A 243,793-nucleotide genomic window follows, 5' to 3' on the forward strand; every position below is an offset into this window, starting at 1 on the left:
TGGCAGTTTCTGCTTGTGGGGTCCTCTGGGATGTTTTGTTGTGTGTGTGCTCTGTGGAGTTGCTGGTGGAATGAATTGAGAGAGTCTGGCAGACAGAGGGAGGAAGAAGAGAAGGTCCTTCAATGACGAGTAGAGTGAAAAGATAGCTGAGAAAAAAATGTGCCAAAGAAATTTTAATTGGATGGACGAGACATTCCTGTTTCAGCAGGGTGAAGGGAGTGTTTCATAGCCAGGCCAACAAAACAACAATACAGAATAGTCACCCGCGCACTCTCTCTCTCTCTCTCTCTCTCTCACTTTCTCTGCTCTTTCTGTGTTCTTTTTTCACGTGTCTCTCTTTCTCTCTCACTCTTGCTCTCTCTGTCTGTAGCTCCATGGCTGTATTGCTGACTCTCTCTCATCGTCTCTCTTGCTCTCTCGCTGTCTTTCTCTCTTATTGCTCTCATTCTCTCGTCATTTGCTCTATCGCTCTGTGTCTGTTGTATCACTCTCAGCTTCAGTCTCTTGCTTTATCAATATATTGGTCTCATATCTTCCCTTCTTCATTGCTGTCTCGTGCTCCATCTCTCGTATCTCTCTTGGTCTATTGCTACATCAGGCTCCCTCTCTCTCCTTCTGTCTCTAGCTCTCTCTCGTAGCTCTTGCTCTTGCTGTATTGCTGACTTGCTCTTTCTTGTATCTTTCTCATTCTCTGTCTCTTGCTTTCACTCTGTTGTATCGCTCTCAGCTTCTCTGGCTTAAGCTTTATCAATCTCTCGTATCTCTTGCTCTATTGCTGGCTCGCTCTCTTTCTCTATTGCTGGCTCGCTCTCTTTCTCTATTGCTGGCTCGCTCTCTTTCTCTATTGCTGGCTCGCTCTCTTGCTCTATTGCTGGCTCGCTCTGTCTTGCATCTTTCTCATTCTCTCTCGCTCTCTTATCTCTCTTGCTCTATCGCTATTGTTACACTCTTATTATAATTATTTGAGTGTGTGCGTATGTATATTCGTTCTTACCAGTAGATGAGAGCAGTATTACAGCTTTTACAGTATTACAGGACTGGTCGAGCCGTTACAGGACAGGTCGAGCCGTTACAGGACAGGTCGAGCCGTTACAGGACAGGTCGAGCCGTTACAGGACTGGTCGAGCCGTTACAGGACTGGTCCAGCCGTTACAGGACTGTGAGAAGCATCTGTTGTTCCACCTTGTTGTAGGACCACCACCGTTCCTCTACACTGTTCAGTCTCCTAGAGCAGAACAGTTTTGTTTAGAACCAGAACCTCATCTGGTCATGCTGGGCACGCATTTTAATGACCGGTGTAAACAGAATCCGGTCAAAGTAGATACAGATACTATCTGGATACAGCATGCGTGTTAATGGCAGGTGTAAACAGGCCCTCTGTCTCGATCCACAATCCCACACTGTTTCTCGCTCTCTGTCTTTCTTTATGGTTTCTCTCCGTCTCTCGTTCTCACTGGCTTCAACTCGCAGTGCAGTGTGTTACTGTTTGTTGTAGTCTTGTTAAATTTCTGAGGGTGTTGTGATGAATCAGGGTAATCATGTTACACAGCAGGGGATTATTTAGGTAGAACTACTTCAGGCCAGTCATTAGTCGTGTCACATCAGGGCTGGGAGGATTTCATGTGTTATGAGCTGGGTTGCAGTTGAAATGTGAGGTAATGCAATCGCATTACAGTATTTTTGTCCCTATTGCAGTCTTAACACTCACACTCACTCACTCACTCTCACCCCACACACACAAACACATAGGTGTCCTTGATGTTTGGTCATGTGCTTTGAGGCTTCAGTTTAATGGCGGCAACTCTTCTGATTAATTGGTCGTCTGTGCCCCTGTTGTAGCCGGAGAGCAGGGCAGACAGTGTGGAAACTCTGTGAGGTGAAAGGTGTGGGAGGTTTCAGCAGAGAGTGTGTCCATTATCTGTTTGGTGAGCACCTCAGCATGCGGTCAGCTCGAGTCCCTGGCCAATTAAAAACCTCCAAACTATCCCAACGCTACAGTGCTGGTGACAAGCTGTTTAAACTGATTGGTCACTCGGGTCTCTCTCGCTCTTGCACTGCCACTGTCTCTCTGCCCTCAGTCTTACTTTCTCCTTTTTCTTTTGCTCCCACACTCGCTTTCTTTCACACAGCATTACACTCTTTCCTGCCCAGCTGTTTGACATAGAGTGTAGGCATGAGTGTGAATGATGAGTATGGTGTGTTTGACTTTATTTTTGTGGTCTTATAAGGTTTGTAGTGATGGGAGAATTATGAGCTGATTTATTAAAACAGTAAAACAGTGTCAGGTGCTGTAGTGTTCCCCTCCTCAGTAGCTCAACAGTCTAAATATGGAAGTCTTCCACTCCTGACACGCTCTGTTTTTTCTTTTACAGAAGACCAATTTAACTTTCTACTTCCAATTTATGACGGTTCACTGTGTTCTTTGAAAGACAGCTCTTGAGGATAACACCAATAACTCTGTAATTCAGTGTTTGTGATGTGTTGAAGTACAGACTGGGCTCCAGCTAACTGCAGCTCAAATTACCAACATTTAGAGGATAAAGCCTCATATCTCAGAGCACGAATTCGAACGAGTGGTCTTTGGAGTAACTTATCAGCCAGTATTGAATGTGTTCTGGTTGTCACTGATCAGTGGCACATAGCCAGCACACCGTGTCTATGGTAAGGATCAAGAGAGAGAGCTTGTTTTATTTATTTATATATAATATATATATTCTTTTATTTATTTAATTTAGATAGAAGTGCTTTTTGGATATGCTTCCATCTCTGGTTACATTTTGCAGGCTGGTGCATCCAGGTTTGCTTGCTCTTTTACTCTGAATGATTAGAGTGGTTTGCTTAACTTTTCTTATGCCTGTTTTCCCACCTGTTTTTAGAGCTTGACTTCACCAGTCAGTGCGTTTCCTCAGCACCCCCACACTGTGGCTCTCTTAAACACACATGAAGGAATAAGCTTTTCTGGCCGTGCTCTAGACAGGCAAAGAACAAAGATTCCATGGTACAGGGCTGTGTATACAATGTATATTGTCTCTGTCAGAATGGGCACATGTGCAATAGTCAAATTGCAGAACATGCAGTGTCAGGTTACATTAATCATGTCATGCTGCAACTTTTTTGCTGCTTGATACAAAAGGAAATTTGCACTGTTCTCATTTTCCTGGCATTTCTACCAGAAGTGTGTTATGTCTTCATAACATCATTCACTTTACAGGCTACACAGAGTGCATTAATATTTATAAAAGTATTATTAATTAATATTATGACAGTCGAATTGTCCTTTTCTGTTGTGTACTGCCAGTTAACCCACCCCCTCCCCACTAGCATTAGCAAGGCCCCTAACAATAGGAGGGCAAGGACTTAACACATCTCCTCCAATATATGTGAAGCCAGGCACTGCCTCTTTTCAAACTGTGGCTGATGCAGAATTGTCGGGCAACCGACATGCCTGGAGGAAAGCACCAGGTCTCCAGCTCCACTACACCAGCTAATAGACGCCTGTGCTGGCCAACATTGCTTAAGAGTGATAAGGGGACCCGGAGGGAGCACAGTGAAAATTCCTGTAGTTTTTTTAAAACTGCAATATAGATCACAGAAAAAAGCTGTCAGTTCTTACACTAGTGAGCAGCTATGTACCATGATATACCATATTACTGGTACCGCCAAAATTCTAATGCACATATGTTTTTCATATGTCTCCTTTATCACAAGTTAAATGTAGAGTTTCAAGAATCTCTGTCTCTCTGACATCCTCATTGACTCCCCATTGATTTCCCTTAATGCGTTGTGTGGCAGTTGCTGAACTTCTAATCACAGCGTCATTTATTCCGAACCCTTTATTTGACCACGGTTGGGCCTATTCACCATCTCACTTGTTCTGGAACCTCTCCCTGACTAGGATTGGTTGTAATCACTGCCTTACTTTTTTGAGACCTCCTCCTGACTGTGATTGGCGGTCCTAATCACGGTCATTTGTTCCCGACCCTCCCACTGCCTGCTATTGGACTTAATAACCACCACATTTGTTCTGAGCCCCTTGTCTTGCCACCTGCCACTCTACCCATGCCGCTTTGCCTGGGGGACAGGTGATTGACGCTTGTTGTGTAAAAGGCCCTTTATACATCTGACCGAATGTTTGGCAGTAGTTTGAGTTCATGTACTTCTCTCACTGTGTGAAGTACGGTGCTGAGCCATTTCCGTTAACTATTTCCAGCCTCTCTAATGTCCACCTGTCTAATGTCGTTCACCTGAATAGGAGAACTGATTGCCTACAGAAGTAGTTGTAGCTAATCAGCATTTTTTTTTACCTGGACATCAAGGCCACAATCCAAGATACTGGGCTGAGTCTTCGACCATAAAGGAGCTGGACTCTGGACTTTGGAGTCTTGTGATCTGAGTTTCTCTGAGCGTCTGAGTATGGCTGACTAGCCTGCTTTCTGGACTTGTGGGTACAGGCTGTGATAATGATGCTAATAGCCTTCTTCCTGCCTCTTTCCTTCATGACTGCTGGAGATGGGTGATCGTATCTACAGAGAGCGTTGGCTTGATTGATTGATTAGAAGGGAAAGTGACTGAATTCCTGCCTTTAAGCCTAAATGTTGCCAAGAAGTTGTCAGTTCTCGACTGAAATGGAAAACAGAAAAAAATAGAAGACGAAAGACAGATGGGTTGGTGGGCTGTTGCAGAGCTTTCTGTTAAGGACTTGGAGCTGACATTTGTCTTAAAGATTCTTCTTAAATATGTTTTTTGCACATATAATAAGCTAAGAACAAGACAGGATGTGAATAAAGGGTTTTAAAGAGTTTTCCTGTGTATCAGTTCAGCTTGAAACAGATTAAAATCAGCTCAGTATGCTTCATGAGATTGACCATATCCAGTTACCGTATCTCCACAGCTTTTGACAGTTACCAGGTATAAGTGAATATTAGAGCCAAGGTGATCTGCACATGCCTTCTTTTTGAAGGTCAGGTTAACACTGGCCATTGAAGGGCAGTCTATATTTCAGAGCACAGCAGTTGTTGTGGAGGCGTAGCGGTTGGCGTGTCCCCAGTATTTGGAGACGGTGCTGGCTTGGATCGTCAGAGCAGTCAGATTGAGAGTGACTCATTTGTGCGTCAGTGTGAGATCAGTCACACACACAGTCTGACCTGCATTTACACACACATCCGCACTAACCTGTTCTGATACAAACACACACAGAAGATGAGAGAAAGGGCCGCTAATATGATGGTAAGGACTACATGAGGAATTTATGCCAGAAAGAGCACAGATTTGGTGCAGATGCGTACTTGACAGTAATTGACATTGTATACAGCCAGTAAACACCCAGCATGTATCTACTGAACCCACTGAATAATTAGGAATGTGGTGTACATACATGGCACTTAACTGCTCACAGTGTCCTGTTGGTATCCAGTGAATGTCAGTGTGCAGGAGACTGAAGTTTAACTACCACACATCTCCTCAGGGATGAAACTTTTGCATCTGGAGGTTGAGAGAGTTTAGTGTGTTTAATTCACGTTGTCACATGATCGCATTCACAGCAGCTTGGTTTTGGCTTAGCGATTCAGTAAGTGTTTAATATCCACCGGAGGCGCTCCAAAAAGGAGGGTGGTGGTAGGTAGGTAATTCAGCCTATAATTTTCTGGAAGGACGATGGAGAAACACACACATGGTCGAGCCAGATGGGAATAAAATCACATAGCAGGTGAAAGAGAGAATTAATTCAGGACCCCTTGTACATTTAAAACAGTCCAGGATAGGTGTATACTACATCTGCATAGTCCTCTGCACTACCTGTCCAGATCAGTATATAAAATAATGTATGAGTGTATTTTTTGTTATAGCACTTTGGTCAAATCTAGTTGCTTTTAAACATGCTTTCTGAAGAGATCTGACTCACTGATCAGTGATGATATCATCTGTTATAAAGCAATTGAGTATCCTGTGTGATGTCTCAAACGTTTGATTTGCAGGAAACGGGGACTCTCTGGTTGTATTTTTCTCACATTTCAGTCTCTGCCAATCATGACATGTGTTTGTCAAACTCTGGGAAGTGGTCTTAAGTAGTGGGTGGAATCGTGAGTAGCTTTGTGAAGTGGTTTGATCTAAAGAAACTGGCAGCAAAGTTGTACATTTACATAAGCCTGTGTGATTGGGCTGTGTGACAGAATAAGTTACAGAAGAAAGTGAAGAATTTCCAGCACTATCAATCTGAAACGGCTAGATAAATGAAGACCCAGGGCTGTATACATCCCAGTGACCTCATCGACCTTCGGCCTGCAGGGAATAGTAGTTCACATTGAGGTCAGGGAGAGAGGGACGCTGTGACCGCTGTCTCCAAGCAGACATCTCTGGGGAGGCCAGGAGGTCATGTTCAGCCTGCTGTACTCTCTATGTCCCAAATCAGCCAGTGGAGCTCCTCTACTGGGTCACTGCTCTCTGGAAGTTTTCAACTCTTGTGCTGGTGCTGCGATGGGAGCACTCTGGACTTACTTTAATTGAGGCAGATGTACTGTGGCAAAGATAAATCTGTACAGTTGACATTTTTGCAATACACAAGACATATCATGATACTTTCTTTGATTTCTGAGTTTCCTGTTTAGATGCACAAAAAGTGTGCAAAATTGTCCTACCTATAGATGCTTGTCTTGAGTGAGGTTAATTTAAAATAGTTTATAGTGTGGACAGCCCTTCTAATGAATGCAGTCAACTGCTTTCAGTTGTACTGATTGCTGAGACAGATTGCCAATTGCACAAACTGCTTGTCTAGACCCTGTAGAGAAGTATTGCCAGTACACTAGTACTCCAGTACAATAAAGCCCCCAGCATTGAGCTGTGGAGCAGTGGGATGATGTTCCGTCCTGATCTCATTAACACTCTTGTTGAAAATGCAATCAAATCCTCACATCAGTTTTAATTGATTAATTAATTAATTTATTTATTTTAATATAAATACTCTTGGTTTTGGAAGAAACAACAAAATATTAGATGTCCCAATACTTTTGTCCGTATAGTATATATATCTAATACTCAGATTTCAGTGTTTTTGTCCATGTCAAGCTGGTATCTTAGTATTTGTCAGCAGTATTTAATAGCTGACGTTTCAAAGTGAATTGGCAAATACGAATTGGCTGTGAAAGTTATATTATAGAAATGTTAATTTATTCTTTTTTTTTTTTTTTTTGGTAAAAAATTAAATACAAAATTGTTTTTATTCAGTTTCTCACCCTGTTCAGCACTGCATCTGATTAAACTAGGCCGGTTATGCCCTTTTGGACTGGCAGCACTGCTGGGATTTGAGCTCTCAATCTTCAGGCAATCCCTAAATAGCTAGCTACTTCACCTGGGAGCCCCTTTTTAATGAAGCATGCTTGGACCTTGTACTGAAAGCACTAATGGAAGCACACTAGTGTCTCTGATTTGTACAAATTGTGCTGTGTACCTTTATCTTTTTGTTCCAGACATTTCTATGTACAACTCTGCTTAGTGTAATTTGGTTCAATGCATGCAGTATCAGTGGACGCAGTGTCGGCTGCTTGCTCATCCAAAAACATTTTCAACAATTGAAGATAACGTGCTATGTATTTACTAGAAGTACTACTGATTCTTACTGATGATACTCTCAGAAAAGGACATCGTGATGTAATTCATTGTGATAAGTGTATTGTCATGTCGTCCACCCGGTCAGTTGGCATGTGTGCCTCATTCGCACCACAGCTACAGAGTTATGGGCTACTAAAATTGGTTTATTAGTTCATTTGGAGGCCTGTTAGCTGTGCCTAAGGCTACACTAACTCCTGGGGGCCACCTGCACATTTAAAGTTTATTAAAAATATTACAAATTATTATGTATAGATTGTATTACTTTACAAATGACAGGGGATCAATAATGCTGTTTAGGATGTTCATAATAAAATAGATTATCAAGAATCATTATTGCAGAATTCCACTTAGTTGGCTAATTAGCAGTAAAAAAAAAAAAAAAAAGACCTATAAAATAGCAGCGTACTACAGACCGCATCAGTCGTTTTTAATATGTAAATCATTCATGTATAGATTTTCAGTTTTCATTTATTCAAATTCGGTTTATATCAGGCATTGCTGATGGATGATGCATGATGCTCACTCATGCAAGACTTGCATACAGCAATCCATCCTCCAGGCTGGTTTATGGTATTGACGATAGCATATCGGAATCAATAGGTATGGATATACCCCACCCATGTATTGACTGTTTAGTCGCTGTTCAGTCTTTGCTATCCCCTGCGTAATGGGTGTGTAGTCTATTGTACATTCTGTGTTGTGTTTGCTGTCTGATTGTCTGCTTGTGTCCTATGTTAAATATAGCACCATGTACTAAACAAACTATATGTCCCATGACTTTGAATTATTGTGCCAATATCACCGGAGCAGTGGAGTAGAATTAAACACACTTTGTTGCTGTGCCTGAATTACTCTATGTTGACAAAGTATTGGGACACCTCGATGTGAAACTGTCTCTACTGTCCAGGAAAGGCTTTCTACTACATTTTGGAGAATTGCAGCGAGAATTTTATTGCATGACACGAACATTAGTGAGATCAAGATGTATGCATAAAATCTGAGTAAGAAAAATGTACTGATCTAAAGACGGAGTACAGCGCTGCCATTTAGCTGTCAGAGATGAACACAACCCAAAATGACCAATGTCTGCCACTAATCTTTACATGTAAACTAATAAGTAAAAAAATCAATACTGTGCTTTTGAGAAGTGATGGTATTGCAAACCATAACATCGCTGTATACCAGGATTCAATGGCTAATGGAAACCCCAATATATGTTTATGCAAATGACTCTGTCCATCCACGGCTACTAAACCTGCATCTCTTCTGCTTTAGTTATTGACTGAAGCCTTTGAGCTCAGTGGTACCTGATTAGTGATTACAGTGCAGAGATAACAGCACTATCTCTCTCTCTCTCTCTCTCTATCTATCTATCTATCTATCTATCAGTCTAGCGCTCTCTCTCTCTCTCTCTTGTTCTCATCCCCTCTCTCTCTCTCTTGTTCTCATCCCCTCTCTCTCTTATTCTCTCCCCCCCCCCCCCCCTCTCTCTTTCACTCTTTCTCTGCCTCTCTCTTTCTCTGCCTCTCTCACTCATATCCAGCTCTTTCTTATGGTAATGTGCGGTAGCTCAGCCTGTCACTCGGTGTCATCTCTCTGCCTGAGAGGAGCTGTACTGCTGGCACTTGCTCACTCACACTCAAGTCTTCACTGTCTGTGAAGTGCAGCTTCACATGAGTCTTTGAACTCATCTGTGGCTGTTGCCCTTAATGGCACACTACAGGTCAGGCTAATGATGAGGTCACCACAGATATCAGACAGACAGGTGGTCAGAAATCCTGCTCGCTGCTGCTGCTGCTTCTTCTTTTTTTTTTCTTTTTTTTTTTCTTAATTTACACACACACACACACACACACACACACACACACACGTGCACAAACACGCAGTGGGTGGCCCATTGCAGATGCTGGTGGTTTATTGTCTAAACAGACGCTGTGGCGTGAGTGGGAGAGGATTGCCCTGGAGGTAGAAAAAAACTGCAGCACCTCTTAAACAAACCCTCATGTTTGTATGCGCCCAGGCTCAGGAGCCGATTCTTGTCACGGGTGCTTTCTCAGCTGGCTCTTGTGTTGCTTCCCTACCTCTCAGATCCTCCATGATATCAGTGTCTACTGAGACGGGCTTCCCGTTTACCTTTCTACTCGCATGTGTTGCTCTTAGCCCCTTAAACTCTCAGTTCCTGTATGTGGGTGCACACATACCTTACATATTAGATTCATGGTATTATAACTTATAGAAGTTGCTCTGTCTTTCATATTTTCCCTCCACCATATTAAAACCACCCATGTTTTTTAAATGAAACAAGTGATGCTGTCTTTATTGTTGTATTGTCTGAGGCAGTGTGGGCACATTCAGAGCCGTATTCACATTGCTAGGGGCATATTGTTGATTTGTTTATTCCTTTTTTGATGTAAGAAAAGGCAACTCAATTATTTAACATATGAATTGGACATTTGTGATCCCAGCTTTCTTCATTTCTTTGACGCTGATATTTTTCTTGACCATACATAGTGTGGTGTTTGGGTCTAGCGGTCATTGGCATTGTGCATCTATCCATTTCTGGGCCATGGTTTGATTTAAATCACAGTTCAGCTGGGAAGTTCTCTTTGTTTTTATATAAATCAGAAAACATATTTTCAACAATAAAAAAGACTTAAATGTCTGAAAATAAATGGACATTGGGCAGTGATTGGGTACTATCACTTTAGGAGAACTGCAAGTTCTCTGCAAGTTTTCCAAGTGTCAGATGCCACCTCAGCACTGCAGAGTTCAGCGTTCCTCTTCATTTAACACACCTGATTCAACTCATCAGCTGATTAGCGAGGCCTTTGTGATTTGAATGCTGGTAAAAAGCCCAGTTTGACACCTGTGGTTTAATGAGTTTCCTAATTGTAACTAAGAAAGAAGCAGTTATGTGCGCACACTTATTGGGTAGGTAGGTAAATGAATAAAGCAAGCATCTGTGGTCTGCTAAACTGCAGATTTCGATTTCAGTACCGTACTGTCACAGCACCAGTAAATTTAGATTTACAACACTGTCTACTTTTACAGCACTAGTAGATCTGCTAATTCTCACTATTCCACAGTCCTCGTATTTAATACTTTAGAACTTAGTATTTAAAAAAAGTCACTAAGTATGTCCATTAAACCCCTTGAAATTAAGAAGAATTAAGTTTGGGAAGTTTTTTTTTTTTTTTTGTTTGGTTGGGGGGTTTTTTTATGCAAGACTTCCCTGCATAAAATCACAAGAAGGTTATAAGTGAACCTTATGGTAAGTATAGGTCCCTTAAATTAGAAGGATGAATAAGTTGCTGACTGGCAGAAATAGCTGCTTTTTATTACTATTAAAGAACTGAAAATAAGCCCAGAGTTTAGAGTTAAGCTGTTGTGCCTGTGCGCCCCAGTTGAATTAGTGCACTGACTGCCATGTGGGTCTTGCTAACAGTGTAAATGTTGTGTTTTCCTGGACGGTGATGGGCCAATCATAGCCGGTACCTGTATGAATGTGCGTGCGTGTGTGTGTGTTTCTGTCCAGCCGGTGACCGGCGGCCTCCATGGAGCAGCCGTTCTTACGATAGCTGGAATGCCTAATGAAGTACCATCTTTAATCATTAAATATTCGTTCAGCTTTAATGAGCGAGATTACCCTCCAATATCTTTCATCATGGGAGCCTGCTGAAGGAGAGTCCCTTTTCCCCTCTTCCCTTCACTGTGTTTTTTGCCCCCTAATTAATGGAGAGTTTTGGATGTCCTCCCTTGTCCTCTCCTTTATCTGCCTCTCTCCAAACTTTCAGCCGTTTAAGTTTCGACCCTTGTGCTTTGCTCTTGACAAACAGTTGCTTCACTTTCGGTTCCTGGCACTGATTAAGCAGTTTGAGGAAAACAGTTCTGGAGCAGAACTGAAAATAAAGATGGCTAAGACCGCACCATACCTTCTGAGACGGCATATACTTTTGCGTCATGTCTGAGGAGATTTAAGAGCTGAACGTTGTTTAATGTTGGCCTGTGATGTTCTGTTGTGTCTGCGTAACCCAGGCCCAGGATTTGAGGCACTGTGGGCTTTTTCTTCTCTTGAGAAATTGAGATGATGTTTAAGTGATCTGGTGTCAAGAAATACTTGTAATGGATGTTGAGTAAATATTTTGATGCCATTTCTTTGCCGATGTCCACAACACACAAGCACAGGGGGCAATGGAATGACCTCACTTTGTTGGGCTGTTTTCATTTTCTGCTTTAAAATAGATCAGTGCTTGAGAGATGAAACCTCTTGTTAACTAATTAATTTTTATTTATTTTTTTTGCTCATTTTGTCATTTTTTCCACATGGCTCTGTAAAATGAGCACAATAGGGAACATTAGCCTCTACAGAGTATTGGATATGGCCTTAATATAGCCAGTATTGATGCATTTGAAGCTGGAAGCAACTCTGATACCAAATTTGGAGATCTTAGCATGGGTGCTCTCTCTCTCTCTCTTTCTCTGTCATGTTCTCTTTTGGGCATTATGGGCCTTCCCACTATGAAGAGCGAAGCCTTTATGTTGGTTTTACAGCAGTGCTAATGGCTTCGATTTGGGCCCTCATTGTCTGTTTTTTGATGAGTTTCTCTCTGTAATTACCCTGTAATCCCACAATTAAAAGACTTTCTTTTAAGCTTCAGTTCAGCCTCTGCAGACCGTGAACTTTGCTCTAGCTGCTGGTGAGAAGAAGCAAAGCTTTGTCACTGCTGAGTGAAAATCATATCAGAGGTTCAGCTCCACGCGGCTTGCTGTGCATTCTGTTTATGAATTCACAGAACAAGAGAAACCAGCATCTCCCATTACCGAAACGCAAATTTGTCTTTCTCATCAGAGCGACCCTTGTTCTTGCACAGAGAGAGGAAAATAAACACTTAAAAGGAAGCTGTTTATCCACACTTGAAACGAGCATTGAAGTCTGAATGGATGAAAAGCAGCAGAGGGCTTTCATCGTTCTCCACACTGATAGAAATTCATAACCTCATACAGAAAAGTTCAGCTTTCAAGATAAAAACAAAAAACAGAAAAAACAGAAAGGAGCTCAGATTCTAGAGCCGATGGATGGAGTGAAACCGACGACCATGGCAGTGAACGGTGGAAGAGTAGGGGTTGTCTCTCTGTTTCCGTGTTTTTTGTTTTCACGCTGCCTGATGGAGTGTTAAGAGTGTATTTGGAGTGCTGTGGGTGGTGAATGGCCGGGCCGGGGGGAGGGAGTGATGTGCTGGCCCTGTGGAATTTGGTGGTCAGCACTGAGCTGTTTGGGTACTGGGGGCTTGACCCCAGGATGCAGGGGAGAAGGGTCCTTATGATCCTTTCCGCCTTTTTTTCTTTGGTTTGCTCCCTGAACCGAAAAAAACACAGCAGTAACAGTGTCCTCCCCCAGCTTTGACTGGAGTGGATGAAGACGTGTCTCAGTTCAGTGCAGCCTGGGCAGGACACACTCAGACCTTTTGTACAAGCTGTACTTAAGTTAACGTAAGTGTCATTTATACACAAACTAGACTAATATGCAAGTATTGTGCATTCTCAGTAAATGACCTTTCTGATAAAGACAATACTGATGTCGTGTTGTGTAGCAGTTGCTGACCTGTTGCACTGTGGCAAAGGAGAAATTGAGTATAGTGACAGGGCGAAGATTTCAGTATTCTCCTATCAGTTGTAAGGCTGAACTGGTTGTGCTTTACTCTGATTCTTAGTGCTAAAAGTACAAGTGAAATCCGTTTCATTTATTTGGCCTTTCGGTTGCAAACTTAGCACTTCATTTTGCGAGTGTCCTTTTAAATACTGACCTCAACAAAAAAGGCTTCATTCCAAAGCCATCCTAACAAATCAACTGACAAATAACTAGATAGTGTCTTAATAGGGTAAATTGTTGTTGTTTTGTTTGTTTTTTTGTTGTTTTTTTGCAGTTTATACAATTGTAGCCAACATGTTTTCTGTAAATGCATGCCAACATGCTTCTCTCAACCCGGATCCAAGTCTTCATTAGGTTTGCACAGACTTGTCATTGTTGTTTAGGTCACAGTATGATTTACTGTCGACTGTATAAAAAAAAAAAAAAAAAAAAAAAATATATATATATATATATATATATATATATATATATATATATATATATATATATATATATATATATAAAATAAAAAATATTAAAACCTCACAGTGCAACTCAACACTAGAAGCAGACATTTGAATCCCAGCCTCCCTTTGTGTTAACATGCGTCACTTAGACATGGAGGCTAGATTATGTTGGGAATTTCTCTTTTTTTACCTAATAGTGTGCGTGTGCGTGTGCGTGTGCGTGTGCGTGTGCGTGTGCGTGTGCGTGTGCGTGTGCGTGTGTGTGTGTGCATCTATCTGTGTGTCTTTAAGAGTGAAAGATTTGACGGACTATTGACTGCTAGTGTTTAGCTGCTTTAGCCTCACAGCTCTAAACATGTCTTTGGCTGAGGCACTACATTTTGGGTAAGCTTTTTTTTTTTTTTTTTTCTTCCCTGAACGGTTCCTTTAACGGATTGAGCCTCTGTAAGTAAATCTAGGAGACCCAAACTGTGAGCTCAATGAAATGGAGCACAGTTACAGATTACTGATACACGAAAGACCCAAAACAGTATCCAGCATTATCCGCTTGTTCTTAAGTGACTGCTCGGTTGAAGTGATTTGTTTTAAACACTGCAGGATCTCTTTTGCAGGTATTGTTGTGTGTATGCTGACGTGTAGTGCGTTTTGGGAAGGCTCCAGTATTTGGCTGCAGTATTGATGGAAGCTCTCTGACGGCTGCAGCAGGTGTGCATGTTTGTGCACGTGCACATGACGAGTGGCCAGCATGGGCTCCCCCAGCGCCTTGAGCCGTGAACACCTGTGGTTCTCGGGCGCTCTTTATATGCATGTCATGTTCTTTCTGTTTTTGTGTCCCTCATGGTCGCTCTCTTTATCTGTCGTTCACTTGCCTTTGCAGTGTCATTATTAGCAACAGTGATTAATAAGTACAGCTGATCAGTGCCGCAGCTCACTCTGTGCGGGGCCTTTATTTTGTCAGACTGAGTGTTATTTATTATTGCATATTAATTAGCAGTGCACTCCACAGCAGTGTCTGAGACTTGCTCATTGCTTACTAAGAAATGCTAGATGCGGAAGGCATGCTGCTAAATAAAGTGTAGGCTTATTAAATGCAGTCATTTGCAATTTACTAATTGCTGCCACCAGCACCAAATTTACTAATATTAACATGTGATTAACTGTGCAGCTCTTCCAGGATGTTCACAGGTGTGAGGTTTTTGTTTTTGTTCTGACCAGTTTAATAATGAAAAGCTCCAGGGGGGGCTCTACACATTTTATAAGGTATATTTAGCACTCTGTGTGTTATGTGGCATTTAGCTTGCAGCATGGAGAGTATATTTCCACCTATATTTAGCTAAAAGAACTGTGATGTAGCTCCTCCTCCTTGTGTACACTGCCCCTCAGGAGCAAAAGCAGAAGGCTTGGATGCCAGTCCCCCCCTGCACAAGCGTCTGTCATAGGAACTTGAGAAAACTACAAATTAACCCTGGTTCTCTTATAGCATGAGTGAAGGCTGTTACTAAAGGTGGCCCTTCTGCACTGGCAGTCAAGATGTCTACATCAGGGAAGAACCACTTGTTCTCCTTATTTAATAGCCACACAGTACAACACAGTGCTTCAAAATGAACACCTCACGTCCTCGCTATACACTATAACAGATTTGTCTCCTGAGATGCCTCACTGATGCTATATCTATACTTACCATTCAAGCATTCGTATCAGTATCTCAGCGTGGGACAGCGCCACACACACTCAAGACCTACTCCTCCCCCTCATGACTTGTCTCTTTATTTACGCACAGTTCTGTTTCAGTCCAGCGAGCCGTCGTCCCTCAGACGACATACAAATGTTTAAAAACATTGGTCCGAATTCCTTAAGATATGTTTTAGGCACCTGAAAGTAAGTCTGTCATGCTGATTATTGACTTATCGTACATTATATGGGCAGGGCCTCAATCATTTGTGCTGACCTCAATATTGCCCATTGTGTTTACCTGCCTGTATTTTAGCAGAGATGTTGATTTTAGCCAATGGCGCTGTTCTGTTATCCCATCCGCTCTCTGTCAAGGTGAGGTCGAGTCTGTGAGCAGACAGCGACCTCTATTGTGTAAGAAAAGAGTGCAGTGGTGACTCCATATATACAGAGCAGACTGCAACAGGTATGGTTTGGCGCTCATGCGAGTGTGGAATACAGTTTTACTGCAGCTGTAGTCTATCACACCGTGCAAGCCATGCACGGACATTCGTAACTTGCATTCCTAAGCAAGACAAACAAACAGCTTTGCGTCACATCTGAATTAAAGTCACTCTGGTAAGTCAGAGGAGAGCAAAGTTTGTCTGAATACTTTTTCTTTTGTTGGATTGTGTTTTATGATTAGGCCCCAAATGCTCCACTCTCTTGAACCTTGCAAAATACGCTGCATCAGCTTTTGGATATGATGGACTAGCAGCTCCCTGACACTCCCACCTCAAGTGTAAGCCAGTGTGAGCTGGTGTGCTGATAAAAGGGCATTTAAGGACGTGAGAAGTGTAACCACCTGTAGTGAGGTCAAAAGTTGTTTGTTTTTTGTTGTTGTTTTTGATGTGTTAAAGTGTTTAAAATTGACAAAAGTATTGGGACAGCTGCTCATTCACTCTTTCTTCTGAAATCAAGGCTTTTAAAAATACTTGATCCTGCTTACTGTCCAGGGAAGGCTTTCTATTAGATTTAGGAGCATTGCAGTGAGGATTTGATTGCATTCGGGGAGGAGACCATTAGTGAGGTGAGGATATTGAATGATCTCCATCACTTCACCCGCGACTCCCTAAATCGTTCTAAGTGTTGGATGGAGCACAAACATTCCAGTTTACACCCCTCTAGCCCACACCTGGCACAATTAGGAATGGTGCCACTTAGTTCATGTTTACCTGCTGCAGAGTGGCTATTGTCAATACTTTCCTACATTGAACATCAGACAAGCTGTGTTTGTGCATTTGCACATCTGGGTCAGGTAATGGAGCATCTTGAAGTATCTGAAACATTTGGACATATAGTGTATATATTGGTTTGCTAAAGAGGGAGATAGTATAATCCTGCCCCTGTAGATATGCCTTCCTGCAGAGTTTAGCTCCGGCACTAATCAAACACACCAACCCTCTGCTTTAATAGAACAAATGTACTTCTTTAATGTGTGCAAGATGTGGGCTGTACTGTAGGTGGTGATGATGGTAGATAAGCAGTTTGACACCAAAGTGGAGGCATTTATGCAGTCCTGCTGCTGTCTCGCTATTGCATTTATCAATAAAGTGCCTGTGGGTTTACTGTGATAAACGTGAGGATGCACAGTGAAAAATCACTCCGGCAGATTCCTTTAGCCCTCAGATACTGTTTGTCTGCAACCCCCTGCTGGCTGCTAACTGCATTACATTCTTTAAGGACCGTTTAGTTTTTAGTGATGTAGATGCGACCGTCAAGCAGGTCTGAGGTCAGCATTTATGACTATCAGAGCTCACTTATACTACAGAGTAGAGCTGCACTCAGATCAGCTGTTACGTTGCGAGAGAGTAACTGGAGCGTATGGAATGTGAGACAGCACACGTCCCATGAGCTCTGCTGGTCAGAGCTAGAGGTGAGAGGTGGTGTGAGTAATGTGTAAGTGATGCGTGCGGGGTGCACAAGGCCATTTATAGAGCTCCTGAGTCTGCCTCTGCCTCTGCTCAGGGACCTGTATCTGCTAAACATATGACAGATTGATATTAGCACAGTATACCATGCAAGTCCAGTGGCTCACAGCCTAAGGGTTTCTAGTTGGCATGCATGCTTGTGAAATCATGGTATTCCCCTAATGGCATGTACAACAGATTCCTTGTGCCACTGTGTGCAATGAACCATGACCCCTGTATCGTGACATTTATTGTTACACACCTAGCACCCAAATTCCAAAACGCTGCTTGACTTACTGACTAATATGAATATCCAGTTTCCATTAAAGTCAAATAGCTGGAACTCACAGTCTTGTATATTGCTGCATTGAGCACAGGGTACCCAGCTCTGACGCATCAGCTAGCAGACGCCCGTGCCGGTCAGCATCCCACTGGAGTAATGTTGGGGAGAGAGCCATCTACCCACTCAGCGAAAGGCAGGCAGGATGACCTGGGATTCGAGCCAGCGATCCTCAGGTCGTAGTGGCGGTATCTTGGTGGACCACCCGGAGCTCAGCCTTACGTTTCTGTTTCTCCTGTTTTCCTCATTTTCCATAGTAACATGCTATTCATAGATTTCATAGCACTCATTATGATGGTGCTTTTTGTGTTTAAATTCACCAGTTCAGCCTTTATTACTGGCATACATGAATGAATCACAGCAATTCTGGGACACATTGTATTGTATTCCTTTTATTTTCTTTTAAGTAGTAATGGAAGTAGTAGTAATGGAAAACTACCCCCCCCCAAGCATCTTGTAACCTGTTATGTTTGTTTTGCTCTTTCACACTCTCTAACTTTGGTTCTTCAGCTGCCCTCACAGTCTATCGCACTGTTCTGAACAGCTGAGCAAATCAGTGTGTCAGAGGATGCTGAGGGGAGACTTTCAGTTTTGCCTCTAATTACAGAGTGTTGCTCTAATAAATCTTCCTGCTGATGTTCATTTCCTTCCCTCTCACGTAGGACAGGCATCAGGGACTTTCCACCACATCCTGTGTGTTAAGACTGGTGTGTGTGTGTGTGTGTGTGTGTGTGTGTGTGTGTGTGTGTGTGTGTGTGTGTGTGTGTGTGTGTGTGTGTGTGTGTGTGTGTGTGTGTGTGTGTGTGTGTGGCTGCAGGCAGGCAGCTGGGGGAAACGGAGGGAGCCGGGTAGTGGCCATGTTCTGCAGCTTGTCTTTATTGATCTCAGGAAGTATATGGTTTGTCTTGCATTGTGCAGAGGGAGCGCACATCAAATAACGGAAAGGGACTCTGTTCAGTGAAGAAGCACAGGGGTGCATGCAATCATGGCTAAGCGCACAAGCGGCATGCATGGATGCGGACATGGGGAGGGAGGCGGGGTTGGGGAAACAAATAGTCTCAGTGTAAACACACCAGGCATGTCTGTCTCCCTCTGCTCACACCTGCTGCTAATGTACTGGCAGCTTAACCCATCTGTGTATACGCAAGGCCAGGGCGGAGGATTCTTTAGGATTACACTCTGTGTGTGTTCAAGTGCGTGTTAACGAGCATTAGCTGGCTGGGTGCTATAATACACTTGCAGCCGGGGTTTCCAGCAGCTAGCAGCCTGTGTGTTTTCCCCAAGCAGCACAAAAGGGCAGCAATTCCACAACACCCAAACAATTTTTCACACGTCCTCACTGGAACAGTGGCTTCTATTCCAGGTTTTGGAATACTGTTACCTATAGGTGAGCATAATATTTGTTGTGCTAAATTACCAAAATCAGCTTTTAAGAATGTGTCATAGAGGTGTGTAAATACACATTTTAAAGGTTCAGTACTTTTTTGGGTGAAAATGTGAATCAGGTTCTGATGTTTAAAACCCTGATTTGTTAAAACCACAACCTTATATTGTGTAGGGTCCCCACAGTGCCATTAAAAAACTCTGACCCGTTGGTATGGACCCTACAAGACTTCAGAAGGCAGTCAGGTAAATGTCCTGAAGCTTTTGCAGTATAACCAACACTTAACGGCTGCCTTCCACATTTTAGCATTCCCCCCTGCTATAAACACACCCATTTCAACTCAGCGTGATCCTAAGCTGATTGTCTGGATCAGGTGTGTTGGAGCAGAGAAAGCACCTATATAAGCAGGCTAGGAATCCTCCACTGTATCTCTGTACTATAATAGGGCAGTATGAAGTGGTCTGACTGGAGCGATGACTGGATTGTCCTCTATCGCCTAGTGCTTCAGTGTGGACTTTTTTTGCGCCGCCTTTGCTCTCACTCAGTCTGCTAAACGCTTACTCTAATAGCTGTCACGTCTTATTCAGACCCACGGGAGATGCTGCTGTGTGTGGAGGTCAGATTCTGTCCTCTTGAAGGCTTTCTCAGTGTTTTAGCAGGTTGGAGAACAACTGTCTAGTTTAATTTGCGTTCCCTTTGATTCTAAAGCGCTGACTGCTGTATTTAATGCAATTCCATCTGGTGCTAATGATATGGGACCCTCAGCCTGCATCCTCACCAGTTGTGTCACAGGGATTCAAGCCTAGAATCAGGTGAGACTGAAATTTTGTCTCCAAGATTTCAGCTGTGATGTCTTCTGAGAGCTCTCACAAATACACTCGCGCACCAAAGCCTAAGAGACCAAGCTTGTTATTTCTTGGTGTCTCTCACCCTTTCCTTGCTGTCTCATTCATTCGCTCTTTCCATGGCGCACTCTCTCTCTTTTCCCCTCCCCTGCTCTCAGACTCATTTCCGCTGTTGCTCATGCACAGCTCAGAGCTCCGTAAATGTGTTTGTTTACCTAGAGCTGCAGCATAATAAGCAGAAGATATGCAGAGCCCTCCTGATCATTTCCTGCTCCTCTTCATATCAAAAATAAATCAGGATTAGCGCGCCTGTCGCCGGGTTCTAGATTATCATTACACAGGAAGGGCTGTTGAAATTAAAAGCTCTTTAATTGAAATGAAAGCTCAAGAGTCGCTTCATAGACAGGTTTGTGTGGACTTGATTTCACATTGCCAGGACCAGTGCCTGCTTCAAAATCATTTAAAAAAAATAAGGAAATAAAAGTGGACCAGTCAAATTAGTGACACGTGGTGAACATCGCATTGTGTGAGCGCGGTTTGCTCTGGACTTTACCTTTGTCCTTAACATGGCCAGGAGATCAGCATAAAGCAATGTGTGCGTCCATGCATTTGCACGTTCATTATTAAGTAGTCTGCACGTCCCCACTAAGCTCTTGTCGTGCTGGGAAGTGGTCAGTGAGGTGAGCTTTTTCTCAGGCTAATAATAGTTGAGGTTCCAGTTTCAGGATGCTCTCTTCAGTGAGTTGGGCAGTTGAGTTGATAAATTGGGTGCTCCAGAAGCACCCTACCCACCCCCCCGACCAACCCACCCATCCTGTTTCTTTAAGCTTCTTTGCACAGACAGGTTACAGCATTAGTGTTCTCTGCTCTTATGAGTGCACAGTATAAGAAGTGCTGGGTTATGTGGCTTGCCCTGGCTTTTTCCTCTTTTCTCTTCTGCTCTGCGGCTTGTCTCCGTTAGTCAAGGTGCCTTTGGTCTTGAGGTCTGACTGTGTTTGTTCTGATCTGCGAGAAAACTGATCCTTTATGTGCTGGCACTGATTTACAGTGAACGCGTGGCTGGCATTGATCATGTCAGAGAGTTATAGGTGGCTGTAAGCTCGGCTTATGGGCCCCAGTGGACAGCAAAGAGGTGGAGACTCCACTCTGCCTAACTCCGGCCCCGCACCGTTCTGTTGTGGACGTAATGCTTAAGACATTTCCAAGTTTATCAACAGGAGGACAGTGTCTCTCTCACGGCATTGAGTTACGGTTCAGCCGCTGTACTGTGGGCATGCACGGAGTGTCCTGCGAACATAAACCAAATGGTCTTGGCCCACACTGATAAATAGTGGCCAATGGGACACTCTTGTTCTTGTTCACTCATCCCTAAGGTCAAAGTTTTCCTCTCCTACCTGTAATGCTATCTTTGTAGAGGGAGACAGGCAGCACGTGGAGGTTATGGCAGGCTATTCTGGGACCCATGAGAAAGCTCCCTTGACCCAGTCAGCGTGCATGGCGGACCATGTCAGGAGAGGCACTAATGGCAAAATCACGTGGTGATGTGGAAGAATTTGGAATCAGATGATCAGATGAAGCCCCTTGTGGCATTGCATTGACAGTACTGTTTCACAGATGGTGTCTCATTTAGGCACACTCACCGGCGGCTTTCAGGCCTGTCTTCGCTATTTTGACAGTTACATTTCTAAAAAAGTGTGTTCCCATTTCTTTCATTTCAGTTGATGCTTTTTTTTTTGTTTTATTCTATTGCACTAGTAACATGATCAGGTGGATATTGTGAATATTCTCAGAGGTCAAGACCATACAGTAGAAGGTTTATACAAGCAAGACCCTTATGTCTCTCTCTTGTTCTTTCTGTCTCCCCCCCTTCCAGATTTACTGTCTTGTCTCCTGTCCCGACCATGGCCAGGTTGGTCCTCTGCAGGGGGCACTGTTCATCCTTCTGCCCCCTCCCTGGACACCTTAAGGGCAGCTACTGCTGAAGGGAATCATCGGTCGCACGGCTCCATTACAGATCATAAAGCAGCCTGTGTCACATCGAGACGTACATGTTGGTAGAAGCGCAAGGCAGCAGAGCAGTAGGAGAGGAGAGAAACAGCTGATCCTTTGAGGAGAGGTGGAGGCGGAGGAGTGTCGTAAGGGGCGAGAGCGAGAAACCCAATCCTCTTAAGCCGAGCTGAGAACGAAGCTGATACAGAGTGTGCCGGAGAAAGAGAGCGCACTCGTGTGTGAGTATACAGCAGTCCATCAAGCTTCGGAGAAGCTAGCACGTCGACTCGTGGTGGCCAGAGGCATCATTCACAGCAGGTGGCGCGTCATGGGCTATGGGGGCCATGGTGACGTAGCGTAAATGGCTCCTCCTTGCTCGAAACCTGTGCCATTGCGTGCTGCTCAACCCTTTTCCTCTTTCCTCCTCTTCCTCTGTTTCTTCTTCTCCCTCTGGCTGCGAGGCTTTGCTCTGCCCCAAGGCTGCCCCAGTCCCCTGCTCTCTTGGCGGCCATGGGCCTGTGGAAGCTCCTGCGGGGCGTCAGGCAGCTGGAGCTCCACCGCCTCATCCTGGTACTCATCGTATTCTGCCTGCTCTCCATGGCCTTCCTAGCTTACTACGTCAGCAACAGCCCCAAGATAAAGGAGGCCCCTCCGCTGCCTTTTAGTGACTGTGGTGGGGTGGTGGCCGCCGGGGACGGGGCACAGCGATCACCCCTTTTCCTGCCTCCCTTTACCGGCCACCAGCGAACTGTCAAACCGGTGGATAACTCTCGCACGGAGCCTGTGGTTCTAGTGTTTGTGGAGAGCATCTACTCGCAGCTAGGCCAGGAGATCGTGGCCATCCTGGAATCTAGCCGTTTCCGCTACCACACGGAGATCGCCCCCAGCAAAGGCGACATGCCAACGCTAATGGAGCGTGACCGGGGCCGCTACGCTCTGGTCATATATGAAAATGTCCTTAAATACGTCAACTTGGACGCCTGGAATCGTGACCTGCTGGATAAGTACTGCTCGGAGTTCGGCGTAGGAATCATCGGCTTCTTCAAAGCCAACGAAAACTCGCTGCTCAGCGCTCAGCTCAAAGGCTTCCCACTCTTCCTGCACTCCAACCTTGGCCTGCGGGACTACCGCATCAACCCTGCTGCTCCACTGCTCTACATCACCAAGCCCAATGAGGTGGAGCAAGGGCCACTACCAGGGGACGACTGGACCGTTTTCCAGTCCAACCACAGCACCTATGAGCCTGTGCTGTTGGCCAGCACCAAGTCAGCAGAAGCCCTTGCTCACCTTGGCCCAAATCGAGCACTGCATGCTACTGTGGTGCAGGACTTGGGCCTTCATGATGGCATCCAGAGAGTTCTTTTTGGCAACAACCTCTCCTTCTGGTTGCATAAGTTAATTTTTGTAGATGCCATTGCCTACCTAACAGGCAAAAGACTCTGTCTTTCCCTGGAAAGACACATACTAGTGGACGTTGACGACATCTTCGTGGGGAAGGAAGGAACACGCATGAAGGTGTCAGATGTGAAGGTCAGTTTCTATATGCTTTAAAGTGTATTACTACATTGCAATTCAAATGCCTGTCTGTAATCTAAATTGAGAGCCTTGTGTTGCTTTAGAGCAGGTGCTTGTCTAGCATTTTCCCCACCTGCTTCAGTGAGGTGTGGAACAGAAGGCCAGGCAGATGATGATCTGAGCAGCGAGGTGTGACTGGGTGGAAAGGGCCACACCACAAACACTTGTAATGATTGCACTTGTTAAAGCGTGCCACTGGGATAATGGGCTCATTTGGACGAGACGCTTATTAACCTACTATTTATTTGCCGTCTTTGCCCGTAAGGCCTGATTGCAAGTAAGTTAGTGTGCTCGTGTCCTGCTGCACTTGTAGGAATCCCTCAGACCTCATTATCAGACAAAGGAGATCGTTATTTTAGCCATTCACAAAAATGCAAACCACATTGCCGTCTGCAGAATCCTTGAGGGCCTGCTGGCTCTCAAATGCAGAACGTGGAGCACACACTTGAACCACATCAGCGTGTTTTATGCTAAGAGAAACATTGCCTGGAGGTCCTCCTCTCTCAAATGAATCAAAGCAAATTAATGCCTATTAATGAGAAATAAAAGGTTAATTAATTAGGCATTTGCACAGACAACAGAGATGTTGTGTGGAATGTAATAGAGTGGGACAGAGAAAGGGATTGAGAGGGAATAGCAAAAAAAAAAGCAAGTATGCTACTCTACCCTGGGATGAGGTCTTGCTCGAGTCAATCAGCCAGTTAATTAGCCCAACATCAATTAAGTTTGACTAGGTTGGCACCACTGTGTTGCACATGCGGAGGATGCTTGGGTTGAGACAAATACTGCAGAACTGCTACAAAGGGCTTTAGTTATTATACTGTCTAGATTTCGGATAGTCAGGTCAAATAGCGATCAGTCTGCTGGAAATGTCAAATCAATGCAGTGGATTACTGGACAGAGGTGGTTCATCTGTCTAAGGAAGATGTGCATTCGAGTAATTTTCTGGACTCTTGTCTGCTGTTTGTTGACAAAGACAGCTGCACATAGATAGTGAGGCTTTCCTCAAGGTCTACTGGCATTGCTTTTGCTTTTAGATTAGGAATGTATGAAGTATTTGCAGCCTAAAAGCAGCAGTGAATATCAAGGAACAGGAACGCCGTTCTTTCTCACGTTCCACACACGTTTTCCAGGAGCTCAGTCATGCCATCGGACTTTTGCTCTCTGACCTCCTACAGGAAACTACAGGTGATATGAGAGTCGAGACTGGGAGATTTAAATTGTCTGTTTTAACTCGCAGTTAAGTGCAGAAAACTAGCACATAGGGTTGTGTGCTAGCATATTTAAAAGTGCAAGAGATGAGTGATAATGGTGAGAAGTGCTGGAGACATCAGCAAGCCATTATCCGAGCAGCCTGCTGTGCAAGAAAATCTCACAAAGCACATCTGTGTTCACTGTGTCTGTGAAGTGTTCATTCAGTCTTGATGGCGTCTAAAGTCCTGTCTTGCGTAGCACCATGCCTAACAGAAGACTTGAGTGGCTTAGGCCTGATGAATGTGACAACAGTGTGTAAACATACAGCATGGTTGCTAAGTGCTTGGTGCAAGAGACGAGATGAGAGGAGTGAAATTCACTCTTTCGTTGCTGGATTCTGTTGTAGTGGTAATTAGGGGTGCATTTTATAGACAGTGCTGTGCAGAGAAATTAGACAAGCAGTTCTCACCTTGAAGAAAGTAGTGAAGATCTTGTGAGCTAGTTTAAAGAACAAAGCTTGCCCCCCCCCCCCCAGGTAGCACATGGATTTGTTCAATTTCATCACCAGCTCACCTGATTTAACACCAAGCATTGATTTGCCAAATCAGGTGTTGGATGATGACTATAAATAATCTTAGACTTCCATGAGAAGAGCTTTGGAGATTTTTAATGAACACAGTGATGTGTATAAAACACTACTTTCTGTTTGTATTTAGTCTAATATCAGTGTTTAGTATCAGTCTTTTCACTGTTGGTGCCTAAACATTTGCACAGCACTGTATACATCATCCCTTAATCATTACCATACCATCAGATTTCACTATACTGAAATGTGTTCAGCACAGCAGTTAAATATACAACTGACCCTAGACTGTTTAGATCAGTGGGTTCTCAGAAAGTCCTCAGGGTCATCCCCTCCCCAACACAATCCACTTGTTCTTCTGTTCCTGTGTGGAGAGTTAGGATGAGCAAAAATGTGAGCTATCTGGGCTTCTTTGAGAACCACTGGTTTAGATGCATCAAAGCGTTCACAGTGTCCAACTAATTTACTGTATTTCCCAAATAATCCCCATCTATATTTAATTATGCATTTATTGTTTAAGGAATTTGTCCATATTTTGCAGCCCAAGAAAGAAGCAAGAACTGCTTGAAATGGTATTCTAAACATTCCCTGGCTATGCAGTACCCATTGCTAGGAAATGTTATAGTTTGCACAGTATGTTTTTATCCAGGATTTGTAACCTCTTATTATCAATATAAGTCTTAAAGAAAATGTGACCCACCCTTTTTATCTTTGGTGTAGGGTTAATTCCTGAGTTAGACTCTATGTAAAGCTTTACAGGAGCCCCTTTTGCCTACATAAACGACCAAGAAAGACCGTAGCCCTTGAACCTCATGGACATGATTCTTTTCAGTCCCACTACGTTATTTTCATTCCATTGGGAGTAAAGAAAAATTGGAGTTGGAAATGCACGTGTCCTCAGAAATAATTAGTATAAGGCAGTGAATTGGGTGAGGGGAAAAGTGCTACACCTGTTTTCATGTTTCATGTTCCATTTCATTAACTGGGATCAATCTAAATTATGTTTGCCCTGCCACCTGCTCTCAGTTTGAGGCATGTGGGCTGTAATCCAGCATTTCCCAGTCTGGACTTCAGGGACCCCAGATTGTCCATGTTTTTGCTCTGCTTCAGTTACTGGATATTGAGTAATCTTGACTGCTGGGTTCAGTTATATCGGAAATGGAAATACGGCCGTGTGAATGTTGAATTTCACAATAGTACTTTTATCGTAAGCATATTTCACCATATTTTATTGAAGGGGGGGGGGGGTGCTACATGCACAATAAATGCACGTTGTCATTAGGGGTCCGCAGTCACAATTGACCTGAAGTTGTTCAATTTATTTTTATATGGCTGATCTGTTAGGATTTTTTGTTGTATGTGAAACGAGTCAGCCATGTGAACTTGTGCTGCTTTGAATGCTGTGTGTGTGCACACACTCATGCTTGTGTTAGGCCTACCCACTCATATCAGTGTGTTTATTTAGCCTGCAAAGTCCAGGCTCTCGATGGAGAGCAAATAAACAGCGCTATTATCTTTGCTTTCCTGTTACTTTCCCAAAAAAACAGCTTTGCCCAAGATTGGCCATCAGCATGTTTGGCTGTTAAGAAGTCAGAACTGGATTTGGAATCTTTCATAAGAATTCATGACCAGTTCACCTCTAGTTATCACCGCCCAAGCAGTGGTGTGGCATCACAGCTACAAACAAGCCTGTCTAATGGAGGCCTAATCGTGTCTGTTCTCACTGCGTGTGCTGCCTCAGCAGTGACTCTTAAGCACTAAAGCTGATTTCCACCCACTCACTCACACTTCACACATACACTCCGAATGCCAATATGACGCACACACATTGACAGAATGGCTTTTGAAGTCATTATACCCTTCCCTTTCCAAACAAAACTGCTTAATTAATTGTTTTGGTTCCAGCTGGTGCCTTTGTGTGTATATAGGACATGCTTAGCGTGAATGCCTTTTTTACTTCTCCAAAAGATGGTGTATAATACACGATGTACTGCCTGGCAGCTCATGGGGAAGCTCGAATCCAGTGTGGATTTAGTGTGAAACTGCTGAAGTTGGCTTTGCCATCCGAACTTCCTGACAGGTCAGCTGTAGTTTGAGATTTCAGGAGAGCTGTACGTGTCAGCTGTGCTCAGCCCTATAGGGATAAGTGTTAGTTAATCAGAGGAAGGATAATGGTTTCCTCATGTCTATTTCCCCAAATTTGATCCCCTAGCACAAGCTGTCAACCTTGCCTACGGGGGGTGTTGTGTAGTCCCCTAGTCTAGCACAGAATTTGAATTTATCATGTTTCTGCACTTTTATACATCTGGGAAAGAATTTTTTTTTCTACAGTTGCAGCTGCCTCTGTGTGGCTGTATTTTCTCACTGTGCAAAATTTCATCCTGTTAACAGTGATCTGGGACCAGCTTACCAAATTTAAACTCAAACTAAAAAGAGTGTGAAAGGGACAACATTTACCTGTACAGGGCTGCTCTTCTTTTGTAGACAGCACTTTAGACCTATGCTTTCTCTGCTAGAGGCAGCACAGGCCTATGCTTTCTCTGCTAGAGGCAGCACAGGCCTATGCTTTCTCTGTTATAGCTGTTGTTGAACTGTTGTTGACTTTGCTTGGTGGCAGCACAGGCCTATGCTTACTCTGCTATAGGCAGCACATGGACACCTGCACAGACCTGCTCTTCCTCTATAGGCAACCTGTAGAGCACAGTCTTCCTCTGTTGCCAACGCAGCCCTGCTTTTCCTCTGTTGCCAGCGCAGCCCTGCTTTTTCTCTGTTGCCAGCCTGTAGATACCAGCACAGCCCTGCTATTCCGCTATTACCAGCCCAGTCCAGCTCTTCCTCTATAGCCAGCACAGTCCTGCCTGTAGGCTGCTGGGTTTGCAGCCTAATGATCACACCCCATAGCCTTCTATATATTATTCCAGGAATGCTAACGTGGCTAATGGAAGCTAAATGTTTATGATGTTCAGGCCCTCCTTTTCGTGTTAGTCACATAAGCATTTTTGTACATCCCTTTAGTGACCTTATCAAACCATGCTTATTTTTAGAAGCTGTAAGAAAAGCCTTTTTTAGCTCCGCGTTTCAAAGCAAAAAGGCTTGATAAGGAGACAATGAGGTGTGCTACCGTCCACCACCCTCTGCCCAGTTCAGCGCAGTGTGAGAATAAGGGAATATGATTCTGCTGCTCTCCTCCAACTCTCTCCAGTGTCTATGGAGACGGATGGGGTTGCCATGGTGACAGGCTGGGCTCTGACCTCTGGCCCTTGGGTCCACAGGTTCTATTGACAGTTTCTCCCGATTTCTTGCACTCTGCCTTGTGCTTTTTCTGTCGCTCCTCAGCTTTCATTCTGCCTCTCGCTTTCTCTCTGTCTTGTGCTATTTGTCCCTCTTTCTCTTTCTCGCCCTCTCCTCTCAGTTCTCACTTCCTCCTCCTCCTCACCTCTCTGTAACTCTGTTATTCTGTCCCCTAAGATTTTAGAGTAGTTAAGACATTCAGTGTTTCTGGGGCAGTTAATCATGTCTGAAATAAGCTACGTGCCTCAGCTATTGCTTTTTGCAGTTTAAGAGATTGCGGCCCATTCGGTAACTTGGGGGTTAAATTTATGATTCATTTCTTTGCCTGATCAAATGTTTTCTCAGCTCTAAATTCTTAATGATCAGCCGGAGCAGCTGGCAAACCTTTGTTAAAAGTGTAGGTGTGGTTGTGTCAAAGTCAAAAGTACTTTCAAAACAAATATATTCAGTGCAGCACCACCTCTCAACCCCAGAGCGCTCGCTGATCTCGACTGGAATCAAGATTGCCACACAAATTGGGGGATTACACAGACACACTGAGCAAACACTCTCAAGGCAGAGCAAACAGTGGATCCACACACGCTCAAGGACACCCACCGGTGGCTCTTAAATCAGTGTGTGATGGCATCTCTTATCCTGCCATGCAGCAGTGTCTCTCTCTCTCTCTCTCTCTCTCTCTCTCTCTCTCTCTCTCTCTCTCTCTCTCTCTCTCTCTCTCTCTCTCTCTCAATCTCTCTCTCTCTCTCTCTCTCTCTCTCTCTCTCTCTCTCTCTCTCTCTCTCTCTCAGCATGGGGTGATTTGTGATGCTGTAGTGGCTATCGCTCTGCGTTTGTGTGTGATCTGTGGTGTGGCAGTAGGTATCTCTCCCTGTTGTCTGATTTGTGCCAGCTCGCTGCTGTTATTCATTTATCCTCCCATATCACTTCAGAGATTTGAGGGAGCTAAATGGCAGGGTCGTTTTGTATTTTAAGCCTCACGGCGCAGGTTGTTCGCACAGCCATGTGACTTATATAGATATATCTCTTTTTATTATTTTTTTAATAATAGGGCCTCGCTAAGATCGATGCAAGGCTGTTGCTTTCTTGAATACGCGTTTTCTGACCTGCCGCCTGCGGGCGGAGAAAATATGAATGCAAATGCATATTTTATGTTCTTCTCTGTCTGTTCATCTGCCCAAAGTGCTGAAATGCCCTTCCCTGAAAGAAGCTGTCTCAGCTCCACATTGCCATCTATTGATTGCTTGTTTCACCACAGTTATGTAAGGAGATGATGCTGAATGTTTCTTTTAGAGAATGTCCTCATAGTATTTAGAAAACTTCTGTTTGCTGTTTGGTGAAGTGACTTTTGGTTGTGGAATTAAATTTGTAAAGTTAAAATGAATTAAATTCCCTGTGTTTTTAGGCTCTGCTCAACACGCAAGCTAAACTACGAACACTAGTCCCTAACTTCACCTTCAACCTCGGATTCTCGGGAAAGTTCTACCATGCAGGTAATTGCTTTAAAAGAATGTAAGCTATAAATATCCTCTAAATGACTACTTTGTATGTGCTGATGGTAAACCATGACCTCTTCTAACCTGTGTGTGTGTGTGTGTGTGTGTGTGTGTGTGTGTGTGTACGCACAGGTACTGAGGAGGAGGATGAGGGTGATGACATGTTGCTGGAGCACAAGGGGGAGTTCTGGTGGTTTCCTCACATGTGGAGCCACATGCAGCCGCACCTCTTCCACAACGTCAGCGTGCTCTCCGAGCAGATGAGGCTCAACAAGCTCTTTGCTCAGGTTAGTTACAATGCAAGAAAAGGACCCAAAGTCCAGATTAAGCAATCAGGAATACAGCATAGTCTTCTGAAGACACCTGTGGTTGTAGTATTTCAAGACTGCAGTATTCAGACTTTTATATGTGTCTAGTAAGACTTTGAAGAGTCTGGTAAATGTGTTTCAACTAAACTGACTTGTTCACTAAATCTGGCACTGACACACGCTCTGGATACCCCTGTTAGTTTACACAGTTACCTTACCTTTATTACTTAGTTTTTACCTGGCACTACATCTTGACTCTTAACCTGTCAGTTACTGGATAAACCATTGAACGTGCAGAATAATCAGTTTAAAGATAAATAATTTAATAATAAGGCTTCAGATTAAGGAGTTGGCCAATTGGTTGCAGTGCTAATACAGCTATAGTTTCCTACGGTTGGATATGTCCATACTATTGTTGGCACATACTGACAGAACAAGCACATTATCTCTATCTTAAGTGTAATTAGGCTGTTATGTTGTTATGCTTTGGTTTTCCTGTTTTTTGGGGGTGATGTGTACATGTGAGCAAATCATTAAGATGGGGCTAAACTTTCTGCACATTATTCTGTCAGTTCTTTTTTGTTTAATGCTCATTACTTACAAAGAAATTTTGATTAATTTCCTGGATTTCTTCAATGATTACTAATAAAATGTAGTGTCTTTAAATAAGAACTCTGGAAAATGTCTGGAGAATCCGCCTCTTTGCACACATGTAGCATGCAGGCGGAGGTTTACTGTGTCAGACGCATTTTCACTACAGGGTTTTTTTTTGTTGTTTTTTAATGTTCTGCGAAATGTTCTTCTTTCTATAACATTCTTTAGTTAATTTACTTTTGTGCTTTTGGTCATTGTTTTGTTGCATTACCCAACGTCTCTTCTGCTTGAGGTCATGGACTGGTTTTTCCCTGTTACAAAAAATGTTGTCATTCTTGATCAGTGCTAGTTTGTTGACACATGAATAAGGGTTTATGTAGTTTGTAAGAGTTTTTTGTAGATCTTTTGCTGTTACACTTGGGTTTTTTATAGGGCCGCTCCATGTATCATTTCAACATTGTTATTGCAGTGTGCACATGCGCAGTAGTCACATGGAAGGATGTGCAGTGTCTTGTGCAATGTCAAAATAATTTTTTTAATTCTTATTTTACATTGCGTATATACCAGAGGCAGATATCTGCCCAATATTGCTTATTTTACTCCAATAGTGGATACACAGAGCGCATTAATCATATTATGACATGTTTGATCATGTCATAATATGTTTGATCACCCCCCCCCCCCCCAATTATGATGGAGCCTTTAATTTTTCTCAACTTTTGTGCTTGTATTTTGTATGATATCTGTATCAGCGCACTTCCCCCTGTAGAATCCCCCTTTTTGCCCTTGACTTAGTTTATCCGAGCTCCTGGGAGGGCAGCGAGATTCTCCTGTTGAAATTGAGCGCACCCTGGTGTAATGCTGGTTGGTGGAGTGGGATATGGCCCACAGGCAGGCAGACAGAGCAGGAGTCTGCAGTGAATACAAACCAGGCCGCCCCACCGCTCCCTAATCCTTCTGTCACATCCCGTCCTCACACCAGACGCTGACATGCTCTCTCTCTACTGCGCTGGTCAACGAGGAAGACAAAGCGCCTTCATCAGAGCTTAATGAGCCTGCAAACGGCTCTCCTTAGCAAGGACGTCCTCAGATAGGGTCATACACACACAGAGAGAGAGAGAATAGTGTCTTGTACCCCAAGAGTTTGCAGAGGCGGCAAGGACTCCTCCAACTTTTTTTTGTTCTCTGTGTGTGTTTGTCGCCCCCATGTGGTGACTTGGAAAATTGTCCCTCCCCATTGAAGATTATGGGCTAGACTCATTTTGTCTTACTGCAGCTGATGAGTAAGATCTTGTATTTGCTCACTATATATTAGGCAACTGAACAAAGAGATGCACCAAACGCATACAATGTCTGTCTGTGTTTTAGATACCAGAATATATCACTAATATACCATACACTTAATGTCCAATATATGTCCAAATCTTTGGACACCCCTTCTAATGAATGCATTCAGCTATTTTACGTTCCACCTATTGCTGGCATAGATGTGTGAATGCACATAGGAGCACACAGCTTGTCTAGTCTCTGTAGAAAAGTATTGGCAGTAGAATAGGACTCTCTGGAGCAGATAACCTGTTGTCATAGTGTCTAATGTCAGACATGGGCTAAGGGAGTATAAAGCCCCCCAGCATTGAGTTGTGAAGCAGAATTAAATCTAAATTGTTTTCCTGTTAAAACACTGCTGTTTAATGTTAATGTGGCGCTCTGTTCTTAATATGGTCATTTTCTTTCCTTGCCTCTTTTAGGAGCATGGCATCCCCACAGATATGGGATATGCTGTAGCACCACACCACTCTGGGGTGTATCCTGTGCATAGCCAGCTGTATGAGGCCTGGAAGAGCATTTGGGGGATCAAAGTGACCAGCACAGAGGAGTACCCGCATCTCAGGCCAGCACGCCATCGCCGGGGCTTCATACACAATGGAATACAGGTGAGAGACGAGCTACTGTTGCACATTAATGCGAATAGATGTTGAGGAACATTGGTAATCTTTCTTACTAGTTAAATATTTCTACTCTGCTAGTTAGAGGGGAAATATCAGCTCCTCTTTCAGTCCCAGTTGCTTTCTTTTAATGCTGATGCTGGTCCTCCCTGCACAGTGAGGCTGGTCGACGCTCAGCAGACTCAACTGTATTGTACTGCCAATCCATATCAGCTACTGTTATGCCCTTGAGCAAGACTATACTTTTTATGGGTGCAGTGTATGACTCTGCTCTGTCCTCTCTCTTTGTGTCTCTTTGTATTGAGATAATTAAAGCTAGCAATATAAAGATAGTCTCCATGAGAAAGCTCAGCTGCTCACTCTCTCTCTCTGTGTTGCTGTGTGCAGGTGTTGCCCAGGCAGACATGCGGTCTCTTCACCCACACTATCTTCTATAATGAATACCCAGGAGGATCTCGTGAACTGGACAAGAGCATCCGTGGAGGAGAGCTTTTCCTCACTGTCCTCCTCAACCCTGTAAGTAGCCACAAGCAAAGCCGGCTGTTTGTGTTGTGGCTTAGTAGTTCTGTTTTTATGTGCCTGCATGTCATGTAAACTAGCTCACAAGCAGTTTGTCTTTATGGTACTGTTATAATTTAATCTTTGTGAGAATTTTGTATGTTTGCTGTTCAATAGAGAAATGCCATTCAGAATGCTGTGTACTCCAGAACCAGGGTTCATTTATGTCAAGGAAATAAATGCCCTTAAAGTTAGCATTTAAAAATACCTCTTCTCTCCCTTCTCTTGCCTCCTACAGATCAGCATATTCATGACCCATCTATCTAACTACGGCAATGACCGCCTAGGCCTCTACACCTTTGAATCTCTGGTAAAGTTTGTGCAGTGCTGGACCAACCTGCGGCTGCAGACTCTGCCACCTCTAGAACTGGCAGAGAAATATTTCCAGATCTTTCCAGAGGAGAGGGATCCTCTGTGGCAGGTGAGGAAACTACACACTTCTATTCAGGGCAGTTATGCAGTAATATTCTCAAGGTAAAGCTGTGCTTGGAGATATTGGCACTGTTGTGCTGTGGTCACTGCTATAGCTTAGCACTGCAGCCAGGATATTAGAGCAGCACAAACTCAAGTGTATTACTGCAGCTTTATTACTGATTTATTTAGCTTTTGAGGCGATGATGAATAGATGAGACAATAAAGATTAGTTGCATTCCATGAGGAATAATAGTTTGAGTTAATTAAGCCACCTAGATTGCAGATGTTGCCATGTCATAGGTGAACAAGTTGGAGAGTTTCATATTTCTAGAATGCAGCTAGAAAGCCAGTTTCATAGAATTCCTGTCAATCAGAAGGTAAACAAACACTTGTCATCACTGTCGGAGACAAAAATAATCTGTCGTCTGTGGAAGTGTAAAAATGAAGGTTTCATTGCTCCCAATTTGCTCAGCTGTCTAAGTGTTGGATCGCTGGTTTGATCCCCAGTGATGCTACAGTCTTCTATGGCTCTGAGTCCCAGAGAGCCTGTGACCCTCCCTTTTCCCCCCATCATGGAGTATGATGCAACATATTAGCACACTCCTCCATATGCCTTCAGCTGTCAAGTGACCTTGCATAAGTGGCAGCTTGAAAAGATGTGATTGGCACGCTTTATGTGACTCTGAGGAAGCTCTCCCTGCACCATTGGCATCTGTGATGGGGGGAGTCCTATCTAGTGTGCAGGGAATTGCATCGAAATTGTAATCAGTCTCAACGTCTCCTTGAATTGTGTATTTAAAAGTACATATAACAATAGTGCAATGACCAGTCCAAGCGCCCACAGCACCAAGTCCAGTCTTTAGTGTTCATTCACTTAGCCACCCTTTGGTTCTTTCAGAACCCCTGTCATGACAAGAGACACAAAGACATCTGGTCCAAAGAGAAGACGTGTGACCGGCTTCCTAAATTTCTTGTTGTTGGTCCCCAGAAAACAGGTGAGGTGCATTTATTAATCATTTATCATTCTTTCATATATACCAGGTGAAATGAGACAAAAACTTTCAGTTTACTCTCACGTAGTGTACCATGATAAAAAAATGAAAATGTAAGCCTAGATTGTTACACACTTGGTGATTTATGGATTAATCAAATAAAGGCAACACTTATGTGTTCTGTGTTCAGATCCATTCAGGTCAACCTTAATTTTAACCAGCTGGTTTAAATGCATTAATATGTTTCATATGTTTTAAAAATTGCGGCTTCCTTGGTCACTTGTTACTAAACTGTGGCCCACAGTTTGAAACCAATGTGCTAGAGGTTCTATTTAACTCAGGGTTATATTTAGTCAGGTCTGATGTCTGTGATGCTTGTGAAGTTTCCGAAGCTTTTGACACTTTAACCATGTGTCTGTCACTGCCAGGAACCACAGCTTTGCACTCGTTCCTCACCCTTCACCCTGCTATCACTAGCAGCTTCCCCAGTCCTGTCACTTTTGAGGAGATTCAGTTCTTCAATGGGCCCAACTATCACAACGGCATTGACTGGTAAACTGCTGTCTTTTGCTTTTGCATGTCACAGAACACCTCGACTCTTAATTTAGTATGATTTCAGTTGACATTTGTCCTATGTATATGTGGCAGGATTATGCATGTATGTTATTTCTCCATATTTATTCCTTCATGATAAATCATAAAGCATGGATTCATCATCTGTTCTTTATTATATGCAGGTATATGGACTTCTTTCCCTTTCCCTCAAATGTGAGTACAGATTTCATGTTTGAGAAAAGTGCCAACTACTTTGACACAGACGTGGCCCCCAAGAGGGCCGCAGCCTTAGTGCCCAGAGCCAAGATCATCGCTGTGCTTATAAACCCAGCCGACAGAGCCTACTCCTGGTATCAGGTACAACACGCACACACACACATTTAAGGGTTGGTCTGTGAGGGATGTGTATTGGTATAGTGACCTGGCAATTTGCTGTAACTCAGCTCTGTGATTTGTTTGGGTTTTTATAGCACCAGCGAGCTCATCAGGACCCCGCTGCCATAAACTACACTTTTCACCAGGTGGTGACAGCAGGGCCATCCTCCCCTAAGGAACTCCTGGTGCTGCAGAGCCGTAGCCTTAAGCCTGGAGAGTATGCCACTCATCTGGAGCACTGGCTACTACACTTTCAATCTAGACAGGTGAGGTACCACCACTAATCTTACACACTCTGCAGAGCCGTATTGGTACCAAACATTTGGAACTGCGACAGCTCAAATAATCTGCATTTAAATACTAGCAAACGCTGTGGTCATGGTAGTTGAGTAAACTAGAAAAATAAGATATGCTTTACATGTGTGTACAGGTTCCTTGTAGCTCTGTACTGGCCTGCTCGATCTGCCGTTTTGTAACAGAACTTGCACAAATGAATTATAACTCACTTGTGGTGTGTAGGCTGGGAGGGGCTTAAGAATGTGTAATATTAGATGTATAAAAGCTCATGTAGTAAAATATCCCTTTAACCTGCAGATAGATAAAATTTTGTCTAAACAAACACTGTCTTTGTGTAATGTTTGTAATCTGTGCTGCTTCTTTCCCACAGCTCTATATAGTAGATGGGGCTCTACTTCGCTCCAATCCTGCCCTGGTGATGGAGGGCATTCAGAGGTTTCTGGGGGTCACTCCCATCTTCAACTACACCCAGGCTCTCATGTAAGTCATTTTTACCAGTCATGTACAGTTGTAGTCAGACATTTGCATGTGCTCATTATGGGCATGAGTGTATCCATACAGCATACCTAATATTTGGTTAAATATTACTTGATCAGATGTTTTTGATAGCCACTCTTTTGACCGCTCTAATTGACAAAATTGGTAAATTCAAGTTAATGTTCAGATAAATTTGTTGGTTGTGTGGCCAAGACCTGATTTAACAATAGACAGATTATACACAAATTATGAATAGGGTTTACAGTTTGTTGGATTTATAGTTTAGAGGCTGGTTCCTTAATTCTGGTCCTGGTGCAGTTTAGTCATTTTTCTGTTAAACATACCTGATAACATACCTGTATATAAACCATGTGTTTATACAGAGAAATTGAAGAAAAATGATATATTCTCAGTTAAAAAGATGATAATCGAGCTTGTGCAGAAGTTTTGTAACTGTACACTTCCAAACATGTTTAATCTCACTGCTCTCTGTGCTTGTGCAGGTTTGACGAGAGTAAAGGGTTCTGGTGCCAGAGGATAGACGGTGGTCGTCCTAAGTGTCTGGGGAAGAGCAAAGGCAGGAAATATCCAGAAATGGCACCTGAGGTATAGCAGGTTATCTCCCTTCATTAGCACTCGCTCTTTTTCAAACTTCACACTCCACTGGCAGAGTGCTGGCTACCAGATGATGCTTCTGAGCTCTTCTGCCCTCAGACTTTTGTTATTGCTTCATATTTCCCCTATTGGGGTTTTGTCCATGTTCCCTTCAAATCTGCACTTGTTGAATACGTTGACCATATGTGAATTGGGAGAGAAAGACCTTGAAAGTAAATGGATTTTTGAAAGTTTTTGAATTCCACCACTTAAGGATTATAAGCTCCCTTTCATGCATGTTGTATTCGTTTTGTCAGGCAGGCCAAATGTTGCCTGTGTCTTAAAGCCACAGAAAATGAGTTTACTTTCCCTATAGTAAGTTTGTATAAAGTCATGTACCGTAGGTCTGATCTTCTCTATAATCTTATGTTGTTATGGGCTCTTCCTGCCTGGTCTCACTTTTAATCTGTGTGCAAACAGTCTCTGTGTTTTGTACTTTAAATCCTCTGAGATGATGTGCGTGTGTGTGCTGTTTTGTGACAGACGCGTGCCTTCCTGATGGAGTATTACCGGGAGCATAACCTGGAGCTCCTGCGGCTGCTGAACAGACTGGCGCAGACTCTTCCCTCGTGGCTTAGAGAGGAGCTCCAGAGCAGCAGCTGGAGCTGAGACAGCGGTGCTTGGCCCCAGGCCACTGAATCCCCAGCCACACAATCACACACACACACATACACACACAGGACTCATAGGAACATGAGAGACACTCAGGGCTGTCTCAAGTCCTCTTGCCCCTCCATGCAACACTATAGTATTGAAAACACTATAGTGACAGTGATGAGACTGGTTGTGCCATCATGGCAAAAGGGCAAAAGTGGACTGCAGATTAGCCTTTCCCCTGGCTGTGATGCTCATACATGTTCTCACTGGTCCTGTTTGAACTTTGCGAGACTCGGGAGAACACTGGTGATTGTAGTCTCATGCAAGAGCAGTTCCCTTCTGTCTTAAATATTGACCTTTCCCACCAGGACCTGGCTACATCGGAGGCCTGGACAGCATGAATGAACTCACAACAGGAGTGAATTATTGATACACACACATGCTAGCCTTGCTCATCTCTTCAGAGGATTGATTGTAAAACCTTGTACATTTTAAAGCGTTGTATATTTTGGGTCTGGATGGGTAGGATCATGATGGAACAGACATGAGCTCAGCCATGACAGCATTAGTGTACAGGACACAGCTCTGTTTGACTAGGGCATGTAAAGAACGCTAGTCCGCAGCCCCTCTCCTCTCCCCATGCAGGCACTACCCACAGAGATGTTCGAGACTATGTACGTATTATGCAAGAGCGGAGTGAGGTAGGGTCAAGTAAAGTCTAGTCTTCAATCATAATGCCGGCAAAAGTGTCTGTCTACAGTACATTATTAGCTCCTGAAATGCCCATGTTTTCTTCTACATGCACTTTTCCCCTCCATTTCAGTCTTAATTCCAAGTGTATACTATGTGGCCAGATGAGGGGTTAGCTCATGCGAAAGCCATGGCAGTTCTGTTCTGTGTAAGGAGCTTTGAGTGACCGAGGAAGAGAAGGGCTGCACTGTGAACCTGTGGTATGTCCTGCAAACATGAGTTGCTGTCTACTTTTTTTGTTTTTTTGTTTTTTTTTATTTTGTAAAAAAAAAAAAAAAACTTTTAAAAACACCCAACACTGTATAATCTCTAATAAACTCTTAGAGAGGTTGGAAAAGCATGTGTGCCTTTTTTTATGTTTTTCTCTTCAACTCTCTGTGTGAAATGTTAGTACAGCCAAATGGACAAGTATGTGATTCCTTAATTATCACAATATTGGCCTTCGCAATACTTCACCAATCATGGGATGTTTTATTGTTTACTATGAGCATCCTGACTCAATCACAGAATCAAGGTGATCACATGAGTTAACAAACAAAATGTATTAAAAATGTTTGACCGAACATTTCTAAATAATTATGGGTCACAAGTAATGCACGCCATTGTTTGTCATGTCAGGGATTTGTTAATGTGCTTTCAGTATTTTAGAAGATGTATTGCTGTTGCAATACGTAGCATTACAGTTGCATTATGTCTTAGAGCTTCAGGAAGCCTAAACTAATTCTGTTAAATTGCCTTTTTAAATGTGGACACAAAACATACATGTACAAATTGTTTCTCATGAATACAACAATGTTTCCATAACCTTCCAAAATAGTAACTTTACAGAAAGAGGAGAAAAAAACTTTCAATTGTTGTCAATATAACAAGTCACTTAGGATCATTTCTATTGGTTCATTTATCATGAAAGTTTGTCAAAATGTACAGTGCCAATTTCATATTATGGCAAAAATGAAGATTTTTCTCCCATTTTAGTGTAAACTGGTGAACCTAATATTGGGTAAAACGTATGTAAGCACTAATCAAATAGCTGATATTACACTGTGCATTCTCCATCAGTTTCACCCTGTTCCAGTCAGAGAAACTTGTTATAAGGCAAACCTTATAAACAAAAGCTAGCTAATTTGTCTCTGCCTGTCAGTCTGTGTTCTCCCATCCTGCTAGTCAGTAAAGGGACCCAGTGAGGTCTGCAAATCTTACAAATCCTGAATAAATATAGTGCGTGATTTAGTTGTGGGTGATGTGACCCCAACTCAATATCACGATTTATTGAATGTGTTGCCCTGTTTACCATTAAGAAATGATTATATAAGCTGCTAGAGTTGCTCAGTTAGCTCGGTGTCCTCCTTCATTGAGAACACGCCTTGACTGTTCTTATAGTTTTAATACCAATTGTTGTATTTCTGCTTCTGTCTTTTATTTACATTCAAATTGGATTTGGATATAGGAGTAGTTGTAATCTGGGAATCCTTCCCCGGATTGATGACTGTATTTTCACAAAAACCTAAAGTACTTCAGTGTAATGACGTTTTCCTTAATATTGTTCAGCTGTTTCCTGAAATATCTGGTATAAAAGTGGAAAAAAAGCACTTGATAAAGCATGATGATCCTGACACACTGAGCAGAGTAGTTTACGTGTTCATGAAGACTAAGGATAAATTGCGTTCTGTAACTTTAATAACCTGTAACTTAATTTACCTTAATTATGGCTGTGCATTAAGCAACACCATTACAACCATTTACATGATTTACAGTTATAGAAATTATGTACTTTGAGGACAAGCTCAGAAATCTGTTGTAGACTAGAATCATTCCAGTGTGTGTTACTGGGGTCTTAAAAGGCTGCTAGAGACGTTCCATTAAATGAAAAATGTCAGCGCTACTGTTGCCTTAAGAGTGAGATTAAAAGACTTGGACCCCCCCTCTTTTGATGTGTGGAGGCAGGGTGAGGGGAGGATCTATTTTTCGATCTGCTGGCAGATGCAGAAAGAATCCAGGTGATTAGCATTTTTGCTAGGAAGCCTAATATCTCAGCTTTGTATACTGGCCTCTACATTACATCACCATGGGGGGGATTTGCAGTGGTTGTATAAGTTGTAATTGTAGTGAAAGAGTTTTGGTGAATGGCAGAATAAAGGACACAAGATGAAGCTGAGGGATGCAATGCTGCACTACAGAATATTACACAACATGACCAAATATTCCTCTTTAAAGAGCTTCAGATATGGCTATTGTGAGTAACACAAATGCAGTTATGAGGAACAAATTAGCAGGAATCCTTCATTTGACATAGTTGCCATTTTTAACTGGTGTAAAGGCCATTTCCTGATGCTTGTTTTGGTGTGAGGCCTTCTGTCTCCACATGGGGTCAGTACAGGCTAACACGGTGCTTAAGCTGCTGCTCCGTTTTCTCTCTTCTGTGTTTTGTGAGCTGTTATTCACTCACACACAAACACCCAGGATATTTCTTGCTTTCCTCTACCCACTCTGTAATGCTTTATTGCTAGCACCAGCTCCTGGGCCACCAAGTAGCTCACGGCGCTGCTCAGTAAATGTGACTATATAACCATAGTGCATTGCCCTGACAGAGACGTATATCTGCTCTTGTGCTAGATGTGATTGAAACTTTGGTAAAAGGGCCCCTATGTGCAGAGCCGTCGTCAAGGCTCAGAGCGAGTTATTACTCCCTGCAATGTAAGCTTCCACTGGGGATGAATGTGAATTCCTAAATTCTGCCATATCTCACCATGCTGGCGATTCAGTTACGACTTGGCCTATTGAACATTCCCAAAAGATGGATATTTTTGTAAAAAAGGTTTCCAGGATGCAGTGGACATGTGCAAGGGTGGAAATGGGGGGTATCATGCCAAACATCACGATACACTGCACAACTTGACTGCAAAAAAAACTTGCAAGACAGTAGTGTCACCATTTAAGCATTCATTGATTGAACAATTACACACTCTGAAAGATGGTTGTGTTTGATGCCTGCTTTAGTGAAGCTGCAAAAGCTGTACATGTGACACTGCATAACCCAACCCTCTTAGTTTAAATTCCACCACATCAGTTGGCAACTCCAGCGCCCGGGGAGCAGAGAGGGTAAAGGGCCTTGCTCAAGCGCCCAACAGTGGCAGCTTGCCGAGCCCGGGAATCGAACCCACAACCCTGTTATCGATATCCCGGCGCTCTAACCGCTGAGCCACCACTGCCCCTACTGTGGTGCAGTAAAAGGGAATTACACTCCACAACTGTAGGGGGAGCTCAGGAGGGAAAAAATACCAATTATTATGTTCTGCTGTTATAATTTATCACAATTACTACCCCCCCCCCATATTTCATCATATTGCTTTCCAGTCTAGTCTTTACAAAATGTTCACACGGTGTCAGAGATTTCAGATACACTCTTAAAAAGAAAGGTTCTTCTTGACTGATGCCATTTAATAACCACTTCTGGCCTGATAGAAAACCATGTTTGTGTAGAGTTGTGAGTGGGAACGAGCTTTACATTGGTGAAGAACCGTTAAATCAAGTGAATTGTTTTTGTTGGTTTGTTGTTTATGTTTATATATATATATATATATATATATATATATATATATATATATATATATATATATATATGAAGTCAGAAGTGGTCTCTTATGACATTGCTCCAAGAACCCTAGCAGCTTTATTTTTAAAGGTGTTGTAAAAATAAAATCAAAATAAATCAGAAAACCGAGTTAGGAGGTTTTGATCTGATCATAAAGGCGAGTGATTGGATTTGCTGTGTATTTGTGCTTTGTCCCGACAGAAGGCTTACCTCACCTATTCCATTTCCCTCTGCTGCTTCTATACACTCTGATCACAACAAATGGACAAAGCTGTGAAGAATGTGTGTATCTGTGTGTTTCATGTCACTCTTAAACTGAAGACTGTGCATTAGCATGATTCTAAGGTATCAGCCCTGTCATGTTTCAGTTTCCCCCTGTTTGGCAGTAGCTGTGTTGGTGCAGTGTATGTTGTTAATGTGGAAATGATGTACACATTGAATAGAGTACATTCAGTGCTTTTTTTTTTCTCTCTGTGTACTTTCATCTTCTCACCTAGCTCTAGGATAGTGGTGAAGTTTCCCTGCTGGGTGTGATTGTCGTGTGCTTTAGGCTAATGTAGGAAATGGGCTCATTTTTGTTGCATTGATTTCCTCTGTGCGCAGTAGGAGAGGAGCTAGCAGGATGAAGCTGAGGTGCGGTCGATAGCCCCTCTGATGGCCTCTGCACCGGATGAGCCGCACGTCTCTCACAGGAGACGACTCTGGTTTCACTGTTTTCTTCCCTGAATTCATTTTTGCGGCTCTCATAACCCACCTGAATAGAATTAATGGTTGTGGCCATTTAGCAGTGCTTAAACGTGCCTTTTTGCCACGGCTGTCGCTCTGTAACTGCTTAAGGTGTGTTGATTTGTGTTGTTTAGCCGGGCCTGTCGCTGCCTCTGTGCTTTTGTTATACAGTAGAGGGCTGTAAAGTTCACTGCTACCAGCTTCTGTTCTGTCTCACAGAATGGCACAGTGCTGCTCTGAGATGTTTGTCCATTTGTTCCTCTTGCAGCCATTTCATACACTGAGGAACAGTACACATGGCACAGTGGGCTGTGCCATCCAAAACAACTGGGACACAGACGTTCACATGGCAGGTAATGATGTGTGAACATTTATAAAATATAGCCATTTTATATCCTATATCTAAAACAACCAGTGAGCCTACACGCATCCTTAGAGTTTTGGATATACTGTTAATGATTAAATAGTGTGAAATGGTGAGAGGGATAAAATTTCACATCACTTATTTCTTTCCATTTTTTTCTAAATGTAGCTTTTACAGGAATAAAAATCTGTAAATAATTCTGACCCAGCAAGTTTCTCTAAACCAGCACATTTCTACCTGTCTACTTATACACCTATGTGCCTACCTATACATTTACCTACATATCCACCTGTATACCTGCCTACCTGTTTGCATATACATCTATCTACATACCTACTTGCCTGCCTATGCATCTACCCCACTATCCACCTGCAAATCTATGCATCTATCTACCTACCTACCTGTTTGCATGTATATCTATCTGCCTGCATACATATACATCTATCTACCTTCTATCTACCTACTTAACTGCTTACATATTCATCCATTTGCTTCCTGCCTTCCTATACACCTACCTGTCTACCTATACATCTACATATCTACCTGCCTACATATCCCCCTGTCTACCTTCTATTTACCTACTTACTACCTGCTTACATATACATCTATCTACCTATGTACCTGTCTACCAACCTATCTGTCTACCTATATATCTACATACCTACCTACAGACACCTTTATCTGTCCACCTGTCTACTTACTTACATGCCAACCTTCCTGTTTAGCCACTTACCTGCCCCTCTGTCTATCTGTCTACCATCTATCTACGGTGTACACTATCAACACTTAAAATAAGCTGGGGGTAATTTTGTTGAGTAAAAAAGGTTTGCAAAATGCAGCAGAAATCCAAAATGTACAGAAAACCAATAATCCCAGAGTTTCTGGCCTGCCTTTCATGTACACTTGTCCTAGCTTTAATCTGTTCCTCTCACTGGTAGAATTTCATGACTCATTTTTCCAAGAGCTCAAGTTAAACTATTTCGCTGAACAGATACAGTCCAGCACAAAGGCCGGTTTGAGTCATATTAAGAAGAAATGGAAAGCCCTTTCTTTAGAGCTTCGTCTGGGAATTATTTTTAGATGGGCACTTTCGGACGAGGTTTATCACGTTAGAGGACTGTACTGAGGTTTTTGTTTGTTCTCTGAATGGCACATCTCAAAACAGTCCAGCCTATATTAGGTTTTAGGTTTGCCCACATTTTAAAAGCACAGCACCACAATCACCCACTTTAAAGGGCAACAAAGAGCCTTAATAAGAAAAGTGGGAATGGGTGGGTGGCTGTCTGTTTGCCCTGTTCTAGTTGACGCTCTGTAGAGGCGCCAATTGAGGAATGTGTCAGGCTGCTGTTAAAGAGAACCTACCTTTGCTTGGTTTTCTCCCCTCTCTCCTTTCACAGAGGACGTCAGTGTTGGTTTTGCTTCAGTCACACAGAGTCAGACTGTAATCGGTTTTCTTCAGGAATATGGGCCTTCACTGCTTCGTTGTGACATTTCATTTGACATTTTTAGGTGTCGTGACCAGATAGCATCAGATTCTGTCTGTTTCCTCTATCAGGTGGAAGGATATTCTAGCCACGGTGAATTAGAGACTGACTGAACCAGGCGATGGACAGGAGAGCAGCCTGGCCGTCTGGTTTGACAGGTTTCTGTGTGGCAGTGATGGGCTGCCTCTCGTGCCTGCGACTGGCACCGCCACATGTTGCTGAGGGGCTGCCCCACCAAAAGACACCAGACAAGGGTCAAGCCCCTCCACACATCATCTTTGTGATGGTGGATGACCAGGGCTATAGTGACATTGGCTACCATGGCTCAGACATCCACACGCCTGTACTGGACCAGCTGGCTGCTGAAGGGGTAAAGCTGGAGAACTACTACGTCCAGCCCATCTGCTCGCCATCTCGGAGCCAGCTCATGACTGGACGGTGAGTAAAGTCCTACCTTAACACCTCACATCTTGGCTAAGGCTGTAATGATGCACACATTTGTAGATTCAATGTGATTTCCAATTCTGTGTTCAAGGTTTGATATGATTTCAATTTAAATTTAAAATGTCTTTATTTTTACCAATCCTGCACACATGAATTTGACCCAGAAAAATGCAGATTAACTTTCAAAATTTACTATCCACTTACCTACCTGCTTACATTTACACCTACCTACCTACCTGCTTACATTTATACCTACCTACCTACCTGCTTACATTTACACCTACCTACCTACCTGCTTACATTTATACCTACCTACCTACCTGCTTACATTTACACCTACCTACCTACCTGCTTACATTTACACCTACCTACCTACCTGCTTACATTTACACCTATCTACCTACCTGTTTATGTATACATCTATGTATCTATTCGGTATACTATGAATTATTCAGAAACTTGTATCATTTAGTAACCGCTATGGGCTATTCAGTAACCACTATAAATTATTTAGTAATAACTTGTTCAGTAACCCTGAACTGTTTAGTAGCCGCTATGAATTATTCTTTGATTATGATTGTTTATTTAGTACTGTTATTCAGTATCCGCCATGAATTATCCAGTAATGACCATTAATACTTCTATTACTGTAATTTATTCAGTAACTACTATGCATTATCCATTTACTAACTTGAATTATAATGTCTATGAAACCAGTATGCAGGATTTGTCTTTAGGAGAGTAAAGGATGATGTTTTAAGAGTTTAAGTATTGAGTATTTAGATTTAAGTAATATTTAATTAAGTCGTTTTTTAGTCCATTTTTGAGTGCAGCAAGTTGCGGCTGCATTTTACTGTAATTCTGTAGTCTCAGTTCTTTCTCTTCCTGGGCATGACAGGTATCAGATCCACACGGGGCTCCAACATTCTATCATTCGCTCCCGCCAGCCCCTCTGCCTGCCCCTCGACACGCCCACCCTGCCTGAGAGGCTGCGCCAGGCTGGTTACAGCACACACATGGTGGGCAAGTGGCACCTGGGCTTCTGCCGGCCTGAGTGTTTGCCGACTGCCCGTGGCTTCCAGAGCTTTCTGGGGTCACTGACTGGCAGTGGTGACCACTTTAACTTCCAGAGCTGTGACGGAGCAGAGGCCTGCGGTTTCGACCTGCATGACGGAGAACGACCAGCCTGGGAGCTGAGTGGCAATTACTCAACACGCCTGTACACAGAGAGGTGACATTTTACAGTATCTACATTTTAAAGTGGCTTTTTTGTTCATGTTTCATTTACTTTAAAAATGATAAAATAATTTAGGCAAAAGAGAGTCTCCTGTTTTGGCGTGGTGTAATATATAGTGCTGAATTATTGTGCGTCCAGTGCCTGACCAGTATACTTACTCATTAAAAAAACGATATTCTACAGTTTCTAATATTTTATTTTTTTTCCTAAAGTCCACAAACATTACTATTATTACACTATATGTCCAAATGTTTATGGACAGCCCTTGTAATGAATACACACTATTAACCAATAATTTACCATCACTACATATCAATGTCAGTGCACCTGCGTATAACAATGGACTTAGTGTGGACTAGTATGTCTAAATGTTTGTGGACACCCCTTATAATAAATGTATTTAGCCACTTTTAGTTGCACCTCTTGCTGACACAGATGTGCAAATGCACGCACACACACACACACACACACACACACACACACACAGCTTATCTGTTCTCTGTAGGGAAGATTAGGACTTTCTGAAGGAGATGAACATGAATCTTTTGACATCATGCCTAATGCCTAGTGTGGGCTAGAGGGCTAAAAAGCCCTCCAGCATTGAGCTGTGGATCAGTGGAACTGTGCTCTCTGTAATGATGGTGCACCATCCAATACCTTTGGGATGAGTTGGGGATGAGGTGCTGTGGTGATCATCCAACATCCTGACCTCACTGTCACTCTTGTATGAATGCAATCAAATCCTCACAGCAGTCCTTTAAAACCTAGTAGGACGTTTTCCCTGGACAGTAGGGACAGTTACTCCAGCAAAAACAGGATTATATATATTTTTTAAGTTTTGATACCCTTAATTTCAGAGAAACCCCCACCCCCTTAGAATTAAACAGGCTGGTTTTACCCTGTATTGTGCATTGTTCAAATGGCATTTAATGGTTTTGCCAAACATTTAATCTCATATTTTATATTTACCAAAATTGGAGAATGTGATATTCCACAATATGGGCTGTTTAAAGCACTTTAATGTCTGTCTTATGGAATGATTATGATGAATCTGAGGTGGATTTATTTTAACATTCTCCAGGGTGAAAACGATTTTGCGGACCCATGACAGGCAGAAGCCTCTGTTCCTGTACGTGGCACTTCAGGCCGCCCACACCCCCTTACAAGCTCCTGCCCACCTCCTTCAGCGCTACAATTTCCTCGGCAACCGGCCGCGGCGCCATTACGCTGCCATGCTGAGCGGTGTAGACGAGGCAGTGGGGGAAATGGTGGGGGAGATGCGAGATCAGGGTTACTATCCCAATTCTGTATTAATCTACTCTTCAGATAACGGCGGGCAACCTCTGTCAGGGGGCTGCAACTGGCCCCTGCGTGGGGGAAAGGGCTCATACTGGGAGGGAGGGGTGCGGGCAGTTGGATTTGTACACAGCCCTCTGCTTGAGAGAAAAGGAGTGGTCAGCCACGCTCTCATCCACATCTCAGACTGGTACCCTACCCTGTTGACCCTGGCGAGATCACCAGAGCAAGACCCTCAGCATTTGGATGGCTTTGACGTTTGGGGGGCAATCAGTAAGGGTCAGCCTTGCCCACGGACTGAAATCCTATTTAACATTGACCCTGTCTCACGCCGACCTGGAGAGGTTGACCACAGGCTGTTGACGGTCAATGGCTTTGGAATCTGGGACACCGGAGTGCGGGCAGCCATTCGGGTGGGTCACTGGAAGCTTTTGACGGGGAACGTAGGGGATGGGGACTGGTTCCCCCCTCAGATCTTACCCGGGGGTCCACAGCAATGGCAGGGCATGGAGAAGAGACAGGACCAGCGGGGTAAATCTGTCTGGCTCTTCAACATCACTGCCGACCCATATGAAAGGTCAGACCTGGCAGAGGCTCGCCCTGAAGTGGTCAGGCTGCTGCTCTCAAGGATAGCTGAGTACAACAGGACGTCCGTACCAGCCAGAAACCCCCCAGATGACCCGATGGCTGACCCCCAGCTCCATGGAGGTGTGTGGACACCATGGCTTGCAGAGAAAGAAACGGTGATTGAAGATGGTGACACGACAGATGGACACAGTAGAACGGTCCGGTTCAAATCCTGCAAGGTGTGCAAACTCAGAGCGCTGTTTAAAAAGGTGGGGAACCGTCTTCAAAGAGCTGCCCTTTTCTTTTAGGACATTTAATTTGGCCTGATTTGGCCAAATTATACATTCGTATACTCTATATACTGTAACTTATTACTTTTTATTCTTATTTTCCTTTAGAAATTGTATGTTAGTAACAGAATATAGTGTAAAGTTATAAAAACCTGCCCACCTTCTTTATTTGTGCCTGTTTTCTTTTTGGACCATGTCCCACCACAAACCTTGCACAGGAGAAGAGAAGAGAGGACAGGAGGAGGAAAAAAAGATCTGAGCTGGCGCAGACTGCTTGGCCACCATCTTCTCCATTCGCCCATGAAGGGCAGTGTGTGTTGTTAGCTGACGACGGTGGGAGAGTGTCTGTTAATGGCTTGATGGCTCATCCTCCCGTTAGCTGAAGGACACGGTCAAGCTAGCATTACAGGCCCAGAAGAGTGTTTATTCTATGTTTGGTCTTGATGGCAACATTACAAGGCTAGGAAGATCTATTTTCTTTCCTGATGATGCGACTGAGCCGACCTCCTGACCTTCGGCTAATGTTGTGCTGTGTTTGAATAGAGCTCCAGTAAAACCGCAAGCCCGACCTGCACTTTACTGAGTGTTACAGGTGCAGACATTGGGAGCATCGTCTGCATATATAGGACTGCATATAGTGCTGTTTATTTACAGTACATTCTATTTTTTTATTTTGTTACTTTACTTTTTTTACTTTGTTTATATACAGCACTGTCTTATACCAGGCATGGGCTAGAGGGGGTATAAAGCCCCCCCAGCATTGAGCTGTGAATGATGGTGCTCCATCCAATACTGGGATGAGTTGGCGAGTTGATCATACAACATCCTGACATCCTCTCTAATGCTCTTGTCCCTGAATGCATTAAAATCTTAACAGCAATGCCAGCAGGAATCTAGGGAAAAAGCCTCCCCTGGACAGTAGAGACGGTCACTCCAATATAAGCAGGATAAACTTGTTTTAATACCCTGGATTTCAAGGGGAAACTACAAGTAAGCAGGTGTCCCAATACTTTTGTCCATATAGGGTACAATAAAACAAACAAACAAAAATCCCTATCATGTGAAATGAACTGCAGATAAAGTACTAAAAGCTTCTCAGGTTTAACATGGCGCTTTTCCAGAAATTGTAGGGAATACAGTACATTGCTGCAGGATTTCCACTGTAAATCACAGCAGTCGTTTTTAGTCTTTATTGGAGTTCTCTACTTTGCTCTCCTCCTCACGCCTCCCTCATTTCCATTCCCTCTCTCTGCCCGCTTCCCGACTGCCTGCTGACATAGCCCACCTCAGCCAGAATAATGTGGAGCTTCTTGACTCTTCCTCCTCTACATCTTTCACTATCGTTTCCTCTTTCTTCTGGCGTCATGAGTGGATTGGGTCGGTTCAGAGGTAAGAGAGAATGAGAGAAGCCTGAGCTGAGAAGCTGTGTTCTGTTACATAAACCGAGAAGAGGAGGAGGAAGAAGAAGAAGAAGAGGAGGAGGAGGAGGAGGAGGAGGAGAAGGAGTAGGAAGATGAAGATGTCCCCGGAGTAAAAACGCTGTGTGGCTACACAGAAAAACTCCTGGCCCTTGTGCTGACCCCTAGTGCTCGATCATCAACAAAGTTCATGAGCAGTTTTGTTCTTGACTGAAATGTGTATCCATTCCATGCTGAGGAGTCTAGAGACCGTGTTTCATAAAACAAGCAGCAGATCAGCTAGAGTGTCTGTCTGTTTCTAGGAGAGGAAACATGAATGTAGTTTAATTAATCAGAGAAATATTCAGTAGGTTTGTCTTGGATTTGGGAAGTGTTTTGACTGTATAATTACATGCAGTGCCTAAATACCACACAGAACATTGATGACAGATGAGGCCTCTGACTGACTTCTGGCTGCTGACCAACCTGACCTGCAGGAAAAAGATGAGATCATGCCGTCATAAACCCTAAATCTCCTGTGACACACTGCATTGTCCAGCAGGCCAGCTGCCAGGGAGTCACCTTCTCTGACCTCCTCAAAAATCCATTATTAAACTAGACCTGTCAGGAAGTATTCCAGCACGAAGCAGCCCTTTACCTTCACACTTGCCTGGAGTCTGTGTGATATGACTAAAATAAAGTTTATAAAGGGTTATAATATTTTAATCCCAATCCAGTTCTGAGTTCCAGTTTCTTTGTTTTGACCACAATATTCAGAGCGTCATCTGGTGGCCTCAAGCCTCAAGGTGCCATTGACGGACATTGCCCAGCTGACTGCAGCAGTGCGGATGTTCTCGAAAGGTAAAGAGTTTAGAGTCTGCAGTGTGGAGCTATTATATTACAGTGGAGCATGAAAACAGACCATAACATCTGAACCTTTATACAACTCTCACTGAAACGCTCTGTTTAACCAGCGGGAGAACCGCTCGCCTTTCTTTGTTTTTAAACCAGCACTATAGAGCACATTCAGAACCGAGTGGAGGCTAACGCTAATGCTAATACCTACCCGCTATAGAAACCCCAATCACACACAGCACATTTACCCACTATAAACCAGTTATTTCACAACAGGAGACCAACAGCAACAGATCAAAGGGGTCTAATCTTCGTATGTATTGTACAGTATCTGCATTCTGTGTGTAGCTCCTATTTTGTGTGTTTAGGTTTGGGCTGAAACTCTTACTGTCCTGTAAGAAGTTTTATCAGACATTTTTCAACTTGGTGCCACCTGCTCTGGTTGTCTCCATGACTGTTCTTTAATTTTTTTTCTTTATTTAATATTTTCTGCCTAAATACATAAATCAATGTTTAACTGGCGTATCGCTGTTATTCTTACTTTACAGCTGTGGTGGGTGTTCAGAGAGCAGCACTGCTCAGCACTACATCACAAGTAGTTTTCATTATGTTTGTTCATCACATCCCACCTCCTCCCTTCGCCTCCTCCACCTCTGTTTTTCACCTGTCTGATCTCCTCACATCTGCACCAGCCAGAATAAAGGACCAGACTGAATGACTGTGCAGTTCTTCCATCCCCCATCTACCAACCAGCCGCATCATATCCAGCATCATGTTCATGTCATCAACTAATCATTAAAGTGTACAAGCTGCTGCATTAGCAGGGTCAACTGTTAGCGAGAGAGAAGACAATGCAGCATTCAGCTCAATAACAAGGTACTTGAGCGGCTAGTGAAACTTTAGTGTTGTATCCCACTCATATATATATAGGTCAGTGCACAGAGACAGCGCTGACTGACTCCCCCGTACAGCGTGAGTCATCCTGGACTGCTTGTTGAATTTGGCACTTAACCTGAATAGCCACTCCTAATGCATTACTGTAAAATGCATTATGTGCAAAATGGGCTCTTTAAAAGCAGCTGTGTATGATTGCATCCGCCACGCCAGTAAACAATAGAAAGAAGCAAAGGGAAACGTTTCAGACGATTATGTTTTTTTTCCCTTTTTCTTTTTTTTTTTCCACAAAATAAACAGTTGTGTGGAAATGATCGGGCTATAGGGATGCAGGGATGTTCAGTGCTTCAGTTCTGAGTGCTGAAGTGTCTTCATTCCCTTATTAAGTGCACAGATTGCGTCGGCTCACCCAGACCTTTTTTCAGTGCCTCACATCAGCCCAAAACATCATAACCATTAGAATCTTTAAGCAGCTTCAGCGCAGAAAAGCACCGTTATTGGATTGTGTGGGTGTGCCAGTGCTCAGCATGAGGTCCTGCATATTAATGACCAGTGATCAGCTCCTGTTTGGGTGATGAACTGGACTAAAAGCCTCAGAATGAGAGCCTCAGATTCTAATAAAAAGAGCATGAGCAGATCAGCAAAAACACAGAACAGAACAGTTGTTGAAATAAATAAAATTGGTTAAACTAAACCAAATATTTGGCATCAATGTTTTATCAAATGTTGAGAAATAACTCCTGGAGAGGTGGAGAGCTACCTTTCTAGCAGGTTTCAACTCCAACCCAAATCTGACACCTCTCATTCAGCCAGTCAACAACTATGTTGACTATACAAAATGTGTGTGTGTGTGTTTCTGTATCTCCTATTGAATGTGTTTAGGTGTGGAAGGGCATGCACTGTCAGCTCATATAACATCTATATGTTTTGATCTAATTAGGCTGAGCCACATTAGTACTAATTAAATTCTTTATTAATGTGCCCTTAAATGTTTCTCAAGAGGGTGAAGTTAATCTCAGTAGAAGTTTTTTATATTTCTTTCAATCCAAACAGATCAGAATGAGCTTTTAAATATATCAGTTAATCAGGTGATTGTGTGTATGTGAATCAAGGCTGGCATGTTGTGTAACGGTGGTTTCTGACCCGCTAATGCGACATGCCAGCAAGCGGAAAGAGCGGTGGTGCTAGATTTCACAGAAACCTGTAAAAAACTGCTGGTAATCCCCGTTTGTAAATGAGCAAGCATTCTAATGTCAGTGTACGCCTGGCAGTTAATTTTATGAATAAGGCAAATAGTACCTTAATTAAACATGTTGTTTTTTTTCTTACTGTGTCTTTAAGCCTGAACTCTGCTCTGATTGGCAGCTGTGTATTGTGCCTGATTTAAAAAGCAGTCCAGGCAGAAACACTCTTTATACCTTCAGTGTGAATGGGTGAAGCTAAAATGCTGTTGATAGAAAGATGGATATATGTAAATCTGTTGTTTTTCATAGTTTTTTATAAAAAAATATATGAGCTTAAAATAGACATTTTATAGCTTTCATAACAATGTTTACTTACTTTATCAAACTCCTTTATTTTGTGTAGCCTGCCATCAGCAACCGGAGCCAGACAGAGCACAATTGCCCTTGCTCTCTATGGATGGGTGGATGGCTCTCATTTTCCCCACATCACTTCAATAGGCGTCTGCCAGCCGATGTTGCTCAGTGGTGTTGAATCGGTGGCAGTTCAAAAGAGGTGGTGACTGGAGGATTACATGTGCCGGGGGGAGAGTACTGTGTAGTGTTTTAGTAAATTAGCCATCGAAAATTGGGGTCTTAAAAAAAAAAAAGAAATGTAGTTATTTACTGAGAATAATCCAGGACATCTTATCTTAAATACAGTATATAAACCTCTATATTAGTGTTTCTGACAACAGCTCTCAGGGCCCACCAGACAGCTCAGAGTTTTGCTCTAGCCTGGCTGCCAGTAACCTTGTACCTGTGTTCTTAATGGCTCAACTAAGGTCAGTTGGGAGCTGAGAGAGCAAAAATGTGGACTGTTTGGAGAGCTCTGCTGACCTGTATACAGAGCATGTGTGTGTATGGCTAAAGTAGCTTAATTCCATATGAAATAATACACCCAGTTGAGCAGTATAGTGTGTACAACAGCTGAAATGTGATGCTTTGCAGTGAAATTGATACTGTTTGGCAGGTAGCCATCCACCCTCAGTGAGCGCCCCTGCTGCCTAGCTTATGCAGAGTGCTGAGTGTGGCCCATCCCAGCATGCATCTGCCTACGCTCCCACAACCCCCTGCTCCCTCCCACCCATCAAGCCAGCACAGCACTGCTCCAAAATACACAGCAGCCACAGTGCCATAGAAACCCTGCAATTAACACACAGCTACCACTTCTCTGTGCTAATTAGGCTTCCACATCAACCTGCCTCTGAGAAATTACAGACCAGGCACTGCAACAGTCCAGCACTTAAAGCAAACCTTCACCTTGTAATCTCAGCATCGATAACATGAGAATTAGCTCCAAGCCACAATCGGGGGTATTACCAAGGGAGTCTGTGCCTGCTTCTCTCTACACTTCCAGGCTGTCCACTAGATTGCAGGTTCTTCAGCATCAGTGAAGTTAGATACTGATGCTTAGTTCTGGATCACAAATGACTCTGATTCATCCCAGTGGGACTGGACGGAGCTCCATAGCTCCAAAGAACTGCAGTTCCACTGGTCTGCAGCCCAATGCTGGGGGGCTTTAAACCCCTCTAGCTGATGCTTGCTGTTGGGCATGGTGACCTTGGGGTTATGTATAGCTGCTTTTAAACAGTTTTTATTCTGGGGACCAAGATATGGATATTGTTACACATGCAGGCTGACACCACTGCACACTAAGCTGACATGGCAACCTCACCATAATATCCCCAAACAAACCAGCAGGCTTTGTCAAATTAGCTTGTTAAGTGGTTCTGGCGGTAGCTGGTGTAAGACGTCCTTTCATGTGACATTTATTTCAATGCGCAGGATTATATATTTTCCGCTCCTTAGATTGGAATTATCCAATTTCAGCACAATTAGATGGTTAAGATGTAAACAAAGTTGTTCAGAGTGGTTTGATGTGAAACGCACGGTTCTAGAGAAACACACAGGCACAGTGGTGCTGATAGAACAAGACGTCTGAGGAGGTAATGCCCCCACAAGCTCCGTCACATTACATTAACTGATAACACACACACATACTCGAGCTTTGGACATATTTGCAGCAAGCTTATTCAAATTTACCACAATTTTACCATTCTCAGCATTACATATCATCACTCTCATGCAGAAGTCTTCAAAATGACAACTTGAAATGACAGAAGGAAAAGGCCTTCTTCACTTTCAGTGGAAGTCAATGTACACAGATTTTATTGGGTCATTTCTATTCATTCATTCATCATTCATTCATTCATTCATCGAGTGTAAAGAACTGCCAGATTCAGGTTGTGTCAAAAAGTGAAAAAGGACACAGAACAGCACAAATAGATACAAGGTTTTGCATGATGTGTAAGTTCATGGGTGCTTTTGAATGGTTCAAAAATGGCTACATTTGTTTTGTACACATTGTGACCACCACTGTCAAGTAACCAATTTTCTCTACAATGAACCATTTTCCTTCCAAGCACTCTGGAAGGCTTGGTTTGCATCTCAACAACTGAATTATGTATGAATTATAAAACATCAGAGAAATTACCCTTTAATACCCTCGTAATGCAGCGGACGTCAGTGTCCTTCAGTGGAAAAGCAATTCTTGAAAGCACCATTTACTTTTTTTATTATAGAAAAGAGCTCCTAATATGGGTGTGATGTCATTGCTGTTCTATTGCCAGCAATTAGAAAGGGTGTCTGAATACTTTTGGACATACAGTGCACTTTATAATGTCTGGGACAAACCCCATTTTTCATTGATATGCTTGATTTCCAGTTTAAAACTAATCAAACCAATCAGACATGATTACAGTACACATTCCAGACATGATGTGAGGGTATCTGCATACATTTTGGTTTCAGCAATTACAACACACGCCCTGTGCAGGGGTACACCTGCCTTGTGCTCAATGAGTCTGGGTAGGCTCCAGACCCACCACGGCCCTGAGCAGGAATAAGTGGATAAGGTGGATGAATGGATGGATGGATATTTTATCTTCTCACGTAAAGTAAACATTTCAGAAATGACATTTTATTATAAGAGCAACAATAAACAAATGGGTCGAATAAATGTAATAGATAGATGCAGTGATGGTTATGAGGGAGAGTTGACAAGAACACTCATCTTCCATTATCTGTGTTTTTTTTTTCCTACTGTGCTCATCCAAAATTGTTTACATAATCCAGAAGAAAAGTGCCTCACTGGATTACACACAAGCAACACGATGTGGTAGATACTGCTGCTCCTCCATCCATCTCTACTAATCACTCTTTCACACTCACATGCAAAGCGTAATCCCAACAGACAGAGGGTATCATTACAACCTCAACCATTAAAAATTGATGGCGGCCAATATACAAGCTCTTTAACCCTTCATAAATAATACTGCTCTTTGATTACATTGCTCATATTATACTGGAATTACAGACATTTCTTCCACATTCTGTAAGCAAGGAACATAATGAAACTTAATTAGCTCAACCTATAACCCTGTGGGACGAGTCAGCCCAAGACTTTCAAAAGTAGGCCTACTGCTTTCTCTCGTGGGGACAGAGCTTTGCTTCCATAAAGTGGCAGCACTGGTTAATTAAAAAGAATTAGACTCAATAGTACCTTGAGGACAGATGAGCGTCCTCTGAGGTCTCGGGCTGGACTTTGTGCTTTTTTTAAAATATAATTTGCCAATTGAATTGAAAACTTGTCCAAGATCTCCATAAAAAGGCATCTTGTCATCTGAAAGCAGCAACCAGCCAGAGCAGAGCCAGTTGTAATTATGAGGGTATTTCAGAAATGGTGAAATATATAGTGCTTTCATTGCCGTGTAGATGATTGCTATCTTTAAATAAGTTCATCCAGTTCAAACCGGGGGAATCTGCTGTATTGGCCAAAAATGTCTAAGGCGTTTGTGGCTGTGAAGAAGGTGACACTATATAAGTCTGAATCATGTACATAATAGGTGTATACTGTAAATAAATGACTGTGGTCCAATATGTAGCAAGCTTTACTGTACAAATATTTGGGATTCTGAGTCTGTGAGACAAGGAACTCTGAATTACTTTGCATAAACAAGCAAAAACAACATTTCAGACCGACAGAATTCATCCTGATATAGGTAGGCCAACAAGATTATCTGTGTTACCTGAACAAGCAATTTTATATTATTTGATGTGGCTGGTTGATAAAAGTTTTCCACAAGGCGCACTAAGACACACGCACATATGCTACAGGGCTTTTTAATCTTACAATTTTACCGGGGGCTTTAAACAGCGCTCCCACATCCAGTTCCTGAAACTTCCCATTGGATCCTGGCATCATCGATTGGCAAACTAGGCGTGTCTCTGCAACCCTTCACTCACTGTTGTCATGTAGACGTTCCCCACAGCTATAGTTTATGGTGGACTGCCTAGCCTCAGTGTTGAAGGTTGTGTAAGAGCAAGTTACCATTTTCTGAAGTGCATCATGTTGCATTCATGTTTTGAGTTAACTTAATTGAGTTAATAATATGAAGGTTAAATTCTAAGATATGCTGCTTTAAAAGGTATATCATTTTGGCTGAAATTTAAGGCAACATCCAAGTTCCAAAATCATGGGTATTAGTAAAGCGCTTGTCCCAACTTTGCTGCTGTAGCTGCCCCTACTCTTCATTGGAAGCTTTCCACTAGATGTTGGAAAATTGCCGCAGACACTGCCTTCCAATTATCCACAAGAGCATTAGTCAGATCGGTACTAATGCTAGATGATAAGGCCTGGCTCACCATCAGCATCCCGATTTATGCCAAACGTGATGAATGGGGTTGAGGTCAGGGCTCTCTGCAGGCCACTGGGTTCCTCTACACCAAACTCAGCGTTTCTTTGTGGAGTTCAGTTTGTAAAATGTTGCTGTTAGCAAAGGGTGTGTCTTTAATAGCTAATACTCCATTCATTGTAAGCTGTTAGCATTCCACATAAAACTCCTCATAAAGGTAAATGTCCTGGTTACTCTCTTGAATTTACTTGTTTACAATGTTTTCAAACATATTTGGTCTCACAGGCAAGTCACGATGAGTGTACACACATTTACATTTACATTTACGGCATTTAGCAGACGCTCTTATCCAGAGCGACTTACAAAAGTGAACCAGCATTTAGCTTATAAGCCCTATAAATCATAAAAAAAACATTCTCACCTGTTTAGTTTAGGCATCATGACATCAACCTCACAACCACATCTGAGAAGAACCTGCTTTTCTTGAGAAGGACGTCAGAACACAGTGATATCGAATACAGGATCAGGCACTGTACAACCTAATGTCTCACCCCATCAAAAAATATATAAAATAAGAATTTAAGCGGAGATACAGTTCCACTGCTCTCTCATCATCTCAGCACATCCATGCAGCTTGTGATGTTTTGTGTCGAGACTGGAAACTGACTGTGATTTCTCGATACTTTTTCTTTCACTTTCTTCTTTTGTCATCCTGCCATTGTTTTTATGAGTGGAAATAAATGACATTTTACATTTACATGAAAAAAAGTGCACATTTTGTATCGTAGCGCTGTTACTGCAGACTTTTAGAAATCTGGCACTGAGACAATAGGATTGCTGTACAGAAATGTTGCTCTGGGCTTTTTTAGCAGCCTAAGCGATCAGAGATTTAAATAAGGCCTACACAGATCTGCTAGCAGCTACAGGGCTGCCAGCTCTCACACACTGGCTGTGAGACCCGCTCTCTCACGCATTTGAAGTTCACTGAATAAGCAAAAGTAAAAAAGAAAAAGAAAAAAAAAAGGGTCAGCAATGCTAGTGCAATATAAACCTATAATAATACCAGTGCCCTGCTGTAGACTGTTTAGTAAAACATCATTACAGCAGTCTACAGCAGGGCACTGGTATTATTATTATTATAGGAAGAGAGAAAGGTTGCTGCATTGCCCCACACTAGGGATCGGCGATACCACCGATTCTCTTTTCGATACTACATCCAGTACCGAGGCTAATATACACACACATTTCTGCACAAGTAAAAGAAGGGGTTATGCCCACAGCCATTGCATTAGTACATGCATTGCCTCATGCACTGACTGTTTAGTAAAACATCATTACAGCAGTCAGTGCATGAGGCAATGCATGTACTAATGCAATGGCTGTGGGCATAACCCCTTCTTTTGCTTGTGCAGAAATGTGTGTGTATATTAGCCTCGGTACTGGATGTAGTATCGAAAAGAGAATCGGTGGTATCGCCGATCCCTAGTGTGGGGCAATGCAGCAACCTTTCTCTCTTCCTCCACACGAGGGGGAAATCTCGCGTTGCTTTCTCTCCTCCTCTCTCTCTGTGTCTCTCTCTCTCTCCACCTCCACAAGCTGCACTACAGCCACCTCTCCTCTCCTCCCCTCCCTCTCTCCTCTGCGTGTGCGAGATCAGCCTCCCCGAAACCTGAGCGAGGCAGAGCCAGCGAAACGAGAGGCGGACGACCACCCTCAGCACAACATGGCTACAATCGCAACCTCGACCAGGTTTACAGACGAATACCAGCTCTACGAAGAGCTCGGAAAGTAAGCATCAGCTGCTGCTGTTTTTCTTTTTCCTGTTGGTGGCTGGATTTGGTCACACACCGAGCTCCACCGTCCCCCCTTTCCTGGCTTGTTCACTAAGCTAGATCTGTGTGCTGGTGTTGACCGGAGCCGCTGTCAGAAGCAGACAGGCAACCAGGAAGCCTGCCGTGGTCTCCGCATTTTTAGCTACATGCGCGGTCTCAGTCAGCACAGATATGAGCTGGAGACATTGTGGAGCTAGATAGCTACGCCTTTGTTAGCTAGTATAGCTTTGCACTGAGACGTTTCAACGTCGTGCTAGCCAGAGCTTCAGCCTGCCTGTGTTTTGTCGTGCCGTGTGTGGCAGCCCATAGCAGCCCATAGCAGCCTCCTGAATGGCCGTCTCAGCGTACGGATATTATCTAGCTTTTTCTACACCTTACGGTTGTAGCTAGCTATATTTTACACGTTAGAGCACTTTAACAGCAGTGTAAAATGCTATTGCTGAAGACGGTTACGCCAGACTGCTGCAATGTAGAAAGCTAGCTAGCTATAGCTAACGACAGGGCTTACAGCAGGCAGCGTAGCTAGCTAGATAGCTAGCTGTCAAAAAAGCCAGCCAGCCAGCCAACCAAACAAACAAAAAAACGCAGCCAGCTGCTATATTAACAAACACGACACTGCCGTGCTGATTTTAAAAGCCGTCAGCCCCATAAAGATCAGGTTGTGGTGTTTTTTTTTTTTTTTTTGCAGCTTCTTATTTAGCGAGCACTAACTCCTCCGTTCCACCTTAAATATCTAGCTAGCGCAGCAGTGTCAGTCTGGCGCCCGGGCGACAGCCTCTAACCGCCGCGCACATTTTTTAAGGTGGATCGGAAAATTCCAGTAAGACGCCAACTTACTTTCCGTGAGATGCACTGAGGCTGTGTTTGTCCAGCCTGAGGACAGGGACCCCCACTCAGAGGCTGGACGTGGTCGCCCTGCTGTAATCTGCACCAGGCCTGTGTGTAGCCCGTGTTATTGTGCTGCGTAACAAGCTGCTGCTCTCGCATCGGGCTGCTTCAGCAGTGCAGTGGTGTTTGGGCAGGATGTTGCCCTTACAGCATGGTGCCCTCCACCTGGGGGGCTCTCACCGCAGCATCCATTTCTTCATACATAGTGCAGTGCGCTGTAATGTGTGTACTTCCCCCCTGCAGAGCTCAGCATTTTTTATTCCATGCGTTTAATGCATCTATTTGGGGATCTTGTGTTTTCCCCACACACATCACTGTTGCAGGGGGTGTTAGTTGGGATGTGCCTGGTTCAGAAAGTGATTGTAAACACAGTGATTGTGTGTGTGTGTGTGTGTGTGTGTAAACACAAGGAAGTGTGTCAGGAATACAGGGAATTATAAATTGTCTTTTATAATTTGGTGATTTGATGGTCATGCTTGTTTAAATAGGCCTAATAGTAATAATGAGATGGCATGATGCTTCTTTATATTTTCCGATACCCATTCAGTTTCAGAAATGCACTGTCCACAGCTTTAGAGTGTGTAAAATAGGTCTAGTTGAGGTATTAATAGACTAAATAATAGTAGACTTCTACAACAGTAAAGGTATGCTGTAATGACGCTAAGCTGAAATGATTGTAAGCTTCAAATATTAATATTTATATATATGTGACGTATTAAACCTACTGCAAAAGTACAGGAAGACGTTTTCTGCAAGTTCTGAATGATGCAAATACTCTAACTTGTCAATATATATATATATATATATATATATATATATATATATATATATATATTAGTGTTACATGGTGATGTGAAGTGTCAAGCTTCTTTAAATGCAGTGGATTTGTAATAATGATCATCCTTTTTATTGTCTAATACCGATAGGCTTGAGCCTATTGATCTTAGTATTGTGAGCTGCAGATAGTTTTCTCCATCACGATTACCAGTCACTGATTTAAGGTGCCCAAAACAGGTCTAATATTGTTATTAATAGTCTATTATTATTATTATTATTGTTGTTGTTAATACTACAAAGCTGATGGTAAACCTCAGCTCTTAGTCTAATATTTGAAGAATAATTGATTTATAAGCTGTGATTTATTAAACCTACACCATAAACTACCTAACCACACCAAGATGTAGCAAACCCAGAGCAAGTAAAAGGTTAGTTCACAGGTTTCTGAATAGAAACACGATCATTTTCTCTGTATTAAGCAGCTCCTCTGTGGTGTTGCCACATTACCTGCCGTGCTGAAGCGGGCTACTGGGGAAAGGCTCTGCAGTCTTTATGCTGGGAGCAGCCTCTCAGTGCTCTGGGCTCTTTCTTTCCATTCTTTCCAAAAATGCACTCACATGGTCTGCTGGTGGCACGAGAAAGCAGTGCAGCAAAGCTTTTTTCCCCCTGTTAGTCACCCTGATAGTACCATCAGTCTGCGATGGCTGTGATTGGCCAATACTGATTTGACTTTTTTTTCTTCAAACACTACCAAGCTTGCAAAAACTACTAATGTGCATTTTAAGACCATCATACTCATACACACAGCTAACAACATGGCATTTGTTTTAGTACCATGTCAAATTCATTCTTTTTCCTTTCTGATATTTGTTGCAGTATTTTTTGCTGATATCACCCAGTATTTATACCCACTGATAATGATGCACTGTCTGTCATAATAGTAATTATAATAATAATGATGATAAGAATATTTGTTTTTTATGTAACTTTTTTTTAAGCTGAATAAATGAGTGTGTGGCCGTCATATGTCCTGATCTGACCTTTAAGTGCTGTTTTTGTTTTATTTAAAACAGGGGTGCCTTCTCTGTAGTCCGGCGATGTGTAAAGAAATCAACCGGCCAGGAATATGCTGCTAAAATTATCAACACAAAAAAGCTGTCAGCACGAGGTAAGACGAGCGGCTGCTTCAGCCTTTTGGTGTCCTCATCTGCACTCAAACCCACCGTCTTATTTGAAGTGTTTTCTTTTTTGAAGTTGTTCCCCTGAAATCTCAGGGTGCTGCATTCATTCACATTTGTTTTCCTGATGATGTTGCATCAGCAGTCCAAGTTCGAGCAATAACTTATGCTTTCTGTGGTCTCCGGTTCCAGCCGCAACATTTGCAAAAAGCTGGTCCTAGCACTTTCCAGTATGAGCAAAAGCCAGCTACATCAGACATAATAAATAATAATAATTGAAATATTTAGGACTGTCCAAAGCTGGAGTTTATTTACTGATGACTCTGTTTGAGAAAACAAGGTTCAGTGTTGAGTCACTATCATGCAAAAGCCTTGTATCTCCTTCCTTTTTATTAATATTGTACCAGATTTCACCAATGAAATTCTATAAAAATACTTGGAATAAGATCTTTGTTCCTTTACTTTCACTAGAAGTTGGGAAGGTTTTTTCTTTCTCCTGTAAAGTTGTAATTTTGGAGATACAAGGTTTTTGTCAGACAGTGCAAAAACTTCATATTCACATTCACAGTGGTGTGAAGTTTAGATGGACAAGTTGCTTTGCTGTTTTTTTTGTATGTTTTTTTTTTTTTTCTTTTCATTGTCTTGTCTCGTGACTAGACTAGTTGCACTCCAGTGCCAACAGGGTCATCGGGGCTAATTAAGCTCCCAGTGAGGAAGGACTGGATACATGAGCCTCGGCCTCCTGTTCTGTCACAAGGGAAACAAAAGCTGCAGATCTATTTCTGGGAAGTGGACACACTGAGTACCTGGCCCTTAGCATATCGAGTTGATGCTGTCTTGTTTGACACTGATGGAGATGGATAATTATTAGATTAGTCTTTTGAACGTTTCACACGTTCACATATTGTATATTCATACAATTCATATATTCATATATAAGCCAGTGGGAACAGCATGCAAACGTTTGCTCTTACAGACTTACCGCAGTACATCCTTCCTGATAATCAATCACAGATTGTTCTTCGGTTTCTCCTGAAATGTCTTCTAGACCTCACCAGGCTCGAGCAAGGTGCCGCAGCACCCTCCTTTTCTAAGACTTAAATAGCTGGTAATTCATTTTCTCTTTAGCTTTTCCAGAAATGGAAATCGTTTGAAATTGCATTTACACCGTTGTTATGCATGAGGAAAGTAGACTACCTTGTTTGACGCTCACTTTTTGCCTTGCAGCTGTTTCTGAGGAACAGCTGTCTTTTAACTCGGGATCTTTCCCAGTTGTCATGTCAGTTTCCTGGTGCTCAGTTAAAGGCACGTGCTGTGGCATGGCAACAATACCGCTAATGTGGCTAGTTATCTGGCTGCAATGCTCACCATGTAGAGATAAAATTCAGAGTGTGGAACAGTTCCTCAGAGCGATGAGATCAATAGCCTGCTCAGTATTTCTTTGGTGTCAGATGCACTAAAAGTTCCATCGCATGTTTCCATTCATTTGAAGATACACGTCACACCGACCTTCTGTATATCGAGCTATGTCATTAATGTTAGTTTGTCAGTTTGGGTAACAGTGTGCGATTTGACGGGCAGTGTTTCCAAGTTCAGTTCAGTGATGACCTTTTCTTATTGTCTAGAGACATTAACTGTGTGAAGGTCTCTGTAGAAAACTTGCTGTAGTGGTTATGCTGTAGATTGACTTTATAAACCAGTTGTATGGAGGAGTGTTGTGAAGCTGTCAACATGAACAAAGCTGAATAATCCCAGTTGGCGTGAGGGGCAGCAGCTCAGAGCCCTGTCTATGTGTGAATAGTAGTAAAAATAGTAGAAGAAAAAATATCATCAGTCATGCAAAAACTCTTATCTCCAAATGGCAACTTTACAAGAGGAGGAAAACCCTTATTAACTCTCAGTGGAAGACAACATACAAATATTTTATTCCATGTCATTTTGGAGGATTTCTCTTGGTCAGTTTATAATGAATGATCCACTCATCATGAAATTCTGTTAAAAAAAACATTTTTATTTTAATTATGTCAACATATGATATAATGGAGTAATAAAGATTTCGCTCAACAGTGACAATTGCTTGTTATTAAAGCCTTTTTATTTATTTATTTATTTATTTACATATTTATTTTGTAATTTACAGTTTAGTGAGTCGTTTATTTTACTAATTTAATATCACCTCTGACTTGTCACAAAAATAGCTACCTACTAAATGTCAGCTTTATTCAGCTTTAATCTAGTAGTGTTGGGGACAAGATGAGACCCAAACAGTACCCCCCCCCCCAAACCAGAATTAGTGTAGAATTAAAAATGGAAAGAAGGTGGAAGAAGTGGTAAATCACAGACATTAAAAATGAGCAAAACAGTAAAGCAAGTATTTTTATTTTATTTATTTATTTATTTTTATTTGTTTCTAATTTGACCCCATTTTCTACTCAATTTGGAAGCTCAGTTACCCAATCCCTGTTCCCTACCCCTAGCAATGCCACTAACACTAAGGAGGGTGAAGGCTAGCCCATGTCTCCTCTGACACGTGAAGCCAGCCTGTTGCTGATGCAGCATCTCTAACTAGCCAGCATGCTGGGAGGAAAGCATGGCTCCCTAGCTCTAAAACAGCAGCTAACAGATGCATGTGCTGACCAACATCACACTAGAAGTGATGTGGGGGAGGTGGTGCCATCAACCCACCCCTAAGAGAGCAAGGCCAATTGTGCTCTTTCTGACTCTGGATACTGATGGCAAGCAGCATGACTCAGGATTCGAACCAGCGATCCTCGGGCCACAGTGGCAGCCCTCTTTTCTGTATATTCTGGCTTGGATGCTGTCCCATAGTGCAACATGTTTATGCTACATTCAAGTGTGTTGACAGACACTGATGCAAATGTTTGCACTCAACAGCCACACGTGCAAGGATGCACAGATGCTGTAGAATAATTCAGCCTCAAATACGTGTTTAAACGGTGTGATTTTACAGGCTTAAAGATTTCCTTTCAGCGTTTCTGTTGGTGGGGGCTGTGGCAATATTGGCACCTCATAGGCAATGTGGTTATGCCCCCTCATCTACCATGAGTCACATTTAACTGCAGCAACTTGGCAAGCAATTCAGTCATCAAAATGTCTTTCCTTTCTTTATGTAAATGAGCTGGCACTTCGGGATCTGCAATGATAGCAGAATAATATCGCCACTGGTTAAGATGTGATCAATATTTCAAGACGATATTTGCTAATCTATGTATTGATCCCCTGAAGAGCTGGACGACTGCAATTTATCTGCATTTTATTCATTATTCTGTATTTGTAAGATACAAAGGTAAGTGTTTTCTGACACAAGTCCAGATAGATGTTGTTCTGCATTTCACAAATTTTTATGTAGAAACATGAGAAATATCGCTGTTGGCTTACATATTCCATCCTGCTACATCCCTACATGCACCAGATTGGAAATTGTATAAAAAATACATGCTAATTTAAGCTGTGAAGAATCCAGGGGGATGTTTTTGCAGCAGCATCCTTTAGTGTTGAGCATTGTAACACTACACTTAAGCGGACCTATGAGTGGGATTGCATGGACTGGTGCGTGTTATGCTGCTGCACAGATTCTTGGGGTGCATGTTAAGTGCATATGTAGAACTTCCCTAGTGTAGAAAGAGTATTTTTCCCCTCACAGCTCTACCATGATACAACACCGTTTGATATTAAACTGTATATCAAAATTTAAATTAAAAACACCTGTTCCACTGTAATTCTAAAAAGCAAACAAACTGGAGTGGCCTTGAAGGAGACGCTGAAGCTGATCAGCACGTTTTATATATAGAATTTGATATATGTTGTTGCACAAAACTGATCCTCCAAATGTGGTGCTGCTCACAAAATGTGACTGTTTGGCTCTGCTGCCAGTGCTGTATTGCTACAATACAATACAATATGGCAGCTGTGTTGTTGGGATTGTAGGCATGGTTTGTTGTTTTATTGAAAGAATTGATTAAGATGAAAACATGATGATGATGTATGAATAATGAAAGTGCTGTATGTTGTCCTGGCTGATTTTCTTTTTTTTTTGTGTGTGTGTGTGTGTAATTGAACCCGCCAAATTTTTTTGTGGACACATGAGGCTGCTTGGCTAATGTTCTGTTGTTCACCATGGTGGAGAATAACGTGTATTTAGTCCTTTCATCGCTCAGGGCTAATTTCAGGTCATCCAGGCATTCTTTCATTATGTTAAATACAAGGCTGTCAAAGGTAACATGTTAATTCACGTTCATTAGCTTGTGTGTGACTGTTAAACTCCAGTCCTGTAGAGACGTATAGTGTACAGTTGTGTTTTTATTGCTCTTGGACAGTCAGGTCAAGATGGGATTAATATGAACATGGTGTACAGTTTTCCACCTTTTAATTTAGTGCTCATTAGGCTACATTCAATATTAAAAACAGCACTTAGTACATCCTAGACTGCTGTGCTGTAACAAATAAAATGAATGTGGGAGAAAAGATGGATACACCGAATAAAAAGACAGTAATTGCCACTGAGACTGGGTTGTTCACGGTGGTGGTGATGGGAACCAGAAGACTGAAGCATTTAATACCCCTTAAAGCTACATTACAAGTTATTACATAAAATGGTTGTCTGAGACCTTTGTTGTATGATAGTTTTTAGATGAGAATTTGGTCTAAAATGTATTTCCCCACTTCCCCAAAGAATACTTCTTTTTTCATACAGCTATTTTACCACTAATATTGCATTATTACTCCTAAATTCACAGTAGGTTTGTTTCTCTTCCAAGTGTATGAAGCTAGCAGTGGAGCAAGACTGATTTTGTAATATATGTGTTTAAAGTTTTAAGAATGAATTTCTGTCATTTACGTTCTCCAGCCCTTATCATGTTAAAATACTCTCATAGCCATCTGCTGTTGCATGTCTGTGCATGCATTTGCAGAGAGACCCAAAGGCCTGACGACTAGAATTGATTGTTCTGTTCCTGAAGCTGCTAGCTGAATTACAACAGGTCCTGCTTTTGTGCTTTGTGCCTTGGTCCCCATGGATGGCCAGTGAACAAAGAATGTATTTAAAAGACCCCAGACCACCAAAAAATGCAAAGGTAATAAGATCGGTGCCACATTGATGGCTCTCACCGTGTTCTTTTCAAGTATCCTGGCAACTGTTCGTCTTCAGACTCTTCATCAGGTTGGCTGGCACCAAATTAAAAAGTAACAGTCCCATTCATTTAGGGGGAACCCATTCAAATGCCAGGGCTCCTTCTCTCTAAATCTGCCTCTACCCTGTGGCCTTAATCAAAGCTGAGCGAGAGACTTGCTCATGCCAGCGTGTTTTATGCAGACGGGCTCTGCAATCAGCTGTCTCTGATCCTCCTGCCACTTCATCATCTGTTTAAAGGGCACGACTGAGACCGTTGCCAATGCCTTATTTATGTGTTCAATATTCAAAGGACGACAAACAGCAAAACTTTATTTGTTGTAAGCTGCTCTCCTGAATTCCTTACTGAGAGTTTAAATGCACTGCCTTTGGCTGCCCTTATGAAAAGAGACCTGTTCTTGCATTTATCGAGATCTAGGTTCAGGCTGTGCTGATGATACTCAAAAGCAGGAGTGTTAATCTGTAGAAATAAAAGGATGCATGCTTTATTAAATGTTATGGCCCAACCATTTAAATTAATTAACTGACTGACTGATCAAATTGGCTGGTATTAATCTATAACTAGAAGACCAAAGTGACAGACCAAAGTGGTGAATCTAAACAGCATTACTATTGAAAATATTGTAAAATGTATACAAATCTCATTTTTACCTTGGAAACATGGTAACACACACACACTAGTAACCTTTGTATGAAGAGGGTAAGCAACAGGGGTTGGAGACCAGCACAGTTTGCTGATTTGCCTGTTCTAACAGACCAACTAAACCTGCCAATTAACAGGCGATTGAATTGAATTGAATCAGATGTGCTTGAGCAGGAAATGTAAAAACTGTGCAGGACTCTGGCCCTCAAGGAATGTAATTGCCCACCCCTGGGTTAACCCCTTAGACCCCGAAGTTAAGCCCACATTTTGCCACTATCATAACTACATTATCATCTTGAATTACATCAGTTTTATAGGCCCCAAAGTAGAACCCTGTGGGACTCCACAAAGCTAAACCAAACAATATGCCATTACCAAATAATTTACAGTAAATAACAGTTTCTACATTAGGAGTGCTGACTGTAACCTAAACCTAAAACCTAAAACAAACTATTGGAGTGAACTAAAATCTAAAATTTGTATAAACATATTTTATAACATTTTAAAAAGAATATTTGTAAGATAATATTTGTAAGAATGTTCTAAGTTGGCCAAATTTACATAAAGTTGTCTATTTCTTATAATTCATTCTAATCAGTTCTGAAAACAGTGTTTCTTTCTGTTGAGAAATACAAGCAATCTGTTATCCTTTATAAGCCAATGAAAGCATAGTGCAACCTCAACGTCAGCTGAGCAGAGTTGGCTATGTACAAATTTTAAGATCATTTTCTGCTCATGTTTTTTAATAGGCTACTGTAGTGTTAAGTGTTAAAGTTGTTTATGATACTGCACTTCTGCTTGTGCTCCACCACCTCTGTCTCTGCAGTGCATGTGCTTTTCCTATCTTAAGTTTCGTGTTTGCACAAAGTGCAAGATAATGTATGTAACATTATGTAAATACTCACGTGGAGTTCGTCCTAAGCAGTGAGACTAGCCTCCCACAAGAACCACAGATACTGTAATGTGGCCATGAGCCTCTCTCACGCTTTGTTTTCACTTGTAATTGCAAACCTGTCTTTGAGGCTTTCGTCTTTTGCAGTTCTGGCTTTGTTCTCTGTTCGATATGGACAGATTACTTGTATAGCGAATAGATCTTGTGTTGCGAGTAGGGCTGTGTGTCTGCAAGAATCTGGTAAGACAGTGCTTATCACGATACAGGGATTATGATTCTTTTTTTTTTTCCTTCAAATGTTTGGAAAACTGTCATGGTATAAAAACACCCCCTCATATACATAAAACCTAGTAAAAGAACAGTGAGATCTGAAAGCACAACATAGATACTGCTGTCTAGTGGTCAAAGTTTAAACACAACACAAAATGAAGCACTGTACTGTGAAAAACAGTACTGTGGTTTTGAGAATCGATACAGTATACAATATATGATAATGCAATAAATCAATATTTCAGGTTTTTTTACACCTTTGTTGCAATAGTAATGTGCCTTGCAGTCTTGCCAGAGATTTTGGGCCCCATGACAAGACATTACACTGGACCCCACAACTCTTAACAATCCGCCAAAATACTCAGTTGTTAATTCTTTAGGGCCCGGCCAGTCACACGTCCTTAGAAGCGTTCCTAACCTTTCTCTCCATACGGAGAGCTCAATTTGCTTAGAGCTCAATTTGCATTGTCTTGAACATATTCCTGTTCATTTGCTTTTGTATACATACATTTATTGATTGAATCACCCTTAGAAACACTCAATCTACGGCTGTGATAGGTCAGGATGCTCACAGAGTGCATACTGCTACTGCAAGTTCAGTACTGCAAAAGCGTCACAAAAAAAAGCAAACCCATACGTTATATTGTGCAGCTCTAATTTTCAGGTTTTTTTGTGTGTTATTTTGGTTGTATATTTGTAGCAGGGTGTTTGTGGTGTGTCTTTGAGCTTTGTCGTGCCCCTGGGTGAACCACACACATACACACACACACACTGCTAGCTCACGCAGATGATGTCAAAAGGCGCATGGAATGGTGCTGCTGAATAATTGACATGTGCCGCCTGGCTCAGCTCAAAATGGGAAAGGGGGCAAGGACCTCTTCCTCTCCCCACTGCACACTCTCACACTCAGTTTTTTCTGTCTCTGTCAGTCTAGCCCTCCTCCTGCATGTTCTTTCACTTAATCTCTTCTAGTCTCTCTCTCTCTCTCTCTCTCTCTCTCTGCTCGTATTCTCTCTCTCTCTCTCTCTCTCTCTCTGCTCGTATTCTCTCTCTCTCTCTCTCTCTCTCTCTCTCTCTCTGCTCGTATTCTCTCTCTCTCTCTGCTCGTATTCTCTCTCTCTCTCTGCTCATATTCTCTCTCTCTCTCTCTGCTCGTATTCTCTGTCTCTCTCTCTCTCTCTCTGCTCATATTCTCTCTCTCTCACTCGCTCTTTAGTCAGGTGCTGCATTGTGTTCTGCATTGCTGGGTTATCATGGCTCTCTCTCTCTCTCTCTCTCTCTCTCTCTCTCTCTCTCTGCTCGTTTTTTCTCATTCTCTCTCTCTGCTTGTATTCTCTCTCTCTCTCTCTCTCTGCTTGTATTCTCTCTCTCTCTCTCTCTCTCTCTCTCTCTCTCTCTCTGCTCGTATTCTCTCTCTCTCTGTCTCTCTCTGCTCGTATTCTCTCTCTCTCTCTGCTCGTATTCTCTCTCTCTCTCTGCTCGTATTCTCTCTCTCTCTCTGCTCGTATTCTCTCTCTCTCTCTCTCTCTCTCTCTGCTCGTATTCTCTCTCTCTGCTCGTATTCTCTCTCTCTCTCTGCTCGTATTCTCTCTCTCTCTCTCTGCTCGTATTCTCTCTCTCTCTCTCTGCTCGTATTCTCTCTCTCTCTCTCTCTCTCTGCTCATATTCTTTCTCTCTCTCTCTCTCTCTGCTCATATTCTTTCTCTCTCTGCTCATATTTTCTCTCTCTCTCTCTCTGCTCGTATTCTCTCTCTCTCTCTCTCTCTCTATCTGCTCATATTATTTCTCTCTCTGCTCATATTTTCTCTCTCTCTCTCTCTCTCTCTATCTGCTCGTATTCTCTCTCTCTCTCTATCTGCTCGTATTCTCTCTCTCTCTCTATCTGCTCGTATTCTCTCTCTCTCTCTATCTGCTCGTATTCTCTCTCTCTCTCTCTCTATCTGCTTGTATTCTCTCTCTCTCTGCTCATATTTTCTCTCTCTCTCTCTCTCTCTGCTCATATTCTCTCTCTCTCTCTCTCTCTCTGCTTATATTCTCTCTCTCTCTCTCTCTCTCTCTCTGCTTATATTCTCTCTCTCTCTCTCTCTCTCTGCTCGTATTCTCTCTCTCTCTCTCTCTCTGCTCGTATTTTCTCTCTCTCTCTGCTCGTATTCTCTCTCTCTCTCTCTGCTTATATTCTCTCTCTCTCTCTCTCTCTGCTCATATTTTCTCTCTCTCTCTCTCTGCTCATATTCTCTCTCTCTCTCTCTATCTGCTCATATTCTTTCTCTCTCTGCTCATATTTTCTCTCTCTCTCTCTCTGCTTATATTATTTCTCTCTCTGCTCATATTTTCTCTCTCTCTCTCTCTCTCTGCTCATATTCTCTCTCTCTCTCTCTCTCTCTCTGCTTATATTCTCTCTCTCTCTCTCTCTCTCTCTCTGCTTATATTCTCTCTCTCTCTCTCTCTCTGCTCGTATTCTCTCTCTCTCTCTCTCTCTGCTCGTATTTTCTCTCTCTCTCTGCTCGTATTCTCTCTCTCTCTCTCTGCTTATATTCTCTCTCTCTCTCTCTCTCTCTGCTCATATTTTCTCTCTCTCTCTCTCTGCTCATATTCTCTCTCTCTCTCTCTATCTGCTCATATTCTTTCTCTCTCTGCTCATATTTTCTCTCTCTCTCTCTCTGCTTATATTATTTCTCTCTCTGCTCATATTTTCTCTGCTCGTATTCTCTCTCTCTCTCTCTCTGCTCGTATTCTCTCTCTCTCTCTCTCTCTGCTCATATTCTCTCTCTCTCTCTCTCTGCTTATATTATTTCTCTCTCTGCTCATATTTTCTCTCTTTCTCTCTCTATCTGCTCGTATTCTCTCTCTCTCTCTCTGCTCGTATTCTCTCTCTCTCTCTCTCTCTATCTGCTCGTATTCTCTCTCTCTCTCTCTCTGCTCATATTCTCTCTCTCTCTCTCTCTATCTGCTCGTATTCTCTCTCTCTCTCTCTCTATCTGCTCATATTCTTTCTCTCTCTGCTCATATTTTCTCTCTCTCTCTCTGCTCATATTCTCTCTCTCTCTCTGCTTATATTCTCTCTCTCTCTCTCTCTGCTCGTATTCTCTCTCTCTCTCTATCTGCTCATATTATTTCTCTCTGCTCATATTTTCTCTCTCTCTCTCTCTCTCTCTGCTCATATTCTCTCTCTCTCTCTCTCTATCTGCTCATATTCTTTCTCTCTCTGCTCATATTTTCTCTCTCTCTCTCTGCTCATATTCTCTCTCTCTCTCTCTCTCTCTCTCTCGCTCTTTAGTCAGGTGCTGCATTGTGTTCTGCATTGCTGGGTTATCATGGCTCTGAAAGGCTTCCTTGCTGCTTGTTGAAGGCCGATTGGCGGAGGCCTGATAAACGTACCAGCACAGCCGTCGTTGTAAATGTTTAATGGAACAAACATGTGCATTTTTAATGAGCCCGAGTCAAGTGTGTGTGTGTGTGTGTGTGTGTGTGTGTGTGTGTGAGAGAGAGAGAGAGAGAGAGAAAATATATCAGGAGTTTGTGTTCAATTATGTAGCTGGTCTATATGTGTTTGAATGTCTAATGTGGCCGTGTGTTATCCTGTATATTCCTGTGTCTTCGCATGTGTCATGTGGGGGGGAAATACAGCTCTATAGATATACTGATGGTATGTCGTAGAGCGGCCCTCCCCCTTCTTTTAGCAGTATTCCCCCATTCCCTTTGTTCTGTTGCAAGCAACCATGCCAACTGGGATATGGACGTGAGGAAATCTGGATGGAAATGCTGAATATCCCCTGGTTCTATTCAGTTAGAGTTGAGCCCTTGCCTTTTGTCCTCTGCCTGAATTCCAGTGAAGGAACTCAAGCGAACGTTGTTTGCCTTGCGATATTATCAGTTAAATGTGCAAAGGGTGTATCCTCAACAGAATGCTAAAGATACTGTATGGGTTTGCAATAAAACCTGAACACGTAATAAAGCATGATGAGATGGCTGAGAGCAACCAAGTGAAAATGGTCAGTAGACGTGGATCCCACATTCCCACACTGTGTTTTAACAGGTCAGCTAGTCGGTCCTTTGACTAGCCACATCAATAACTGTTTCCTCAGGAAATTGTTTGCAAGGGTTGGGGAGCCAGATAAAGGAGGTTGGTGAACTGTAGTGTGAAGTCCTGGGATGAAGGAACCCTTTTCCAAGATTTCCATCTAGAGACCCCAAAGCAGGTCTTCATATTTGTTCTGTGTGTTCATACTCCCCTCACATCCGATTCAGGTAGTCGGAGCACTATAACTCGAAAAGAAAACCCCACCAAAAAAAGGCAGAACAGGCATGAGGGCTGGATTAGAAGCCTAATGGCTTCAGCATGATGAAAACATAAGATGAAGACAGCACATGATAAGCCTGATTGTAGTGGATTGTCTTCAGACTTGTCTGGCCTGATGAAGGGACTGTTGGAGCCTTGTTGAGGTATGCTTTTGAAATCTTGATTTCCTGACCAGGGTAGAATTTAATTGCATGCGTTCCCATATCGCTTTGTTATAAGCTTCCTGCACCTGTTCCACTCTGCAGCTGTTAATGTGGTGTTGTGTTGTAAGAACTGCTGAATCACTCAGAATGAAGCGCTTGGGAGGGCAGGCATTTGCTGAAATGTGCAGGGAGAGGAGGTCTGCTTGCTGAGTAGTCTTAATAATTTTTGAGTGTTTAGCACAGTCAGTAGCATCATCTATAATACAACAACGAGGAAACACTGTTGCTTAATGCTCCTTGATGACTGAACTGATTTGATCCTATGACCTGTCGACACCTTTGGAAGGGAAGGCCAGGCCTGCGTCTGGGATCTACCGCCCTGTAAGAGGTTTCAGCTTTAGTTAATGATACTAAGCGCCTTCGGAAGAATATGAAAGTTCAAGGCAGGGGAATTATTAGGGAGCTGGTGACTGGGGGTATTTCTTGAGTATTTCTCTGGAAGTCTGTAAACCTTGAGATGCGGAACCAGGCAACCATGACCTGAAAAGCTTTCATGTGATTCATGACTTTTATGCGTGATGTGGTATGTGACAAGGTCTGTTGCTGTGGGGAACAATTAGTCTACTTTATCATTGTAAAAATATTATGTTGGTGAAAATTTCGATTGATAATGATTCAGCCTTTGCGTGTGTAGAGGTTTGAGCTTTGCTTAAGGAGCAGCACCAGTGGAATTTCAGAACGTAGGCTATTATTAATAGCTTAGATATTTGCATATGGCATTTCCAGAGCGGCTTGCAGTTTAATCATGTTGCAGAGACTGGTAGCCTAAATGTATCTTTAGGAGTCTTGCCCAAAGGTTCTTATTGGTATAGCATATATTATAATTATTATCTTATAATACTGTATATTGGCATCTCATCATAAGCAGCTAAATCCTAGTCCTCTGTGAGACTAATTTGAATGACTAGCATATATAGGTTCCACCTGTCTTTCAACACCAGCTCCATAACGCCTCTACTTCCTACAGATCATCTCCCACATCCCATCCTCACCATGTTTTACAGAGGGACTGCAGAGAGCATCCTGAGCAGCTGCATCACTGTCTAGTTTGATAAATGCAGCGTTTTTGACCACCCTATAAGATCCTGTAGCGGATGGTGATCATGGACATTTTATATAACATGCGGCATCAAAGCTACCAGCATTAGGGATGACTCCATCTATCCCTCATGCAAACTCTTTACCCTGCTGCTGTCTGGTAGGAGTGCCCAGAGCATCGCTCAAAGACTGAACTGACACCCCACAATCCTGCATATGTCAATGGACGCATCCCCATCCTACCTCCTTGCGATGGTGCTAGAGGAACGTTGTTTCTCTTCACTGTGTACTCGTATAGGGTTAAAACACCTATTCAGCCTCTTGGAAGTTAAAGTTCACGTAGTAACTGGGCTCTCCAATGCAAACTCCAATTCAGTCTCCAGTTCTGCTTGGACTGTCTCACTGCCGTCATGCAGTAGTGCTCTGTCCCTGTGGGCCACTTTAAGGCATTCTTTCGGTCAGGGTGAAAATCATTAGGTCATAAAATCTCGGTTCCTTCTATTATATTGCCAGTGTGAGTTCCTTCAACACCGGCTGCACAGCTGAGAGCTGAACTTGAAGTCACAGGGCTTGACTCTGCACTGCTGGAGCAGCTCCTTCACAAGATGTGCAACTAAACAGTCCAGACTTCAGTGTGTTAATGAACTTCAGCAGGACCAAAAGGGACTAAAACTGAGCTGGAAGTAATATCAAGCCATGTTTCTCTTCTGCACACTCTTAAAACACTCTTTCTTTAACAAAATTCAAAGAATCCTTTAGATGGTTTAGTGGTTCTGTGCTTAGTTAAATGGTTTTTCATATTGGTGGAAAACCTTTTGTAGGTTGTTCTTTATAGAACAATATATTATACATTTTTGATTGCACCAAAAAGGTAAGGTGCTGTCTGTTTTTGCAGCCTCACGATGCATTGAAATGATGTGGATGAGCGCTGGATGTTTCAGGTAGTACTACTACCAACTTTGTGTTGTTTTGTTGCTGTAAACCACCGACATTGCATTGGATTGTATAAAACGTATAGCTATTTATATATTTTCCCATCCACTTCTTCTTGTTCATGGTCGCAGGGTGTCCAGTGCTGGCAGGAAGAAACTGAAGTACAGGGAGAACAAACACATCCCAGAGGCCTTGCGTCTTACTGCTGCCGATATGACACTTGTTCCTATGTATTATTATATAATCCATTATTTCTCACTCCTCGATTATTGACAAAAGTAAAGACATTTACAGTGCGGAAATAAACCTAACTAGCCTTTTAGCTTTCAGTGGATACCATTTTGGAAGGTCAGATTTTAACCTGTTAAAAAAGAATGAAAATTGAATTAATAATGGAAATTGTCATTACTATAACTTCATTAACTATATTTAGGAAATGATGTAATGTATGGTTATGGACAGGATGCACCTGATGGTTCAATTTGAAGTAAAGGATGAGAACATATGAGACTTTTCTAACTTGTGTGTAGTCTTAAGACAAAAGTCTTTCTGAATCTAATGCTTATACTTTCCTATCTTGTATAAACACAGAACACAGAACCATCCTCTTGTTTACACAGTAGGTTCTGCTCTTGTGAAACGCAGAGAGCCAGCAGCCAGGCGTTTACGAAAGAGCTGCAATGTGTTCTGTACCGTGATGAGCATATGACAGCAGCATGTGGTGTCCAGTGCAAACATGGATGCAGATAAACGGCATTATTCACAGGACTGACTCAGTGTTTGCATCGTTTTAGTCCAAGCTTGGTACAACAGCACAGTTGCCATCTCTGCAAGAATTCAAAGAGGTGAATGGGATGCAGTCATCAGCTGTTATCAGTTGTTTAGAAGAACCGCAGACTGTTAGCCAGGGCCAAGAACTTTTTTCCCCCAATTGCGAAGTACTAACACTATCTATTTGGTTCCCTTAGTGGTTGCCAGCATGGTTGCGTTTTTAATATCAAAGATATTTATACAAAATCCTCAGATGGGTTTTCTCTGTGAAGGGGAGGAAGTGCTGTGAAGGTAGTTTCAGCTTGAATCAGTCAGCCTGAAATTGAAATGGAACTTTTTTTTTTTTTTACCATTCATGTTCTTGGTCATATTGGGTGCAGTCCGTTGGGTCGTGGCATTCAAAATGCAGAATTACCTTTTTTCTGTAATCTTTGGTCAAAGTGCAGTGACTTTTACCTATCTCTAAAACTTCTCTTTGGCTGACGTGGATGAGCAAAATGGGGTGCATTTACATTAACCAGTAATATTAATATAACTATTATATATTAATATAAAGTGGGTGACTTTGAGAGGCTTAGTTATTGGGGTATTGATGACTGGAGCAGACAACCTTCTTCCATTGGTCCATGGTCTAGTTCTGACACTCACGTGTTCATTTGTAGGTGATTTCAATGGTGGGCAGGCATTTGTATGGACATTCTGTACAGTGTGCTGCTACACAGCCCCATACACAGCAAGGTGTGTGAGATCAATAAGAAGATCTGTGACTTCTTCCACAGTAGCTCTTGTGTTGGTTCAGCCCACATGGGATAGCTTACTTTGCCCTCTTGTATTGATGAGCCTTGAGGGCCCAACACCCTCTGGCCAGTTCATACTCTCTCCCTCTTTGGCTACTGTTGGTTGGTTTTTACTCCACAAGCCATGCTGTTTCATTGAAGTCGGTCACAAGCCTACAAACGACAAAATCCTTGGTTAAAAAATGTGTTTATTTAACAATAAATAGGTTTGAACGGTCCAGATATTTGTGGAATCTATACCAAGGCAAACCGATGTTCTAACAGCTTTATATTTACAGGCCAGTTGATAATTTTACTGGACCTTAATGTAAATATAGTGCGACACTATGCTTGTACAATGATGCCATTGACTTTAACCTTGGTAATGTCTGAAACGTCTCTAAACTTGCAATCAATATCTGACCTAAGCATAAAACGTTAAGTTCAGAAGCTTTCAGGCAGGTGTACTGCATGAGTCCTTGTGTCGGGTCAGCCCACATGGAATAACTTACTTTGTCCATATGTAATGAAGAAGCCTTGAGGGCCCAATGTCCTGTTGCCAGTTCATAGTTTTCCCCCTTGGCTATTGTCGAAAGGTACTCACCACTGCTGACCAGAAGCACTCCAGGGGCCCTGCCTTTTTTGAAGATGCTGTGACCCAGTTGGCCGATTTGTTGATTTGTCCTTTCTCGTCGCTCAGTTCTTTACACCTGCCCATTCCTTCTGCATCCAACATGCTGACTACAAGCACCAGCTGTTAACGTAGCATCTAGTCTAGCAGATCTCCCAGACCTTGACTTGCACCACTGTTACGAGATTATCGTCATGCACTTGATCAATGTGTGGTCATAATGTTATTTAGCTCATCCGTGTAAATTATGTTATGGCCTTCACAGTCACTAGATCTCTCAACTCAACTGTAAACTGTAACACAATGATCAAAACATGAACAGTTGGAAAACTTTAAATAATAAAGTGAATTTACAGTGAAATCCATACCAAGGCAAACTGATGATGATCCAACAGCTTTGAATTTACAGGCCAGTTTTTTTAATACACTATGAGCGAGGTTTTAATGGATGTTAATGTGAATGTGGTGACGCCTGTGCTCGTACAATGGTAATGCCCGAAACTGTCTTAAGAAATCTGAATTGTCAGATAAACTTACAGTCAATATCTGACCTGAGGTATTCAGTCATGATCTAGTCTAGTCTACTCAGTTAGTCAGGAAAACCTCAAACTGACAGTTTTACGTGAAAACTCTCATCTCCTGTCGCTCTCTTTGTTTCTGACCCGTCTGCCAGCTGGTTTGAATGCTCCGGCTAGTGTCAAGAAACCAGAGACTGGCCTCGCAGAAGCAACACTGTGCACTATTCCTGAACAGCACACGTGGAATGGTGGCTTGGCACAGGTGGGCCTGAGATCAGGACAGCAGTAATATCTCTCTGTCTCTCTCTGTGTCTCTCTTTGGGGATTTGTAGTACCTGTTTTGTTTGGACTGCTGTGAATCCTCAGGCATCTAAAGCATGTAACAGGATAATCCTGACTGATCACGGGGAGACGTAGTAACAGTGTCCATCACCCGACCATCTGGCATGAGGCTGGCTTAAGCTTACACACATGCACACACCCATGTTGGCGGAAAAAAGTCCTGAGATTTAGCCTACACTGTACCATTCCCTGTTCTTTTGACCATTTTGTTGATCAGTGAAGTCGACGACTCTGGACATTGAGAACATTTCACAAGCTTTGTGTGTTGTAAACAAACAGCTGTAAAAAATGAATTAAAATATACATCAAATTCAGTGAACAATCCAAAAAGAATCATTCATATTTAAAGCTACTTCTGCAGCTGCTCCTAGTGTGATTTAGCCTAGTCAAACATGACCGCTATCAAATGCCCAGAAGAGCAAGCATATTATCATTGACCATTAAATATGCCAAATAATGCGTTTATTATGTATTTCAATTAGTTTCATTTTGTTGTGTATGTGCAAATAGTAAGTATGTGACTTTGGTTGAGGTGCGTTTAGATATTGCTCAACCAGCCTGTGTACAACCCTGTCATTTTTGGCCAAAGCTTGTAGAACTTACAGATTATAGCATAGTCCTAATGCTGTACACAAAACACTGTGCTTATTCAGGAGTCTTTTTTAATCAGTCTTGTTGTCCTCTGAGTTCGATGTGCTGGTAGCAGTCTGAAGCTTTTAGCTGGTGAAGTTTTAGCTGGTGAACTTTTAGGTAAGCCCCCACTCGCTTCATTCAGTTTCCCAGGTTTGGTGCATTCCCTACTGATGTGTATTTAGCTCTAGTTTGTGGTCATGTGGTCATTGTGGTCATTGTGGTCATGTCAGGTGCATATCAACATCACCACATTCTCTCAGGATGCTTTACTGTTTCGCCAACTTTGACCTGGGCTCTCACAAGTGGTTGTGCGGGATTTCACATTTTTATTAAATGAAAAGACAACAGTGTTTGAGGTTCTCGCTCTTTCTGTTTCATGTACTGGATAGGACAGGGGCGACTCATTGCTGTCATCAATTATGGAAATTCGTTGATTTGCATAAGGTGCGTCACTCACCTTATGCAAAGATGGGTGTTGCAAAGATGGCCGCACTCACTAAAACAGGGACACTCAGTAAATAGTGTGTTAAAAATAGTAGGCATCCAACTGTGGCTAGTAAAGAAAATATTGAAATATTAAGAGAAACCCCTTTAGAATAATCAAAAAATTAATTAGATTAATCGACTAAGATTTAAAAAAAGTACGTTAAGTGCAGCTCGATATTCAGCTATGCCAGCATAAACGCAGTTTGGCATTCTATTTATAAGCAGCCACCCATAGATTTGATATCTTTACTAATGGTCGTCATGGTGTTTATGATTCAAATATATTTGAATATTTGACAAACAAGTAAGGGAGAAATTTAAATAAATTTTTCTAAGCCAGATTAAGAGCGATACACATTTTTTTGTGTGTGTCTGTGTGTGTGTGTGTGTGTGTGTGTGTATATATAGTTCCATGTCTTTTAAAAGTGCTGTTTACAGTTTTACTAAGAATCTACTTTACTTTAGAGTTCCAGGGAATACGACACAACTTGTTTTTCTTATTAATGTGTATTGATGCATTGTATTGATGTAATGGTAGAAAAGCAGAAAAGACTTGCTGCTTGCAGACTGCGTAGCTGTCACAACTGTAGCTCCGAAAGTTCCCAAACAGTCATATTCCCTGAATCTTGGACTTTCCCTTTAAGTCAACAGTGGCATAGTCAGTGAAGACACCGTCTGTCTTTTTTGTTTACTTTTACAGTTTTAGTTAGCATTCTGCCGTTCTCCCACTGTGGCACTCCAACCTCTCTTTTTTTCAAATGTTTGCCTTCAGCTGTCAGTCACTGTGGCCTTTCACAAAACACACACTCACACCCTTCCTAGAAACGGGGAGGCCATCGTCATATTTGTGTAGCCTATCTTCAGTTGTAGTAAAATATTTGTTACTGCACCTCTGTTTGGAGGAGCATGTGTAGGATCTCGCAGATCTTTTGACTGGTCAGGTCACTCCTGTGCACGGATCCCACTGACTGTTTCGTTCAAGTGTGCTAAGTACTGTCAAATACTGTGTCTTCTGGTTTCTTAAAGGCACATGTATATATTGTTTTGCTCTCAGATCTTGAGAACTCTCACCATAAACGGAAGCAGAAAAGCTTTTTCCCAGTGACCTGTCTTATGGTGTCTGTTCATGATTACTAGAATGGACCTCCTGATCTGATCCAGTGGATTGGAAATGGAGAGATCCAGGCATATTTTAATGGATTTGGTATTAGCGCCTTTAAGCCCAGTCTAGTCCTGATCCTTACCGTTCTGTTCTAGCAGAGCACCTTCAGGAATTATTCACCTTCAGGAACATTATTCACAGTCTGCAGCAGTGAGCAGTGTTCTCAGAATTTAACAAAACAGTTTATAGTCTGCAGCGTGTAACTGTTTTATGTGTCCTGATATCTGTCATTTACATGCTTTGACTGCTTTTGAGACACTATTTTCATTTCTGCCAAAACCATGTGGTGGAATACACTCCTGCTACATCTTTAGTTACACCTTTGATTTCTAGTTACTAGAGATCATTTTTCTGCCATATACATCATTTAAACATGTGATCATGTATACATGGAGTGCTAAATGGTCCATTTGAGTTGTATTTGCTTAATAAAATCAGTCTAATTCCACACTGAATCCAATCCAACAAGCAAGTCATTTAATAACTGCCTTTCTTCATTCACCAAAGGCCAGTCACTTGGTCCATCTGAACACAACAAGCCTAATTTTTTATTTGGAAATTAGCTGCAAGTCACAGGACCCCCTGGAAACTCTCAGATGACCCTTTAACCTTACATTTGTAGTGTGGTTGGAGTGGACAGCCAGCATGTGTTGCTTAAGTGAACAGTGAGTGGAACTGAGCTATAATTGTATGAAAAGCACGTTTAATATCATTTATGTGGTTCATTACATAAAATAATTTAAGCCTTCAGTGGCTTATACTGGCTGGTAACTACTAGATAGAATATTCAGCATACAGTCAAAATAATTCCAAAGTATCCAGTGGCATGCATAACTAACCTAGTTTGCATAGCCAGATAAAATAGACACCGCAGAGGTCAAACATGCCTTTATACAGTAGGGATATTTTACAGAGCTGGATATGTATTTAATAGCCAACTGGTGTTATTATGATTTTTGTACATTTGCCAACTGTGTTGCTAAATTCTCTCACACGGCTAGAGACAGTCTTATGCAAAAGTTGGGAATTGATTTTCATAAATTTCTTTACAGTTTAAAGCATAATTATTGTTTAGAAGTAATGGCACAGTATGTTCGATTCAGAAAGTAAATTGGAAGTCTGTTTATAGTTCTAGTAGAGTTACGTAATAGCACTTGGAGTACCCTACCTTTTTTCTTGTGTATTTTTCTTAGAAGATTGGGTGCTTAGTGTGAAATGGAGCATTGTTTTATTTTTATTTGAAATTTTATTTGAAATATTTCGTTGTGTAAAGGTTAATAGCCATGCCTTTCTTTTCCCAGTTAATCAGTTAATCTAAATCCAATTGGACCAAACTAATCTATAATGGAAATAGTTGTTAATTGCAGCCCTAAATTGAACGCCCATGATAGAAATAGAAGTCACCCAACTCCAAGCTGTACACTACAATAAAGTAAGTCTGCATAGCCTGACTGTTATGTCGTTTGGCGACAACGTTAGGTGATATTGACGACCGAAGTTTTCTTAATATTTCTGTGAAAATATGGTCAGTCACGCAACTTTTATGATACAAAAACACTGTATAAAACAAACAATTTTCTGAAGACATCCTATGATAATTGATTCACACAAACAGCTCTGTTTAGTACAGAAAAGGTCTGGGCTCGGCAAGCTGCCGCTGTTGGGCCCTTGAGCAAGGCCCTTTACCCTCTCTGCTCCCCGGGCACTGGAGTTGGCTGCCCACCGCTCTGGGTGTGTGTGTACTCACTGCCCCTAGTTCACTAGTGTGTGTGTGTGTGTGTGTGTGTGTGTGTGTGTGTGTGTGTGTTCACTACCACAGATAGGTTAAATGTGGAGGACACATTTCGCTGTACGCTGTACAGTGACAAATACATGCATCTTTACCTTTTGGGTTACCGGTTATGCCGGAAAAAGGTTTAAATTACAAATTTCAAATTATATTGTTTGATGCTATCAGGACTTTTAATTATCAGTTATGCAACTTTTTTTAGTCCCATTATTGATATCTGCCATAAAAACGTCCTATCAATCGGGCCCTAATTTGAACTGACAGGAGTCTGCAGAACTAAACGTCAGGAGTCGTTTATTCTGGGACTGGTGGTGTCTCCAGTGAGCTGTGTTCATGGGCTGCAGATGACAGACTCCCTCCCCGGCTGTCGTCGCATGGCTGGAATCTGCTGCCTCACTGAAGCATCAGTCATGATTCACTCTGACATCACACTGCCCAGCAACAGCAGGGGACAGGCTCAGATTGGTGCTTTTTGAAGTGTAACGCAGGAAGAGATGACTGCACTAACGGAGCAGACTGGGATAAAGCTTGTAGTTTATTTTATTACCTTTTTAATCCTCTCTTTTTTACTGCAGTCTGTGTGTCCATACAGAATATAGTGGACAGGAGCTTCCTCTTATACACTCTGTAGCTGCAATGCCATAGTATCCAACAATGCCCTGACCTGACCGGCATCTCATTTGAATGAAGGACTATTTTGAGAAACAATGAGGAAGCGTGGTTTGTGATGTGCTTCTGTGAGGCAGGTTGTTTACATTTTGTCATCGTCGTGCTCACATTGTGCCACCATTAGTGGAAGAGAGAGGTCGTCCGTCTCGGAAACCGTGACCTTTTAACAGCTTGAGCAGATGTGTAGATTTCACTCCCATAGATGTATGTGCAGATCTGTCACATAAGCTGTTGCTTACACTGCGCACTGTGGCACAGTGGAACATGCAACAGCTGCAGAAAGTGTGCGCTGCACATAATCTGATATAAGCACACGCACATAGCACGGAGTGTGTGAGCAGTAAAAAGAGCTTGCTGGTGTTGTACAGAAGCATGTTTAAACATTTGTTTGTTCCTGTGTTCCCTTGGGGGAAGCTTAAAGCGTTATTCAGCCGCATCCAGACAGTGCTGAACATTTGTTTCTAAAAAAAAAAAAAAGGATGCAGAGATGGAACAGTCACTAGTTTTAATAATATACAACTATGTGTTAGCAGAGACGCTATACACTGTTAAAAGTATAATCCTTGAGGATGTTTAGGAGTTTGAAACTGCGGAGGAACCTTCAAGGAACCCTTTTCTACTAAAAACCTTTTCTTGAAGGTTCCTGGAAACAGTAATCTGACCTTCAATTTCAAGTATTTTTGTCTCTCCTCATTCACTCTTGTTTGACTGGAAATAACTGCCCAAAAATGGCCCCCAAAGTGAACAGTTGTTGGGAGTCCTTCAGGTTTGAAAGACTCAAAAACACACTCTTCTTTCACTTTTCTTATTCCAGTAGATTCTCATATCCAATCTCCTCAGAAATAACTTGAATAACTTTCACCTAGTGACACTTTATTAAATAAAGTCTAACAGTGGCCTTCTGCACAGTGCTGTATACTGCAGTAATGCCTAAAACATGACCAGCGTACCTCCTGCTATCAGCAAACACATTTTTCATGTTTTCCTGTCCCTAATTCTCAGCATAATGTAGATCTAAAGACTGCCCTGCTTCACCAGAACCTGCTGAGAAGAAGAGACTGACTGATGGAGAAGGAGAGAGTCAGAGTGAGCTGGGATATAGTAGGAGCAATGCAGCATATAAGATGGATGGAGAGAAAGGAGAGAGAAAGAGAAAGGATACGGGAGAGAGAGAGGGAGAGCTCAGTGACGTGGACAAGGAGTCAGGTGAGCGTTGCCATGGCAGTGGAGAGGATAGGATGTCATAATAAAGCAGGCGTGTAAGGGAGCGTCTGCGTGACGGGATGCACACGGATAGGTGCTGGTGGGGCGCATGCCCTCCCACTGCTCTTCGCCTGAATAAAGCTCTAAAAAGTGGATTAGCCCCACTCACCTAACAGGTGGGGGCCAGGGGGCTGTGGAGTGTGTCGAGAGGATCAGGCAGACTGGCCTCCTCTTGGCTGTCTGAACTATCCTCTAAATTGCATTTAGTCTAAATGTTAGCAGAGGAAGTCCCTCTGGAGCAGTGTGAGCTTAACGGTCTTGCTCAGCGGGGGAGTCATTATGTTGGATTATAAGATGGTGGGCTTTGTGCATCAGTACTTTTTAGTGTCATTGGTAGGTGGTGGTCAAAAGTCGGGCTTCAGGATTACTGTTGGCTTTGGTTATGCAATAGGCTAAGTGTGTCATGAGAGTGTGCATTGTTAAAAACAGGTATTCTGTTCAATACTTCTGTTCATTAAAAAACTACATTAACAAACAACCAGCACCAGTTGGCAATCAGTCAGTTCCTACACCACACTCCTCCTGTCTCCCAGCTCTGGTCTCATTAGCAGATGATGCATCAACATGGATACAGTCTTCATTTTTCTCCATTTCTTCAAATATTGTGAGAATTGTGAACCCAGAATCATAAATCCTCTACTTTTCAACTTTTTTTTTTATATATATAGATATCAGCATATTGTTACTATCTTGCAAAAATCTCAATTTTTACTATTTTCATTGTTTTGGCATAATTTGGATCTTGCAATTGTGGCATGTCTTGATTAAATGGACCAAAAGAAACATTAGAAAATTACCTGGAATAAAATCTTCCATTAATAGTTAAGAACGTTTTTTCGTTTTCCTGTAAAGTTGCCATTTTGGATATACAAGGTTTTTGCATGACAACAGCAGTTTGGTACGATGTCAGAACCCACATAAGCTAGTCTGTTTGAGCATACCTAGACCCTTGATGCAAGTGTGTGATGGTTTAGGCATGTTGCTATATGGTAAGTATAATTTTGGGAGTTGGGGGAGTGTTTCCTGCCAGCAGGGAGAATTCTGATTATACAGGCCAGCAGCAGATCAGTCATTATTATATATTAGCATCCATCCCCTTTAGTAAAAAAAACTGTAGTGGTATAGCATTGAACCACAGTGCAGTGAACATTTCTGAAATGTAAAAATGAACAATGAACTGAGACGATCATCTACAGCCTAGTTCTTATCTGAGGTCTGTGCTCACCTGTGTTCATTTCAGTGGACTGTCATAACCGCTACAAGCTGCTGAGGTGCCGTCCACAAATATGAGGGCAGATCTTTGTCATACCACTATCTTTGCTCGTCTGTGTCTTAGACCTTGCCCTTAAAACTGAAACCTTGTTTATGACATTCATGAGTTAGTCGAGAGGTCAAGTACAGTCACCTCTTAATAGAGGAAATGGTCCTTTCTCTTTCCTTTTCCAGTTCCTCTACCATGCCTCCGATTCCCTTAAAAATTCCCCTTTAGCACTTTCACAGTGTTTTCAGTAGAAACCTCCTGCTGTAAAGTGTTTGTTTCTTATGTGTTTGTACACACAGATTCTCTCGCTTGTTGAAGCTGGGGTTCCTCATTATGAGTATATGGTATTTTTATTAACTACAGGTCTTAGTAGTTCTGTACAGAGTGCAGTTTATTCTGTAAGGGAAGCCCATAATGACTCTTGGGTACAGTTATTGGTACAGTTGAATCAGCTGTGTGCTCTTGGCTCAGTTTTTGGGGCAGGTGGTTGCTCTGCACTTTGTGTGCTGGTGTTCTGTAGGGGTGTGATAAAATTTTTGTAAATTGCAGTATTATATTATGGTTTGCAATATTGTATTAATTTTCACAGCACTGATTATTAATGAATAGTATACATGGAAAGATTGGTGGTAGACAGTGGTTCACTTTCTGTTGTTAAAACTCTGACAGCATGTTCAGATCCGCTGTTCTGATTGAAAAAAGGTCAACTTTTCTTTTACTCAGATCTTATATCCAGATGATCGTGTGATGACAGTTTTCCTAAATGCACTACATTTTTTAATTTTTCAAAGTTGCTAAACAGCTTTGCTTGCAGTATTGCAACGTATCGAATGGTAACCCTTGTATCGGGATACGTTCATCACATCACCAGGTTCTTGCCAACATACAACCCCAGTGTTTAGCTGTGACCTGCTTGGGTTTGGACATTTTTGGCCTTTGGTCATTTGCTCTGGCCGCTCAGTCAGACATAGAAAGGGTGTCTGCCGCTCGACTATGAACTGAACAGCCAAATGGAGTTCCTTCTCTCCAATACAGCGTTGAGATACACTTTCCTTTACTCTCACTCACATTGGACACACACATGCACCTTGCATCTCTCTCTCTCTCTCTCTCTCTTTCTCTCTCTCTCTCTCTCTCTCTCTCTCTCTGTTTCAGTTTGACAGGGCTGCTCTAATGAGACGTGACTGCTCTGAGGTGTAAGATTGTGTACTGTATTGCACTGTCCGCTTTCAGCTGCAGCACCCTGTCCAAGAAACTCACTGTTTACTCTACCCTGGAGAGACCTCTGTCTAGCACAACACACACACACACACACACACACACTTCAACTTTGTCTGCATTATGTGTCAGGATGTGATGTCCTATGCCTCCATAGTATTATATAAATTTACATATATCTATATTTTTCCGTGTATCTTTATTTTTGTTTTTTTTTACTGCTATAATGTTAATCAGACAGATCTTTATACTGTGAACATTTCATGACGATCTTTAGATATTGTGCAAAATGACTTTACATCATCTTGCCTTAAAAGAATGCTTGTTTTTTCTTCTTCTGACCACAATAATATACACATAGGGGTGGACAGTGTGATCAATTTTGCTATTATAATGCACAGTATGCTTTTCTTGGCATGTCCTGAATATCGGCAGGGCTTAAGGAGCTCTTCATGCTGCACACTTCATTACAGTTAGTTTCAGTGCAAATCTTGGGTAAACATCACTGTTTTAGGAATGTATTTGGATAGCAGTTTTTAAAATCTGCTGCTACTGGTGAACCTGCATGACCAAATGTATCGTGATAAACTTGATAAAATGATGCGTCATGTAACACTCCAGATCGCCCAGCCCTCTCTCCACAATGGCAACTTTGCATAAGGAAAAACCTTCTTAAATTTCAGTGGAAACCAGCGTGAGAAGATTTGATTTGATTTCATTTCATTTTGGAGCGTTTGTATTGCTCCATTCATCATGGCATTTCGACACATTGTAAAGATCTGTCATAGGCATGCCATAAAGTGAAAAACAGCAGAAAGGGAGATGTGTGGGTGGGGTTTTGTGTGGGATAGCTGGCATTATGTAGCAACATTAACTAATACTAGGTGTGGGCTAGAGGGGTGTAAAGCCCCCCCAACATTGAGCTATGGAGCAGTGGAGCTGTGTTCTCTGGAATGCTGATTGGTGCTCCATCCAGTGCTATTGGGATGAGTTGGGGAGTAGAGGATGAGGTGAAGCGGTGATCATCCAGCATCCTAACCTCACTAATGCTCTTGTTGCTGAATGCAATCGAATGTAAAATTTGTAGGTCCAGACATTAAAGGTCAGTACAAAGTCAGTACATGTTCGTCCTAAAAATATCTGAAAACAAAAACACATCCACTGCAGCCCATCAAAGCCTTTGTCTGTCTCAACTTCACACACCTAAATAGAGACTGGTGGTTGAAAAAGTGCTGTTTACAAAACTTGACATGCGTGCGGAGGGGCATGCTGCAGATGAGCTGCAAGAGTGTGTGTGTCTTTGTGTGTGTGTGTGAATGAGCTGTGTGGCAGGCTAATGGCATTAGCTTACGTCAGTACAGGTCCATGTTGATTGTGAGTTGTGAGGGAGACTCATTTCCAGTGGCTGTAAGCCCTGTTAATCAGCCCTGATGCTCACAGAGCCGTAATCTGGAGTCGGAGCTGAGCTGCTGATCACAGGAAGAGTGTCTCGCTCTCTTCTCTGACTCGCGCTGCCTGCTGTGGTGATGCGTGCGTGTATGCGTGCGCGCGCGAGCGTGTGTGTGTGTGTGTGCAGGCTGTTACGTCACCTCTGGATTACCCAGCAGCCTCTGCTGAGCGTGATCTGTGGTGAATAAAAGGCACAGGCTAGTGATGCTGGGGAGAAAGTCTTTGCAGAGGTTTTAATTTTCGGACCAAAAATACTCAATTTCAGAGTCAAGAAATGGCATGCAAAAACCTGGTATCTCCAGTTTAGCTGCTTTTTGCTTTTCGATAATGTAAATCTGACAGTTGTTTTTTATATTTACATCAGCGTTTAAAGATTAGTAGAAATGGTGTATAATTTATTAATGAAATTAGCTAAAATAATTAAATCTTTTCACATTGACTTTCATTGGAATTTTTTTTTTTTACAATATAGGAGCACTTGGTAGTTCTACAATTACAGACTGTAGTCCAGCTGTTTCTCTGCGTACTTTGTTAGCCTCTTTTCACCCAGTTCTTCAGATGTCAGGACCCCACAGGACCACCAGAGAGCAGGTAATATTTGGGTGGTGGGTCATTCTCAGCGCTGCAGTGACACTGACATATTGGTGGTGTGTTAGTAGTGTGTGATGTGCTGGTACAATGGGATCAGACACAACAGTGCTGCTGTATGTTTTTATTTATTTATTTTTTAACCCTCAGTATCACTGCTGGACTGAGTATAGTCCACCAACCAAAAAATATCCATGTCAACAGCATCCTGTGACATCTGTTGAAGGCCTAGAGGATGACCAACACAAACTGTGCAGCAACAGATGAGCTGCTCTCTCTCTGATTTTACATCTATAAGGCGGACCAACTAGGTGTGTTTAAAAACTCCAGCAGCACTGCTGCACCTCATCCACTTGTACCAGCACAACACACACTGCCAGCACACCGCCACCATGTCAGCGTCACTGCAGTGCTGAGAATGAACCACCACCCAAATATTACCTGCTCTGTGGTGGTCAGTCCTGTGGGGTCCAGACATTGAAGGACAGGGTGAACGGAGACTAAGAACATATGCAGAGAAACAGATGGACCAGGCTCTTCTATTAGAATCACGTCATACAGGTCCGCGAATGTAGCCGCAAGAGTCTTGCACAAGGAGGTGTAGCGCTGTGTGTTTGCTCAGCTGTGGAATCGAACCCCAGTCTGCCAGAGGGAAGGCGGTGGTGTTACCCACTACACCAACCACCATTCACTGGTGTGTGTTAACATATTCCATGGCATACTGTGATTGCTGTATGTAGAAATTTGTGCAATATGGTGTTTTGTTTACACTGTGCATCTGTACTATGGGGTGAATAACACTGACCTACCAGACCATGACATGGGGTCAGCCTTCCAGCTTGGGCATCCAGCGAGAGAGCAGTGCTAGGCTAGCTCTGACAGTAACAGACATATTGGAAAAGACAGTCAGTGGAGGTTATTTAGAGTTTTTCTCTCCCTGCTCCTCCAGCCTCTGAGGTTGTGATGCTCCCTGTGGTCTCTGGAGGGCTAAGCTAGCGTGGAGCTGCTTTGCATTCTGTGGGGGAGGAGGAAGGGGAAGATGACGAAGGCTGGGAGTGAGAGGCTATTGCGCTGTGGCCGCTGGCACTAGCAAGAGCTGGAGCTGCCCAGTATGTTTTGTCTCTCGCTCGCTCCCTTTCTTTTTCTCTCTCTCTCTCTCTCTCTCTCTCTCTCTCTCGTTCGCTCCCTTTCTCTCTCTCTCTCTCTCTCTGTGCCACTGGGCAGCAGACTGTGAACAGCAGCCCTGAGGAGGAGGAGGAGGTTTGCTTATGTAAGTGTAGCCTGCCCCCTCCCTCTGCAACAATTCTGCTCCACGCACAGAAGCCTGAGCTCACCCTCTGCTATTGGTGGAAAGTTTAGAGCACTTGTCTGTTTCTGATGTTTAAGCTCTCAGGTGGCTGTGTGGAAGCAGGGCTACACACACTGTTGTTTGCTCGTCCATCGCTGTGTTGGGCACGTCACCACCCTACCTCTGACCAGCCTAAGGAATGTGTTGGTCATAGAGGTTTCAATCTCTGTGTGTTTTAAACATGCTTAATTGAAATTGTAACAGCCTTAGAAAGGAACTGGCAACCCTTTCCCCAGTAGTGCTGTGTGTGTGTATAGGGGCAGTGGTGGCTCAACCTAGTGGAGGCACTAGGTTCTTGATCACAGGGTTGTGGGTTTGATACCTGGGGCCACTAACCTGCCAGGGATGAGCCCTTTGACAAGGCCACTAACCCTCTCTGCTCCTGCTGTAGCATGGCTGACCCTGTGCTTTGACATTAGCTTTCTAAGCTGGGATATGTGAAGAGAAGAAATTCATGGTACTGTAGAGAATAAATGACAATAGAGGAAAGTTCTCATCATTATTATTATTATTATTATTATTATTATTATATCATGGTGTTAAGTGCTACTACATGCATTGAAGAATTGTGATATTGCAATGCAGACATGTAGCATTATGGAGATGTGGGGGTGAAGATGTGGACTCTTGATTGGACAACTTGATGGGATCATTATTTTTCTTTATTCAAATTTTTATTTGCTCACAATATCAAGAGAATATCGAATTGTGAAACCTGTATTGGATTAAATCATCGTGGGCTGAGTGTATGTTTAAACCCCTATGTAAAATTCAGATGTTCCAGTTCTGATGTTTTGTAGAATCAGTGTTTTTTCATATATATACACACTTGGTATATAGATATGAAATAGTGCCAGTGTTCAGTCGTAACATCCAGCTAGTGTAATTTGAAAGGAATAGTTCAATTAACATTGCTTTGGTTTATTGCTTACCTCAGATGCTAGGCTAACATTGCAACAAACACCGGACTTCAGCTGTCCCCAATCTCTTCTTTGCCAGAAGTAAAAATGACATGCATTGGCCTTGCTTGAACTGGTCTCAGATCATTTAAGGTCAGAGTGCAGCTTTTCCATGACAGGATGGCTGGCGATTGTTTTTAGCTGTGTGGGTGGAGAGAGAGCTCACCTGCTGAAAGAGAGAGAGAGAGTGAAGGGAGAGTGAGAGACGGAGACGGTGAGCTGTCTCTCTGTGCGCTCTGACTGTTCTGATAGTCCTCAGCTGATGTGTATTGGTGGGGCGAACAGAGGGCCGTTATACACCAGTCTGGCCTGTGTCTGTGTCTCTGCTTGCATGTGTGCATGCATTCACATAAGCGCCTGTGCGGTTGTGTGTGTGGGCCTACGTGGTTGTGTGTGGGCTTGTGTGTGTGTTTGTGTGTGTGCGTGCGTGTGTTCATGGTTGCCTGCTTGTGTGTGTTTGTCTCCTGGGCTGTGTGCAGTGTGTGTGGTAGTGGCTGACTCAGTGCTAAGCTGCTGGATTGCATATTTTTAGCTGTCTGGGCCAGTCTGACCTCTGAGTGGAGCTGTGAGGGTAAAGACTCATGAAGCCTGGAAATGCCTGTAATCTCCCTTCCTTGACTCCTCTCCTATCCTCTCCCTTCTTCTCCCGTCCCCCTACTCCAGTCTGTAGTGACGGTCAGATTGGATTTAGTTTTATATAAAATACATAAAATATATAAATGAATGTATGTGTGTGTGTATATATATATATATATATATATATATATATATATATATGTGTGTGTGTGTGTGTGTGTATATATATATATATATATATATATATATATATATATATGTGTGTGTGTGTGTGTGTGTGTGTGTGTGTGTGTATATATATATATATATATATATATATATATATATATATATATATATATATGTGTGTGTGTGTGTGTGTGTGTGTATATATATATACACATATATATATATATATATATATATGTGTGTGTGTGTGTGTGTGTATATATATATATATATATATATATATATATATATATATATATATATATATGTATAATGTATGTGATGTTCTCTTAACAGCATGTCCTCGTCGACCTTGGCCTCAAATGACTGCTCTTCAGAAAGTGAACGCTTGTCCAGAAGAATTAGTGCTCGGAGAGTTCGCTGAGCTTTGTTTTAAATATGATCATTCACTCAAGGCCAATTCTGATATCTTTTGTGCAAAAGTTTGGGCACCCCTGGCCAAATGTTTTGTTATTGTAAATAGATAAGTGTGTAAAAGATGACCTGATTTCCAAAAGGTATAGATTTAAAATATGTTGTCTTTAATATTCTAAGCAAAGTTGTTATTATTATTTTTATTTATTTATTTATTTTAAGCAAAGACCTGAAGCAAAAATGTAGGCACCCTTCATAGTTGGTATTATTTTTCACTTGGCTTCTATCATAGCCTGTAAAGCCTTTTGTAGAAGCTAATAGCCTTTCAGTACTCAGTTTGGGAATTGTTGAGAATTGTGGCTCGTCTTGCTGCACTGTTCTGTCTGGGTCTATTAACCGATTTTTAATGATGATTGTGTCTTGGGACTGTAAGAGCCATGGCTAAACCTTCTGCTTGCACTTTTTCAGGTAGTCCATTGTGGATTTTGACGTGTACTTAGGATCACTATATCATTGTAAAATCCATCGCTTTTTTCATTTTCAGCTTTTTTACACCTGATGTGATGTTTGCTTCCAGAATTTGCTGGTATTTAATTAAAGCCGCTCTTCCCTCTACCAGTAAAATGTTCCCAATGTCACTGGCTGCAGCACAAGCCCAATCACGCACCATGTTTAACAGTTGGAGGGGTGTTCTTGAGGATGTAACTGTAAAATCTAGCTGCTCAGTATTATCGATTATTAGAGGTTCAGCGTTGGTGACACAGTTCAACCCCCCAATTGGTCAACCCTCCCAATCGGTCAATCCCGCAATCGGTCAATCCCCCAATCGGTCAACCCCCGATGTAAATTAATTATTGGATGTCCAGAAGTAATAGAATTGAGGATGCATGAAAACAAAACAATATCAAGTTGCTATTTGAAAATAATATTTGATAGTGTAATTAATGTGCTCTGGAAGAGCAGAATCTTTAGGTGGCATTAGACCAATTTCTTTAGGGTCAAATTAATAAAATGCAGGTATTTTTATGTTAATTTTCTCAGAAGTGCTAATCCAGGTGGATTCACTCCCAGTTTCTACATTTTATAAGGGTTTATGCGTCAGCATCAGCAGATATGTAAATGAAAATATTGGATATCTCCTTTGCCAGATGAGGAATGAATGTGGAATGAAAATGCAGTGGCAAGGTGAGGTTCCTATAAAGGTGAGACTCTCTGAATTGTAGCAGGAGAGAGAAGTGTGTGTGTGTGTGTGTGTGTGTGTGTGTGTGTGTGTGTGTGTGTGTGTGTGTGTGTGTGTTTCATCAGGAAAGTACTCCAGCTTGTTTTTGTTTATGCATCTGATGCAAGAGCAGAAGATAGAGGTGTAGATGAATGACCCAGACACCATGTTGTTATTGTAGGTTTATCATCAAGTTCTTTATCGTGTAATCTAGCGTGCAGCTCACCTGAAGATGAATGATCTCTCTCTCTCTCTCTCTCTCTCTCTCTCTCTCTCTCTTCAACACAATTTGGCCAGTGTTTGTTGGAATCATCTCTTGTGTGGAGTGTGGTGTCCAGTGAGCCTAAACGCATTGTTAATTGACTTATCACACAGATTACAGGGGCTGAGGCCTGTAACTACTTCTTCTCTGTCTCAGTCGCTCACACTTTCTCTCTCGGTCACTTTCGCTCACTCTGACTGTTGTCCAGCTCTTGCACACGACTTCTCTCCAGCTCTCCTTCACCTTTCTCTCTGTCATGCTCTCATAAGCATGTTTTCCGTGTCCTTCTTTTTCTTCATGTTCTACTCTTTTCAACTTTTCATTCCTCTCACCTATTTATTTATTTATTTATTTATTAATTAATTTATCCCTCCTCTTTCTCTCTCGCACTCTCTTGCTTTCTCTTTTTTTTATCTCCTTCTTTTTCTTCTATCTTTCCCGCTCCAGTGTTGTGGTTCACTCAATATTCTGTGTGTGTGTGTGTGTCTGAGAGCCCTTTTAGGCAAGTGAGGTCTGTGATGTTTGAGCATGCAGCACTTAGCGTAGTCAGGTTTTAGAAATGGTCACCACTCTTTTATTTATTTATCTGAGAGAGGGAGAGAGGAACGGAGAAAGCTTTGTGTTATGTTGCATTTTTCATGATTGGAGTGCTGGAATATAGTCTAAAACCAAAACTCATCAGTGTTAGCATAGCATGGCTAAATGCTTGAGATGCACACTGCATCCCCCATACCTTTGAGGGACTGTGTGCCTGTTAGGGCCTGACTGTTTTCAATACCAAAGTGTGGGAAGTGTGATGATTTTCTTCGCCATTGTGAGAAACTGTCCCAATTCTGAGTGTTTGCTATGGAGAACATCAGTACTGATCAGAGAGAGCGTCATTTGTCCTGTTTAATTGGGTTTCGGTAAGCAGAGAATGTGCAAGCTGAAATACAAATCAATGGTTATAGTGCTGTTGGTTTGTAGCTTAGTTATATAGCTCTGGTTACAAATGGTGTCGCATAGCAGCTTTACAGAATTCCTGTTGACCAGACCAGGAGCAGCAGCGGCAAACAAAAACTGCCACAGTCGATACAAGAAAACCAATTGTGTGAGCCATCCTCTCTACACGTGGCAGAAAGAGGGCGCGAGTGGGTTGGGAAGGTGGGCAAGATTGCTGTTCGACCCTGTTTACTTTAGTTAGAACCTGGTATTCTCATGAGACTAGTGTCTGGATTGTATCCTGATAAGATTTTAGCCACATGCTTTCACCCCTGCTGGTCTCATTGTCAAATGTGTGTTTGGAGACTGATGCGTTTACACGGTTATAACGGGACGTTTGTAACGATTCTCTATAATCCACTACAGTTCCCACATTAAGATGCAAATCCAAACGTTACTTGCTGTCTGCTTAGCGCTTAAGGTTTTCGAGTGGAAGTCACATCGTCTCTAGCCAATTTCACACCAGCCGCATACTACAACGCTGCTGCGATATTAGTCCTTTCACACATCAACTTTATATCGACTAAATTTGAGCATAGCTTTATAAATAAGCTGTTAACATGCATGTGTTCATGTTGTCAGCTCTTATAAATATAAATATGTATAAATAATACTTACTTTTCACTCTCAAGGTAGCTGCGGTGATTGTTGAGGAGATAACTCTGCACACACTGCATTTTGTACTTGTTTCTGCCTGTAAGCTGCTAGAATGCCACGCGTGACACATGTCAAAAATAGCCCGCGTTGCTGCCATGTGAAAGGCTACACTGATTAATGTAAAAGAGCGTATTGCATGCGGCATGGTGCGAATACGGCGCCCGATGTGAACTGGGCTTATAACTGACAGGTTACGTGTATTCTCCACCCGACTATGTGCACCGGACTTTGGTGTCCGCGCTGTTACAGTTTAGTATGAATGTGCGTCCAGTTACACCCATACATATCGCATTTTTGTCATCTTTACCATATAGTGTTGTGTTCAGCCTATATAAGAAAATAGTTTATGTATCTTATCTTAACCATTTCCACAAGTCCAGGATTTACAGCTACCTCCCAATACCCAAATACCTGTGCTCCTGACAGCAGGAGATATTTAAGTGTAGAGCTGGGCAATATGACGATATTTCATCGTATCTTGATAAATTCTGTTATTGTGATACACAGTAGGCTTTTCTAAGCATGTGGAGGATACTGTTTGTGCTTAATAAACACTGATCAGCTGCAGGTTTCATTACCAACAGTGTAATTAGACTGGTTTAATTAGATGACAATCAGCAGATGTTGAATAAAATTAACTGTAATCTGCTTTGGAATAGTCGTTTTTAAGGGCCTGTCGCTACGTAGCGCTAAAAAGGTTTTATGTATGGTGATCTAGTATTTTTGCCATATCGCCCAGCCCTGTCTTTCAGCTCTCATTGTTCTATAAAGAACTAGTGCCATTACTGAAGATCCCTGCTTAAAGGGTGTATCTGGTGGGTGTGGTGTGGTGTGGTATGGTGTTGTGTAGAGCCCTCATCCTGGGTAACGGCTAGCAGCCAGATTAACTGTTCTGTGGGGAGCTTCAGTCGTGCTGGATATTGAGTGTCCAGTGTTAATGCGGTTAGGTAATAAAGACATCTGTCCCTGTTGCACACTCTCGCGCACACTCTCGCGCACACTCTCGCGCACACTCTCGCACACACACTCTCGCACACACACTCTCGCGCACACTCTCGCACACACTCTCGCACACACACTCTCGCACACACACTCTCGCACACACACTCTCGCTCACACACTCTCGCACACGCTCTCGCGCACATTTCTTAAAAGCTTTAGAGAAGGAATGCTTCTATGCTAGAACATGATGTCATTCTCCAAGCATAATCAATGCTTCTTGGCATCAGTGGGACATTTACTTAAAGCGCACCGTGGTCCTTCTCACAAGTGTGTGTGTGTGTGTCTCTGACTGAGCAAACAAGCAATGAAATATGACTGTGCAGGATGCAGGAGTTACTCACATGCACGCATGCACACACACTGCGTCAGGACCTCCAGCTGAAGTTTTTCAGCTTTATTAGAGAATTATCTGCTGAATGTTCTCCCTGCTGACTTCACTTTTTAATATCCATTTAATTGAGGCCTGATTTGCTGCTCAGGAGTGATTTTATGTAAAGGTCATAAGTCTCTAAACGTTAAACGAGTGGAAATAATAATTGTGTGTGAGTGTGTATAAAAGTGAGTGTGAGGTTGTGACGCAGGTTTTTTTAAGTTTATACTGGAGAGAGCAGCGGTTTAGATTAATATTTGATGCACTGAGATTCAGGATTATAATTTCTGGGAAATTAGGCTTCATGACTGTCAAATGGATTGAAGAGACGAGGTTAGTAGAGGAAAGGATTTAAGGACTGTCTGTAGACATGCACACGTGTGCACCAACACACATTACCTTTCAGAAGTGTGAAATCTGTGTTTTCAGTCATACACTCCTGAACATTCATGCACTATAGATACATTCACTAGATGAATCACATTTTACCTTCATAAAGAAGTAATAGAGATGTGTGAATGTGAAGATATGCATGTTTTAAACCATTCCGTCGTCTGAAAATAATACAGCAGTATCACCAAAACAATGACCTTTTGCTTGCAGGGTGACGGAGTGAACACTGCACAGCTTTAGAGAAGCTGGTTACAGTCTGCTCTCTACAGAACAAATTCAAGCCTGGCTGATGGAAAGCCACGTTTAGACGATAATGACCCGAGTGTCTGGTGACTAATGATCGAGCAGCTGCTGTTTTTTTCCCTGTGGTTTTGCATCTGTAGCCCTCTTGCTTAGCTAGCTCGGCTACAGCTCGGCTACAGCTCCACCGAGTATCAGATAGCCCAGTGCGCAGCTGCTGTTCAGTCACAGGCACAAGTGTTGTCGAGGGTGAAGTCCGGTGACTGGCGTTTGGAGTAACGGAAAGGCGTAATTAGACTGGTACTGCTGTGTTTGGACTCGTAGCTGGCTAGCTAGGTTGATAGGTTAGCTAGCAGGCCAAAAGCCACAGGACAGACCATGTTTCAGAATAATAACACGCACAAAGTTTCAGGCACTTTTACTATCCTGGTTGATCCGATTGCGTTGCGGGAATGACAGAATGTGCAAGTTAGCTGAAGTGGTTTGAGTGATCGGATTTCAGCATCTTGGATTACACTTGCATTTTTAGGTGGCTTGGCTGTATCCAGATATAATCTCAAGACAGATGAAGTGACCGGGTGTAAACCAGCTTTCAGTTTGATTTGCTCTTCATTGTTGAAGTGAGTGATATCACCAAAGTGAGATCCAGAGAGAACAGCTGTAGATGCGTAAGAGTCTGGGAAGGGATTAAAAAAGATCTCGAAGCTATTAGAAATCAGCCGTTCTCTCCCCGCAACATAATTTACAAGTGCAACATCTGCCAACGTGGCCAGGTCAGGCCGCCCTAGCACGTTTAGCCCAAGAGCCGTCTCCAACAATCCTAAAACGTCAGCCGTATTTTTATCAGCCATCATTTTCAATGCTTGGCAGTTCTGTATTATAACACAGTTATGTGAAGTCATTTATGATCGGGCTATTTGTGACTAGAGTCATGTTTACGTGCAGAGGGTTGTAGTGCTGTGTTACCTGTTGATTCTGTGATTCTCCTGTTTCATCTTGTAGCAGGACCAGCAAAGCAACCTACCAAGCAAGCCTCCACTGTAATAGTGCAGAAATACTGCTGTGATGCGCAAAAGCTCCCAGACTGCTGTTGGACTGAATTTGACTGTGTGATTTCACTGTTAAATTAGATTAAGTTATACTGCATTTTTGGTGGCAGTGCAGTGGATGAATGCTGCATAGGACTACTGCACATTGAGCATTGTCCTCTCTCTCTCTCTCTCTCTCTCTCTCTCTCTCTCTCTCTCTCTCTCCCTCTCTCCCTCTCTCCCTCCCTCCCCTGCCACTTCTTGTATAAGCTGGAGTTCTATTTTGTTTTCCTCCGTGTGTGTTTAAGCGCAGCGTGCTGTGGGTGAGCTGCTGAACTGAGGCGATTGTGTGCTGCGATATTTGGGAGCGTGCGAGAGCCAGAACAGGCCCAGCAGGAGTGACTGCATTGAGTGCATGATTAGAATTCCAACCAGTGCAGTCCTGCCGCTGGAGATGACAGCCTAACTAGCACTCTGGCTCCTCACTAGAGAGAGGGTTTGTGTGGGTGTTTAAACTGATGAAAGCCAGCGCGTCAGTGTTGTTTGGGAGTTGGTTCCGTTGCCACTGAACGGACATATTTAATGCCGTATAATTCACTTATGAGGCGAACACACATGCAGCGGCATGCATGCACTGGACATACAGCCGGACATTCCACAGGGCAGCAGAGATTCCTGCCTTCTAAATCCACAAGCCTGGAAAGGGTACAGCAGTGTGATTGGGATTAAAGGAACACACACATGCCTTTTCTCAACCTGGTCCAGCTGTGTGCCCCTCTAGACATGCACATCTGTCCTCCAATAGACTGCCAGCTTCGGTCAGCCACTGCTTTCACTGGCGCCCTCCTACTGACCTCTAGATATGCACGCATACTCCACACACTCACTCACTCACTCACTCACTCATATCAACTGCAGGGCGCTAACAAACTGGGCCGAGCCGGGTTTTCTCAGCACCTTTAGCTAACCATACTTGGGGCCACAGAACCGTTCGGTGGGAGGGCTTAAGGATGTAGGGATCTGCTGATTGTACCTTTACATGTCCAGTATAAAAAGTGGTGGAGAACACATCTTGGTCTGTGGAGCTCTTCTTTTTGCCAAATTTCCTCACCACCTTTCATTTCTCATCACTCTTAAAGTGATGTCGGCCAGCACAGGTGTCTGTTAGCTGGTGCGGTGGAGCTAGGGACATGATGCATCCTCCAAGCTGCCCGAAAAGGGCTCGAAAAGAGACTGTGGCTGGCTTCGCATGTATTGGAGGTGACATGTAAAGTCCTTACCCTCCTAGTGTTGGTGTGGCACAACAGATAACACCACTGCCAACCTGCCAGTGAGCTGCCACACCATGTGGGAGACTGGGGTTCGATTCCTGGTCTGGGTGACTGTGCTGCACTACACCAATAAGAGTCCTTGGGCAAGACTCTTAACACTGCATTGGCTCTCCTCTGTAAAATGAGTAACCCTGGAAGTCGCTCTGGATAAGAGCGTCAGCTAAATGCCATAAATGTAAATGTAGTGTAGGGAGCATTGCTAGTTCTAGGGGGAGCTACGAAGGGGTGGGTAAATTGGCAGTACCAAATGAGGGAAAAAAAGGGAAAAATTTGACAAACAAATGAACGCTACGGGTACACAAACAGTGAGCATACAAAACAGTCACAAGTCCAAGCACAGCGGAAAATGCTGGACAAATGGGGTGGAAGCCTTCAGTAACACACATCGCACATAGGCAAGTATGTGAACATTTGTTCATTCATGACACAGACAGTTGTCTCCGAGAACGCATGGCCAAACAGCAAGTATCTCTCTAGCCTTAAAGCTCACTTTACTGAACTATATGTTAAACCTTTTGTTCTTAACCAGAGCTTAACAGTAAATTAGAGTGTTTAGAATTTAAATGCAGGAATGATTCTGTAAAAAAAAAAAAGAATTATTAATAGGTACCACAATTCATATTGAAGGTTTTCTTACTAGTTACAATACCAGCATTTTGGCTTTAAAACTGATACCAAGTAGTAGTAGTAGTAGTATCATAAGCACACCAGTTTTTCTGTTGAATTCATAACAGTAATATAAAATACTATTTACAGTTCAATTAGCCTGTATGTTATTTAATCCAATCACAATACAAGAATCTTTAAAACATGATTTTAAACCTCATGCTAGCTTTATTTAAAAAATCAAATACTAAAAGGATTGAAATGTGGAGTGTTAACTTGTGCTGAAAATGGTTTGAATTTTTTTAGACTTCTCTTAAGATACTTTTATGTTAGCGATGCCACAAAGCTAAAATTTCCAACCACTTAAAAAGTAAAAAAAAAAATTAACCAAATATGTATAAAAAAAATAGTGACATTTGATTCCATCCTGCACCATACCAGCAAGAGGGCTTTTAAAGTGATGGAAGGAAAGTTCAGGTTAGTTCAGACACCCGTGGGGCTGTGAACATGTTCTTTGCTCAACAGCAGTCAGGAAATTGTTCAAGGCACAGAAGGGATTTAATGTAAAAAAAACATGGATGATATGGATTGTATTCACCAGTCAGCCATAACATTAACACCACCTCCCTAATATGGAGTAGGTCCTTCTTGTGCAGCCACAACAGATCTGACCTTTTGAGGCATGGACTCCACAAGGCCCTGTGGTCTTGGGAACCTGGGCACTAGCAGCTGATCTTTTAAGTCCTGTAAGTTGTGAGGTGGGCTTTTCATGGATCATATACATGAGCCCTAGGTGCCCATGACTCTCCGGTTCGCCAGTTCACAGGTGGTTCCTTTCTAACTACATTTGGTTGCTTTTAACACATCAGCTTCTACTGACGGTTTCATTGCTGCTTAATGTATCCCACCCTTCGACAGAAGCCACTGTAGATGAAGATGAGAGTACTGTTAGAATTGTTATGGCTGATTGGTATGGAAACTTTGTGCACCTCTGGTACAAACACACACTAGGGATGTAAATCTCTGACAATACAATGAATGTTTAATTAGTGTCTGGGGAAGCTACTTAAACAATTGTGGGATTTATATTGGCCGCAAAATAAGGCCATACATAATTAATATAATCAATTTTGATATTGCAGAATCTATGCAGGTGAATCCCCATTGCATTGCACCCCCCCCCCCCCCCACACACACACACACAGACCTACACTTCTTGGTATGAGCTCTGCATAGCTATACTCTGTGGGTCCTGAGAGGCTGATTTATTACTGTCTGTCAGTTGTGCTGTAGCAGCAAGTATGTGTGTGTTTGTGTGTGCCCTCTTGTACTATTTAAGACACTTGGCATATTATGATGAATTTGCTGTATATCTCTCTGTGTGTGTGTGTGTGTGTGTGTGTGTGTGTGTGTGTGTGTGTGTGTGTTGTATGCATGTTTGTGTTTAAAGGTGTTGTCTAGGTTCTGTTGGGTTTCCCACCTGACCTTAAGGCTTAACTAGTCTCATTAGAGGAGTATTGGGTGGCGGTGGTCCATTTGCTCTACAGAGGTGGCAGCTCAGCTCCCTCTGTTCAGTATTAGGCAGCAGTTCATTGTCTGTCCACATATATAGACCCTTCCATAGATTGGTTTCTAAAGATGGCCTGACTGACATACCAGGCATTGACTCTCCAGCTGTTCTCGAATAGCTGTAGCACAGAAATAACAGTCCTGCCGTCCACTGTGTTTGCGGTCACCCCTTCTAATGTATGCATTCAGCTACTTTACATTGCACCCATTGCTGGCACAGATATGTAGTTGCACACTAGGGCTGCCAGTTGCCAAATAGCTCTTATGTAGCTATTTATTGTGTATATTTTGTTGTTTTATATATTTGCTAGCTAACAGTGAAGATGAGAACGATATATACCCTGTTCAGAAATTCACTTTTTAATGCACCTTCCTGCTAATATAAAAAGAGTACTCCAATACTTTTTCCTGTCACAATTTACTGTAACATCTTTTTCATGTCCAAATTTCAAACTATGGATGTGTAAAGTAGAAGCAATAAAATATAACAAAACTAAATAATTTTCCCATCATTTTATTTCGATCAGGAAAAAGAGACAAAAGGACAACAAAATGTAAGACAGTAAGTTTAGTTTTTAGTTTGAATGTATTTAGCGTCTCTGCTTCATTTAGCTTAGTGACTTTTATTTTGACAGTGGTCTGGTCAGTACCTCCTCTGCTCAGTACTTGGCCGGCAATCTAATTGGCTCTCTTTGTTGAAGGGCGGGACTTTTTCTGTAACCAGCGTTTCACTGCAGCTCTGCACTGCGTCCAGATTGAGGGAATTATTACTGTAAGAAGGAACCGCGGCAGTAAAACTGTTATGGTTAAACTTTGGTGATTAATCTGCGGTTCACGTGCACCATCACGAGAAACTTGGTGATGGCTTTACCAACTAATTGACTGTTACATTAGTTGCCAAATAATTTGGTCATTGTTTTTTTTTTTTATCGACTAAGTCAGTTAATTGTTGCACCCCTATTGGACACATATGGTTACTTATCCAACACAACAATGTACCTGTTGGACTTTTTACTTCAGTGTTATATATGTCTGTAATGCACATATGCACTATGTGCATTTTTTTACATTTTTTACATGTTTATAAATGTTTATGAAACACCCCAACAGATATATATGGAGTAGTATTGTGTAATATATAATGTAATATGTAATGTAATATATAATGTAATATATAATGTAATATGTAATGTAATATGTAATGTAATATTGACATTAGCGTGCAAAACCATATCAACCCACTGCAGAGTAACTGATTTAATGTCCGCCTATTACAAGACCTTTTTAAGTATTTTTTTTATTCTGGTGCATCCCATCACTTCTTTGCCTTATTCAGAAACATCATAGAAGTTAATATCATACCGATTGTGTATCGTGAGCATTTCACTTCACTCTATTCTTATGGTTCTTCTGTGTGTTTGTTTTCACAGATCACCAGAAACTGGAGCGAGAAGCACGGATCTGCCGTCTGCTTAAACATCCCAACATAGGTGAGTGTGATAATGTTGCACATTCAAAAACACACACACACACATACACACACACATACACACACACATACACACACACACACACACACACACACACACATACACACACACACATACGTTCAGCAAATAGACACACTTACATTAGTGATTTGTCTTGAATCATTTTGTGAGAATCATTTTATGGGTCATTGGTGGCTTAGTGGTTAAAGTTTTATACCTGGGCTCGGCAGGCTGCCACTGTTGGGCCCTTGAATGAGACCCTTAGCCCTCTGTGTTCCCTGGGCACTGTGGCAAAGGATGCACATGTACTCATTGTTCACAGTGTGTGTTTGCTCACTAGTGTGTATGTGTGTGTCTGCACAGATGGGTTAAAGGCAGATGCTAAATTCCATCTGTGTCCAACACTAATGGTGAAAATGTCTCGTCTTAAAGTTTGAACTTGTAGCTTTAGATGAGGTATGATGTGAGATAAACAGAGCTGAAGACAGCAGACTGAGTGGAGCAGAGGAACGTCACAGTCATCCACCACATGAGGGAAAGAAACAGTGTAGGCAAATGGCCCCCAGGCAGTGAGCTAACTGATGCAGTAAGGTGAGGCCTATTTGCATTAAGTGAAAGAGAATGTGCATGAAGCTCACCATCACAAGTGGCACCTCATGCAAAGTCATGGAAATGATGGCAGTATCATCTTCCCTCCAAGTGACAGGGAGCTGTGTGAGTGTTCACTGGCTTTGCTGGACTTCTGCTGGCCATGACTCATGGGGTGTCTTCATGCAGCCAAGTTTAGCTACATCTCTGTCGTGAATAAGAAATCGGTTCCAAGATGGATGAGATTAACGGCGTCTGATTATATATTCCCCAAGATATCGTCGCTGTCAGACGAAAATCTCATACCTCCAAAATAGTACAGACATTTAAAGAACTGCCATTTAAATTGGTTATTTAAAACATGGCAAAAATGAGATGCAGGGGTTTTGCATGACAGCCATGATATATATAAATGAACTGAATTGACAGAAGTATTGAGACACCTTCTCATTCATTGTTTCTTTCAAAATCAAGACTATTTAAAAAGAGTTAATCCTGTATTTGTTGGAGTAACTGTTTCTGCTGTCCAAGGAAGGCTTTCCACTAGCTTTTTGGAACATTGCTGTGAGGATTTGGTTGCATCAGAAGAGTGTTTGTTTGTGTGGTCAGTATGTTAGATAATCACCACCAGACCTCATCCCAAAAGTATTTAATGGAGTACCACCAATCGTTCGAGAGACTGCTCCACAGTTCAATGCTGGGGGTCTTTATTCCTCTCTAGCCCTCGCCTGGCATTAGACATGATGCCACTAGGTTCATGCTTATCTTCCCCCGTGAGTCCTATTCTATTGTCACTACTTCTGTACAGAAACTAGGCAAGCTTTGTGTGTGTGCATTCGCACATCTGTGTCAGCAATGGGTGCAGTTTAAAGTAGCTAAATGCAGTCATTAGAAACGGTGTCCACAAACCTTTGGACACATTGTGTATATGTCTATCTAACTGAATCCAACATGCCTCATTTAGCTCATCAAGGACTTTTAAAGGTAATAATTAGATGAATTACGTGGGCTTTATTAGTCAGCAGGAAAGTAGAACTCCAGGGGCTGGGTTGCTGCCAACATTGTGTCGGTCAGAAGGAAAAAGGTACAATTAAGAAAAATAGATTCTAATATAATGAGAATTGGTGTTGCTGTAAAAGCCTGCGCTGGAATTGCCCATTAAACTGAAAGACTTGGTTGCTGTATGTACAGCAGGGGTGTCCTTTCAGCCCATAATCTCCCATGTATATCCAACCAAAACATTATGACCACATAATTTTACTGGACTTTCATTCAGGACTTTCACTGCAGTTTTTTGCTGGTTAAGTCACAGAAGGACTTTTAGCTTTTAACGTCCGCTAACCTTGTTATATATAAGAAACAGCTTGTGAAAACAAATGGCCAAATCTCATTGGCTCAGGGCCACGTCGCCATCTGCTGGAGAAAAATCCCCTTGTGCTGCTTTAACCAGCAGTGAGTAAATGCTCATCAAACATATTCACTTCATGTTTCTCATTCAGCCAGTTCTGAAAAGGCATGAAAGCTGACCTGGCTGCTGTCCACACTGGATTTATCAACACCATTCAGATTGGGATCTGGCTAGTGATGGCATGTGCCTTTTGTGTGTGCCGTGGTTCGATAAACTGTCCGTAAATGTGTGCCGTGGTCGTAGTGTAGCTTACAAGCATCATATGTGATCAGAAGCCAAATACACACAGTCTGCAGTGCACATGAGCTTCACACAGCGAGGGGAGGCTGTATACTGCTGCTCCTCCTGCCTCTGCTTTGCATTTCTGTCCTCCTCTGACCTTACCCTCGCATTCCCCCTCCCATCCCCTAGTTCCAGCCGGTCTCTCACTTCTGTTTCATTTTGTATCTGTCTCTCCTCTCTCTCCTCTCTCTCCTCCCTCAATCTCCCTCCCGCACCACACCTTTCACAATCCCACATTAATCTCTGTCCTGAGAGAGGCTATGCTCTCTCTCTCTCTCTCTCTCTCTCTCTCTCTCTCTCTCTTCCTCTGTCTTCCTCTCTCTCTCTCTCGCTGTCTTGCTTTTCTTTTTCTATACTTTCTTGTCTCTCTTACTCTCCTTTTTCACTCTTGCTTTCTTCTCTCTCTATCTCTCTCTCTCTCTCTCTCTCTCTCTCTCTCTCTCTTTTTCTCTCTCTCTCTCCATCTCTTGCTCTTCTTTCTTGCCCTCTCATGCTCCCTCATTCTTTCTCTCTGTGACTCAATGGGGCAGCTTGTCATGTTTTCTGCTTGAGCTGCAAGTAAACTCTTAACAAAGGGAGCAATCGAGAAAGAGAGAGAGCGCGAGAGAGGGGGAGAGCACATTGCTCCTGGCAGCCCATGCTTACGCCACTATGCTTCATGCTTGGCTGTCTTCATTTCTCTGCGACCCTTTGACTACCTCTGCTTCTGCTGTCTCTCACTCATCTCTCACACACATTCTCAAATGCAGGTACCCACCACTTACTGCAGTACTCACTCGCTGTATTTTTGCATATAATGTCCTGTCAGTACACAGAGATGCACACTTCCTCATACATGCATGCTCTCAATTTACCCCACATAACCTCTCTATGAGGTGTGCACTTATTCTTTGTTCGATATTGGAATTGTGGGCCACTGCCGATACCCGGCGTATTAATGCATGGATCTGCTGATGCCCATATACAAACATTTTATACAGATATTTATACATATATTCATAAAATGTAAAAACTGGGAGGACCTTTCCTTGGATTAGCATGACAGAGATGTTTACAATGTATGTGTTGTGGATTACAGATGCAGAAAAGTAGCTAAAGCTAAAGCTAAGTTTTCCCCAGTGTTGACAGTTTATTGATTTTTTTTATTGAAGTCAAGCTACATGCTAATACTGACACCATTCCAATATTATTGTGCATCAATGTGAGTGTGAGCGTGTGTGTGTGTGTGTGTGTGTGTGTGTGTAAGAAGCTGCGGAGCTCCGTTCCCCCCATACCGGTAGTAATGTCCTGGCTCTGTGATGCCCCACAGGCATGGCAGGCATGGGAACCAGCAGCCTGTGGAAAGCTAGCAATGGCAGCTGAATCCTGTGAGATTTCTATTTGTGCACAAGCTCTGTCCCCTAATTACACTGATGCAGTAAACACACACGCAGGAAGACACATAAAATTGTGATTACATTTAATCTCACACACACACACACTCAACATAGCCTGATTTTTTTGTACACTGCTGTCCTTTTTTTAGTTATGGATTTGTTATAGTCACCTACACATTTCTAAACAACAGCATAGGCAAGTTTAAAATGATTGAGGCCTTATAGCTCCTGGTTATAAAGAAAACGTCAAGATTTGGATATATTTTAATATTTTACCCAACCTCATGCATTGTTGTTTTTTATTGAATTATTATGATTGTAAGACCACTGGCAGGAAATGCTGGAGAAATAGCATCACTCCCATAAATGAATTACTCTTTGTGATAACTGGAGGTGAGGCGATGCCACTTTTCTTTTGTAATAACAATGACAATCGTGCGATTTGCAGTAACTAAACTGTTTATGTAAACTAAATTTATGGAAAAAACATCTAAAATCATCCTAAGACTATTCAAACACCCAATGAAATTTAGGGCTAATGACATGACATCACATTGTGTGTTATGGTGTGTGTGTGTGTGTGTGTGTGCGCGTGTGCTGTTTCGCACTAGATTTGTTCCAGGATTAGATCACTGAACTCGATACTGATCATTAGTTCTGCTATCCCTAATGATTACCTCCTAGCCTAAGCATTTCTCTTACATCATCCTTCTCTCTCTCTCTGTCTGTCTCCTCTGTCTCTCTCTGTCTGTCTGTCTCTCAGTGCGGCTTCATGACAGCATCTCAGAAGAAGGCTTCCATTACCTCGTCTTTGACCTGTGAGTATCTGAGCTGCACTCTTTGATCCATCACTCCACTCCACATAACACTGCCGTTTTAACAGAGTTCCACTGCTGTGTTAATCTACCTTGTGCTTCTGAATTTGTAATTCGTTACACATTCTCATCTAAACCTCTAAACATACAAATGTGGCCTAAACTGAATGAAATCAGATGGCATGATCACATGTAGTATGTAATGGACTTGTATTTGTAATTGGCTCTTGGTGTTTATTTGTAATAATTGATGTTTGCAGTTACCCGGTTATACTTTTCATAACTCTGTACCCTGTGTTTCATCAGTGTTTACAGCACATTACATAAGACACTGTTTTCCCCATTCTGTCCTCTTTAGTGTTACTGGAGGAGAGCTGTTTGAAGACATTGTTGCTAGAGAGTATTATAGTGAAGCTGATGCCAGGTGAGTCAAGTTCAGTGCATGCACAGCATCTTCAGTACAGCACCCACGCACAAACACCATCTCAGACAGTAGTTCAGCACTGTGTGTGTTGCTGGTTTGCCAGGACAGTGCTGAAAATAATCATTTGTTGTTGGTCTTATCAGTGCTAATATATGTGAAATAAAAGAGGGAGTTGTTTACCTTCATACTTCACTGTTGCTCTGTCTGGCATCTTTATGACTGGAAATGAACACCATTACCAGAATTGGATTAATGGTCTGATTAGTCTATGTTTTTACCTTCAAGGAGGCCTAAAGCTTATTGATTATGCCATATACTGTAAAACAAACTAAACTAATACCTTTTCAAGTAGCACCGTAATTGGAGCTGTGCATGGGAACTTGATGACAGTATTTAAGTTCACAGGTTATTATTTGAGGATTATTTATAGAAAGTCAGGGAGGAAGTATTAAGACCAACAACACTGTTACGTTTTAAGAGGGGGCTGTACTGATTTTCTTCAGCGTGCTAATGTTATGTTTGTTCTCTAGGATACATTAATAAGAATAATAATGATGATAATAATAAACATTTTCCATTGCCAAGCTTCACTGAATATCCATTCATTAACTTATAGGAATACTTGAATTTCAAAATTAATCCCAATGCATATCTCTAGCTTAAACCTACAGATGTTTGTACTGCTGGGTAAGAGCAGTAAGAGCAGCTGCTGGTGGGACCAGGACATTGCTTCATTTAAGATTTTGACTCTACATTTACATTACATTTACAAGTTACATTAATGGGAATCCATTTGTTAGACAGGATGCAGGTTGTACTAGTTTTTCATACTAGGCTGTTTTAAAAGACTCTGAATTTCATTTCAGTCCTTGATTAGTAAAACACCCACAGCAGGTCCAGGATTTGTTCTGAGCTAGGTAGATATATGTTATATGCTGTAACAAGAGCTTTACTATTCAAAAGGTCTGTTGTCGCAGTGCAGAAAAATGGGCAGCAAATCCCACAGTCCTGATTGGTGATTTAAGATACAGTGCAGTAATTGCTTGCACATACTTTTATCTCCTCTCACTCCTGCCAGTCTCCTCAGGCCTCTTCCGTTGCCAGAGTTTAGCGAGTGCAGCTCAAACACATATTTAATGCATTTCTCACCAGCAGGAGCTGCTGGCTTTCAGGCTCAGATATGTAGGCCAGCTTTGGCGAAGCAGTGGACAGCATGAATACTCTGTCTAGTAGGCAGAGCCTTCTGCCCAGTGCCTTGCTAGAGCGTACATGCGGACTGTCACCCAAAGGTCCACTATCACTCGCACAGAGACTGCTTTGCATTGCCCTGCTTCAGTAGACATGCAGAACCTGTGACCTGCCACCATACCACACACACACACATCTCCCCCATAATGCCTCCCTATTATACGTTTAGGTTCAAGAGGCTTTTTGGTCGTTTTAAGCCTATACAAGTACACAGTGAAGCAAAATAACGTTCCTCCAGCACCATGATGCAACACTAAAAACAGGAAAAACAACACAAGACTTTATGAAATGCAAATGTTCACACCCAGAGCAAAACAAGTACACTAAATATAACTCATTTCCATCACCTCACTGTTGCCTTAGATCTTCTGTGTAATGTTGTACTTGAACACACTGCAAAGACTACAGCTGGCAGCCAATACGCATGCATTCTTCATCTCTTGTTTCTGTTAAATAGCGAGCGAGAAAGAACCAGAAGTGGAGAAGTGACCAGCTCTCCAATAATGTTCAGAGTAGACTTGACTTTAAGCCACATGTTTTCTGAGATGTACACCATTATTAAAATGTATGAAATAATGAAGGATTTACTGTTTAACCGCAACATACAAAGTGAAGAAAGTGGCGAAAATGTCTCGCGAGCATCAAACATTTGTATTAGAACAGCCAAAGCTAGATCCGGTGTCATTTGAGACTATATCTGCCTAGTGTTAAAACAACATTTTGTAGCAAATTGACCTTAAAATAACAGCTTCAGAACCATGTTGATGCTCCATTGACCTGTAATGGGGAGAATGGCGTCTCTGTCATTGCCACTGTAGGCCAGATTGCTGCTACTGGACTGTGGAACTTTGATGGAGCTGTGCAAGACCTCTCACAGAAACTGCATAATGCTGTGTAACCCAAGTCATGTTTGTGTAAAGTCCAGTAATATTACTCTACTGCAATGGTCCACATTATTCTTTCACTTCAGATACTAGTTTTGTATCTTTCAGCCATTAGGTGAGCTCAAAGCATGATTTGTATTTCTGCAAGTGGTGTAAACGTGAACTATACTCCACAACTGTAGAGGGAGCCCATAAACAAAAAAAAACAATTTTTGCATACTGCTTCTTTAAATAGCTTTATGCTGGCATAATAATGCAAATCCCTTGCAGACTTTTAAAAATAGCAAAACTATTATTATTATTATTATTATTATTTTTTTTTTTATTATTATATGGTAAGAAATGGAAGTTTTATATTAGGCATGTTATTAGCATGTTACGTTAAGTACCTTTTATTGCACAGTACAACTGAATTCTCTTCACAAATCCCCATTTAGAAAGCCAGGGTTAGAGTGCAGGATCAGCCATGCCACTGCACCCCAGGAGCAGAGGTTGAGTGCCTTCCTTAGTGGCCCAACAGTGGCTGCTTAGTGGACCCAGACATTGAGCTCGGCAACCCTGCAATCAATAACTCAGTCCTCTAACCCCTGAGCCACCACTGCTCCTTCATAGATCTTGTGTGCCCTTGTTTATTCTCAGCAGTATTCCGCATTTCCTTGTGGGATGTTCAAAGAGGGGGGAGAAAAGGGTTCAAATGGAACTAGTAAAACATTGCTCCTTACACTATAGCATCAAAAAAATAGCGATTCTCTCTTGAAGTTCCATCTTTAGAGTTTTATCTACCTGCTCTGCCTGATCTGTCACATAGCGGTGTTGGTTTAGCTTCATGCAAACTACAGGCAGTGGTCAGCCAAAGACACCCAACAATGGCTAATACAAAAATGGACTCATGATTTTCAGCTCTTTTTTTGTTTGTTTTTGCTTTGACTGCTACCACTGACGTGCTGCTGACCGTGTATCAGTATGTATCTGCGTCTGAAAGCACATAAGACTGTGATTCAGATTTAAATTAAATGGATGAAAGATCTGTTTTTTTTTGTTGTTGTTCACACTGGAAAATAAAAGCTGCATCTCATTTTGACAAAACGTCCAAAGTAGGGCAGTTTCAACCCTAATGTATATGCAGCGAGAGATGCACATGCACACACACACACTCCCTCTCCGCTAGCACATCCATACAAAGCGCTGTCACTCAGTTTCTATGCTGCTCATTTCATCAGGCACAACAGTCACAGAGAGAATGTGCCTTTGGGAAAGTGACATTTCATCGAGAACAGACTGGGAGAGAGGGAGCAGGGAGGGCATGAGGAGGCAGGGGTCCTGGGGATAGAAAAGGTTAACATGCAGGTAAGAGATAAAGATCAAGGACTCCAGGTGAGCATATGCGCTTGCATCGATCTGTATGTTGGAGTGAGGAAGGGGAGGAGGAAGCATTGAGTGTTGGTGCACAGATTCTATGAGACGTGCTCCTGTGGCTGGGGAATAAAATAGAAAGGAATGCAGGGTGTACAGTTTTGGCCAAATTTGGGCACAAAACATTGTACAGTAACTCCACAGGAGAGCTTGAGAATATCTCAAGTTCATGTTCCAGTCCTTTCTGTTACGTCCTTTTTTAGTGTTCTCTGTGTTTTCCCCAAGACTCCAAAATCAAGAGCTTGACCATTAAACCATGACCTCCTAGACATTTTATACAGTAGATAGCCCTCTTAAATTCTTATCTCTGGTTACTTTCGTAGCTCTGTTTGTGACATTTTTTCCTCTGTTCTTCTAAACTTTAAGATTTGGATGCTTGATAGTAACATTTATCCAAACAAGCCACAGTAGCTTACAATATAGCCCAGAAAAAGCTTAAACGTGGGAAAATACCCACCCATGTACAGGGCGACTGGGATTTGGCCTGCAGAGCTGATGTATGATGATAAATGAGTTCAGCAGCAGAATATTTGCTTTGGCATTGAGGTGGCATGGTAAATAGATCTATTCCTGTTCTGCAGTGTCTCTCCCTGGCAGTATTTATAACCAGCAAAACAAACCATCCGTCCACATTCAGTTATTCAGTCCACACATGCAGCAGCCTGCTGACCTGCCAGCCTCACTTTAAAGCAGTATTAAGGGAGAATTTGGATGTCTTGCTCTTGGGCTCCCTCCTACAGTCAAGAAGTGAAATTCACGCGTTGAGCCACTTTTCCACATGCACATGCATTTGACAAGCTGAGAGATACAGAACTGGCAGCTGATGTGAAAGAAGCATGTGAACTGAGGGGATAAGCTGTCTCAATTTATTTATTTATTTATTTATTTTGGACGATATGTTCTCCCACAAATAATTGTGTTGAACAATAATAATATTGCCATTTTAAGACAATTATATGCTACTAATATGATGATAATTTAATACCATAGCACAAATACACCATTTTAAATAGCAGTAAACTTAAATAAATAAATAAATAAAGTCGCATACTGTCGACATACTGGCTCGTTAGCACCCAGTTGTTCCCTGGGCTGTGGGATATGGCTTGGAGTCCACTTGGACTCACTCTTCTAAACTTCCTGACTGGAATTATGCAGCCTTGCGGGAAAAACAGCTATTATACGACAGACTTGCAACATATATATATTTTTTTTATATATATATATTTTCGGTGGAGTAATATTACCGGAATTTACACAAATATGATTTGGGTTATGCAGTGTTACAGTTACGTAGTTCTTGCGAGCGTTATCTTGTCTGCTCAGGCAAAGTTATTAGTACTATAGCAACGCTGTTCTCCCTATGACAAATAAGTGGCACGCCACAATGATTTTGAAGCTGTTATTTCAAGGTTAAACTGCTACGTAATGTTGCTTTAACTGTCCTTTGTACTTCACTTTGTTGCAAGTTTGATGAATTTAACTCTCTCTCTGTGTCTCTCTCTCTCTCTCTCTGTCGCTCTCTCAGTCACTGCATTAATCAGATCCTGGAGAGCGTCAGCCACATCCACCAGCATGACATTGTGCACAGGGACCTCAAGGTGAGTCGTGCCGTTGTCATGGCAACCTGCCACAAGACGGCAGCGCATCATCCGGTGACCCCAATCCCCCCCCCCAACCCTTCACTTGGCAACCATGTGGCATCACACATGCAAAAACGTGCACACACACACGTACAGGCTTGCGACAGTGACCGTCATTCTCTAGTCTGATAGGTTGCCACTGGAGAGCAGAGTTTATGTTTTGGTTCCGAGGCACCGTCTCTGAGCTCACTGCACTCATGACGTCAGGGCACAAGTGATCCCTGTTATCCCCCCAAACCCAATTCGGAGAGTCATCTAATTCATGAGAGACGCACTCGTCCTCTTTGTCTGTGTTTGAGTGAGAGCGTTGTGGTAGGTTCAGTACCAGTGCTGTTTGTTTCCTTGTACTGCGCAAGTCTGCAGCTCTTTGCCACCACAGAGCTTGTGGTGTAAATCATCCAGTGACCTGTAGGTGATGAGGTCTGTCTGTCTGTGTGGGTGGGTGTTCGTGTGTGAGAGCGAGGAAAGGGGCAGGAATGAGTGGAACTGTGGAGAATAATTTCCCTTGACGGTTCCTGAGGGGAGAATATGGGTCTCTCTGGTTCTCTATGAGAGAGGTCAAGGGGGCTGACATGGAGATGAAGAGATAGCAGAGAATAAGCAAAACTGAGAGACCAGCTGCTACACACAGACAGAGAGAGAGAGAGAGAGAGAATGATCCTTACTTGTTTTCAACCTCTCTCTCTCACTTTGTCTGTAAAGGCTAAAGGCTGAAGGTAAGCCGTGTAGGTAAGCTCCAGACAAAACAGACAGAGAGGACAACGAGAGAGAGAAATGCGGAGACAAGAAAAGTGCAAGTGGCAAGACAGTTGCCATAGCAACAGGTGTGACGTCAAGCAGGGTGGGCAGAAGCACGCCTCAGCGGAGAGAGCCTGGACTACACTAGTGAGTGTTAGGGAGTGAGAGTGTGGAGCTTAGAGTAAAACAGCAAATTCAACTTATCAGTATCGGATCTAATCAGGGAACACACTAAGCCGGTGGTCCACAGTGAATATTTCAGTAGTGGGCTTTGTCCTCATCTGGCAGGCAGAGGGCTTTTTGTTTTAGCATGAATTGATATGTTCTTAACCTGGAATCCATTGGTTTTATCTAAACCTGTTTTTGGAAAGTCTGGAGTGGTCTGCCACGAAGCAAGTGTAAATGTTGAGGCTTCACTACTAATGTTTATTAGCCCATGTTATTAAGAAGTTACTGTGTGTGTGTGTGTCTGTATGTGTGTGTGTGTGTGTGTGTGTGTATATATATATATATATATATATATATATGTATATGTATGTATGTGTGTGTATATATATATATATATATATGTATGTGTGTATATATACATACACAGACAAGCGATAAGCTTTTGCTTAGCATAATTCAAGTAGTCAAACTACTGTCATTTTCTACATTATTTGAACACAGCCTCTGCTTTTTACAGTAGGGATTGACTGTTTTTATATATATATATATATATATATATATTGATTATGTTGATGAAATTTCTATTTTACAAATGTAAATGATCACTGCTCATACACTAAACAGCAAAAATAAGGTTTAAAGAAACACTGAAATGGAACAGTTGTTTTTAAAACAACACTTAAACTTATTTAAAATGATACAAATGTAAACAATACGCACCGCTTACAGATATGAGTCTGCATCCACACAGAGAGCAGATAAAAGAATATTGCTAAAATATTGGTGAGCTTCATTCTTATGTAAACAAACATAAGTGAACATACTGGTCAATATCAAGGTCATGGACATCCATTGGACAATAAGTCAATAATGTAATCATTGTGACTGGCCTAACTCTCACCAAATAAATGTGCTGTTTCAGATGACGCTGTTTTTTTTTTTGTTTGTTAGCGTTTATTAGAACTTTTATTTCCAGTTTAAATGATGGCAGTGGTTCTGCACAGGCGCCATGTGACCATTGCATTTTGTTTGAATACAGTGTTCTGTGTGCAGACCCCAAAGCTTGTCAATGGAGATTAGGCCTAGTGACTGTCTGTCTGTCTGTCTGTCTGAGTCAGTGCGGGAAGTTACCATTCAATTGAAGCATTTGACAAATGACTTTTTAGTGCAATCTCTGCATCTCTTTCCAGCTTTCTATCCCTCTTGTTACCCATGTCAGGCAAAACAGAGAGTTGGCAAAACATTGTCCAAGCTTTAAGTGTTAGTTGTTTTTGTTTGTTTGTTTTTTGACCAATCTAGCAAGTTTGTGGACAAGACATTAAGCTAAGTGTGTAGACCTGCCTGCAGACCACTGTTCTGAATTATACAGTGCCTGTGCTCTCCAGAGTCAGAGGACGCTGCACTAAAGGGTCTGTGACATGTCTTTTGTGCTGTGTCTGCTGTGAAGGCCGACAGGTTTTTTAGGGGGGGGGTCTCTTTTGCATGCAGAAAGAGAAAGAGTCTGGCCTGTGGGTCAGCAAGGAGAGACTAGGCTCACCTCTGCCATCTTGGCATAATCTGACATGCCCTGTGCACTGCCACTGTGTGAACTATGCAACCTAGAGCCATTCGTATGCTGTCATGTCCCCCCTTCTGCCCTCGGTGTGTAGACACACACACACACACACACACACACACACAGAAAGAGATACATATGGGTTTAGCTAGAAGTCTGCTTGGTATTCCTGCCAACAAGTGATGAAGGACTACCCCAATGGGACATGCTGTGTGCGTTTATGTCCACTAATGCTGATCACAGATGCTAAGCCTTCTCTCTCAGTAGGTTTGATCATCACCTTCTACATAATTGGTCCTAGGATGGATAAGGGAGCTGATGGAAATGCATGATCATGTAGCACAGTTCAGTAGGAAGAGTACTCTTTTAGTGATCATGCCACTGCTGTCATTAGGAAAAGCCTTTCTGAACTTGATTATGGCAGATTTTCAGAGAGTTCAGAGGAGTAAAGTAGGAGTTTCCCCATTCAGTTCGGATTCTCTTAATGTGAAGTATCGTCCGATACCGATCCGATCTGTGTTTGTATAAATATTGCAGTCACACAGCTTAGATAAGATGAGCTGCTGATTAATACTAAAGTAAAATTTACATTACATTTACATTTAAGGCATTTACATTTAAGGCATTTAGCAGACGCTCTTATCCAGAGCAACTTACAAAAGTGCTTTGCTATTTACCCAAGAAAAACCTCAGCTAGTTTGAATAGACTAATAATTCAAAGATTATTAAACTACTAAACACAAGTCAATAAGGAGACCACTCTGCTATGCACCCAAGTACTCTTGGAAGAGGTGGGTCTTCAGTCTGCGTTTGAAGACAGCGAGCGACTCTACTGTTCGGACACCCAGGGGAAGTTCGTTCCACCACTTTGGTGCCAGGATAGAAAAAGTCTGGACGCTAAAGTCTCTTTATTTTAGCAGCGGTTTCTATAATGAGACATTCTAGACTGATTAATTTAGTTTAGTAGACATTTTCCTTACTTATTTTCCTGACTCTTCATCCTGACCAATCAGCTCCCAGCTCCTTCAAACACTGCAGTCATATGCATCATCTTGACAGGTTTGCACTTCTCTCGAGTGTTTATCATAGGAATTGGAACAAACACTTATACATTTCTGATATTTGACTGACACTCCTTGCCAGAGCAACTTGCATTTGAATAATGTTACACAATGTAGGTGTATTTGGTGTTGACAGAGGACTCTTATTGGTCTTATGATATCCTATGAGGTGCCTGCCACCCGCTTGTTTTACATGACTTCATAGTCTCTTCCCTTTATGTGCATCACAAACTCGAGTTGCAGCGCTCATTATAATGCACAGATCTGATTGGCTGAATTGCATCGTGTGTGATACTTATAATGCCTGCAGTTGGTCTGTGACTATGCTACACCAACTACTACACACTGATTTATTTAGGAAAACCTACAAACCCGTACAGCACCAGGTTGTTCTGAAACAGCCTGCCGTTGTAGACTGCACATTTGAAGGTCAGCACAGAACAAGGTCAACACTCCATATATTTTAAACTTTGGTTGCTTTTCCCACGGCACTGTAAACACTGCTTTACTCTCTGTAACCTACACAAACCTGTGCCAGCTGTACTGGAAAGTGCAAGAGAGAGGCCAGCAGTCAGTGCGGTGCTTTATTTACAAGTAAATAACATTTTAAAAGGAATGAGATATATGTGTTATACTGTGTTATACCGAATAATATATGAACACCCATAAACTTGCCCAGAGGTCACTAATATGCCTATGGTCTAGGTCCAGGCCGAGGCGTTGTCCTATCCTGGACCTATAACCAATAAACTATTGAGAAATTAAGTTTTTTTAATAAAGTAACTTTTCTAGACTTTATGGTACAAGTTGTTTAGCCCAGGAAACTTAATTTGTTTTTTAAATGTATTTATTTATTTATTATTTTTATATCATTATTATTAAATTTTTCTCCCCTCCCAAAGTTAATACACCTGTTTGTACCTCCCCCCTAGCATTACCATTGCTCCCGACCCTAGGAGGGTAAGGCCTTTAGACGTCTCCTCCAATATGAATGTGATGTATATGTGAACTGGCTCTGATCCAGGCTGCTGACATGCTCGGACCTAATTAAGTTCTAATAAAAAATTCCCGGCCTGTAGAAACCGTTCAAAACCTCCTCGGCTCCAAATAAAATCTTAATTTTACCCTGCTTTTATGTATGGTTTGTGTACATAAACATATACATAACTATTTATTCTCCCTCTTTCTCTCTGTCTCAGCCTGAGAATCTGCTGTTGGCCAGTAAGATGAAGGGGGCAGCGGTGAAGCTGGCTGACTTTGGGCTGGCCATTGAGGTGCAGGGAGACCAGCAAGCCTGGTTTGGTAAGAATCTTCAAAAACCCCATCTCCACACCCACAGATTTGCACGCACATCCTGAATTTACCTGGAATGACTTCAACACCCCTATTCATCTGTTAATCTCTTGCCTGTTTGTTCCCTCATTCCTCCGTTCCTAATCTTCACCATTATCTTCAGCATGCACTGATCCTCTCCCTCTCTGTGTGGAGGCTGGAGACGAGCCAGTGCTGTTTGAATAGGGCTGCAGGGGATGTTGCGTGGGGGTGACTTATGGTCAACTGTGGAGTGCTTATGAACCTCTAAAAAGCCATGAGGACTAATCACTTGCAGCCAGGTCACTCACTCACTATGAGCATGTAAATTTAGCTTTTCTGCCAAATTTGAGTTTTGTTGATGCCTTCTGGGTCTTTAAAGTCACAGTGACCTGTGTTTGTAAGGGTTTCTGGTTTGTTTTTGTTTTTTTTGGGGGGGGGGAGTGTTTTTAAAAGTTTCTGTTTTTATGCAAGTACCATACACTGTAGACACAGTACAGTGCAAAATAGTTTTTTTCTTACTTGATCATATGGTTCAGTTTTGTTATCATTATTTATTATATATTGTATGGAAATAAATCACTCCAGAGAATGCAATCCCATGGCTCCACAGCCTAATGCTGGGGGTTTACACCCCTCCAGTCAACACCTTGTTTTGATTGGGCATGGTGACATTAGACTCAAGGTGTTACTTCAGGTTCTAGATACCTTTGAACATGCAGTGTACCTAAATGTGCAGCAAAGATAAAAGGACAAAAGTATTAGGACACCTGCTCCATTCGTTGTTTCTACTAAAATGAAGATTATTTGTCCTGCTTTTGTTGGAGTAACTATCTCTGATGTGCAGGGAAATCTTTTTATAAGATTTTGAGACATTGCTGTGAGAATGTGATTGCATTCAATGACAAAAGACATTAGTGAGGTCAGAGGTACCTGGAGGAGCACCATCATTCCTGAGAACGCAGTTCCACTGCTGCAAAGCTCAGTATGGGGGGCCTCTATGCCCCTCTAGTCCATCAGGGGTTAGACAAGCTGTATGTGTGTGCATATGCACATATGTCAGCAATGGGTTCAACTTAAAGTAGCTGAATGCATTCATTAGTAGGGGTGTCCACAAACATTTGGACAGATAGTGTATAGTGATAGTGTATTATCTAATTTAGCATTTAATTCATTAAAATGGCAAATAAAACTTTTGAGAGATATGCATAGGAAATGTAGCTGGTCAGGGTTGTATTAAAAAAAATACTAATATGCCCCTGAAAACAGATCAGTTTCAAAATTGAACCTTGTTCCAGGAGAACCTGGAGCCAACCTATTACACTGTGTTAATCTAATAAGAAACAAATTAGTTAATTTGGTAACACTACTTTTTTATATATTTATAAATGGAATTATATTGCATAAGGTTCTCTTAATTACCTATCCTTAAGTTGTGACTTAGTTTCTACAAACATTAACGTGAACATATTTCAGAGCACCACAGAAAACCCTTTTACCAGCCCTTATGTTCACTCTTGATTTGCTTTTGCAGGTTTTGCAGGCACTCCTGGATATCTCTCCCCTGAGGTTCTGAGAAAGGACCCCTATGGGAAACCAGTGGATATATGGGCCTGTGGTGAGTCCCTATCATAAGCATATAGGTTATCTTTGGGCTGTTTTTGGGGTTTGGTGTGCCCAGTTTGACCAGCCTGTGTTTGTGTGCGCAGGAGTTATTCTGTACATCCTGCTGGTGGGCTATCCTCCTTTCTGGGATGAAGACCAACACAAACTCTATCAGCAGATCAAGGCAGGAGCTTACGATGTGAGTATCTGTATCCATGAGCGAGATTTTATCCTTTCAGTACATATTAAGATGATGGAGACAGACAGAGACAGACACACATGCAGACGGAGAAATATAAAGAGTTGCAATGTAGAAAAGATGTAATCGTGGAGATCAGGTATATCATCTTTTTTACCGTGAGTGTGCCTCTTTGTGCACTTCATTATGTATTGTATGATTGATGACCACAATAGTTGCACTTAGTGAAAGAGAATAAAGCCTGTTCACTTGAAACACACTTATAACGTAGTAAAAGTAATATTTTGGCAGTAGCTGAATTTAGTGCATTTTGCTTAACTGTTATGAAGTCTTCAGTCAGAGTATTTGTAAGTTATACAAAAAATCTATTTAAGCTGTAAGTTTTTCAGAGGGAACAGTTTGGGTGGGGATTTTATAAACTCCTACTTTAGTAAAGTATACTTCCCTAAACATTTACTAGAGCAAGTCAGTGTAACTGGAACTGTTTTATCTGTATTGCTTCAGTGTTTGAAAGTTGGATAAAGTTTTAATATATTTAGTATATAGTCGTTGTCACACCAAACGGTCGTAGTTCTTAACTTTCAGTGAGTCAGTGTAAAAAGTAATGTTAAAAGATCTTGTTCCATTATTTAAAATAAATTAATTATCATATTATATTGAAATCATATTAAATTATGTAAAAACAAAAAGATAATAAAAAATAGAAGTATTAGGTTTTTGCTCAACAGCAACATGCATATAGTATAACATTTATAAAATATGCACACATTTATTTGAAATTTACAAATTAAAATATTGTTATGGGTTTATTGAAATATGGCCTTTTTAAAAATAATTGTGCTAAGAGCATAATTTGTGCTGTGTTGTCTTAGGGTGCTCCAGTGTCATTTGTGCATTCAGTGTACTTTTAAAGATCCAGTGAGAATTTAGTGAGAATGGAACTATAAATAAGATTTTTTGATGATTTGAAAATTGCCAATCACCTTGTCATTTCAGGCATTTATTCACAGAATATATGAGAATGAGTTTTGAGTTATTGAATTATTAAAAGTATTAAAGTATTACGTATTATTAAAGTATTAAAATTATTAATGGTATTCAGCAGTGTGAAATAGGTTGAAAACTGAATGTTTGTTAAGAAATCAGAGTCAGTTTTGGTGGTGTTTATGCCCCTCCCCCTTTACTTAATTTTTGTACTCCTCCTATGTCTTTGCTTCACTTCTTTTTATCTCAGTTCCCTTCTCCTGAGTGGGACACTGTTACCCCAGAGGCCAAGAACCTCATCAATCAGATGCTGACCATCAACCCCGCGAAGAGGATCACTGCTGACCAGGCCCTCAAGCACCCATGGGTTTGCGTAAGTTCCCCAGCTGTCAGCTTCAAGCACTTACAGAATGAATGAAGTTCCATCATTTAAATCTCGCTTGTTGTTCTTTCTGAAGCTGCTGTTAGAAAACTCTGGTTGGCCTCATTTTTTCACATTTGATAAACACAACACTGAGAAATGAGGCAAAAGCTGAGAACTCAGAAAAAGCAACAGAGCCTTTATGTTTTTCCTCACCTGCAGTGTAGCTTTAGATGTTCTGACAGAAATAGACTCTACCCAGTTGGCTCAGGTAGTCCCATCTAACATGAGCCAGAAATCACACATGGAAACATGGATCACACATGGATATATATGGCTTTTAATTCTAGGTTGTATCTAAAAGCACTAACAGGATCAATTTGCTTAAATGCTTAATGGCTGTCTGCTGTTGATTTTCTATTTCTCTAAACTTAAAAAAAAAAAATTTTAGATCTTAAAAAATAAATTCTATCCCTAGAAATATTATTTTGCGTCATTTTTCATATCTTTCTCTCAGTATGAGTCAGCAAGGAGAAGATACTGATAGCTGAAGCTAAAACCATAGCCTTCAGTGACAAACTCAAAAAAAATATTTACCATTTCATTCTGGAAACATAGTAGACATGTATGTATTAATAACCTTGTTCTCTACCCTTTCTGATTTAGCTGCACTTTCTGCGTTTATGCCACTAAAACAAAGCTTAAATTCTAAAGTGGTCTGCAGACATGTGTCTAAGCTTATTAGTCATGAAATTTGGGTCAAGTGATCAAGTAATTGTAATTTAAATCTGTAATCACTGACTGAATGACCGAGTGTGGCTATGATATCTTTCAGTAGCATTCTTTATAACTGGCACTCTGGCACAAATGCCGTTTGTAATGTCACTTGCTCTGTTGGGTGATTCACATCAACGGCTAAAGAGTAAACACCTAAAGAGCAAGTCACATGTTGGGACCTGCAAAGGGAAAACATTAAAATGCAGTGAAGCCATCCTGATGGATTCAATGTCAGTTTGTCTACTGCTTGGCAACATCTTGACTGTCACTGTTTATCTGCTAAATCTGATCAAGGCAGCCGGCAGGTGTCACTTTTTTCACCTGAAATCCATCTCTCCTCCCTCTCATGCAGCAACGCTCCACTGTGGCTTCCATGATGCATCGCCAAGAGACTGTTGAGTGTCTGCGCAAATTCAATGCAAGGAGAAAACTGAAGGTATGGTCTTTTAAATATCTCTCGAAACACTCTGTATTGCTACTGGATCGGCCCGTCACAAGGATTACTTGTTTGTTTTTTGGGACAGTGTATTTTCCCAGAAATAATTAATACAATAATGTTGGCATTTTAAGATCATTTCATGCCGCTCACATAATGACAATACACTGAACAGCCATTACATCAGAACCAGGTGACAGGTGAAGTGAAAAGCATTGATTATCTTCATCTACAGCGACATCGGTCAGGGGTGCATATATTAGACAGCAAGTAAACAGTCAGGAAAAATGGGCAAGCATAAGAATCTGAGCCACAAGGGCCAGATTGTGATGGCTGGATCTCCAAAACATCAGGCAGGTCTTGTGGGGTGTTCCTGATGTGCAGTGGTCAGTACCTACCAGTACCTGCCTCAAAAAAGAACCACCTGTAAACCAGCGACCGGGTCAAGGGCACATATAGATGCGATCCATGGAGGCGCCACCGCTCAACTTAAAGGAGACTTAAGACTTAAAGGATATGCTGCTAACGTCTTGGTGCCATATACCACATGGCGCCTTCGAGGTCTTGTGGAGTCATCAGTGTATAATAGAATAATAATGAAATTGCACTCTTTTAATAAGGAATTGACTTTGAATTATTATGAATATTCAGACATTGGAATTGAAATATTTAAAAAAATGTTTAACTATTCTAAATATTTAGAATTTAATATTTTTTAATGCTGGTTTATTGGCTGTGTTTAATGGCAGCATATCTTTGGCTGTTTAGCGAGTTATGCTATGCTGGACGTGTGCACCTTTTTGTGCTGTTTCTTTTTTATTTGCACTGTTGAGCAAAAGCATTCGTAATAGCCGTCTGTCAGGAAGGCCCCTTTCCCACTGCGTTTTTTGTTCCCAGTTCGGAAAACTGGATGAGAAGGCTATGTGTTAGAGAGCTTTTAGGCTAGTTAATGTCACTTTTTGTTGCCATTGTTTATTAACAAAGTCGACATCCCAGCTTGTTTGCGGTAATGGGCTTTCCTAGCTCATTCAGCCCAAAGCCAAAATGTTTCCAAAGCGCAGCTGTGGAATGTGGCTTTAAAACCAGGTCCATTTGGACTTCGCCAAAACTGTCTTCCAACTGTCTGGCTGGAATTATGCAGTCTTTGGGGGGAAACACACCTATTACCCACAAGTAAAGTGTCTTCACCAGTCGCAGACCAATCTGTTTAGAGGCACTGTTAATACAGCATTGGTCATTGTGTGCACTCAAGATTGGCTGAAATATTGTCGACGTTCATTCTGATGTAAACAAACATGCAAGTAAACACAACAGGCAATGTTGAGGTCCACAAAAATGTATAATGTGATCCAGGTATCGTTGAATGGGTTGGGTTTTGGCTAGTTTAAGCCTCACTCCAAGTCCAATCCAGTGCCACTGTGTTTTGTGCATCCTCTACACGCCACAAACATATTCACAGGCTGCACTTCAAAGAGAGAAAGCAGACTATTATGCATAAACTAAAGCCTATTAGTGTTTAGAGTGGAGTAGAGTGTTTACAACTACGCACATACACTATACGTCCAAATGTTTGTGGACACCTCTTTCTAATTAAAACTTTCAGCTACTTTAAGTGGCACTCATTGCTAATACAGATGTGTGAATGCACACACACAGCTCATCTAGTCCCTGTAGAGAAGTTGATAATGTGTGAGAATGTGTGTTGATGTGACGGGCCTAAGCTAGTTAGTTTGAGACAGCTTTACTATAGAGATATAAAGTTTATTATAGTTATGTACACTAAAGTTGCTTGTGTTGCCTGTGTTTTCTGCAGGGGGCCATTCTCACCACCATGTTGGTGTCTAGAAACTTCTCTGGTGAGTGACTCGTCATCTCAGACTGCTGAACTACTCCTAACCTCAGCTTAGTCTTTATAAACACACAGTCATTCTCTTCCTTTCTGAATAACAAGTAGTGCATTGTTGTATCTTCCTTTCCTCACTTTTAGAAAAAGGTCTGAAGCTAGCTCGGAAGTGTTCTCAGTGACTCTGTCTCACTGGCTTTAGCTACTGACCCTGTAGAGTATTGTGAGCTGTGCTTGATGTTGCTTTGTGTTATGCGGGTGTACTCACCTGATCATGAGTGCAGTGAGGCGTGGCCTATTAGATTAGCCCCTCCCAACAGCATGCTTCTTTGTCCAATAGTGGGCCGGCAGCACACCAGCCCCGCCGCCCCCACCACCAGCACGGCTGCGCTGGCCCAGGAAGGTAGGTGTGAAGAGGGCACTGTCCACCTCTTACCCTTGCTCTGCCCGCATGCGTGGCCCGCGGGAGAATGCCCTACCCTCGCTTACCCACCCTCTCACACTGCACATGTTCCTACAGACACACCCCCACAAACACACACTTACTTGGTGTCTGGGCCAATTTAATTCCATGTCATCCAATTCAGGTTTAGTTATTTTACCTCTATTGTCAGTTTTTCCCCTTTATTTATTTATTTATTTATGAATCTGTGATCTTATTGTTCTGTAGCTAGTATGACTTGCTCAGTTTAGTCTAATAGGTTGGTTTGAGCTAGTTTAAGTCTGATCCAGTGCCGCTGTTTTCTAATACAGCTTGCTCTGTTTCTGTAGCGACGAGGGTATTCACAGGCTGCAGAGGCTTCAAATGGAGAAAGCAGACTATTGTGGATGTGTGACTTTTTCATATGAAATCACAGCACATTCATAACAATATTTTTATTATCATACCTTTAGCTATTTTAGGTGACCCACGTTGCTGACACAGATGTGCAAATGCACACACACACACAGCTTGAATAGGCCCTGTAGAGAAGTATTGCCAATAGAATAGGACTTTCGAGAGCAGATAACCATATACATAAACATATTGGCACCCTGCCTGATGCCAGGTGTGGGCCAAAAGAGGGAAGGTTGACACTACGGGGATGGATGAGCAGGATCTAATAAAAACCTTCTCTGGACAGTAATTCTTTTAATATTTTTTAATACACTTGATTTCAGAAGAAACAATGGACAAGCAAATATCCCAATACTTTTGTCCATGTCGTGAATCAAAGATCAAAGAAATGATTTCACTGCATTTGAAAGTGACTGGTGGCCAAATGATGAGGGAAGTCAGTCAGCTTATATTAAAAGACACCATAAAATAGACACCAAAAAATAAAGAAAAGTGATTTTTATGTTGTTTTATGTTTGTGAATTGAAATTATGTGGCTGTGTTTTCTATGTTATCTATTTAAAAAGTACAAAAGACAGTTTTGTTGAGACATCCCAGGTCTGTAGTCACTAGAGTAAGTGAAAGTTTATATAAAATTATATGTGTATTAAATATTTACATTGTAACCATGTAAAATGAGTTTGCAGTAATGAATTTCCTGAATTGGTTGAAGTGGAATTCAGTTCCCAGCACTGATATACACACTGTGTCTCATTCTGGTTAAGGACAAGCCTTCCTTGCTTCATGGAACTGGATCAAGCTTAGGCTTAAAAAAAGCCTGTCTTCTGCTGCCAAGTCCTCCTTGTACCTGAAACCTACGTGATGCATAAACATCTTTAAACAAGTTTGGTCATGGAAGCTTGTTAAAAGATGTCTTTGCAGGTTGTCACTGTAGGAGATGTGACCCCCCCCCCCTCCCCCCAGAATTCATTATGCATTCCTCATAACGTCTTTGAAGGAATCATCATGCATTCTTGGCGTATGGGCTTGGAGACGGTGAAGGGTGATGTGTAGGTGGAGGGCCAATACAAAAGTCTTTGACTGGTGGAACAGGGACCTCGTAAGCCCACATTGCACGGCTGAGAGCTTTAGTCAGTGCCTCTTAGCGTGCTGTTGGCTTAACACATGACTTTGGTGTGTCTTACGGTGGCCCGTTCCCCAGGCGTCAGTCCTGTTCGAGAATCTCACCACAACACACACAAGAACCAGTGTGAAAGTGTGTTTGGATGCAGCCTTGCAGTGGCAATGCCATGTTGCTTGTATAGCTTGGGAGAAAAGGATGGAAGTGTTTGCTGTTGAAAGGATTGTTTCTGTGTATTCGCTCATGCGTCAGCATGCATTCTTTTATGAAGCCTGTTCTTGAGCGAGGCGATTACTTGGAGGATTGTTACGTTCATGTTTGAGTTGTCTGCTTAAGCAGACATCTTGTGCTGTCCAGCATGTGTCCAGGAGTGTGAGTGTGTGTGTATGTGCATGCATTAGACCTTTATGTCCTGCATCTACAACCGAATGGCATGCGTTCTTTCTTTGTGTTTGTGTTGTATGAAGGCAATTCTACTTTTTCCAGCGTGGAGGGTTCTGTGCGGCTGTTTGTCATCAGCATTATGATCTACCACTCCTTAGATGGTACAGATAGTGGTATCGGCTGATATTACGGAGGAAAAGAAAAGACTCCATAGGACTGACACTTAAATAGGCTTTTAATCAGTATAGAACCTCAACATTTTACCAACCATAACATTTCTGGTCACACATCATTTTAGTGTCTTTTTTTCTACAGCAGATCTATTAAATAGATCTAGTGAATAGTGAGCTTTTACAAAAATAATAAGTATTTTTGTGACCAAAGTATAATAAAATTAATTACAATATGCAGTACACATGAGGGGACTAATGAAATTTACAGTAAAATTAGAGGTCTAATCTTCACCCTTGCTGAACACACACCAGAAAGGCTAAAACTTAGGTTAGGTTAAGTTGAAAGATGAGTCATTTCACAGCTAAATCCCACTAACGCACTATCAGGTGCTAATGCTGCTAAAAGTGACAGATTCTCTCACCCACACAGGTACAGATGATTTAGATGAGGCCACTTTATATGCTTTATATACTCATATGCTAGCTGTGGGATTGCCAGTGTAATTCCATATGTCCAAATGCAAATAATAACAACTAAACGAAGGGCTCTTGGATGCTCCTGCATGCTCAAATCGCTAAGCTCAAATCTCCAGTTAATTTAGACTGCTTAGAAACCAAGCTGCCTGTTACACAGGAAAAGGCTCATGAATTAGAACTCTACGCATGATCACAGAAAGCCGAAGCTATTTTGAGGAGGAAAACACACAAATAGTTATATGCTATGTGTCCAAATGTTTATGGACCCCTTATGAATGCATTCAGCTAATTTTAGTTTCACCCATTGCTGACACAGATGTGCAAATGCACACCCACAGCTTGTCTAACCCCTGTATAGAATTACTAGATTACCTATAGAATACCCTCTGGAGCAGATGACCCAAACATGACCCTGTTGGCACCATGCCTAATACCAGGCATGAACTAGAGGGCTCTAAAGCCCTTCAGCATTGATCTGTGGAGCAGTGGAACTGTGTTCTCTGGAATGATGGTGCTCCATATATTACTTTTAGGTTGAGTTTCAGATGAGGTGGGGTGGTGATCATCAAACATCATGACCTCACTAGCACTCTTGTCGCTGAATGTGACCAAATCCACACAGCGTTGCTCCAAGATCTAGTTGAAAGCCTTTTTCCCTGACAGTAGAGACAGTCCAACAAAAGCAGGATTAAGTCTTTATTAATATCCTTGATTTCAGAAGAAACGATGCATGAGCAGGTGTCCCAATACTTTTGTCCATAAAGTGTCTACACCACTAATGTCCTGCTCAGAAACTATTTGTCTAAATTAAAAAGCGTCAGATCATGCTTTGTTTTGTTTTTTTAGAAAACCAAAAACAACCGCACAGAGAAAGTTCTGAAGTCCAAAAGCAGATTTTAGGGAGCTGTGTCTAACTGTAGGGCCATTGACAGAAAGCTAGGGTAAAGAACTATCCATTAGAGCATGTTTAGAGAATCCAAAATGGTTCTTTAAAGGCATGTATGGGGATAAGCCCAGGAAAGCCCAGGATCTGCTTCATTTCTTTTGAGCTTGACCTGTAACTTGCTCTTGATCTATCCAGCTTTGAGCTCTCATTAGGACTTCTACCCATAACTGCATGTTCCTCAGCTGTCTTGCATTACTCCAGATGTACCAGAGGCAGTAAAGGCACCTGCTTGTGTTATCCAAATCTGCATGTCGAGGCAGCAGCCACCTCGCTGCATGGACCAAGCATGTAAAACCAACTGATTTTGCCTACCAGTTTTTCCTCATCTTCCCTTTCAAAACCAAACCACTGCTTCTAATCTCAGCCTCTTTTTCTTGCCTTCCTTCCTACTTTTTTGCCCATTGGAAGGTAAGGGACTTTTAGGATCTAGAAAACTTGGGAAGTCTGCTGATATTTTTGTGTGTGTTTGTGAGGACACTGTCTATTTTTTTGTCATATTTGTGTCTATCAGTGTTTTCTATGTGCACACGTGTCCGTCTGTCTAAAAGCATGTGTGTGTGTCTGTGTGTGTGTGTGTGTGTCTGAAAGGAGCATGCAAAAAAGCTGGAAGTGTGAAATGCATACTGTAGGATGCATGCAAGAGCAGAAAAAAAATAGATGGTCAGGAAGATCAGGAGGTGGAGAGGGCAATCCATTGGCGGTGGATTGGCGGAAGAGCCGGTTTTTCATATTGCTGCGGCTTTGGAGCATTTTGACTCCATGCTGGTTGACTCTGTAATGGAGTAGGGGTCTGTGATGGATACAGCACAGAGGAGTCTCATCTTAGAGAGCGAGTTTCTGCTGATGTTTACACTAGGCTGTTTCGCATCCCTGCGCCTTACAGCACCTTCTTTCATTGTGATTAGCGGGGGATGTTCTGTGCACTAAACTATATACACATTCTTTTGTTTTTCAGCATGCAAAAGTTTACTGAACAAAAAGTCTGATGGAGTGAAGGTAAGATCTCCCTCACACACACTCCCTCTCTTGAGCTTACTCTTGTACACTCCTGTAGAATTGAAGTGGCATCCACACCCCAGTGTATATTATCGTTTTCTGCCATAATCAAACTGTACATGATTCTTCTCCTCAGTCTTTACATTCAAGAGACTTTTTACCCTGTCACATTTGATTTGCTCGTCTCGATACCTGGGCGTAGAAGCATTCCACAAAACACTGAGTTTAAATTCACATAAACCTAAGACGCTTCACCTCCTCCAGTGCTTTGTCATATTCGGAAAGTGTGTAGCATTAAAACGAAAGGATAAGAACTCCTGAGGAACCAGAGCGCAAGTATGAATTAGAAATCAGGGAATTTAACCATGACTGTGAGACTGTGCTCATTAAAATGTTGATTTCTTACAGTACTGGCAGTTTGTCCTTTCTCCTTTATTTTTTGCATAACTTGTCTGTTTATGTATTGTATATGAAGTCAGGTGTAAGTCTGTCTCAATGACTAGACCTACTCTTCCTTGTACCAGTCTCAGTGCATGCAGTGAATGGCCGTTTTTTGACCACTGAAGGTAGCTAAACACTACCTGCTTCTCAAAATGGAGAAAGAGTTCGTCTAAATGAAATGAAATCACCTAATTACTTCTAATTAATCTAATGAAATTCCTTTGATTATTAGTATTATTTGATTTATTATTATTTCCCCTTCACCTCATTCATTGCTCTGAAATTTTTTGTGATTGTCCCCCCCCTTCTCCCGCTCTTTCTCTAAGACCTTCTAATGGGCGGCTTTTTCTTCTATCTCTATTTTTCATGGGCTTCGTTTGTTTTTTCCCCCCCTGTGCTCCTGTGCTACCTTGTTTTTACCTCCTATGTTTCACACTGTTCAGAAAAGGAAGTCAAGCTCCAGTGTTTATTTGATGGTGAGATCTGTTCTCTGTCTCTCCCCTCTTTTCCTCTCTACCTAGTTGTTTCTCGTTTCTTTTTTTTCTTGGTTGAGATGCTAGTGTGGAATTATTTCAGTTTATTTATTTTCCCTGTGTTGTTGGACTTTTTTTCTTGTTGGTTCAGTCAAACATCACCACAGCCATGCCCACCCTTTTTTCTTTTATACACACACACACACAAGCATGTGTCTGTGCACACATCACAGTGTCCTTCAAGGTCCACTGAGTTGATTTTTCCTTTTTTGTCCTGGTGTCACTTTCTATTCAGGTATCATAAACCGTGTTAGTGACAATTGGCCAATAAGAAGTGACGTGTGCATTAAAGGAGCCAGTGATGAATGCTGTAATGTGTTGAGCTTATACAGCATATAAAAATACAGCATAGCCACATGGTCCAGCATTCACATTTTTCTGATGCAGGAGAGGAGATTAGATCAGGTCATTAGATAAATGAAATTAGATTTCATTACTTAGTGGACCTTTCACGGTTTGCTGTCCCATTACACGCTGCAGCCAGTGCATCTTTGGGCCTCTTATGACAGGAAGGCCAAGCATTGGGAAGCTTGCCCTTTCTCTCCCACCTGAGCCCCTCACCTTGACCCCAGACTGACTAGCCACCTGTGTCCTGGTCCAAGCCTGTGTAATCAAAATTTTTTGTCTTGCCCTCAGTTTTCTAAAGAACTCCTACCACTAAGGAACAAATAATAAAATAAATATTTATGGAGGTGCTGTAATGGTGAGATGGTGGTAATGTTACACCAGTCCTTTGAGAACGCACTTCCAGAGGAGTCACCATCTATTTTTTGTGTTTGGTTCTTGCCTTTTCCATGCTGCAGAGTCGTCTGAACAGATTTTAGGTGGATGTGCTTTTAAGACAAATATTTTTTTATAAAAATGTGAAGAAAATGGCGTAGACCTATTACAAATATTTCCATATTACAAATCCAGATACAATGTCCAAGAGTTGGACCTGCTCATTTGAAGCTTCTGTTCTGGGAAAGCTTAATGCTAGATATTAGAACATTGCTTTGAGTATATCATCACATCTAGCCTCTAGAACATTAGTGAGATGAAGTTGGATGATCAGGCCTAGGTCACAAACGCAACTGATGGTGATCCACCCCTCAACGTTTAGATTGACGTCTGCTCCAGAGTGTCCAGTTCTATTGGCAATGCTTTTAGCTATGGAGATTATGCAAGCTCTGAGTGGGCAGTTAAACGTGACAAAAACGGATGCTCTCCTTAAAGCCTAGGTTTACTATTTATGTTTTAATACTTAATGCAGAACCTGCTGTGATTTCTAAATTAGATAACTGTCTGGTCTGGAATATCTTGAGGAGTCCCACAGGGCTCTATTTTCGGGCACATGAGACTGATGTTGTCACAGTAATGTACATACAGGGTCTAAGGGGTGGATAGTTGACTATTCCTTGATGATCTTCATTAGGAAACCAGTACTGTCTGAGCAGCTATGCCCAAAAACTGTTCTCTCTGATGAAAATCTAAAAAAAACAAATATTCTCCACAGCACCCCCTATTCTACAGTACACACAACCTCAGCCACACACATGAACTCTCAAACATGGTGATTCTTGTCACCATGCCAGTTTCTCTCCTGGTTGTGACAGGCTTGGCCGGGCAACAATGTTAAGGCACTCTTCCCATATTCTAGTTTTAGTTACCCCTTTTTCTTTTTTCTTTATTTCATGCCCCTCATTTGCAAACATACTGAGTCTGTACTCAATGTATCTTTGGGTCATTCCTCTAAACAGAGGGCTCTTCTGTCTTTGGTTGATTGCAGTTAAAAGACTACAGCAGTGAAGATCAGAGGCAGAACTGAAACCCCCACCAATGGCAGATTTAGAAAATCATTTTTTGGTACTTAGATCAGTGGTTATTAACCCGGCTCAGGTGTTTGTGCTCCAACCCAACTCATGAAACACAGAGAGCGAAATTGTGGACCATCCTGAAGGCCGTTTTTAGAACCACTGACTGGACTTATGTACATTCTTAGACTACTTGTGTAGAACGGCAGCTGTCTGTTCAGCAGCTTTGTACCATCAAGTGACTACAGCTGCAATAAGAACTCAACTAGTCGATGTCTTGTCTCGGCTGACCTGGGCCACGTTTTGCCATGGCCGAGCTTATCTATGCATGTGAAGTCATCCCTCACAACACACCAGCCATTTCTCTGCACCTGCTTCTCCTGCACGAGTTCAGGCCTGACCACCTACACACACACTTTTACATGCACACATGGACACTTTACTCTCACTTCCTTGGCTGTTATTCCCCCCACCATCACATTGACTGAGTACAGCGTAGTTAGTTGCCAGCAGTTGACAGTATTTTACTGAAGTGTTGTTCGGAATCTGGGGAGACCGCAGGCAGATTCATTCATTCATATGCTTCAGTCACGGGTCTCTGTAGTCCATTTGCTATTGAGCAGCGGAACAAAGCTAAGTATTTTTATCTTTTCCACATCATGAAGTCATTTTTCCCTCTTTGGATTTGAAGCAAATAAGTCTTATTACAATACACAGCGTACTGTTTACATTTCGTTAATTAAGGAAAAGGCAAAGGAAGTCTGTCTTATTGGAGTCATCTCATCAGCACATTCGTAATACTCACATTTTCCTTAAATATATTTACAATTCGTGTTGTAAGTTAAGTTTACTGTGTATATATACACTGGCAGTCAATAAGAATTACCCAGATGTACATACAGTGCCTAGAAAAATGATTCTCTGTCAGTTTCTATCTATTTGTCATTTATTTTAGCTCTTCAAACTGTATAAATACTGTAAGATAGAGATAGCCCGAGTAAACATGAAATACAGTTCCTAAATATTCATTGCATTAATTGAAAAAATAAAATAGTTACTCACCAACTGGGCGTGTGAAAAAGTAATTGGAATTTAATCAACGTCTTATCTAAATTAAGTTCAAATTTGAGCTCAGTTAAACTAGATGTATTCAGGCTTGATCTAAATCTAAACATTACTTCAATAAAACCTTTTCAACGATGTGAAGAAGTCCAAGTCATCCTAATATCAACCACTGATAGCCAAGTGAAACTAAACGTTTGGTCTCACATTTGCCAAAAAACACCTTGATGACCCCCAAGCCTTTTAAAAGCAATAAGGTACAATACAAACATCATGCCAAAGTTCAAACATGGTGGTGGTAGTGTGATTATGAATGGGCCTGGCCGACTTGCCATAATTGACAGATAATGGCACTGTATGTCGTACTTTTTGACTGTTTTTGAAAGGATCTGCTTCCTCTTTTTTGATGTATAACCACCAAAGATTACTTCATAGGCCAGCAAAAGACCATGCAAGACACCACACTGCTCACCAAGGTTATAGAGCAGAATTTAGAGTGAGGAGTTCACATGATATCATGGACAACACAATCACCAGATTTAATCTTGTGAAACTGTGTTAGGAAGTGTGCAGAAAAGAAAAATCCAACCAGTACATGAGGTCAGTGGACAGTGAAGAACAAGTGGGAAGAACTTTCTTTAAATCATTTTAAGAAAAAGTTGAAAATGTGAGAAAGCGGAGTGAGGACCTTTTTGTTTTTCCTTTTGATTAGATTTCTTGGTGTGCATCAGTAATCATTACAGACGGTTTTTTTATGACTGCCAGTGTATTTCTCAGGTATGACTTCTTTGGGGTTGGAGAATGTAGTAGACAGCCAGTGTCATGACATAGAAACAACACTAAAAACATTAAAGGGTGTTTCTTTATTGAATTATTTGTATGCTTTTAAGAGGGAGAACGAGGCTCTTTTTCCTTTTAAGTTCACATTTTTTCACCCAATTTCCTTTTTTAAGTCCTACTGCATTTTTGGTCAGAGCTTGGTAAGAGTGGAGACAGAAGTGTGAGGATATTTGAAAAGGTGCTGCGCTTTTCATTTGTAGAACAGGGCATTTTGAACAGGGCTCTCCAATCTTACTTAAAACTTGAGGCACCATTAGACACTGTGGGCAGTGGCGTTTGCTTCGGCCTGTCCACTGTATGTGTATTTCGCTTTAGGGCAACCTTTCTCTTAGGTACTGGTACTCTTACTAAGTCTTACTAAGTATGTGTTCAATTTGAGGATTGGAACAGTAGTGCTTAGTGGATCCTTCCACTCTAGTTCTAAAACATGGCCTAAGTGCTGTAGAAACAGCAAACACTCTTTGGTCTCTAAAACTGTTTTTCTTAAAGAGGATAATGGTTGTGTTTGTAAAATATGTAATTTGTACATTTCCAGCAGTTAAGAACAGAAAATAGAGGCGTAGGAATGAAATGATGTTTAATTAATGTATTTATTCATTTTCTAAAACATGAACCCAAAAAAGTAACCATCAGCCGACTTGCAGGCCTTTTCAAGAGAAGCCAATTTGATTGGATAAAAACATTCCACTGGAAAAATGAAAGTCAACTCCTTGATCTTCCTGCACAGCATACTTTCTAAATGATTCTATAATGCATAGATAACATGAAATAATTCAATAGAAAAAATGTGCACGCCAACTAATGTTGCATATAGCTCCTTTAAAATGCCCTCTTTCATAACTAGGGTAAACCTAGATCTCTGAAAGAAATTTAAGCAGTACCATGTTCAACTAGGTCTTTCACTGCATGCACTAGTGGACTGTCAGGGATTTGTAGCATTTCCTTTCACAAACTTAACATTGTTTTGGATTGTGTCTGTGCCGTCAGGTATAATGTAGTAATTACAGGCTTGTACGTGTGTTGGTAAATGTAAATGATGTGCAGTGATTTTTGTCTCGGCAGGTACAGATTCTTTTCCCTGCAGGAGCTTGATCATTCTTTACTTAATCTGAAATTTCTCCTCATGTCTTTTGTGTGAATAACTTCACTGAAACTGAATATTGTTTCTATTGGAAAGCCAACAACAAAGTGCTTCATTGTTCATAAATACATGGAAAGGATGATGTCACTAAACGTTGATTGCCAGTTTTGTTTCTGGCTGCTGAACACTGTTGTTTCCTGTGAAGCAGTAATCATGCTCAGCCTTAAAGCAAACACATCTGTACTGTATTACTGCTTATTCTCTCTTGCTAGTGAATGCTAAAGGAGCGTACACAGAACACTGCACTCACACATTTGCTGTTTCCTCCAAAACAACTCACATATTCTTACATTGTCAGGACAGTCCTACAACAAGGAGTTGCACATAATTCAGCCATGCATTCAGGACAAAGCCCTTCTGCCTGCTAAAAGTCATTTTCTATGTGTAATAGCAGAAGGCATTGGGGAGTGTAGGGGGCTGCTGCTTGATGCCTGCAGCTCCTCTGCACTCGTAACATGGGACCTGGGGCTAATTAGGTTTGGTAATCTTTTTTGAACAGAAATCATTTTTGCGTTGTTGTTTTTGTTTATTTTGTTTTGCCCCAGCCACAGACAAACAACAATAAAAACAGTGTAGTAAGCAGCAGCAGCACCAAAGACAGCAGCATATCATCCACAGCACCAATGGTACCCCATCTCTCTTTATTTCGTCATTGTTGCTTCACTCATGTTGTTTGTTTTTAGCGCTCCATACATTTCTGTTCTGTAGTTTTTCCATCAGTTCCTCTCATCTCTTTTGTTTTAACTCCCTCCGACCTCCATCCCTCCCCTCCGCCCTCCGTTTGGAGATGTGTGATGTTGCTAACGGTTCTGATGACTTAAACTAAAGCTATAAGTTTGTGCTTGTGATTCTCTTCCTCGAGTCCAGTTTTACTCATCTGCCCCCTGTTTGAGATCCACCGTTTCAGTGAGGTGATCTAGCATCTATACCCCTGCAAATAAATACACACGTTTTCTTAAAGCTTGCAGTTGATTTTCTTTGGTTTGTAACCAAACGTGACAGATGTGTGCCATCATCCGGTAGACATCAGCAGTTCCCTGTCTCAGAAGGACCTATGAGTAAAACTGGATCCACTTCCATGTTAGGAAGCAGAAATGTCATTAGTTCAGAAGATGCAGTCCCTATCTGTTCCTCCAGCTATAGACTAGTGCAGGACATACACACATATACCCATCCTGCTGTCTCCAGAGGTTGAGATGTTCTCTTAAAATGTAAAGAAACCGAACTCCACATTTCTCCTTAATTGGCTTGCTGTCAGGGTTCTGTTCCTTAACTATTAAGGGTAACGAACAGCATCAATAAAACGAGACCGCGCTCACACATGTCCCCGGTGGTACTATTCAAGGTCTTCTGAAAGCTATAAGCAGAAAGGACCCCAAAAGTGCACCCTTTTTGTATTTTGAAGGAATGAAGGGTTAAATTGGAACAAATGTGACAGGGCCGGAGGGGGGTTCTGTCACTGTTCCCCTGGGTGGCTGTTTGGAGCATGTTTTTGGAGAGACAGAAGGGAAACCCTGTAGCTGTGAAGCTGAGCTCATCTCTCGCACACTCTTACTCTCTCGCTCTTCATTTCCAAGGTCCCTCCCCTCTCTCACAGCATCACCTCAGTTCTCATCAGCGGCTGATTGTCCACTCCAGCACTTTACCAAATGTCGCAGTCTGTGGCCAAGCCCTGTTGCGCTGATGATGAGAGGGTGCACTAGAGCTGCACGATATGTAATATGGACAAAATACCATATTTCACCTACTGCAATTTGGAATAAGCTGAGGCATTAAAATCACATTGGTAAACCATCCAAGTTCACTGACCATAGAAATCCTAATCAGTTTGTTGCTCCTGATCCAGATCAGGTAATGACGTGACCATGGCTCTTATGTAACCAATCAACCTATGCATGAGATGTTATAAATGAGAAGGTGATGAAATATGAACAGCTGAGTGGGTAAAGTCCAACCTTTCAACAAAATGGATCAATCCCGATGTGGAGCTCTGCACAAGCCCACACATCAGGTTTTTTGTGTGTTAATGAGCCAAAAGTTATAAACTGTTAATGATTTAACATTAACAGTTTACAGTTTAACAGTTTTTTAATCAGAGATTATAAATTTGTCTTTGAAACAGTTTGAAGTTTCAAATCTCAGTTTAGAGTAATTTGGTTTCTTCCCATTTATAGAGATAGAAGCCTGGTCCCCTCTGACTTGAAATAACTGTCTGGTGATGTTGCAAAGATGGCCATCAAGTATGCAGACTTGTTAATAAGGAATCAGGGATAAGGGATCTGGCATTCCTCAAGTGTTACATGCCACCCACCCCCAACATCTTGGTGTGCAATGTGAAAAACCCATTTTGCAGTCTCGTGAATATGCTTTCAGATTGCTCTCATTTTTGTGTACTAGCCTGTTCCTTTGACCGCTAATACTGGTTTTATACCAGAGGCACCATGACATGGTGAGTAAAGCAGTACTCATGGTGCTTTTTGGTTTTTACACGAATCGCAAGTAGAACATTTAAAAAGCATATTTGGTCTGCGAGTGGCATGTTGGCAAGCACCAAACCTAAACCCGATAACCCGTTTTAACTCTGTTTTGACAAAAGACGAGTAGCTGGACTGCGGTCGATAGACAGCATTGGAGACGGTGCTATCATAACTTTAATTTTCCACTTATAATAGTAGCACACTGCAGACTGCTTGTTAACACCTGAGAACATGCCTTACTGCAGCAAATTGTCAATAATGTCCGTTCATAAAATGAAGGAAATAACCCACAGAGGACTGAAATAGGATTCAGCCTAATGTAACCGTAGCTGATCTGTTAAAAATATTCCTTGGACCAACTTTGATCATTAATATTTGGGATCGGGTTGGGACATCAATATGAAGGCCCAAAACTCTCATGTGGGGATGTCTGCAATTTGCCAGGATGCAACAGCACACAGTAAAAATCCAGCTGTGTGTGAGAAACCTCATGTTCATGTTTTAACCCTCACTGTGATGGCAGTGTAACAGTTATCAGCTGTAGGATACAAGTATAGGGTGAACACCCTGTCACATCAGCTACACAGCCCCGACAGACAGCAGCTAGGGGAATTTGGGGGAACTTCGTAAGGGTTGTGAAATTTCATGAGGGAGCAAGTGGCTCACTTTGTGTAGGGACTGCATCTTCAGTTATCTGCTGTGCTTAATAGTGGGTATGGGTGTGTGGGTGTATGTGTGTTTGTCCAGTGTTTGTCATTGTTCTGAATGGGTGATGGTAGTGAGTGTTGTCAGCTTTTGCAGCTTTTAGTGTCAGTCTGTTGTCTGTGAGGCTGGTGAATGAAGGTATATGACTGTACATCCCTGTTCTTTGCTCTGGAATTCGCTTCTCTGCGTACTCAAGTTTCCGTTTAGCCAAAAGCATTATCTCCTTTCTGTCCGAACAGCTCTCGTATAGCGCTTTCTACATTTCCCAGCGTGTGTTTTGTGCCCTTGCTCTTTGCGCTTTGGCAGTAGTAACAGTGGTCTAGATTTCAAGTAGTTTGTTAGATCTGGAGTTTGGGGCTTTGTCTAATCCCTCCCGCCCCATCCTTTGCATGGTAAACTGTCTCCTACCTCTCCCAGGAACCACAGACCACTGTCGTGCACAACCCAGCCGACGGCATCAAGGTAAGCCGCTTCAGCTGCCAGCTGTGCTGCCCACTGCAGTCCACCAGGCTAACACCATTAATACTGCACCACCACTGCTCACGCAGATGAACTTGCAGGGGTTGAGCTTGATATGAATCGCAAATCAGCCAGTTGAAGATACTGCATTCAAGTCATGAATTGTGCTCATAGTTGGAAGTTACATTGTACCAGTGCCTTTCAAAAGTTTGGAATTACTTACACTGGAAGTTTTTTTTTATATTTATATCTTTATATATTCGTTTAGAAGTAGTAGATAATTATCTGACAATATTATGAATATGCATTTTTATCATACCTTAATATAGACCATATAGTCATAATGGTTGTTAACATACAGGTTTAGGAAAACTCTCATTCGTTTAGCAGGTTTGCAGCTTATTTAAGTTAAAAATAATCAAAACTGTTAGTGTCTTAGGCTATGTTCACACAAATCCATTCGTCTGAACAGTTCATGCTCCTAAACTGCCGCACATGCGCAAAAATCAACGCTTTATTTTTGCCAGCATCACAGGAGCGATCAAGAAGTTTCAGTGGCTGGCAGATGGACGAGAATTTGCTTCAAAATAACAGTCATAAACCACAGAACAGTCAAAGATTAGTCAGTGAACAGCACAGTGGTGTTACTAAATCAAGTTTGTGTGTGTATGGAGAGTTGACCACTGCTCAGTCACTCACATGTGTTTATATGGCCGGTGCTGCACTACCTACTGAACTAAATAGCCCTTCCCTATATAGTCCACCACTATTGATAGGGGGTTCATTTCAGTCACAGCCACTGTCCGAATAACCTTTAATATCAGCTAGACGGGCCCTAATGTTTACCCAATTACCAATAGCATGGTAGGAGTAATAGCTATGTCACTATCTAAGCAAGCTAGCTAACCACAAGAACACAATTGACCACTAACAGTCTAGCATTAGCATTCTCAAGTTTTTTGGGGAAATCTGGTGAAAAGACACTCTTGTCTACAATTAATATTTATTTATTTTTGTAGTATTTGAAATATTTGTATCATTTGATTTGTGTATGTGTGTCTAAGAATTATCATGGAAAGTATACATTCCAAACTTTTGAATGGTAGCATGAGTTTAATTCAAATTGGCTGAATTGATATTCGATGGCTTTACTCTGTACTTACTGAAACACTCACCTGTTCAGGCATCTGACACCCCTCTTCATTGTAGTCAGTCATTCGGCCGGTCAGTAACGGATCCCACCCAGTGAACCCATCTGCACTTAAACGGAACTCATGTGTGTCTATTTCTTGTGCCCCCCCTTTAACTTAGTGTGTATTGGTGGCTGGCTTACTTGAGCTTGCCTTCTCGCTGGACATGGCTGGTTTGTGCAGGGCTTGGTGTGTTCCTCTGAAGTGGTCTATCTGTGATTGTGTGTGTCTTTGTGTATGGGTGTGGCTGTGTGGAGGGGGGTGTCAGTGTTCGCCAATGTTTTTAATGGAAATGGCTCCGAGTGACCCTGCACCTTTTGACCTCTCTGTCTTTTTGCCTATCTTTCTTTCTCTGTGACCCGTTCCCTCGTTTTGTTTTCTTCCCCTTCCCATCTCGTTTGCTTTGTCACAGGGTTCAACAGAGAGTTGTAACACTACAGAAGAGGAGGACATGAAAGGTAGGAAAGGTACACTATCAACCCTTCACGTATTCTGCATGTCTTTCACTTCACTCTGGGGTTTTTAGACAGCTGAACAGAGAAGCAGACAGTGGTTTTTAGCTTAGCATAGACTGGTGTGTTACGCTGCATGAAAAACTGTAAAATGTGGTGTGTGTGCAGGGAGAGGGTGCAGTATAACAACAGCAAGGATATCTTTTTACTGATAGTGGGAGATAGAATGGACATTAAGTGTGGCAGGAATGATATGGCAGGAATGTAGCGTTAAGAAACAGGAAAAAAAAATACTAGACACAGACAAATGGACACATACCTAGATGGTTAAAAACAGTTCAGTAAATTAATTATATTAGAATTCCATTACAGTATAAATATTATTCACTACATAATGATATTTGGAGTTTGCCAATAATGCAAACTGATATTTGATGTATTTATCCAACTCCAGAAGATGCTGGACTTCTGCACTATATGGACACAAATATTTGGACGCACCTCTTAATCGATTGATTTCAGATGTGTCTTTTAGTCCCATTATCACAGGTGTATAAAATCAGTGCAGTCTGCTTCTATAAACATTAGTGAAAGAATGGGTGGTTTTGAAGACCTCACTGAATTCGAGCATAATACTGTAATAGGGATCTCACCATTGCAACTCAGTCAATTTCTCTCAGGGTCAGGGCCGAGTGCTGAGCTCCGAGCATAGAGCACAAAAGCCTCCAACGTTCTGCTGACTCAATAACTGCAGAGCTCCAAACCTGCTGTTAGAGCTGCAAAAGGGGACCCAACTTTATATTAATGCCTATGGATTTAGAATAGAATATCATAAAAGCTTCTGTAGGTGCAGTGTGTAGGTGTCCCAATACTTTTGTCCATATAGTGTATCTTTGGGTTTCTAACCCTACACAAATGATTTGTCTATCTTTTATTTCAATTCAGATGGATGCCATCTTAACTTATACATTTTATAAATATTTGGAGATTCACATCAGCATATAATTCCCATATTGGTGCATCTGGTGCACCCAATATGCAAGCTTGACCTAAATATTGCTGCTGTCCAATGTTTTTCGTTTTCTCCATGGTTTGAGCCCTGTAGCTGATCTGTACACTGTGTTAATAATATCTGGATCAGTGGACCAATAGAAACCCTCTCGATTAGAATGAACTTTACATTAAGAGCATTTTTGCCTTGTCCTGTTAAATCACATTTCGGAGACCTTTTGGAGAATATTTTTCATTGGACAGTGACAATGTTTTATTATGCAAATTATCGTCACATGACGCGATTGATGCTGTGCTTGGTAAAATGTGTATCTCAGCAAAGTACCACCCCACTTTTATAGAAGCGCTGCTTCTTCTACAAATGATTTAATCACTAAAATAATAACATACAGTCATATTGCCCTCTTCTAAGGGACATAGAGTGAAGAAGGTGATCTGTGGAGTGAATGATTGAGTTTCTTCACAGTGATATGCCTGAGAGTTCTGATCAGAGGGTTGTGCATGTGTGTTTGTGTGTGTGACAGAGCAGCTGACAGCTTTACAGTGTGACACTCTTCAGAAGCAGCTGTAGAGTAGTTTGCTCTAGCCTGCAGTGGAGGGACAAAATGAGGTCATACTGACTGATGTGTGTTGTGAATCAACATGGGTTAAGCGGTTTGGTGCACCAAGAAAACATTCAAAACACATCTATCAGGGATCAGTGGAACTTGTAAGACAGGATATAATGCCACAAACACCACCATATGTAGGACATTTAACCAGGCTCGTATTATAGCTACTCAGAACACGAGAAGAGTGAGTGTTAGAACAGTTATTTTACCATCAGGACTTCATTCTGATATACCTTTTTTAATTTATTCATCTCTACAATTTAGAAACCATTATTTAGGGTAATAAAGTGAAGACTGACTGAAGCTGAAATAATCTTCTGCAGTTCAAGCCGCAGCCCTACTGCAGACGTCACACAAAACTAGCCCAAAGATCCCACATTCTGTACCAAAGTGAAACTATGTCCTGGACAGAGCCGTCTTTCAGCTTTTATAACACCCTAGCACACTCCCACACTCCCACACACACACACACACACACACATACACACATATACACACACTCGCTCCTTCCCAAAAACATGCAGTGAGGAAATATTCACAGTGCCAACTCCAAATATCACTGGATGATCGGCAGTGACCTTTCTAAGCTTGTGTTTTTGTGGGAGCAGCTGCAGGATGATCTTGCTCTTAATTGACATTCAGTGATGATATTATTTCTGGCTGAAGTGACGCATCACATAAAAATGATCAACCAGTGTCAGTTTGTAAGCCGTTTGTAACTGAACACACTCTCACTTTCTTGTTGATAGTTATTGATGGTAAGATCACCTTGTTCAGGAATATCTGCTCCTGACCTGTCGACTGACCGTACCATGCATTTCTTGCTGTTCCCAAGTCTACAGATTTTGTAACTACATTCCTCATTGGCTTGTGTATGTGCCGGTTGATGGTCTCCAATGACATTAGCTGTTTTGTTGCATCAGTCATTGGTTTGATTTTAATTGAAAGGACACTCAGCAGCTTTAGGTTTGTGACATGTCTTTTGAGATTTCCTGTGAAAATGGCCATTATGTACAAGCTTTGAGCATGAGGGGAAAACAACAGAAAACATGTTTTATAGAAACCTGTAGAGATGCCTCAATAGCTAAATGTCACAGTTTTAAATAATTTGTTTGTTTACATCCTTTACCTTTACATTCTTTTCAGGAGACTTTTAGTTTTCAATTTTTCAATTCCCGACTAATGGGTGGTCAGTGCATTGTTTCGAGAACACCAGTAGCTTCTTTATAGGATTGTACAACTGTGTCCTCCTTTTCTCAGTAAAGACTTGGTAAAGGTGATCAGCTCCACATTGTTTTCAGATCTGAAGCAGGAGTGGAGGTTAATGTTCTCCTCTCTTTTAAGGATGAGCACATAAACTAAGTGCTTTTAAACTTGTTCGGATAGTTGTGGTGGTCTCCCATCTACCTGGTCTTGCACTGTTGTTGTTTTGGAAACTCCCAACAACCTAGTGAATAACTTTGTGGTCATTTTCGCTGGAAATTCAATAAATGAAGAGTATACACTGGATTTTTTTTAATTGCTTGTATATTGGTTTTGAATCATATATATAGAAAAGACTGTATTTCTTATGTATATCCTCTCATTTTTGAGGATTAATGGGCTAATGGACTAATGGCTACTTGGTTTGCTTTATAAGTGATATATAAGTAATCAAAGGTCTAGAGCTGTGTCTAGGTTTGGCAGGCAAGATTATGTTACTGTTTCCTCTCCACATGAAGTGTCAGTAATGTAGGCCACCATGGGGCAGATAACTCAAAAGAAATCAGTCAAAACATCAGGTGTGCCAAAATCAACTGAACGCTTTAAATAAAGGTAATGTACATGTCACTGTGCTATGTACAGTGAAATGTGTCCTCCGCATTTGACCCATCAACCCTGTCATCAATATCCCAGAGCTCTGGCTTTTGCACAGTGCTGTTTGTTGTACATTCATTAAAAGAAATGAAAATTCTCTAAATGTGACTAGACGTGTAGAAACTGGTGAATTTTCTGCATAGGATTAGCTATTTAAAGTGTAACAAGCAGGCCTAGGAGCAGACTCTGAGTCTAAACAAGTACAACTCTCACTTGAAGCGTTTTCTCTATGTCTTAGTCTTTTGTAAAGCTGAACTGACACTAGTGGCTACATGCAGTCCATATGCAAACAGTTTAGTTCACGTTCTCTTAAGCTTCCCACACTGTTCCCATAAAGATAATGGGAAACAAGGTTCACTGAAGCCTTAGTAAATTGCCCATCACATCTGTGTTTTTGTTTTTCTTGATTGGCTGTATCAGTATCAGTTGGCGGGGTTAGCAGTGACAGCGCAGTGGTCAGCCAATGCAGTGCCTCTGAGGAGCCGACGCCTCAGACTGAGGCTCCTCCTCCCCTCCTACCTCCCAGTAAGTCTACTTCCATGACAAAGACTTGTTTCTGATCCTTGACCTTATCATTTCCAACTTCCCCTTTCTCCCCAGACACTCATCCAGACTGATCTCCTCTGAGACTCTAGTCTCTGCAGTTCCTCCTGTTTGCAGTTCTTACCCAACTGGCTTCAGTGTGCCTTTCTGACTCAACCCATCACTTTCACATACTCTTTTATTTCTTTCTTTATTTATTTCTTCCTAGAAGAAATCAAAGAGCAGAATTAAAGACCTGTAGTGTGATAAGCAGGGCCACCAGGGCCACACAGTGGATATGTAGAGTCAAGTCCCACAAAGGTAGAGTTACAACATTAATGGGTGGACTGCTTGACTCGTTTTAGTCAAGTCCTCACAGTAGTTGGTGCAAGGCCTTCCCAGTATTACCAATATTAATACTAATCACTTCAGAAGAAACAGACTATAGCAATCTATATCTACTGTATCTACTTTATAAAATTGCATAAATAGATGAATTGAATTGAATTCACGGTTTTATAGGCATTCAGAACATTGATTAATTCTCATATTTAACCTTTCCATCTTTTGAAAATGGTTGGTGATGGCCAAAGTCATGTCGAGCATGTGAGATTTAAAATTAGCAAATCAATGGGTCCCTTTCTGTACATGCATTATCTGATCAGTCTAGCCACTCATTAACCTGATAATACATTTAATTCATGGAACAGTGCATTGCACATAATTACAAACAACAGAGTACACTGAATTTGCAATTATTTATATGCCAGCTTTATTTGAATTGCTTTTATATCTGTTTTGAATAATCTATATAGAACAGATAGTCTTTCTTAGGCATATCTCCCCCCATTTTTGATGATTTAATGGCTGCTTGGTTAGCTTTGTGAAATACTGTTGTTACTTTATGCAGTATATAAGTAGTCAAAGAAATAAGTCTAGAGCTGATTCTAGATTTGGCAGTCTAGACTATTTCACTGTTTCTTCTCGACATGAAAGTCAAAGAAGTGTCTGTGTCAGTAAAGTAGGCCACCATAAGGCCAAAAACTCTTAATAAAACACCAGGTGGGCAGAAGTCAACTGTTTAAACATTGTTAACAAGTGAGAATGCACTGTTGAGCGTTAGCAGTAACAAACAACCTGAAGAACCATGCAAGACCACAGTAGTGAAGAACCAAAGAAAGATTTAATTGACCTCCTGAAAAGAGGGTCATTGTGGTCAAGTGTTTGAGTTGAGCTCAAGTTTATCTTTGGCTTACTATGTTAAATACAGAAATACATTTTGCTTACTCATCATGAGAGAATGTGACTCAATCAGAAGACCATCCAGGAAACATCTGTCTTGGCTTTATTTTGCTTCTCCAAATGTTGTAAAATGGAAGTTAACTTGCTCCTCATGCTGATTCCCCAGAGTGGCTTCCTGTATACATTTACATTTACATTTAAGGCATCTTATCCAGAGCGACTTACAAAAGTGCTTTGCTATTTACCCAAGAAAAACCTCAGCTAGTTTGAAAAGGCTAAAAATGAAATATACCTTTAAGTTTAGACACTATTAAACACAAGTCAATGAGGAGACCACTCTGCTATTCATAAGTATTAACTCTGCTGTGCTTAAGTATTCTCGGAAGAGGTGGGTCTTCAGTCTGCGTTTGAAGACAGCATATACACCATATGTCCAAATGTTTGTGGACACCCCTTCTAATGAATGCAGTCAGCTACTTTACATTGCACCTATTTCTGACACAGATATACCAATGCACACATGCAGCTTGTCTAGTCCCTGTACAGAAGCATTGTGCACACCTGGACAGTAGAGACAGTTACTCCAACAAAATCAGGATGAGGTCATTTTTTAATACCCTTGATTTCAGAAGAACCAAAAAATGAGCAGATGTCCCAATACCTTTGTCCGCATAGTGTTAGGTTTCTGAAAATTTTGATATCTGATCAAAAATCAGACATGTCATATTGGTTATATGTCTGAGTTATTAGAGTAAGCGTTATTAGAGTATATAGGTCTGAGTCAGTAGAGTAAGCAGTTTCATGTGCATCCTTTGCTCCAGCCTCCCATCCTTACCTCTACTCTGACTCTACCATATGTACCCTCATCTACTGTAGAATGCAGTTCTACTGCAGATGTCTGTAGCCTTGCAGCCCTTTCCTCCACATGTCTGATCTATGCACTTTATTTTTGCTGCTAGTTTGAGGAAACCCCATCCTTGATAGTGAGGGGCTGCTGCCACCTGCTGCTTGCTTTGCATATTGCTTTAGTAGACCTTGTATCTGCTCATTGTGTCAGACTATATTACTGGAGCCTTTTGTCTGTAATTTCTCACACCAATTTCCACAAGTTAGTCCTCTACTAGTCTATTTTCAAACCTGTGTTGTGGTGGTTTGGTTTACTGAGTGCTTTGAGTAGTGGTTTGGATCTGTGATTTTTTCCCCCCCAGTTAGCTTCCCAGTAGACCAGCCTACAGGATCTATGTAGTGACTGTGACATTTGAGGTCAATCCATTTGAAATCACCAGAGGTCTCCCAACTGACCATCTCAGACATTTCCTTGTTTCAATACTATTTCAACATCCCCTCACCAAATTTGACTCATGCCTCAAACATGTGTTGTACCTACCTCACACAAGTGGCCACTCGTAGCACAAGGGGGAGGAGGAGGGGTGTTTTTCAGTTAGCACTCGATTAGCCTCAGTGTGCTAATCAACTAGCAATGGAAACTGTGTAATTCACATCAGTTTTTCATAAGATGTAACATAGCCTACATAAAACTTAAGTTATTGGGAAGTCTAGCTGTAAGTTTAGGTTGAAACCATGGTGTATTCTCTGTCATTATGGGATTGTTAGTCATGAAGCCGTTGACTAAAGAAGAATATCTGCTAATACAACCAACGGTGCAACAGCACTGTCAATTGTCTAGGTTTCACAGTAATAAGTAATAATAAATAATAGTATGAGTAACTATCAAGTTTTCTGTCAGCTTGAATGTCACTCAGCTTATCAATGAAAACAGAAAGGTTCTGCAGACGGTCTCTTCCAGCCAAGGTTGTCAGTCCTATTCCTAAATACAATCCCGCCTTCTTACAATACAGCCGAATATAACTGTTGAAATGAGACACTGGAGAAACAGTTTAAAGGAGAAAAATAAAGAAAATTGGCCATTTTGTCATTAACAGCCTATTTCTCCTCTAAACCAGTGTCTAATAGAGAGAGGCAGAGATACACTGCAACCAGCCAGCAGAGGCACTGGGGCGCAAGACCTGTGGTGGCTTGACTTTGAGATACGTTGCGCTGTCCAGGCTTTATACAATCATTGGTCCGAACAGACAAGAAGTGTCTTTGACAGAGGTTTTTTTGTTTCTTTGCGTCTTTGCTGTCTGCATCTGGAAAGCTAATGAAGATACAAGCCTCAGCGTTAGTATATAATCAGTTTATCAAAATATTGTTATTTTCCAAACACATTAAACAAATCTGAGATGGCCAGTAGAGACCGATTTCTAAAGATTTTCTGAAATCTGGTGATTTGGGTGCTCTTGTCACTCGTTTGGTTTGCTGTGGCTTTAGAGTGGGGTGTGTCTCTGTGTATGCCTTAGATCCCTTTTGGCTGATTCATGCCGTTGTCTTGCAGCTGAGGCGCAGCATGATGTGAAGCGTGTTGCATGGAGCAGTAGAGGGCAGAGCTCTTGCCCTGATCTGGAGCCTGCTGTGCCTGCCCCAGCCTCCAGAGCAGAAGCAGGCAGCAGCTCGCAGCAGTGTAAGTGCTAGACTGCAGAGCGTAGAAGTAGTGGGACACGTGGCGGCTTCGTAAAGGAGAAACATTAGAATGTGGTTGGCTTGTTGAACATGTCATGAGTTATGTATAAACACACTCCAAAGAGCAAGTCTTCCATGGCATGCTGTCGCTCAAGTCTATACATTCTAATATTTTTCTGCCTCTGAAAATCTTTAATTCCTAGTGTCATCCACTTCCTTGCAGTGTTTGTATTGCTCTAGAGTAGACAGCAATAATACACAGCATTGGCATGTGGTGCCTTTCTCCTCCTTTCATAAGCAAACTTCTACAACTGGTATGGCCTGTTCAGTTGAGTATTTTGGGAACAGACAGGAATATTATCCACAGAAATGGACAAAATCAAATGAGATATTTAGGATACCATGCTTGTGAGTTAAACCATTGGACTAAAGTTTACTACATTTACAATCCTGTTGCTTCTTGTAGTGTTTAGATACAGTAGTAAGGCTGTAGCACGAGATTACGTGCTCAGGGTAGATAGTCTGGGGCCTTGCATGGGGTGGGATGGGTTAGCATGCATATTTTAAATTGGATTCAGTTGAGAGAAATCTGTGAAATGTGGATTTTTGCTTTCTTAACTTTCCTGCTTTTCTGGGACGCAAACAGCACGCAAGCAGGAGATCATTAAGATCACTGAGCAGCTGATTGAGGCCATCAACAACGGAGACTTCGAGGCCTACACGTGAGTATTCCCGGACTTTCTTTAACTGACCTTTCCAAATATGAAATGATGATGCTTGCAACACTTGTTTGAGGGCTATCACCACCTCTCAAAACAGATTCAGTTCTTTATAGCATAGATTACACAATATGTTGGAAACATTCACAAAAGCTTTCCTAAGAAGGATCTTAGGATAAACACTAAGGAGTTCATAAGAATGTTCTCTAATGCAGTTAATCAGTGCAGTAGGGAAGCATGTTTAGGAAAAACTGAATTAAACTGAATTTTTCAGTAAACAAGAGCTACAACTGAATTCTCCTTAAATTAGGCATCACTTGTAGTAATTTAACAATTTAAACTGATCGTTTTAGAGGCTGATTTATTGAACTCTTACACTCTAAGGCAAGTGTGAGGCTATCGTAAGGTTAAGAAAATATTTTATTTGGAGAATACCAATTGTTTTTAGAATCTCTCTTAAGTGAAAAGAAGAAATGTTTTTTGAAGAATATCTGTTGATCTTAATTTATCTTATCTTTATCTTAAGCATAAAATCACCTCTATGAAGAAATTCCTTTTTAAGACACTTTTGTAAATCTGCCCCCTCCTGCTCCATGTTGACATGACACCTTCTACCACATCCCAAACATGGATTTGATTGGTGAGAGGGAAGGACAGTGAGGAACAGTTAGCCTGTTAGCCTGTTCTTATGTTCATGAGACCAGATTGAGAAGTTTGCTTTGTGATGTGGTGCATCATCATGCTGGAAGTAGCCATTAGAAGATGGGTAAATTGTGGCCATGAAGGGATGCACATGGTCAACAACAGTATCCAAATAGGTTATTGTATTAAAGCTTTGGTTGATGGGTAATAACAGGCCCAAAGTTTGCCTAGAAATCGAGATTCATCAGACCAGGCTATATTTTCCACTCTTCAGCTGTCCAGTGTTGCGAGCCTGTGCTCACTATGAACTCAGCTGTCTGTTCTTGGCTGACAGAAGTGGAACTTGATGTGGTCTGATCCACCTTAAGGTTGGAAGGTTGTGCATTTTGAGATGCTTTTCTGCACATCACAGTTGTACATAGCGGCCATATGAGTTACTGTAGTGTTTCTGTCAGCGCAGTTCGGCTATTCTCAGATGACCCTGTTTTACCTTCTTTTTTCATTCTGTGTAGAGACTGTTGTGCTGATAATCCTAGAAAGTCATCAGTTCTAGAAATACTCAAACCAGCCTATCTTGCATCGACAACTTTGCCATGCTCCAATTCACAGAGATCACAATTTTTTTGATTCTGATGGTTAAGTGTGTATCTTCCATTAATGTTGTTTAGATATTTTTTTATTCTTTTCTTTTTCTTATTTCAGGAGAATCTGTGATCCTGGTCTGACCTCCTTTGAACCTGAGGCACTGGGCAATCTGGTGGAAGGGATGGACTTCCACAAATTCTACTTTGAAAACCGTGAGTCGCCAAGTCTCTCTCACGTTAAACATCTCATAGTTATTTCATAGTGTGTCATATCTTCTTAATGGCTTGATGTCCTGCTAGTTAGTGCCATATGTCTTGATTGTCATGTATGTTTATTAGCCTGTGTACACACTGTTGTGTTGTTTATCTGCACTTGGCATGCTCCTGTGTAATCTGCTGTTGTGTCTTGCACCATGAGCCTGAAAAACATTTCCTTCTAATGTGTACACATTATATCACTCTGTATGTCTCTGCAGTCTTGAGTAAGAACAGCAAGCCGGTGCACACCACCATCTTGAATCCACATGTGCACCTGATCGGCGAGGACGCAGCCTGCATTGCATACATTCGGCTGACACAGTACATTGACAGCCAGGGCCGTCCGCGCAGCTGCCAGTCGGAGGAGACTCGTGTGTGGCACCGTCGCGATGCCAAGTGGCTCAACGTGCACTTCCACTGCTCAGGAGCACCTGCTGCACCTTTACAGTGAACCAAGCCAGGCGCAGGTACCACAGAACACTGAATACTTCCATACACACACTCTGTACAGGTAAACATGCACGCACATTGCATCAGCTGTTCCTGGCCCTGGTTCTGCAGTATCTGTGTCTTGTATATTTTGGTGTTTCCACCTCATTCAATTAAGTAGCTATTAAAGTGGAAGTGGGCCGTATGTGACAATGGGCTTTATAGTCAGATCTCATCTGATCTGATTTTAGGGAAAAGTTTAAATCAAATCCAAATACTATCCAGACATAGAACAGAATGTTAAAGGTGCATTATTAATCAATAAATGCTAACATTTCGCTCATAACAATTTGCTGCTTGCCCTCAAATAACAAGTTGAGGTTATTCACTGTCTAATAGTTGTTCATAATAAGCTCCTGTGAGTTGAGCATTCACTACCTGTGTTGATGGTTAGTATCATTAGCTGCAGCTGACCAGTATTACAAACTTTTAAAAATTTTATCTCTAAGTGGAAAAGATATATACTTGTATATATCAAGTATATACTTGATTTCTTTATGTAAAGTCGGTCACTCAAACAGTTCAGTACATTATAGAGGTTAACAGCATTTACAGACCTGTCCAGCAGAAACATTAGTACTTCTGCATCCAATTTCATCCCCTTTGCAGGTAATAATTATCTTCATTTTGGAAAAGAAAAGCACTTCCAGTGTTAACTCAGGTTTTCTCAGGCACCTAATAAACATGTGGTGATGCCACTGCTAAAATCTTAAACTGATGCTCTTTTAATGCTAGGTGTAAACAAGCCCAACGTAAAGTGTCAAGCCTATTTTTGATGACTCATGATTGGGGTGAAGGTCACGTTTTCTGTTCAGAGAACTGAATCATGTGGCCAGCTGTGGAAATAATTCTGCAGTGTGATGGTTTGGTTATATAAAACTGCTAATTAGGGACTGTTATGTCTGTCTTGAACAAAAAGCATCAACTAAGTGGCAAACTGTAAATCTCTCCTTCAGCTTGCCTGGATGATTGGAGCATTTCTTCTCGGTGGCTGGATTGGCGCCAGGAGCCCGGCCGGAAGAGAAAACATGAGGGGGGAAAAATAACGCAACAAAGAAAGTAAAAAATAAATTAATTAATTAAATTAAATAAAAAATTCAAAGCCAACTGTGGCCACCACCACTTCAGTCCAACCGTAGCTAGACGTGGGGGCCGGCTGTGGCAGTGGCCCCGCCCTCCGGATGCTGCATGCTTCTGATGCCCGCAGGGGGCGCTGTCTTGTCCTTTTTGCCCATGATCCCATCTTTTCTGCCCGTCGTTTGGAAAGAGTGTTTAAAGTATTAATCTGTTGTAAAATATCGAGATTGTTGATCCTCACACTATTAACAGGGCTGAAAGTGATGGCAGTTTCAAATCAGAAATGTGAATTAGTGAAAAGGAGAACCCACTGTTTCAGTGGATGGTGTGTATTTTTCTGCCTTTTTTTCTTTATTCAACATGTTAAATTCTGTGTTTTGTTTTGTTTTTTGTTTTTTTGGAATGACAAGTGATATGAATGGGATGTTTGGGGGACTAAACAACAATTTTGCTTAATATCATGAGTAAAGCTACCAAAGTGTAGAATTTAGGCATCAACGTGAAGTTGTTTTAACAATATTTTTATTCTGTTTGATGAAAGGAGGGAAGATGAGAGGAAAGTTATTATTATTTTTGAAGTATTTTGTGTTATTTTGTGGAACTCTTTGTTTTATCTCCTGAATAATGCTGTATTTAAAAGTATTTTGTGTTTTCAAAAAAAAAATAAGAAAAAGAAAAAGCTGATTTTTAAAAATTGGGCACGGTTTAATATAGTTGTGTATACATAGATATTTATAAAGAGAAGGTAAAAAAAAATCTATTAAAAAAAAAAAAAAACATTTTAGTGTCGGTGTATAGGAAAGGGAGCTTCCGAGAGCAAGGGTGTGTGAGCATGTTGGTGTGTGTGTGTGTGTGTGTGTGTGTGTGTGTGTGTGTGTGTGTGTGTGTGTGTATGCGTGTATATTATTTAGTCTCCCTTGGCCTGTTGGCTCTGTTGTGCTTCGAGAAGCACGTCTATATACACACATACATACATACACACACACACACATTGCACAGTGCACACAATAATATACACAGCTACCTAGAGCCCAAACATGAGCTGGGCCGCTTGGCCTACCTGCTTGTCTGCTTGTTCGCAGCTGTGATACCGGAATCCTCAGAACCTGAAGTTGCAGAAGCTCTCACTTCACTTTATCAGCGTGTTCTGAGCGCACCGTCTTCTTCTGCCTGCCAGGGGGAGCTAAACACTACTCACATTAACCTGTCTCTCAGTGCTTGCTCTCTCTCTCTCTCTCTCTCTCTCTCTTTCTCTCCTTCTCTCTCGCTCCGTCTCTCTCTCTTTCTCAAACACTTGGATCATCTTCCCGGGCTGCGGCCACTTGTGCATATCGTCAGTTTTTTTCTATACTGTTTGAAGCATGTTTGAATTGAGCTGAATTTAATTGAATTAAAATGGCCTGTACTGTTTTGCACATAAGCCTGAGACGCTATGCTGTTCCGTTCACTCCTTGTGGACTTTTCTGCAACTTCAGGTTATGAAAACCCTCCCAGATGGGTCCATTCTCCAGAGTGGACCCTGACACCAGCCCATACAACCCTGTTACCCCCCCTCCCCACCCACTGTGTTGGTGTGTCCTGCACACTTGCCTGCTGTCTGCTGTCCGAGGTCTGGTCCTGTCCGTGTCGTTCCGTCTGTTCTCTCACTTCCTGTGCTTTGTCTCTGGGGGCTCACTGTGAGCAGTGCCTGAGCAGGTTAGACTGGAGGAGAAACGGAGGCTGACCTGAGACTTGGGAGGGAAGTGGGAAGGAGGTTCGAGCAGCGAGTCCAGGTCATGCTGAAAGGCCGTTGTGTTTATCGGCCCCTTTTGTGGCAGTTTGTGTTGTAATGTTCTACTGTTAGTGTTCTTAGTGTTGGTGTTTTTTCTGGATCATATGTTTCTTTTTTGGGGGGAGGGGGGGGGGTTGGTTGTTTTGTTGTTTTTGTAAATACTGATGCAGTGCCCGTTGCCCGTTTGTAGTTGTGGGCGGAGCCTAGGCTGTGCCAATTTTGCACAAGCCCTTTCTGTCCGCCCTTATCCCTAAACACATGCTCATGGACTTCCAGTACACTGGTAAAATCATGGATCATGCTGTAAAATGCATGTTGACATAGCAAACGAGACGCGTGGTTGTGTGTTAAACGCTCACATGACACAATGTGCTCCCTTTAAGGCATATCTGTGTGTGTGTATATCTGTGTGACATCCAAGTACTGCTTATTTTCACTGTGGTCAAAAGTAGAAACGTGAGTAATATCAGTGACCCCACACGGGAAAGGCTTTATGCATATGCTCTTCTCTTTGTTCTAAGCCGCTAAGCTCCTTTCACTGTAATTAGCAGAGTCCGGCTGCAAGTAGACAAGATTCACCAGACACGAGAAAATTAAAAACTTGTATATCCAACATATCGAACCCACCACAGAGCAGCCAGCGAGGCACTGTGACACCCTTCCGCCCAATCAGCCTGTTTCCTTTTTGCGCCCTGGTGCAGTGCTTGTACGGTTCCAGTGTGATGTTGTTCCGAGTCAAAGTAGCGTCTCTTCTGACGTCGTCGCCCTGTCCTATAAGGCCCGTCCTTCTCGCTCATCCTAGTGTGTCCACACAGCCATGAGGAATGTTCACGTAAAAACAATACAACGCCGTTACATCACACACATCAATTACGAAGAGATGTGAAACTGGAGCAGTGTGTTCCAGATATGTAAAGGGAGGGAAACGTACTTACGTTACTTAGCTTGTGATAAGAGGGAGAACTTTGATGCGCCAACCAAAATAACTCCAAAAAAAAAAAAAAAGGCCACTCACTTTAACAACCAACCAAACCATATATGCAGTTGAACAGAAGGAGGAAAAATATGCATGTCTACTCTGGTAATATTTTTCACTGTCTGTGTTTACTTAAAAATGGAAATCTTATCTATCTATCTATATATATATATGTTACCTGCATTCTCAAGGTAATTGAAAAATGGCTCTGTTTCAAACGCTGAAATGAAGTGATGTTTAAAAGAAAAAGAAAAAAAAAGACAAAAAAGAAAAACAAAGCCTTAGTATGTTCCCCAGATTCTAGTCAATTTATTGCATTGTAACCATATGATGGGGCTACATATGAGTATACTCTGAGTTTTAATTGGATGCTGGATTTTTGCATGACCATACGATTAATAAAAACCATGAGTTAAAAAAAAATATCAAGTGTTTGTTTGAATGTTAGTAGATCTTCATAATAGCTTTGTTATTGAAACGTCTGAAAGTATTTAATAAAAATAACATTTAAACATACAGTGTCTTCATTCTCTTAATCCTCTCCCCACTACATCCAGCTAATGTCAAACTGCAACTGCACTTACATACACCGATCCACAGCTGTATTAAAAAACTACCTGCTCAATATCTACCTGTAGCTCTGACCAGTTGTGGCGTGAACTCCACGAGACTTCTGAAGGCATCCTGTGGTATCTGGGACCAAGGTGTGGGACCACTGAATACCAGAAAAACCCTCAAGACCTGCCTAATGTTTTGAAGATGTTCTGACTCAGTTGTCTAGCCATCACACTTTGGCTGATTTAAGGTCATTCATGTTCTTATGCTGGCCTGTTTTTCCTCCTTCCAACACATCCCCTTCTAGAATAGACTGTTTACTTGCTGCATCATACATGTACTACCTGCTGACGGGAGCCAAATGACCAAACACATCCTCTGGTGAAGTTCATGAAGAACTGGTTAATGGTCAGAAACATACTTATACACATAATGAGAATTCAGGAGCAGGCACATGGTCTTATTTGACACACAACACTCATGGTATGGTCTCTGTTTCTAATGATAGTGGAATATGCTAGATGTGTTGATGAGGACCTTCGTGAGGATGTGCTGACCAGACTAAAGAGCTGTCTGTTGCGGATCCCTTCTGCAGGGTTTTTCCAACTTGTGCATCCTGTTCTGCTACTGACGATCAGTTATAAGAATAAATGAGATCGGAGTTGATTTGAAGACCATATATCTGGTTAACAGTGTCCAAAAGTTTTGTGCATGTGTGGTATTTAGCATCACGCAGATTTGTGCATTTATTTAATCAGAAGTTCAAATGTGTGCGCGCACACACACAGCTTGCCTATATAGGACTCTTAAGACTATATAGGAATAGGACTCTCTGGAGAAGATACACATGAACCAATTGGCACCAGAACGCCTTCCCTGGACAGTAGAGAGTGTTATTCCAACAAATGCAACAATTTTTAATACTCTTGATATCAGAAGAAACAATGAATGAGCATGTGTCCCAATACTTTTGTCCATATAGTGCAGTACAGAAAATACTCCACATAAGCCTCTGTGGGTCATAATAGCCATAAACATCAGTTTGTAGTTCTATTTATAGCAGATTCACAACAGTGCTGTTGCCTGTTTTGTGGTGTTGAATAAACAGGGATGCATGTTTTGGACACTGTGGTTTAAAGAGCTTAAGTCGTGCTGCTGGAAAAAATGTGTCACTTTTTTAACTTGCTCAGAGTTGGAATGTGTGGAAATCCAGGGCGGGCTGAAGGGCTCTGCTTCACAATTCTACAGAAGCCACACATTCTTTTAAATCACTTGCCAAGTTTACAGAGAATAGCGACTGTGGGCCTCCACTGTTAGCTAGCTGTTAGATCATCCCCTAATAACAACTTTAAGACTTTGATCTTACCTATTGATATACTCTATATGGACAAAATTATTGGGACACCTGCACATTCATTGTTTCTTCTGAAATCAAGAGTATTAAAAAGAGTTTGTCCTGCTTTTGTTGGAGTAACGGTCTCTAATGTGCAGGGGAGACTTTCTACTAGATTTTAAAGCATTTTTGTGAGGATTTGATTGCATTTCAACAAGAACGTCAGTGAGGTCAGGATGTTGGATGACCACCATCCCACATCATCCCCGACCCCAGAACTCTTCCCAGAAGTATTGGATGGAGCCACAGAATACAGTTCCTCTGCTCTAATCCCCGGAGCGTCCTATTCTATTGGCAATATTTCTTTACAGGGGCTAGACAAGCTGTGTGTGTATTTGCACAGCTTAAAGTCACTTTTTATACATAAAATAAGATAAGCAAAAAAGATCAAGCTTTGTAGAAATAATATGTGTGTGTATATATATATATATATATATATATATATGCCAGAACAAGCAAAAGTGTGATTCGGTGAGCTGTGCGCTCCTGTATTGTATTAATGTGTCTGCAGATCTACTGCAGTTGTTAAGGTGTCCTATTTTTAGATCATCAGTCGCCCCCCTTCCCCTCTGTACCCCCATGCTCTCTAAAGTTGCTTTGAGTGACAGGACAAGTGTGTTACTGGGCCCTCCTTTCATCCAGCAGTGCATTCCACCTTGTAAGCAAGTCTCTCTCTCTACCTCTCTCACTCTGTCTTTCTCTCCCGCTCTCTCTCTCTCTCGCTCTCGCGCTCTCTCTCTCTCTCTATTTTAACTCTGCCCCTATCACCAACCTCCAGCTCAGAGAGTGGGAGGGGGGCATGTGGCGGTCTTTGGGCAAAGCAGAGTGAGAGGATTCAGGTTGGCAAAGAGAAAGTGGTCTCCAGGAACATTGTGGCTGAAGAGTGAGCTTTCTCCTCTGAGGGGGTCCTGAAAAGATAAAACATGGAGATTCTGCACTGAGGGGACCCCCTCCCCAAATATACATACACACACACACACACACATCGAATCCAGGAGCCGGAGGCAGACAGAAGAAGCCGACACTGAGCCATGGTGGCAGAGGAGGTCATCATTACACTGTCCGGAGGAGCTCCATGGGGCTTCAGGCTGCAGGGGGGAGTGGAGCACCAGAGACCACTGCAGGTTGCCAAGGTATGGTTCATACCAGGGTTAGTAGTGATTTATGAGCACAGCGAAGTCAGACCTGTATCCCCTTCCCAGAGAAGCTCATATATGACCATTTGTTTACCAACCTGCTTCAGGTTCTCCTTCGGTTTGTATAAAGTGGACTCTCGAGTTTTGGACCAATCTGTATGTTTTTTGAAGGCCTGTCAGGTGTGTGTGTGTGTGTGTGTGTGTGTGTGTCGATCATGTGGCTCCTCTGAAATGGATTGCTGAAGTAGACAGCCAAGTGATTGATAGCACTATGAACTTTAAACGTCTCTCTCAGAATGCAGGGCAGTCCCACAGGACCTAAATTACTGCTAATGTCTGCTGGATTAATGGCATTAACATATTTCATGGTATTAATACATTGCTTTTCTGTTGATTTTGGACAGTTTGGAAATACAGTAAATCTTGGGATCTGATTGGTTGCTGTTTAGAGGTGCTTTAGGAGTCCATTAGGCCAACACAAGCATAAATAGATGTTAGCTGTTTATATTGATTTATTAGTATTATTATTATTTTATAATTGCAGCTCTTCAACTGTTGCCAGGAATGTGAAAATCAATGATCTGCACTGACACGTAAAACACAGTAAAAGATATTCATGCATAAGCTCTGACCTATTTAGGAACTTTCCCATCAGTGCTAAGCTCCATGTTATTAGCATATTGAAGAGGAATCTACTTTATCCCATTTTGGAGGCAGGATGGTGGGGGTGGGGGGTCCTATCCCTGGACAGGATATCGTTTCCTGTGCTGTATGTGAACACATTTACCACTAGATTTATCAAGTGGTGACCCTGCTGAATTACTTTTTTTATAGCAGGCTACACACTCTAGGCCATTCTAGTAGATGGGGTCTCATATGGGTTTGTTTTCCTGTTAAAGAAGATAGGGTAAGGAATATTCGCCCTGACCATCTAACCTGACCTAACTCTGCTCAGAGTGGTTGGAATATTGTGTACAGGTCATGCTGGACAAGAATCTGCTCATAGCATAATACAACACCGGTGGGATTTCCCAAACAGTTGAAGGACATCTAAGAGCAGCATCCAGCATCAGATCACAGGCTGCGTATGTTTGTGTCCGTCTAATGCTGGCACATCCTTTGACCCCTGGCTCTGGCTTTGGGAGACTGTAAGAAGCTTGTGGGATCTGCTGGTGCAGGTGTTTCTCCTTCCACAGTCTGCTACAAAAGTGTTGAATTGACATTATTCAAACGTCTACATTGGTTCCACACCGATGGAACTGATGTAACATACACTATGTCCAAATGTTTGTGGACACCCCTTCTAATAAATGCGGTCAGCTCTCTTTCAGTTGCACCCATTGCTGACACTGATGTATAAATGGTCTAGTCCCTGTAGAGACGTATTGCACATAGAACAGGACTCTCTGGAGCGGATAAACATGAACCTAAGGTGTGGGCTAGTGGGGTCTAAAGCCCCCGGCACTGAGCTGTAGAGCAGTGGAACTGTGTTCTCTGGAATGATGGTGTTCCATCCAATACTTTTGAGAAGAGTTGGGGGTGAGTTGGAGTGGTGATCACACAACATGCTGACCTCACTAACGCTGATCTCTGCACTAATCCCTACAGCAGTTCTCCAAAATCTAGAAGAAAGTCTTTCCCAGTTAACAACAAAAACAGGATAAACTCTAAAAGTGCAGAAGAAACAATGATTGTGTAGGTGTCTCATTACTTTTGTCCATACAATGTATTTTATTCATGTGGATTCAACACATCTCAGATCTGTCATTACTTATAATCCAGGCTTCATGTTTTTTAAAATGGGAATAAGGAGTGAGGAGTCAGCCTCTAAATTCAGAGATTAGATTTACATGAATGTCAACCATGAACATTTTTCAACTCTTCTCTCTTAATTCTAAATTCTGCATCATCAGAGAAAGTGTGTAGGGAATTCTGTACACTTCCTGCTTTGAGAAGATGACGTGGTCAGAAGTGACCTTATCATCTTAAGTGTGGTTTCGGTGATGCCAGCTGGACTGAGGCTCTGAGCGCTGCCCTCTCTTGGTTGGCATTTTAATGTCTGAGTGTGAGGTCAAAACAGCCTGACTGTGCTGTTCTCCGGCAGAGACGTGTAACTGAAGTGAAGCGCTGCATTCAGTAAATTCTACGAGGTACAGATGATCTTTCAGTGGCTTTAGGATGAACCGTATTAAAATTGTGCTTATATATGTGTTATCAGAACACAGCCAGCCAATTTTACAACACTACCATTCAAACGTTTGGAATCACTTATCAAACAATACTTACTGTTATTCAATATTTAATAATAACTCTGATGATATATATCTAAAACAACACAAAATCTCATTTTAGATATTTCAAGGAATTTTGGGAACACTCCTGAGAATGGCAATATGAATGGGCAGAGCTAAACTGTGGTAGGCTTAATAGGTGGAGATATGTAAATTAGTTGTTTCTTGTGACCTCAGGGAAATATTTATAATGTTTAAAAAATGTATAATGTTAAAAAAATGAGACATTTCTTTTTAAAATTAAATGCATAAATCATTATTTAGAGCATTCTGGATATCTATAGCTTCCCAACCATTATCATCCTTTTTAGATTTATTTGATTGAAAACCAGTGACTCCAAACTTTTGATCAGTGTTCTGCAATTATCCAATTATTTGGGTAATATAACACAGTGTCAGTATATCGCTGCTGTCCAATCAAAACTGTATCTCTGTGTTGTTTTCTCCATGGTTTGACCCCTGTAGCTGCTCTTTACACTGTGTCAGGAATTCTGGATGGATAGACCAATAGAAATGTTCTAAATTACCATGAATAACATCTTATTGTACATAAACGTCCATTTATATAAAATATAAAATGTAATATAAAACCTGTTTACAAATCTGTTTTAAATGGTAATGCAGCACATGACGCCCCCATGTTTCACCAAGGTATAAATATGAAGTTCATGCACCCTTAGTCATCCATCGGTATGAAATTGTATGACATCATGGACGTGTGACTGCCTCTGCCAAGTTACTACAGGGATATGGCTGGTTCATCAGTGGGACAATGGTCCAAAACTCTAAAAGATGATTATTTCATATGAAAGTGTCTCAACTATAGCAGTCATCTCCCTCTGCTGGTCTAGGTGCGTAAGCGCAGTAAAGCATGCAGAGCGGGACTGCGAGAAGGAGATGAGCTGGTGTCCATCAACGACAGTTCCTGCGGGAGTCTGTCACATGCTCAGGCCATGAATCTTATCGACAGCATCCCTGGAGCACTGCACATCCGAGTGAAGAGGTAAACCATTCTTTTTTTCCCCCTTTCTTTCTTCCTGAAGCAGGAAAACTGGCTTTTTGAAGCTTTTCCAAGATCTCAGATGTTTTGAGTTGATAAGATTCAGTTTTAAGCATCGTGTTGGATGATGTACTTATGTGAAAGCTGTTGAATGAAAACACAGTGTTGTGTAGTAGTTCGTAACGTCCAGTATTCTGTACGCAAAGCTCCAAACTGCCATGTGTTGTCCTGTTACTTACTTACTTGCCATTTCACCTTTTTACACGTGTGTCAGGACACCGGCTGGCTTCCAGTCGGTAGTTCTGGTGCCACGAGCCCCTTCTCCCCGCATTGATAAAGAGTACCGTGCTGCCCTTAGGGCCAAGTCCCCATCCAGCTCCAGACCCCAGCAACCCAGCGTCCGGCAAGTCAACCACGGCTCAATGATATCCCCAACAGGCCGCAGTGGTCTGACCTCCCCTCCGGGCAGCGAGGCCTATTATGGAGAGACGGACAGTGATGCGGACGTGGCAGCCCATGAGAAACAGCGCAGACAGAAACGACGCAGCCCCAGTAACTCCCCAGGAAAGGGAGGCCGCACTTCCCCTGAAGGCGGGGAAACTTCTGAGATGAGTGGCTATGACAGCGCACCAGACGCCCTGGGCTTCACAGCATTGGGGCCTGAGACACGAGGGGACACCTTACCTGGGGTGGCCCGCCGAGAAGTGATTTACCAGCCCCCGTCATCTGGAGCCTGGTCCTCCCACACCTCCACTGAAACCTCCTCAATGAGTGCCGATGACCAGAGCCCTGTAGTCATAGAGGAGGACAGTGGGTTCCAAGAGCCCACCAACTTGCCTCCACTGGTGTCTCCAGAGAGAGCAAAGGAGGCGCTAATGCTAAGCTCACGAAGACAGCTAGTGCCCATGGTTGGGCCAGTCGAGACACCAGTAGATGAGGAGCTTACAATGACCTACATGGATAAAGCCAAACAAGCCAGTGAGTATCTAATGTAATCCTAAGAGCCCTTATGTGGGTCCACACTTTGGTCTTTTGTAAAATAACTGCATGAATTACATATTGTTGACAGTTGCAGGCTAGTTACAGGATATTTCATGGTACTCCTAAAATAAAAGTGCTACATCTTGAGGTTCTTTGAAAAATGCCATTTAAGAACACACAGTATTCTCACCCTATGACGTGTAATGCTCCCGACACTGGGGCGGTGAGGACTGACACAGGACTCCTCTGACACAAGTGCAACCAGCCACCACCTCTTTTCAAAACTGCCACTGATGCAACGTCACTGGGCAACCAATGCACTCGGAGGAAAGAGTCTGGTACTCAGCTGTGATGCATTGGCTAACAGACGCCTGTTCTGACCAGCAACACACTGAAGTGATGAGGGGGAGAGGGAAAGGTGTCCAATTGTGCTCTCTCTGGCTCCGGCTGCTGATGGCAGGCAGGTTTTTTTTTTTTTTTTTTTTTTTTTTTTTTTTTTAAACCACTCTCCCACATCTCTATTACAAACATGGTTATTTCTAGATACCAAAAGTATTTTTTCTACCTTTAATTTAAAGCACCTTTAGAGTGTACTTTCTGATAAATACTATTACTTTTTGTTTGTTTCATTCAAGTAGGCTCTGCTACTGGCCAGGATTTTATTGTTAATCACTATATTCTTAATGACTTGCCTGGAAAATTAAAGGTTATATGAAATTGTTAATAACCAATTGATAAGCCAGTGGTTTTGGGAGTTAAATAATAATACTGGGTGTCAGCCAAAACCTCTGCTGATGAAAGCTATCGACCAGAAGCATGACAGTCTTTTTAAAGTGGGTCTCTTTACTTGGAATAAATTGCTCCTTAGCAAGGACATTGAAGTGGCACTTGTAGCCTGGATCAAGTCCAAAAATGCCCCACTAGAACAACTGGTTCGCCTTTGTGTGTGGCTTGTGCTTTGAATGTCACCACTTGTCTCAGGTAATGTAGTTAGCATATTTTTTAAATGGCAATGTGATAGTCCGCATGGGACCTCTTGAGGAGAAGAGGGGTGTCTGTGCAAAGGGTCTATATTTGTCCCATAGCTGTGTGGGTGGATAACTCGAGCACTGCTTCGATGGGATGGCCAAAGCATCTCCAGCTGCTCTCTGGTGTCAAGTAGCCGCGTCCCCCTCCGGCCCTCTCTTACACCACCATCTCGCCTCCTCAAACCTTTCCACCTCTCCTTTCAAATTAGAGCCTCTCTCTTTTTTTTGTCTTTCCCACCCAACTCTCTCTCCCTCACACAATAATTCCTATATTCCTATCTATATATTCCTATATTACCTGACTCTGTGGTGCACATAGACTCATAGACACGTTTACGCTCATTTACTCAGGTGCTATTTATAGGGTATGCATGTCAATAACTGCCAGACATAGCAGATATTTTGAATTATGACACTTATTATAACGCCTAGCTAAAGAATGTGTTTGTTGATCTGAGTGCAGATGGTCAGCAGGGCTTTGATTTCCATGGTTGTTTTGGTTTCTTTTTTGTGTGTATCTATTAGAGTAATTAAACTTAATTAGATTAAAGTAAAGACGGCCCATAAAGATTCAGAAAGGCAACAAGAATTGCACGTAAAAAATGAAAAGGCTATCAGTAGGTGCACAATGGCCGTGTAAAGCAATGAAAACCTTCTAAAGCAGGCTGTTCCTCCACAACACTGTACTGCCGCATGAAAATATAGCTCCTCCCGCCCTTGGCTATTTAAGGATGTGCTGTTTCAGGAGGCAAAATAAATAAACTCCTGTAAATCTCTTGACAACACTTACTAAAGTTAAGTCTTCTGCATGGACTGTGCCATCTGTACAAATTCTGGATGCTATGGAAAAAAAATTCCAAAAAAGTTCCAGGCCTAAAATGAGACAGTAAGCTAGAATAATGGTTTTCCAGAACATGACCATCTACTTTCCTATGCACTTCAATGAGAGGACCGAAAGAATGCCAGCATACTGTTGTCAATGTGATAAGCCACAGGCCTGCAAAGCATTTTTTCTGATCTTGGAGTCATGATTAAAATATATGTTGCTTCTTGGATGCTTGCCAGCTAGCATAGCTTGTTAAAAGACCTCTTCAGGCATTGACATTATGAGCTTTAAACATTAGATTTGGATGATTATCAATGGGGAAGGCCATCAGTCATATCATAACACTCTCTGCCAGCCCAAAAAATCCCAGGTTCTAGCGCTGTGTGCAGAGTTCAGCTGTAATGCTGGCAGTACTTTGACACATCCCCCAGTGGCAGATATCTGTCAAATGCACTAATATTAGTCGTACCCAATGTACCCTGCAGGTGCTATATTATCTATTCATTTCAGAGAAGCTCAAGGCTGGGAGGCTTAATATAAGCTATCTTTGTCATCAGTGGGTGCAACTGAAAGTAGCTAAATGCATAAATTAGAAGGGATGTACACACACATCTGGACATATTGTGTACAATAAAGATATGTGACCTAAAAAGTTCTCAGGACAGCTAAATAACTTGCCTGGCTCTTAGTTGTGGCATAACTTTCTTTTCTCCTTGTTCAGAGCTGAACCGAGGGGAGTCGCTGCAAGACAAGCAGGTGAAAGAGGCCCGGACCAAGTGCCGCACTATTGCTTGCCTGCTGACCGACGCCCCTAACCCCCACTCCAAAGGTGTTCTTATGTTCAAAAAACGACGCCAGCGCTCCAAGAAATACACACTGACAAGTTATGGTAGCGTGGATGAAGATATGCAGCCAGACTCCCAAGAGGAAGATGGCATCTTCCCTGGCAGTGAATCAGAGTTTGACGAAGATGGGTTTAGTGCAGCCCCTGACCCCATCTGGGACAGCGATGTCCTGGACATGCTGGATAAGCGGTCAGCGTCTAGAGGTCTAGAAGGGGAGGTAGCAGAGGACGCTCTGAGCCCTGGTTTGAGTGATACTGTAGGGAAAGGGGCACAACTGTTTGAGCAACAGAGGAAGAGAAGTGAGGAGCATGCGAGGAAGATGGCTGCAGCTCAGGGGCAACAGAGTCAGTTGTTGAGCCAGTCACAGAGTGAAACATGGACACAACAAAAAACATTGTCTATACAGACAGAAACGAAGCAGAAACCCAGTGGCCAGCCACCGCCAGTTGCTCCAAAACCTGCCAGACCACCAGAGTTGATGCTGCAACAGGAGACTCCAGCTGCAGAGATGCTAATCCCAGTACCCCCACCTAAAGTCGCTCCTACGACAAATGGAGATATTACTAGTGTATCAGTACCAGTTCCCACTGAGGTGCCTATAACAAACCAACCAGTAACTTCTATAACTGCCATGATGCCTCCACCTCCCATTCTTTTGCAAGAGTTGCCAGCGAGCTCAGTGCTGAACCGTACAGCTCGCCCCTTTGCCCCTGGGTTTATTAGTCACAGAGCAGCCACTGCGCCAGTAGTCTTCCGCCCTACCATCGCTAAAAAGACTCCCAGACCAGTCTCAGTTGCAGTGTTGACACCTCCTTTCACAACAGCGTCAGAGGAGAAGGCTATGGATGTTGCCTCTACGAATATGACAGTGAGTCAGATGAGTATAGCTGCTCCTGCTGGGATGCCCTCCGCACTAGCCCCTATGCCTCCTGCCCCCCTCCCACCTCCTGCTGTCATACCAGATCCTGTGCACTCACTTCCACCACATATTTCCTCATCGATGGACAATGATTTGGCTGCACCTTCTGCACCACAGACTGCAGTGCTTGCTGATTCACCCTTTCCTGCTGTTGCCATGACTGCTCCAGCTCCCCATGCGGGGTTCACCGATTCCACTTCCATAGCATCCATGGCTCCCATAGTGACCCCTGTCCCTGAGACCTCAATGATTCCTGCAGCTTCTGTGGCCCTTGTGACCCCTGCAACTCATGCAAGTCCTGCTAGCCCAGAGGCTCCCCTGTCTCCAGTAGTGTACAGAGAGAAAACTGCAGGAGCTGGTGGTCGAACCGGCATTCTTCAAGAGGCTCGTCGCCGTAGCACATATAAGCCAATGTTCAAGGTACCTGATAACAAAAAGAACGCCCCCAACCCTGAGCTGCTCTCTTTGGTGCAAAATCTGGATGAGAGGCCCAGATACGATTATTCAGAACCTGTATCTGTCTCTCAAGATGACACCTACAGCATGGACAACAGGAGGGGAAGGATCCCACCACCAGTGGCCCCTAAACCACGTGTCATCCCAGAGATGTCCCAAATTCCTCAGGCAGAAGGAAAGGGAGCTGAGCTGTTTGCTCGAAGACAGAGTCGCATGGATTTCTTTGTGGTTGATTCTACATCCACACCCCCACAGCAGCAGCAGCAGCAGCAGCAGTATGTACAGCCTCAACAACCTCAGTCAGTTATGGCTATGATTCAGCCACGAGAGCCCTCACCCACCCCATCACAGTGGAAGTACTCCCCAAATGTACGTGCTCCACCACCCATTGGGTACAACCCTTTGCTGTCCCCTTCCTGTCCCTTAGGGCTACAGCGTGGTGGTGCGAAGCATTCTGACGGAAGCTCCAAGGTGGGTAGGAGTGGTTATGGAATCCATAAGGAAGGTATCAAAGCCATAGACTTCATGAGGCGACAGCCTTATCAACTCAACCCAGCCATGTTCACTTCTGGGGGTGGCTCAAGCACACAGTTCTTAGGTCCTTCTTACCAGTACCAGAGACAAGTGCAGGAGGGTCACACCTTAACCTCACCTAGACAGGTACCTTTAAAGACGGCACGTGTGTATGAGATCAAACGCTTCTCGACACCTACACCTATGTCCGGCTCAACGATAACCCCCACCGTGATTGCTCCTCGTTCACAAACCACGCTTGCTGAGCCTCTATCTCGCTCTCACATGACCTCCCCACCACCAATGACCACTTCCTCTCCACCTCAACCTGTTCCCGCCCCCACAGCCATGCCTGCACGAGCCCCAGGTCTGCCAGAGCTCCCCAAAATTTCTGCCACCCCCATAACTCGTCCTGCACCCTACTCACCCCCAGCTCCCATGTCCAGCATGGTGAGCCTAAGCTACCCTGGTCTTCAGGCTGCCAAACAGTTCAAAAGTGCCCCTGAACTTAGTGCCTTGCCGCCCAATCCTCTAAGGGCTCCAGTGCAGGTACCCAAGCCTCACTTTATTGCTACACGGGCCGGCATACAGCCCCATGTCTGGAGGCCTGGCACCTTCCACCACTAAGAGGCAGACCCTGTCGGACACAAGAGAAAAAACAAAGCCATACCCGCTCATGGTCATAACCATTGACCGTAGAAAACATGGACAGCGCAATGTCTCTCAAAAGTGAAGCAACCACAGTTCTAGTGCCACTGCTAGCTGGTTGCTGTATGATGTATAGGAAGGAAGTGATTGACAGCAATGGCTGGAAGATTGTCTGCAGGACCTGCAGTTTTCTTTCTGTTCATTACATGGAGAAGCACTTTTACTGTTGTTTTCCTTAAGAAACGTTTGGAGGTTCATCAATTTAAACGTTTTAGAAGAAAAGGGTTTCTTAAAGGTTCCTCAAAGCACATTAAGAGGTTCCTCCACAGTTTTAAACTGAAAAAAACCCTAAATGTTTCTTAAGGAACTGCTTTATGCTGAAACTGCTGGGTGTGCTGCTGAAATCTACTGGACAAACTGGATGTCCAGGAGAAAAATCTGCTTTGCTTCTGTGCTGTAAGCTTACTGAAGGTGGCCTGGGATAAGGGGGCAGGTCTATCAAATGAGTAGGTGAGTCTGGCTCTGCCTCTGGTCTCTACTGCACAGACTTTGGTTGCAAATTTGAGAACATGTCCATGTTTTCTACAGTTATTGGTCCCACCCAATTAGCTTTCTAATGAAATTGAAAAAAGGTTCATCATTACAGCAGTGTTAAACAGATGCAGTAACACAATTCAGACACTTTAGTAAAGAATAGTGTGCAGTTTGTGATTGATCATTTCCAGTTGAGTATTTAGGATCTTTAGGAGTTGTAGTGTTTGGTGAGGCACTGTAAGAGGTTAGCCTTTAATTGTACTGAGTACAAAATGCACTATTCAACTAGCTGCCATTCTTTCAAGAACAAGTACAAGTACTTAAAGATTGACACTGTATGCAATGGATATCTGTAAAGCTCTACGTATCAAATTCTGTCCGTTTTTATGTTTTATCCTTTCATATTGTGTTTCATGACGATGCTAGTTTTAAATTCATGTAAGATAATCTTTCAGAAACCCATGGCAGTGGTTTGCACAGAGGAGATCATCTCACAGAGCAGTCTTAAGTCATTGACTGCTATAAGGAGGTTATGGGATGAGCACCATTAACGTACACCTTAGGAGTAGAAATACATGCAGGCAAAGCACTTAGACAAGTACATGAAGTACAGGATAATGAAAATGACTGGACTAACAACACTGAATCCATATGATACCCATAAAGTGTGGGAGAAGGTTAATCTGATGGTTGACTTGTTGGATTTGCTACACTATCCATCAGGGATAGCTGGCTTAAAGTTGTCTCTCTAGAGACTTCTGCTGGGTCTTGGACTGCTTGAAAATGAAAGGGGTTTTGAATGTAGCTGTAGGCCTTCCTGGCTCTCACAGACCTATCAGAAATGATATCTCTTCTGGCAGAGTCTGGTCGGAACAGGTGCATGGGTGTCAGAACCTATTTGTGGGAGCAAAGTAAACAGCAAACCAGGATCATCCCAATGGGTCTCGACTAGATGTGTGGCATTCATGAACTACTCATCTTATATTAAGCAGATGCCGTAGAGACAACTCATATGTGAATGATTTGAACAGTGACTTTACAAAATGCTGTGTGTTGAAAACCAGCATTTAGTAAATGCTGAAAGTCTCAGAGATACATAAGTGGCCTGAAGTATAAGGCTGAGGATTTATGGCTATGTCTTCATGAAACCAGTGACCCCTAACTTGCTTGGATAACCTGCTACAAGAGTCTAGGAATGTTATTTACTGGATTATTGAACTTGGAATCCGATGTCTTGTTGTTACTCTCGTGTCACATAGGGACATTTTGTTAGATGGCAGCAGGACAGCGGAACTCAAAGCTAGTCTGTGGTAACTGGATGTGATCATCAGTGAGAGAGGAAGGTAGTCAGAAGGCCAGGCTGATTGAAGGAAATGATAGGAAGTTGTACAGGAAGTCAGTTTGAAAAATCTACGATATTTAGTTTGATACATATTTTTTAATGGACTTGCCTTAACTTGAATGAGATCAATTGTGGAACATCTCACACAGTAAATGTGTCTATTTGTTTCTCACGGACTCTTTCTTCAGTAAACTGTAATTAAAGCTTTATAGTGATCCTCACTTAAACCTTAAACCTGCCCGTTTCATGCAAGTTCACTGGATCAACGTGGGTATTTTAGTCCACTACACTCTTAAAAATAAAGGGGCTTCTAGTGGTTCCTTAAGGATGAAATGGGTTCCATAAAGAACCATGTTGGAGTTGGTGTGTAGAACCTTTTGTAGAATCTAAAGAGTGTACACTTGATATAAAGGCTCTTTACCATTTTAAGGTTTCTTCACACTCACACATCCCTCACATCTTTTTACAAACATGCTTATTTATGGAGCCAAAATTCTTCCAGGGTGTCACCCAAAGAACTGTTTGAAGCAGCTTTATTTCATTATGAGGGGTCAGTGTGTTTGAAATGGCCATCATGTTAATGCGCTTTATGTAATTGAACTAGTAAAATGTTTGGGGAATGAGAGGTAGTGTTAAAGTGGATCTGTGTTAATGAAGCACTGATGCAGTCAACTGAATGACTTTTGGTGGAAAGACGTTATTTTTCATGAAATAAAAAAACTTGAAAATTTCTGTGTGATTATTTATTTGTTGCACCACACTGCCCCCTAGCTTTCACATTACAGATGGAATCCCATACTGGACATAGCTCACCACCAGAGGGAGCCCTTTCTCTAGTTCTAAGTCAACAAAATGACCTAAGTGCCCATATTTTTGAATATGACCATATTTTAATTAGTATTTAAAACAGTATGATAACAAAGCATACAGGATAAGAGTAATACACATATATTTGTGTTACAAAAGTAAATAAATGCCTGGGCTAATTTGCTTTTATTGATTCATTTTTTACTCAACACTAGTCAACACTAAGACAAGTACTTGTCTTTAATTATAAATATATGCAAATGATTCTGGGTGCATTGCTTTGTAGATTACTAACATTCATAGTAACGTTCATATTGTTTTAATAACATCAGTAGGTCTGAGCCCAAATATTTAGCAAAATTGTAAAAGATCTTCACTCAACATTTAATATTAAAAACATTTTGTAAAAAAAATATTTTATTTAATTAAGGCACAAAGGTTTTAACACCAAAGTACCTTACTTAAGCACATTCAACAGACCAAGACACAGCAAGGCCTGTTGAAAGTCAACCTTACTCATGCTCAAGTACACGCATGCTATGCCATAATTATAAAAAAAATCTCTGAAGCCCAATGAGATGCTTTAGCTACATTGGTGAATCTTCCCAGAAGAGCCTTGCTTGCCAAAAAGGCCTCGAAGGAACAGGAGCAAATCATCCAGCAAGTCATCAAAGATTCCACAGAACATCCAATGAACTATTGGTCTCTGTAGCCTTGGATAAGGTCAGTGTACATTATCACACAGTACGAACGTAACTAGGCAAAAGTGAGGGAGAAGTGTAACGTAGTGGGTAACCTCACCATCATGGCACACACGGGTTCAGTTCGTCAGCCAGGTAAGCAGGCTACACCAATCCTTAAACAAGACCCCTAACACTACATTATCCTACATGTGTAACAGGTCTCTCTGGATAAGAACATCAGATAAATATTATCTAAAAGAAACATCGCTGCTAAACTCAGAAATGCAGCTGCTCAACCTTTAGGCCTTTATTGGCAGATCAGTGGATAGTGGTGGTAGAGAGAATGCTTGTGCCTCCATTCTGTTCAGGAAAGTGTTTTAATAGTTAAACACATTGAAACTTGTCCATTTTGTGTTCCTATAGCAACTGTATCATCTGTACTGACAGCAGTTGCCCAGATATTTTTTAAGACTCTCATTGGAGAGTGCTTTTGTACATCAGAGTAACTTTTTCAGTGTTTGGCATGGAACACATTCTCAGCACAGTTAGCTAACTAAACTGTTTGGTGGGAGGGCTTAATGGGGTAGGGATCTGTGAAATTGGCTCCACATTTGCGTCACCTTTGTTTTCAGTACAGAAAAGGCAGAAAGGCACATCAACGACTCTACTTCCTCAAGAGGCTGAGGCGAACTGGTCTTGGAGCTCAGTCCTCACCTCCTTCTACAGATGTGTGGTGGAGAGCGTCCTGTGCTCCAGCATCAACGTGTGGCACGGAAGCTTCTCTGCTGCAGACAGGAAAGCTCTGCAGAGGGTGGTGAAGGCTGCACAGAGGTCTGTCAGAGTCAGCCTCCCCACCACCAAAGGACATCTACACCTCCAGATGGAGGAAGAGGGCCACCTGCATCATGAAGGACCCATCTGACCCAGCACACTCACTTTTTGTCCCGCTGTCCTCAGGTAGGAGGCTGTAGAGCATTCCAAACAGACTGAGAAACAGCTTCATTCCAGAAGCTGGAAGACTCTTAAACTCCACCTAGCCAAGCAGATTGCACTGACACTTTTGGAGGACAGTTGGACACTTTATCCACACTTGGACACTTTAGTATGTTAGCGCTACGTATTAATTGATGCTGCTACCTTTTTTTTAATTTCTCTACTTTTCCCACTTTCCCACTGCCTACCCTTTTTATATTCTATTATTTTATTTATTCAATTATTGCTCTTTGAGTGTAACTGGGACCTTGATCACAATTTCGTTCCACCCCATGTGCCATATCTGATGTGAATGACAAAGTCTCCGTTATCCTTATCCTTAATATGGTGGCGAGCACATCTTGGTCTGTGAAGGACACACTAGCAGATCAGAAGTATCCGGTCTGATCTGAAGATTCAACTTGAGCAACTTGAAGGAGCAAAGAGAAATGAAAAAGTGGTTTAGAGAGTTGTCCATCTCACATTTAGTTAGTGTGCTCTGTGAAATCAGGGCAGGAATTTGAGACTGGATGTAAAGTCATGTTTATGTGAAGTCTTTTAAAATGACTCTACCACCTCAGTCCACATGCTTCTTTCACTTTCAGTGACTGTTCTTTGTCTCTCAGCTTGTCCAGAAATGCACGTGTACAGCGTTAATTACACTTCTCAACTGTAGGTGGATCCTAGGAGCAAGAAATACTAATTCTTGCATAATGTAGCTTTACGTATCAGCGTTGATTTGCCTTTCCCCACGGAAACAAAAAAACATCTCAAACATCTCAATCTCCACCCTGCAGAGTGTTTAAAAAAACATCCATTTTCAGCCACCTTAAACGGCGTGTTTGTTTGGACGGGACACCAATACAGAGAGAAAAAGCAATGTTTTTTTTTCTTTCCCCAAACAACCCCACTTATGCTGTGTAAGCTGTGACATTTGCACTCTTACTGCTTTCAGCTGAATTGTCTCACAAATACTGGGTCCCTGAAGCTCGAAGAGTTTCCCATAACTAATCAATAGCTGTTAAGCTAGCTATTTCAGCAATGCATGTTAGTGTATTATGCTTTGCTGTGTGCAAAATGAAGGTAATTATTTTAAATGTTCAGCACAATGTGTAGAAGGAAGGGACGTGCAACATAAGCTGGCATCATCTGTGCTTCTCTACTATATTTAGGGCCTTGAGTATTTATCTTCTTTTTATGGATCGTCCAAGCTTTCCTTTTTTTCCTTCCCTTTTTTTTCTTTTTAAACAAGTGGGTACATTCTGATTTTGTGTAGGTATGACCCTATAACCATCTGAATTTTCCAAAGGGGGACTTATTCACCGCTTTGCTGAGTACTGTGTTCCCTCTATAAACTCCATTAAACAGTAAAAACTAGATTTGCAGGATGTACACATTTAAATGATCAGCAATATAATGAGCTGAGAGTCAGACACATGGAACTGGGGTGAGAAGTGGGGAAAAAAGGCTTGCTATCGTTCCACTAAAGACCTTTCAGAAAAATATAATGGCTAAAAGCTCTGTCAATCAAAGCCAGCTGCTTCTAAGGGTACTTAGAGAACACGTTTCACATCTTGGGCTCTTCTATATGACAGAAAAGGTGAAAATCTGACCTGAGGCAGGGGCTAATTAATTCGGGAGGAAACGGCACAGATCTATCACCACCCCCAATATGCAGAGCTGTCTTTGCCCCAACCAGGCCATCTGATAAGTCCTCACTCTCCCTCGCTCCTTCTCCCTCCGTTATATTTAGTCCATGAAGCATCTGCAAGAAAGATATTAGTCTCTTGATATCACCATCAGCAATTCATGCAGTGCAGACTGTAAGACCCCCTCCGCCCCCCCACCTCTCTCTCACACACCCACACCCACACAGATTCTCCCTCCCCCCTCAAAGATCTGCCATCCAAGTCCTGACTAGGTTTTGCACTCCTTGGGATCTTGGTCCAGCCACAGGTCTGAGGCAGCCTGGGATTTTTGAAGATTATACGGAAGCCTTTGCCTCTTTCTCTTGAGACCACATCCTTAGAGGAGCCTTGAGCCTGGGTGAGTGGATTGGTACATGGTCTGTCTTTACTAACCAACTGAACTGCACCCGTTAACAACCTGTTGCAAGGTGGAGATTAAATCTCTAAACCAGTATTAACCCTTGTTCTCTCTACTGACTAAAGCCAGCCTTAGTACATTTATAGGCCTCATCAAAGTTTGCATGGACAGTTTTAGAGAAGGTTTCGCATTTGATTCTGGGTCCATGCCTTAAAGACACAGTCAGTGAGAGAATAAGCAGGGCTGCCCCCTCCACTGCCCGGCTGTTGATTTTATATGGAGTGTAAAGCCTGGAATATCCAGCTGGGGGAACTTGAGCTCAGTGGTTTACAGCTCGCAAGTATTTGAGAACAACGTTTCAAGCACCCCCATATCCCAGAACTTTGCCTCCAATGCAAATTCAACTTTGAGAAAGATTCCCAATTTCTCTGGAGAATTATGTATCAGTATGTGCATTAATGTGAATTTGTGGGTGACCGAATCAGATCGTATGAGGCGTCACTGACGCCACCGCTAGCTGCTAAAAGGTCTTGCTCCAAAATGGTGTTTAAAAATAGCTGGTGTGGATTGAGTTACAGACATGTCAATGCAATGCAATGTTTGCCATTAGAGTCTTGAAGAAGTGGCAGAGATACTGTATGTTGCACACATTTCAAATGCCCCATTCTACAAAACATACAGTATAAGAACCCAAAATACACAAGCAAGATGAGCAACGCTATTGAGGGGCCTGAAGCTGAAAAGCCCTTTGGTTCTGGTTCTTGAAGGAACTTGTCCGTTATTAATAATGAACAAGGTACAGGTGACCAGACTCAACACCTCTAAATGTGTTTGCAGGTTTTAATCATCTGCACTCTCAGCAGATCCTGCTTCCCAGAGCTTATTTGATTACTCCAGATGTTTCTTGTGCCCCTCCTTTTGAAGGACGGCTGTTGAGAGCTGTGTCTAGCGCTTGTGTCAGACGATAAGAGCCCAAACAAACTGAAAGCAGTGACGGGTTACAAGTTTTCCTTTCGCAGGCTTCACTTTGGAATTTGTGGAATGAGAGGTCATACACACATGACAGGCATCCACCACCTTGCACTACCTCTGTGTTTCCACAGTACCATTTCTGTCACCAGATGGTGCAATACTCCAGATAAACTGTTATAGCTTTCTTCTTTGCAATGGTGGCTGGCTTGATCTTGAAAGGAGATTAGAGATGGACCAGGTGAACCTGTTCCTGTTTTCAGCACCCAAGTAAGATACCAGCCCAACTCAAAGGAAACATGCTCACAGAAGACACACCTTTTCTTGCTTAAGTCATTATTTAATAATTCTAAGTTGGTCAATGCTGATTAATGCTGGTCTGGTGCTGGTTTAGTTGGTCAGCCAAAAGGGTCTTTCAGGCTGAGCAGCTGACTAGCTTTCAGAACAGTATTCAGTGGATGGAAAGAAATATTTTTGGCTCCACAAATGTTCTTTGTGGCAACTTTTCAGAATTGGTTCTCAAATCTCCTATTAAAAGATTCATTATAAATATCTAACAAGTTCCCAAGAAACAAAAATATTGGTTTCTTTATTCTTTAATAGTTTGCAAGCCAGATAACAGTCACACAGTCAGGTCTATAAGTAATTGGACCATGACATGATTTATGTAACTTTAATTGAAGCAATAAAGATGTGACTGAACTGCAGATTTACAGCTTTTATTCAACTGGTTTAACAAAAATATTGCATTAACCACTTACAGCTATTTAAGGACATGTCGTTGCTTTGCCAAAAGACGTCCTTGTGTTGCTTTAGATGTACAAATCTGAGAAATAAAGTCCTTCACAAATCACCTGCTACTTCTGTCAGCATTCACATCATCAATAAACACCAGTAACCCAGTTCCATTGGCAGCTGTACATTCCCATGCCATAACAGTACCTCCATCATGTTTGACAGATGATGAGATGTGTATTGGATCATGATCCTTTTTCTTTCTTGTCTTCACACTCTTCTCCTCCCATCATTCTGGTCCAGTTAATCTGGGTTTCATCTTTCCAAAGAATCATGTTCCAGGACTGGGCAGGCATTTTAAAGATGTTATCCTCTGTCTCTACTTTTATAAAAGTGTCTCTCGAGTGAAGACTTTGACAATGATACTATCTACCTACCTACTCTACCTGCTCAAGAGTTTAGTTTCTTGACTTAACTAGATATTATGATTATGATGAAGATTTCTGTGATCATCCACTTTAGTTGTCTTACATGGTCTTCCAGGCTTTTTGGTGTTGCTGAGCTCACCAGTGCATTCCTTCTTTTTGGTCACTTCTTGGCTATCCTTCTAATAGGTTTGGTTTTTTTTTTTTTAGCTTAATGATGGCCTCCTTCACTTGCATCGACACCTCTTTAGACTGCATCTTGAGATGCCAAAATGCAAATTCAACACTTTAAATAAATTCCTAAGAAAGACCTTATATCTTCTTAATCTGTCATAACAAAGGACATGCTAAACCTAGCCATGAAACAGCTTAAACCTGATAAATGGGCTGTAATTTTTGAACGGTTGAGCAACATTTTTGTTTAACCTCTTGAATTTAAGCTGAAAGTATCTTCACTTCGCTGGGAAGAGAAAAGATAACTAAAGCAAGATGCATGAAACTAGTGTGTTAGACAAATGAGTTCCAGCTGTCTATCACTTTCTAATTAACTATTAGGCTTAATCTTAGTTTTAAATCACCTTCTTTGTTTAGCATTTTGATCAGTGCACTTTTTGGCCTCTATATTTAGCCTACTGATAGTGAGAGATTATTTGAGTAGGCCTATAGCCTAGATGCACTGCATTATGCTCTTTCCACATATCACATTATACATCATCAAAATAGTCATTTTGTATTTGATGAAAATGAGGTTTGTGAGTCTGGAAAAATGTGTCAGTGTTCTTTACCAGTTAAAAGCTTTTCCTGGAACTGTACATTAGAAGAACTCTTACGGAACCGGTATTTTTTTAACACTGTTGGTAATACGTTTTGCCCACCATCGGGCATTGATCTGACTGAACTGATTACATTTTGGAACAATTTGTTATAATTGTCTATTACAATGTTTAAAGTTTTTTGTTATTTTCAAGTAGACATTAAAAAAGTATTGTTGTAAATGAATGTTCCCTGTTTCTATTGTGTATGTAACAAAATACATGAATGGTACCAGTATACACAAACCAGTCACATCATTTTTGCATTTCATTTAATATTTTATTTAGTGAACGTAACTGAATTCATTCATCAGGTTTACACCCCTAGTGGTCAGTGTGCAATCTTACCTTTTTCATTGAATATCTCCCCAGTTTGGAATCATGCCTCTGTCTGGAACACCTGCCCCTCCCAACAAGAGGAAAAAAACTTCCAAAATCATCACTGACTTCTCTCACATCACTCAGAACGGTGAGCCTGAGGAACATGCAGCTGTGTAAAGCAGGTATCTCCAACCTCAGCTCTGCTGGAGGCCAGGGGTCCAGGAGTGGTGATGGGGATGCCTGGTGTAGAGAACAACCTCAATATTAATACAAATCTTTTTTCATACCTGTTGTGACACTAAGAAATACTTATAGTTAGGAGTTCATTTTTCCTCAAACACTGAAAACCGACAGAGTATTTGAAACAGACACTGACATTAAGGCCGGTTACATGACTTTTTTTGTGTGCAGTCTTTTTGAAGTCTTTTTCATGTGCCGTGTGTTTATTCAGCTCACCTCATCTGTGAAATACACTCGCTGAATGACGAGATGGTGAATGAGGAGAGATTATCAGTGAAGCACAAAGCATAGGCAGTGTTTAAGCAGAGGGCCTGAGGCAAAGCCTCTGACTCAGTGGCCAGTCGGCGGGCCAGTCCCTCTGTGACTACATGCTCAGGTCAAATGGAGAGACAAAAAAAGATTACAAAAAAAAAAGTTATTTATAGCACAATTACTTTGTTTGTGGGCAGCACAGTCAAGATTTCAGGGCTTGCCAAAGAGGTTCCGCATGGTTATATGGTGTTCTAATGAGGGGAAGGCTGTCACATACACAAATGCTTATTTCACAGCAGAAATGCCAGCTGTCTTTCCAATTATCACACAAGTACCTCTCATTCCCACATGGGAGCCGTATACTCCACAGCAGTTCTATAAGCAGGATCTGTTGGGCAATAATGCTAATCAACATATTTTTCTGTCTCCCCATCCTACAGTACTGTACGGTTATGAAAATAGAAAAAAAAAACATATGCGCATACAGGAAGTAATTGGTACGCTTTTGTCTGACATTCCCTTATGATCTCAGCATTTATTGTTCTTTCACCATTTATAATGTGTCTGGGTTTTGTCTGGGCTAAACAACAATCGCTTTCAGGCGATGAATTATTCAGACAGATTACTGTCCTCAGTTACAGTAAATTACAGTTTCAGTATATCTCTGCCAGGTTTGAGACCAATGCAATTCTCTTTGAATGCAATTTCCGCCTTTCCTGCACCTTTCCTGCGCACTGTGCCGCTCCCTGTATATGACACTGAATGACACTGATGATTTTTCCAGAGCAAATTTTATGCAGGTTAACCCCTCACTGTCTAGTTCTTCACCCTGAAGTTTGATAATTGAGTAAACTATTCATAGTATTTTTTGTGAAGGTAATCTGAAGGTTATGATGAATGATGAATGTCTCAAACTGCTCCTGGGTTTCTTGGAAATACATGAAATAAATAAGGAAAGAGAAGAGCAAATGTCTTAGGAAGCATGACCTCCACCACATTATGCAAGGTGTCATCAGGATGTGCCATGGGCACAAATGTAAATAATCAAATGGCAAATGGCATAGTGGCAAATGTAAATAATCAGCTGATCGCAGATAGATTACACAGCCATCAGGAGGGCTTTCATGAACCATTCAACTCGTCTAGAATTACAATGATTCAATACTTTTGGAACCTTGTTATGTTGACAAAAGTCATTCACAGTGGTTTGTTGTGAAATTGTTCATTGTAGAGAACCAAATGACTTGGAATTCAGTGATAAGAAATATCAGTTGTAATGTCTACAATCCAAATATATAGAATTGCTAGTTTTCCGACATGTTTTATAGGTTTATATATATATATATGTTGCTAATGGTGAAAATCAATAAAACTGTGTTTTCTTTGGGGACACCTTACATATACCTGTCCACCAAAACTATCAGAAAAAAACAAAACTGAGCTTCACGTTGAATCATTTATTTTCCACATGCCAGCTGCTTGTACGTCGTTACACATACCTTGCAGCATCACAGGATTGAGAGGACTCGGAGAACAGAGCTCTCTAGAGTTACAATCTGTGGGATTTGTGGGACTGATGTGTGTGTGAACATGGATGCTAGAAGGCAAAGAAACATGGCACATGACTACTCACCACTCTGTCCTCCACTAGAGTATGAGTCAGAGCCTGAGGCGTCAGAGTTTGACTTGGGGACGAAGATCCGGGCACCCAAGGACATCATGCTGGAGGAACTGTCCTTGATGAAGAACAAAGGATCCAAGATGTTCAAAATGAGGCAGCAGCGTGTGGAGAAGTTCATCTATGAGAATAACCCTGACCTCTTCAACCCAGAGTCCATGGTGAGAAAGAAATAGTGCTCACTGTCTATCAAATGCACAACATTATACATTTATACATTAAATATGTTGAGTGGATTAACATCACTGTGTTAAATAGCTTCAAAGATTTTAAGAAGAGCAAAGATTGAGCAATATGTATTACATTCATGCCAGTAAATCTCAGAAAAGTGGCTTTAGTAAAGTCTAATTAACTGGATCAATCTTTTTTATTTAATTAAATTTTGATTTTATTATATTTTTTACATTTAACTGGTCATTTAGTTTTCGCTGTATTACCCAGCTGTCATAGCATTTAACAACAGGGAGAGTGTGTAAAACAAGTTAAAAAAAAAGGTGTCTATGCAAATAGATGATGCCCAGAGCCCAAAACTCTAATGAAGTCCTATTCCTAAAGTTGCCCTGTTGGTTGTCAGCACACCTTCCTGATGTGGTGTTTTTACAATTTGGGAAACTGTATGAAGTGTTCATATCTAACACTGATCTCTGGTTCCAGGATAACCTCCAGAAGCTGGTGCCTAGCCTTGGGGGCCAGATGATAGATGTTGGTGGCCGTCTGATTGGCGGACAGATGGTTGGCCAGGCTGGTGGAGGCGGGCATGCACCTGTGCCCCCTCCCAAACCAGGAAGCCTTGGCAAGGGGGCAGGAAGTGGGATAGCTGCAGGCGGAACAGCTATCGGAGGGGTTGCAGGGGCAGCAGGAGCAGCAGGGGCAGGAGGAGCAGGAGGAATACTTGTAGAAATAGCAGATGCCTCTCACAGTGAGTAGCAGACAAAGGTCCAGATGGTGACCTCCATACACTGCCCAGCTCACCCACACTGACTTCACATCTATGTAAGTCGACAATCTCCATATGGGGATAAACGCTCTGTATGATTCATACGCCTCAGTGGAGATCATACTTCACTACGCAAATTTCAGAAACAGCAGGCCACAGTTTATTCCTTTCTGAGCAATTCATTCAGCTTGATTTTTGAGTTGCATCTAGGAACTGAGTAAACTATCAGTGCTGTTAGTCCTTGAAAAAGTATACAGTAATTGATATGTGGCAACTTGCCTTCTTGTGTATTCTTGATTTTTTACCCAATTCACTCTCTTTTAGGTGAGGAAAGTGCTAAGGCCGCTTTAGAGAAGGCTAAAAAAAGAAAGACATTTGTGAAGACGTATACATCACCCTGGGAACGAGCTATGAAGGGCAATGAAGAACTCATGGCTACCATGAAGCCATACATGCCAGGCCCCTACATTTACTCTGATCTGCCCAAATACAAGAGCTTCAACAGGTGCCACATGCTGCATATTTATGTCCCTCTTCTACTTGTTACACTACCACACAAATATTTGGAATTACCATTCAAAGGTTTTGAATCAATATTCTGAATCAAAAAATCTGGAATCAGTGTTTAGAAATCTGAAAGCACTATTCAGAAATTAAATGTATGGGTCTCATTTATTAAGCATTGCAGAGTAAAAGAACTGATCTAGGGTCAGCTCTCATTAGCATTAGCTAACTGGATCCAATAAAAGGCATTGACAGATTCATATCCCAGAGATGTTTGATAAATATGGGCCATTGTTTAAAGATTTGGAATCACTATTCCAAAAATTTAGAAACACTGTTCATATCTTTGGAAACACCAATGAAAAAATGGAACCAGTATTCAAAACTTTAATGCCACTATTTAAAACATTGGAACCTTTATTCAGAAATATGGACTGTACACTGTACCAACTCCAGCGCCTGGGGAGCAGAGAGGGCCTTGCTCAAGGGCCCAACAACCCTGTTATCGATAGCCCGACGCTCTAACCGCTGAGCCATGTTAAAAAAAAAAAATCTAATGTTATTTTTGGACTATTCCAGGTTCAAATGTTCAAATGAAATCACTATCACCATTTTGACAAAATAATTTTATATTAATTTATTTTACATTATTTGCATATATATGTATTATATTACATATAAGCCGCCCTTTGGGGTCAATAATTGTGTAATTTCCTCGATGACTAAATTAACAGGAATGCTCCAAAAGCATTTGTAATAAATCACACCACATACAAAGTTCCAATAATGCTGACAGGGATATCCTAGATTCACCGTCTAATAAATGGTTCTTGAATTTTATCCAGAAAATGTGAAGTTTTTTAATGATTCAAAGGTATGGCAGACATTTTCCTTGAACATTTTTAATCTGCGGTAACATGGAGCTTCCAAAGCAGAAGGGTTGAATGCTTATACTGACAGCATATTTTAACTAGTATTTTTTCCTACACAAAATATTTGCATAAAACTAATATCACTTCAAATGAACTATTTAAAATGAAATACATAATTAGAACTATTGCCTTCTTGTACTTGCCAAGTTATCATTTTTGGCAGTGAAAATGAATTTTGTTGGCATACGAAAAACATGTGGCCCCTCTGCCTTTCTAACTTTTCTTCCTGTCTCTGCATTAATAGGACTGCTTTGCCCTTTGGAGGCTTTGAGAAAGCAGCTCAACTGATGACCTTCCAGCTCCCAGACATTGATGTGGCGACGGAGGAACCTGAGCCTGCAGTGGTGTATCAGCATGACATAAGCTCGCGACCCTCCTTCAACCGCACTCCCATCGGCTGGGTGGGCAGTGGTGAACCAAGCAACATTCACCTGGAGATGGATACCATGCCATTCGATGGAGAGACGGATGACCTGTGAAGAGTAAACCTTGTGATCCCACAAGAGCTCCTGCTTTGTCCCCTCTCACTCTAACCCCCCACACATACCCAGACACACACACACAAACACACTCATAAAAAAAAGCCTTTACATTAATGCTCCTCTCATGGATCAGCTATATAACATATGACACACTGTGTGTGAAATAGGTAATGATCCACTGGCTGTGTGAAGCACACTGAAAATAGAATTGGAAGAACAGTCAGTAAAGTTATCACAACTCCATTCACACTTCCATAACGTACGTATTTAACCTGTATGGTCACACTGTGCATTATCCTGCTATTTACCTGCCTTCCAAAAAAGAGGTATTTGCATGGAGCTGAAATTGTAATGACTAAGAGAAGAGTGACATTTTGCTTTGCTAACTATTATTCAGCATGTTAAAGTGTAGAGATGGACTGATGAGCACGTCCTTCTACACTTCTGGACAGTGAGTAGTCAAGTTAACGTCAATGAATAAGTTCATGTTGGTGTGTAAGTTAATGTTGGTGAGAAGTGGCAAGAAGGCTAGCATCTAACTCTTCATTGTAAGTAGTTAAGCTCCAGAAAATTGCAAACAGGTAAAGTAGTTACTTAAAGTATTTTAAAAACTACCCAGCTGCTCACAGGACCCCTCACTCATGCCATAGATGATTTCCTGACTTCATTCTTTTCATTGGAAAGCCCCAATGTTTGACTGTGCAACATGCTGTTCTTTGACATGTAAAATACAAGATGAACTCTTGTATATAAAACCATTCATCTGGGCCTAAGTGATCTCCCTCTTAATAAACACTTGATAGCTGACATTTGTAGTTCTGTCATTCTGTCATTTTCTAAATTGTTTCATCTACTTAAACAACTACTGTATTTCCATGGTCCACTACATAAGTGTTAACTTACAGATCTCAGCCTATTTTGTTAGCCATGCAGTACCATTTGCATTACTGGACAGTTTCTAACTTTATTATTTATTCCAGACATCTATTCTGTAATTCTGTAATTCTGACTACACAAAGTGCAGGGTCAGCTTGTTCAGCTTGCCATAGCTACTACCTGTATAACTGGTGGCATTTAAGGCAAAAAGAGCTTACCATGGGACCAAATGCAAATGTAAGATATGTCTCATTTAGTTTATTATGCATTCAGGGTATGTGTTGTTTTATATCTCTAAAATATAGTTTTTGAAATCTACAGTTTGGTTTTGACCAGTAAGAATAACAGTGTAGGTATCTGGATTTTTCCAGATTGGCAATTTCTACTTGCAGGAAAAAAAAGCTGCTGACTGAGGGATATTTGTGCAATATCATGTAATATTAGTCCACATGCTTCTTTCACTTTCAGTCACAGTGACTGACAGCAACTGCACAGCAACACCATAGCAACCTCATAGGATGCCATAGGAATCACCTGGCACCAGGAACCCCATGGCAACCACTTCAGAGACTTAAGCAACCACCTAGCAACCCATTAGCAACCACCTGGGATGTTACAGCAACCATATGGGACACCACAGCAATCACATAGCAACCACCTGGGACACCATAGCAACCACCTAGCAACACCACAGCAACCACCTGGGACACCACAGCAACCACATAACAACTCCATAGCAACCACCTGGGACACCCCTTAACAAGTACTTTTCAAGCACTGTGAATTACACTTCCTGACTGTGGGGGAGCCCAGGAGCAATACATACAAATTCACCATAGTGCTCCTTTAAGGACATGTCAATATGACTAGTCATAATAAGGGATTCTCAATACAATGTGTGCCAGTTCAGACCATTGTACTAGGTAGTATGGGCAAGTTTGACTCATGAGTACAAACTCCAGAGGATGGGAGGATGCTGCACAGTAATTTAGCAATTGGATCAGCAGAGTGATGCATAACGCATTCTGGGATATTTGGCTGTGTCCGGTCCACACAAGTCACCTCCTTATGCATCCTCAATAACACAGGCTGAACAAGAACACATCTGTCATTTGGACTGTACTTGGCTACCCAGCCAACATGCTCATGTGGGGCTCACATGTATGGACCGTGGGCTAGGTTCATTTCAGGTGGGCATGGGCTTTAAGCGAGTTTGTACTGTGTTGTTACTGGGCCCCATCATTACAGCCCACCCTAATCTCACATGGATCCCATCTAGGCCCCATGTTCAGTGTACAACCCAGTTGGGGCCCATGTTTAACCCCTCCTGGTCCCATCACTGACCCTGGTGAGACCATGGTGGGCATTCATAAGAGGTGCCATGCTCTGGTTCCCAGTTGGGCTCACCATACAGGCCCCACATGGGTGTGTTACCTGGGTAGCAGTCCTTTGACTGATGACGTTTCTCAAGTCCACAAGAACACAAGTACAAACAAAGACTGACTGACCAATGTCTTTATAGGTCTGATTTCACTAGTAGTCCTAATAGTTAATATATGAGAATAGAATTTCTACCAGGAAACTGTTGCACAGAGATCATAATTCAGTGTTTTACTATTTAGCTTAATTTTCAGCTGCATCACTGTCCTGGGATCTGTTGTGTTACCCAGTGTCGTAGAGGAGTGTTGGTGAACCTGGTAATCTGTAATACTACTCTGTTAAATAAACTTACACTGAATTAAATTGGTGGTATTTTAGGCTATAAAACCCATTTTAGTCATTTTACTATCTCAACATCATAATTCTACTCTAAAAACAAACCCTGAAAACCAGAGGTATCACCCCCCCCCCTGTCGTACATCCCCCCCACCTCTCACTACCATTCGTTACCTGAGCGAATCTCGCGAGACTTGGTTACCTTGGCTGCAGCACGCAGTGACGCTGGAGGCTGTTTGAGGTGCAGCGGGTCTGGGGGTCGAGCCAGGCAAACACACACACACTCACTCACTCTCTCACTCACTCTCTCACTCTCTCACACTACCCGGAGCTCCGAGGTTGTACCGCGAGCACGGCGGCTGTTAGAGCAGCCAGGACCGGGAAGGAGTCGTTTCGTCCGCGCGCTGGGAAGTTGTGAGGCGCCGTAGTGGAGCTCGAGCATGTGAGTGCCTGCCGTTGTGTTTACCAGAGCCGCGCGCTGCAGCGCGAGCAGAGATGCGTTGCTCGTTTCCAGCCTCCAGCGTGCAAACGCGCAGTAAATGAAGCGGGTGCATGTGTGCATGTGTGCATGTTACTAGACTTATGTGTGCGCGCGCGTGTGCCTGCCTGCCTGCGTGTGCGTGCGTGCGTGCGTGTGTGTGTGAGCAGAGCGGCCGTAAACGCGTAACCTGCTGACGATGCTGCACGGTGGGCTGCAGCTAGCAGCTTAAACAGCAACTTCAGCTCGATTACTGTGGCTGGCCACTGGTGCCATCAGGATCCTTTCTTCGGCTGTGGTCAGGCTGCTTCGCACGAGAGACACTTTCTCCTGTCCGGTGCATGCAAAAACAAAACACACTGTATAAGGTGAGCTAACATCGTCTGCTGTGTCCCGCCTGTGTGTGTGTGCGCGCGCACTAGAGATGAACCCGAAAGCAGACTGCATGCTCCTTTTGCTGTGTTTTTGTCGATGACGTAGTAAGCTATTGCATATTGTCCTTGTAGCAGCCAGTGCCATGCACGTCATTTACTTCATACCTGATAGTAACCCAGACAGAGTGAACGGAGGGAGCTTTAGGTTGGTCAGGCAGGCAGAGTAGACATACTGTGTACATCGTCCTCATGTGTGAACAGGCAGATGTGTGGTGGTATCACATGTTATAGCAGAGGTGTTATGAGTTGCTGCACATATAGGCCACTCACATCACATTTGGGTCACTGTCTAGTTGCTCACCTTAAAACTGCCCGTGCTTAAAAAGGGCCACATATATGGGTACATGAGGCCTACCTTGCAGATCTGATTAAAGCCTGCCTTCCTGAACTTGCTGAAGTTTTAATCTTCCAAACAGAATTTTCCATTGGCTTCTTCAGTCTGGGTTTCTTTTTCTATAGTCTGTATGTTTTCTAGTCAGTCCCCTCACACACACACACACACACACACACACTGACCTGCTCGCAGGTGTGCAGAAAATGACAGCATCATCATAATTGCACTGATAATTCATCCAGTAATGGTTTCATTAACATCGCCAGGCTAAATGTGGTAGCAGCGCTGTTGTTCACATCTCTGATGGATTAACAGGGAATTAAGACTTTCAGGTATTTTGGCTTCTTTTCAGGTGTAGGATTTACAAGCCTCATTTCTGCACACAGTACTAATAGTGCAGAGCTGAAAGTGGCACAACAAAAGGATGGTATGTGTTTTTGCCCTTGATTTGGAGTTGGATGTAAACATTTGTTTCGGTTTCAGTGGCAGATTAACGGTTTTCAGTGCAGTTTTACCATTACCATTTAAAAAGTGTTGAGACTGGGACTACTTCTTCCTGGATTGGCATTTTAGAGAAATATGGCATTACAAAATACCAGGATATTTTAAAAAGCAATAATTTGCCCATACTGATTTTATTGTGCTGGGATTTCCCAAACTAGTTATTTTACCACCTGATCGAAACCAATCAGATCTTTGTGTTTGTATAAATAATACAGGCACACAGTTTAGATGAGATGAGCTGCTGATTAATACGCTCAGTAAAATCCCCTTATTTTAGCGAGATTATAATGAGACATTCTGGACTGATTGATTTAGTTTAGTAGACACTTTTCTTATAAATGACTAAAATAAATATCTTATAATCCAGTCTGAGTCTCCTCCCTGACCAATCAGCTCCCAGCTCTGTTAAAATACTACAGTCTAATTACTGTGTGTGTGGTGGGGGTACACTCTCTTGACTGATACCTGTTGCTGTTGGTGTCCTGATGTGAAATAACTAGTTTATAGTGGGTAAATGTGCTGTGTGTGATTGGGGTTTATAGTATGTGTGTGTATTAGCATTAGCGTTAGCCTCCACTCGGTTCTGAATGTGCTCTATAGTGCTGGTTTAAAAACAAAGAAAGGCGAGCGGTTCTCCCGCTGGTTAAACAGAGCGTTTCAGTGAGAGTTGTATAAAGGTTCAGATGCTATGGTCAGTTTTCATGCTCTACTATAATATAATAGCTCCACACTGCAGACTCTAAACTCTTTACTTTACCTTCTGAGAATGTCCGCACTGCTTCCGGCTGGGCAATAATGTCCATTAATGGTGCCTTTGGGACACCAGCTGGCGCCCTGAACACTGTAGTTAACAGAGACTCTAAACTGGATTGGGATTAAATGGCATGTCAGACACACATAGGTTTACCTATCATTTAGGTTTGAATTTTGCCTTTAAGTTTCAGAGATTACATTTTAAATAACATTTTTTATTTTGATCTGTTTTGATGGTTATATCTTGAGATCTTTGAGATCTTGAGATGGTTATATCTTGAGTATCTACATACACAAACTGGACCCTCACTCACTACAATACACAACCATGGCTCACGGAAAACACACTACGGACAATAACGAAATTATTTCTTTTTAACTCACACATACACTCACATACAGATAAATATGTACATATGTATACATATATACACACACACACACAGACACGCACTATTTCATCTGTGTATATATATTTGTATATTTGTATTTTGTATTTTTTTTGCTTATATTTCTATATTTTCATATTTTTATATTTTATTTTTAACTTAAATGTAACTTATTCTATTTTTATTATTTTTTTCTTTTTTTTTTCTTTTGCACTTTACTTCATTAAGTTAAGGTTTAGTTAAGTTTAAATGTAGATTTTTATTGTATAGCTTGATGTGGGCAGACTGTCATAAATGCATTTCACTGCAAGTTATACTGTGTATGACTATGTATGTGACAAATAAAATTTGATTTGATTTGATCTTTAAGAGTGCGACGGCGGCTTCAGAAAGGTCTCTTATGTTTGATGAACCATGTTTGTAATATAGATGTGATGAAACTAACCAGTCTAAATAACCTTTTTTTTAATTAATAACCAAACTAATTTAAAGGTCTACCTCTGTTAGACACATGGGTTCTTTATGGAACCAAAAGTTGTTTTTCTATGGCATCGCTCGAAGAACCATTCAGATCCCCTTTATTTTATAAGAGTAGTTGTTTTTCTGAGAAGTACTTAAAGTCTGCAGTCATAAGGCATTGATTTATTATAGATACAGAAAGGCAGCTTGGTTGGTCGGAAAAAAGGAAAGACGCAGTTCGAAGTAACAACTCCTAGTTGAAATCTGTGTATTTTGAGTGCACATCTTATTTGGGAAGCCTGTCTGAAATAAGGTGCTTACATAAAACATGTTGGAAATCCAGCGTTTACTAAGAACTGGAAAAACAGGAGATTAAATAGAGCCTCATCCAGTCTCCTCTCTGCGACCTCTCCTCTGATACAACCTCACTGGGAAAAGTAAATGTGAGCTCTGGTATGCATGCTAAATCAGACGACGGATTGTTATGTAAAATTCAGAGATGAATAAATTAACATACTGATGGTCAATTCTTGTGGCCTTGTGTTCTGCGTTCCCATGCATTCAGCTCAGGGAGAGTAGCTGTGGAGGGGGTAGGTGGGCAGGGTAAACAAAGACATCTTAGACAAACTAATTGGTTGAGCTTGTGAAATTATGAAATGCCTGTGGGATTGAGGGCAGACATGCAAAGGAATAGAAAGTCTCTCAGGAAAGGACAGAAAATCCAGTGAGAGAAACTTTTATGAAACTTCTTAAATCTATTTTATATGTAACTCATAAGTTAGACACTAGCCCGGGTCTTAGGCGGTCCCTGCAGGGGTGTAAATGTGTCCACACGAAAATAGAAAATGTATTTATTGTGTTTCATTCAGTAGTTCATCTTAAAATAGATTAAAAAAAAACTATGGTGATTTTTAAACTATTAGAAGTGCTAAAGTCTAAATGAATACCTGACTGACAAGTCATTGCATTTTATACACTGTAGGGACAAAAGTATTGGGACACCTGCTGATTCATTGTTTTTTCTGTATTTCTTAATTATAAAAAAAAGAGTTTATCCTGCTTTTGTTGGAGTAATCGTCTCTCCTGTCCAGGGAACACTTTCTAGATTTTGGAACATTGTTGTGAGGAGTTGATTGCATTCAGTGGCTCGAGGATTAGTGAGGTTAGGATGTTGGATGATCATCACCCCACCTCACACCCAACTCATCCCAAAAGTAGTGGGTGAAGCATCATCATTCCAGATAACACAGTTTCCCTGCTCCACTGCTCAACACTGGGAGTGCTTTGCACCCATCTAGGGTGACATTAGGCATGGTGCCAATTTGTCCAGCTCCAAAAACATTCTAATCTAGTGGTAGTACTTCTCTACGGGGAGCAGCAGGGAGAAGACAATGTGTGTGTATGTGTCAGCAATGGGTTTACTATCATAGGATCCTTATTCAAGTTAAAGTAGCTGAAAACATTCATTAGAAGGGGTACCCATAGATATTTGGACATGTAGTGTATAGTGTTACATGTTAATCATAAATATCCAGTGGCCCTGTGGCCAGAAACTGGCAATACTGTGCAATCAGAGCAATCCTAAAAGTTTTAAAAATGCATTAATTGTTGGTGGGTAATGATACACTCCATTTAAAGCACGGCACTGGGTTCACGATTCGATATTTAATAGAAATATCCCAGAAATACCCAGTTTCCCCATCTTCCCGTTTCCACCCATACTAGGTGTTCCTCTGTCACACAGTTCTTCAAATGCTGGAAAAGTAAAGGATAGCATGTCATTGTATAGCTCAGCATGATTGGATGAGAACGCTAACTGCCAGTTCTGTTACATCGTCTAACAGAGAGGTGAGGGGAGAAAAAGGAACATCCTACCACCCAGAGGGAGCAAGAGCAGTTGTGCTTTCTTGGACTCGGATGGCTATGGCATCACCTAAAATCGAGCCAGTGTTCTCCCAGCCATAGATACCTGCGACACTTGGTAGCCCACAATTCGATTCAGTTCATGATACTGGGTTCATGATTCGATATTCTAGGTGTTTGTAGTTTAGTTTTATTGAGTGCGCTTTTCCCCGATGGTTGACAAAAAGTAACTTTTGAAAGAAGTCAGATAACTGTGTAAAACATGCAGTAGGTTACCTAGGAAATGCAGAATAGGAGATTAGATTGCTTAGCCTAAAGCATTTTGGGACCAGTCTCACAGCTTTGTGACTTGGCTTTTGCGTAAATTTCCCTAAGCCCTAGTAAAACATGGTGCTGGGATGGTAGCTGAAGTAGCATTTTGACAATATTGCAAATAGAAGTGCTGGAAACCTGTATGCCATCGAAGCAGCAGAGAGGCAGACAAATCCATTTTTCAGCTTAGTGGTGTAGATTTTAGATGAATCCTGACCTCTGGTTATCCTGCCTCAATCCCATCATGTTCTGATTAGATCCACACTGGCTGGGCTATCATGAGCAGGCTAAATTTACGCTTGGGTCTGTTTATGACAACCGTGAACTTATGTTTCCCCCTGAACAGCTATACCGCTATAATGTTGGTTATTAGGACTGGGCCAGAGTAGAACTGAATAATGAGAGGAAGATGAATAATAATAAATAATAAATGTTAAAGCAAATAGTTCAGCTGTATGTGTACGTGTGTGAGATACTGTGTTTGTCTTTGTCTGTGAACAGCTCCAGAAGCTTGTTTGCCTAGTGTTGGTCTCTTGGTCAGTGTAACCTGGTGAAGCATCATGTGTGTCGGTGTGTATATGCCTGTGCCTGTGCCTGTGTGTGCTTTTAGTCTAGACAATTACATAACAGTTTCAGCTCATCTGATGCATCCACAGCCTCTTTATTTCCCCTTCATGTTGATATACCATTGGGGGGAGAATTGTCACAATTTGTTTTTCATTATCTGGTCACAGGTTAATGACGAGACTGTATTTCTCTCCAGAAATACTTTTTTTTTAGTTCTTTAGTCAGCTGGGTAGGCGTCATTTTCTTTAATGTACCTAACAAACACCTTGCTTTCTAGTGTTTAGACTATGACCAGGGCCGATAATTTGGCTGTTTTGTTTGCAAAGCCACTGGCAACTGTTGAACATAGCAGGGTGGTAAAATGTGGGAAAGCATGTTCAAGCTACTGTGGCTTATACAGTTATAGCAATGTATGTTCCAACTCCCTGACCTTTTGAATGCTTCCACCCCTTTTGTTCACCCTTTAACGTGCATTTAAAGGGAGGACTCTGAGCTTAGGGCAAGAATTGGGACAGGGCCAATTCACCACCCTTCCTCATCCCTAACTCCTCAACTCATACCAAAAGTTTCAGATGGTGCACCATCAGTCCAGAGAACACAGTTCCACTGCTCCAAAGCTAAATCCTGGGGGTGGGGCTTTATACTCCTCTAGCCCATGCCTGTTATGGCGCCAGTAGGTCCAGCTAGTCATATTCTGCTGACCATACTTCTTTACAGGGACTAGACAAGCTGTGTATGTGCATTTGCACATCTGTGTCAGCAAAAGTAGCTGAATACGTTCATTAGAAGGGGTGTCCACAAATATTTGGACGTATAGTGTCACAGGTTAAACAGAAAAGGTGTAATCATTGTAAATCAGTTTGGGGCAAAAGGCACACTGGTGACCCTACACAGCGCACACTTCACCCTATAGTATAGACACTCTCCACTTGTACCGTGGCAGACAGAGAAAATTGAAATGTCCGTGCTCTTCAGTGACTCCATCAGAATGGCCAGGGACAGATAACAGACAGGTACTCTGATGAACGTCCAGAATAAGCTCCCTTTTAATTAAATCTAATGATCGTAGTGCTGGAATGGTGTCCGGCTTAAGAGAGGCTTAGCTGTAGGTTTTTGATTTCATGCTTTTTTTTTCCCTCATATAAAAAGGTAATTTTGTTGCCATGACAGCAGTTGTATGGCAACAGCATACAGTGATGGAACTCTAAACTGCAATGCACAGAATGAGAGTAAATCAATATACACACATACTAAATTGGACATACACTATATTTCCAAATGTTTGTGGACACCCCTTCTAATAAACATGTTCGGGTTACTTTAAGTTGCACTCATTGACACTCACAGCTTGTCTAGTCCCTTTAGAGAAGCATTGGCATTAGAATAGGACTCTCTGAAGCAGATAAACATGAACCTATTGGCACCATGACAATGCCAGATGTGGGGGAGAGGAGTTGGGGATAAGTTGGGGTGGTAGTCATCCAACATACTGACCTCATTAACTCTCTTTCAAATCAAAGCCTCATAGCAGTGCTCCAGAATCTAACAGAAAACCTTTCTTGGACAGTAGAGACAGGTACTCCAACAGAAGCAGGAAGCACAGTTTTTAATACCATTGATTATGGAAGAAATAATGAATGGGCATACCATATAAGCCTGTTTCATGTATTATATTTTCTATATTTTCATATTTTTATATTTTATTTTGTAACTTAAATTTAACTTAAATGTAACTTTTATTTTATTTATTTATTTTTTTTGCACTTTTGCACTTTATTTCATTAAGTTAAGGTTTAGTTTAAATTTAGATCTTATTGAATAGCTTTGATGTGGGCAGATCTGTCAAAAAAGCATTTCACTGCAAGTTATACTGTGTATTACTATGTATGTGACAAATAAAATTTTATTTGATTTGATAAAAACGTCCTATAGATGTTATAATAGATTTATTGCATGTAAATATTAATATAAACATGTGTGTACATAGGACTTCTGCTGTAAAGATAGGGCCTATTTCAATTGGCAGCCTCTCTGTAGGACTGTCAGAGTTCATAATTAATATATAAATTTTTCATTGTGTCCTAGGCATTTTGCTATGACAGGTAGTGGATACTGGAGGATTTTTCTTTTACAAATAAGCACTCGTTTTGGAAAAGCACTGTCTAATGTATTTTTGATGATTTCAGTGTCCTGTAATAGCACAGTGACTGATAGCTTGGCATTGACCCTGCACACTGGTTCTGTGCTCAGTGCATTATGTCAGGTTTCTGTCTTTCCTGGTGTTTGTCCCTTTAAAGATCAGGAGGTGGGAGGAGTTTCCGGAGGAAACAGGTGTGGGCCGAAAAGGATGATGTCATTGTTTCAGGATCACCTGGAAAAACTTATGCTGAACGCTGGCTGGCAACACACACACACACACACAACAGCTGCTAGGCACCAGCTCACCTGTCAGCCTGCTGTAAGTAGAGTAACATTAACTGCTTGGTTGAGAATTGAGAAGTTTCTTTGGGGCGAATAGAGGCGATATGTGAGAGCTGCAGCTGACAGGTGGTCCTGCAGTATTTTGAGGTTCTAGTGGAGTTTGCTTTGGAAGTGTACTATCATAGGATCCTCATTCAGGTTAAAGTGCTTGAGGTGCAGGTGTTTCAGTGGCTTATGTTGCATAGTGTTTTAGAGAAGAGTAGTTGTCTAAAATGGAGTATCATAGTGCAGTGGAGGCTATGTTAGGTACTTTTAGCTGAATGGACTTTGTGAATCATATTACTATTCACTTGAACCAGCTCTGCAACCAGCATAACAGGTCAGCTGAATGAACATACTTGCGTGGGTGTCTCAGGTTTCATATATCTGATGTACTTTGGGTTTACAATGTCAAACTGAAGAGCATTGCAGTTCTGAGGATGAGGGGGTGCACAGTGTGCTACTGAAGCAGTAAGGCACTTGAGGTGATGCTGTACAGTCACTGTACACTCTTAAAAATAAAGCTGTGTTATGTTGAAGATTAAGGACTTTTGGTTCCCAGGGGAACTTTTCAGTGGGTGAATCTTTAAAGAGGTTGTTCTCAAACTGGTCGTCAGAGTCTCATAGATAACTCAGATTTTCACTTTAACTTATTACATACACCATTTAAAAGGGTTACTTTAAAGGCCCATTAGTTTTATGAGATATATAGTTTTATGATATATATATCTCATAAAACTAAAGGGCCTTTAAAGTAACCCTTTTAAAAGGTGTATGTAATAAGTTAAAGTAAAAATCTGAGTTATCATATATATGTATTTATATGTATGTTATACACACACACACATGCACACATATATACATATAGGAGAGTGTGAAGAACGTATGAAGAACCTCCACATATAATAAATATATTGTATAGGTTCTTCTATAACTTTTGTAAAGATTCATAAAATCTTTGAAGAGTTCTTCAAACTCATAAATCTTTGACACATGTTTTTTGAGGCAGTTGGAAATAATACCTCTATTTCCCTAACACCCAGATCTGAGTGCCTTAGTAACTGACAACAAAATACAGTGTAATAATAAAATACACCAATGCTTTAAGTATAATTTCATTTATTAATGAAAAATAGTTGCTGTAAACTAGGGCTGCACAATATAAATCGTTTCAGCATTGTCACTGCAGTGTGCACATGTGCAATGTCACACAAGGCAAAATAAATCATACACAACATGCTGCACATTGTTTGAAACAAAAGGAAAATTCACTGTAGTCATTTTCTGTGACATATCTACCAGAGACAGGTGATATTGTCTACCCAATATCATTTATTTTACTCCAGTCTGCACACAGTTCATTAATAATATCATATCAACATTTTCAGTCACTTCTGGAGAAATGTGGTGAAAATTCTTGTTTCGTAAAAATTGCAATATATATTGCAGAACAACAAAATATCACAATGACACTGTTTTCGAATACCGTGCAGCTCTACTGTAAACTACAACCATGTATTGGCAAGAACCTAGCAATACGAAACATATTATGATACAGGGTTTATGTTCAATATATTGTGATATTGTAATCAAGGCAAAATGTTGTGTGTGGGTTCTTAGGAAAACTGTCATAGTATAAACTAGTGTTGCGCCGATACTGGCACTTGCACACAGTATGGGTATCGGCAATAGAGAGCACTGATACCTTGAAGCTTACTGACGCCCTTCATTTTTTTTTTTTATATAGAACATTTTTCTTTGCATACTTTATGAAACCAAACTAATAAACTAGTAAAAGCCAGCCATAACTAGTTATTACCATTAAACAGACATTTAATGGAATTACATAAGCACTTTTTCACGTTTCATTGGTTCTTGAATCAAAAATAGAGCTTAAGCAGCTTGTTTTAAGACCACGTAGTGAAGTTTAGTACCTTTTTACATAGAGACCTGTTTTTGAACGTTTTTTTCACTGCTCTGAAATGTGACTTTGAACACCTGTTAAAAGCTGATTGTTCAGTCTTAGCAAGACTGTGCTTCCCTACTTTAAAGTGTTTCTGCATTGTGGCAATTTTTATTTCATATTTTATTTTTGATTTTTGATTTTATTTCATAGCTCTGAAACTTTTCTAATGTGCAGTTACTCGACTAGTAAATGTTCTATCAAGCTTATTATATCTTATTTGGGATCAGATATAAAAGTACAACCTATAATAAGTGGAACACTATAAATATCAGGATTTATATCCATCTGTCCAGTACCTGTATACCTATATCAGTATCTCTCTCTCTCTATAATATCTATCTATCTATCGATCGATCTGTCTATCTTTCTATCTATCTATCTATATATATATATGTAATAGTATTTTACGTTGTTTTTAATGGTAATCTAATCTGATTGTGATACCTGGACTGTTATATAATGCCTTATATTCAACCTTCTCACTTTTCAGCTGTGTGACCTTTTTTAATGTTTTAGTCTAACACAACCTGGTTTAAATATCAAGGATTGTGCTGCTGGCGCTGCCTCAAAGTAGAGCTGAGGATGACTCAGAGCAAATTTACCTGCAGACCATGCTGACGCCAACATGCTGGAAATGCTTCGACTCGTGAGGCTTGGAGAAAAGCTGGGAAGAGGAACTATTGTGTTTGTGCTTTTTGCTGTGTTTTACAACATGAAGGCCTGTCTGTGTGGGAGGTATAGCTTTAGTCAGCCTATGTGTGTGTCTGTGTGTATGCACATGTATGCTGTGAGTACCCCTAATGCTTCTCTGTTGTCATGGAGTTTGTGTGTGTGTGTGTGTGTGTGTGTGTGTGTGTGTGTGTGTGTGTGAGTGAGTGTGTCTGTGTGTGCTTAGGTAATCATATGACGGTGAGTAAAGCATGGGGCTGAGGGGGAGGAGTCATTGTGAGGGGATGATGTCATGTAGGAAGTAGTTCTAGTAAAAGGGTAGTTCGGCTGACCGATGAATCACACACACTGAACCAGGATGTGCAGGTTATGGTCCTTCTGCAGTGATCATTATCATCCGCAGCACACACGTCTGTTTGTTCTGTGTGGTGTGAGGCACTTTGCGATGAGGATATGGAAATATATGGAAGTGTTAGTTTCCTATTGGAGGGGTTTCTCTGGAATTGAAGCGTGCTTGTTTTGTTTGCAGTGAATCGGACCGTGTGTGTGTGTGTGTGTGTGTGTGTGTGTGTGTGTGTGTGTGTGTGTGTGTATGTAAAGCACAGACGTTTTCCTTGATGTCATGTTTAAGCGGCCACCTGCCCCAGACAGACACACACAGGTTTTTTTTTTTGCAAGATCTAGATTTTAGATAAGATTTGTCCTATTATTTTAAGCTAGACACATATTTAAATATGTTGTTGATCACACCAAGACGTTATAAGACAATGCCTAACCTTTTTCAAATTAATTAGTGCTTTAAGGGTTTCTTTGAGCAATGCCTTAGGGGCCTAAAAGTGGTCCTCTAGAGAACTGTGTTTGTAAAAGAGGTGTGAGTGTGAGGAAAATGTACACTGGTAAACAACCTTTACATCAAGTGAAAGTTCTTCAAATATTTAACACCATGATCCCTAGGTCTGTTATTCAGTTCTTAGTCATAAAGTAGCAACCATTATGCCATATTTTGTAACGGTTTAGTTTAGCACATTCTGTGGAGTCCCACAGGGTTCGGTTTTAGGGTTGGTGAAACTGTTGCAAATTGTGGCAGTAATTTAGTTATGGGAGTGATGAACTGAAATGCAGGCCTACACACAGGGTTTAGGGGGTTAAAAGGTTACAGAATGAAATCAAAATGGGTTCCTCTGTGGAATCGCTCAAGACGTCCTTTGTAGCACTTTGGTAAGATATTGAAGTTTTCTTTTTACTGCCATTAATTGTTTTAAATATTTTTGCCTATAGATTTGACCATGTTTCAATTATGAAAATTTCATTTTCTTAGAGCTTAACTACATCATTATGAAACGTTTTGTAGGTTTGCAGTTATTGGTTACAGTTATAAAATACTGGAAAGTGACTGCTTAATGATATCATTTGGGTGGTGGACCATTCTCAGCACACCAGTGTTCCTGACATGGTTGTGTGTGTGTGTGTGTGTGTGTGTGTGTGTGTGTGTGTGTGTGTGTGTGTGTGTGTGTGTGTGTGTGTGTGTGTGTGTGTGTGTGTGTAGGACTATAACAGGGCTATTATTCTGGGGTTTTGTTGGGAGAGAGCAGAACCAAAAAAAGTGTATGGTATGTGCACCTGAATAAATGACCAATGAGTATAGTATAAGAATATTTTTCATTATATTACATACATGTATGCAGAGTATGTCCCATGTGTCTTATATGCAAAGTTGCACATATAATAATACAAAGAATACTTCAAACAGAGCCTTAAACTAAACCTCAGTAACCGGTTCTCATGTTTTTCAGTTTTTGTTTTTTTTTAAACATGTTCAGGCACTTTTGTCCTTAAAAATATACAATAACACACACACACACACACACACACACACACGCTGCACAGATTGAAGAGATCTTTCCTCATTTACTGGTGTAACTGGTGCAGTTTTAGGCCTTTAGTAGAAAGCTCAGTCGGGCCTTTGGGGTGAGGGGGAGGAAGCTGGTGTTTGAACTGATGGGGAATGTATTGTTATCAGGAAGGCCTTTTGTTTTCCACCTTTAGCTTTTGTTTTTGGCTGAATAGATTTATTGTGGGGAAACCGCTCAGTTCCCCTCCTCCAGTCTCACGGACACGATTCAAAGATTGTGATTTTGCTCTCTTTGTGGATTTTTTGGAGTCTGGCTTGGTTTCCGTCGGTTTCTAGCCCGTGTTCTCTCAGGAAGTTTTTGTGATTCAGGCTGTGTGGGTCCAGCCTGTGTGCTCTGGAGTTTCAGCCTTTAGATTGATGTTTCACTCTATCATTATCCCTGCTGCTGATAAAGCCACGAATCCGGCACCTGCTGCTGGGACATCACACGTCTGCTGGATAAAGATCAGAAACATGCTCAGCTCACTCAAATGCCTCACTATAGACTGTAGAGCTCACTTTAGACTGAAGAGCTCACGTCTGGTCACAGCTGTGCAGCAAAGTTTGGGTTATAGTTATAATGAGATGAACAGCAAAAGAGCTGGAGGTTCTTAAAACAGACACCGTTGTGGGCCTTGTGTGTGTGTCTGTGTGTGTGTGTGTCTGTGTGTCTGTGTCTGTGTCTGTGTGTGTGTCTGTGTCTGTGTGTGTGTGTGTGTGTCTGTGTCTGTGTGTGTGTGTGTGTGTGTATCTGTGTGTGTATCTGTGTGTGTATCTGTGTGTGTATCTGTGTGTGTATCTGTGTGTGTGTCTGTGTGTATTTGTGTGTCAATAAAAAGCTGTCTGAGTTTTTAATCTGTGAAGAGGGAGTCAGACGAGGTTTCCGATTGGTTCATGGTTCTAAGAAAAGCTTTTCATTGGTGTAGAACGTTTACATAATGTAAATATGAATCTTAATATTTTAAAAAGGTGCTTCACACTCTCTAAAGGTCTGGTTCCAATTTACACAATGTTCCCACCAAGCCTAGATATAGTGAATCAACCAAGATGTTGTGTAATAACATGCATAAAACACTGGCATAGCATAAAACACTGGCTTTAATGAGATCAGAAATGGACAACATCTGGGTTTACATTGGCCGGTCAATACAACCTTAGTAATGACCTCAGTGTGGGTTGACAGAAGTGTGAGAGCATGTTTATACTGGGTATTTGGGTGCCTATTGATTATTGAGTGTGTTTTAGCAACATTAGCCTTGTAGCTCCAGTTCTAAAAGAACTGGATCCTTGGCTGATGAACTGCGTCTATAGTTAATTTAAGAGGAAATTGTGCAAATCTGTTGTTTTGGGGTTTTTTCCTCTTCACTGAACTATTCCTTTAAAATATCGGTCATTGAAAGGTTCTTTGTGTAACCAACAGCCAATCTTCTGTGGAATCAATCCAAGGCATCTTTTTTGGCTCCTTTGTTTTAAAGATTGTATTGCTGAAAAGTCCACACTGCTTGCCGTAGGTGATATGTTCCAGAAATGGCCTTCAGAGACCTTTTGAGGCAGAAAGCTTTGGTGGGTAGTATCTTACAGACGTCATATCAGTCTGCTTCATGAAAGCACAGCCTTTTTAACATGTGCCAATATAAATGTGACCTTGTCCTACCCCCCCCCCCCCTCCCTTCATCTGTGAGCTCACTCGAGAGCGGCTGCGTCAGTGTGGAACAGTTTGAAGTAAATCTGTGGCTTTTTTCTCTTTGCTCTGTTACTAACTCACTGCTGATAGCCGCTCTTTGTCTTTTTTTATGCTTCCACCCCGACATGTTTTTAAATCAGTTTTTACTTTCTATCAGTTTAGTTGTAACTTACTGGCCAAAGCCCTGCTTCTCCCCCCTGTTCCCCTGCAGCACGGCCAGCTATGGAGAATGAAGGTCGTTCATTGCTGAATTCCATACACTGTTAATTCCTCTGAAACTCTGGCTGATCTGGTGGTGGTGGTGGTCAGTCTTCTTCTATGAGTAAAACAGAGAACGATTCAATGCTTGAAGCAGCACATCTTCACATTATGGGATGTGATGTTAGCTGTGTGTTTCTTCCTGTGGGGAAAGATCTCTCAGCTCAGATGATGTGAAAAAGCAATTTGTCAGTATTTCTATTGTGTGTCCACCACAGTGGGTCTTGTTAAATGCTTCCAGTGTTAGCTAAGCTAAATAGCAAAAGGACAATAGGCTGTTCTCTTTTTTTGCTATAAAGGGTTTGTGCTCACACCATAGCTTAATCCACGTCAAATACCTAGTGAGTTATTTGATTAGTAGTCTAACTTGGTCACCTAGCTTGGTGTGTGTGCATGTGTAACAGGTGATCTTCTGACACACTGTTCAATCGCTAGATCTTTAGCTACTAGTTACAGAAATTTTCCATTTTGAAGGTACAGCAGGCTAGAATGCTTGCATCACAATAACAATATTTATTATAATTTTGGTAATATATTGTCATATTGTCCACTCCTATTTTGCATGATCTTCTCATAACTAATGTAAATAGTTACTTTTTTTTAAGCTTCAAGTGTCATATGATTTTAGATGTCTGGTTCTTTTTCTAAAAGCACTGTTGTGAACAGTTCTGATGTTAAGTGAAGCTATTATTTAAAATAGCTCATTTCAAAGGAAATAAAATGTTGGCCCATACTATGATTTCAGTAGTCAGCAGTATTAAAACGGCGACAAGTGGCGTTGTGCCGTCTCTATACTTTTAACCAGAAAACTGTCTGCAGAAGCAATTTCCATTCTTGCCTGAGTGCACGTTTTCAGACGTGGGTTCTAGACAGCCTGGCAAATCACCAGGTTAAACTGTAACTTGCACATAGTTAATTATCTCAGGGTGTGGAGAGGCGTTGTGGCCCGAAAGTGTTATTTTCATTCAGTCATCAGTCAGCCAATAAATGCTTTGGGTCCCAGGAAATTGCTGCTTTTGAAGAATGTGGTTAGCGCTTAGACTCTGTCCTTAAGCTCCGGGCTTCGTAGACTTCATACTTTCTTGTCTGCTGAATCAAAGAGAAGTAACTTAATGTTAAGTCATGGATTTTACTCATCCTCCCCCAAATACTCTATTTTAACAGTTTCACCTTATAGTCATACTGAGACACTTAGAGCTTTAAGAACATGAGAGTGAACCAAACCTTGTTTTTGACCCATCGTTCACTCCTCGGCCTGTGTTCGTCCAGTCAAACCCAATCACATCAAATCAAGGACACCCCAATGCATGTGAACGGCCATGGATTGATTTTTACAGTTGCTGAATAAAAGATCAATATGTTCCCGTTGCTCTTCTGTTATCATTTTAAAAAACACATGACCTCAGAACCGGTCACTGGTTCACAGTCTGGTAAAGGGAGAGAAATTAAACAGAATGTGTGTGTCTCGGTGTGCGTGTGTGTTAAAACTCGCAGCTAAAATGTTGGTTTGTAAACCCGCATCTGAATGCATTAGTTACATGCTGTAAATATCAATACTGATATTTTTTCCCCGTTTCTTGTGCTCATTCCTTTTGCTGAGCTGACTAGCATATTGTCGCTGTTGTAACTCCATTGTCACTCCAAAAGGGCAGCTTGACAGGAAAAGGGAAAAAGCTCCTTAACTCAGAACAATGGAGGTCAATGGCCAAAGATTTTATTCTACGTTTTGTAGCATTTATATTGCTCCATTCACCACGACAATTTGACACAGACTAAATTTAATGACAAAAAAATGGAAAACGACATGATAAGCTGATCTGTTGTTGTTGTTGTTGTTATGAGTATAATAAGCCTATGCAGTGTGTTTTTAGCCATTTAACCTTTTAACCTTTTTTTTTTTTAACATTTTTCCACACCGGTTGTCCAACAAGCCACGCCCTCCTGTGCAAGGATTGGCTAGTAATTCATACACAGGCGCAGTTTGCCGATACTAACCAATCCTAGCGCAAAAGGCGCAACATTCTTAACCAATCCAAGCGCAGCTGGGCGGGACTTGTCTGAATACAGGTGGGCTCTGCCTGAATACGGGCGGGTAACACATTCCGCCGGTGACTGCGCGTGCAGTCCTGAAATTTAAATCGGCTCCTGAGTGGAGGAGGCTGAGGCTAACGGTCACCGCTCAGGCAGGATGAGCGAAGGGAGGGCAGCGTTTCTGGGCTGCTCACTACTGTCTTTCCTAACATTTAAAGTGAAGAAGGTAAGTTTGGCAGCCCTTAATTTCGTCGTGAAGCGCTGGGCTACGGATTCCCGAGGGAGTTTGAGTTGTACGCACCTCTGCTGAAGTTATCTAGCTAGTTACTCCCGTTAATGTTAGCTAGCGGTCTAACGTACTGGCTATCTAGCGTAGCTAGCTACTTTCTTTAAAGAGACAGCTAGCACTAATGTGGTGATACTTTAGTTTTTTAGGCGTCCAACTCCTTCATAAATCGCTCTGGTGCTGACTGAACTTGTTAGCTAGCTAGTTAACTAGCTAGCAATCTAGCAATCTTCTCGAGATCGTCCTAACCCGCCTCTCTTTGTCTGTGTGGTCAGTTGGAGATGGACTCCGCAGGTCTTGTGCTAATTCAGAAACCCCTGAACGCTCACCTACAACATAGTTGAACAGACAGACAGACAGACAGACAGACTAAATCTGAGGGTTTTGAAGCTGGTGTGAAGAAGCACACAAGCAGTGATCTATGCGCCATCATCCATACACCTGCATGGCACCCATGGCTGCTTTGCTGCTTAGTCAGCAGGGTTGGCATGACTAAGATCAATGCAGGGTGATATGAGAGAAAGCAGCATCATTGTGAGGCATGCGAATGGTATTTGGACCTGGGCCACATGTTTCAGTCCAGTATTGGACCAGTGTGTTATGTTGGAGACGTCATTAGTGAGTGGTAAAAATGATCATCTCTGAAAAAACATCACTGAAACCGGGTCTAGACTTTGCTCTAGGAATCAGAGTCAACTTGTCGAGGAACAGATGACATTTGGACTACCTAGGGGCAGTGGTGGCTCAGCGGTTAGAGCGCTGGGATATTGATAACAGGGTTGTGGGTTCGATTCCCGGGCTCGGCAAGCTGCCACTGTTGGGTCCTTGAGCAAGGCCCTTTACCCTCTCTGCTCCCCGGGCGCTGGAGTTGGCTGCCCACCGCTCTGGGTGTGTGTGTGTACTCACTGCCCCTAACACGTGTGTGTGTGTGTGTGAGTGTGTGTTCACTACCAGATGGGTTAAATGCGGAGGACACATTTCGCTGTACAGTGTACATTGTACAGTGACAAATACGTGCACCTTTACCTTTACCTTTGTGATTAGTCCAGGTCAGAAATATTCACTTTACTGAAAGTTATGTGCAGTTTTTTTTGTGCAGGAATGGTTCATTGGTGAACATTTATGTGGTAAAAATGTGCATCCCTTAAAGAAATGCTGTTCCTGTTTGGGTGTACCTAAGTACCTTACAGTGCTTTAGGATAGACTCATTGAAAACCCCCAAAGCAGGTATTTGAATCACCCACCAATGACCTATAAAGAGACAGCACTCAAAAGTCATGGGTTGGGAGGGGTCCCATACCCCCATTTTTTTCTAGCAAAGAGGGGGGCTTGCACACCATGTCCTTTGTTCACAGGTTTCTGTTTCCTGCTATTGAATCTTCTGTTGACTTTTCGAAGTCTGTAAAAAGTTAGTCTTGAGCCAGACACAATGATTTTGTGCACATTTGAGAAAGGTTTTGGATTTTGGATAAAGAATTGGCTCAAATCAGGGGTGATTCTTTCAAAACAGTTCAATTCAATCCAAGTGTCGTCTGTTACACGTATTTCTACGACATCGTTGGCATGCCCACTTAACGTTGATTTTATATAACTGATCATTGCATCTGTGACCTGCAAAGTAGACACTTGGAGGTCAGTGGTAGTCACATGTTTAATTGCATTGTCATGGGATCTGGCTAAACCCACATTGGGGTCAACTTCAGATCAAAAAGATCCAGCTAACAGGCTTTGGCACACATGAGGGAACAAGCTGTGTGAAGTAATTCCTCTGCCTCTGCAGAACATCACGGAAGCAGCGTTACAATTTTGTTCTACTATACTGATTTTGAGGAAGATCTTATGTTGTTGAGAACAGATGACCGGGGAACTATCCAGTGCACTCTTGGCTTTTTTGATTAGTTGAGGTCAGAAGACTTTACCAAACTTTGTGCAGCAGAGTTAATGTTTAGATTTTGCGTATCTCTACTTCAGACCTTGTCATTCTTGGACTCTTGTGCTCACAAATTCAGTAGTTTTTGTTGTTGTGATAAATAATGTCATAATATCTTGCAAATCTGCTTTTCTGAATGCATCGTGGAGATAATCAGCACCATTACAGCACTGTCCAACTGTCCCTAAGTGCATGATTAGTGATGGTTAATTACGCAGTAATAAACGTAAGGTTGTGTTTTACAATGAGACCGAAGCCCGACTACACAACATCTACACACCTGTGCCAGTATCTATGGAATAGCATGGCCTCTAGTGGGTTATTGCGAGTATACCATTGTTCTGATAGTCCTGATATTTATTCAACAAAGAAAATCAGCATTCACTGCTGCATTTAAACACTGAGGGTCATCCAGCTCATCCAGTGAGTTCTGATGAAAGATGTCTGTCTTCACCATAGTGTTTTTGTGGAGGTGGAACATCAGTGCAATGCTTCAAACATAGAAACTGTCCGTCTATCAAAATCTGTGCTCTGCAGCAGATGTTAATTTAGAGACAGGCCTTCGTTATTTGTTATGGGAGTGTTTGGGCTGTTTGTTGCCACTCACTTATGTTGCTTGCTGTTAGGACATGGAGTTCATTGAGTTCATTCTTCTCGACAGCCACTTTATCTGTGGCTGGTTACACAAAATCTGTAGCCATGTATATTGAGATAAATACAGTGTATTGTGAAAATTTCTATAAATATTGTGATCAAATTTTTTTTACCACATTGCCTACCCCTATTGGAAATGTGCCATTTTTACATACATGTCAACAGAAAAAATATTGAAGTATTCTGATATTATTTCCACACCATATTGCCCTTCTCTAGTCCAAGATTTTGTTAGTATGGCTAAATGCAGCAGTTTACCAGGTTATTTATTGTTCGTTCTTCTGTGAATAGAGTTAATTAGCCTAGTCTCTGTTCTATCGTTTATACAGTAAAGCCACAGCAGTGTAATAGATCGGTTCTGCTTGCTTTTTTTTATATCACATTACATATGAACTATAGTCTCATAACAATGGGAATGAAATATTCCCATTTATTGGTCTTTGAAATGACCCTTAGATCGCAGAGCACTGATAACAGAACCTGACTAATGTTTGTGTGCATACTTGCAACATTTCCACTGATCTCACAGTCGTTGATCACTGTGTCATTTGTAAAGCTTCCCAGCACAGTTGATGAGACTGCACCCTTTCAGGGAGGATTATATGTCAATGTTTTGTCATGCGTTGTCCTTCAATGTGTCTTTGTACTGTTTCTTTTTTCGAGTTATCAAACTGTAGCCCATGTTGGAATGTGCCATTTATCTCTCTGTATTTTCTTGACCGGTACACATCTTCACCTCACCCCTCCAAAAATCACATTGTGTCAGGGTCTCCATGGCAACGCATGCAGTCATTCTTGCCATTGTATCTCCATGGTGGAAAGTAAGCTGTGACCCATAATGGCATTTTGTCAAGCTCCGCTATCGTCTGCTGCAGTGATGTCAGTTTGGGGCCTGTTAAGAGAGTAGAGTAAGACACAGAATGTCCAAAACTATCCAGACACTGTTTAATCACTGAATTCTGCTTCTTTGCAATACATTTGATGCATTGAGTTGCTCTCACATGTTGTATAATCTCACTGGAAGTTGAGTGGGATGCTCTGGAGCAGCTGCACATAAGCCTAACATCACCATGCCCCGTACCAAGTGTTGAGGAAAGGGGTCAAAATGCTAATCTAAATGAACCTAAATCATTTGTAATCGATTCTACAATGGGATTAATAACTAAATAGTAAACCTAGAAATTAATACAGCACTATAGCTATCTACCAGTGTACGTGACAGTGGGTTAAAATAAAATATGATAAGTATAATCTATAACTATAATCTATAATCTAAAACAAGAACTATAATCTAGTTCTTGTTTTAAAGTAATGCATTAGGAAAAGCATGGCATGGACTTTTTTTTTTTTTCATTAAGAAGATAAACATTTGATTTTTGAGAAATTACAGTCAGCATGTATGTCAGTTATTGAACTTTGGCTTTGAATAGGAAATAACCTGATGTACAGATGTCTAACCACATCCCAATGATATGTTTCCAAAGCATGGGAAGTCTAGTGGGGGAAACACGGGACCTGGCTTCAGGCCTGTCTGACAGCACTGAAGTTATTTATCCACTTGTCTGTATTAAGCTTTCGTCCCTGTTTGATATTCTCTCACTGTTGGTTCAAGTAAATTTTTGGCAAGATCCGAAGCTGTTGGTGTTAGACTAGAGTGTGAAGGGGCAGTGGTGGCTCAGCGGTTAGAGCGCCGGGATATCGATAACAGGGTTGTGGGTTCGATTCCCGGGCTCGGCAAGCTGCCACTGTTGGGCCCTTGAGCAAGGCCCTTTACCCTCTCTGCTCCCCGGGCGCTGGAGTTGGCTGCCCACCGCTCTGGGTGTGTGTGTGTACTCACTGCCCCTAACACGTGTGTGTGTGTGAGTGTGTTCACTACCAGATGGGTTAAATGCGGAGGACACATTTCGCTGTACAGTCCACACTGTACAGTGACGAATACGTGCACCTTTATTTTTGGGGCAGTGGTGGCTCAGCGGTTAGAGCGCCGGGATATCGATAACAGGGTTGTGGGTTCGATTCCCGGGCTCGGCAAGCTGCCACTGTTGGGCCCTTGAGCAAGGCCCTTTACCCTCTCTGCTCCCCGGGCGCTGGAGTTGGCTGCCCACCGCTCTGGGTGTGTGTGTGTACTCACTGCCCCTAACACGTGTGTGTGTGTGAGTGTGTGTTCACTACCAGATGGGTTAAATGCGGAGGACACATTTCGCTGTACAGTCCACACTGTACAGTGACGAATACGTGCACCTTTATCCTTTATCCTTTATCCTTTTGCTCAGTGGTGAGACATTACGGATTTCATTAGTAGTGCATTTGTACTCTGCCAGTGTGAAAATTTCAGACAGTGGCGTCAAAGGGTGGGCGGGGAATGAATTTTCTCACCCCTGATGATTTTAAACAATCACTCCTGTTCCCAGCAGAGTTTATTAGTCACTAAGTAACCCATTGCTTCCCTGTGGTTCAGTGTGGCTATTTAAAGAGCTCATTTCCAAGCCTGCACTACCTCTTCTCTGCTGTAGTTACATTTATACAAGTTACTTCTATGTGCTCATCATCTGGTCCAGTCTTGCTGTGATGGAATATACGGGATATGAGGATGTTCTTTTGTGCCATGGACCTAAGAACCTCATTTGCTTGGCCAAATGTGCTTGTAAATAGGGATATGTTCTCCCTTTCCATTCCTCTTGGTGTCGGCAAGATACAGTGCTTTGGGGCAGAATTTGTAGAGTGGCTGTCTAGCAGTTGCGTGGAGCTGGAGCACAGCCAGGCTGGGGCATTAGAGGTGATTAGAGGCACGTAGTGGGCCATTGGAGGAAAGCCTGGCTGCAGTCATCCATACACCGTCATGTTGCATAACTGTTAAGAGCTGCACTCTCAGGGGAGCATGTGGAAGCAGAGGTTTAGCTGTGTCCTCTCCTTCAGTTGATGAGTTAATATAGGCTAATCATATGGGTTTAGGGGTGTGTTTTGTGATCAAATTGTATCAAATAATTTGTGATCAAATTATTATTAGAAGCATACATTGACTACATCGTTGAATTTTACTTTGACATGGAGTTAATACTTTAAATGTTCAAATGACTTCATTGGGATTGATTTTTAGCCCTTAATAATATGTTCATCTTCTTAATGGATGAACATGTCTAATTCTGGTACAAGTGACCAGTATGTTTAATAGGGCTCTAATGCCATTTATGGTTGTTTTCATTTGTCATTAATGAACCCAGTCATTTACTCTGAATTAGTCTAATTTTCCAGCATACCCAGAGTCTGAAAGATGACTGATTTAAAGTTCTGCAGAGATCTAAGGTTAAGAAACAGGGCATGTATCGAGCAAATGCTGAAAAATGCTGGGGCTGGGTCAGGCCCAAAACAATACTTAGTCCAAACCAGAACTAGCGGAAAACCAAATAGGGAACTTTAAAGTTTGATTGGCAGAAGAAGTGCAATGTTACAAACATGTATGTATGTATGTATGTATGTTAGTATGTATGAATTCTTGGAGAAAGAGATAGAAAGACTGGATTGGACATGTTGCGTTAGTGCTGTGGAAGGGAACAGAAGAGCAGCAGTGCTTTCATTCACTCTGGCCATGAAACTAGATAAACTCACATGAAGCTGATTTAGGCATAGTGGCCACTTTTTGTGATATTGCAGAAATCCACCGAGCTAGCAACAGCATTTCCAAGCTAGTTTTGTTTAAAGTACTTGTATGTACTTGATTCTTTAGTGATCAAAACCTGTTCCCTTTCGCAGAGGTCATGCTACACAGGGTCAGAGCAAAACATTTCTGAGGACATCACAGGTTTTCACAGTAAACATTTCTAAGGAATAGGGCGTGTGTGTGCGAGAGAGACAGAATGTGAGAGTGTGAACTGTGCTTCCCTACTTGGAACTGTGAAGTAAGCTTGTTTACCAGCATCTTGTGGCTCACCAAAACCATGTGACCATGCTTGTTTACCGGGATTTAAAGCAGGCCCATAGAGACTTGGAACCATCTGGGAGCGAAGGAGGTCCTAACTGAAGATGAGGCTTTCCCGGCTAGGTTTACCCGACAGACAGATCTGTGAGCAATAGGCCAGACTAATCCCAGTGTCTGATCAGCCTAATCTGTCGGACTGACCTGCCACTCGATCCTCCCCACCCTACATGCACACTGAGCAGAATAGCCCACCAATAGCTTTGATTTCTGTTTTACAACTTTTGTAATAGGCTTTTGTAATAGGTGTTGTCAGAAATTGTAAGCTGTTGCTGTTGTTATTGTAAGTGTATTACAGCATGTATTTTTTTATATATATATATATTTCATATAACATTTTGCTGGATTTTTCCGTTTTGACAATTTAAATCTGAAACATTTCATGATGAAGGGACCAATAGAATTGCTCCGAATGTGTTTTTTCTTCTGTAAAGTTGTCTTTTGAAAAAAATGTTTAACTTAATAATTATCTAACGTTACTGCAGAAATGTTTTAGGTGCATGAAGAGAGGGGAAAAAAACTATAAATAAAATAAATACAGTAGGTAATGATGTTTTCTGTAAACATTCAATTTTAAAATGCCAGTGTGAGCTTAGGATAAAAAACAGGCTAAGCAAAAGAAGCCAAAATCTTGGAATTTTACATAAACCACAATATACCTTTTCTCTATTTAAATTTCCTATGACATTTTATAATACCAAGCATTCCTGTCATTTGTCCCTGATGCTCTGTCTTTCCATTCTGCCAATTTTCCTTTCTGCCCCTACGTCCCTTTTTCCAGGACACTCAGTGAGTTCTTAGAACATTGCCCTGCGGTATCTCTTTGTTAAAAGTACATCATGCAATGATGGAAGAATAGAGATTTGCCAAAAATCACTTAAGAAGCGTAAGCTTTTAAACATTCTGCCTCCTGACCGGAGGTGGGACTGTCCTAAATTGGATGAATAATGAAATTCTGATTGACAGGACAAACCCTCTCTCTCACCATGATGTACATGTATTGCTTTTGTAGCCTGACAGTGATGGAAACATGCTTATTATCTAACAGTCAGGGCAGGTTAGCAGCTTTGTGTGAGATGGCTGTAGACACAGAGTGTGTGTTCTTTGTTAGGAGAAGGCTGTAAGTGAGTGATGCTGAGGACAGTCCAGATTGAGAACCTAAATGTTTTTTTTCTTTTTTCTTTTCTCCCTCTCTCAGGTCTGATGACGTGGGAAAATTCTGTGCCAAACTGATATATTTACAAGAATGAGAAGAACAAGACACTGACTGCCGTCGCTAAAATTCATTGGAAACTACCCCTGCCCCTTTTGAACAAGGTTCCACAGTAAAGATCACAACACCTACCACGAACCCAGGGCCCCTCACGGCAGAGGCTTGTGAGATTCTGCAAACAAGTCCTCAGAAAAAGGGTGTGGACAGGAAAAGTGTGAATAGTAGAGGATGAGTGTCACCCTGAAACAACTCCAGTGAAATTCACGATACTCCTCTCCATACTTACTGAAGCCCATCCGGAGCCTAAAACTCCACAAAATAACGCCTTTTGTCTCAAAAGATAAAAAAAAACTTTTCGGCATGAATTTTCCTTCTCTGTTTTGAGACTATGCACCTGTGGCTGGTATTACTGGGACAGATAAGTTGCTGAAAGTGAATTCCACCATGTCGTGGAAAAGGAACTACTTTGCATCTGGCAGCAGTGGGCTACAGGGCATCTTTACCCCACGGACCATGACGTCCATCGCTCCCAGCAAAGGGCTCAGCAACGAGCCGGGACAAAACAGCTGCTTCCTCAACAGTGCTCTGCAGGTAGGGAACTTTTAATACATCCTTTTTTTCACTGCTGTGAACACAGTGACTTCCAACCAAGAGCTTGATGATTATGAGATGAGTTATATCTGGGCTGTTAATTGCCATCCTTTAGGTCTCCAAATAAATGCCAGTAATAAGTTGTTTTGGACATCATTTTCCATTGAAAATAATGCAACACAATGTAGTTGTAACCGAAGAGGACCTTTAATCCAAGTCTTTATTTTTCTTTTGCTTAATTGCACTGTAGCAGATGATACCCAAGTAAGAAAATAATAATAATAATAAATGTTAGTGGCTTTGTCAAATAATATTAATGATCAAGACGCTTGGTGTAGCGTAGTATTCTACATGTATTGGATATGTCTGAGAAATTGAAGTGTACTTTGATTACATTCCTTTCTGCCTTGCTTGCAGTGATTCGATCCAATTTACTGAACCTGATTTTCCTTCCAAATCCTCAGGAGTACATTCTCAGTTCTGGTGAAACCTTTATTCTTTTTTTCGAATTGACGACCGAACATTTGACTTGACAGCACTACGTTTAAAGTGGTCTTTAACGTGTGCATTCAAACACAATCTCTTAATGTGTGTTCGTCTAGGGCAAAGCTATGTTACTCCAGTCTTTTTCCAGATTCAGTTTTAAGATGTATATTTTGCAAGCCTCTGCTGAATATGGGTTTGTATTGCTAAGAGGCTCCAGGCCTATTGTAATAATCAGTTTCTGTCTCTGGCTGATCTAAGCACTTGGTAATTACAGAGCGACCCTGTAGTTTTCCCCAAGCCAGCAGTAGCTTTTTTTTTTCCATTTTAATTTCCCCTTTTCCTCTGCCAGACTGCTAGAATTCAGTTCCCTGCATTGATGAATACCTTGATGAATTTCAGCAGTATAATGAAGACCATTCTTGTTCTCTGGGTAATATGAAAGTCAAAGTTACATAGAAATAATAAACAAACAGAAATGGAGGAATGACAGTAAAAAATCTGGTGTTACACAAAGCTAGGACTGTTTTTTGTTACTAGAGTCTCACTGGTGCTATATCTTTGCTGTTGCCCAATGTATGGAAGCATTCAGATGTTTGCACTTTGTGTTTAGTGTTTTGATGCATTCAAAGAGGGCTGCAACAAAGTAAATTACTGTATTATACAGTGGTTTCTAATTTATTCATAAGCTTTATTTCTATTTGCTATTATGCCATTTGATCTTTAAAAAAAAAATAAATAAATAAAAACACCGTCAACCGTATCAGACACACCTGTGTTGAGTCCTGAATCTGAACACCGCAAAACATCACTGACCATGCATGAGCTAAGAGGGTTCAGAAAGCTATGTTCTTTTTAACCTGCCCACACAAACACGTAAAACTGTATTTAATGTTAATCTCAGAGGAGAGTGTGTGTGGATGAGACGCCAAAGAAAAGGCAAAAAATGTAACCCTGGTAACGGAGAAGCATAATTTAGCCAAGCAGTTTAAGCAACAACTTTAAAATACAACTCTCCTAATCAGCCAAACTCATTTGTTTCCAATGAGAAGAAAACAAGATGAATAGCAGAAAGGCTGTTTGACTTCACATCCATCTGAAAAAAGAAATCTGGAAAGTCCTTTCATAAACACTTTCTTCACAAAAGTCAGATGGACTGGGTTAAACCCTGATGTATAGACGTAGAGTTCTGCGTTAAGAGACTTCTTGAGTTTTGACTTGCATGTTCGAATCACTCATTGAAGAGTCTTTAACATCTGCTTGGCCTTCTGTCTCCGTCATGATCATTTGGAGCATCATGAGCCTTGAATAGCCACAAATGGGCACAAGTTGAAATGGAGGGAGCTTAGTGCTTTGCCCCAAGGTCTGCTCTCATGCATGAGCAGCACTGTGCACAACTCGCCTGCCTTTTTGTTCTCTGTGCTCAGTGGTGCCTACTATAGACTAAGTGATGACTCAAACCCTGTCTGCAATAGACCCCACAAACAACTTTCAGACAGATGCTGGGCTGGACAATAATTACCCTGCACAGAAACCTGCCATTAGGTCTCCTCTATTTTTGGATTGCTGTATAATCAGCTATATGGAAATAAAGCGGCTTTAGCTGGCTGATAGTACCTCGAAAGCTGCAAATTAGCGTCAATTATGAGCAGGGGGAGGAGGGGGGGTGAACTGCTCTATTGTATTGTCTGCTACTTTGAGGCATGACAATATGTCGAGACAGCAAATTGAGCGCCCGGGGGCGAAAACAGTCATTTCTTTGTCTGGAATTATATGTAGTGCTTTAACAGGCTCTTGTATTAATACTTTAGGAGCCTTTTCTGCCTGCAGTGGACCTGTGTGATTAAATACAACCTCAGGCCCATGAAAGGTTTTTGTGCATTAGAGTCGATCCCGTAAACGAAAAGTGCCAGCAGTGTGAGGCAGTTTCCCTAGAATTAGCTCAGAGTTTATTTACAGAAACGCATTTAAATGTAAAATTAACTTTTACACAACAGTACCACAAATATCCATGCTTTTCTGGTGTGGGAAGGACAGAAAGGTCTTAATGTAGTTGCTTAATGCATGAAAGAGTTCTTTGCTTGTCCTTGAGTTCATTCCAGTTGTTCTTGGAATGTTCTAGGAGACACTTCACAGTCTCTTCACATTGGACATGCAGAAACGTGCTAATAAATCTCAATTTGGCTCATTTATTTGCCAAATTCACACATTTAAATCATTAAACTAAAACTAAATGACAATAATCAATGAACATTTACAACATTAATATAGTCGATTATAGATTTAAACACTTTGTAAACCTTGTGCTTACTTTTATTAAATTGTGTTCATTGCCTAAATTAAGCATTCTAAGAAGAATAGCCTAGATTCTCACAAACCCCTAATCTCCCTAGAATAGATTCTCAGTGGATGATATTAATCATGTTTGTTTAAGTAATTAATATTTTTACAATGTAGTGTTTTATTCTCATATTGTTGTTGTTTTTTTTATTAGTTTTAAAGCCTGATTGTGCTGGCTCTGTTTCGTCACAGTTGACAATGATGTATTTTTGTTTTTATTACCCTTGTAGTTCCCTTTGAATATGCTATTATTGATCAATCAATAGTATTTACAATTATTTTAACATGCATTTTTGTTATTCAGTGGCTCGTTCTCTGAATCTACTCGGGATATCACGTATTTGGTATTATTCTTCAAATGGGATTTTTTTTTTTGGGGGGGTGGGTGGGTTAGAGTGTTTTAGTGTTGAATTGTGGTACTCTCTAGCATGTAGTGTTGAGCGATGTGATCTAAAATCAATATTTTAATTAATGAAACATTTTGCTTTGATTACAATTAACAAATGATTAGACATGGCATTTTTTGAGATGCTCAGTTTGCTCAGTTGGCTCAGTGTTTAAATTCTCCTCCAGATTGCTTCCACATCTCAGACATCTCAGACTTTATACATGTGTACACACCCAGTAGTATGTTTTAAGGGTCCAGTGCAAGAACACACACACACAGTGGGGAAAGAATCAGCAGTATTAAACAATAAAAACAAGATTAATCCGATTTGAGGTTCAGAATGTCAGTTAGATTCATTTTCAAATAATTGCTCAGCCCTACTTGCGGTGCAACCTTCCTGTAACCTGTCAAATAGGATTTATCATGGCTAGGTGAATGGAGGAGGGAGTGGTGAAAGGGATGTAGAGTGGCGATCGTCTTCCCATCATAGTGTGCTGTAACATACTGCCTGAATTGTCTCAGCTCAAACTCATGACTTATGAAGAAAGGCTAACAGTTAGCCTGACAGAAATGTTTATTAAGTATGCTGTAAGTATGTGCACCTTACCTCTTTTCTCATTACTCATTTGTTGGTTTTATTTTTCTCCAAATCAGCACTTTTGGTCAGTATTTGTGGAAACAAACCATTAAAGGGAGGTAATGACTGTCTGTGCAATTTCCAAGTGGTGAAATCAGGGGAAACAATTAAAACACTATGTAATAATGTCATTTTCTGCAATAGATCGTTGTTGCTTAAGTTTTAGTTTCTGTTTTTACCTCTATTTTTATGTATGTCTTAAATTGACATCCATTGACATCCCTGCCGTTTCCATTATCTACTGACCAGGACGTTCTGCCTGTTTAATTTTATTTTCTTTCGAGATCCCATCTCTCTAAGCTGTCTGACCAGCTTTCTATTTAGAGCCTTTTCTGGACATCGCTGTCTGTAAGAGCTGAAAAGTGGCAGCTTTCTTTTCAAACACACTTGTCTCATTTTCAGTCCAACAAACCTCTCCACTGTGCTGTTTATATACTGTGTCTCTCACCACGCATTTACACTAACGAATGCACTTTAGATGGATAGGTGGATGGATTTTACTGAAAAGCATTTACAGAATTACAGTCGGAATGCAGGAGTGTTGAAAGAGAATCTCTTTTTGAAATGCTTTAACAGTAGTTTGTGGAGAATTTACAACAGATACTAATTTACATAACTGATGCATTTATGTGAATCATTCTCATTTGTTCTCAATGTTCTGCCAGAGCATATAGACAATCCAGTCTGGCTTTAAAGGCAGTCTACAGAATCACGTTATTAAACCAATTGGCAGGTGTGTTTTTTGTTTTTCTTTTTTTGTTTAGTTTTTTTAAAGAGGCAAGATTTTAGTACATCATCATTGATCAGTCCAGACATATCTGCATAGACTGAAAAATAAATAGATGCTCAAATAATTAATAAGATTAACCAAGGACACAGCATGAAGGAAAAGAAACGGAGGCAGAGAGAATAGTTATGTCTAGTCTGATTGTATTTACAAACAGGTTTATTTTCTCCTGCTGAGTCAAGGGTGGGCTATGTCAAAGTGGAGGTCAGGATATGTAATCAACACTTTCCTGTTATTGTAAGGGAACAAAAAAAGTCTTTTAAACAGGCAAAATCATGGAAAACTTGGGTTCCCTCACTTAATTAAAATAAAGACGTTTGAAGTCATATGTAAACACTGTTAATATTTCACAACACACCATTCATTTCTCAGTCCATATATGGCAATAAAGCTACAAAAACAGCCTGTTTTGAAACCACTGATCTCTAAAGGGAACTTGGTTCTCTTTCTAGTCCTTTAAGCACTAATTAGACCTCAGATCACTCAGACCATAACTCCTTTAGAACAAAGAAGACCCCACCTGCATAAGACAAACAAAACGGATGACCCCACCTGCATAACACTAAATTATGGGTAGTGGTGTTTAAGTTCCTTAACAGGTCTAATCTGCTGAGCCCGGTTGAAAGCCTTGATTAAAAAAAAAAATCACTGGCAACAGTAAACATTTGAAACTAGAGCTGGGCAATAGAGTTATATTTTATTGTATCATAATATATTTTGCTATTGTGACACACAACTTGCTTTTCTAAGCATATTGAGGATGTTATTAGTGCTAAATAAACACTGATCAGCTGCACGTTTCATTACAAACAGTGTGATTTAGTTAGATGAAGTGCAGCAGATGTTAAATAAAAATCACTATTAAATATTGTGAAACAGTATTTTGCCAGTTTACCCAGCCCAACTTGAAACTATGGCTATGTGAACTGATTGACTTCATTATACAGTATATTATATGGTTTGGCGCAATTTTATAGCCACTGGAGGCTGTGCATAACTGTGGTAGAGGGTTTAACCCTGCGTTGTGGTGTGCCTTGTGTCACCCTTTCATTAAAATGAAATCACTCTAATATTTGGGGTTTGTGGCGTAATGCTGTAGTACTTTTACCTCTCTGGGAGCTCATAGTAAGCTGTGGGCAGCCATTCTTCTGTGAAGTTTGTTTTAACTCGCTGCGCTCCTGAACATTGTGGCTGTGTTACGGTTGAGATTCTTTCAGGGAACCAGGATCACTTTCCTTTTACAGTGTCCAGAGAAGTCAGGGGTCGGAAGTTACTCTTCACGTGTTCACAAATGCAGATGACTCCGCCTTTTCATATTGCAGACCTCAGGAGGGTTTCCAGTTCTGTGTGCTTTTTGAATAAGGCTGTCCAGAGCTCGTTTATCTTACACCCATCTTAAAAGCACAATACCAATGGATAAGTTTGTATGAAAATTAATTATCAACACTTTTGGAACTTGAAGCCACACAAACGTGAGCAAGAAAAAGTAGGCTTAATGTTGTCTTTTTTTCTTCTTCATCATCTTATTTGCCAATATCTTTCTGAGGATTTTCTTAAATGTTTTCTTGAGAACATAATTGTTCTCAGCAGTTCGCTCTAATAATGATGGATCCCATTGTCCCAAATAAGGAAACACTGGTGAGTGTCCGAATCTTGCAAAATTGGGTTTTAAGAAAAGAACGGTGGGCGCATAAGACCCTTTGTTGCATCCTAAAAAGGCTTAAAAAATCTGCTCTGGCTAAGTGGGGGTAAAAATGGAAGAAATGATTACGTGATTACACAGTGTTGAAAGTGAACCCCAACACACTCGCACAGAGACACACACATGAACACACATCTCAGGAAGCAGATGCAGCCAAGGACAAAAATGAGCTAATGGAAGTGACTGCACCATCAGTCTTCCTTCCTTTTTTTGTTCTTTCTCCTTCTCCCTCTATCTTACTCCCACTCCTTTCTCTCACTTCCCTTCCCCGTCCTCAGAATCTCATGCACATAATGTGGACGATAATAGGCTGTGGTGTCTATAAGGTTACAGTGCAATCTCGGAGCTGTTCAGTCTGCAGGATTTGCAGCTTTTCTGAGTCATTTTCTTGAGTCATGGAGCAGCAGTCTTCTAGAAACTGGCCCTATTAGACAATGGCTGCCTCTCCCTCTTACCTCTTTTCATTTCGACTCATTTGCAAGCCATGGTTAGTTGGTAATCCATTAACATTTTTTTGAGTATATTTATGTTCAAGATTTGAATAATTCACATGCCATTATATGAACCTGTTGAACTTTATGTGGGTTTGTTGCAGCTTAAAAAAAGGTGGGTCAGTCTGGAAACATAGCATTAATGAACAGCTGAGGCTGATGCACACGCAACTATTATAGATTTGAAGTGTCTAAGGTCGTTCCTAGTTACTGTGCTCTGTATGACTGTGGAACCACTGTGAAGTGTGATATCCTTTCCTACAGGCTGCTTAATAAGATGAGTGTTCTTTAGCTTGTACGGCAAGCTTCACTGACCTCAGCAGCCTGATTTCTGTTAACTCCTAGATATGATATGCTCAGTGTTGGTTGCATAATATTCTGCTCAGTGAAAGTAGCATGACATTTTCCATGGTTTTGTTTTGAATGAAATTTATTCCGTCATTTATTGGCATGATACTAAAACAATTTTCTCAAAGCAGGATTTTGCTTTTCCTATTCCGGATAGCTGTTCACATTTGGCTGCCTTATTTTCGACAGTTTTTGTTTGTCGTTAGCTCATCTTTTGATTTTATTTATTTATTTATTTATTTTGGAGGATGTAGGTGGAACATACTGAAGCCCTTTCCCTCTCTCCTGGAACCTTTCAGATCTTTTTGGCTCATCTGAGCATGCTGTTTGGATTTGTTCACAGCACGTGTGCCCCAGGAGCACCCTAAGAAGTTGGCTGGCAAAATGTAGACTACTTTGCTGTGGCAGCTTGTTATGCATGAGCTATGAGGACCCTTGTCAGCTTTCACTGACCATGTGATCCATTTGCCGCTGTGGTGCTGTGGCTCCTGTCCTAATGATCTGATCCATTAGCTCCTGAAGCCAGTCTGCAGCTAAATTAATGTGGCTGGTGAACTGCTACATGTCACAATGACCTTTGTTACCTCCTGCATCAGCACAGACCTGTGGCACTTTAAAACCTGCCACCTGATGAGCAGTTAGTTCCCAAAGCATAGTGGATCTTTTCGTCCTGGTCCTGTAATGCTGCAGTGAAGTTATCACTGAGCATGTGAGAATAGAGATGAGTGGTAATGTGTTTTTTTTATTTATAGGATTTAGTTTTTTATAGAATTTGTATCTCCATGTTGATTGCAGCAGCTTTAGACACAGTGGGACAGCCATGGCCACTGGTCCTGTGTCCCAGTATGTTGACCTAATTCAATGTCACATTCAAAAAGCAACCCTGTATTTCGCACGAACATACAGCAGAGCAATCAATACAGAGTTGGCTTTTCTATGCTATTGATGCATAGCTAGTCAATGAACAATTGGTTAAAACCTAAAACCACATCTAATCCCTGTTAGATATGTTTACTAGAAGCACCGGGTCTATTTTTCCCCCCTCAAAACAAATAATAGTCCTACGTACTCTAGTCTTAATTCAGTTCGTTCTCTTCTTTGTGGTTTGTAGTTTTGTGGTCCTGGTGGTGGGTTAGACCGCTTCTGTTTTTGGTTGATTTAAGTAAGCAGCATGCAACGTTTTTGGAAACAGTAGCGGTTAGCTCACACATTATTAGCTGCATGAAGTGTGTTGTTATGGGCTGTTTAAATGCTCCCTTGGGAGCACTAATCAGTGTTCATTTCCCCATGTTTCCAGCGAAAGTATTTTTTTTTGCAAATTTGGACATCCCACCATGCCAAACCTATTTCAGAGAAAGTAGCACCAACCAACGTTTACAGTCATTTAACCCACATAGACAATGGGGGAAAAAATCACTGTTTTAGATGGCGCAGCAGCATTTTGACCCTAAAGGCAGGGTTGGGTGTTATTTTCAGTTTGAACACTCTGAGCTGCAGGACACCCAGCTGAACTGATGCACAGTGAATGAGAGCCATCAACTGTAAATCCCACCCACAGAGAACACTGATGGGTCCACTGAGGAAAATGGAGAAAGCAGTCAAGATTGTATGTAATTTGTGGGCGTCCGGTAGAGATGTGCAATATGACTATTTTATCGTACTGTGATGAATTTTATCAAGATACACAATCTGCTTTTCTAAGCAAATCAAGGAGATGGTCACCTGCTTAAAGAACACTGATCAACTACACATCTTGGTACAAGCAGTGTAATTAGTCTGGTTTAACTTGATGAAGTTAAACTGTTACTAAATATGAGGGTGTTTTGGATGGTACTTTTTAAAAATCTGTCACTATTGATGTATTTTGTCTGCAGTCACATCTATAATGAAATATTGTGCTAAAATCTGAAATGTCTTTAGATATTGTGAGATTATATTTTTACCATATCGCCCAGCTCTAGCATCAGGGAGCTGCTATCAATATGCAGGAGAATCCTGTGAATGGCAGGAGAGGTGGAATGTCTGCAAATTATAGCTACTAGAAAAACTCCCCCTAAATATGATGTTGATGCTCCAGCGTTCTGTATGGGGGGGATAAGATCTCAGCAGCTGATACTGACCTGACCTGCCTTTTCCCCTCCCTTCAATCATGATCGTTATCTGCTTATCCTGTCCTTCCTGCTTTCGTCATGGTAGCATTAAGGCTGGAATCGCCCATTTTGTTATATCATATCAGCAGTGCCCTGGTTTCTCGATAGTGCTTTGGATTCATGATCCTTACTGAGTGAGCTGCCAAGGTCTTGCAGAGGATTTATATAAACCCAATATTGGTGTAAATTTGTATCACAAATGTAAATATCATAAATCCATTCCACATGTAGATCATGGAGAGCGTCAGTAATGTCAGGTAAACAAGTTGATGAATGAATCATTGGATTGTACTCCTTTGGTCTCAGTACTGTCATATGTGGACTCTATGCGTCCCAAATTTGGGTACTGTGTAATAAGACCAGCTGTAGGGAACCAGCGGAGAACGTCATTAGACAATGAGTAAGTTTTAGAATTAAAAAAAATTCTTATCTTTCTTGTTTTAAAATGTCTGGGGGAAAATGACCTTAAACCGTGTTTATCAGATTGTGGCACTTCCTAACTGTAGTTAATTGCAGAAGAGGAATAACCAACAAGGTGGATATCTTTTGAAAGTAAGGTGAGCGCAGTAAGGCAGCACTCGCACCGTTGTATTAAAGGGGAATGACAGCGCTGTCTATAATTCAGCATGCAATTGCACTGACATGCACGCAGGGAGCGGCATGGCTGTGGCATGGGCTGCCTGCTATGCGAGTGTGGTCAGGTTAGCCCCTGGAGCCAACTCTACATGGACAGATGTCTTTGGTGTGTGTGCGTGTGCATGTGGGTGTAGAATGAATATATATATATATATATATATATATATATATATATATATATATATATATATATATATATATATATATATATTTGTGTGTGTGAGGGGGAGAGAGAAAAGGAAGAAGCCAGGGTTGTTTGTTCCGCTGACGCTCCGCATCATACCTCACCTGGAGAACTACAGCTTATTCCCCTGTACTTCATATTTCTTTAATTTCATGTCAACCTCTCTCTCCTCGCTCAAGCTGGCATCCTTACCCACAGGTATTATTACATACATAAGACGTCTGACATCTGATAGGTGAAGCTGTGCTTTTCGTACTGGAGAGTCTGGATCAGTATTCATAGACATTCTGGGCTGGTAGGCAGAGGTTCGATAGTTGTTTTGGGATTCAGAAGCTTTCCATCAGGTGTGGTTTTGTGTTGACTTTGTTCTTTTGCTTGTATCCCCTGCACCCCCCAAACTGTGTTTGGCCCATTCTGAAGTGTGTTGCATTTTTTTTGATAGCTAAAGCTGCTCAGGCATTCAGGAGGACTGTAGGAGAGTGGTTGATGCATGAATGTTACCAGCCAGAAACCTTCCCCACACCAGGCTTTTCTGTCATCATTTCTACAGTCATTAAAGGATGGATATGCGTTTCACATGATGTTCTTCAGGAGCCAATATCCATTATCTCATGCTTCTGTGTTTCACCTTTCTCTAACAGGTCCTCTGGCACCTGGACATTTTCCGCAGAAGTTTCCGACAACTAACGACACACAAGTGCATGGAGGACTCATGCATCTTCTGTGCTCTTAAGGTAAACAGCAGCCCACCAATTTACAGCTAATTGAATTCATGTGGTTGAAACTTGCATTGTCTACATATTCACAGCTGTTGTACAGTTATGTTTGTGCACATATGGTTCTTAGTGGTCTGTGTTTGTGGTTGTTTCACAGTGTTTCTGCTTTTAGGGGTTAACCTCAGGCTTCTTTACTTCTGAGAGGGACATGTAGATGTTTCACAGCTTATTCAAATTAGAAGAAGAGAAAAAATATAATTACATAGTGTGACTGTGGGTATAGATTTTCTGGCATAGAATCATACAATTTTCATGGTAAACAATTGCTGCGTTCTCTTACATGTACCATCGATATGACATATGGATGAGGGAGATGAATAAGTTAGCTGGTTATTTCTCTCCTATCTCCATCTCTCCTCAGCACTCATCTTCTCTCTTCTTTGTGTCCGAGTTCGCTCTGCTTTTCATTACGTACTATCTAATGCGTTAGAGTGCCAGCAATACTTTCCTTCAAAAACTTAATAACATGATTGGAAATACTAGCTTTGTGGCATTGCAGTAAGGTACTTGAGCCTATGTCTGTCAGCTGTGCAGCACTGAGGTGTATGGATCTGCCTGTATACTGTATTGCCTCAAGCAGACCAAAACTGACTAACCGTCTGTCAGCTTGTTGATATTGTTTTTTGTATAGATGTGGTGTACACCACAGTCAAGTGATTGAAGCCCATTTACCTGATGGTTCTTTATTCTTTACATATTATCTACCATCAAGCAGGACAAGATTCAGAGATTAAGCTAAATGTGTTTGAGACAGAGAAATTTTTCCTGTCCATCTGCATTTTTACTATACTACAATGTCATTGTAATTTCACTGGACTAGTTTTCATGTCAGCAGGCTGAGCCAACTCCAGCGCTTATCTTGACAAATTTGATTCTCTGCTTGACATATTCTATTGTCTGACCAGATTTAGGCCATTTTTCATCACTTTGCAAAGCTAATGGAAAAGTGTTGCTAGCATTACCACAGAGGTGCTGTTCTTCTTTTGGGTTAATTGGGGCAGACGTCTGCTAACTAGACATGGACTTACTGTTACACCCTTATGTAGCTGTTTATTGCTGTATTGAGTCTGATTGTCCAGGACGTGTTATGTTGTGTTGTCGCAGAGCATCTTTGCCCAGTTCCAGTTCAGCAGTGACAAGGTGCTGCCATCAGATGCTCTGCGTACTGCTCTGGCCAAGACCTTCCAGGATGAACAGCGATTCCAACTGGGCATCATGGATGATGCTGCTGAATGCTTTGTAAGTACCCTTAAAGCAGCATTATGTAGCATTATTACCTTAACAAAATAATTGAATGCTCCACATGTAATAAGGAGAAGCTAGGGTAATAAGGATGCTAGGATGAATCAGATGGACATTGAATAGGCTCAATTGGCTGATTAAATCATTGTCAATAAATTAATATTCATAAACATGAAACATTATTCAAATCAAATTCACATCTTTTAGACAGTTCCATTTCTGAATGTCTACTCCTCATGCTTTTCTCTTCATCATCTTAATCACACGCATATGCCTAAGAATGGCCAGTTACTAAGCTCCTCTGGAAAAAGAAATCATGCTTGGAGAGCCACAGCTTGGAGCAGAGGCTTCTGCTCTCATACCACAATGCCATCTCTCCGTTTATCTTGGCTGGCATTTGTTGGTGCCTTGGATCTGTCAGGGAAGCAGAAGGAAGGGTCGTGTTTGGTCGCATGTTGTCTCTCTCTCTCTTCTGAGGCGTGAAAAAGGAGCTTGTAGATGCAGTTATTTGCAAAATTTCCTGCTGGTAAGCACATTTCTAAAGCCCTTGCAAATGTAGGCAACCAGCCAAAGGATTGTCTTTCTGCCTCTGTGCAAGCCACTCCCTCCAGTACTAGATGATCTGTGGGATGCACTAACCACCAGCAGCTGCAGCTGGGGTCTGCTGCTGTTCTCTTTTTCTCATAGTTATTGTTCTCTGGTCATTGTTCTTATTTATGGATTAGGGTTGATGCAGGAGCTTAGTGAACAGTGCCTCTCTCCATTTGGAGACAAGTGAACCGGCTTTCGCAGGTCCCATTGCCCCAAAGCTGAAAGAGCTATGAAAGGGCTTGCCCAGAAATCCTCATGACCGCAAGAAACTATTTGCGTAAGGCATGAAGGACACAGAGTATGCTTCTCTTCTTTCAGCTTATAATAGTGTTATTTAGTCTAGGAAACTCTCTTTTATTCGAACTTTCTTGTTTGATTTTTATCCTTAAATCTCTTTTAGGAAGCAATAACAGCTATCTCCCTTCTCTAAATCCGGGACTATTTTTTACAATAATAAAATTACACAACTTTTTACAGTGGACACTTGGAGGAAAGATTCAGTTGTTTATAGTTTACATTGTTTGAGCAGGAAGGCACAATTTAAGTTTTATGAAGCTTGTAGGACACTTAACAAACCTGCTCGTATAGATGACTGACAATTCTATTTACTATTCTGATTGACTAAACAAATTATAAAAGCACAAGTCTTCATTTTATTTTTGTAAGCTCTGGTGTAACACTAAATGAATTCATTTAAACATTAAATGAAACGGGTTGTTTGCTGCCCCAGATATGTTCAATATAGTTTCTACTCTCTTACTTGATTTCCATAACTGAAATGTCCGCCAGCGGCAAGCAGAGAGATCTGACGCGGCAATACTGCTAGACAGTTGTACCACTTGGGAACCCCATCTTGCATTCTAAATGGGCACAGATACACCCATACATGTAAACAAATTTCAAATTGCCTCTCTGACTCTTGACTTTTTTTTTTTTTTTACTGTGCAACTCACAGGAGAACATTCTGATGCGTATCCACTTTCACATTGCTGATGAGTCCAAGGAGGACATCTGTACAGCCAAACACTGTATTCCACACCAGAAGTTTGCCATGACTCTCTTTGAGCAGGTAAGGCTCTCACAGCATCACTCATCAACAATTTATTCTCTCTTCCTTTCCTGTTCCTATTTTCTCTTTTACTCTCTCTCTCTTTGTCTCTCTCGTTTCCATCCCCTTCTATTCACCTCTCAAAAACGTGCATTCTCTTCTATTTCTTCCTTTTCTTTCCTTCTGTTGCAGCACGTTCTATACACATACCACTGTACCCATCCCTCACACTTCATGCCTGTTGTTGTGTCCTCTTTTCTTCCTAAGTGTGTTTGCGGTAGCTGCGGAGCATCATCAGACCCTCTGCCTTTCATTCAAATGGTGCACTACATCTCCACCACCTCTCTCTGGTAAGTACTGTCGACCCATTCCTATGGCTTTCCAGCATCTCTCTCAGGCCAGAAGTAGCTGTCTGCTTAGTGTTGCTGTCAAAGGATGAAGTCAATAGGCATTTAGTGCTCCAAGAGCACCTGCAAGCTCCAGACTTCCTCAGGTCTGGAAATGAAAGGCTGCTAAAAAACGTCTGCCTTTCTCTCAGCAGAGCAAATGAGTGTTCTGTCACATCAGATGGCGTCATGGTGACATCCATCCAAAGTGAAAAGCTTCTCCCGATAGCTAAAAGCAGCCAACAGGCCAGCTTAAACCTTTGGTCTCCTGGGGAATGGGAGCAGTACACTCTGCATTAGTGCTTATTACTTGTGTCAGTGGTGCTCTCACATCCACAGGGCTGCAGTCAGATGCAGGTGAAATGTGCACTTATAGCCAAGTCTGTGTTTTACACAGGGCTAAGGTCAGAACAGAGTCATCTGACCAAATACTCAGCATAGAGAAGTCATGTCCTTGTGTACCTCACTATGTTCACTATTTGCACATTTTTAATGCCTGATTTCTATGTGTATGTTTAAAACAATCAAAACAGCAGTCTGCACTGCTTACTTACGGCTTCTGCTTGTGGTCCTAATCTCACTATTCCATAGAGCCAATGCAGTGTCACTAAATGCAGTCAGGTCGTTACAGCAGTACTCAAATCTAATAAAGTATTCCCTGTCCAGGGCAGTGTCCCAATACTTTTGTCTCTGTAGTGTATGTTAATATATAGTTGTACATAATAGCCTCAGAGGTTAATTACTTACGAGAATGCAATTTTTTTTTCAGCAGAGAAAAGCCAGCTTTGCCTGAAATGGCTATTCCTAATTGCAGCATGGACAAACTTTAACATTAATTTATTTCTTTTATCCCTCCATTGAGCTCCTCTGACATTAAAAAGATTGTGCTCAGTTACCATTACTTTTGTATTTGAGGAAGAATACCAAAAAGATATAAGCACTGAACCATAAAAAGTCTACAGCGAACTATGGAGCTTTCCAGAGAGCAATGGACTGGGATACTCGGGTATGAGAGGTTTGGGTGGCATCCAGTGCAGAGTCAGCCATTGCTTCACCACCTCATACAGAGAGAGCACATGGTGGAAAACATTCTGCCAGATAAAGTGCTAGAAATATTTTGTAGCACAAGTAAGGGAGGGAAGTATGTGTGCACTGATTGGCACACACACACACACACACACACACAAACATACACACACACAAACCAGGAGGAGTGTATCATGGTTGCAGGTTTCCAGAATAATATGCCTGCCCCTGCACACCAGACAGAGTATGTGGCAGGGAATGGAGTAGTGTTGCTTCTGCAGTGCAGAATCTGTTTGAGGTGTGTGAGAGCAAGTGTGTGTGTGTGTTTCACTCCCAGGAGCCCTGCAGAATGAGGGCAAACAGCACTGAGAAGTCACCTTGCAGGCACAATCAACCCCACACACAACACGCATGCATTTTCCCAATCAGTTGTTATTATTGTTCTGTCTTGTCCTGGTGACATCTTGGTGCTTTATTTATATGCACATGTTTAATTTGAAGAAGAAAATTAGTTTCTGTGTGTGTGTGTGTTGTTTTCTTCAGTAATCAGGCTGTGAGGATGCTGGAGAGCAGGGAGAAGCCAACTCCAGACATGTTCGGGGAGCTGCTGAGGAATGCCAGCACCATGGGAGACCTCCGCAATTGTCCTGTGAGCATGAGCTCTCTCTCTCTGTCTCTCACATGCAAATAAAAGGCACACCCCCACACTCACCAATCCAAATCAACCCCTGACATTGAAAGTTGTTGTGTCTGTGTGTGCGTGATGTGAAAGGTTGAGTGGATTCAATGGCCTTGGAGGCCTGTGTGTGTTATGACTGTGCAGTTGAGATCTGGTTTTGAACAGAGCATTTCCACAATAGTTTTGTTTCTAAACCAGACAGAATTCTTCAAGGGTGAAGATGAGATGGGAGTATCTTGTATCTTCCCAAGTGGATATAAAGAAATAAAAAATATCTCAAATACAAGCAAACTGGAGCATTTTGGCAGTATGAACAAAAATGACAAACATTTATTGTAAGAGTAAGAACCTTAAAGGCTTACACCCAATCTATTAAAATGCTCCGATCCTGAGTCACTAGATCCTTTCGGTAAATCTCTATCTTGGAAAGCACTGGTAGGAAGTAGAAACTTGGAGAGTGGTGACGAATATCCCTGTCTCTTACCTAAAGCACAGCAACAACAGAGTGTTTCGGACAGCAGCACATGGCACTATCTAAAGTATCCCCCAAACAGTAGCAGTGTTTTAGAAGTTGTCTGATCATTGAGCATTTTTTCCTCATGAAACTCCGTGACCTGCTCTGCTGTGTGTGCTGCTTTGATTGTTGGACATGGTCCTGCCTTAACAAGCACAAATTGGACATTTCTTTCTCTCTCTCTCTCTTTCTTGTTCTCTTTCTTTCACTCCCATTCTCAGGGCAATTGTGGAGAAAAGCTGCGCATTCGGCGTGTTCTCATGAACTCTCCAGAGATCATCACCATTGGCCTGGTGTGGGACTCTGACCACTCTGACCTGGCTGAGGATGTCATCCACAGTTTGGGCACTATCCTGCGCCTTGGAGATGTAATTTTATTTTCGCTTCTCCACACACACACATGTACACACATATACCAGCTTCACTGCACCCAGACCTCCATCTGTTTCTGAACAAAAATCAGCCAAATGGTCATTCTTATGAGTCTTCTTGCTCTAATATTAGACTTCTATCTGGGTCAAGCATTGACGTATGTGATCCAGAAAAACAGAAAGAATGGTCAAGGTTTTTGACCATGAGAGAGCTGTAAATGACTGACCAGTTAACATTAAAAAAATCTCAGTGTTTGTGGCTCTGTAATGGAAAACCAAAAAGATGTTGCCTTGTGTGTGTGTGTGGGAGAGAGATCACTGGAGAGGAGTGATTGCTGATGGGAACGGAGATAAAGCAAATGGAATCAAATTAATGAACAGCATCACAGAAAAGAAGATAAACATACTATCACTAAAACATGCTTCACTACTTAGCTCTATCACACTAAAAACACAACTTTAATGAAGCCTACATTGCTGAGTATTCAAAATACAGTAATACAGCAATCGGAAGATGTTTGTTTTCACTTTGTTCTTGTTGTCTTTTTTGTTTGTTTGTTTGTTTTTCATTGTTTGTGTAAATAACCTTTGTTCCATGATGTCTCTCTAGCTGTTTTACAGGGTGACTGAGGAGAAAGCCAGGCAGGCAGAGCTCTACCTAGTGGGCATGGTGTGTTACTACGGCAAACACTACTCTACCTTCTTCTTCCAGACCAAGATCCGCAAGTGGATGTATTTTGATGATGCACATGTGAAAGAGGTAACATTTCATGAAGCACGGTCTCATTGCCTTTTGTATAAACTCATAGATATCCCCTTCATATTGATGTAAATTTGTTTTTTTCTGACATTTAGATAGATACTTGAAATGTAGTTGACCGTGGCATGTGTGGATCTGTCTGGGGGTTTGTTGATTCACTGTAATGGCTGGTACGTGTGAGAATGGAGTGGTCTCTGCATATAGCATGTGCGGCATTTCCAAATTTTACATTGTATTGCTTGGCATTTGGACCAGAGTGTGTACACTACAGGGTATGGGATTTTTTAGGAGGAACTCCTTAAGTGCTGTGGCTCATGGAGTCCATTATAATTGCTCTGAGCACAAGCCTGGGGCTACATATGAACATTTTTTACACAGGCAGTGGAGTATTCCCTCAACGGATGTCTTGTGTTGATCGCTAAAAAGTTCTACATTTGATGAAACTTCAGAGCAGCCTTCACTTATGAGGAGCTGGAGAAGCATTCTGCAGAATTGTTCATAAGAATACAGTCATTATTTTATGTAAACCAGTGATTGAGTTCATTTATATTCAGTAAATGTTTAAGGGGAATAACTTTGTGAATACTTAGCAGTTCATACAGCACCAAGGAATTATTTGCATTTGCATCTTTTATTTAAAACGAATGGTGATCTGCTGTTGTTGTTGGAAACTTTATTTGTCTGTTTGCTGGGGGGTAAATATTAATCTCCTTGTCCTTTTTCACACTTAAAACCTGGCATGTTACTCGCGTAGCTTCACCACGGGATGCATTATTGAATTTGGAAGTTGGAATTAGAACCACAGGAGTATTATATAAATGCACAGCAGTACAACATAATTTAACCTCTGCATTTAACCCATCTGTAGAAGTGAACACACTCACACTACTAATTAGTGGCAGAGAGCACCCAGAGCATTGTGCAGCCACCTCAGTGCCGGCAAGCATGTTTGGGTGCCTTGCTCAAGTGCACCACAGTTGCCAATGTTGATATTTTAATTGTAGGAGAACCACTGTCTGTTAAATGACATGCTGAACACCTCCACAATTATTTACCACTACAGACTCCAAAAACAACAAGGTCCCCACAAGCATGGTGACATGGTAGAAGTAGAGGTGATGCAGCTATCTTTCACTTGAGTCAGTACTACTCAAGCTCCCATGAGCCAGTGTGCAGTGATCTTCACGTCATGTGGTGTTTTGCATGGATGAGCCCATCCTCTCCAAGCATTGATTTCCAAACACCAATCCATCTTTTATTCCGCTAAACCACAAAAAGCATGGGCGTAACCCAAAACTGACATCCACATAGGCATTCCACCCCACTGGCGTACAAAATGCTGTCTCCTGCAATGTTTTCTTGCGTCAGAGCATTTGCATAATTCGTTTTCAATCCTAGCACACATTTTAATTGCTCTGCACCCCAGTTTAGGTACTGCTGACTGCTGTTACTGAGAGTCAGGATTCAGGAGTCGAAAACCTTGAGAAAAGTTTCAGGGGGTACAGCACTCTTCTTAATAACGGTTTTGTTGCTGATCTGATGGATTTTAACTGACTGGACATTCTCATAAGGACCACATTGAGCATAAAGACCATATTTTTCCATGAGACCTGTGGGCTAAAGTTCAGTTACACTGTAATATGTGTGTGTGGGTAGTGAGCCGTCCTACACAAGGTTCGGGCCTAGCAAGGCTTTGTTTCCACAATAACACTTCTGCACTCTGGATCCAGGACAGTTGCACACAAAGCAGCTTTTTTCTCTTGGTCTCTACAGAGCGACTGGCCAGCAGAGAGGCAGCACGTGAGGCACACGGGGGCTGCACAAAAGTGCACTGAAAACAAGGATATCCCTCTATTGTTTATCCCTCCCAGTTGGACAGCAGCAGGGTGTGGCCAGTGCACAGACATACTGCAGCCGCCATGATAGCCCATCACGCATATTCTAGCTCTCTCTCGTACCTACCCTCTCGCTCTCACGCTCACGTGTGTACAACCGCCCAATCTCGCGTGTTCTTGTCTGATATTGTCGGGCTGTCTGGACATCCTGTCTCTGCGTGACCGAGGACGAAGCATAGAGAAAATCTCCAGTTTAGGACATTTTCGTCGGTGGTAAGATTAGTTCGGAACATGTCCTTAAAAAAAAAAAAGGGTCTGATCACTCTGCCGTGATCTACTAGTCTCCTCTACAGTTTTTCTGTGGTTGCTTAATGTTATTTTCTTTCCCATGTAGAAATTGAGGGGAAAAGACTTGAGTTACTTGAGTTTAATCGAAGTAATGGTGTTTTCTTTTTCTGTTCTTCATATTTCCGCTTCACTCTAACTTTTTCCCTCTCCGTTTTCTCACAGATTGGGCCGAAGTGGAGAGATGTCGTATCTCGTTGTATAAAGGGCCATTACCAGCCGCTGCTGCTGCTCTATGCTGACCCCCGGGGGACGCCAGTGTCCGTGCAGGACCTGGCCTCCCGTCTAGAACTGCACCACTACACCAAAACCTACTATGACAGCGAAGACTCTGGTAGATCACCTGCTACATTCACTTCTGCATCATTTATTGTACAAATGCTGCAGCTTTTTCTAATTTACACATTTTGAAATACATACATATAATATATAGACATACATAAAAAGACATACATAAAATGTTATACTAGTTCTACTATGTTCCTCCCTGTTTAATGCTTGTCACATCATCAGAATATGAGCAGGTTATTATACTAATGGATGCTAAATAAATGTAAGCAGCTGTAACAAGGGATAGCTGCAGTGGATTTATTTTAACATTTTCTAAGTTGAAAAAAAAAAAAAAGCTCATTTGCATTGTTGCATAATTTCTGGGTACATTTAAATAAAGGACCATCCTTATACATTCTTTAGTATTGTAGTTTACAAGTTTCTGTACTGGGGTGTTGTCTTCTCCCCTCCCTACTTTTGAGCTATGTAAACCTTTGTTCAATATTTTTTGTCTTGTTTTTTTTTTTTTTTTTCTTTTCTAGGCCGTGAGCCATCCATCTCAAGTGACACACGGACAGACTCCTCAACAGACAGCTACAGTTATAAGCCGTCACACTCGCACCACGAATCGCTGGCCTCACACTTCTCCTCCGACTCCCAGGGAACTGTTGTCTGCAACCTTGAGAACTCTGCCTCACACAGCAGTCTAGACACTTCAGGTATGTCCATGTCTATACTTTAAAGCATTCACAAATATAGCAATTTATTGTTTTAGAAGTTTATGTAGTGTTCTAACCATATTAGAGCACTATATAATATAGCATTTTTGTTTATCAAATTAATTGATTTTCTCTGCTGTTTGCTGTAAAGGTCCTTTAACTGACAGTGAGCCTGCACAGCGCCACACTCTCAGAAAAAGTGGGACAGCAGATAGAAAAAACGGTATCCTTGATAGGAAGAGGAGCACCAGTCGCCCATGGCGATTTGAGGAAAGGAGTCGGAGCTCAAAGACTGACGAGGTGTGTTCTGCAGGATACCACAGTGAAGGTAAGCAACTTAAAAATCTCTTTAACATACCTGTAATGTACCAGATGGCTCTTTGCATAAACATTACCTGACTTCTGATGCACCATTTATAGTTTTCCTTAGTATGATAGACTTGAGCTTGAGTTTGAGCTGCATTTTCTAAAAAGGTATATTTATTTATTATTGCTGAATAGATATTGATGGCTGTGACAAGGGATCTATAAAATGTTTAAATACTCATATCTAAATTTTCAACCTTGTCTCTGTCCAGGAGAGACCTTGAAAGAGCAGCAGGCCCCTCGGGCCACTCCTAAGAGCTCTAGCCGCCTGCGGGACTTTAAAGAGACCATGAGCAGTATTATCCTTAGCCGACCTCTCTCAGCCTCCTCCTCCAGCTCAGTGGGCCCCCCCGACACTGGGAACAAGAGCCACGACTGGGAGGCCGACAGCACCAGTAGCGAGTCCAAGTCCAGCTCATCTGGGGGGCGCTACCGGCCAGCCTGGAAGCCTCGACGTGAGGCTCTGAACATCGACACCATCTTTAGCAAAGAAAGACGTAGGCAGGCTGGCTATAGCCCGCTGGGCACCTCACTGCCCGAGGACACAGGGCTGCATGCAGAGGCTCTGGGGTCTCTTCAAAAGATTCCATTCAGCAACAGTCTTGCATCCAAGACTCTACCACTGTCCCAGGTCAGAGGGTCAGAGCAGCCACCACGCCTCATTCAGAGAATGGAGAGTGGATATGAGAGCAGCGAGAGGAACAGCAACAGCCCTGTTAGTCTGGATATACCTCTGAATGAGGGGGCCAGTAATGGCTTAACCGGGTAGGTCCATGTGCCCTTCACTGAAGGAATGAAGTTCTTTCATTCATTAATAAGTTATTATTTATTAAGTTGAATATTAAATAACAAATACAGTTTTTTGGATTGGCCAAGGGTGTCATTTTGGAGCATTGTTTCGGTCACTTATGGAACATGGCTTTTACCGTATTTATTGCAGTTTGAAAGATGCAGTTTTGGTAAAGCCGCCCTCCAGTGTTGGTCCCTCCTGGAAGAATGTGCAGAAGTCCAAGAGCAGCAGTGCCCTTTTGCAGGATGTTAAAGCCTCTGTTAAGGGAAACAGTCACATGAGTTTAGGTGCGTACTCAGCATCTTCTTATGAGTATGGTCTTTATAAGAAAGGTCTGCTTATTGCCGGTGTTTCGTTTCTCTTGTTTACAAATGTTTTCGAATAATAAGTTAATGTTTGTACACAGTTTAATCAGCCCTTATCATAACATTATGTACACTGCCTGAGGCAACTAAACATGTGTATATGCACTACAGGAGACACATCTTTGCGTCCTGTTTTAATTTTAGCTTATGACCACAGTCATGCAACCCAGTGAACAGACATGTTTATATTTACTGATTTTTGTGTCCATATGCAGTGGGAGAGGGCAGAAGTGAACTGGATGAGCTTCAGGAGGAGGTGACACGCAAGGCTAAGGAGCAAGAGCTCCAGAGAAGGAAGGAGAAGGAGAGGGAAGCAGCCATGGGTTTCAACCCCAGACCCAGCAAATTCATGGACCTGGATGAGCTGCAGAACCAAGGTAGGGGCCGCGCAGTCTGCATGTCATCCGAAATAATGAGATGAGGGCATTTTCCTGGGGCTTTGCTGCTGCAGTGTTGGGATTAGGAATGTAGTGTACTGTATGTGTGGTGAGTGAGAGGAACACTAAGGCCAACCCACAGTAAATCTGGATTCAGCTTTGATTTGAACTGTACTAGTCTGTGCACCTAGTCTAATAAGACCTGATGTTCTTCAGAGATGTTGGTTAGCACAGTTTAAGCACTATGTGGACCCTTTAGGGGTTCTATAAGTGATCATATTTGTTGTTCGGATATGCTGAGCTAAGATTCTGAAAAATCTTTAAAATAAACCCCTGTTATGGTTTAGACAATTTCTTACTTTCACTGTTTAGGTGGGCCCTGTGTAACTCTACTGGGGTGTCTGTGTGTAACGTGTGTTTGCATTCACCAGTGTATGACCGTCAATGCATGTGGGAGCGTGGGTTGCTTTTGTGCTCTGCAGCGCTTTGGTGTGTGTTGTTTTCAGGGAAGGGGGACGGCTTTGAGCGGTGTGTGCTGGAGGCGGAAGCACTATTAGATCAATCTCTGAGGCTGGAGCAAGCAGGGGAGGTTGCTGCTGCTATCTCTGTGGTAAATGAAGCAGTGTGTAAGTAGCCCTATCCAGTTCTCACAACCTTTCTTCTCAACCGTGGCCATCTTTACCATCTCCATCGTATTTGTATGCAAGCGTGAGAGACAGAGAAAGACTTTATTTTGCCTGCATTTGAGTAACTCAGCATTTATAAAGTGTTGTGTACTACTGTTGTTATCTACTTTACTGTGTCAGTGAATCTGCAAAGGATGATTTGTCCTGAACATACAAATGTGTTTGAAGTCACTGCCATATTCAGGTGCACCACAATGTAATTTCTTTGCCAGGACTGTTGCCTAGGGCGCTGCCAGGAATTTTGGGCCTTAAAATATTACACTGGTCCCACAAAACTTAAGAATTATGCCAGATTACTCAGTTAAACAATGGTTTAGGGCCTCTGTCAGTAACAAGTGCCCCCCCCCATGGAGCCCCTGACTGTTGCCATTAACCAGTGAGTATTTTGTGAGGCAGTGTGCATAAAAGAGCTAAAAAAGAAATAAAAAAAAAAGACCAATCATTGATTTAATTTCTAAATCAGACATGACAAATCCTTACTCCGACTGCTTGTCTCTGATTCTCGTATGAAAGGAGAGAATTTATGTATTCATGTATGTTTCATACACTGTTTCATACAGTGTTTTAGTTATTATTTTTTAATTACCATTCACTTGCAAAACATTTATTGGTGGCCAGTATATCTCTAACCCCTATCTAGAGCTGTGCTACAGTAAGTGCTACTATAGAACCCTGTCTGCCCATATTTCCCTAGTGATCTTCTGTGCAGAAAACAGGCTAAACTCTGTCTTCTACAACCTTTAAATCTTGTTTTCTAATCAAATACTGGAGCATAAGCACAAACTTGTCTCGACTTCACTGGACACACGCTGTTCCCTACCCTCTGAGTGGCTGTAGAATTGACAGGCCTTTGCTCTCATCTTAATGAATCCAGGCCACTCAGAGGGCTGTTTACCCATCACCGTAGCAACCACCAGATGCCAAGGGGAATGGGGGTGGTGCCTAACACTATGGCAACCTCTCAATCTCTTGCTTCATTAGAGTGTGTGAGCCTGTGTTGGTTTGTAAATGTCAACAAGTCTCTTTCTGTGCCTCTGTGGTTTGACATTTGATGGGTTTCTCTTGGGTTTTAACACTGCAGTTTTTCTTTACTGTTTGTATCTCCATGTATGGCTGTTGTGTGTTTTAAATGCAATATTTCTAAATTGTGACCGACAGACACACACACACACACATTTTGCACTCCTTCCAGTTGTTCCTCCTGTGCTAATCCCAGTGGTGTGATCTCAACCCTTCTCCTCTGCCTGTTTAACAAGGCCTCATGTGTATCCGAAGACATCTTAGATTACCTTTGTCAGGTCTTTTAAGCCTAAAATAGTGCTCTCATGCCTCTGTAATTACTCTGCAACTAGGCCCGCATTTAAGCTCAGAGAGAGTGTTTCCTATTTTTTGTTAATTGATTTTTTTTTTTTTGTTCCATGGCTGAATATAGTTCATTTTAATTTAATTCTGTGGCTGAATACAATTCATTTTAATTTGACAAACTCAACACTCACTATAATTTTACCATTATGTGCCGAAAAGGTTACAGTTTAAAGTTAGTTTAGTTATCTCTGTTTTCCTCCATGTCCCTGTATGTTTCTTTCTTAAACTTCCCCATTATCCAACCTGGTGTGACTCTTGAGTTCATGGCAGATATGTTTGCATGCATCCCATAAGTCAGTGTTTTTATTTTCCTCATCTTTTTTTGTTTCCTTTTTTTCCTTTCTGCTTTTCTCATTTTGTTTTTGCTATTGAAGCTAAACTCAGGCATCCCATGCATGAGAGCAGTGCTAACGGACAGGGCAGAACAGTGGCTGAGGCCCGACTGCAAAAGTGTATGCGGAGAGCACGAGGCCTGCAGCAGCGAATGCAGCAGCAGGAGAAGCAGCAACAGGAGGAGAAGGAGAAGGAGAGGGAGGAAGAGCGAGAGCAAAAGCTGCCTATCAGGTACTTGCTGGCTCTGGTATGTGTATGTGTGTGGACACCCTCCTGATGAAGCCTACAGGGGCCTACACATGCACTTCAGTAAGAAACAACACAGTGCTTAAGTAAACAGGCGATGGACAGGTTTTACTTAACTGAGTTGAAAGCATACCAGGCTGTTTGTCCAGTTTGTTTGACCTATTGATTGTGCAGAGAGGTAAGACATGCCATCACATCATATGCAGATAGATAGTGACCTTTCCAAGCCATACCTCATATCAGATGGTCATTTTCATATTCTATTTTTGCAGTGAACAGTCTGTCAAGGTCCAAGTACTTCTGACGGAAGCTCAGGAGGAGGTTGTGGAAGCACTGTCGGAAACTTCCCTAGGCCCGCCTTCATCTTTCCCCATAATGCCTCATTCCACTGCTCCTTCATCTCTTGCACCCATCCATTCTACAGGCCCAGGGCCCAAGCACCAGGGCATTTCAGGAGACATCCCTGACCACCCTGCAGTAACTGATAACGGACAGCATAACTGGTCACTCTCGGACTCATGGGAGCGCTCTACTGCACCAGGTGCTTGCCTACAGTCAGCCAATAAAACCAGCGCTCCGAAGCCACCCTCGCTGCTTAGAGAAAGCCCTGCTCCACCAACGCACTGGACCAGCCAGCATCTGCCTGCGTCCCACAGCCCCACTGTTTCTCAAATGCACTCACGTGCCCCTTCCTCATCCTCCGATCATCCCTTCGACCCAGAGGAGAGACTCCCCTCCCGTCAGCCTTCATTTCGCAGCTCTCCGCTCTCTCAGCATAGCCTTGTTCCCGACAGCAGCCTGTCCAGCGCCTGCCCGGCTCCTCCACCACCCCTGTGCAGCCGGCCCTCTAGGAGTCTGGAGCACACGGAAGCTGCAGCCACACAGGAGTCTTTGCCCTACTCCCCAGCAGACACCTGCATCGCACCTCGCAACCCCTCGCCCACACTGGAGCACTGTCCTGCAAGACCCATGCCTGTAGAACGCTGGGCCGAAAATGTCACCAGATACTACAACTCCCAAAATGCTCTGCAGTCATCCTGTGGCTCGCCATGTGAGGAGCTGTCTGAGCTGGAGTCACTCTACAGGGCCAGCCTGCAGGTTCCCAGCATTCCCCGGGGCCACAGAGGGCCCAGTCCACAACCCACTGGGAGACAAGGTATTAATGTGACTTAAAAAACAAAAACATTTCTTTCATTCTTAGGCCAAGACTGATGATATCATAGACCACCATGTCTTGTAAAGGTCATGTAAAATATAGAGGTTAAATTATTATGAGGCATTTATCCTGGAAATATTATTTAAAGTATTTGGATGGACTTTCAGAGTATACATTTCCCTTACTGCTGAATAGGAGTATACTCATGGTATTTTCTCATAGTATAGTCATAAGACCTCTGTTTTAAATACATCTTTATTTATCTTGTCTTTATGTATTTTTTGATGTTATGACATATACTACATAATTATGTAATTTCCCCAATTGTGTTGGCAAAGGAATTTTGATACTGTCTGGTCCTGTTGCAAAGGCCAGTTGCAAATTACTCTCGGCCAACCTAATGGCTGTTTGACCTGGTGTCCCTCTCTCTACAGGACCTGCTGCTGCTCGCAGACTTGCATCTGGACACTCTGCCACCCTTGGTCGCTCCAAAACACCCACTGCAGAGATCGAAAGGAGTGCCTACAGGACGCCAGCATATACCAGCACTCCAGCACACAGAGTAAGCTCTCACCCTTTTCTCTCTGCTAGGGTGTACATGCTCACGATTACTCCGGCACTGAAAGAAGTGATAAATCTCAATAATGCTAACTAGGGTGTAAAATGTTACCTCTGTGTGTGTGTGGGTGTCTGTGTGTTCTTTAGCCTGTGACTGCTGCAGTGAATGAGATGCAAGTGGATGAGGATGAATTATACAGTGCCGAGAATCTGCGTCGTATTGCACGCAGTTTGAGTGGGACAGTCATAGGTGGACGAGCTGACAACCTTATCCCTTCTCGCAGCTTTGTAAGTTTCACTCAACCAGTAATGCCCATACAAACACACAGAGATTTGCAGTGGTGCAAAAGCAGTGGCCATGCACTATGAACAAGCTTACAAAGAAACTGCAGGGGGTGTTTGGTTGTTGACCCCTTAAAACAAAAAGGAGGCAAAGCCTTATTCAGACGGGTGTAGTTTTCCTTTTGGAGGTGGGGTAAAGTAATTATCTGGGTATTACAATGATTTCAGTCCCAGTTGTCATTTTTACAGAGTACATGTTTCTGTGTCAGTAAAAATTCTTGTTTTTTATATTTTATTTTCTATAAAACAACGGCTTAAAAACAACCCCAGGTTCTATTATTCAAGTGTACATTATCCTGTCTTTACGTCCATCCATGTAAAAACTGCGGCAGTGTAAATGTCCTATTTGCGATGTCATTGTTTCATTACGTAGTTTTCATTCTTAGGTTTTTGGCCATCATTCAGTTTGTCTTTTTTTAAATTATTTATTTTTTTATTTTACTTATTATCATTGTCTCACCTAATCATTTAATCTGTTTTTCATTGTATGTCCCTCTGTCATACCTCTGGTGATTTAAACTTTGTGCATCGGTTTAAAGGACCCTCCTGCCACAAGGATGGCCAAGCATGCGGACCCACGGCCGATTATGCGCCACTTAAGCACCTCCCTGCATGCCGCACCCCTATCCCACAACCCTTCAGTGTTCACCCACGAGCCCCAACACCAGTACCTTCACCCGCTCCAACAGCACCGTGCTCCACCAGCACCGCCATGCCAGCAGACATTGCGGCCCAGCACGCTGGGGCCCTCTCGTGGACGCCCAGGTAACCATCTCCCCCTCCCTTCACCACGTCACATCAATCATCACACACTCCATGCCGCAGATGGACAGTCACTCCCCTGGGTCTGTGGAGAGAAACCATCAGTCTCCATTGCTGTTAGCGTCCATCATGATAATATCCCTTTTCATTGTTATTAGATGCAGATGCATATCATTCATGTCATCATGCAATAGGTGTTTTAAATCAGTGAAGCCTAGCCCCATTCCTGCCACCAAACACAGCAAGATGTAGTACATGCTTTATTTTTTCGTAAGCATACTAGCATAAAAATAAGTCTTAAATGGTGACGCAAACATCACAAGGAAACGCTCTATCAGTTAAAATAATGTAAACCTCCAAGACAGTACATCTCCAGGGCTAATGTTTTACCCCACTGTTTTAAGCATCAAGCCATGTAGTTGATGTTTGAGCTATTTTAAGTTGTGTTTTATTGAGTTTTCTACTACTGAAATTACTATTCAACTGAAATTTTAGTCATTTTAGGGATGCATTCATTAAATTACCTGGGCTTATTATGATAAGTAATAATTCTAAAACATTGTGACACCTCTGACCAAACATGGAACAATGTAACAATGTAATTTCATAACAGATCTCCTAACAGATGTATTCCCCCTTGCATGATTAATGTGAAAATAACACTAAATAACTTCTGCAGGAGATTCCCAAAAGGTCGACAAGTTTCTGGCTGTGCTTGACCGGGGTGAAGCTCTCGGCCGTGAAAACTACCACAGTGTTGCAATGAACTATGGCACGCTGCCCCGGGCTCCACGAAGGCCTACACCTTCGGGGCCCTCTCTGCCCAAGGCAAGAGTAGGACCTGCTGCTGGCCCCGAGGCCTGGAACTACCCAGACTCTGGCTATGCCACCTTGGCACACCCACGCCGCTCAGCACCTGCCAGCAGAGTCATGGAGACTCCTTATCAGCAGTCTCAGCACCCAGGCCGGCCCACTCCAACAGCCCCACGCATGATCCCCCAGCACCATGAGCCTGTGGTCAAGCCCCTACGTCTTGACGTGCCACCAGAGAGTGACTGGAGGACCGCTGACTACAGAACGGCTCCAATAGATGGCCCAGCGTTCTCCAGACCAGACCCCCGCACCAGATCGCTTCGTGGCAACCCAGCCCAACTTTGCTCTCTTTGCCAGCAGAGCCCAGCTGAACATGGGCTCAGCCAATGCCAGACCTGCCGGTCCTACATAAACCACTATAGACCAACCAGCTAAGGCTTTGCTGTGTCATAAAAATGCCAGCTTGTTTTACATTATTCATCCACATGCCAACCTTATACTGCTGCAAGAGCCTGAGTGGGAAAATGGTTTGAAGGGGTTTTGTTCACCAGGCTCTTTCTACAGTCATCTCCTTGAGTCGTCAAACTGTCCTGTTTCCTGAATTCTACTTTTAACATGTTTTTACGGATGAACAATGACTTCTGACTGGAGCTCTGATGCTTCAAATCTGCACTGTGTGCATCCTGTTGACGGAGGAGGTGGACCTTTTTTGGAGTCATGAAGCATTTTCGTTTGTGCATTATTGACTGAACACAAGGGGTAGATCTTAATCCATTCCTTGAATGGCTTGCCAATGTGTGATTGGTATTTAGTACTTAGCTTAGTAACCAAGCTACAGTGTTTTATCAGGATGTTTTATGGGATGAGCATGTTCCTCCATGCCTTTTTATGAAGAGAAAAAGCACAAACTCAAGCTAAAGACTGAGAAAGATATCTATTTTTTGATTACTGAATTATGGGCCTCTATTAAAGAGCTGATCGTTTCTTCTGTAGTACAGATTGCTGAATGATACACTGCTTAATGGTGTAATAAGCAGAACGCTCCATTGAAGCATGGTTTATAGAGCAGCTTGTGAAAAGTGAAGATTTAATAATAGCAGCAACGTAGAATGTTAATCTATGACAGTAATTGAGATTAATTATAATGGTCCTTGAGCGGGGAAATGCCTTTTTTTTTCTTAATAGTGGTTGAGGCAACATTTGCTTTGTCTTCCAAGGTCATGATTGCCAGATTTCACCATCGAAATCCCCTGTGTACTGGGATATGATTAATAATCACAAAGATTTGAAGGCATATACATCTCTGAACAAGCAATGTTAACACTTTACACTCAAGGTACATCCCACTGCTTATCATTCAGTTACTATATTGGGAGGTTTTTGTAAATTACGGAAGTTTTAGAGGCGAGGAATGAAAGTCTCTGCCCAAAGGCAAGTCTTGGGTGTTTTACGGGGTTTAGGTCTTTTAATAGGGAGTGTGGTAGCAAAGCTGCAAGTGGCCTCATTTGTGAAGTGAGCTTTGAATTTTGTGTCATTGGGAGATAACTACTTTAATTCAATAGAACACATACTGACCGTTTCAGAATTCAGTGCTTTAGTATGTTTAAGTAAATGATTCAAGTTGTTCCACATAAACACTGTACTTTAACAACTTAAAACCAAAACCTTACATATAGTCACTGTCCTGCAAAAACTACAGGATAATAATAATAATAATAATTGCTATTTGACATTTGTGTCAAAACTGTGTGATAAATGAGTCGATAGATATTTTCCAAAATGACTTGGAATCAAATCTTCTTACACTGACTTGAAAGTTAAGTTTTTTTTTTCTTCTCTTGTAAAGTTGCCATTCTTTTTTTGTGTAACAGCACAAACAATATATTACTTAATTACTGCCAAACACAAAAGTTGTTTCACTTTGATCTGGACAGAAAAAGAAAAAGCTGCATGTGTGGGCGACCTGCAAGGGTTGTTGTTAGGTGAGTATTCCTACCATATTAACTCTTTGAAATGTCTAACAGCGATGCTTGTGTTCAGAGATGTCTTAGAACAGTTCTTATTGCTTAGCTACAATAGCTACTTCATATAAATATATATATATAATATATGCAATGTTGCAAGCCCTGCATTAACACCGTATGCTAACTCTACTTGGTTTTGTGATTTTGCTTGACTGTTAACACTGGTTTAGTGCACTTCACAAGTGTTAAGTTAGAAATGTACCTCTGTTGTAATGTTTCCCATAATTATGGGATATTTCAAAAATATTTCAATGTTTGTGTATCTGCATAATCTATAGATCTGTATCCTGAATATAAACCTATACGTATTGTTTTCTGTGGTGATCTGACACTGAATATACAGCCTATCAGTATTTCCTGAAGTACTGAACTCTTAACTCCAGATGAATAAGGATGAGAATTAAAACTGCTAATTGGCTTGTTCTGTTTTTAAATCATGTGCTTCAATGTGGCAAATGAGAATAGAGATCATAAAACCATAGAAGTGACGGCTTGTTCATTTCAGCACCAAATGTTGTAATTTTTTTTTTTTTTTTTTAACTTCATTTGGTTCATGTAAAATATATCAGGTGTAAATGTGAAATGTTGTTTTCAGATAAATATTGTAAAAGGCAAAAAGGATCGTCTCTAAAGCCACTGAGTAAAGATAATGTAATGTGTGCCAGACCCTTAAGATTAACATTAGTGATCCTTCAAACAAACTAAACAGGAAACACATTTGCAGATTTGTGGAACCATCCGACAACATGTTTATTTTCACCCCCTCAGTTGAAGGCTAGTTTCTGTTGTGTGAAGACGAATATTTTCATTATTGTTGAGTTCCTTCGGTTTATTCCAGGAGAAGTTAAAATAATGGATGGCTTGGCTTTGCCAGAGTAAAGGCCCTGAGAGTGGAGAGCAGGGCGAGTGTGCCTGTTCAGTGCACCTACTGTGCTGTGCTGAGGGGATTGGATTGGAGCCTTAGCCTGTATGCAGTGCAGCACTGCCCCCCAGTTTTGGTCAGTAGACCACAAATACGAGTGTCTTTACTTTTTCATTTTCTTTTTTGCTATTCTTTTTTAAGGAAATTAAATAAAGCAGACAAGGCAAAAAAAGTGACAGATGTAAATAAATATAAGTTTGTACAGAAATCCATAGTGTTCAGTCTTGAACATGAGGAGAATTCTACTTTGAACCTTTGTAAATGCTGTGGTAGAAAATTGAACTTGTATTTTTGCAATAAAGCTGTAATGTGCTCTAGTTGAGAGCGAAATTGAAATGCTTCTGTTACTCAGTTTGTTTATCTTTCTCTTGGCCAATGCTCTTTGGTAGTAATTATATAGAAAGGATTATTAGTTGTCAAGGGTAAATGTGCTGAATGTCCTTGGCTGTTCAGAATACAGCTTCCTAATTTTTTTAATTCTTTTCCCCATTTTTCCCCAAATGTCATCATTTTGCCATCACATCATGCCACCAGTGCCAGGAGGGTGAAATCTGGCACGTGCTTCCTCAAAGACACGTAGATTTCTCTATTTTATTTAATACTAACTGCCCATTCTGTTACGTCAGCCAACAGATGCCCTTGTTGGCTTTAACACAGAGTTAGTGAGCTGGAGACAAAGAGGGTGCTCTTGCTCACAGAGAGAGAGTGAGGCCAATTATGCTCTTTTGGACTCCTAGCCAAGGATGAATGTGGCAACACCAGGGAACACACTCTTGATGTGCTTGCTCTTGATTGTTGCCCCTCTCAGGAGCCCCTCGAAGCAGTTTTTGTCTTTTTAGCATATACACTTGAAGTGAGTTTAAAACTCAATAAAGCCCTGATTGCTAGTAATGTTTACAGTCACATCTCATTTTTCTCACATCATACAGTTTCTATACTTCACACATTTTATTTTATAGTCTAAACTTCCAGCTTATTTGCTGTTTGTATTTGCTCTATGTTATTAAAGAATTATGGTTCATCTGTAGTGTGCAAAATATCCTTATATAAAATGTTAGATATTTCTCTGTTTTCTAATAAATTAGGGCGCGTTCCCTTCATGCGAAATTGTGTGCACACAAGCCAGAGCACAAATTAC

General features: G+C 41.7%; 6 protein-coding genes across 37 annotated transcripts in view; all 6 read left to right on the plus strand.

The window, feature by feature from the left end:
* ndst2a (N-deacetylase/N-sulfotransferase (heparan glucosaminyl) 2a) overlaps positions 1-38,866 on the plus strand; it is a 143,688-nt gene extending 104,822 nt beyond the window's left edge. For all 3 annotated transcript variants that reach the window (XM_072678353.1, XM_072678352.1, XM_072678354.1), the window contains 13 exons: positions 21,761-23,406; positions 29,922-30,009; positions 30,145-30,299; positions 32,663-32,848; positions 33,248-33,376; positions 33,657-33,839; positions 34,731-34,827; positions 35,253-35,376; positions 35,562-35,736; positions 35,850-36,020; positions 36,422-36,531; positions 37,032-37,134; positions 37,666-38,866. In XM_072678353.1, the coding sequence (XP_072534454.1) occupies positions 22,387-23,406; positions 29,922-30,009; positions 30,145-30,299; positions 32,663-32,848; positions 33,248-33,376; positions 33,657-33,839; positions 34,731-34,827; positions 35,253-35,376; positions 35,562-35,736; positions 35,850-36,020; positions 36,422-36,531; positions 37,032-37,134; positions 37,666-37,791 (2,667 nt within the window). In that variant the 5' untranslated portion in view covers positions 21,761-22,386 and the 3' untranslated portion in view covers positions 37,792-38,866. The remainder of the gene's footprint in view (positions 1-21,760; positions 23,407-29,921; positions 30,010-30,144; positions 30,300-32,662; positions 32,849-33,247; positions 33,377-33,656; positions 33,840-34,730; positions 34,828-35,252; positions 35,377-35,561; positions 35,737-35,849; positions 36,021-36,421; positions 36,532-37,031; positions 37,135-37,665) is intronic.
* A 4,316-nt stretch (positions 38,867-43,182) lies between these two features.
* On the plus strand, positions 43,183-48,547 carry LOC140554192 (arylsulfatase I). Its single transcript, XM_072677043.1, has 4 exons — positions 43,183-43,200; positions 44,767-45,133; positions 46,038-46,370; positions 47,458-48,547. Exons 2-4 carry the CDS (start codon positions 44,817-44,819, stop codon positions 48,545-48,547), a joined length of 1,740 nt encoding a protein of 579 aa, XP_072533144.1. The 5' UTR covers positions 43,183-43,200; positions 44,767-44,816.
* Positions 48,548-59,160: 10,613 nt separating this feature from the next.
* Positions 59,161-155,805, plus strand: camk2g2 (calcium/calmodulin-dependent protein kinase (CaM kinase) II gamma 2). 26 transcript variants are annotated; one of them, XM_072678362.1, is made up of 23 exons: positions 59,161-59,380; positions 62,163-62,257; positions 103,805-103,864; positions 108,282-108,336; positions 108,692-108,757; positions 113,831-113,903; positions 118,667-118,769; positions 120,313-120,396; positions 120,488-120,582; positions 121,817-121,939; positions 123,057-123,140; positions 124,954-124,996; positions 125,324-125,386; positions 129,877-129,917; positions 130,802-130,834; positions 139,327-139,371; positions 140,971-141,025; positions 144,910-145,014; positions 148,649-148,774; positions 149,420-149,495; positions 150,837-150,931; positions 151,195-151,443; positions 152,422-155,805. In XM_072678362.1, the coding sequence occupies exons 1-22, from the start codon at positions 59,316-59,318 to the stop codon at positions 151,425-151,427; spliced, it is 1,818 nt and encodes a 605-aa protein (XP_072534463.1). In that variant the 5' UTR covers positions 59,161-59,315; the 3' UTR covers positions 151,428-151,443; positions 152,422-155,805. The 26 variants fall into 26 exon arrangements, with proteins under 26 accessions (XP_072534463.1, XP_072534461.1, XP_072534460.1 ...); XM_072678360.1 differs by lacking the exon at positions 130,802-130,834 and adding an exon at positions 136,273-136,353 and having other exon boundaries at positions 140,971-141,016; XM_072678359.1 differs by lacking the exon at positions 130,802-130,834 and adding an exon at positions 136,273-136,353 and having other exon boundaries at positions 59,162-59,380.
* A 2,463-nt stretch (positions 155,806-158,268) lies between these two features.
* synpo2la (synaptopodin 2-like a) lies at positions 158,269-167,859 on the plus strand. Its single transcript, XM_072677044.1, has 4 exons — positions 158,269-158,370; positions 161,516-161,667; positions 161,939-162,642; positions 165,221-167,859. Exons 1-4 carry the CDS (start codon positions 158,269-158,271, stop codon positions 167,857-167,859), a joined length of 3,597 nt encoding a protein of 1,198 aa, XP_072533145.1.
* A 9,727-nt stretch (positions 167,860-177,586) lies between these two features.
* Positions 177,587-182,548, plus strand: myoz1a (myozenin 1a). The gene is made up of 5 exons (XM_072677045.1): positions 177,587-177,674; positions 179,670-179,857; positions 180,351-180,615; positions 180,958-181,138; positions 182,314-182,548. Exons 1-5 carry the CDS (start codon positions 177,587-177,589, stop codon positions 182,546-182,548), a joined length of 957 nt encoding a protein of 318 aa, XP_072533146.1.
* Positions 182,549-185,364: 2,816 nt separating this feature from the next.
* On the plus strand, positions 185,365-242,991 carry usp54a (ubiquitin specific peptidase 54a). 5 transcript variants are annotated; one of them, XM_072678327.1, is made up of 22 exons: positions 185,365-185,585; positions 210,237-210,842; positions 221,630-221,722; positions 222,869-223,003; positions 224,553-224,666; positions 224,913-224,995; positions 226,601-226,706; positions 227,472-227,618; positions 228,232-228,381; positions 230,727-230,895; positions 231,374-231,550; positions 231,702-231,878; positions 232,129-232,681; positions 232,857-232,993; positions 233,287-233,448; positions 233,955-234,074; positions 235,874-236,063; positions 236,351-237,234; positions 237,669-237,796; positions 237,940-238,080; positions 238,674-238,899; positions 239,576-242,991. In XM_072678327.1, exons 2-22 carry the CDS (start codon positions 210,696-210,698, stop codon positions 240,142-240,144), a joined length of 4,608 nt encoding a protein of 1,535 aa, XP_072534428.1. In that variant the 5' UTR covers positions 185,365-185,585; positions 210,237-210,695; the 3' UTR covers positions 240,145-242,991. The 5 variants fall into 5 exon arrangements, with proteins under 5 accessions (XP_072534428.1, XP_072534431.1, XP_072534432.1 ...); XM_072678328.1 differs by lacking the exon at positions 185,365-185,585 and adding an exon at positions 185,872-185,989; XM_072678329.1 differs by lacking the exon at positions 185,365-185,585 and adding an exon at positions 202,369-202,421.
* Positions 242,992-243,793: the final 802 nt, after the last annotated feature.

The sequence above is a fragment of the Salminus brasiliensis genome, chromosome 4, assembly GCF_030463535.1.
Source record: "Salminus brasiliensis chromosome 4, fSalBra1.hap2, whole genome shotgun sequence".
Lineage (NCBI taxonomy): Eukaryota > Metazoa > Chordata > Actinopteri > Characiformes > Bryconidae > Salminus > Salminus brasiliensis.

Coding starts and splice junctions, on each gene's coding strand:
- LOC140554192 (XM_072677043.1), top strand. CDS start 44,817: ATGGACAGGAGAGCAGCCTGGCCGTCTGGTTTGACAGGTTTCTGTGTG. Junction 45,134..46,037: donor AGCCAGCTCATGACTGGACG/GTGAGTAAAGTC, acceptor TGGGCATGACAG/GTATCAGATCCACACGGGGC. Junction 46,371..47,457: donor ACACGCCTGTACACAGAGAG/GTGACATTTTAC, acceptor AACATTCTCCAG/GGTGAAAACGATTTTGCGGA.
- camk2g2 (XM_072678359.1), top strand. CDS start 59,316: ATGGCTACAATCGCAACCTCGACCAGGTTTACAGACGAATACCAGCTC. Junction 118,770..120,312: donor AGACCAGCAAGCCTGGTTTG/GTAAGAATCTTC, acceptor TTGCTTTTGCAG/GTTTTGCAGGCACTCCTGGA. Junction 125,387..129,876: donor GGCTGCGCTGGCCCAGGAAG/GTAGGTGTGAAG, acceptor TTTGTTTTTCAG/CATGCAAAAGTTTACTGAAC.
- synpo2la (XM_072677044.1), top strand. CDS start 158,269: ATGGTGGCAGAGGAGGTCATCATTACACTGTCCGGAGGAGCTCCATGG. Junction 158,371..161,515: donor GACCACTGCAGGTTGCCAAG/GTATGGTTCATA, acceptor CTGCTGGTCTAG/GTGCGTAAGCGCAGTAAAGC. Junction 162,643..165,220: donor GGATAAAGCCAAACAAGCCA/GTGAGTATCTAA, acceptor CTCCTTGTTCAG/AGCTGAACCGAGGGGAGTCG.
- myoz1a (XM_072677045.1), top strand. CDS start 177,587: ATGCCTCTGTCTGGAACACCTGCCCCTCCCAACAAGAGGAAAAAAACT. Junction 179,858..180,350: donor TCTTCAACCCAGAGTCCATG/GTGAGAAAGAAA, acceptor CTCTGGTTCCAG/GATAACCTCCAGAAGCTGGT. Junction 180,616..180,957: donor AATAGCAGATGCCTCTCACA/GTGAGTAGCAGA, acceptor ACTCTCTTTTAG/GTGAGGAAAGTGCTAAGGCC.
- usp54a (XM_072678327.1), top strand. CDS start 210,696: ATGTCGTGGAAAAGGAACTACTTTGCATCTGGCAGCAGTGGGCTACAG. Junction 231,879..232,128: donor TGCAGGATACCACAGTGAAG/GTAAGCAACTTA, acceptor GTCTCTGTCCAG/GAGAGACCTTGAAAGAGCAG. Junction 236,064..236,350: donor GAGCAAAAGCTGCCTATCAG/GTACTTGCTGGC, acceptor CTATTTTTGCAG/TGAACAGTCTGTCAAGGTCC.